This window comes from Microtus oregoni, unplaced genomic scaffold, assembly GCF_018167655.1.
Source record: "Microtus oregoni isolate MIOR12 unplaced genomic scaffold, Mior012 000022F_ref0000154, whole genome shotgun sequence".
In the NCBI taxonomy this organism is placed as follows: domain Eukaryota; kingdom Metazoa; phylum Chordata; class Mammalia; order Rodentia; family Cricetidae; genus Microtus; species Microtus oregoni.
In genome coordinates this window covers 31,713,958-32,002,315 of record NW_024543081.1, presented here as the reverse complement: position 1 = coordinate 32,002,315, position 288,358 = coordinate 31,713,958, and the positions used below count along the sequence as shown (strand labels likewise).

The window sequence follows — 288,358 nt, the reverse complement described above, 5'->3', positions numbered from 1 at the left end:
AGACCGCACGTGCAGTGGATGCCGGCAGACAGCCATTCTGAAATCCAGCCTGGTGCACGTCATCCCGTTCCATCTGCTCTAGGGACAACTGTGGTCGCTGAGGGTGCTTCTCTACCATTCCTGACCCTGGCTTCCATATTTGCCTTCTTTTATGATAGGAAAACAAACAGCTTATTTCTATAACTAAACAGATTTCCCATCCTGGTTCCTGTGCTTTGAGTCAGAGATCTCTTTAACTTTTCTAATTTTCCGAACAGGTCTTGCCGAACTTCCCTGCTGGCTTAATCCTCCTCTGTAACCCACGCAGACCTTGAACTTGTGATCGTCCTTCCTCAGCCTCTCAAGAAGCTAGCATTACAGGCTTGTACCAGCAGGCCTGGCCCCGTCTTTGCTAACGTGGTATTAGCTCAGCAAACACATGTGAGATTCTTAAGATGCTTGCCAGGCTTCATTCCATTAGAGAAGGCCATCAGGTTTCATTTGCAATTAAGTGTCTCCATAAGCGGGGCATCAGCACTGTGGGAAGTTGCCCTTACATTCTCAGAAGCACAGGTAGAGGCTCTACCGAGAGCCACTCTCAGTAGATCTCACAGCCATGACTGCAGAAGTGATCCCACTTTCCCCGTGCTTTGGATTTGAGCCCCCCTCCCCACCCTGAGCAAATCTGGGAACTCTGCAGACTGGAATGATAGGCAGATTTCTTTGCTAAATCCATAAGACCCAACTTGGAAAGCTCTTCTGCTCCGATGCTTTCATCTTCCATGCTTCTCTCTGGGCCTTATGTAGCTAAAAACAGGCAGCCAGCACTTGTAACATTCTGTCTGGAAACAGTTTCTCAGGCTAGTGAGTTCTTTGGACATCTTTTCTGTCTTCCACAGCCAACATATTGCCAAACTTCCAACCCCTACATACCACAGGCTGTCTCTCCTCCAGACTGTGATGCCACTTCCCTCACAACACTGTCAGCCTTCACTGGGGGTCCCCCTGAGGCTCCTCCAGTTCCATCCACTACCCAGTTCCAAAGCCAAGAGTACCAGCTTTATAGTTTTGTTATGGCAGTTGCCTACATCCAACTCCTGACTTCTGTTTTGGTTAGCAATTACCGTGTAACAAATTCAGCAGCTTAAGACGGCAAGTGTGTGTGTGTGTGTGTGTGTGTGTGTGTCACAATTTTGAAGTCTGGAGTGAGAGTCAATCGAGTTCTTTTCCTGGTCTTGCCCTGGTTCACCACAGAGTGAGGAGGGGAAGTGGGCTCAGACCGACAGAGTCAACAACTGTTGCAGAGCATGACCCATAAAGACATAAGCTCTAAGGCATCATTTCCTCTCAACCATTCGGAGCGATCTAGTTTTACGCAAGAAAGAGGATGTGTCTGGAGGGTTTCATGGATGAAGGTTCCTCTTCACCACTCTGGGTGTCTAGTGCTACTGTGAATTTAATATGGTTACCTCCAATGCTCTGCAATGTCTCACTGAAAAATAAATCCAAGGGACAATAACCATTTGCGAGGAAGAGACCTGGTCAGTCGTCCTCAATAGCTTAGACCATGAAACCCAATATGATCAAGTTCAACAGAACCGCCATATACAGGCTGCCCATGCATGCTTCAGCATTGCCAGGGGATAGATTTTGTTTCATTTCATAATCATTTGCAGTCTAAGGAAATGGCTCAACAAAACAGTCAGTCAACAGAAGACCATAAACTTGGTTCTAAATGTTATTCCAAAGACACTACAGTAGTTCCCAAGACAGCAAGAAATACTGAGGGGACCCAAATCATCACAGTTCAGCAGAAATAGGTAAGGGGTCACAATGCACACGTAACTTCAAAACTGTGTTTGAACTGGGCTCTTTTGGGTGGGGCTTAACTTTCACCAAAGATGAGCTGAGATTTCAATACTGGGAACAACTGAGTCGTACAGTAAGTATCTGAAGAGACAGAAAATGGAATGCTGTTACTTCTCATCATTCTTCAACTTAAAGCTATCCACCAGGCTCCACACCTTTTCAAATACTGTACTACCAAACTGGAAGGAGAAGGAGGGGTTTGTGGATGGACAGATTTCAGAGCGGTCACAGCAAGTGCCCAGCTCCTTCAGAAAGAATGAGCTATCCTGGGGCATCATCATAGATACCAAGGGAAAGGAAATGAATTATAATAGCACTTTGCACTCAGGAGCAAGGGGCTAAGGCCTGGCATGAACAACATAAGAGTCTATTCGTGCCCAGGGGGGACTTAGCACGCATTAAAATTGATGTCTTGCCCTTGAGAGCTGCCCCCTATATTTCACTTACACTTTTCCCAAATTGGAGTAAGTCAAGAGTTGTACTTAATAGCTGATTATGCATTAAGTCTTACTACAAAGTACAGATTAATGCAAATTGGATCAGAAGACTCCACTGCCCCGTACGTTAAATCACGTGAAAGGAAGGCAATCTGAGTAGGCTAACATCTCAACTACGGCACTGTGAGCTGTGTGAGGCCGAGGATGGAGTCAGGCTGTGCTCACAGGCTCCTGGGGACAGTTGTTGACCCTCCTCCCTCACAGCCCACTCCTGACTGGACACTGAACACGTATAGGTAAGGGTAGATGCAGAAATGATCAGTTGTGAGCGGCGCTGGGGATGCTGGCATTTTGCAGAGATGAAGAAAGGCTGGATCTCAGTTAAACTGCTCGTTAGCTTTTGAGTGGAAAGGCCAGTGCAGGCAGATGTCACCATGGAACGTGAATGCACCCAGCCCTGAGATGCAGCCTGTTGATAATACATGACAGCCCTCAGGTCACATGCGCAAGGTGGTCTGTTAATGATAGAAGAAAAAACCCGCTTAGACAGAAAGACTGAGCAATCCAGAAAGGCTCGCTGTCTTCTCAACACAGGCTTCTCAGAAAGGGAAATGAACCTGGGGAAAATGAGTTAAGAGGATTTTAACCTTGTGCATCGACTGCTCTCCTAAAGTGGTTCGTTTTCTACACGGAGAAATACAACTGATAAAAGCATGGTGCTGACCGCTAGAATATTCAACCGTGAATTGAAAGCCCCAGGTTACCCACCACTCTAGCACCCGAAAGTTTTGAAAGAGGAAAGAAGAGGAGGAGAGGAGGGGAGGGGAGAGGAGAGGAGGGGAGGGGAGGGGAGGGGAGGGGAGGGGAGGGGAGAGGAGAGGAGAGGAGAGGAGGGAGGGGAGGGGGAGGGGAGGGGAGGGGAGAGGAGGGGAGGGGAGAGGAGAGGAGAGGAGAGGAGGGAGGGGAGGGAGAGGGGAGGGGAGGGGAAGGGAGAGGAGAGGAGAGGAGAGGAGAGGAGAGGAGAGGAGAGGAGAGGAGAGGAGAGACAGAAAGACAGCAACAAGAGATTGACTTAGGTGTCTTTACAATGGCAAGAGATACAAGAGCCATGGCTTCTGAGGTTATATCGCTCTCAGGATGCAATTTACGACATTATCTAAATATCAAGCCAACTTCACAATGAAGTAAAACTTGACGAGCTGATTGGCTTGTTTCTCTAAAGAATCTCCTTTTGTAACTGAAGTGCTAATACAGCTGAACTCGAGCCGCAGATTCTCGGCCTCTCAGAAAGCACAGTCTGCTGATTTTAACATCCCCGTGGAGATGCTCTTAGAGTGGTTCTCACTCAACTTTCCTAATGCTGTGACCCTTTAATATGGTTCTTCATGTTGTGGTGATCCCCAATCATAAAATTATTTGCACTGTTATTTCACAACTGTAATTTTGCAACTGATATGAATCTTAAATGTAAGATTACATTTAAGAATCTTAAATCTTAAAAGTTTAAATATCTGATATGAAGGATAGCTGACAAGTGACCCCTATGAAAGAGTGGTTTAACCCCCAAAAGGGTCTTGGCCCACAGGTTGAGAACCACTACTTTAGACCTGGAGCAATTGTGTTGAAGTTTCTAGACTTCAGTGACCAGGTAAGCTGGTTGAGGAATTTCATTTCTCCTGCATGTTTAATTATGATTGACTTCGGAGCCTGCTTGGAGTGAACTGAAAATGGCAATTAGACTCATCGGAGGTAGAGGGAACAATTACAGGTGCCGAAGAGCTTTCAGGCCAGTGTGGTGATGAGAGCCTTCAGTCACAGCATTTACAAGATGGAGGCAGGAGGGTCAGGAATCCACAGCCAGCCTTAGTCGCAAAGGGAGTTCATTCAAGGCCAGCCTGGGATGCATGAAACTCTGTTTTAAAAGAACAAGAAGGAAAAAGAAACTATCTTAGCCCCTGCACAGCACTGGGGGATGGGGAGGCAGGAGGACCACAGCACATTCAAGGACAACAAAGAGGAACCCTGCCTGGGGGCGGGGGGAGCAGTTTGTGAAATCCAGCACACATTTATGATTAAAAAGCAAACCTTCTTTACAAAATAGAAAGGAATTTCTATTACTTTGATAAGAAATATCTATTTTTAAAAAACAAGCAAGCAAACAAACAAAACCAAAAACCTATTGCAATATGTTGCAGTGAAATATTGAAAATTTCCACTCTGAGATCCTCCTGCTCAAAAGCTGAATTTCACTGCCCACAGTGTGTTATGATCTCAGTCAAAATACTAAGCCAAGAAAAATGTTTCGGGATAGCAGAATCAACTTCTCACAACCAGGTCATGTGAGAAACAGAAAAGACCACACAGGCTATGTAAATAAGGAGCGTGAGCAAACCCATTGCATGCAAGGGTGATTAAAAAAACAACAACAATAGAAGCTATAAACAGAATAGAATAATGCTTTTTATATATTCCAAGAATAATACATACCCAGAATACCTGGTAGAAACAAATACCTAGAAGAAAACTAGGTCTCTAGTTTCACACACACACACACACACACACACACACACACACACACACCTATGGACTGCTATTGCAGACAGAGGATGAATTGTGCACATGGAGTAGAAGACTCAGTGCTGAGAAAGCATGTTGGGTGGTGGTAGCAGACGCCTTTCAAGTCCAGCACTTGGGAGGCAAAGGCAGGCGAATCTCTGAGTTCAAGACCAGCCTGGTCTATAGATCAAGTTCCAAGATAACCAAGGCTACACAAAGAAACCTTGTCTCAGAGAGAGAGAGAAGGGGGGGGGGGGGAAGGGAAGGGAAGGGAAGGGAAGGGAAGGGAAGGGAAGGGAAGGGAAGGGAAGGGAAGGAAAGGAAAGGAAAGGAAAGGAAAGGCATATATCTCCCTAAACGAAGTTGTGAAACAATCCAATTGATAAAAAGTACCAGTATGTTTTTGCTGGTTTCTTGGGTTTTACTCTTCAACTTGGGGAAGGCAGGTTGGTCTGCAAGTTGACTTTAAACTGTATGCAGAAACACCAGGGACCAACTGGGGCACAAGCAATGTCAAAGAGTTATTCGGCAAAATAAAGTTAAACTAACTAGGGGGAAGAAGAGAAAATCCAGGGGTTCAAATACGTATGTTCAAGATGTATCCGTTTTCTACGTCTCTCATAAGTATCACACATCACAAACGTATTAATTCATAGGTTGTAGATCAGAAGTCTTGTGGACCTGGCTAGTCCCACAAGGACTCCCAAGGACAAAACCAAGGTGGTAGGGGCTCTGTCACTTTCTGGAGTTTCCAGAATCTCCATTTCCTTGCTCTTGCAGGTAGCGGGGATACACGATGAAGTTCTGTTTTCTTGTTGACTCTCAGGCTCTGAAGGTGGCCCATATTCCTTGGACCATGGCCCCTTTCCTCTATCCTCAAGGTCAGTAACAGTGATGTGGTCTTCCGTGCTGAAGATCACTCTTTTTTCTACAGCTTCTCTTTCACTTCAACACTGGACAATCTATCATTAAGCCACGTTCCTAATTCCACAGGCAAAACCATGTTATATAACACATCCCCAAATTCCAGGGGTTAAAATGTAGAATCCTGAGCATGTGTGCAGAAAAGGGTGGGGCATACGCTTCCTTGCACCTTTGTTTTCCCCTCAACCAATTTCCGATCATCACCTTCAGAGCCCTCCTCCGAACAGCTCCGCCACCCTAATCTGTTACATGAAGCCTTCTGCTTTGTTTTCCTTTCCATCCTACATAACCCTCTTTTCCCAGGGTTCTCAAGGGCAAGCTACAGCTGGAGACCCCTTGGTGTCTCTGCCCAAAGCTCTCTTGGTTTCTGTTCTCTTGCAGCCAGTTTTTAAAACTCCAGAGCCCAAACTACCAAGCAGAACTGAGAGCCTCCAAGCTGAAGGCAACTGTAGAAGCCATCTCACCCTAGACACCCACTCATCTTTGAGTCTTCCCTGTGCCAGTTTCTTCAAGTAGATGAGCCCTAGCCTTTAGCCAGCTTTTGCTGGACGGTCACAGTGGATTTTTTTCTGGGTGATAACCATTGCTAGAACTAGTTACCACTGTATCCCCACCCCTTCTCTGCCTGCATGGAATCTGTTAGTGCACGCTGGGTGTTTTGGACCAGGTGTTTTTCATGTGTCGGTTATCTGATACTAAGGAGCCACACAGTACGGGATGATGCTGTTCCCGATAAACAAGGCCACTACTCAGAAACTTGAGCCTTGTCTCAGGTGAATGTCTTCACAGAAGGGACAGGGGAGACAGAATATGTGGTAGCCACAGAGGCGGATTTCAACAGACAGCTAACTGTCCAGACATTCACCTAGTGAGACAAAGAGGGAAACATACATAGGGCACCTCAAGATGAAATATTATTTCATGTGGCTGAGATGTAATACCAGTTTCCGGAAATGTAACACTTTTTTTTTTCTGCACAGACAGACATCTGTACTGGGCATGCTCACTTCCTCCAGTCGTCCCTGGAAACCCCATTTATGATCACTGGCATTTTCTGATCCCGTGCTTTTGTTTCATTTATCAACCAAAAGATAAAAAAAAAAAAAAACCAACCTAAGTGTGCCCTTATTTTTATGTTCTCTTCCCCACCTTTGCTCCCTGAAGATTAAGCTTCATGAAGTCAGAGACACCAAGCCCAATGAGGTGATACAGGCCTGTAATCCCAACACTCAAAAGCAGAGATGGGAGAGCTGCCCAAGTTTGATATCAGCAGTGTGAGACCTTGTGTGAAGAAAACAAAAGGAAAAAACAAAAACAAAACCATCCCCTAAACAAACAATAGTCATTGGTGCTTTGGGCAGTCCCTAGCCCACCGTATGTAACCAAACACACAGAATTTACCAAGTACACCTTGAGGTTTCAAATAAGAATTGCTGGGTTACATATGAGAAACGGATTTAAAAAAAAAAATCTTTGTTAAAAGTTAACTCATGGTTCAAGCATATGACGCCCCTATTGCATAGAACCTAAGAGCACTTGCTGTATACATGGACGTAACTAACTCAAGTCCACTGGCAAGTAGCGGTATGCCTTCACCACGCCTCTGTTTCCTCAGTTTAAAGCAGGGGGCTGCACCAACAGCGGTGTGTACTAACTGTGGTGGTGGTGTGAACACGGCAGTGTGAACACGGCAGCACACAGCAACAAGGCTGATAAAAAGGGGAGGGGACAGAGTTGTTACCATCATCGTTCTTATCATTTCCAAATAACACATGACAAGAATGAGAAGCCACTTTCTAAGTCCACTCGATCTTCCATTGTGCTTGTTAGCTGCTGGGAAAGGGACAGTTTCCTCTAGGAGTGACTACAGCCAGGCCCCGATAAGTCACCCACACTAAGTGGAGGCCACACAGCCAAGAATACTTGGCAGCTCCGCTTGGCCCTGGTGGGGCTGGGGCTCAAAGCTGGGTAGGAAAAGAGCCTAGAAAGAGTTTGCATGGAGACTGTGAAAATGGAAAAATGCACTGGATGAAATCTGCAAAGAACTAATAAATAAAATTTAAAACCTTTCTGCTGCTTTCACATTGTCCTGTCTGGAGAAAAGGCATAGTGTGACCTGAGCACAGCTGAGCCGTCTGCATGGCTCAGGCTGTAAGAACCTGGCCCTCTGATTTAGCAGCCACTCACGGCTGTTTTATGGGATCATTCCTCTCTCATACGCCACAGGATTCAATGTCAATGGGGACTTTAAGGGTGTGTGTGTTTGTGTATGCCCGCACATGTGTGTAGGTTGTGTAGGTGTGTATATGTGTGTGCATGTAGTGGGGTGTGTGTGTGTGTGTGTGTGTGTGTGTGTGTGTAAAACTGCTCCAAGTAGTGTCTTCATGTGTCGGTCACCTCATAACAAACCTGCATTTATTAATCCTGTTTCCTTCAGTGATAGAATAGCCAGGCCCTCTGAGATTGAGAAAACCAAATTTTAAAATCAAAACCACATTCCAAATGTCTTAAAAGATATTTTTGTTCAATTCTTTTGTAAAAACATTGGTCACTATTTAACATACAGAGGCAACAAAATGCACCCAGTTCACATGCATCGACAAGTAAGTTATAATACAGGAACAACACAGATTCTGAACCAGCAGTCCTACAGCTCACGAGACAGTCCGCCGGAGCTGCGGTGCTGACGGAGCAGCCGCTAGGAGACAGGGCGGTCCAGTTTCAGCTGATGCCGGTTGTCTGTGGTGAAAGCACTACGCAAGGCTCTCACGGAGTCACTGATTTAAAGGCAGCCATCTTCAGAAACCAAGCTGTGCAGAGGACCGTGTGAGGTCGGAGCGAGAGCTTGAGGAAACGACGCCTCTGGATTTTGTTTGTCTGCTTTTGAAAACTAAGTATTTTAATGATTCAACACATTTTACTGATTAAATATGATCCAAATTTTTTACTGAAAATCTGAGTGTCTTTCAATGTGAAAGTTACGTCTTTCATGCTTTGACAACTCAGATAACTGAAGATTTAACAAAACCAGCATAATTCTGTTCACAGAAATTCTGGTAGTAAGGGCTAGAATATTTTTAAGAGAATGAAAAAGGAAATCAACAATCAAATCCCTTTCTGAACTCCAAGAGAGGTTTCTGGAAATGGGATTTAATAAGAAGAAAAGTTAAGCACCACAATACAACACTAAAAAACAAAAACAGGAAAGCTACCAATACACAGAGGAGAGACACAAGCACTCAGTTCACACAGAAAATGAAATAAGCGTTATAATCCATTGACCTAGACTCCTCTTCCTGGTGCCGGTGTGTTATACGTGAAGAAGATACAAAAGGCAGACCTGTCTGAGATGGCAAGCCGTGTAATTCCAATCTGATCAAAGGAGAGTGGTACTTGGGTGTATGAGAATTTGATGGTTTTTATACTGTCTATTTGTCCTTGAAAGTCTATGATAAATGGACAGCACTAAATCATCCCAAAGTGTGGTAGAGACAATATGTTGTGACGTGTATGAGACAGTATTGACGTGTATGAGACAGTATTGACGTGTATGAGACAGTATTGACGTGTATGAGACAGTATGTGACATGTTTTCTTATGGAAAAAGTCTTTAAGAAGAGCTCACAGTAATTATGTGCAAACAAAACTCCAAAATAAAATTTAAAAGGCATAGTCATGCTGTTTGTCTTTTTCATCTAGTTAGCAAACGTGAATAACTTTAATTTCCCCAAAGAATAAATTCTAACTTCAGTTTCTCTCTTCTCTATGTTCAATTATTCTATCACATGTAACTTTTAGCATGTGTAGATCACATGGGAAAAAACCTCAGGGGTTCAAAAATTAAAACTTACGATTCCCACATGATTTAGGTCAGACATACAAGCACAGACTCAGCAGTTTTCACCAGCCATGTGCTATAATCACCACAGAAGAAAAATCTCCAAAACTGGGGGGAAAGGCTCTCGCCTCATGACATGATCGACTAGGCTATAGAGCAAAATATGAAACACATGTTATTTCTAAAAACTTCATCCAGAGGAAAAAAATCACAAAGCGAGATCTAATGAGATTAGGATTCTGAGCAAGGAATAATTAGACTCATTCCATTCTGATGAGATAATAACATTGTAGGAGGGAAATCCGTCCAAAGAAACAGAACTGGTCATGGACCTTCCAAACACCTGAACTCTGCCGCTTCCTCCATAACCCTCCTTAAAGTTTCCGTTTCCTAGTTCCCTTAAAAAGAAAGGGAAATTAGCAGAGTTCTCAAATGTCATCTTAAATTCTTCAGCTCACCCTAATTTCTTAATCCCTATTTTAAAGAGGGTAAACATTGAAGCACCGTCTTTCCCTCGCAACCCAAAACTCGCTGAGCGATTATTCAAGGCTGGGAAATCAAAGGTAAAAAGTCGACTAAAAATAAGAACACTTGTTAGCATGTATGGTGTGTGTAAAAGGAAGGCCAGAGAGTCAGTCTTTCCGATTGGCCTCTGGCCCTTAAGACAATGTGGTTCAAAATTAAAAAGAACCAGATATACTTAAAACACCTAAAGTCTGTATTCACTTTGAACAGATGCGAAAGCTTCAGAAATGAGTAAAAGTATATGATTGTTAACGTTTACTGTGAAACAGCACAGAAGTGATGCCTCCAGGCAGGGAGTCAAAATTTAACTGATGTTAAACATCTTACATAATTTGGAGAAACCCTAGCTTTGAATGATAATCACCAAGGAAAAAAAACATAAATAGGTATTTCCATGCATGTACATGTTACATAACAAATAAGCAAATCCCAAGTCAGTACAGTACAGTATCAATGACTAAAAGTTAAATAATATGTTGATACATGGAGAGAAGGAAAAGATAACATGTTGACTGCCATTGATGAAAAGCATCTCAACAATTTACATAAAATGATATACTAAATGGTTTTTAAAAAGATATCTTAAGAAGACCAAGCCACAATAAGTTAGTGTTTCCACAATACATGCTGAAGTACTTGATCCCGTATCTATGCACTGTCACTGTCCTCATCACTAAATGCCGTGACAGTATTTGTTAATGACTGAGGTACATTAGTTTACATCTTTTTATAGGGATTCTAAGATGATTAGTTTGTCGTTTCCAGTTTTTCATCTTCTTCGCCTCCTCCAAAGAAAAACAAAGGGAACATTCCTAGAATGCAGCCAATAGTCACCCCAACAGCCTTGCCCTAAGGAAACAGAAGAGAGTATTTCTTAAAGTTACGTGTCCACAAAAGAGGTCCCCTTGCATAAACACTGACGACAACAGTCAATTGCCACACACGGAAACTGCCACCACCACTGTATTCCTGTCGATTATAGAAACCTAAGTACTAAACTACCAAACTCTCAACATGCCATTTTAAAGTTCACAGGAATAAGGGAAAAACTTATCATGAACATGACATTAAAGAAATATCCAAGTAGAAAACATTATTTTAATAGTTTGTGTATTTTAATGCCAGAAGACCAGAACACAGGAGGGGGAACATACCGACTATTCCCAGTGTATTTGGATTTGATATCCTTGTATATAGTCCTTCAGTACTTAATCCCCTGAATGCTTAGCTATATGAAGATACAACCATTATAGAAACAATGTTGCACTCTGTCTCACTGGAAACCTACATTGTGAAAGTTTAAAATTCTCACTTCTATAAATGAGTCTAAACTTTGCATTTCTATGATGACTATAAAATTTAGATGCTTTAAAATTAAGTTTTCTTTTTAAATAAAAAAATCTGTTTATTTTCAAGACAGGGTTTCTCTGTGTAGCCCTAGCTGTAAGTTTTCTTTTAAAAAAAATTATTTGTGTGCATTATATTTCTTTAAGAAGACAATGGATACCCTGGAACTGGAGTTACAGGCAGCTGTGAGCCCGGAGCGCTTGGATCCTTAAGAGGAGTATGCACTCCTAACATCTGAGCCATCTCTCTGGCTCTTCAATTAAGTTTTCTTCTTTCATACGATCATTCATTGAGATTCTGTTGTGTACTAAACTCTCGGTGCTGGGTAATCCCGAGACAGGGACCAATCACACAGAGTTGGTCTCTCCTCCTGGAGCTCCACGTATGAAGACAGAGAGACAAAACAAGTCCCATCTGGCACTACAGAAGCTGTGCAAACTACATGATCTGCAGCAGGAAATGCAGAGGGAAATGTTCTGGATAGCGTCATGGGGTACTGGTAACAACTTTCACGGAAGACATCAATGTTCTGACAACAGCGTATACAACACCCTTTCAATCTGTTACTACGGCAGCTGGTTGTTTGCTGTAGTGGTGGTGGTACATCCATGTCTTATATTAATTGTTAAATCTGCCAATCTCATTATGTAACTATTTTAAAAGGTACTACAGTTTCAGAAATATAACAAGAAATTTGCTCTGTCCAGATACTAATAAAGTCAGTCCTCAATTCTTATTTTGATCTCATATTTTGATCATTTATATTTCAACAGAGACGATTCATTTTGGCTCCCGATTGCCCTAGGTTGTGACCTCTGCTAAGAGACCCCCAACTGCCCGCCAATTCTGTTAAAATGACTTTCACTATCACCCAGGGTGACCAAGGGTCCCCTCTTGCTCCCTTTAGAAATGCTGGAGCAGGGTGATGCTTGCCTCCATTAATATTTCAATCCACTGCTATTTGATCTTTCCTCCCTTACCGGGCCACAGAAAGGCTCAGGAATGAACACCAATGAACGACTTCAGTACAATGGGGATCAGCTCCATCATTGAATAATCAATGAAGAATAAAATCTTTGGGTGTTCAAGTCCTTAATTAATCAAGCCGGAATACATGAAAATAAAGGGATATCACACTATTTTTCTGAGAATGTCCCAGGCCTGGCTAACTTTTCTTAGCAACTCCATTCAAATCAGTTATAGTCTAGAACTGCCACGCTAACCACTGGATCCAGGCCCATGAGCCACATCACTTACCAGATGTGTGCTAACACGCGTCTGCCACATGTCAACTTGCTTTGGTGTGAGATCAGGAATTGATAGGCCTAACCTGGAAGCCAAGGCTTCAACATAACCTGCAAGGCTTCAAGAGAACAAAAGAATGAGGAAGTTTTAAGAGACATGCAAACATACAGTAAAAACCGATCTCTACAAAGAGAAGCGGGAGTTTCGCCCGTGCTTATCACTCCAGACAAAGCAGAAAAATTTTACAGCTTCTATTTTTATTCTATATAGATAACCCAGTTTTAAGATACTTTCAAATTCACATTTAATACACAGTGACTCAGAGCATTTATTCCCTATCATTATCTTTAAGAGGCCAATCAAAGGCATATAATTTTTTATAAATAATTAAAATTGCTGCACTTACTTCAAACTCTAAGCAAATTACTTGAACATATGATTTAATCTGGTAACTATGATCAGAAAGTAACAGTTTTTAAAATTCACCAGACTAATAATGCACTTAAGAATGACAGCCTAGAACTTTTAGCCTAATGGGGGAGTCTAAGTTACCACCACTGTTGGGTATAATTTTGTTCTAAGTACTGTCAGAAGAAAACAGCTTGCCAGTTACATACACTGACAACCAGAAGATACATTCCAGCTTCAGATATCAAGTGTTTTGAAAGTATGCATCAAAGAACACATAAAATGTGATATTCGTGAGAGACACTGAAAATAGAAGAGAGGAACCAGTTCTCAAACGGAAAAGCGCTTATAAAAATGTTCACACCCGACCAAAAGCTAAGTGGCTTTAAAATCTATTAGTTGGTTCTAATACAACAGAAAGCTATACAGAAGCGGCAATATTGTCAATATTAAGCTTGAAGTTTGAAAATGGAATATCAAGGACACTGCATCAAGATAAGATTTATGTCAAAAATTCTTAAAATATAAAATCCCAATCATGGCCCTAATGAAAAAAAAAAACTTAAAATTAGCTTTGGCCCCAAACTCAAGTATAGATGCCTAATATTGAGGGACAGATCACCTATAAAATTGCCACTGCCTACTGTGAGCCAAAATAGAATCCTACTAGATCCAAACTCAAATCTCAAAATATACCACGTGAGTAGCCAAGAAAGGAAAACAATGTCAACGACAGAGCAAGAGAGAGATGTTTGTGCTAATATTTAATGCCAACTTCTCAGCTTTCCCAAGCCCAGGAAGCAGCCCAGGCCATCTGCCACCTGGAAGAAAGTGAGAAATAGGGCTCTTCGGAGCAGCCATCCTCCACTGTGTTATCATTCCTGCCAGATGAAAGGGAAAAATGGCCAGGTAAACATAAGCTTTGGAGACTGAGGTATGGCTTGTTGGTAGGGCACATCCTTAGCATGAATAAAACCCTATGATCAACCCCTTAACATCAGTGGGAGAGAGGGAGGGAGGGAGAAGAAAGGGAGAGAGGGGAAGTGTTGACATTATTTCCTTTTTGGGTCAGTATCCTCTAATTTGTTTATCTTTGAGATTTTACAATTATAAGGAAGTGGGAGGATGAGAGGTTTACTTTTAATTCTCTGTTCCATCCTGCTTATATTTTTGACATGGTTCTATCCATTCTCAGAACCACTAATCCAGTTTGACTCATTGTCAACAACTATATTTGATCTCCACCACATATTTAGTATTGCTATTTTAGAAATATTAAACTTAAATGTTTAGTTTTAGAACCCAAAGGAAAATAATTATCCTTTTAAAGGGCTTATTAATTAGAGGAGAATAAAGACAAGAACAGGTAAGTACGTAGCAGCAGAAACAAATTATGAATGGACTTACCCAAGTCCAGCTAAATCTGAAACAAGATTTCCCAAAGCAGCAGCTGGAAATTTGAAAAAACACACAATGAATCGTCAAAACAAAGCCGGCAGAGGTCACAGTATTACATCACGTGAGAAACACTGAGCTCTGGCTGCCAGAGTCACCGTATTTCTCTGCTGTAACAACTCTGTTAGAAGCAGCTCAGGGATAGCTCTAGGTGCCAAGAAATTAAAAGAGAGCACGATCCTAAAATTAGAATATCCTACCTCCACTAATAGAGTGTCTGCGGAGTACAGGAGAAATCTTCTATTTTTACTATTTTTAAAATTTCATAGTTGTGTCTTTAGTGTGGTATTTGTTTCGGGCAATTTAGATATTGGAATCTCAGGAGCATAGCTGCATAAGCAACTCCAAATACAAGAAAGTAAAGGAAGGAAAACACTTCATGTTCAATGGTAAGATTGAATTCTGAGAAAAACTTGCCTTCACACAGACAATTCAGCGGAGCAGTGTTAGCCACTACCTAACACAAACTAGTTACAATTGCCAGGAGACACCTGCTATCTACAGAAAACTGGGACCAGAAGATTAGGATTAGAGATATCTAAACAAATCAACACCCCAAGGAGCAAACGCATTTCAAATGAATTGTCTTCTAAACCTAACTTACTGACGTTTCTAAACAACACGCAGACGACAGAATTTTAACATTTGTTATTATTATATACCTGCCATTGTTGAAATTCCCAAAATAATTCCAATAGACAATTCGATCTGGGTTCCCTGAAAAGTAATTGGAAAAGAAGTTAAAGCTGGCATGGCTATCAAAGAATATCAATGTGCTAATAAAAACAGACTATGTAGTAACATCCACATGTTGTTGTAACATAATTACACACAAAATATCCATAAATGTGCACAATATATGAAGTGATGGTAATTCATGAAGAAATAACCACTAACATTTCATCCAGTAAAACTGATCCTCCCTCAAAATGAATAGCAACACATGCAATAATCAATTCTTCACTAAGAATCTAATTTCTACATTCTTAATTCTACTTTACTATCACAGAGAAATATGCTTTAAGACTACTTAAACAAAAAGACTGACACATAGATGCTAAATTCTGAAATATATTGTGCTGTTATTTACTCTATCAAGATTTGAAAGACTGAATGATCTTTTAGGAAAACTGCCATTAGTAAGATTTTCCTCACAGCCTTTAGTTCCCTAACTATTGGGCAGTCCCACTAGGATTCCCGTGTTCAAGTTGAACAACACTTAGTCCGACACCTGCAGGAAGAATGAGGCCCACAGCATCCCACTGGATTGATTTATTACAGGGAGCCAAAGGGTCCCACATTTATCCTTCCCCTTGGGGAAAGAAAGGAGCTCACGTTTCCGGCCCACTCTACGGATGTGGAGCTGAGGTGTCAGGATGCAGGGACTCCCCTGGGCTGTCTGTCACACAGAGGAGGAGGCCCTAAGTCTACTTTGCTAATTCAGCTCCAATCCTTCACGAAGGTAAACTTAGTTTTCAAGAGCTCCCTAGAAGACTAGCATTGAAAATTAAAAAAAAAAAAAAAAAGAAATCCAACTCTTAACACTAAGGAAAACAAGAGTATCTAACGTGCTACATAAATGTCCCACTGCTCGGTCTGTAAGACACTTTCCTCAATTCTCCTGTCCCTCTGCCTTCAGCTCTGCCCCTTGAAGATGTAACTCTTGTTGAATATGACCAAGCAGCCTGATGCACCACTCTCTGAAGGAGCTAAAATAACAGATTTCTGAGGAAGACGAAAGGGACGTGAAAGGACAGCCCAAACAGGAGAAACTAACACAGATACAGATCTCTGTTATGTAAGTCCTTCTTACATAAATGCCAAGACGGCAGAGCACCCCACAGCAGTGCTGTGCACAGGCCACACAGTAAACAGTAATGTGACAGCAATGAATCATTGTCAATGACCCAAGAAGAACCTCTTTTAAAATATGCATCGGAAAAACTATTTGTGTGAGCTGAAGATGTAGCTCTCTGGATAGAGGGTATCCGCTAGCATGCGCAGGTTCTGAGCTGGAGCCCCATCACCGCCCACACAGAGAAGGAAGTATCTGTGGGCTTTATCACTTGGTAAAATTTGGGGTGCTTAAAGGTTCTTCTAAGAGCATACACTCAAAGACAATCCCACACTTCTTTACTTTCCTCTGTATTTAAAAAAATTGTTTTAATAGATGAGATGGGAATTACAAATAAATCTAACACTTTATTTATCACTTTAATTACACTTACGATTAATCTATTCTAAAACTTTCTATCTTAAGTGAATTGTAAAAAAAAAAGCAATTCCCCAAATGACTAAAATATAAATTATAAAAAGTAATTTAGTAATATAAAATTAAACTATATAACCTAAGGCTGAGTATTACTTGCCCTATTATAACTGATTATATAGAAACTTGTTCTCATGATCACCAAGTAGCAGCCAGGAGTGTACATCTAAAAGGAAGGGGGAAGTAAGTTTATAGCACAACAGGGCAGAAGACTCAACTTTGCCCTGTCTGAAAAGCTCACACCGGCTCCACAATGTGAAATGATCATCTGTGCTTTAAAACATGGAAAAGAGTGAAGACAAGCAGGAAAAAACACATTGCTAGGGCAGTCAAGACTACTTGTTCCCTTCTCAGAGATTCTGCCATTGTATTATTTATCTATTCTAATGTCTGGGGTCAAATAAAAATTGGAAAAGGTCATCTCTCTGAAATAGCCTTCAACTACAGGAACAGTCAGAACCATCACTCTTCATCTGGTGTTGAGGTCAGTGATTTAAAATATCTATTCTGTAAAAACTTTATCCAAGGGAGTGCATCCTGAAGATGGATTTCAGTGTACACAGGTTATTGATAATTTGGAGCTAAGATCTCAGGTCTGGAAGAACACTCTGAGTACTAAGGATGAGGCACAGGCCTGCAGGACACAACATGACAAAGCGGAGGTGTCTGGAGTCTCTGACGTGCTCTGCTGGGTTTGGTCCAGTCCCATCGATGCTCCGTCTGCACACAGACATCCACTCTGTGGCATTTTATAGCACGATCGGTCTCGGAAGCTATTAGCGTCCATACGCCTCCCTCTCTTGACTGTACCCAAAGTGAACCACTCCACAACTGCCAACAGCAAGGGCAGTTTTCAGCACCTGTGTCTTTAAGCTGTGTCTTATTAAGGAAGTTTGCTAAAATGGCGGCTCGAGCACTAAAAGGTTGAGCGAATTAATGGGAGCGTAAAATATTTAGCGCAGCAGTGCCTTCCATCAGACAGCCTGTGCAGGGCACACAGTCAACTAAGGTTTAGAAACAGCATAAAGGAGCTTTTATTACAAGTAGGTATGCTTTCATTAATAACAGTAATTTAGCCAACTCAGTGTTAGTTGAGTTTTAATTACTTAAATACTCTTCGGACTTTTTTTTATATACTCAGATCACTTTTATTCTTATATGTATACTAGGAAAGCATCATAATCCTAAAAAATTGATTATTCTAGAATTACATTTTAGGGACACTCACTTAATGTGCATCATCCTTGAGAAGTCTGGACTTGTCACAGCATGCGAACAAAAAAACCTACAGAGGTGCTTGTGACCCCAAGCTGTACACAGGCCAGAGTCACACTGCTGACAGTGGCCCCTGAACCCCTCTTAAATCAGGGAGCAGCTGGACCCTCTTCATCTGGATGTAAGGCTAGACAGGCCCTGCAGCAACCAAGCCAACTCAAATGAACTGACTTTAGAGACTCTAAAAAACACCTGCCGTCTATCAAATGACTATGTAAATTACTTTTTAAAATCTCTATTTTATACCTAAATCTACTTACATTCATTCATAGTACAGATAAATTCTAAAACCCCCAAAGTAAACGCTTCCATCTCCCCCCCTTCCCACCATCCCCTACCTCTCCCCCTCCACCTCTCTGAGTAGTTTCTTTAACAATAGTTAATAGAAAAATTTTAAAGTGAGGTAGATTCTAATTCAGAGAAGCATTTTCTCTTTCAAATGAATCTAAATATATATATATATATATATAAATAAATAAATATATACATATATACATACATACATACATACACCCTAACTGGTACCCAGAAAAAAATAAATAATTATACTTTTTCCTCTTTCAAGGATTTAGGTAACCTCAGTCTATTTACTGCTGATATCCAAGAAAGATGACTGCATAAAGCATTCTAAAGGCATGTTTAAAAGTTAGTAATTACCTTGACTGAACTATGAGAAAATCATTCTTTATATAAAACAGTAAATAAACTCTGGGAAAGTCTTAAAATAGTTGTGTTTTAATCACTAATTTGTTGGGGAAGGGTACCAAATATTGGTGTCCACTAAAAGAGATGTCATTAATATAAGAAAGGCAAACCAGGTATTCCTGAGATTGCAATGGTCACAGCATAGGCAAACTCTTTTATTTATTTATTTATTTTTATTTTTTTAATTTATTTATTTATTAAAGATTTCTGCCTCCTCCCCGCCACCACCTCCCATTTCCATCCCCCTCCCCCGATCAAGTACCCCTCCCTCATCAGCTCGAAAAGCAATCAGGGTTCCCTGACCTGTGGGAAGTCCAAGGACCACCCACCTCCATCCAGGCCTAGTAAGGTGAGCATCCAAACTGCCTAGGCTCCCCCAAAGCCAGTACGTGCAGTAGGATCAAAAACCCTTCAGAGGCAAACTCTTTAGAATACTACATAATACAGCAAAGGCAGAGGATGTTGTTAAATGAATCTTAAGTCATCGTTGGGTTAAATGTTGAGACCAAAGCCTTGTCTATGCCCCAAAACACCTACCAACATATTCTAGAATGAGAAAATTGAACAAGGAACTAATCAAAACTATATGTGATAACAAATACCAGTATAACTAAAGAAACCAGAGATTTTTACATACATTTGCTCCTTAATAAAAAATGTTAGAACAGAATTATATACAACATAAGTAATTGTCTACATGCTTTGCTAAAAGTTCTATGATTAATATATGATACTTTAAAAATTGAACTTGTTCACTGTTAATTAACTTAATTGGTATACACTGTTAATTAACTTAATTGGTATAATATATAAATTATTAGGAATATGTAAAACACACTAATTTCTTTATTAACTCAAAACAGAAGTGGTGAGAAGACTTACTGCAACAATCATAATTGCATTATCCAAAAAGCCAAACCCTATGAAAGGTATCGCATTGTGGAAGAATACTGAAAAACATCAAAACACAGAAAAATATATTTTAAAATTTTGATAACTTTTAGAATGACCAAAACAGGCTGTGTAATTAAAGCTTCTAGGCAGATTTAATAACAATCACAGATCCTGCTGCTGCTGTAACTTTACTTACAGAAGCTAAACTGGGAGACAAAACACAAACATGTAACACAGAAGAACAATTCAGGCCTTTATGTTTTCTTACCAGCAATGTATATACGTACAGTTCATGGGCAGAAAATTCTTAGCACATGATGGTCCCACTTAGCCTGACTCACATCAGCCTACTTCTATCTGTGTCTATCACAACAGTCCTAATCTCTGCATCTATAATAATTTTTAAAATGTCTATACTCAAATTCCAGGAAAGTTATTTGATTGCTTTTACTTCCTAGTCAACATGTTTGCTTGTTTGTTTGTTTGTTTTTCGAGACAGGGTTTCTCTGTGTAGCTTTGGAGTCTGTTCTGGAACTCGCTCTGTAAGTCAGGCTGGTCTCAAACTCACAGAGATCCGCCTGCCTCTGCCTCCCGAGTGCTGGGATTAAAGACGTGTGCCGCCACCACCCGGCTCCAAGTCAACGTTTTAAAGCAATTTTAGGAAATGGCGACTCCCTTCACCTGACACCTGTGGACAGGTAGTCCTTAGCATCTCGGAACCCACCAGGATTCCAGAAATCTGACCAAAGACACCTCTCACCTCATCTGGCACACAACCTGAAACCTGGGTTATTAAAAGTCAAAGCAGGAAAACTGTGGGTTTGCTTTTTATAATCTAGCTTCATTTTTCTAATTTGTATCCTCAGCATACTGTACAATGCTGAGTACAGAGCAGATGCTCAAAAGGAATTAAGTTGAGGATACTAACCTGGAAAAGAAGCTAATTCTATATTTAGACTAGCGGAGGCATACTGTGAAACAGATTAAGGCTGGGAACAGGAAAAAACTATTTTATTTGATCATTACAACTTCTAAGGCATAGCCAACATCAGCTCAACTGACAACTTCCTCAACAAACTGAGGAATCAAGGAAACTGAGAAAAAAAATGATTTTTATACTATATTTAAAAACAGTCCTCCCTTAAGACAGTTAGTTATATTTGTTAGTGACTTCAGATTCTTTTTCTTTTAATGTAATTAAATATACACTGTAACTGAAATATAATCCAGAAGTTATGAAAATATGATATTCTATGGTATGACTTCTGTACCATCAGGGAAAACTAGTAGGCAGTAATTCAAAAAAATTAACACTTCAATCCACAACTTCTATCAAAGAAATACCATCTTCAGCATAATAATAGGCACCATCGTGTGTAGATTATTACATATATTGATACTGTACACAGCATGCAACAGATATAACCAGTTATTTCAGGTCTCTGCCTGTTGCAGTAACAATGCTCACGACGAAGAGCGGAATATCCATTGTGATTGCTACTATGAAAATTATCAAGATGGTAAAAGCCAAACATCATACTCATGAGATGGGACTCAACTCCAGACAGACCTCAGCCTTCTTCCTCTGACTTTCCACCTATGTCCGTTAGGTGCCTACTGACATTCAACTTGTTACAGTAAGCAGCTTCCAAACCACACACACAACCCTGCCTTCCAGCTACAACATAAACTTAATGGGCAAAAAAGTACGCTGGAAATTTTGAAGTCACCCAAAGAAGCCCACACAGTGAAGGGAAACCTGTCTGGGTATTCCTAGACACAGCCTTCTCCGTGGTTTCTGAAACACATATATGGCAAACAACCAAGAAATCAGCTGAGATTACTTAGTATTTGAACAATATGATGACATCTCTAAAATTAGCCAGTTACAAATGCCTTAAAATAAGGTGCAAATGACATTAAGATTGCACTAAGAGCTTATCCTGGTAGAAACTGGTCAGTGAAGCTAAGGCATACTGCCATACTAATCAACTAATGAACTATGGAATAGGTCTTTATGTGTAATATATTAATCCATTTGCCATATAAATAAAAAACTACTTTTAATTTAAAGGAGGAAAATAAAATTTCCCAAAAAAAAATTATGCCCTGGGCACCCTGCTGGGAACTCGAGAGACAAAGCCATGAAACTTGGTTTCCACATCTCAGTGGCTTTAGACATAGAAACCTAACCACATACACAATTAATTTCAACATCACCTACAAAAATATGATAATAGTACTGTATGCAGTTACCAGTACCGGGTTAGGAATCTGGGCTGGGAGGGGGAAGGGAGATCTTAAAAAATTCTTAAATTGTTTTGGTGTTTGAGGAAAAGATACTAATTTCTAACATAAATTACATTCTACCGCCGGGCGGTGGTGGCGCACGCCTTTAATCCCAGCACTCGGGAGGCAGAGGCAGGCGGATCTCTGGGAGTTCGAGGCCAGCCTGGTCTACAAGAGCTAGTTCCAGGACAGGAACCAAAAGCTACGGAGAAACCCTGTCTCGAAAAATCAAAAAAAAAAAAATTACATTCTACCTATGAGAGAAAAAAAAAAGGAACGATCATTAGTTTTTTCCTAGTCATTTGAATTTGCCTTCCAGTGAAGAATGCTCTCCTACTAATTTGCTATTTCTTCAATTCCCTTTGGCACACACTATTCTATAGCTAAGCAGCTGCTAGCAAATCACATTTAATATTTAATTGCCTACTTAATTACCGCCTACTCAAATTCACCACCACACTTTAAATGATTCTTCCACTGTCTTCTAATAAGACCCTAAATTGTTTTACATCACTCCCATGTTAACCTGCAATACTCATTCTTACCATAACAGGAAAGAGAGATGGTAGAGCTCCACAGTGAGGTTTCTTCCTCCTCAAACGAACTCACTTTCTTACAGCTACAAACACTACCCAGAAACACTTTCTGCATAAGAGAACAGTTAGCCTGAATCTAAAATTAAGTTCTGTAGTTATCTAATTTAAATTTGGCCTAGGAAGTAAACATAATACACATTTTCCTGCAAATTAAGAAAAGTTCTAGCAAATTTCCTCTTATTACTAGATGACAAGAACATTTAAAAATATTAATTCTCCCATAATATTATGATATATCTTCAACCAGGTTTAGAAAGTACTCCTATATGAAAAAAAAAAAAAAACAGGACAATCCAATCTATCAGAGAGGTTTAATTTACTGACTTTGTGCCATTCTAAGAAACAGTTCCTTCAGGTTCAAAACAGAGATGCGTGTCAATTTAACAATTATAGAGCCATTACCATATCTCAGCTGTCCTGGAGTGGGTGGTTGAGCTTCCAATTTCTCTAAAGGAGAAGAAAAGGTATGGAGCAAGAGTTAGTTACTATTGTACAGCAACAGACTTACAAAAACCAAAGATATATTTGGGTTAGTAGATCAAAATATCCACTTTAAAGAATATTGGTTTGGAGTGAACTACAGGAGTAGGTGCTAAGCAGCTTCAGACACACACTGCGGGTCACACGCTGTGGGTCACGCGCAGGGGCCACATGCCATGGGTCACACACAGGGGCCACACAGTGTGAGTCACGCGCAGGGGCCACACGCAGGTGTCACACGCGGGGGGCTCTCTTTTATTTAGGTCATGGCATCACATGCAGGGAACCCGTTTGCATCATTACAATAGAATCACATTCCAGAAATAATACTTGTCTTTAAATGGAAACTCTGGATGACTTAAATATATACAAACCAATACTGACAGCAGAAAAAAAGACACTCTGATATATTTATATTAGTTGTTTATTTATTTAGAGACAGGCTCTTATTATACAATCCTAGTTGGCCTCTAATCCCCAGTCTTCCTGCCTCCATATTCCAAGTGCTGAAATACCAGCCCTGTGCTACCACGGCCACTTGGAAATTACATCTTAAAAATGCCATTACAACACTGGTTTTACTGGCTTGTACAATGTCCATTTAACAATACACTGAAATTTGAATTTTTTAAAGCTATACTACTAGAATAAGTAGTCTATACACTAAAACAACCAAAAAGGTATAGTTACTATTTAATATAACAAGTCATAATATATTATTTATAATGTATGGCAGGCACTTGATCTTTAGTCAAAAAGCCAAGAGGCAATATGTAATACATGAGAAAGTTTTTCCGAGTATTAACAAAAGTATCATGTCTCGTTACATTTAGAAGAATTTAGGTAAATCTAGGATAATAATTTAAATCAATTTAAAATTATTACAAAATGCAAATAAGCTGGTTCCTCAATCAGAACATCTCAGCATCTGTGAAAATAGGAAAGGTCAACACTTTGCCTTCTCTTTCCTCCCCCAGCCAAGTAGAATGAGTTGGTAGCACAGAGGAGAACCTTATAGGTTTGTTTCCCAGAGGGCTCCTAGGTTGAAAGCTTAGTTTGAGTGCAGCAAATTCAGAGGAGGGACTCTGGGAAGTGACTGGGTCACTGGGGCTCTGGCTTCATCAACAGATTCATCCTTTACAGAGTCGTGAAACTGCGGCATTGTTGGGAGGTGCTGGAAAGTAGGGCGTGGGTCCTAACCGGAAGATACACCTGGAAAGATGCACCTTTGTGCCCAGCACCTTCCGTAACAAGGACGGTAATCCTCCATCTGAGCCTGCACTGCTGTAGAAACCCTATAACCTAACCAGAGTAAAGCAAATATTTCCACTTTAGAGTTCACATTTGCTTCAATCCTAGGATACTCACACTACACACATACAAACACACACCATACCACACCACATAAACAGACATTCATGTACACACACATGCACATCCATACCACACACATACATATCCACATACACACACATACATATCCACACCACACAACATATACACACCATACGCACACCACAGATACAGACACATACACACATATATATGATGTGGGATTCCCCTCTGTATGCTGTGAATACCATTGGTTAATAAAGAATCTGTCTTGGGCCTGAGCAGAGCAGAATAGAGGTAGGTAGAGAACACTAAACTGAATACTGGAAGAAAGGAGGTGAAGTCAGAGACACCATGGAGCCCCGCTGGGAAGAGACATGCCAGAACCTTGCCAGTAAATCACAGCAACATATAATACACAGATTAATAGAAATAAGTTAAATTAAGATGTAAGAGCTAGCCAATAAGAAGCTAGAGCTAATGGACCAAGCAGTTATTTAATTAATACAGTTTCTGTGTGGTTATCTCGAGTCTGGGCAGCCATGAACAAGCAAGCGGTCTCGTACAACACACATGCACACATATACCACACACACCACACACATACAGGAGTCTGGGGTCAGACCGATCATACTATGCCAACATTAGTGTCTTGGACATGTGGTCACTCAACATATGTAGAATATTTTCCCTTATTGGTAAGGCAGTTTTCCTTGGCTTTATATAATGACACATGTTTTACAGAATTATACGTGTGACTTCTAGTATTTAAGATGACACTCATATTTCTAATATCACTTTTGCACTTGAAATCATTACTAATTGCTGAATCTATAAAGTGTCATGATCACCAAGAAAGGGGCTCGAGACCAACAAAAGAAGAGCGGTTGAGTAAAGCCCAGGTTACTCAATTATCTTTGCTGTGTCTTTTATGAGATCACATTTTTCCCTAGTGAAGAAAAATCAATTTTATTTATGAAACCATCAAGCCCTTCCCCTACTTGAAGAAACAATTTTCTGACAGGCAAATTCCCAAAACAATTTATTTCCATGGCAAAAGACTATATGCTCTACTACTGCTTTCAGAAACTAGTAAGTCATATGAATATGTATTCACAGCAAAGTTATTAGTAAAATAAACTACACAAAAGCAAACACAGTAAATATATAGTTATCCAGAGAAGAGAAAATAGCATTTGTTTATAGCTAATCTTCCTTTGTCAAAATGATTTTTACAACAAAATTCATTAATTTTTTTTTTTTTCGCTTTTTTGAGACAGGGTTTCACTGTGGTTTTGGAGCCTGTCCTGGAACTAGCTCTTGTAGACCATGCTGGTCTCGAACTCACAGAGATCCACCTGCCTCTGCCTCCCAAGTGCTGGGATTAAAGGCCTGCACCACCACCGCCAGGCAAAATTCATTAATTTTTTAATCTGGGATTTTCAGTCTGCTAACTTAGACAAATGTACAGCAGATCAATTCCTTATTGGATACTTTAACTAGTTATTGGTGTTTTTAACTTAGGATTTATACCTAAATCTTCAGCGTTCTTCAGAAAAGTCATTTTAAGTGATGCTTCCTTGTGGTGTTATTGAATCCAAAATAAAAGCAAGACATAAATTTAAAGACGGCTCTAAAGCTATAAAATGTCTCCAGGAAAAGTATGCCCGCTGAACCCCACCATGCTGCTTTCCCACCGTTTCTTGGGAAGGAGGTCTCACTTCCCTGACAAGGCTCACTGAAACCGGTGGTCCTCCAGCGTCAGACACTTAAGGGCCGCAGCTACAGGTGCACACTGAACCCAGTTTGCATTTTAGGTCAAACTTGATGAAAATTATTTTATTGTTTTGAGATTTAGATAAAATGTCAGTAAGAAAGAAATTTTAAAACGTTCAAGCTCCAGAGCTGGAGATATGGCTCAGCAGTTAAAAGCACTGGCTGCTCTTCCAGAGGACCTGAGCTCAATTCCCAGCACCCACATGGTGGCTCACAACCACCTGAAATGAGATCTGGTGCTTTCTTCTGGCTGTAGGCATACAAGCAAGCAGAACACTGTGTACATAATAAGTAAATAAATCTGTTTAAAAAAAATTTTTAAGCTCCATCTGTCAATTTCCTTTAAATGATAAGACTCTAGACAAGAATAACAATAAACCTGAATTTACTGTAAGATTTAACCTATATCTCTTCTTTATCATATTTTCCTTTAAGGATAATTTTATCAATATTAATAAAATTTTATGGAATTTTTAGAATAAGCTATACTTGTTGGTATATTTCTTTTCTAATTGTTCTGAAGACATATTTTCGAATCAAAAGACTGTAGTAAGAGAAATATGAGTGAGAAAGCTACAATTTCCATGTTTTAGTTTCCACCATTGAGTTATAAAATGTGTTTACAGCAAGTGGCTCTGGAAAGCAGAAATGTAGTACCACGGCATACAATAACCTTTAATATATTATTAAACAGAAACTATGATTTGTTTTTTTAATGCTGAACACTCAATAAATTAACCACACTTTATATCCTATAACTCTAAGCTTGAAACGACAGTTTGGAAACACCAAGTGTCTGAGTCCAACTCCATTTGCTATTGTGCTCACACCACAAGATAACTCTAAATATAGTGCTGTATTTCAGACTATTGCCGTAAGCATGGAAAAAAAATCAAGAAAAATATTTTTTACATCATTCTTAGTTAGTTTAAGTAGCAAAACAGCTTCCCTCTGCGAGGGCAGATAGCTTCTAGAGTCGGCGCCTGCCTTCTGAACGCTGGCCTCCTCCAGACCCAACCAGCATCTGCCCCAGGGAGGAGAGCGAGCAGCACAAATGAGTCCACTAAGGATCTCATGAGGGAGAACAAGTACAAAACTGGGGCTTTAAACAACACCCAGAGAGCTAAGATTCCAGGCATTATGAATATCTGTTTAGCTCTTAATGGGAACAAAAAATACGATGTGTATGATGAAATTCAACGTTGTATTAAAGAGTACAAAATTCAAACCATGCTGCAGGCAAAATAATTTAGCTAGTTTTATTAGACAGCAAAAAGCCATGCACCAAAAAGGAATTTATAACACTACATAAACGTGGCTAGGCAGCAGCAAGAAACAAAAAATGAACACTCTTTAGAAACAGCAAAGAACTCAATTGATTAGGAGAGTTTAGTTAATAGGGCCTTTTATATAAAGATTTCAAAATCATATTTTAAATACATGCCTTGGGTTAAACCCATGTGGTCCTGTAACTTTATTTAGCTATTAGAAGTGCTTATTGTGAGATCCACATTATATTAGCAGAACTATACACTCCCTAGATCTTCTGGAGGACCTGATGGGCAACGTAAGGCTGGACCGCACCCAGCTTACTAGTACCTAGGAGCTTCTGGGCCAGTGACAGACTGCACAGCTGAAACAGGCACACCCAGTGTGACAAGAAGGCTGCAGTGCTCAACTAGACACTAATTTACTGACCTATTAAACTCGGCCTTAAGTAATAATTACCACACTAAAGATACCATCATTTTATTTTCCTATCTTTCACTTCACAGTACCTGTCTTTTAAGAACCACACATACCACTGGTGTGCAGTTGCTTTTACATATGCAGCTGTGTATGTGCAACAATTACAAATGTCTTGACACAGGCTCCCCCGCTTTTATGCCTGTGAACAGCAGGAAACTATTAGTACATGCAATGCTTCTTTTTTACAGGTTAATTTGGTAAAGCAACAGTGTAACTCTAGGAAAAGTCAGATTCTGCTACTTTTACTTACTGTGGGTATTTAGCTTTCTCTTTTTAAAATAACCATTTAGCCATGTGTGCTTCAAAAGAAAAACTTAAACTGAGCTAGAAAAAAAAATCTACCTATCGTAGAATACCACAAATAGTACACCTGTCTGTGAGTATGGTTGTGTAACCCCAAAGACATTCATTTTAAAATAAAACTGCTTAACATTGAGGAAAGAACAGAGGTTTTTTTCAGTTGGTCGCCACCTTTTCCTCTTTCCACCATCCCTAAAATAAGAGTTCTCCCACAGAAAATGAGTGACGAGAGGAATCTTGGAACTGAAGTTCGTGGTTCTCAGTGGGATGCTGCCTCGCTCTAGAAACAAATTCAGGGCTGCTTAGAATATGACAAAAATGGGAAATGCTATTAGCAGCAGGGGTTCAAAACCGTTTAACAATACCATAAAGTCTGCCACAGCTAAGAACTATCAGGTCTAAAGGCAAGAAGCATGGCCACCAGGAAATGTGGTCTATATTCTCTCTTTGATGATATGAAGATGTAGCCACAGGGATGGTGAGTTGAACCAGTCAGAAAGCTGGTTCACAACCTAGATTCTAGATTTGAATTCCCTTTGATTTAATAAACCTCCAACAGAAAAATAAAGGGCAATTAAAAAAAAAATAACAGCATGTAAATACATAGCACTATCATGACATTGGCTATGCATCAGTATTTCAAACAGAAAGAAAGCTGCAATTAAATACCAGATCCTCTTCAAGTGGTTTTCCCTCTCTCCTAAGATAGAATTTCCCTCAGACATAATTTCAAATGCCTGTCATTTAAAAGAAAATAAGAAATCTGAAGTACCTCACCACCACTCACCATGAAAAAGAAAGTAAAAAATCCATACGGCTCATCCTGATCACCAGATAAAAAGCTACATGGATGGAGGTTGGGGATCACACATCAGATGTGTTTCAAAACTATGTGGCCTCCAGTATGGGGTCAATCTCCATCTCTAACCCTGAACAGATCCACTGTCCTGAAACTGCACTGAACTAAAACTCTGCAGGGCTGATGCAAACGCCTGATGTGACAACAAACAGATGCCAAGTCCTGAACACATTGTCATAGGTGCACAATCGAGAGTCTGAAGTCTCTGCATTCCCAAAGATTCAACAGTGCTCTCCAGGTGTCACACACCTTTCATCCCAGCAGAGACAGGTGGATCTCTGTGAGTGCCAGGCCAACCTGGTCTACAGAGTGAATTCCAGGACAGGCTCCAAAGCTACAAAGAAACCCTGTGGGGGGGGGGGGGGGGGGGGAAGAACTTTGAACCTTTCAATTGTGTTCTCCTTCTCTACTGCATACTGGTAGCTTTTGGAGGGAAACTACCTAAATGTCTGCAAAGAGACGGAATAACTAGGGGCATAACTAGAGACTGAGTTTCCAATGCTGAGCCCCACGTGTGCCCTCCTGTTAGTGCACTTCCCACTCGGCACCGCAGTAACTTCTGGGGATGAGCACCAACAGTCCGCTCTGGAACAGTCTTCCTTTAATGCCCACACGGGGAACAGCCTGCAGAATAACTCAAAACCAAAACTATTCTTCAAAAGATACCAGCATTAAATGTGCATGCTTGCCTGCTTACTTTCTTTTCACACTGCATTAGAATTAACAAAGCAGAACCGAGTAGAGGATTTTACAGGTAAGGAACTAGTGTGCCAATGTGAGTGCAAACGTACACACACAGGCTTGTACAAACGTGCACACACAGGCTTGTGCCTCTGTATTCCTCTGAAGTTCCGGCAACTCGATTTTTGTCCTTGATAAATACTTTCTGAGAAGTATTTAATCCTTAGCCTTACAAAATTTCTTTAACCCATAAAGCCATAAAAATCATTCAGATACTTTTCATCCACTGTACTGCATTGCTGGGCATGGCTAAATGTTAACTCGTTAATGTTGAATGTTAAATAGACTATGGATTGAAACTAGGATAGAGAATATCGATTTTAAACTATTTTTCCCTGTGTGAACTTCAAACATAAACACAAATTCACACAATTCCACCTCTACTATTATATGCAACTGTACAGATAGCAAATCAAAAACCAAGAACAAAACAGCCTTTCACTTCTGGCTTTACCATGAACTTAGAACTTACATAAACTTTTAGACTTTCAAGAGCACATGTCTATATATGGGGGAGGGGGGTGTGCATTGAGATAGGGTGTCGTTTCGTAGCCCAGGGTGGCTTTGAACTAGTAAAGCTCTTGTCTCAGCCTCCTTGTGGAGCATTAAGAAACGAGGCTCCCTGGCTGTTATTTTCTCAGCGTCACAAACTCAATCCCTTCTTTAGTTAAGTGTGCAGTTATTACCTAATCACATCCACAGACCAGGGTTAGATAATGCAAACAATCTCATGACAGTCTAAAATATTAATGCAAAAGGAAAGTTTTTAAGCATTCTATTTTGAACAAGCAAGAAGTCCTGTCAATTAGATGCTTAGCTATTTGCAATAAACATCGGCCAAACAACACTGTCAGATTGTACTGTACCAAAACTATCAGGGGTCTCTGCTGATGATACCTCCTTCGCATGCTTCACAATGACCATCTCGGGTTTGGGAAATCTGCATGCTAAAAATATTCTAAAATCAGAATGCAGTCAAGCAATGGAGTCATTACAATGTGTGCACAAATAAAATATGTTAAGAATTTTTAAGTGCTATATGCTAGTATACAGGCAGTATACTATGCACAGTACTGTATAACTGGATGCAGTATTAAATGCTGCTGTTATAGCCAATGGGGGCTAGGTCTAGCTCCTAGCGGGCAAGGCTCTGGTGTGTCTTAGATCCCCAACACTGAGTAACAATAATAACAACAACAATAATAATAATAGCCAGTAGCAAAAAATTAAAATTGTTCTGTGACCTTAAAGAATTACTTTCCAACCCCCATCACCCAGGAGTACATGTCTATAACCCCAGCACTAAGGCCAGCCTGGACCACAGAGTCAAGTCCCAGGGCAGCCTGAGCTTAGTGAAACCTTTCTTAAGACAGAAAAAGGAAAGGGTGAAGATGAGGCAGGTGCACCCGTGTGGAAGCCAGAGGACAGCTTCTGTCATGTGACACTATACCCAGGCATGATAACTTTATTAAACCTTTATCAAAATGCCATCATCCTGGTCTCAGGTCTCTGACTACGATAATACAAAGCAACCTAACAATCACACTGCATCCTCCTCCTCCCTGTCCTCCTCACTATAACAGTTGGCCTGGGATCAGAAGTGCGCGCTCACACTCAGTTCACACTTTTCATGTCCGTGATGCACCACTTTCATTTTCCCCATCAACTCCTGGCTCATTTGTCCATTCGTTTGATGGTTGTTTGTTGAGACAGGGTTGTAGTGCATTGCCCTGGGTGGCTTAAACCCCTGAGTTCAAAAAACCCTCTTGCCTCATTTTCCCAAGTAGTTACACCTACAGTTATGTGCAGCCATGCTTGATCTTCAATTCCCTATTGGTTATCCTCTCTGTGAAATGTTCCACGGGTTTATCACTAGGAGACCAGAAGAAACACACAGCATGCTCTTCTGTCTGACAGTGAAGAGCAGAATGGATACACAGTAACCAAGTATGAACACCTGTGATGAGATTGGTCACGATCACCACACACATCTGTGTTTATAGAGTGATTTGTGAATTGAGGCGCTCAACAAAATTTGTAGAAAAGTTTGCACTTTATACAATTACTCAAAGTTAAAAATTGCTGCCACGTTTTTGGAGATGACACTATTTAACTAAATCACCATCATTTAAATCCTGGGAACCATATAAAACAGAAACAGCCTAAGCAAATGAAAAATAGATTATTTAATAAATTATGCATAAACTCTACATATGCAAATTAAGAAATTATTTTCCTCAGAAGCTGAATGTTTTCTTTCTAAATTATTCAATTTTACTAGCATTCAACTATCAGCGTAGGCTTTTACTAATCTATGATGAAGCCAAGTTCATCTGTTAAACCTTGCATTTAAAAATAAGGGAATTTTACCACAAATCGGCTAGAAAGTTTTTCAATCTGCCTTTCCACTTATGACTGGAAAACAAAATAAAACCTTAATAGTTATCTTTTTTTAAAAAAAAAAAAACTCATAGAAAATTGTCCCTGGTATCCAAGAGTTACATACACAGAGCTGGCAGAGTGTAAAAACAGACACAGGTAAGTAGAGTGCTGGACCGCACGCACACTGTGACCTTCCTGCGGGAAGAACTGCACTCCTGACAGAGGACAGCCTTCCCGAAGAGCAAGGCTTTGGGCTTAGCCTTAAAACACTGCCCATTGTAAACAAGCGGGAGAGGAGAAATGGGGAGTGATCCCTTCCCATAGATGTAGCCCAACAGTCATGAGACGAGACTAAGTCCGGCAGGCATTTATGCAAAGGGTGAGGAAGGCAGAGTGACACACAACAGGTCTCACAGCTAAAGCTGGGTGTGGGAGCAGATGCATAGCAGGGCCAGAGGTCAGGCTGGAACAAGGTACTGAAATCCACTTTGGTTGAGGAGTGGTAGGGACATGCACTGGGTGTCAGTGCCCAAACAAAAGGGAAAGGACATCGGCACGAGAAGGCAACAGCAGTGCTGGTGACAACAGAATCAGTGACTAGAAAAGAGCTCTATTAACACTAATAGGAGTCACGGCTCCCGGTCCTTCTACCCACTCTTCTGCACTACTACTGACGGCTCAGTCACTCACTCCCAGCACCCTGAACAGTCACGGACATCTGCATGAACCACCACCTGACAGAGGAAGCAGCTTCTCTGACTAAGGCTGGGGGCAGCATATATACAGATAAATATTTAGAAAAAAGTTTGATAACATGACCACTTAGCAAAACAATATCAATAAGTTCTCCCCATGGGCCTATGGCTTCTCAAGACTTGGATTTTCAGTGTTTTCAGTGCCAGGCATGACTTCAATCCTGGGGAGCAGGCCTCAAATCCAATCAAGAGAGTGGTTGGTTACCCTATAAACTGTCTTGCCTTTATTGCAGCTGTAGGCACATCTTGACTGGCAGGTCAGTGTTGCAGCATGCAGTACTGGGTAAGACCACTGATGTCTCTCCTCCCTCCCATGCCCCAGCAGCCTACACAGCACCTTCTAGCACCAGGAAAGCTAGCCAGAGGGAGAGAGAATTCTCTGGTCAGCTCAAGGATTGATTTCACCAAGTCCTACAACCAATGTGGTATCTTCAGCAACAGAGTCTTACAACCTAGTCGTGATGGGTAACATAGCAGGAACAGTAGCAACAGCCGCTACTGTATGGATGACTCCGGGGCCTCCCTGGCCAGTAACTCATAGGGCAACGACCTGTACACAGCACTGAGATTTTCACTAATAAACTGTCTCCTGGGAGCAATACTGTTCATTCGTGGTACCCCTGTTCAAATGTCCTCCCCCCCCCTTTTAATTGTATTTTTAATTAGTTTACAAACTAGTAGGGTCTCTAAGATTTCTTCAAAAATCCTTAGTCTTGGTTAACCCTTCGCCAATACCTCTTCTCCTCTGGTGTTCTAGTTTATAGGAAATGCACACCAAAGTGCTCTGATCGCAGTGAACACTGGCTGTACAATACAAGCTTCAGCTGCCTGCAGGCCTAAGAGAGGGCTCTCAGCAGCCATGGTCTGGGGGAGCAGAGGAGGCTGCAGCTGGAGAATACTGATTTACCTAAGGCTCTAGACTCTGCCCAGAACCGTCTACTGTCAACAGCCCCGCTTCACAGAAGCGAGACTAAGAACTCCCCACCACCTCAGAACAATGAAGAAGGGTCACCCCAACTTCTAGAACTCTCCCCAGGGGCATCTGAGTCTTCTCTTCAGATTTTATTATACCAAAATTGTATTCCTTTCCCTGCTGAAGCTGGGCCTGGGTCTCCCTTTCTCTCCTACGGTAAGGACTGCAGCAACAGAACCCGATACACTTCTTGCCTGTTATTCTTTGTCGCACAGACTGCTTCCCAAGGTTCTGTAACCTATGACTGAGACAACAGCGCTCCATCCCAGGAATTCAATTCCTAATGATCCACGGAAGGGAAAAAAAATATTTATTGAACAATACTTAAAAGTCTGTAAATGTGAGCTTATACCAAAAAATTCTGAGTAATCAAAAATAAGTGCAGAAATCACAGGAGGAGAACAGCACTTTTAAAAGGCAGATGAAAATGCTCTGTGTCTGGAGATATTCCCTGACGAAATGCTTGACTGGGGAGTATGTTCTAGGCAACAACAGGAAATAAAATAAAATAAAAAAGTAATCCAGCCGTGCATCACTTAATAGGGGCACATCTGAGAAAAGTACTGTCAGGAAATTCCAGTCGTGCAAACGTCACCGAGTGTATTTAAACAATGATCCTGTCGCCAGGCAATTCCGAGTTTCTGGAGCACCATGGTATATGTGGTTCACCACGGCCACGGTTTGAGCATAGCCTGACTGATTTCCAAAGATGCGATGGGCCCTAGGGTAGTGCTGCTGAGGGTGACAGAATCTCTCTCTACAAGGCCTAGTAATTCCTTAGGTCCTTGGGGATAGGCCCTAGAAAGGGACTATGGGAACCTATGAGATCCAGGGTCAGTCTGTCTCTCATGCACATCCTTCCTCCCCTGCCCCTGACTTCGTGTATGGAGACTGTACCACTTACGCCTCTACCCATCTGCTAATGGCTTCCACAGGATTCCCACGCTGCTGTCTGCACCATGAAGGAATGCAATCACGAGGCATCTGCAGGGCTTGAACAGTTAGGCTTCTCAAGACTCTGCCTCCAAAACTCCAAGGTAAGTTCTATGTTGTAATAAAATCAGCTGTCTCAAGTATTCACTACAGCAGTACAAACCTGGCATTGGGCACAGCATCAGAATGTGGCCTCTGTTATACATTATTCATGCTTTGTAGCTACAAAACCATATTAACAGGTCATGTTTCCTTTGAAGGAAACCCCTTCAAAGCAGAAAAAAAAATTCTAGGATAATTTCTTTAACATATAAGACCATTTGCACATGCAAATCTAAAATTCTACCACTTTGTAAAATGTACCACATGTTACAGCATAGTGATGATACTTGTTTACACTGCTCAACTCAGATGCACCTACACTTACTATCTGTATGGCTTCAATTTCCTACTACCTTAAAAAACAAATGAACAAAAAAAAAAGTTCTAACCTTTGTTATTTAAAATACAGTCCCTGAACCTGTAAAACATGGAAATCCCTGGGAACTCCCGAGGAAGTGTAAAGCCTTTAAACCTACTGAGACAGACTCTTCATTTATATCCTATTTTCAGATAACATACATATAATAAACGCTGTGAAAGCCAGTCTCCTTTCCATGGAAATACCGAGAGCTACAAGAAACATTATCCATGTCTATAATGAAATAAGACTAAAGTCAGTTCACATTTAAATCTTATTTCAGACCCCTAAGAGAACGGCAGTCCAGGGCAAGCAACTGGAACCTTGTCAAGAGCCTACAAGGGCAGAGGAGACATTAGCAGTTGTTTGCCTGAGATGGATGAAACCATACACCATTAAAAGAGTCCAGCTAGAGCAGATGGAGAGCAGGCAAGGCAGCGTGAAGGCTGATGGGAGTGCAGAGATGCTAGGAGTCTGCCTGCATCTCCTTGAAGATTTCTACTCAAAATTATCCACAATGAACCAACCCAAAGTGTTCCTGACGATGGTTGCCCATAACATATAGTGTAACTCCACTACACCGTGCTTCTGACTGCCACTCAAGGCCAACAAATAAGGCTCAAATCCAGGACTACTAGTCCCATTTCCCCATCTTCCTGGGAACAGAGAGCTATGCGAATTCATGCCTTCCAACCAAAGGGCACCTGATGCCCCAGAAATTTACTTCTACAGCTTCTGAGTCTGAACTGCTCATAGCTGATAATTTATCTACATACAAACTAGACATTGCTCAGTTTTCCTGCATATGGTGCAAATGTAAACGCTGGCAAATCCCACTCTGCCTCTAAGCTTCTCACCAAGAACAGATCCACCTGCTGAACAGCCACACATTCTCTACAGAACGCTGCCAATGAGTGCGACTCGTTTACATGTGAAATTTAAGTTTTTTCATAATGGAAATTCTTAATTACTTTTCAGTTTTCCTCAAACAGAGTAGATTGCTGAGATTACAGCAATGGGAGATGACCCTCTAGAAGGCTGCCTACAAGGTCACTTCTATTGCTGGTTCTAGGAAAAATGTTAAAATGTCATCCTGCTAAGAAGCCATGTTTCGAAGGATAGCACAATTTGCAAATAAATTGAGGGTCGGAAAGGGGTGGAGACAGAGAAAGGCAAGATATCTGAATTTACACAGCTTGGAAATTACGTCTGTGATGAACTAGAATCCTACTCAGGAGCCACCTGTGGCAATGAGCCCCATGGGGTAAAATCTAGCCTCACAGCAACCTTCTGTACCCCAAGTTCCCTTTACAGAGTCAAACCCTTCCTTATCTGTGTTTCCTTTTTCGCCAACTAAATTTGGCCGCTCCCCGTGTGACCATCATAAACGACTTCTGAAACAGACACTGCTCCCTCTTGTTCTTAACGCCAAGGGACACCCCCACCCAGTGCTCCTCTCACCATCTGAACTGCCCGATCACCCACTCGTCTGAAATGCTCTCTTCCTTACTTAGCTTTCAAATCACATTACTGCTATTTTTCCATCTCCGTCTAGACATCCGTAGCCATCTACTTCTGGTTTTCCTTCCTCTCCCCATCCAGGAAGCACTGGTGCATCTCAGAACGACCTCCTAAGAGCTTCTCCTTTCACTCCACTCACTTTGAATGCTAGTGCCCACTGAATAGCTCTCCGTAATTATCTCACAGGCGCACAGTTTACAGAAGGCTGTGAATGAACTCAAACACTAGTGTCCAGACTTCTCCAAACTTCTACCCAATCTTATTAACTACGCTGCACACTGAGGTCCCTTACTGACAAAGTAATGATGCCTTGTGTGTGTGTATTGAATATGTATTTGTGCACAAATACAGAAAAGGGTTAAGTTATGGTACCAGCTGGGTATGGTAATGCAGGCCTACAATGCCAGCACTTAGGAGTTTGAGGCGACCCTACCTCCAAAACACAAGCAAACATACAAAAGAGATAACACTGGCAAGTATTGATTTTAGTTATTATTTTTGGATATTTGTATATTCATCCCAGTATAAATATTCAAAAAGGAAGAATAAGAATTGAAGTTTTAAACCCAGGCAAAGCAGGGTTATAACTCAAATAGGACATGCAGCTTGAAAGATCTTGGACAAAGTACCCTTAGCCTCTGTTTGTCGATCTAAAAACAAAAGAAAACATCCTCCAAGAATAGTAAACAGGGTAAGTACATGAAAATTCAGTTCAGTGTATCTAGCAGCTACCCAGTAACCTACACACAGCAGTAGTGAAGACATGCCTATAACAGCAATCCCTGTAACAATAATACACAACAAAAACCCAGAAGTTACCTGACAAAATTCCAGACTGACTTTTAAATTACAGATTTTTTTAACATGCTAAACAGTCTGTCCTCAAATTCAGAAGGAAAACAGGAAATCTGATCTAAGCCAAGAACATCATTCTAACTTAAATTTCTAGCAGCTTAAAGATTCATAAAAAGACAACTACTTTTTGAGTGTTTAGAACAATGATAATCCAGCCATATCCTAGATGTTATTAATAAAAACACTCCCAAGGAAATCTTCACTGAGAAAGCTGAGGCTGGATCTATAACCAGGTGATGGATGTCACTGGCTGCCTGGAAAGAGTATTGGTCCCTGAAGTATCAATCAGAATTAAACCTTCTGTTGGGGGGGGGGGGGGGGCATGGAGGGACACGGGTTTTATTTTACTAATAAAAGAAAAATAAATTATAAGCACTGTGGAATGGTAACAAATAACAGAATGGCACACAGTGGAAACACCAGAAGCACACCTCCTCACAGAGCAGGAAAGAGTCACCAGGAATGAATGAGAACAGAGCAGAATGTGTGAGTGCCCTGAGGGGTCGGGAGTGGAGGGGGGTAAAAAGCAGGCTAAGCCCAACATACTTCACTCTCACTACGACTGTCTAAAAACCTAAAACAGCTGTGTTACGCAGGCATTTGGTGTACAAATAGAAGTAGGCTCAGAGAAAGTCATCATACCAAACTGCAGTATGGAAGGCCTCTGGCATTTAGTGGAAGGTACGTTGTACACATTCTCACACTTTATCTCAGGCAGAGAAGGGAGTATGTTCAAATGTAGCACATCAAAAGTCAGAAGAATAAATGTTTCATAGTTTCCCTGCAAATTCTTTTTACAAGAACCTCACATTAATTGGACTGTTTGAGGTGATTTTTAACATGTAACTACTTGTTACATGATTATGTGCCTTAAAGAAGATATAAAGCAGTAAGCGAAAGACATGACTGAAATCCTATAACGCTACCTACTAATTAATTCAACTGACTAGAATAATATGTTAATAAAATCTGCACTCAGGGATTTGGTCTGTTTGTTCCAGTGATTTTATAAGCAGGCACGCCACAGGAAAGCAGACAAGAATGTGATTATGCAAACATCACTATTTTTAGAAAAACTAAATCTCAACTAAGAATGACTTAATATGAAGTCATACCCAACATTCAAGATCATGCAACTTCTTTCAGTTCCATGCGATCCTATTCATGATCCTATAAATCACTGGCTTTATAGTGTTCCAATTCTCCTACCCACATATTTGTTCATTAAAAACTTGCTTGCCATAACTGCTATAGAAGAAGAAGAGGAGAAGGAGGAGGAGGAGGAGAAAACACCAAATAGTAAATCAAAGAAGGGTGACACTTGATTTATTTGAAAGCCATACTTTCTAACTTGCTAATGTTTTGAATTTAGTTAAATGAAGAAACAACATAATCAAGGAAAGTAGTTATCAATAAAGTTCATTGATCAGACAGATGACAAGTTTACTAATTAGGTTAAGAATTATCCCCAGGACACAAATCGCTGTCAAACAAAACAGTGAAGTCGGGGCAGTGGCATGTGGCGAGTAGCAAACTTGAAGCTAATGAGAGGAGAGACAAGTCCCAACAGCTAAAGAAACCATTTCAACATTTCATATAAATGACGTCTCTCAGACAGATTTTGATAAGCCTCTTTCTGCAAGGCTCCACATTCCCTACCATCCAAGAAACATTTAGCTACACTTAGAGACATTTTTGGCCAACATAGCTAGGAGAGTGTGGAAGGAGGCCACCAGCAAATAAATGGTAGGCACAGAGAGGAGGGCTGTTTAATATCCTATGAGACAGCCCCCAAAGCAAAGAATTACCCAGCCCAAAATGCCAACACCTAGAAAGTGGTAAATCCTGATAGAAAGAGAGGAACACTGTGCATCTCAGCAGCTAAAAAGAATCACTGTAGCAGCACCTGGTATGGGAACCAATGTTCAAAAGGGTTATACCCTATAAAAAACTAACACAATGATCTGTAAAACCTTCAACAGGAAATTCATTTAATATACAGATACAAAGAAACTAAAATATTTGGCAGAATCACTCGCATAAAATACTAAGTTCTCTTTCCTTGAATGTGGAATGAACCCTAGAGATGTGCTTTCTTGATCAACAGCATGCAGCAAGGAGGGCAGTGAGGGCTTTCGAGACTAGATCATGACAAGTCTGGAGGAAGCTGGATCAGGGGCCTCAAAGATGTCCACAGACTTATCATCCAACCTTTGAGTATGCTACCTATATAGTAAAGGGACTTTACAAGTGTAATTTAAGATTTTAAGGGGAGATTATTCTGAATTATCTAGTTGAGTCCTAAATGTTGTCACAAGCTTTATAAAGGGGCATGTGCAATGAGGCCTGTCCAGGGCATAATAATTGCTAATTGAAAACTAAATGTAGTCACAAGAGTCCCTACAAAGGGAAGGCACAAAACACAACAACAAAAACAAAAACAAAACAAAAGTCACCTAAAGCAGAGATCAAGAGATGGGGCCAAGAGCCAAGGAATGCTAAAAGCTGGAAGAAAAAAGGAACAGATTCTCCCCGGAGACTCCAGAAGGACTGGACCTTGCTGACAAACACCCTTCAAGACTCACTTTGGATACTGAGTTGCCAAAACTCTAGAAGAGTAACAGTGTGTTGTTTTAAGCAGGAATGGGTGCTAACTTGGCACAGCAGCAATGAAAACTGACACAAAGTTTTACAGCTTCTCTTATCCATCTTGAACATTTCCTCTAGGAGCTCTAACCTGTTACCTAAATGCTGCCGCCATTCTGAATATACCACTCACGTGACTGAGGAAACCTGTCTCTGCCTGAGTCAGCAGTTCTAATTGGCCCAGCCCCCTGAGAGTAAACCCTTTTTGGACCCTCTGGTTAGCCACTTCTGCCCTCTTGCTGAGTCCAGTTGGGGCTATGCCTCCTGCATTTCTCCTTTATTATCTCAACTAAGACACTGAAAAGTCTTTATTCCTGTGTCTTAATTGGCATAGGAAGTGCTTTTTTTCTCTTAGAGCAAAAGCTGAGACCATTCTAATCTATCCCAGAGGCTAGGATGTTAGCATAACTGCTTCTTTCTCATATGATCCTGAAGAACAGACTCTGGAGAATAGGGAGAGAGTTTTTAAAGGGACAAGACCCCTAGGAGAACAATCTCCAAGACAAAACTTGATCGTGTATAAGGACGCTAGAATCCAGCCCAAGAGAAGCCAGAATTTTATTGTGTCAAAGGCCCTTTAGGTTACTTGCCAGCACTTCAAACAGAGGCTTGGCCTACCTTAAATAAACAATCACAAAAGGGGAGGAGTGAAGACATACAGTTTAGAATTATCTAAGTAACATGGAGTGGAGTACGTAAAAGTACGTAAAAGTACACAATTACTGTTTACACAAAGAAACAAAAATTGTAAGCTAATGTGTCTCCTGTTGTCAGAAAAACTGCACTATTCACCTTGAAATATTTTTTTTTCTTTTCAGAGTAAAACATAAACACAGTCCCTCCCTACCACAAAATATACAGTCAAGTTTGCCCCATTTGGGGAAACCGCAGGGGTCAGCACATCCTAGGAAAACCACCTACTTAATTATGGTATCCCCTCAGCCAGGTAAGTGTCAACTTGGTATATCTTATTTGCCATATAAAAAAAATATTTTTTAAAGTTTTGAATACATTTAACAATAATATTCCCTAAGAAGCTTTTTTCAAATCTCGTCTCTTATGGTATCTCTCCCAAAGCCAGCTCTTGTCTTACATAACTCTACAGTAACTGTTCGTTAAACCTCAGTAAGTATGGCAATCAGCCTCCAGCATGACCTCATTGGCTCCCAATCACTGATGTTATATTCACATCCTGTAGAGGACCCTCCTACAAGGTACCACAGTATACAAGAGCTGTTACTCCTAAGACTGCACTATAAAAGACTGGCTTCCAGACATCCTTCCTTCCCTGAGCACCCATCTTGACTCTTCTATCACCCACCTCTCCAGGAATTCTACCTTGAAAGCTACCTACCCTGTAGAAAGGTCCATGTAACAAAGAATCAACAATGCCAGCCAGTAGCCATGTGAGTCCTGCTGGGAGGGAATGCCCGAGCCAAGATCTCAAAAAGCCAAAAGCTTGATTTCCATATCATGAAACACTAAGAATAAGAAAAACCCAAGTCAGTGGCTCCAGGAATCCAGAACTGTGAAGGAAACTGTGAGAGGCTTGCTCTGTGTTTCTGCATAACTTGTTTTCCAGTATCAGGTAACAACTAATACAGTGACTGTTACCTTGGTTCAAAAGCAAAAAAAAAAAAAAAAAAAAAAAAAAAATGCAAACAGAAATGTTATAAACAAAAATGAGGAAGAAGAAAGACTGCTTCAAAAATCTTGGCTTAAAAAGCCGGGCGGTGGTGATGCACGCCTTTAATGCCAGCACTCGGGAGGCAGAGGCAGGTGAATCTCTGTGAGTTCGAGGCCAGCCTGGTCTACAAGAGCTAGTTCCAGGACAGGAACCAAAAAAGCTACAGAGAAACCCTGTCTCGAAAATAAAAAATAAAAAAAAAATCTTGGCTAAAGCTAAAAGGCAACTGTAACAACTTCGGCTTGTCATCAGTCCTACCAAAGAGCCATAGGCAGAATGCAGCCCCCTTCTGGGAGAGAGAGCCAGGTGTGGAGGTCAGAGTGCGACATAAACTTCTTCAAATTGGGAAAGAAATCAGCTTGTAATTTTAAAATCAATACAACCCAACTCACTTAAGCAACCCCGCAAAGTCAGCCTCACGGCTGTGAACTGATTCTGAAGAGCTGCTATCTTCTCACAAGTCCTACCACAAGCCTGCTGTGGCACATGAGAAAGATAAGGACCAAGTGCCAAATTTCAGCTGATCTCACGACCCATCTCAAAGAAAGATGATTTTTTTTTCTTTCTGTAATGTTTCATCAAAGTCAGAACACTTCCTTGGATTATCTAAGCACCTTCCCAAGGGCACACAGGCTTTCTATAGTAAGAAACAGCCCTTTCAAGTGACTGGATGTCATTAGAAAGGGCAGCTAGTACTCATATATTTAATACATTAGTACATTAGATAGCATTTTAAAACATCATGAAGACGGGTGAGAGGCGCTGCTGCCAGGCCAAAGGGCTGGGTGTGATCTCATTGGGAGGAAAGACGGGATGACTCCCACTACATTGTCCTCTGGCCTCCAAAAGCATAAAGAGGCACACTCACATACAAAAATAAGAGATTAAAATATAATTAAAAATTAAGAAGAAACACTGGGAAAGCAAAGAAAAACATGAGAGGTTTTCTTTTGGGGGGGGGAAGCTACATCGATTTCAGCAATAGCATACATGAGCTGCACGCATTCCCAATGCAGTAAGACCCTTAGTGATTGATCAAAAGTAACTTACTAAGTAAGTCCAGCTGTTCTCATAACTACATGTACTGGTGATGGAAACTGTAAGTGAGCACCGAGGGGGGGGGGGGCTAAAAATTAATGCAGCAGCACCTCTAAGTGTCACTTAACTCAAAAGGCAATGATTTAGTCAGGAGCATCCACAAAAACAGCTGGGCAAACGCCAAAGTCCTCTGGCCTATAAACAGGGAGCATTCACCCACCACATCCTTTCCTAGATATTCACCCTTTTCTGCTGAACAAACACATTTACATTACCAATGGCATCCTCAAATAACTTAGGTCATTAGACTTTATTGATGCTAATGACCTCCATGGACTTGAGTTTCTAGGTTCTTCCAAGGATATCTAAAACCATCTTAGATTTAAAGGTACTACCTTCGTTAGACAATGTGGCACTCCTACCTGATACGCTGCCAGCATGTGCAAAAATAGTAACGCATGAGATAAAACTGAGCAGGTTAGGTATTGTGGAATATGCTTTTCAATAACGGCTATAAAATTATAGTCGCAGGGTCCTGTCTTACAACATAACATGTTGACAATGTAGAATTTCCAAGATCTTGCTTTAGAAAAGGGAAACTGAATGTTGACATAGTCTTGCCTGAGTGACAAAATTTGACCTTCTAAGACATGACGATCTATATTGCTTTTCAAAGAACATATTTTAAGCCACACATAGCGAACACACATAGACTAAAAATGTGCTAGTATTCAGTATGACTTCCTGTAATACTGTGATTCACCAACTGAATTGATTGGGATGCTGCATTTTCCTGTAAAAAGCATTGTGGGTAAGCAATGCTTGAAATTATCCACTACTTTATATTAGTTCACAATCCCCTAAACTGAGAAAAAAAATTAAAGTAGTTAAAGGGTATAACTAATAAAAAAAGTTTCTTAAGTAATAAAGGTAAGGTATGTTAATATGAGGTAAAACTCACTTTCCTCTCAGGCACAGGCCAATGGACAAACTTTTAAGGGGCCTGAAAGACACATTCCAAATACATGCACTCCACACTTCAAAACGTATGGAATGCTTATACATTGTACAGTGCCAACTTCAACTATCTAAAAACTTTCCGACACATTCGAGCGTGATATAAAACAGTAGTGTGTTCTGTGTATACAACAGAATTTTATGTAGCAAAAATATATTTTAAGACTTAATCCATTTTTGTCTTTGCATTTTTTGAGTCTTTTTCTGAACTTTTGGCCTTTTCACCTACACTCAAATCTGACCTACCACATTCCGCTCTCGTCTTAAAAATATCCTATCTTAACGTGTCTGTTTAAAAATAGCTGTCCCTTCATCCTTTCCCAATTATTTTTAAGTAGACGCGTGCTCTTCATTGTCAAGCCACAGATTCCCTAACTTCAGCCACCCCAGAACTCCCTTATTCTTTCCAACTCGAAGGAAACAAAAACTGGAGTTCAATTCGAATCTCCAGGCTTCCAGGACACACATAGTGGCTGGCTCGATACATTCTTTCCATTCCGCGAAAAGATTTCCTTGGGCCGGTCCACAACCAGATGCAACAATGCACACCCTAGAGCATCCCTGACTCGGGAAGTTACACCCCTTTTGGGGGGGACATCCACGCACCTTCAAGAAAGTTTCTTCTTGCCTGCTCAGTTCGTAGCCCTTTCTTAGAGCAGGCAGGGCATGCCACCTGCATGGGTGCATGTTTCAGGAAGACACTAAAGGCTTAAGGAATGGAGGGCCGGAGAGAGGAGGCACACGGGACAAACCAAAACACAATCCCAAGAGTCAGCAGGCATTTCAGGCTGAAGCTCCCGAATTCCATGGCTAGGGAGGCCCCAGCCAGGCTTGGCCCCAGCTGCCTGGCACGACCCGTGAGTGTGCGTGTGCGTGTCCTACCTGCCTTAGGGACACTTAGGTGGTGGAAAGTTTCCCCTTTCGGTCGGTCCCAGGCGCGAGGCCAGCGGGTGGGGAGGCGACAGGGGTCCAAGAACGAGGTCTTCCCAGGCGGCCCCACCCGCTTACCTTGGGCGATGGCAATGGACTCGAAGCGGTGCAGCTCTTTGAGCAAGCAGCTCCTCTCGGTGGAGTGCAGACTGTAGATGAAATCGCGCGCGCCTTGCGCAGTGTTCAGGGCCTCCATGGGCTCCTTCTTGGGGTGGGTGCCCAGGAGCCGGGGACCGCCGGGGACCCCGAGCGCCAGCAGTCCCCGGCCGCAGCCGCACCAGGACGGCGGGCGGGGCGCGGCGGCAGGGCCCGGCCTCAGGCTGCGCACCGTCCGGCTCCCCAGCAGCGGCAGCAGCCGGGACATGGCGTTGGAGCGCGACCCCCGCGACAGTCCCCGGCTTCGGACGCAGCTGGACAGAGGCTCAGGAGCTGGGCTCAGCCCCGCCCCGCCCCGGCTCCTCCAGACGCACGGCCCGGGCACCGGGCACCATGCACTCGGCGGGCCCGCACGGCAACCGCCTCCCTTGCCGTGCCAGCCCCGCTTCCCGCAGGCCCTGAGCCCGGAAAAACTTTCTGTGCGGCAGCCGGGCCGGGAGCTCGGAGCGGGGAGGGCGGTGCGAGCGGGCGGGCGCCTCCCGGTTGAGGAGCGGCGGCGCGGGCGGGCGGGAGGGCTCAGCGAGCGTGTCTGATCTTCCAGAGGGATGAGTCACCGCGCGCCGCCCTCCTTCGGCGCCGCCCTCCGCCGCCGGCCGCTTTCCCACCCTCTGGCCTCTCGCTGTCCCCGCTCGGTAGGGCTGCGGCGCCCTCAAAGCAACCGCGCCGTCAATCAGACCGGAGCCGCAGCCGCCACCCCTAGCGGTGGAGCGCGGGATAGCAGGGCGGGGCGGCGGAGAGGAGGCGGGGCTTGGGCGGAGCCACGCAGGCGCAAAGTCTCCCTAGAGGAACCTTACCCTGGAGTCTCCGCCCACTCCCTTGCGTAGAGAGGGAAGACAGGGGCTCGTACCCGAATTGGTGGTGTCTGCTTTTGTTAAATGCACAGCAGGGAAGAGCAGAGTTTAGGACCCGCGGTCGGCGCGGTGCTACGGCTGCCGCGCGTCTCTCTGCAGCATCTCTCTAAATCCGGAGCTTGAATGACCCTGGTGGAGCAGCGGGGCGGCTAAGAGCCTCGTGGGGTCACCGCACCTGCCCAGGCCTGTGGGAAATGGAGCACAAAGAGCCGCGCCCTTTGCGGAGTGGGTGCCCACCGCAGCCAGACAGCTCGGCGCTGAAACGCCCGCTCTGGCCGCTCCCTGGGGAGAGCAGGGCCGGTTCTACCCGTCCCGAGAAGAAGCGGGCGGGTTTGAGACCGAGACTTCAAGGTTTAGGGAGGAAAACACCGTTCCCTGGCCTGATGACAGCTGCTTACTTGCAGATTGCTAATTCTGGAGCCAGAGACAAACATGTAGTAAAACCTTATTTGAGTGGTCTCTAGTGATTTACGTGTTTCTGTGTGCCACGCAGAAGAGAAAATTCCGTGGTCCCTCGTCTCCAGACCCTAGATATCTCCGAGGCCTGGGTCAGGTGTCACCTACTCCATGAAGCTTTCCCTTCTTCGTAAGGGGGAAGATGACAGCTTTATCTGAACCTATCTAAGGACACTTAGGCACCCTATCTTAGAAAATAAATCTGCTTAGACGATAAATCTACTCAAGTGTAATCAAGATCCAAATCCCCATCTTTATCGTAACCACGGCTGCTGCCAGCTCAGAACCTTGTGTCTCGTAAATATGCTATAAGCGGGTAAGACGGTACTGTCAGCCCTCTCTAACTATGGTTCTGAATCTGCAGATGAAATCAGTCTCAGATCCAAAGTACTTGGGGGGAAAATGTGCCCCTGCCTGGAGCACATGTCTTTTTTTTTCTCTTGTGATTATTCCCCTAATACATCAGAGCAATAACTATTTCATGTACTTAGACTTCCTTGGTTACTGCAAATAATTGAGAGGTGATCTAAAGTATGTCAGAGGACCCAATCAGTTAAATTTTCACAAACGCTTTAGTTAAAATTGATGTGTCCAAGCTGAGGGGGAAAGACCCTTGGCTAGATTGGGTAGCACCTTCTGCCAGGTGACCAGAGAGGAAGAGGACTCTGGGAAGTCAGTACCACTTGTTTGCCTGCCTTTGAATCTTTCTGGTGAACATGTCCATCTTTGTTACTGACGCTGCCTTCCCCTGACACCACCGTTCAGCTTCTTCAACCTTCCGATTTGGAATGCAGATCAGAAACCCTCCAGGAATCTCCCAGGTCCTCGGCACCAGGTTTGGACTGTGCTTCCTGTACTGTGTAGGAGTCCCTGCTAGCTCTACAGCCAGCAGAGAAACACACCACCAGAGGCAAGGAGGGAACTGGGTTCAGCATGACTTAGATAGTCTGGAGTCTGGCACCAGGCTAGTTTATTTTAGACATAGTTAAGTACAGAATAACTCTTGAAGAAAGTTTCCTGGTAACAACTGTCCCAATCCCATGTGCACAATAAAGGGTAAGATGTACCTCATCGAATGTCTTTGGCAGTGTACCATGTGACCTCTACCATGAAGCTGGGATGTGTAGTTTAAGGGCCTAGGATCTGGCCTCGTCTCTGACTGAGATAGCATAAAGGTAAGCATGGGTTCTACTGACTGAGAAACAAAGCTAAAGGTCTGGGGAGGAAGAGCCTGGGACAAGCATTCCGGGAGATATAGGTGAGGCCTGGCACTTATAGATAGCAAAGGTCACCAGGTCATTAACAACATCCACTGCCGAGCCAGGCCATGGTGGCGCATGCCCTTAATCCCAGCACTCGGGAGGCAGGCAGGTCTCTGAGAGTTCAAGGCCAGCCTGGTCTAAAAGAGCTAGTTCCAGAACAGGCTCCAAAGCTACAGAGAAACCCTATCCGAAAAACAAAAAAATCCACTGCCAGCCTTGTGGGAGGAAAATGTATCCATTTCCTCCATTGAGGAGACAACGCTGTGTGGTCAACATTCCTGGTTCTTCCAGTGCTGATCTGTGACCACTCATGTCCTCACAATACTGAGTGGCTTCTGTGTTCTCAGCCTCTCTAGCATGCAGATGGTCGCTGATGGACTGAAAGCGCATGCACACACACACACACACACACACACACTATAGATTATGTTTCTCTGCAGAACCCTGCCTGATGCACTAATCAGCCATTTCCTAAACATATTAATAGTACATGATTAATCAGGGAGTGGTGAGGCACACTTGTAATCTCAGCACTTAGAAGGCAGAGGCAGGAGGATCAAGGAGTTCTAGGCCAGCCTTAACTACATAGTAAATTCAAGTCCAGCCTAAACTACATAAAAGACCTTTTCTTTAAAATTTAAGTAGTATATTGTCAATAGTCATTCCCAACTGCTGCAGGATATTTGAACAAACAGTATGGGTCACTGTTTTACATTGCCTGCCTAGGGCACCTGATTGGTTTGATAAAGAGCTGAATAACCAATAGCTGGGCAAGAGAGGTTAGGTGGGACTTCCAGGGAAAGAGAGGAACTTGGGAAGAATCTAGGCTTACATGGAATATGCCAGCAAGACACAGGAAGAGAGTCGGACATACAGACAGAAAGGAAGAGAGGTAAAAAGTGTGGCACGTTAGTAGAAGGAGGTTAATTTAAGTTATGGAGCTAGTGGGACAAGCCTAAGTTAAAGGCCAAGCTTTCATAATTAATAATAAGTCTCTGTATTATTACTGGGGAGCTGGCAGTCCCAAAGAAAGTTCAACTACACTCAACAAATTAAATTTCTGTTGTCCACTGGCTTGGATAGTCCACCTGCCTACTAACTGTGGGCTTATCCTTGTGATTTATTTGCCTTAGATGATAAAAGAGATACTACAAACCTGACCTGATAAGTATTTGTTCATATGGGGACTTACTGGAATGCCTTTCATGTGTAAAATAGTAGGAAAAATAAAATGGAGACGCAAGACACTTATGAGACAGGCTGCACCTAGAAGAAATGCATAAGTGTTGAACTAGAGTATGTTGTTTGTTACCTTTAGAAGTGAAGACCTGGCTGGGATGAGCCCAGGCTAAATTCACCTCCTGGAGCTCCACCCCTTCTCTCCCTCTCCCACATTCTAACCCTGTTAACAGCGTCACCTCGCTGACAAGTCATATATACTCAGTGCCTTTCTTGCTACCCACCTGCAGGCCTGATTTATCCTGTGCTTCTCCACAGAATATACATGTACAAACCACAAAACCTCTTACTCCCTCTCTTCTCTCTTTGCTCAGCTCTGGGCTATTCAGGTTTTCAGAGAAAGGAAGTGGTTAGAAGGTCTGGCTTGTTCGCATCTATCAGCTGGCTAGGAAGTTCTCAAATTAGGGTCCAGTCAAATATAGGTTGGGGGGGGTATCTATGGGAGCCCGGTAATGGCGACTAGCGTTGCTGAACATTGACTATGTATCAGATGCTGTTCCAAACACTTCATATGTATCACCTCATTGGTTTTATCACAGCCCTATAATGTAGATGTCTGTATGCCCATTCAACAGATCAGCTAACTGAACACTATGTCTTCATCTCAGACAGACGAGCAATAGAAAAGCTGACGGTTATCATGGGGGCAATGCTGCCAATACACAGTAAAGACTCAAATCCAAGGACTGTGGCTCTAGCACATTCTTTCAGCTATTGTCATCTGAAGCCTGAACGGGCTGGATGGTCCAAGATGACCTCATGCATGTACCTAACAATGTACTCATGGCTGTAGGCTCAGGGCCTCTCCTCCAAGAGGTCGTTTCAAAGGATACTTCGGATTTCTTTGTTCAGCAACTAGATTTGAAAAATTCCAAAGTCATCCAGAGGATTATATAGCAGCCTCCAAATATGTCACCAAATTGAGTTGTTCCACAGGTCACAGATCACACAGCCAGACAGACCAAATCAAGGCCCTTGAGTCACATTGTCTATATAGAGTTTTAAGAGCATGCCTTGAAATTCTTTTGTTCCCATGTAGAAGTGGGGTCTGTAGACTGGCGATGCTTAATCTTGATTGTCAAGTGATTGGATTAATAGAGGCCTTGGGGATTAGCGAATCATACTTCTAGATGCTTATTAGGTGCTTATAATGGCATTTTCAGAGACGATTAAATCATGAGGGCTCTGACTTAATCAATAGAGTAATCACTTAATGGATTTGTAACGGGATAGCATTACTGGGAGGTAGTAAAAGACATCCCAGCACTTGAAGGCAGAGGCAGGCGGATCTCTGTGAGTTTGAGGCCAGCCTGGTCTACAAAAGCTAGTTCCAGGACAGGCTACAAAAGCCACAGAGAAACCCTGTCTCAAAAAAAACAAAAATCTAAGAAAGGGCTATGAACTAGATCCAAAACTGAAAGCTGCTTTGGTCAAGTTGCCCCATGAGGCTCATCTTTATTTACCCATAATCAGCAAGAATACAACTGCATCCATGTCCAACATAACAAGCACACATACATGTAAACACAGAAAGGGAGGCATACACATACCTATACCCATGCAAGCACACATGAACACACACACACCACCTCTCTTCAGGGAAATACTTTGTAACTTTTCCTGTTTCCAGCATGCCCTCTGTGTTGGAGTTTGGAGAAATATTTTAATCAAGGTAAAAATAGGAAGGCTTTGAAATGATTGACAAATGATTCTACCTTGGAGGCCAGCAGAAAGGTCAGCAGAAGGATTTCAATGTCCCTGTTCTTTTGGAAGAAAAATGAGGTATTGATTTAAGACTTTTCTGAACACCTTTTCAAAAAGACGTATCACCATCCTACGACACATCTGAGTTCCACTCAGTACACTCTGTACCAGTCACTCAGGAAGTTACCGGGAGTGGGGGGACCCTACAAACTCTATAAGGCCTCTTCTGACCTGATTTTATCAAAGCTACCTGTCATTGTTGTCCAACAGTCAGAAATGGCCACGTGACTTGCCTTGGACAATGAACAGAGATGTGACCTATTCCCTCTGTGTGTGTCTCTGTTCAACCATGAAGTTCACTCCTACCATGGAGAAATTCACATGTGCTGAAACTAAAGTTCCATGGATTCCAAATCACCAAGCTCCCGTAAGAATAATGGCTGTCTGGTAAGGTGGTTCAACACTAAGCAGATTTTCATGGTGGAGAAATATGCCTTCCTCTGCTGGGTTACTGCGATTGGGGTTGCTGGATATGTAGCTAAGCTCACATGTGGGCAGTAATTGATCCTTTGGGGCTCCAGATGTTAGTCTTGTGAAGTTGATGCTTTCTTTCACTCTTGCTATTTCCCAAATCTGCCTAAAGTAACTAATTTTGACTCCATAACGTGTTGTTTTCCCATCTGGGGCACAGGAAGAAAGACTCTCTTCTCTCTGGTTTCTAAGCTGTCTGTGAATTCGGAGCCACAGGTGTAGATTTTCGAATCAACAGTGATAAGGAAAGAGTTAAATCTATGAAATATGTGCAAATGAAAATAATCCACTAGCCACCTAGTCCTGCAGGCCTGTGATCCCAGATGCGCAGAGGATGAAGTAGAAGGGTTGCAAGTTCAAGGTCGGCCTGGGTAGCTTTATGAACCCCTGTCTCAAAATAAATAAATAAATAAAACACAAAAAGGGAGTAAGATAGAGGCATACTTTAGCGGTAGGATGTCTGCAAATACGGGGGCCCAGTATCAAAACAGGAAGAGGAGAAGGAGGAGAGAAAGAAAGGAAAAGGAGGGCTGAAGAAAGGTAAGGAGGGGGAAGGGAGGGAGGGAGGGAGGAAAGAAGAAACATAAGAGGAGATGGGTATCTGGGAGGAAATTAAGGGATAAACAACAGACGAAGACAGTCAAAGCAAAACTTGGAATATTACGTCAAGAGAGAAAAATTATGGCCATAGAAACCAAAGAGTGATAAGGTTCTCAGAGGCATAAACCTGGTTCAAATGCACCAACAAAGTGGAATGGTGGCTCAGCGGCTAAAAGCCTCGACTCCTGGAGGAGAAGCCTGGGGTTCAGTGCCCAGCTCCCAAATCAGGAGGCACACAACCCCCATAACTCCAGTTCTGGGGGATCCAGCACCCTCTTCTGCCCAATGTGGGAACTGCACTCAAATGTAAAAACCCCACTCCCAGCCTGCCCATACATAATTAAAAATAAATCTTCAAATGCTCATCAAAATCAAGTAAATTAGGAATGAAAATATGCTTATTTCATGATTTCTATGTGGCAAAAGACACTGAGATTAATATAAATGGGTTTAAAAGAAAGCAAAGACTCATAGTCAGTGGGAGAATAAATAGGAGCAACAAAATAAAAGATGCACAGTAATTAAAGCAGAGGGGAGGAGCCTGGCAAGCTACAGATGGGTGAAGAGCAAAGCTGAAATGGAGCAGAGTTGATCCAAACAAAGCCTCAAAGAATAAGATGGGGGGCACTTGTGAAAACAGAGGCATTGATATACTTGAGCTACAAATATTAAAAAAGAGAAATATAAACCCATGCAGCTGGGACTTTGCCTCTTCCTTATATGAGGAAAGATCTAGACGTTTCCTGACAGAGGGAGACCAGCAGGCAGAGGCTGCACACAATAAACAAAAGGGGAGAAACACACCTGGTTCTGACCTCTGGGCCTGCTGTCATCCCCTGCTCTGCTTCAAGAACACTGGTACCCACGCAGAAAAGGAATCTTTTCTGAGCATCCAACAAAAGAGTTGAGCCAGACTGGCCTACAACACGGCCCACGGTTTGACGAGTCCTGCCCCCACAGTGTGTTGATGTTCATTCTTGAATACAAACTGACCCAGGAGATGAAAGTCACTAGTTAATGGAAGCCAGAAAGACACATCCATAACAGCTACTACTCTTGTTGCTTTGGGGTAACTCTAAAAACACAGGAAACAAATCAAAACGTTTGAAAATGTGTAACATAAGCCAGGTAGGGTGGCACAGACTGGCACTACCAGCACTCAGAAGACAGAAGCAGTGATCCTGAGTTTGAAGCTAGTCTGGGCTACATGGTGGGGCCCTGCCTCAAAAAGTGTCATAACAAAAGTGGTAACACAAACATTCCTTGCAAAATCAGGAGAAATACGACATCTATAAAACTAGGAGTATACAAAAATGGGGACATTCAAAACACATAAGAAAATCTCTTAAAAATTAAAAACAAACCTCCTAGTAGGTTAGCCAATCCTAAGTGGCCATCCCTAAACACACATACGTATGAGCAACACTATATGGCCATCGGGTTCTATTTACATGTTCATGTGCGTATGTGTGTAACAACAATAATTAAAGAAGGGGTCATGAGGTTGAGAGGGAGGGAGGAATATGGGAGGAGTGGAGAGTGTGGGGTGGAAATAATGTAACTATTGTACTCATGCATGAAATTCTCAAAATAATAATGAAGCATAGGTCAAATTTAAAATATGCCAATCGATGCATTCTAAAAGATAATATTGCAGTAAAAAAAATTAAGTAGATGAAGTAATGTAGAGGGCAGGAGCACTCACAGATCAGCACTGGAAAAACCAGCAATGTTAATCATGCAGGGTTTTCTCCTCGCTGGAGGAAATGGATACCTTTTCCTCGTGTAAGGATGGGAGTTGGTATTGTTGATAACCTGGTGACCTTTGCTATCTAAAGAGCTGGGCCACGCTCACGTCCCCCAGGCTATTATGCTTATCCCAGAGGTCTCCTCCCTAGACCTTTGGCTTCCTCTCTAGGTCAATAGAGCCATTCTTAGAGGAGGTGCCACGCATACTTTACAGGACACTGGCCTCTTAGCTATCTTGGTCAGAGACCACACCAGTCCATCTCCACAGCCGAGGTCACATGAACTTTATAAGGGAGTCTTGGTGGACTCACACCTTAAGCTTTATCGTGCACATGGGATTGGGATAATTGTTACCAAGAAACTTTTTCCCAAAATTATACCATACTTAAACATGTCTAAAACAAGTTGACCTGGTGTTGGACTCTAGAGGTTGGAATGAGCACCAGGTAAGTTGTGCAATCTCCTTCTTGTCTCTGGCAGTTCATTTCCCTGCAGGCACGCCCACCACAATGCAAGAAATATAAACATATGACAAAATGAAAAAAAATCAACCTAAGAAGTCCAAGATAGTCAATAGAATTCAAAGTATAATTCCATGGCAAAGCGATTGCTTCTTCCATGAGGCCCTAGATATGATTTTTAAAAGGAATTTTGCTTATGTTAAGGAGAAAATGGTCAAAGAAACATACGTCAACAAAGTTCTCAAAGTTGTAGGTCACACATTTCTATACTGAGAGGGTCTACTGAGGTCTCAGAACAATTGTTGGGGAAAAAATGCTCTTTGATATATTTCATCATGACATTCCAATCATTATGGATAAAAAAAAAGAATCTTACTTAACTTTCTAGATGCAAAGTTCATGGTGATTGTTGGTAGGGGAAGTCCAAGTAGGAAGGATTTCATTTGAGGGTGGTGTCTGATGTCTGAACAGTGATCTCTGGAATCCAGAAGAGAATCAACCAAATAAATTATTTCCAACCTAGAAATCTATTTCCAGAAGTCTAGGGTGAGGGCAGATTATACAATTATTAAGTATTGAAGTCTAAAACTGTGTCTTGTGGTCACATCAGGTATGCTTTATCATATCAAAAAGGCAAGCCAAGAGGTTCAGGAAATGGGATCAAATGCAGGGCAGAGGCCCATTAATCAACAGAATTATGCCTCTAGACAGCTGGTCTACCTGGAAATGAAGCAATGAAAAGTTGTATGATGAAATCTCCATGAACACCCAAAAGGGTTTGGAGAGCTTCAGGATAGCTGGCCTCATAGAATCCAGGAGAGAAGCATGTCTGGAAAGAACAGGAAGCTCCCCTCCCCTCCCCTATGCTTCTTCCTGTACATCTCTTCATCTGGAGTCTCAGTACCATTCCTGAGGATAAGCTGATCCTAGGATGTGGGAACCCTGGTTTAGAACAGTGGGTCCTGAAAACAGTTTGGGGTTTGTGACTAGCACCTAACAGGGAATGGTAAGCTTGGGTGTCTGCTGCTTCAACATTACTTGCTTTCAGCTCCTCTCCCTGTTTTCGTAACCCGCTGAGGCCAACAAGTGCTGCCTGTGTTGGATGCCGACTGGCATGTTGGCTTGATCTTGTACAAGTCTTGTGTGGGTCACCGTAACTGAAGTGAGTTCAAGGATACAATGGCCATGCCATGAGCAGTTTCAAACACTCCTTCCCATAAAGCTTGACCTCTGGTACTTCCTCCTTTCCAGCCTGCCTGTCCTTGGTGGGGTTTGACCATCGGGATTTGCTGAGTGGTGTCACCTGTCTATACTTGGAAAACTACCCCTTTGCAAAAAAACTATCTTTGCAAAACATCCACATCTTAAAATGGATGCATGGATCTGACTGGATTCTGCTTGTCTAGCTGAATCTCTCATTACTTCCCTGTCCTCGGGCCAAACACCACTCCCTCAGAACTAGCCACTATCCCCATGCTCCTTACTCACAGTCCTGCCACCATTGCCTTCATATTCTCTACTTGTCCACTCTTTCCCTTTCTTCAAGGGGGAAGGTCTAATAGCTTCTTCATTCTCAGAGAATTCTTGGAGATGTTTTCCAGGAGTGATGAATTTTTCTAAGGAACCCCTCCACCCTCTCTGGTGTACTCTAGGACCCAGGAGCCTCCCTGAATGATCCCGCCTTCAAATTCATCGTTGTAGATAGCATTTCATCCTGTACATGGAATCCTCAACACGTTCATTGAATTTTTAAACTATGTGGTCAGTCAACCTTAGATTTTATGGCACGCTGTCATTTGAAAGGCAAAGGAGAGGGGTAAGCTTAGGGAACTGTCATAACAGGACCCATCGATGCTGCCCTGGCTTCTACCAGGATAGGGACATGATTATTAGATTGCTAAGGGAAATGTTTTAATTGCTAAAAGGAAAAGTAAGTAATATGAAGACGTTGAATGTCATGTCCACTGTATATATACATAATAGTTGAGAGCAAAGCTGTAAGAATCACAGAGAATCTAGACTAAGAGTTTGCCTTTACTTCTCAGAAGCTGCAATCTTTGGATCAATTTAACGTCTTGAGCCTCAATTCCATTCCTGGACAAATTCAGAGAATGATGGTAGCCCTGTTCTGAAGCTGTATGTCTGCATCAATAGCTCATGGAAAGAGTTTTGTGTAAACAGCTAGAACATACTATAAAATTGAGGCTCCGGTTCTGCTCTCAGGGTTGAGAACAGTCACTGGCTGTTAACAAGAACTCTGGCTCAGGAATCACAGGTGGTTCTTAAACAACAGTAATGTCTGCAGAGGAAAGAGCAGATCAAGACTAGTAAGATTCAGGGCTGTTGTAGGCTCCCAAATATAACACGGCTAAATGAGACTCTGTTTACTTCAGACTTAATCTTTCTAGACCCAGTAAGTGGCCCTGCTTCTGGAATCCACTGCCGTGAAAATCTGTTCCACGTTTACAAAGACCCCAAAGGTCGGCATGAACAAGGATGGTGTGCAGGAGATGAAGAGCTTGGCTTTTTCTCCATCACTTTCAGTTACTATAAAGAGTTGGAACTAAAGTTGATGAGCAGCTAACTATTACTTGGCCTTTAGTGCATGACTGTGTCCTTGGTACGTTGCGTATTTCACCGCAATCTTCTTTAAGGTTTGCAATGAAGCTTTTGCTATCTCTAGTTCATAGATGATGACTGTTCACTTTGGCAGACTTAGCATAATCAGTTACTGTACTAACCCCTTGATTGCTTTTTCTCATCTCCATTTATAACCTTACGAGGTAGGAGCAATTTTAATCTTCATTTTTTTAATGAGAAACTGGAAGTGCCAATAGGTTAAGTAAATTTCCAAGGTCACCAAGCTAATGTGTGATAAGGAGAATTTAAGCCTTTGGTTTCTAGAGTTCCAGAGTTCAAATGTTTTCCCCTGCAGAGTCTAGTCAAATTCAAGTACCAACATGCTGACCTTAAAACTGAGAGACACTGAGTTATTTCAGCCTTGTCCTTATGTGAGTTTCAAGGTCTCTTGAATTCAAAAGACTATTTTTCTTCCTGATAACTCCATGGGCAGCATCTCTCTGTAAATTATCTATTACCTGCCTCTAGCTTCATATGTAATGATTTATTAATCTCCCCTTATCATTATCCTTTTTAACCACCCCAAATAATTGCTTCAATTGATGAAACCCTTGAGATACTAGAAAATATATCTTTGAGGAAATGTTTCACTGTGATAACACTAAATACAAGATTCATTAGGAGTAACCAAACTGGCGTGTCCTAATCAGTCACCAAGCTGCTGTTAGTTCTCTGTTTTTCTTGGGCTTTCTCCTAGTATGTACTTAGGATCCTAGGTACGGACCAATTGTCCTATTGACCAAGAGCCAAAATAGCCAGTTAAACCCAGATCTTTCACTGTCTCCGGAAAAAAGCAACCGAAGCACAAAGGACTGATGCATTTCAGTCTTGTTCACTTGCCATGCCCACTGGCAATCTCTCCTCTGCCCGGCGTGGTACAGGCACCCTGCCCTCTGTTCTCCCGGCTGACCGAGCACTGGCCCTCACTGCAGCTCCCTGTGTTCACAGTCACAGATGGCAGGGCAACACAAACACTTTCTGCTGTAGCCCTCTGCTACTGTAGATCATTCATCCTCAGACCTCGTCACCTCAGACCTATCGATTCTACCCTATGCCCATTGTCCATGTTCTTCCTTCCCTTTGAACTCAGTTTGGAGACCAAGACCTTACAAGTTCCTTGTAAAGTAACTCGTCACTGTTGTCTTTGCTCTCCTCTGACTCCATCCCACCTGACTCCATCCCACAAGGGAACCGGCTGAACACAGATCTTACCAAACAGTACCATTCTTTTTTTTTTTAAGTTTTCCATATGTTTATTATTATTATTCCAAATGTTTATTATTATTATTACTATATTATTGTGGCAGTATTGGGAATTGAGCTGAGAATCTCTCACAAGCTGAACTACTCTGTAATCATGCTACTCCCCTAATTCTCCTTTTACTTTTTTTTTATTTTTTTTTATTTTTTATTTTTTTGTTTTACATTTTTTATTTTTTTGTCTTTTTTTTAAATTTATTTATTTATTAAAGATTTCTGTCTCTTCCCCGCCACCGCCTCCCAATTCCCTCCCCCTCCCCCAATTAAGTCCCCCCCCCAGCCCGAAAAGCAATCAGGGTTCCCTGTCCTGTGGAAAGTCCAAGGAACCCCCACCTCCATCCAGGTCTAGTAAGTTGAGCGTCCAAACTGCCTAGGCTCCCACAAAGTCAGTGCGTGCAGTAGGATCAAAAACCCATTGCCATTGTTCTTGAGTTCTCACAAACAGTACCATTCTTAAGACATCAAAACGTGGCCAGAAGAGTCTCTGTCTCTCTACCATAACTTTCTGTAGCTCTCGAGTCCTTCCCTTCCTTTAATACACAAATCTCTGAGTCTATTATCAGAGATTTGTTCTTTCAACCCTGTCTTCTCAACAGAACGACTCCCGGAAACTCTCTTGCTTCGTTAAGTCCCTGCACTGAGAACTTTCACGGACATAAAAGCATAGTTCGTTATCCCCAATCTTCAGAGCAGGACAAACCTCCAGATCCATAACAGAAAAGGTGATTTTTCTATTTTCTTTCAGGAAAGACTGTCTGGGTGGAAAGGTAGTGACCAGAATTTCCACTTCCTTGTAATGCATTTATTCCCACACTCACTCCCAACTACTCCACCAAGCTGTTTTTTATCAGAGGAATAGTGAGGTCTCCATGGTTGTGATGTTTAATTTTATCTATTAGCTTAACTGAAATGATACCACTGGCTTTTCTGCTTCCCCGGTTTTCAGACAGCATGTCCTTAGACTTCTTGGCCTCCACACTGTCATTACCAGTTCCCAGAATGCACAGCTTCTTAATATTTACAATGATTTTATTAGCAGTCCTGGGGTCTTGGTTTGAACTTAGCACCTCATCTATAATAGACAAGTACTCTACCACTGAGCTACAGCCCTGTCCCTTGTCCTTAAATATTTGCATTTGTCCCATTTTTCTGTCTCTCTGGAGATTCCTGATTAATAAATATAGTTGCCAAACACAGTGTTTACTTGTATTTTATGATTTTCCATCAACCTCAAGAATGTGAGACAATGAGCTGTTCCCTCATTCTTAAAATAAATAACTTTTTTCTTCTGTGAAGACACTCTATGGTGATATTTCATTTGCATTTTAATAAATAAAGCGCACCTGAAGATCAGAGAGTAAAACAGCCCCACTGACCAGCCTTACAGACCAGGCAGTGGTGACACACACCTTTAATCCCAGTAGGCACACTAGTTGCCATACACACCAGGCAATAGTGGTGCGCACCTTTAATCTCAGCACTAGAGAGAAATATAAAACAGAAGGAAACCACTCACAGTTAATCTCATTCTGAGGATTCCTGCAGGCAGGATCACCATTTCAGACTGAGGCAGAGGTAAGAGCCAAGTGGCTGGCTGTTTTGCTCTTCTGGCCCTCAGGTTGAACCCCAATATCTGTCTCTGGGTTTTTATTAATCGATCCACAACATTCTGCTGAGTTTCCTACCTTCTCATCAATCATTCCTTCTTCTACGTCTTCTATGAACATCCCTCCTCATCCCCCTGTGAGTACCCAGCATACTTCTCTTCCCCTCTCCTCTTCACCCCGAGTGACTTCTTAGTTGTAACTGGTCCTACATGCCAGTGATTCCCACATTCACTTCCAAATGACCCTGTCCAGATCTGTGTGTCTAGATGCTCACTTCACTTCTAGACTTGGATCTCCAGTAGGCATTTTCAATACAACATGGGCTAAAGATTCCATAGTCTACACTATTTACCCTCAATCTACTCTAAGTAGGCAACATATCTTAGGGTTTCTATTGCTATGATAAAGCGCCCTGACCAAGGCAACCTATAAAAGAAAGCATTTAGTTAGACTTTCACTTCTCAAGGGCTAGAGTCTGTGATGACCGCACAAAGGCAAGGAGACAAGAACAGCTGAGAGCTCACATTGAACTACAAGTTGGAAGCACAGAACACATTGAGAACAGAATGACTCTTGAAACCATAAAGCCTGTCTCACGTGATATACTTCTTCCAGAAAGGCCACACCTCCTAATCTTCCACCAACTAGGGATCAAGTGTTTAAATATCCAGGACTTATGGGGACATCTCATTCAAATCACCACACAGCTCTGGTATCTGTCCAAGTCCTTGAGTCACAATCCCATGTGTTAAGTGTCTAGAATAGGCAATTCTATGAAGTCTAAAAGTAAATTAGTAATCGCCAAGCTGTACTAGGCTGGATGGCGCCCTTTCATCACAAAAGATACAGCCATGTGGTGGTTTGAGTAGGTGTGGCCCCACAGCGAGTGTTGTAGGCTGAGGCTGCTCTTTCATTTCCTGATTGCTCAGACCCAAGAAATCACACAGAAACTATATTAATTGCAACACTGTTTGGCCTATTAGCCCGGGCTTTTTATTAGCTAACTCTTACATCTTAAATTGACCCATTTTTATTCATCTGTGTATTGCCGCGTGTCTGTGGCTTAGCCGGTAAGGTCCTGGCATATCCTTCTCCTGGGATTACCATGCCTAGCAAAATGATTATCTCAAAATATCCTGAGTTCTACAGGTGCTCATGACCGTTGATGACCTCTGCTGGTATTCCTGAGCAGCTGTGACTTCTCTGGGCAGGAAGTATTTCCACACCATTTCCATTTCTCCACAGCACACGTTCCTTTTTCTTGTCTCTTTCGCTTTCAGATCCTAGTCACAGGACAGTAAAGTTCGGCGCTCGCTGCTGGCAGCACAGGCAGGGCCTTTGAAGCTTGGAGGAAAGTCCCTTCTGTTTGGACCCAGTCCTTTGCACAAACCTGCACCAATAGGTGCTGTCTGTCAGGTCTCATTGCACAACGTCTGCATCTTTCCCCGAAGCGTTCATCTTGAAACCCCCACTCTCTACCACAGTGGAATTCAGACAGCTGAGCATTAAGCCAGAACATGAAACAAGAGAAACCCGAGATGTGGCATAAGAAACAAACAACGACGACAAAGGTTCAAATCCCAACTATGGAGTGTGATTTCAAGCAGGACCCTAGTTCCTGGGTTTCTCTTTGAAGTCTGCAAAGCAATATCTACCACAGTTTAGTGGTGTTAGCGAGGTGATCCTCTCTTAGGCTTAAGTATTTACAAGTGAAACTGACAAAGGCATATTAATAAGAGAAAAAGAAAAACCCCATAGCCTTTAGATATGCGATGCAGGTAGGGAGGGCACGGAAGGAGTGGCTCTCTCAGAACGAAACGGGGGTTCCCAGGATGAACAGACTAGGGCGAGGGAACTCAGCAAGTGAGCTCTAGATCAGAGGTTAGAAAAGGAAGTGGGTGCTTATGCTTAATTATGTGTGGGTAAGTAGTCCCCGTGGGTACGTGTGGTGTGTGTGGCGTGTGTGTGTGTGTGTGTGTGTGTGTGTGTGTGTGTGTGTGTGTTCGTGATTGTATAAATTCCCCAGAGAGAGGATTTACAGCAATCACACTCCCAGACTTTCTGCTTCTGGAGCGATAAGGGAAACTAAGGTTTCTGCTGCAGCTGACGGATTCTCAAACGTCCTGAGTTAAAATAATCTTCACAATCACTCTCAAGGTCGAACAGGTCCCCTTGCGTGCAGGCAAAAGGCACCCTCCTTGGGGCCTGGTCCTTTTTCACCCCCTCCTTCAGCCTTTTCTCTCACTGAACTTCAATCACTGTTCCCCAGGCTGCCTAAGCCAGGACTTGGAACTTGTCGCCTGAAACTGGAGAAACATGGGAAGGATCCTCCTTCCTCACAGCTAGACCCCCAGGCCAGCTGTGTCCACTTCACGGCCATTTCTCCAGAGCGAGGGGCTCTCCCACTGAGCTGCACCGGCACCTGGGTCTATTGTTTGCGGCTGCCACAGTTACCTGCAAAATGCACTCTGAAGAATGTCGCTCACTGGGAAATTGCATGGCACTCCTGAATGAAATTTTTATTTGAATATCACTTTGTACAATGAATATATGCTAATTCTTTTTGTAAAAAGAATGTCATTCACTGTCTTCAAACTCCTTGGTGACTTCCAATTGCTGTCTTGATAAGGCACGGCGTTGCCACACCCCCGCACAACCTTACATTTCAAGCTTCATACGTACCAGCTCTTGACACACTGGTAGGTAGTGCTTCCTGGAACCCTGTGCAAGCTTCCTCCTCCATCAGGCACTGTCTTGAAGCCTTTCTCCCCTCATCATTTCTGCTCCATCTACTGGGTTTGCTCCTACATGGTTTCAACTGAATAGTATTGCCTCTTTGAAAAATTTCCCTGGCATTTTCCTCCCTCAGGCAAGAGTAAAACTCCCATGAGGTCATACATGGAGAGAGAGATAGGGAAAGAGGCAGAGAGAAAGGAGAGAGGGGGGAAGGGAGAGAAGGGGAAGAGAGTCTTTGTTAATCTAGCTACAGCTATACCTATACTACATAAAGACTAAGCTTATTGGAAACCATAAAAACACTGTAAAAATGCAAATTTTACTTTTTCACTGCATTATTAGAACAATAGAACAGTGGCTACAGCTATGGCATTTTTGGCTTCTGGCTATTTAATGCTAATCCAAATTGGATGTGAAAACTCTATCTTGCTTTCTCCTACAGGTTTCTGATAAGCTCAATGGAAGTGAGCATCATGGGCACCTCTGCATATTCCGGGAGTAGACAATAGACACACTGTACTCTCTCTCTCTCTCTCTCTCTCTCACACACACACACACACACACACACACACACACCTCTGTCACTTCATCTTTATTTTCTCCATTGTGTTTGTCATGATCGAATGCCACCTTGTGCAATTATGTGATATCTTCTCATTCAACAGATTGGTACTAGAATACATGACTACCTGATAGTGAGAACTTCATCCCCAGTACCTAGCTAGACCCGGCAACAAAGTAGATTCTCAATAAATAAATAAATAAAAACTTCCGACAAGTTCAGATGTTGTCTCTGCATCTTCTCCCCCCCCCCCAAAAAAAAGAGTGTAGTTTACCAGATACAAAAACATTTTTGGAAAGATGAAAGAATACAAGAAGTCAATTTAGTTTCGCCCATCTGAGATAGGGTGGAACTCAGTGGTACAGGGCTTGCTTAGCACACACAAGGCTCTGGGTAGAACTGCCATCACTACAATAAAAGAAAAATAAAAACTGGAGTCTTTAGGGGGCTTGAGATATAACATAGTGGTGAGGGGCTTGCCTGGTATGCATGAGACCCTGGGTTCAATGCCAGGTACTGAAATGGATATATCAAAACAAAACTCTCTGAAATGAATAAACTGGGGCTTGCAATTACATCTCTTAAAAGAGATTCTATTCACCAGGTATTCAAATAACCAGTCTTTTCCAATCAGCAGGACAAATTCAGATGGATACACTATTGTATTTATTTCTATTCTAGTACATTTTACTGCTAACCAGTACATTCCGATACAACATCCACTGTACCTGGTTTCCTGGATAACTCTCGTATTTCATTGTATGGGTTTACACTTTTTTATCTCTTCAATTTACTAACTCCATAACCTAGAGAAAATTGTTTCCCCATCTGCAAAACGGGGCTTAAAAAAAAACAAAACAAAACAAAACATCACAGGAGTGTCCTGAGAATTCAGTGATGTCATTTGTCAGAGAAGACACAGAGCACCCTCTTCATAGCTGGCAGTCAGAAAACATTCTCTGCTGGCCTCTCCACACCCTGTGATTATGGGCTCCTTAACAAATGTCAACACAGTAACAAGTGCATGACACAACATTTTCCAGACATAAGAAGAGTTGCTGAATCTTAATTATAGCTACTTCCAAACATATCTAAGACCCCCTTGCCTATTCTGACTTTGACCTTGACATATTCCAGTACTTACTGTGTTTGGAAATTTCCTTGCATTCTTGACTAACATCCACTAAACAGCCTTGGCTAAGCAATTTATTGTTGCTACTTAAAACGTGGCTCCTCCACGGAACCACAATTCTTAGTTAAGGGAGCCACCCTAGGGTTGGCAAGAGACGTGAACCTAGAGTGGCTCCCAGGAGCCCAAGGCGAGGTCCCCAGTTAGTTCCTTGGGCAGCTGAGAATAGGGAACCTGAAATGACCCTATCCTAGAGCAATACTGACGAATATCTTGCATATCACCACAGAACCTTCATCTGGTGATGGATGGAGATAGAGACAGAGACCCACACTGGAGCACTGGGCTGAGCTCCCAAGGTCCCAAAGAGGAGCAGAAGGAGGGAGAACATGAGCAAAGAAGTCAGGACCACAAGGGGTGCACCCACCCACGGAGACAGTGGGGCTGATCTATTGGGAGCTCACCAAGGCCAGCTGGACTGTGACTGAAAAAGCATGGGATAAAACCGGACTCTCTGAACATGGCGAACAATGAGGGCTGATGAGACACCAGGGACAATGGCACAGAGTTTTGATCCTACTTCATGTTCTGGCTTTGTGGGAGTCTAGCCAATTTGGATGCTCACCTTCCTAGACATGGACGGAGGGGGGAGGACCTAGGACTTACCACAGGGCAGGGAACCCTGACTGCTCTTTGGACCGGAGAGGGAGGGGGAGAGGAGTGGGGAGAGGGGGACAAGGGTGGGAGGAGGGGGAGGGAAATGGGAGGCTGGGAGGAGGCAGAAACTTTTTTTTCCTTTTCTCAATAAAAAAAAAAAAACAAAAAACGTGGCTCCTCTCCCTGTGAGTAGCCTTCAGTGCATGTGTTCAAAGGCAATTTGTAATTGAGGCGATCAACATGAATAAAGACAGACCGTGGTATCTCATCAACAAGAAATCACGCAGAATAACTCTTAATGATTAATAAACCCAACGTATTTAATGTACAATATCCTGCCCGAATCTGAAGTGTTCCCTGGTTTAGCAGAAAAACCTTTGAAACCATTACCCTTGGGTATTTTTTTTTTTTTGATATCAGAAAGTGTGACATAATGAGGAACTGGCTGATCCAGGTTCCAAAGATCAGTGCACTAACAATCTGTAAGTCCTTAAAGTCCTCCATGACTACAAATTCCTTGAGGGCAAGAACTATGTGTTAATTCTGAGAGTCACAATTATCTGAACACGTTAAAGTTTTTATAATTTTTTAAATTATGTGAATATGTATGTGTGTGTCTGTCTGTGTTGGAATATGCAAGATGGGTGCAGTACCTGTAGAGGCCAGCAGGGGCCATCACCTCATATCCCTTGGCACAGCAGTTAACCTGGCATGGTTGCTAGAACGGAAATCAGTTCCTATACAACGGCAGTATTCTCTCTCTTAACCACTGAGCCATTTCTCCCACTCTATATCTGGGCATATTAATGACTGTCTTCAAGGATCTTATGTTAAACCGATTTTTGTTACTTTAACAAATGCATGAGGTAATCAATTTGTGACAAAAAGCTACAGTTTAAGAGGCTCTAGTCTATGATTGCTCACATTACTTTGAGCAACACAGCATATCACAGTAGGAGCGTGTGAGGGAGCAAAACTCATTTCACAGCCAAGAGCAAAAGAGACAAAGGGGGAGGGGTTGATGCCCCATAGTCCCCTTCAAAGGCACCTCCCAGTGACCTAAAGTCCTCCCAATGGGCCCTACCTCTTAAAGGCTCTTCCTCTGAGTAGAGCTCTGGGGATCATGCCTTTAGCACTTTAGATGTCTTTAGGGGACATCTAAGAACCAAACTAAAGGCAAGATTTAGGAAAGCCCAGAATCACAAACAAGCTTTTCTTTGTCAAAGATCTTCCATTTCTCAACATCAGTTTCTATACAAAACACGTTTGCACTTGTTTAAAGACAGACAACTCTGCAGGTGCTAGCTGAGCACCCCCCCCATTCTCCCCCCTCCCATTCCCCCCCCCCCCCCCCCCCCCCCCCCCCCCCCCGTCTCTTGAACTCATGGGGATCCTTCTGCCTCTGCCTCCCAAGTGCTGGGATTAAAGGTGCGTGTCACCACTGCCCAGGAATCTCTCTTTTATGCAGGCAGTTCAGTATCAGTTGTTCCTGGTCCCCAGTGATGTGAATGCTCAAATACAGGATTCATATTTCATAATTTCAGACCCAAGTTTGCTAAGACTAACAGACAAAACAGCAGGCTTGGGTTTGACCCTGTTGCCAGGGGCAGGGAACTTAGAAAGCATAAAGCCATAGGGCTGTAGCAGTTTGAGCTGGTGTGAGGACAAACCTAGAGCCAAGAAACAAGAGTTTCAGGTGAATTGTGGATTCAACATATCGTAGGTATGTGAAGGTGCAATGCCCAGCTCCCATGTGAGCTGAGGTTGAGAAAAGGAAAAGAAGCAGCCATTGATATCTGAGAGGAGGTAGAAGTTACATCTCTGTTGCTGTGATAAAATATCATGACCAGAGGAACTTGTGGAAGACAGTTTATTTTGGCTTAGGGCTCCAGAGGTACGAGTTCATCACTGTCCGGAGGCAAAGCAGCAAAAGGCAGGTACGGTGGAAGGAACAGGGTGCACTGAGCGCACATCTCCAGATGCTAGTCCCAAGGGGAAAGCGCATACTCAAGTGTTGGCAAGAGGGTTTCAGTCGCAAGGCCTGCCCCTAGCGACATCCTTTTCCAGGAAGACAGCGCCACCTAGGCATCTGTAAACAGCGCAGCAGATGGAGATGAAGTGTTCCAGTGCCCGACACCTTGGAGGACGTCTCTCTCAGTCAAGTTACCACAAAAAAGGTCGTGTGTAAGAGTCAGATTTAAAGCAGGGGTGGGGGTGGGGTGGGATATGGCTGCAACTGCTGCCTTACGGAGGAAGCAGCAGGTACATGATACGGAGGCAGGAGAACATGCCTTAATGCAGAAACCAATCACTTCCCTTGGGGCACTTGGGCGAGAGGGAAGAATAAGACCCAGACTTTAAACAACAACAACAAAAAAATCTACCCAACCTTTAACACAATGCTAAGAACTTTAGCTTTTCTGTAAATACTGGGACGGCCCAGGTAAAGCCTGTTGAAGCAGTGGCTGCAGCTTCATGTTAGACCGCTTACCCTGCCCACGTGGAGCTTACGGTCATTTGGTAACACAGTCGAGCTAGAGGCCCCGGGCTTGGGATCTCACCTGCTTATATACTTATATACTATTATTCTAAAGTGTCCGTCTTGTTCTCTGAAGCTGTCACATAAAAAAAATAAGGACTTTCTAGGTAGTTATGCAAATCAGTGTGAAGTTTCCTCAAAAAATTTTAAAAAGAACTTCCATATGATACAGCTATACCACTTCCGGGAACATTCTCAAGTCAAAGTCTGTTTTGTTTTTTTTTTGTTTTTGTTTTTGTTTTTCGAGACAGGGTTTCTCTGTAGCTTTGGTGCCTGTCCTGGAACTAGCTCTTGTAGACCAGGCTGGCCTCTGCCTCCCGAGTGCTGGGATTAAAGGCTTGTGCCACCACCGCCGGGCTCAAAGTCTGTTTATGTCATGATCTCTACACACCCACCATGACCGCTGCATTGACCACAACAACCAAATTGTGGCATCAGCCTAGAGCCTATCAGTGAATAGAGAGAGAACTAAAACAGGAGATACACACAGACCTTCACACACACACACACACACACACACACACACACACACACACCAAGCCAGGTTCAGAAGGACAAGTCCTGCATGTTCGCTCATACTTGTGGAATCTAGGACATCCGGAAAGGACATGAAAGCAAAGAAGAACTATTTGGGATGCAGAGAACGAAAGGTTGTAAGGGAGGGGAAATGAGAAGGTTTATTCAAGGCGTGAAGAATATCACGTGCCTTCCGTGTGTATAGGAATGCCACACAGAAATCCCTTAGTCTGTAGCATGAATACACACTAGTGAAAGAGGACCCCAATGTACATGACATATTTTAAGGTTATATGCACACGAGTTATTGTACTACTGTTTTTGCACATGATAAGCACACAGAAAAACACAACTTTAAAAAAAGTGACTTTACACATTTGTTAAAGATCTGTTTCTCGGCAGTTGCTTACATGGCCACAGCCATACAGCTTTGTAGATGCCTGCTTTTCTAATTCACTCTCTGAACACCCCTGTCAAGGAATCCTACCACATTACCTTAGTGGGTCCTCCTGTGTGCCCTCTTGATACCATCAGTAATGACATATTACCCCAGTGAGGATAAGACACATCATAACAACTAGTGGGGTTCAGTGCAAGATAAAAGTGGAGAGTTACTTATTCAAAAATTAGGAATTTTTTTTTCAAGACAGCAACAGCAGAGGGCCAAACACAGGATCACGTGCTTCTGAACTTTGAACCGTGCGCAACTGCAGAGGCCGCACAACCTTGAACCCAGTGCTAAAACCACTGAGGGCAGAAGTTGCACCAGTGACCCACGTGTTCCCTAGGTGCAGGTCGGTGTCCCTTTGCACCTGGAATACAAAAATGGTGGACGAGCGAATGTGTGAACAGATGAGTCGTGGAAAACGTTCCCCTAAGACTGGGCGTTATTCACTAAGACGGCAGCCACGATTTGGTACAAACTAAGAGCTTAACAGATGAGAGTCTAGGCCCTCATCGTCCTCCAGGCCTCAAGTCTAAAGTTGAGATGTTGGCGGGACCGTGCCCCCTCTGAGGGGTCAAGAGGAAACTTCTCCCTGATTTGTCCAGGTGGCTCTGTTGAGCCTTTGGCTTGTAGAACCATAACTCCTCTGTCTGATCTCAAAGTCACACTGCCTTCTTCACATGTCTTTGTGGTCCCCGGCTCTTCACGTAAGGCCACCAGCCACCAGATTTCATAGCCATCTTAATCCGGTATAACTCCGTCCTGACTACCTCTGCAATGACCATGCAAGGTCAGGTGAGCTCCCAGGCAAACACCAGGAGAGGAAACTGCTATTCCACCCACTCCATCTGTTTGCACGACATTCTTCAGAATGCCTCTGGAGTCATTTCTGCTCGTATATGCCTAACTATTCATATGAATTGTAATGTAATGTTATTGCCAACCAAACCTCAAAGGATATGCAAAACCATACGAATTGTAAAACGGCATGTATAATAAATGAGGTATAACCTGGGGAACCAAAAATTTGGGGATGTGGTTAAATAGCCAATATCAATCGTGGCATCTTAGGGATGTGGAGAGCAGCAACCACAAAAGATGAATGGGGACGTGGATGAAACTTAAAAGCTGATGTTTTCTGCCTGAGCTGGGTGAATGGCTGTGACCTGGCTGCTTGGATATTCCCACCAGAGCACCAGGAAGGGGGTGGTAGCGGCGGAGTCCAGGCGGTTAGTATTTGCATAAGATGTCTGTTAAGGGCCAGAACAGACTCACTTTGTATATGGTTAGAAGCTTGAGGGGGTGTGGGGAAGTAATTCAACAGCTTATCTGGCTCTATGCTGAATGTTCACTTATTCATTGGGCTGTTGGGGAAGCAGGGGGAGCTATAGTTTTGTTAAAATGGACCCTTGTAAGAAAGAAGAGCTTGGGCAATCGTAGATTTTCTTTAACTCTCATTTGATAGGGAAACAAGAGGCCTGCAAAGCTTTGCCACCCTGTAGCCGCCGGGTGGAGTCCCTTAGACACATCCTGCTACCTTTAACTAAGAAGCAGAGACATAAAGACTCCGTGTTAGGACTTGGGACTGACCAAATGGTCTTTCTGTGAGCAGCCACCCCATCTTGGGACAGTCTTCCACCTTGTTACCCCTCCTGCTGCTTCTCCTCAGGCTGCCCATGGAAATCGGTCCTTCAAAACACCTGGATGCACTCCCCCAGGTGCAAGTCAGGCACTGCTTCCCTCTACCTGCAGCAAAACAATTCGTAGTGGCATGGAGGCCCAAAAATGTGAGCCTATTGCCACCTTGTCTGCTAGTCAGAGAGTTTGGAGGTTGCTCACGATGGTTGAAAAGTGTATCTTCACGTCGGACTCAGGATGTGATTACCTGGTTCTTTTGACATTAAGATGGCTCATACAAGTAGATCCATTCCATCCTGATAGATAGTCAGGATATGGAAACATACTCCTGCTTCTTTTGTAATATGAGGTTACCTGGGAAGTGGCTGCCTTCAGGATAATTGGTCTAGGGAAGCTTCACTGCCTAAACAACAGAATGCCAATGACTTGATACCTCAAAGTGTTAAAGCAATCGACTGTCCTTTGTGTCATATTAATAAAGTCTTTTGTTGCCTTCTTCCCCTGTTTGTATTGGGAATAAAAGTATATGGAAAAATTCACTGGAATGCCCTCCTGGTATTGTTCTATGGTTTCTGTATTATTATTTTTCATACATCTTTGTATTCTTTACTAATATTTCTAAATCCCCACCACCTTACCCTGGTAAGAGGTGTTTTTGTCGAGGCTGGTCCCCGACATAGGGGAACCACACAGTCTCATTCTGCTCCCTCCGAGACCTGGTCCTCTGGAGGCTGTGAGGTGGAGCCACTCCGCTGCCTCCATCCTGGCCAGGCCCTTTGCGACCAACTCAGGTCCCTGTGCTTGCAGAGCGAGGATGCTTCTCACTAGGCCAACGCTCCGGCCCCACATGTCCATTCTTATCTAGCAGAGAGGAATCCTCTAATCACTAAGAAGGCCTACTCTTTTGGAGCCTGTCCTGGAACTAGCTCTTGTAGACTAGGCTGGCCTCAAACTCACAGAGACCCGAGAAGGCCCATTCTTCATCATTCAGCTAATTTTCTGCAGCTGCCTAACATGACCTAAGATTAGTCCATTTGGCACAACCACAGAGAAATAAATACCTGAGGCAGGCTACCTTTATAAGTGAAAGAGACTTACTCATGTTTGGGGAGCTTGGAAGTCTAAATGGCACCATCCTGTCTGTAATGAGCCCCCCCCCCCCGTTGTCCCACCTCACGGTGGGTGGAGACAGCAAAGATAAACAGAAACAAGAACCAAACTAGGCAGAAAGACAGAGGAAGGCAAAGGTCCCACAGTCCTTACCAAGCACATGACCAAGGGACACTTCCCACTGGGACCCATCCCTGAAAAGCCCCACCTCCACACTGAAGACCAAGTAAGTCTCCAGTGCGTGAAGCTCTTTAGGGACAGCCACAATGAAATCGTACCACCCTTTCTCTGTAGGCAAATTCACCAATCCATTCACTGACCCCAAACACCAATGCCTGACCTTAAATCTTTTTGTTTTAAACCAACTGTCATCTGACTTAGTAACTTTTCTATGACTCTGACAAAACACCATGACCAAGGCAACTTTTGAAAGTAAGTGTTTGATTGGGGGACTCACAGTTCCAGAGGGTTAGACTCCATGACCGTCATGTGGGGAGCAGGGCAGCAGGTGAACAGGAAAGCATGGCGCTGAAGCAGTAGCTGAGAGTTTATATGTGACCCACCAGTATGAAGCAGAGAGAGAGAGAGAGAGAGAGAGAGAGAGAGAGAGAGAGAGAGAGAAAGAGAGCAGCCTCTGGGGGGGGAGCGGAGGAGGGGTGTCCCTCAAAAAGACACCGAGGATGCGTGGGCGGTGCCTCGGTGTCTTTTTGAGGGGACATAAAGCATGGGCCATAATGATGTAGTGAATGACGTTGTCAGGACCCTGAGCAGGCCAGAGTACTGCCTGAGTACTGGCGAGGGCATGAGAGCAGGGAGGATGCATCCTGCCAGGTACCCACGGGACAGACCGGCATAACACCTGAAAGCTTAGGACTAGGAAGAATACTTGAAGCCATTTGGGTCTGCACTGCTGATTTTCTCATGCAAACCCTGGAACCTGAGATGCTAGCTCAACATTATCAATTTGCTGGTGCAGAAATCCATGCCCAGATAATTAAAAGACGTGCCCGGAGCTGCAAAGTTATTAACTGGCAGAACTGCCAGCCGCATCTTTCTCTGAGAGCAGACTTGCCTTAGATCCCATAATGGCAAGCCCTATCGCTGTGCCCGCCCACTGATGTAAGTACAACCCTGTGAGGATGGCCTTGTGCAAGCTACTAAGTCTCTCTAGGCCTTGGTCTCATCAATAGACCAAGAATAAAACTCAACTCAGGGCTGCCTTGCAAACCAAGTAACATAGCTCATAGCATTTCCAGAGGACCAGACCTGACACAATTCTCACATTGAATGTATGCTTTGGGCTATATTTCGAAATATTAATTCAAGTGTTTGTGTCTCTCCCATCTTTTCCTCTGTATTCAGTCATAATTACAATCTGCTCACTCTCCATCACTCTGGTGCAGGGCTGGGGGGAGGGGGGAAGTAACCCGCCCGATTTTCAAAGTGCTTTCCTGCAAAGCCTACCTAATCCTTGGAACCAGGGAAGAACCGAGGAACAAATAAAAAGTCATAACAAGAAGTCTGGGGACAAAATTAAGAAAGAAGGACTGCTGGCATTGGGGACAGAAGAAACAGACAGAAAGAAAATTAGGCCCCGAGTGATAAGAGAATCAGGGTGCATACCTCCTAGTCCTTGGAAAGATGGGATTACAATGCCTGGAGCCCCCAAGAGGCCAACCAGATCAGACAGTAGTAATCACTGTTCACCGGGTATACCCCGCCCCCAACACTTCAGTGTTGCGAGTCTCCTAAAATCACGCGAAAATCACAAGTATAGGACATGGGAGACAGTCTGCGAAGTCATGGCTCAGCCGTGAGCAGGGCGGGCCCCCAGAAAGGAAGTCAGTTTCCCATCAGCTAGGAGAAAGAGAACCTGAGGCTGGAATTACATCGACAAAAGTAAAGCAGCCAGTGCTCATTAGAACGCTGTGGCTGAGTGTTCGCGACCACTTACGGCCAAAAGGAAGGAGCTCTACAGATCATTGAAGACACTGCCGGTGAGAACCCCTGAGCCAGTAGAGAAGAGGGTAGTGTGAGCTCAGACCATCACCCAGCACCCTCAGGGCCCAGCACCCTCAGGGCCCAGCACCCTCAGGGCCCAGCATCCTCAGGACCCAGCACCCTCAGGGCCCAGCACCCTCAGGGCCCAGCACCCTCAGGGCCCAGCATCCTCAGGGCCCAGCACCCTCAGGACCCAGCACCCTCAGGGCCCAGCATCCTCAGGGCCCAGCATCCTCAGGACCCAGCATCTTCAGGGCCCAGTACCCTCAGGGCCCAGCACCCTCAGGGCCCAGCATCCTCAGGGCACACACGCCCAGCACAGCCAACAGCACCTTCAGGTTTTGCTTCAAAATCTACATGCTGGGAGCCTCAGTGGTTAAGAGCACATCCTGGTCTTGCAGAGGAACACACTTCAAATCCTAACCCCCATATCAAGCAGTTCCTAGCAGCCTGTGACTCTAAGTACAAAAGGTCTGACACCTTCTTTTGGCCTTCCTGGTCACCCACATGCATGTATGCGCGCGCGCGACACACGCACACACACAATTGGGAGGGTCCCTGCAGATGAACTCTAGGCTCTAAGAACAAGAAGAAACTCACTAGAAGATACAGCCCCAGAGATTTTTGTAAGGCAAACCCTTGCATCTATTTCATCCAGGGAAGACTGTTATAGTTCCTGAAAGCAAAATAACCCACTCTGAGAAGTCATTCATGGACAGACATGGATAGGGTGAGGAGCTCGGTACATGCCTTCCCCCTAGTGGAACTATTTGGTACTACAACTGTTCCATACGGGTTTGGCACTCACACAGAAATCTACGTACTTATTTTTATTAATGCATTCCGGGAAAGACTCACCTGGGTAGTCCGTGCCAGTAAATGGTGTTGAGTAAAGACCAGGGGGAAAGGCGTGATCCTTGAGGAACTTTAGACGTTCAAATTAGCCAAGACTTTAGTTCGAGTTTTGACTGCGTCTGTGCTGGCGATTGCTTCCCTCTAGCGGCAATATTTTGAAACTAAAACATTATGAAATAATTTTCTTTCCCGTCTTTCTTCTATCCATCCAGACATTCATCTGTTCACTTATGTGCCCTTTTTTATAAATACTTTATGACCAATTATGTTTGGCAGTGTTTGTGAAATAATAAAAAGATACAATAGTAAGAGAGAAAATCCAGTTCCACTCCCTAACTCTTGGAAACAAACCTCACCCTCTTCGGGGGAAAAATAGCCAGAATTAAATGAAAAGGCTTTGACTGTAAAATTCTACACAGTGATTTGGAGTATGGGTTTGTCTTACTGGAAAGGAAAGAAAGCAGCTCCGTGGAGACACCCACTGTCTCATGTCTGAGGGATCTAATGGAATAACGGGGTGGGGGTGGGGGGCAGACATGCAGTTTTCTGGGCAGTAAGGTAATCACAGAAGTGAGGTAGAGGGTGTGTGTGTATGTATGTGTGTGCGTGTGTGCGTGCGTGCACTGCAGATAAAGGCTAAAAGAAGGCCCCTTGCTTGGCTCGGTACTAGGTACCTAAGCATTTCTGAACAGAGACTGTGGTATGGGTAAAAGGACTATGGAATGTTTTTGTTTGGGGGTTTATGGGATAAAGTATCGCCAAGGATTGAGCCCCAAGTCTTATTCGTAGTATGCAAGCCCTCTACTACTGAGCTAATTTCCCACCCCAGATTTGTTCTGTGTAACTGAGAGCTGAAAAGATACCCTGCTAGCAATAGAACACTCCACACAGCAAGAACAGAACAGACACTCCTGTCAAGTGCACACAGAATGTCTCCAGAACAGACCATATTCTAAACTACAAGACAAGCCTCAATAAGTCTAAAAGGGCTTAAGTCATACAAAACGTGTTCTCTCATCATGGTAGAGTAAAAATCTGAAAATAGCATATGGAAATTAGGTAATGCAGTCTTAAATAACCGGTGAGCCACAGAAGAAAAAGATACAGACAGCCCGAGTCCCAGGCTTGAGTAGGGAAACACTGCTCCCGGTGAGAAGAGACCAAAATTCCAACTGAAGCGTCTGGACAAGACAAACATTACCCTTGATCAAGACGGTGGACTCAGAAGGGTGACCACAAAGGGACAATACTAATCCAGAAAGCCCACTAACACGTGGAAATTAAACAATGCTCTCCTGAATCATCAATGGGTCAAGGAAGAAATAAAGGGAGAAATTAAAGACTTCCTAAAATTCAATGAAAATGACCACACAACATACCCAGATTTATGGGACACAATGAAAGCAGTGTTAAGAGCTTCATAGCACTAAATGCCTATATAAAGAAGCTGGAAAAATCCCACACTAGTAAATTAACAGAACATTTGAAAACTTTAGAACAAAAAAAAAAGCAATCTCACCCAAGAGAACTGGACAGCAGGAAATAATCAAGTTGAGAGCTGAAATCAACAAAATATAAACAAAGAAAACAATACAAAGAATCAAAGAGTTGGTTCTTCGAGAAAATCAACAAAATAGACAAACCTTTATCCAAACTAACCAAAAGGCAGAGAGAGAATATCAAGACTAACAAAATCAGAAATGAAAAGAGGGACATAACAACAGACACAGAGGAAACCCAGAGAATCATCAGGTCATATTTTGAAAACCTGTTCTTCACAAAATTGGAAAACTTAAAGAAAATGGACAACTTTCTGGATAAATATCACTTACCAAAATTAAATCAAGACCAGATAAGTAAATTAAATAGACCTATAACTGCTGAAGAAATAGAAACAGTCATCAAAAGTCTTCCTACTAAGAAAAGCCCAGAATCAGATGGTTTCAGCTCAGTATTCTAAAAGATTTTCAAAGAAGAACTAATGCCAGTACTCCTCAAATTGTTCCACACAATAGAAACAGAAGGAATGTTGCCAAACTCTTTTTATGAGGCTACAATTACTCTGATATACAAACCACATAAAGACATTACTAAGAAAGAGAATTACAGAACAATCTCACTCATGAACACTGATGCAAAAATACTCAATAAAATACTGGCAAATTAAATACAAGAACACATCAGAACCGTCATCCACCATAATGGTTGGTTTCATTCCAGAGATGCAGGGATGGTTTAACATATGAAAATCATTCAATGTTATCCATCATATAAACAAACTGAAAAACAAAAACCACATGATCATCTCATTAGATGCCAAAAAAAGCTTCTGACAAAATACAACATCCCTTCATGATAAAGGTCTTGGAGAGAGCAGGAATACAAGGAACATACCTAAACATAATAAAGGCAATATACAGCAAGCCAACAGCCAACATCAAACTAAATGGAGAGAAACTCCCAGCGATCCCACTAAAATCAGGAACAAGACAAGGTTGTCCACTCTCTCCATATCTATTCAATATAGTTCTTGGGGTCCTAGCAAGAGCAATAGGACAACAAAAAGAGATCAAGGGAATACAAATCAGAAAAGAAGAAGTGAAACTCTCACTTTTGCTGATGATATGATAGTTTACATAAGCAACCCCAAACATTCTACCAAGGAACTTCTACAACTCATAAACACTTTCAGTAATGTATCAGGATACAAGATTAACTCAAAAAAAAAATCAGTAGCCCTCCTGTACACAGATGATAAATGGGCTAAGAAAGAAATCAGAGAAACATCACCCTTCACAATAGTCACAAATAGCATAAAATATCTCGGAGTAACTCTAACCAAACAAGTGGAAGACTTATATGACAAGAACTTTAAACCTTTGAAGAAAGAAATTGAAGAAGACGCCAGAAAGTATAAAGATCTCCTACCCTCTTAGGAAGGTAGAATTAACATAGTAATAATGACAATCTTACCAAAAGCAATCTACAGATTCAATGCAATGCCCAGCAAAATTCTCCTCAGACCTAGAAAGAATGGTGCTCAACTTCATATGGAAAAGCAAAAAATCCAGGATAGCCAAAACAATCCTGTACAATAAAATAATTTCTGGAGTCATCACAATCCCTGACTTCAAACTCTGCTAAAGAGCTACAGTACTGAAAACAGTCTGGTATTGGCATAAAAATAGACAGGAGGACCAATGGAACCAAATCAAAGACTCAGATATTAATCCACACTTTTGAAGACCTGATTTTTGACAAAGAAGCAAAAAAATATCAAATGGAAAAAAGAAAGCATAGTTAACAAATGGTGCTAGAATAACTGGATATCAACATGTAGAAGAATGAAAATAGACCCAGATCTATCACCATGCACAAAACTCAAATCCAAATGGATCAAAGACCTCAACATAAAGCCAGCCACATAGAAGAGAAAGTGGGAAGTACACTTGAACGCATTGGCACAGGGAACAAACCACTTCCTAAATATAACCCCTGCAGCACAGACATTGAGAGAAACAATTAATAAATGGGGCCTCCTGAAACTGAAAAGCTTCTGTAAAGCAAAAGACACAGTCAACAAGAAAAATGACAGCCTATAGAATGGGAAAAAAACTTCACCAACCCCACATCAGACAGATGTCTGATCTCCAAAATATGCAGCTAAATCAAGAAACTGGTCACCAAAAGAACACATAATCCAATTTAAAAAAAATGGAGGACAGACCTAAACAGAGAACTCTCAACAGAGGAATCTAAAATTGCTAAAAGACACTTAAGGAAATGTTCAACATCCTTAGTCATCAGAGAGATGCAAATCAAAACAACTCTGAGATTCCATCTTACACCTGTAAGAATGGCCAAGATCAAAAACACTGATGACAACTTATGCTGGAGAGGTTGTGGTGTAAAGGGAACACTCTTGCATTGCTGGTGGGAGTGCAAGCTAGTACAGCCCCTTTGGATGTCAGTGTGGCGATTTCTCACAAAATTAGGAAACAACCAAGACCCAGAAATACCACTTTTAGGTATATATCCAAAAGATGTTCAGCTATACCACTAGGACAAGTGCTCAACTATGTTCATAGTAGCATTGTTTGTCATATCCAGAACCTGGAAACAACCTAAATGCCCCTTGACTGAAGAATGGATAAGGAAAATGTGTACATTTACACAATGGAGTACTACACAGCAGAAAAAAATAACATCTTGAATTTTGCAGGCAAATGGATGGAGCTAGAAAACATTATTTTGAGTGAGGTAACCCAGACCCAGAAAGAGAATTATCACATGTACTCACTCATAGGTGGTTTTTAAACATAAAGCAGCTGGGCGATGGTGGTGCACACTTTTAATCCCAGCACTTGGGAGAAACCCTGTCTCGAAAATCCAAAAAAAAACAAAAAAAAAACAAAAAAAAAACCATAAAGCAAAGAAAGCCAGCCTACAAACCACAACCCCAGAGAATTTAGACAACAATGAGGACCCTAAGAGAGTCTTACATAGATCTAATCTACACAGGAAGTAGAAAGTATAAAAAGACAAGATCTCCTGAGTAAATTGGGAGCATGGGGACCTTGGGAGAGGGCTGAAGGGAAGGGGAGAGACAAGGAAGGGAGCAGAGGAAAATGTAGAGCTCAATAAAAATCAATAAAACAAACAAATAAAAGAGAATTTAACTGCTGCCTAAAAGTTATTCTTGAGGTAAAGGTTAGCCATGAAGAACATAAAAAAAGTAACAACCCACAAGTATGGGCTGGCGAGACAATTCCACACAAAGGCGAGACGATTCCACAAGTCAAGGAGCTTGCAACTGAGTCCGACAACTGGAGCTTCTTCCTCAATACCCACATGATGGAAACAGAGGAGAGACAGTCCCTGGAAGTTGTCCTCTGACCTCCGTACCTGCGCCACGGCATGAGTGCCCCTGTCACCCCTATTTATAAAAGAAAAAAAGAGATCCACACCTGCACAAGAAAAGAAAAGAGGTTCAACGATTAAGATCACTTCATGTTTCTCAGAAGACCTGGGTTTCGTTCCCTTCTTCCACTATGTGGGTTCTGGGAATCTCTAGTTGTCAGGCTTGGTTTGCCACGTTCACTTATCCTCCGAACCATCTCAATTCACAGTAGCAATTCTCTGAAGATGATTCGGGTAATCAGCATTTTTGTAAAATTAAAAAAAAAAAAGGAATAAGGAAGCTATAACACATTCCACCTTCAAGGATAAGGTGGCTGCTGGTGCTAACTTAGGAGCAACACTAAATTATTGGAAGCCTTTCTGTAAATCAACCTATCATTGCTAATTCACTTGTTTTTTTTATGAGCAGCACTGAAGAAAGTGTATAAACGTTCTGGAGGATATCGACTCATCTCATGACTTTTGGTCCATAGCGTTACTAACTTTCCTAAGTGGAAGCAAGTACAGGCTGATTATGACCATAACAAACATGGCGGCCGCGGCTTCATAAAGCAACCGAGATTCCATTCGCTGATTGCAGTAACACCTTTAGATCCGGCCCATTCGTTTGACATCACTCCCGGCGCTCCATGGAGGCAAGCGCATAGCTCTTCCTGTTTTAGCGGCGGACCTGCAGAGAGAAAACAGCCTTAGAGGTTCTCGCCGCCAGACACGGAAGGGATGCAACGCGAGCAGCATGGAGAGAGAAGGTGAGACGTCTGTAGTTGTCGCCGTTGTGACTGAGCCTCGGTTTACCCAGCGATACAGAGACTACCTCGAGAAGCAGAAACTCCTGGATAGACAGCACCGTGTGCAGAAGCTGCGGGATGGCATGGTGGCGCTCCCGGTGCTTGCGGAAACCCTCCCTGAGCGGCACCTGCAGGAGCTGAGGAATCGCGTGGCCCCGGGCAGCTCCTGCAGGCTGACGCAGCTCCTCGATCCTCTTCCTTCCAAAAAGGCCCGGGTTTGTTCTCCTGCGCAAAGACTGTGCCTTGAGGTGAGGCGCTGGGTAGAGGACCGCGGGGTGACGTGGTGCGCCGAGCTGGAGGCGGATTTGCCCCGGTCATGGCAACGGCATGGTGACCTAATGCTGCTTAGTGAAGACTGTTTCCAAGCCGAGCAATGGCAGAGTCTGGAACCAGAACTCTGGGAGACTGTCGCCTCGGCCCTCGGAGTTCAACGTTTGGTAAAACGAGGGCGGGTGTTGCCTGATGGTACTCGAACGCCGTCGGTGACTCTGCTGCTGGGTGACCATGGCTGGGTAGAGCATATGGACGATGGCATCCGGTATACGTTTGACGTGACCCAGTGCATGTTCTCTTTCGGGAACATCACTGAGAAACTTCGGGTGGCATCGCTGCCCTGTGCTGGAGAGGTCCTGGTGGATCTCTACGCGGGGATCGGGTATTTCACATTGCCCTTCCTAGTTCATGCCGGTGCTGCCTTCGTCCATGCCTGCGAATGGAATCCCCATGCCGCCGCTGCTCTCAGAAACAATTTGGAGATCAACGGCGTGGCAGACCGGTGCCAGATACACTTTGGAGACAACAGGAAGCTGCAGCTCTCCAACGCTGCAGATAGGGTGAACCTGGGGCTGATCCCCAGCTCTGAAGAAGGCTGGCCCGTTGCCTGCCAAGTGCTTCGGAAGGATGTCGGAGGTGTTCTGCATATCCACCAAAATGTGGAGTCTTTCTCAGGCAGGAAACCCCAGCCTCTTGGAAGCAGTGACACGGGAAAAGAGCATGGGCCTCATCCCCAGAAAATTATCACTGATAAACAGGGAAATGGAACTACTGGGAATGTCAGGGGGGACATACTGCCGTCAGCCAGCAAACCAGAGTGGCACAGCTGGGCAGAATCTACAGCCACTCAAATCGCCTCTCTTCTTCATCGGGTGCATGGGGGAGTGTGGAGGACACAAATCCTGCGTGTCCACCCAGTGAAATCTTATGCCCCCCATGTGGATCACATGGTCCTAGATCTGGAATGCCGCCCTGTCCTCTAGTTGCCTAGGAGAGGTAGACTGGGTGACACAATAGAGCCGAAGGAGTGGCCCTTGGTGCTTCAGCTAGGACCGAGTTCTCACCCTCTTGTTGTCCGGTGGTCATCTTTTTTTAATGATTTGTGGCCTGAAAATGAACTCTAGATCATCCCCAAAATTTTTATTTCCTGTTGATCACACTGGGAATGTTAAAGTGTCAGAGGAAATCAGGACAGCTCATTAAAAATAGGACTCATTTGTGCAGTCAGGAGCTCTGCATTTTTACCTTCGTTTTCAGTGGGCCTACGGTCTTAATATTCATTTGGTCTTGGATTTATTTGCACATAATTTTTTCCTTGAATTGGATCATGTGGCTTTTTTCTAGCAAGTCATATACAGACGTTATTAGAAGGAAACACTAATTCACTGTTGGTGCTATTCCCAGAGATCACTAGCTACGGCAGGAGAAATCTGCTGGAAAGCCAAGATCAAAATAGAGACCAGTGAGGAAGCGGTTCAGTTCTACAGAAGTTCTGTAGTTGTTCAGGCACTGAGTGTTAGTGGTTTGCACCAGGGTGGCAGCTGTTTGGATCTGAAAAATAAATAGAAATAGGTTTGAAAAATAAAATCAATGGGACCAAATAATGAACTCCAAATTGAAGCAGTAATACGATGGTACTTTGTTTTTGTGACTAAATTACAGAGGAGGGGGACAATGGAGATCACTCCAATCTAGCATTCCTTGGTGGGGTGACTGCTTGTCGGGGTGGGAGGGTCTTATATATTAAATCTTTTTATTTTATGTTAAGGAGGGTTAAGAATTACTTCTTTGTCCCAGAGTAGTAACCCATGTCTGTAAGATTGCAGTAAGATCAAGGATAACTCATGTCACACTCCATAGTGAGACAGACATTGTCTTAAAGCCAAGAGTCAGTTCTATGAATTTTAGGGAATCTAAAGTCTAGCCTTGGACTGTGTGATAGCTGCCAGTTGGTTAAAATCCCAAGATTTTAATAGACCTTAAACTTGGATTTATCTTCTTTCCCTTGAAAGAAGCTGTAGGAAGAACTGGAATAAAATTCAGTGTAGAGTATTTACTGGGTTCATCGCCATCTCCCCCCCCCCCACACACACACACAGGTCTAGAAGCAGCAGTAGCAGCTGTTACTATTATACTGTAGGCAGGAAACATTCTGCAGTTTCCAAACCATCTGCTTATAAAATTAGGTAGTTTCTGCTCTTCACTGTCATTTCCCACTGGGGGAGCTAATAGCTGAGGATCTTGCTGAGCTGTTGCAATGCACTTTGAAGCCCTGTAGGCCAGTTTGCTTGGTGAAGGAGGCAGGCAGCAGGGTGCCTACTTCCTTCCTTGTCTTTTTGTTTAACCCGAAGCTTACCTGCCTTGTGTGTGACTGCTACTCTTTCGCTTGTAGCAGTAGCAGTGAGGCCTGGGTTGGTGCCTTTCTCATTAAGCACAAATATTAAGTGCCTTCTGCATGTAAGAGCCACAGAGAATATAAAGATCCATTAGTTTAAAAAAAAAAAAAAAGCTTCTCACCAAGGAGCAAGGCCAATTTAGCAGCAGAATTTACACAGTCCTCGGTGGTGGGGTAGAGTCAGTGCCACAGGACAGATAACTTGCTGGAGGTGTGCAGAAGAGGGGAAGAAAAGTTCTGAGAAATAAATAGGAAGTCTGTGTAGAAGTGGTATTTGAATTGGCTCTTGAAAACTGGGTAAGTGGGCCGGGCGGTGGTGGCGCACGCCTTTAATCCCAGCACTCGGGAGGCAGAGGCAGGCGGATCTCTGTGAGTTCGAGACCAGCCTGGTATACAAGAGCTAGTTCCAGGACAGGCTCCAAAACCACAGAGAAACCCTGTCTCGAAAAACCAAAAAATAAAAATAAAAAAAGAAAACTGGGTAAGTGCCGGGCAATGGTGGCGCACACCTTTAATCCCAGCACTTGGGAGGCAGAGACAGGCGGATCTCTGTGAGTTCGAGACCAGCCTGGTCTACAGAGCTAGTTCCAGGACAGGCTCCAAAGCCATAGAGAAACCCTGTCTCGAAAAACCAAAAAAAGAAAAAAAAAAAAAGAAGAAGAAAAGAAAACTGGTGGATGGGGAGGAGGCAGAGCTAGGACCCGGAGTTTCAAAGCTTAAGAAATGAGCCGCTGCTGTTAGTTATATGGTGATTATATTATATTATATATCACATTATACGGTGATATAATATTGGAGATGAGGGCTCTTGGGCAGTGCCTTGTGCGCAGAGAGCTCCCAAGGAAATGTTAGCTTGCCTAGGACCCCACTGCCAAGGCCTCGTTAACATTCCTTTCTCAGAGTGGCTTTCTGGTGTTTACCTAGATTATATTTTCTCTTCACTTGCTCGGTTCCTTTTCACTGTCTGCCAGCAGCTTGCCGCATTGGAACCAAAATGCCAACGATGCCAACCTGGGACTTGAATGAGGAGGAGGGAGATAAGTCAGAGCAGCATTTGAGGACCAAGGAACTGACATTGGTCATAAGCTGTGAACAGGCAGTTGGTGTCAGGCATAGCTGATGGGATTCATTCTACAGGTTGTTCAGTCCCAGTTCCAGGCTGGCCTGGATTATGTAACAAGACGAGGGAGTAAGGGCAGCTGGCAAGGCAAAGCACGTGGATTCCCACAACTTCCCTTGCACCTCTAGTGGTCAGGGAAGCCACTGTTGGCACAGAGATGTAGCAGGGCTCCCAAGGAGGCTGCTGAGTTTGTACCCTGAAAACATAGCATCCTGGTATGCAAAGGTGGGATTACAGGACCTTCTGTTTATTATGGAAATCCTTGAGCAGCTACACCAGCCCTGCAAAGTCTTTCTAATTTCAACTTTGTCATTAAAAAAAAAAAAAAAATCTGCAAACCCTACTCCCCCACCCCCAAGCTACCCAGTTTGTTTATGGCAAAGTTAGGATTTTTTTTTTCTTTTTCTTTCTTTTTTTGGTTTTTTTTCCGAGACAGAGTCTCTCTGTAGCTTTGGAGCCTGTCCTGGAATTAGTTCTCATAGACCAGGCTGGTCTTGAACTCACAGAGATCTGCCTGCCGCTGCCTCCTACATGCTGGAATTAAAGACATGCGCCACCATCACCCAGCGGGATTTTTTTCTTATAGGCAAGAAATGTTTCTCGTATTCTGAATAATGGACTGAGTATCACTATGACGTGATTGATAATAATATATTAAAATATAGATAACAGAAAGTGGCAGCGTGGCAACAATAGCAGTAGATAATAAACCGACAAATAGCAGCGTGGCAATGCTCACACCTAACCTTGGGCTCTTGGAAATCACCCTTTTTTCCATTTGCTTTTCATGCTGCCACCTACTGGAGAAGTCAGGAATAAAAACTCCACCTTACACTGTGACTGGAAGGCCTTCCACAAACATCACTGAGACCTAGCAAGTACTGGACACTGGACTCAAACAGTGAACAAAAGCAGAACCAATCCTAGACCCCGTGAACTTCATACGCTAGCAAAGGGCCAAATAGTAACCAGATAGCCACACGACACCCACATGTAACCTTCCATAGAACTCTCGTTCTAGCAGATCCTGGGAGGAGAGGTTCTTGATTTAACCAGAGATTAAAGACACATGCCTTAAATGTCAGCGTTTAGGAGGTAGAAGCAGGTGGATCTCTGTGAGTTCGAGGCCAGTCTGGTCTACTTAGATCCGGGACAGCCAGGGCTATGTAGAGACACAAGTGCCTTGTGGAGGATTCTGAGGGACTACAAAGTTTGCGTGTCTGGAGGGCAGAGTAAGGAGTCATGACAGGATAATAATGGGCAGAGAGTGTGTAGGGCACACACCCACAATACCAGCCCTTAGAAAGCAGAGGCAGGAGAGCAGTTCTGTTCAAGGTAAGCCGTGATGTCACATCTGTGACCCCTGTGCTCCTGTGGTGCAATGGGAGGTGGAGATAGACCACAGGTGGGCTAGCCTGGCCTACTTGAGACACTGAGAACCATCTCATGTGAAGGTGACATCCTAACTTGTTCTCTGCCCCTCACACGTGCCTGCATTCACACAAACACACCACACACACAAATACACTACCCTCACCCCCATGGCCATGGTCCTTCCCATCTGGCCGTTTCCCACAGTTGGTAAGACGGTACTGTAAGGGAGCCAGCCTTTACTGCATATGATGGACTTCTGTGTTAATGTTAGGCAAGCAGTGCATTCTCCACACTCTAATAGTCTACCTGTGAACTACAGTTGCCTTGGCATCCCAGTCTTGTCAACCTGGATTCTCTAGCCCGGGGCCAGAACTGGACAGTTTCTCCAGGCAGTAGTGACCTGGAGTAGTTTTGACACATCTGGCTTGCTATCCACATCTCATGGATTACTGTCCTCACTGTCTATGACTAGTGCCTTAACCATTTGTGTCTAGTTTTTTTATAATACTATTTATAGCTTATAGTAACTTCTGTATATAAAGTTTCTAGCTTTAATAACTATGACAGGAAATTCTCTTCGATAATGCATATATATACTTTGGTTGAAACAAAAATCTGAACATGGAACATGTAAGAATCCCATGCTCTTTACCTTGATTCCTACCTTAAACCTCTCCAGCCCAGAGACATCCCTTCCCTTCCCCCAGTTTCTCTTTACTAGATAAACCAGCCATTTTTGGCCACATGCTCTCTTGGCTCACTTCTTGGCCTCTTGGTTCAAGGCTCCTCTCTTGGTCTGCTTACCAGTTCCTCCTCTTCCTCTCTTTCCCCCTTTCTCCTCATGGCCTTGTTTAGTCTGGACCCTTTCAGATGCCTCTGGCTGTTCTCTCATATCTACAACAAAACCCTCTCAACCATTAAAAAAAAAAGGCATTTAATTCCATGCTGTAATTATTGAGAATGCTTATAAAGTAAATAGTGCAATATTAACAATGTAATGGCATGTTTTTCCTGGTTAGATAAAACCTGCAGGTTTGCTTTATCATTGTTCACACAATTTCAGAGACAAAATAGATGTCCCTGGGTTTTTAAAGGTCAGGTTGCCTTCAAGACAGAGGCAAACAGATAACAGTGGATGAGTATGAGGCCAGCACTGAACTTGGCACTTCCACGCTCTAGCATTAGATAGAAAAATAGAAACAGATTGATAGAAGGTTGCCTTAATTTTTATCTTTTGGTGATTTTTAAGATCTGGGTTCACATAATTTAAAAACTGAAGTACAGATAACAAAGGCAATTAAGAAAAAGAAAAACCCCCAGTAACCTCATGCTATGATAAAACAGTTCTCTCAGCCTTACTGTGTACTGTTTCTAACAATTTCAGATGAACATGTATCCCAAAGGAGACTTTAAGACTATATATATGTACATCAGCAGAAGCTGTGAGGGCATGTGTAGAATTGAGTCCCGAGGCCACTGGACCACCAAGGTGATCTTCTGTGGGAGAGACATCCGTATATGTTATCTAGTTTTGTCATAGAATTATGTGAACTCCCCCACCCTATAACCAACAAAGTCTGAAGAGGTCTAGGTCATTTGTGTGTGCTATGGGATGATATTGTGCTGACTGGGTCAGATAACAGGAAGTGGCATGTTGCATGTCAGAGCAAAGGAGGTAACCCCCAATAGGACCAGCAGCCAGTTATTTCAGTCAGAGATTTCTTGGCTCCAGAAGTATCCCCTTCATCATAAAAAACCAACTACTGCACATTATCCAGTCATTTCACCAAAATTATTCCACCACCAAAGAAGTATCCCAAGCTCTGTGGGTCTCTGGTAAGATGTAACTTGGAAATCGTGGTTCTGGTCCATAGACTGGATGACAAGGAGACAGTTCTCAGTGGGATCCAGGGGATATGAAGGCTCGCTGGCTGCCCAGGCTGCAGTGTGATTTTAGCCCTGATGTCGGGGGCATTCAACCCAGGAGATTCTGTGGTAAAAAGTTTGTGATAAGAATCCATGGAAGTTCATGGCAAGTTCTAATAGGAGAATCATAAGTGGATCAGTGGTGTTCGTTCCTCCAGCAAGGCATCTCTGCAGAAGACAACCACACAAACAAGACAGACAGTGTTGTATGCATGATGGTGGGAACAGTGCATCCTGTGGGTTATTAGTGGCTGTATTGACAGCTTCTCATGATGCGTAGGGTTTTGTCAGACCCACCAAATAAATCCATCTCAGGATAGATGGTGGCCATGGCCAGAGGAAACAAGAGGCACAAGATGTTCAAACTCCTGTGTCCTATCTGTGAATCTCTCAATGTCCCTCCCTCAGTTTGCAGTTACAGCCATTTGGAGGGCTGTAGCCACTCTAAACAGCATTAAACGGTACTGTGTTCCATATAGATAGACTACTGTGCATTTGGGGATGGCAAGTAGATACAGAATTCCCACAATGATAGGTTGATTAATTACTCTGAATAAGTTTATATCTTAATATCTGGAACTTATGATAAAGTAATGTCAAAATTGGGAAATTATGCTGGATGGTCAGTACCCTTACGAAAGAGAAACAAAAGTAATTTGAGTGAGAATGGCTCCCATTGGTCATGTTTGATGGAACTGTTTGTGAAGGATTAGGAACTGTGGCCTTGATGAAGAAGGTGTGTACTGGAGGTGGGATTCTAAGTTTCAAAAATCCATGCGATTTCCACGTAGCTTCCTCTCCGCCTTGTACTGTGGATCAGATGTAAACTCTCAGCTGCTGCTCCAACACCATGACAACCACAGTGGGCCTGGACTCATTTTCTGGAACCGTGAGTCCCAATAAACATTTTCTTTTATAAGATGCCTTGGTCATGGTGTCTCTTTACAGCAATGGAAAAGTAATTAAGACACCCAGACTGCTGGAATAACATAGTAGCTCTAATGAGTATTGTCCCTAAAATTTATTTATGACATACCATTACCAAATACTTTACTATTTGCTTGTTTTATTTTCAATATTTTGTGATTGTGGTGGTGATCGTTCCCAGGGTCTGCGCATGCTAGGGACATATTCACACTCACACACACTCACACACTACACACACACTCACACACACTACACACATACTCATACACTACACACACACTCACACACACACACACTCACACACACTCTCACACACACACACTCACACACACTCACACACACACTCACACACACTACACACACACACACACACTCATACACTACACACACACTCACACACACACACACACACTCACACACACTCTCTCACACACACACACACACTCCCAAGCCTGTAAGTTATTTTAAGTTTTGTTTGTTCATGTAGGGTCTCATACGTAGCCCCAACTGTCCTCAAACTCACAGAGATCTGCTTGCCTCCTTGGTTCCGGGATTAAAGGTGTGAGCCACCACACTCAGCTTATTTTAAACTTTTGTAAAAATAAAACATAAAATTACTTGCAGGAGAACAATCTTATGCTCTGGAAAGAGAAAAATATAAGCTGCAAATTTGATTCTGTCACTATTGTTGCCTGGCTCTGTGTAACAAGTCAGCTAAGGATTGATCTAGATGATATGTGTAAGAATTTCATCTCTCGCATAAAAACAGAGAAGTCGACCAATGGAATCGAATAGAAGACCCTGACATTAACCCACAAACCTATGAACACCTGATCTTCGATAAAGGAGCTAAAAGTATACAATGGAAAAAAGAGAGCATCTTCAACAAATGGTGCTGGCAAAACTGGATGTCAATCTGTAGAAGAATGAAAATAGATCCATATCTATCACCATGCACAAAACTCAAATCCAAATGGATTAAAGACCTCAATATCAGTCCGAACACACTGAACCTGATAGAAGAGAAAGTGGGAAGTACTCTACAGCACATGGGCACAGGAGACCACTTCCTATGTATAACCCCAGCAGCACAGACACTAAGGGCATCATTGAATAAATGGGACTTCCTGAGGCTGAGAAGCTTCTGTAAAGCAAAGGACACTGTCACTAAGACAAAAAGACAACCCACTGACTGGGAGAAGATCTTCACCAACCCTGCAACTGACAAAGGTTTGATCTCCAAAATATATAAAGAACTCAAGAAACTAGACCGTAAAAGGCTAATCAACCCAATTATAAAATGGGGCATTGATCTGAACAGAGAATTCTCAACAGAAGAACTTCAAATGGCCAAAAGACACTTAAGGTCATGCTCAACTTCCTTAGCGATCAGGGAAATGCAAATCAAGACAACTTTAAGATACCACCTTACACCTGTCAGAATGGCTAAAATAAAAAACACCAATGATAGCCTTTGCTGGAGAGGTTGTGGAGAAAGGGGTACACTCACCCATTGCTGGTGGGAATGCAAACTTGTGCAACCACTCTGGAAAGCAGTGTTTCGGTTTCTCAGGAAATTCGGGATCAACCTACCCCTGGATCCAGCAATACCACTCTTGGGAATATACCCAAGAGAGGCCCTATCATACAACAAAAGTATATGCTCAACTATGTTCATGGCAGCATTGTTTGTAATAGCCAGAACCTGGAAACAACCTAGATGCCCTTCAACGGAAGAATGGATGAAGAAAGTATGGAATATATACATATTAGAGTATTACTCAGCAGTAAAAAACAAGGACTTCTTGAATTTTGCATACAAATGGATGGAAATAGAAAACACTATCCTGAGTGAGGTAAGCCAGACCCAAAAAGAGGAACATGGGATGTACTCACTCATATTTGGTTTCTAGCCATAAATAAAGGACATTGAGCCTATAATTCATGTTCCTAGAGAAGCTAAATAAGGTGAATCCAAAGACAAACACATAGGCATCCTCAGGAATATTAACCTTCATCAGGCGATGAAAGGAGACAGAGACAGAGACCCACACGGGAGCACCGGACAGAAATCTCAAGGTCCAAATCAGGAGCAGAAGGAGACGGAGCACGAGCAAGGAACTCAGGACCACGAGGGGTGCACCCACACACTAAGACAATGGGGATGTTCTATTGGGATTTCACCAAGGCCAGCTGGCCTAGGTCTGAAAAAGCAAGGGATAAATCCGGACTAGCTGAACATAGCGGACAATGAGGAATACTGAGAATTCAAGAACAATTGCAGTGGGTTTTTGATCCTACTGCACGTACTGGCTTTGTGGGAGCCTAGGCAGTTTGAATGCTCACCTTAGGAGACCTGGATAGAGGTGGGCAGTCCTTGGGCTTCCCACAGGTCAGGGAACCCTGATTGCTCTTCGAGCAGATGAGGGGGGGGGGGACTTGATCGGGGGAGGGGGAGGGAAATGGGAAGCGGTTGTGGGGACGAGGCAGAAATCCTTAATAAATAAATAAATTAAAAAAAAAAGAATTTCATCTCTCATCTCCATATTCTAGCTTTCTGATGATCATACTGAGAATTATAGAGGTAAAGAAGCAGGATGGCAAACCATGAAGCACACGTAACAGAGACTCAACATATAATCCAAACACCACTATAAACCCTGCTGTTTCCTTTGTTAATTAAAAAAAAAAAGTCTATTTGGCTTTACGAAACCAGAAAATGTGAATAGTTGCATTTTGATGGGCACATCTGAATTCTACTCTTAAAAAAAGAAAAAACCAAACACCAATTTAGGGTTTGTCTTCGTTAGGGTTTCTATTGCTGCAACAAAACACCACGACCCAAAAGCAAGTGGGGAGGAAAGGGTTTATTCAGCTTCCACGTCCACACTGCAGCTCACCAGTGAAGGAAGTCAGGACAGGAACTCAAACAGGGCAGGAGCCTGGAGTCAGGAGTTGATGCAGAGGCCATGGAGGGGGCTGCTTACTGGCTTGCTTCCCCTGGCTTTCTCAGTCCGCTTTCTCAAAGAAGCCAGGACCACCAGTCCAGGGATGGAACCACCCACCAAGGGCTGGGCCCTCCCACACTGATCAGTAATTGAGAAAATGCCTTACAGCTGAATCTTCTGGAGGCAGTTTCTCAACTGAGGCTCCTTCCTCTCTGATGACTCAAGCTTGTGTCAAGTTGACACACAGCACCAGTCAGTACAAGGTTAGAGACTTTTACTTTAAAGAATTTCTCAAGGACGTGAAGTTATAGTAGTTTACCTATCAATTCCCACCCCTTTTACTGGCATTAGCATCTTCCATTGAAAGGAAATACGTAATACCTTGTTGGAAGGGGTGTGGGTCAGGGGAAGGAAGCTCAAGTGTTTGTTTCTCATTGTTCCCTCCACCTAAGGAAGCCAGGGGACTCCAGTAAATTTCCTTTGGACACACAAAAATCTTTTCTTTCCTTGACAAGGCTCTACTGACGGCTATCCAGAGAAAAGTTAACATACGTTTTACACATCCTACTTTTAAAGTACCTTTAATTTTAGGACTTGGGAGGCAGACACAGGCAGATCTTTATACAGAAAGTGTGGGTCCAGCCTGGTCTACACAGCCAGTTCCAGACTAGCTCGAGCTACACAATGAGACTTTGACCAAAAGGAAAAAAAAGCAAGCTATTAAAAAGCATTTGAATCACTAATGACAGATAAAAAGGCTTCTGAATCATTAATGGCAGAGTGTTATCTTTGAACACAGGGATTCTATGTATATTGTTTGTGTCAGCGTGGACACAGGCATCACTGTTCTTAGCCAGCTAACTAGGTGTGTATTAGAGTTTGTACTTCAAGGTTATACTTTATTCTCTATTTTTATACGACCACAATAGAATTCTACCTTTCTCTCCTACCATATTTTTACTTTAGTGTTTCTGGACCCTTTTCTCCATAATAGCTTCACTCTTTTGACTTTAATTGCACTTAAAAGCAGACTGAGAGAGGGCGGAGCAGCTAATTTAACCCCTGAAGCTCCGTATGTAAGGTTGTGTCAATAGATGGGACCGGGGAGGGTGATAAAACGAAAACAAGAACACAAGGCTGCAATAAGGACACTGGCGCAGTCTTTCCACTCCAAATACATTCACCCAAAGGGGTTCTGTTAAAGTCTGATAATTTTACGTACAGATCTCCTCACTGAGCGGGGCGGGACAGGAGGGAGGGAGGGAGGTTCTACTTCTGGAGCCCAGCTGTAAACCAGAAGAACGCACTTTGCCACTTTGCGCTGGGAGCGGAAGCCAACCACGCCCCTTGTTTGCTATTTTACGTACCTTAAACAAAAACAGATAAGGCTACTGCTCAGTCTCTGACCTCACACTCTTCACTTGCTGGAGAAGGAACAGAGTGACGACAGCCAGGCCATACCAATTCCACTGATTAAACAAGAAAGTGCCAGAAAGAAAAAAAAAAATGATCTCATCAGAAGCGCTTACCCCAAGGACGAGGGTAAATCGAAGAACCTAGAGAGGCCGAGGCCCTTGCTCTTAAGTTTTAGGCTTCTAAGCCGCTAATAAAATGTGCTCACGACCGTCCTCAGTTCTGTCCACATGGACAGGAAGGGAGATGTGTAAACACAGGGGAGTGGTGTTTTTCTTGGCAGCGCCTACCACCCCAAGGGCCAGTGCCAAGTCTGGCTGGGATGGCCCCGAGCTCGCGCAGGTATTTCCCCTGCCATCCTCAGCCACGGGCCCCTGGCGGGGAGAGGCAGGTAGGCAGGGCGTCGTCGTGCGCCTTTTCATCTCCCAAGCCGTGGGAGGCGAGTTCCTGGGCTACTCCATAAACATCTAATAACTACCGGTCCTGCACAGGAGCCCTCGCTAGGTCCACGCCCACGCCGAGCGACAGCCCCGACAACGCAAGCGCCACCCGGCGGCCCGGTCCGCCGAAGCCGGCGGGCACCATGGCAACGCTCGAGGCTGGCCGCGCCGCGCCGTGCCGTGCCGTGCCGCGCGTGCTGACGCTGCGCGGCGCGCCCGATTGTGACGCAGCCGGGTTCCGTGTTCTCGAGTGGCCGCGGGCGCAGCCTCGGGGCCCTCGCAACGGCAGCAACGGCCGAGGCAGGCGGGGTCAAGATGGTGGCTCCGCTGGCGGGGGAGGCTCTGAAGGGAGGAGGAGCCAGACCCTAGCCGGCCGGAAACACCGACGCCCCGAGGCCTCCCGGGAGCCGCTGCTGCCGCCGCCCCCCCCCCTCCCCCGGCTCCATCGAGGGACGCGAGCGAGCGACCGAGCCGGCGGCGGGGCGGGCCGGGACCCAGGACAGGAGGCGGTCGGGGGCGGAGCCACTCTCTGCGCCCGCCCCGGCCGTGGCCCCCGGGCCTCCCCCGCGCCGCCCGGCCCGCCCAGCCCCGGTGTGGCAGCGGCTCATGGCGGCGGTGGGGCCCCCGCAGCAGCAGGTGCGGATGGCCCAGCAGCAGGTCTGGGCGGCGCTCGAAGTGGCGCTCCGGGTGCCCTGCCTCTACATCATCGACGCCATCTTCAACTCCTACTACGATTCCAGCCAAAGCCCGTTGTGCATCGTGCTCCAGATCTTTCTCCGGCTCCTCGGTAAGGACAGCGGGGATAGCCCGCGGGGCCAGGGCGTGCCCTGCCCGGGTCGGACGGGGGCGGTAGGGCACCTGGTGGTACGCGGCTCGGGGAACCACACGGTTCGATTGCTCAGAAGGGCCTCTTGGCGGGGTGCGGGGACCCAAGACGCTCGTGCCAGCGTTGACAGCGGAGTGGTTGTGGCGCGTCACTGTTCCATTGGCACTTGGAGGAGGTGAGGAGAAAGCAGGGCTGTGTGAGCATGCGGCTCTCTGCCTGCTGTTTCTCCTGGGGAATGACTGACGGCTGGCTTAGCGCGTCCTATGCGACAGCCCTGGAAAAACAACTGTCCCGGTCCCGGTCTCCCCGTGTGTGTCCTTGGATTTGAGCCAAAGCTTGAGCCCGCCTGCCCTTTTCGCGAGGTAGAGTCTGTTGTCACTTCAGTGTCCTGGAGTCCACAGGCTCGCGAAATGTTTGAGGTGAATGGACAGACAAGCCAGGAGACGGGGTTGAATGTCAGACCTTGAAACCATTTCCAAAAGTCACCGCGAGGAAGGTTATACTTATAGGGAGCCCTAAAATCTTTCTATGAGTAAATAATAAGGTGTTGAATGTGACTTTGACTTGCCCCCAGGGTGATGAGACATTTGCAAGAGACTTAGGAAAATCAGTCTTCATATGGCTTAAGTACTGGGAGCATTTTGTATTTCACTTTCTATTTCCACACTGCTTTACCAGAGTGAGAAACATTATGTATACAGGGATTTTTCTAATTACAGTTGCGACAGTTTGTTGGTGAGGTGACTGTTAAGGTGAGTTTCCCGTGGGTTCTTGCTTTTGAAGTGTTGGGGAGGGGGACTGGAGTGAGGTCCTCCCCAAGACTGTCTGGAGTATAAGCATCTGTTGGCTCTTCCCATAGAAAAGGGGTGGCAGAAAAGAGAGAATTTTGTTCTTAGTAACAGTATTTACGTTTGTCTGCCAGCTCACTTTTGTGGAGCATTTTCCCAGGCGTTACCTAATCTGTCAGTCACCCCTCAAAGATAGTGGTGTCCTCACTACAAGCGAAGAAATGAGGTTGGAGAAGTTAGGTGTTTGAGATTTGGTGCCCGCTGGTAAGCGCTTGCCAGAGCCTCAGAAAGTCCTCTGACATCGGGTGGCGCTCACTTTCTCCCTCGGTGTGTTGAAGTAGAGCAGAGAGCAGGTGCTGCCTGTGAGTCTTCATCTGATCATTGGAAAGGGAGAGATGGAGTGGTGTTGTGTGAGCACAGGACTGAGCAGTCTGCTTCCTCTGTGGAAGTTACTGGCACCATCCTCTGTGGTTTGTGAAATTAGTGCTGTTGGTGAGAGGAGTCTGCATATTCATTTCAGACAGGATAGCCGCCGCCTTGAAGGTCTTGGTGGAGTAATAACTGCAGGTTCTGAGAACTCTTTGGGGACCTGGTGATTTAGTGCAGTGCCCTGTTGAGTACCCAACACTAGGTAGGTCCAAGGAAAGGCGGCTTCCTTGGTGAAGTTGTGTATAGTGAGGACGTTGAGCAAGCAGCTGTTCCCCTTGCCCAATCTGCACACCTACTTTTTATCTTCACAGAAGCTTTGTATTTGGGGATTTAAATAAGAACTGCTGGTCATCCATGTAACTGCTCTGTGCTTTGGTCTCGTTACCGTCACCTTTGTAAAGATGGACAATGATGTCCTGTCAACACAGCACAGCTCTCACCTCAAATGGGATAGGAGATAGCTGATTCTGGAACCGGGAACACTGATTGAGGTTACCCCAAATTCCATGTTCCAGCGTGGTAACAGTTTGCTGAAGTTTTTATTAACAAAACAAAGTGTCATAAATCACTTAAAAAAATTAGTGGAAACAGTAAGTATTGGGCCAAGCAAAGCTGAGATGACTCTGTCTGCTATAGGCCCAGGATATGGTTGTAGCAAATGAAGGCTGTAAGTTGATATTCCAGACAGTTTTTATCTGTTAGTCACTGGTGCTAGCTAGGTCTCACTCTGACTTGGGCAAGGAGCGACTATAAGGGCTAAAGATAGCCTAAGATAAACTGTAATTAGGCTCTCGACCTGCAACATTCCAACTCTCCACAGTCAGTGGCGCTCCCATCACTCAGGCTTGCAGAAGGCTCGTTTTGAAGGTGCATCTTCTTTTTGGGAACTTCTGTTCACAGTAGCTTTATCAGGAGCTTAGGACAGTAAATGAGTTAGGATAATTAACCCTTTAAAACATCATTTGACTGTTCATGTGTTAGCTGTTTGTATGATAATTTCTCAAAAAATTAATGCTTCTATTAAGACTGTACTTTGTTACAGATACTTCATCCTTTTGAAATCACCAAATATTTATTTGAAAATTTTTATTCCAGAATATTGAGTCAGATTTTATGAGCAATTAAAAATTGACTTCAGAATTGGTCATCTAACTATTCCCTAAATTGTAGCTAATATTTTGTTTGTAAGAATAAAACATGTGCTGGGTGGTGATGGCACACATCTTTAATCCCAGCACTCAGGAGCAGAGGCAGAGGCAGAGGCAGGTGGATCTCTGTGAGTTCGAGGCCAGCTTGCTCAACAGAGTGAGTCTCAGGACAGCTAAGGCTACACAGAGAAACCCTGTCTCGAAAAACTAAAATAAATAAAATAGAAATGAAAAAGTGAGTTTTTGTGTTTGAAAATAAATGACCTTAAATAAAGTAGTGTTGTGTATTTGTGTGCAAGGTCCGAGTGGAGACGAGCAGCTCACTAGTGCCCAGCACAGCCTTTTCAAATGTTCCCGGCTGTGTGTGTCGGTGTCCGCACGGTCACACCCTCTGGCTCAGCAACTGCACTTGCACTTGATATCAAACCAATTTGAGATTTCAAAAGCTCAGAAAGCAAAACCTTTCATTTTAGAGATACAAAGAAAACCTTAACAATAAGTACAGTGTTTCTTAGGAAATATTAGAATGTTAAATGAAACTCATTCCACAGCAACATGATGCTGAATTAGCAAATTTCAATACACTAGAGAAGATGCAAGCATGGGAGCTTGTTTTAATGGTATTACTCATGTGGTGGTAACTCACTGAAGTGGCAAAGGATTTTCTAAACATAAAAGAAAAGTCAGAAATTACAAGGGACAATAAGTTTAAGTGTTTAAAAATGAAAAACTTTTGTATTGAAAATCTTTTAAAATGACAGAGGATATCATGTATGGTAAGGTTTTTGTTTTTTGTTTTTTTTTTTGTAAAAAAAATATGCTTCCATAGTAAAGTGGGAACTTTAAATAAATTTCAAGTGGCCAGTAATGAAATAGTTTCTAGAGGCTAGAGAGATGGCTCAGAGGTTAAGCACACTGGCTGCTCTTCCAGAGGTCCTGAGTTCAATTCCCACACCCACCTGGTGGCTCACAATCATCTATAAAAGGATCTGATGTCCTCTTCTGGCCTGCAGGTTTACATACAGAGCACTCATACATAAATTATAAATAGTTCCTAGCCTTACTTACAACAATATAAATACAGTTTATCTGTTAGATTGGTGAAGAATTCAAAGTATGATTTAAAAGTATTTGGCAGACATGTTTACCTGTTTGAAATGGGTAAATTGATATAATTTGATAAGCCTCTGTGTAAACCATTTGACTTTACCAGTTGATATTGACTGACTGAGGCAGGGTCTCCTGTAGCCTAGGCTGGCCGCAAAGTGAAGATGACCTTGAGCTTTTGGTTTTCTTGCCTCCACTGATGAGATCACAAGCATGCCCCACACCGTTGCTGGCTTTACAAGATGCCAGGCATTGAAGCCAGGCTGTCGAGCATGCAGGTAGCAGGTACTCTTGCCGCCCGAGCCATGTCTCTGTCCTTCGGGTGATAGTTACCTTTGGACTCAGAGCTCCGGTTCTCCAGACTTAGAGATCTGAGTTATATACACTATGAGCAAGGACATTCATTACAGCATTACTGGAAGAAACAAAACGGCAAACTTCAGACTTACTCTAAATGTGTATTAGAAAGCAAAATGAAGCAGAAGTGATTGTGACTGGCAGAAGACTAGACCGAGACATCTCAGCAGTAGCTCTGTTCACATTTGGACAGAATAAATATGGGGATGGCTCCTTATCCTCCACAGTGTACAATCTTAGCATTCTTTGTCTTCTACCTGACCTCGGTCATCACAGCCAAATCTATCCCTAGATTCTGCCAAATGTCCCCGAGGAGGGAGGAATCTAGTCCTGGTTGAGAAATGGACAAATAGACTAGGATATTGTACTTTGTTCAGAAACGGACACCAGTATAATAGAAACTTGATGGGGTTTGGAGGTAGAATTGAATTGAGGTTCATGGAAGTAACTATGAAGTATTTAGTGATGATTTACTTAATATGGAAAAATTACTGGTTCTTTTTCTCTTATCTGTATGAATAGTCAATTTGTAAAAACTAAAAGATTCTAAATTGAAATTTTAAAATTAAAAACCTTTTATAATAAAGCAGCATCTAAAATATAAAGGACTGGATGTAAACCTGAGCATTACTTATGACCAACAAATATATTTATGTTCAGAATATTTTTAATTGCACACAAATAAGAAAAGCTGCTGGCACCATATTGTGTTAGTCCTTTTGTTGTGACAAAGACTGAAGAAGGTGGACTCATAGGAGGAAAGAGCTATTTTGACTCCCAGGTTCAGAGGGTTCAGTTCCTGGATGCTTGAATTGACTTGGGGCCCACGGTGAAACAGAGCATATGAAGGCCAAGGCGGAGAGAGTTGCTTATCTGGTGGCAGACAGGAGGTACAGAGAGACAGGAAGGAGCCAAGACGAGTTATACTTTTAGAAGCATCCCTTTTAAGATCCCCTACTCCCACCCTGCCCCTGCAAGGGACCTGCTGCTTCCATAGGCCCCACCCACTCCCTTCAGCTATGAATTCATTCTTGGATTAGCCCATTGTTGGAATTAGAGTGATGCAGTCTCCACTCTCACCACCTGCCAGGGACTGTCTTCAGCCTAGCCCTTTGAGAGGACACTTGTCCATACTAATAAACGGACAAAGATAAAGTGGCAGTCACAAAAAAACCCCTGAATAGTCAACTAAAATGGAAGAATTAATCAGTAGTGAGAAACCAATTTAAGTATAAGTTATTATTTGAGGGGTTACTTACCCTGATTACAATGGGTTCATTGTTCATAGGAACCCTTATCATAAGTACTAATATGTGTCAATTAAAAATAATATGGGACCAGGTGGTGGTGGTGCACAGCTTTAATCCCAACACTTGGGAAGCAGAGGCAGGTAGATCTCTGTGTGTTTGAGGCCAGCCTGGTCTACAGAGTGAGTTCCAGAATAGCCAGGTATACACAGAGAAACCCTGTCTCAAAAAACAAAAAAAAAAGGGGGGGCGGGGAATTGCTGGACACCTACCTCATATTCGTGAAATCAGTTCTAAATAAACTAATGTTGAATGTAGAGGAAATATCCTCAGAAATATAAAATATTAGTAGGTTCAGTATTAAACATCTAACCCTCAAAAGGCACATGTCTGTATGAGCACATGTTTAGACTTGTCACGGTGTGTGAGAAACTAAACTTGTCCTGCCTCTGCGGTGCCAGTAAGACAGTGTGATGACAGGAACAAAAGGGCATTTTTCTTACTTTCCACATCTAGTCCAGAGTGCTTCCCCTCTGGTCAACAGAATGCATGTAGACTTTTCCCCCACCAACAGCCAGTTTTGTGGTGAATTCTTCATGAGTACCATAACTTGTCCTGCAATTTAGTTCAGTGCTGATAACTGATTTTCTAGGATGAAAGGTCCATCAGTCACACAAGTCTGCCCCTCACTTAGGTTATGTGGCCTGTGCTTCTAACATGTGCTATCTATCATCCAGAGTTTCCCTGGCCCACTCTTTATGTTCCCTTAATTGCTAGAATTAAGGCAGACAGAGTGTGAGAAATGCCTATATTTGTCATCTGTTACAAAGGACACAGATGGAAGAGGTAGATGTTTAGAGTACAGGAGGGGAGGAGGGGAGGAGAGGGGAGGGGAGGGGAGGGGAGGGAACTGTAGAGAGCCTGTGCTCCGACAGGTTTCCAGCCTCAGGAACTTCAAGTTGAGCTATCTGGAGCCCTCAGAATTCAGTTTTGCTGGGGTTTTTGTTACTTCATTGCGTAGGCATGTTGGTTAAACCATCAGCCTGTGACTTAGGTACTTAGCTCTGTCCCTCTGCAGCTTCAGAAGTAGGGTAGGTGTTGTAAGGAGGCCGCTTGTTAGCTCCCTGCTGCTCAGCCCTGAAATAATCACACAGAGTCTTGGCTGTCCTTGAACTCACAGAGATCTGCCTGCCTCTGCTTCCAGAGTGCTGGGACCAAAGGTGTGCTCCCCAATACTTCTGTAGAGAGACTCTGTCTCCCAAAACCAAAACCACCACCTATTTAGGTTTTGGCTTTTTAAAATTCATGTTCCATATGTTAATAAACTCATACATGTTAAAAATGTAATTTTATAAATAGAACAGTCTATGATACCATTCTTGTCTTACGTAAAACGAAAGTAAGTTTGATAGAATTTTTTTGTTTTAAGGTAGGGTCTCATGCAGCTCAGCATGGGCCTTCTGCCACAATTCCTCAGGGCTTGGATTAAAGTTAGGTGCCACAATGCCAAGTTTAGAAAAATGTTGTCTGTGGTATACTTTACTTGCCAAGTATGCTAATAGATAGACATCACACATGCTTTCTTCCTGGACTTGGTTATTGAGGACCCTGTTTGAAGCAGGGAGAAGTGCATTTGCTACTGCGCTGCCTTGCTGTATTCCACACCCTCTAGTCTGCTTTCAAGGCACCCAGGCATGGAGAGGGGTAGATACTAATTTATTTCTGGCTCAGTTGTAGCCAGGAGTTTGCAGAGCGGTTCGGAATGAATTCGCTGTGTAGGGTTCGTCCTTTGGCAAGGCACACCCTTAGTCTTAGCACTTTACTGGAGTGGGAGGGCACAAGTTGAAGGCGAGTTTGGACTACATACATAGCAAGTCCCTGTCTCAGAAACACACAAAGAGCCATGCTGTGCTGTGAAATGCATGCAGTTACCCCTCCTCTCCTGTTTTTATTTCTTGGTTTTGGAAATCTAATTGAAAAAGCCCTGAACTCTTTGGTGAATTCAGTTCAAATATTAATTCAAAGCACCTAATTGGATTTTTCTACCTTGAGAACTTTATAAACATTCTAATTACTAGAGTCTAGGACTAAAATTCCCAAGTTGTGATATAATCGATTCTCTTTCTGCATCTCCAGGTGGTGTTTTAAAAGAAAGTGGGTCCCTTATGGTCCCTAATGAAGGCTCCCCCTGGACTTCCTTAGCCATTTTAAATGAACCCTAAGAAGGGAGCTCATGTCTGAAACTGCAGTGTAAAGAAGCCTTAACTGTGCTCCCCAAAGATCACCAAGAGAAACATTTACTTTGGAGACTTAGTATTTGGGGAGTTGGTATTTTTTTTCTGTAAAGTGAGTGTCAGTTCTCCCCATATTAAAAAAAAAATCTGTCTGTAGACTTTGGGGAGGAATTATAACAAGTGTGTGCTACTTATGGAGTGCTTGTTAGTTACACACTGAAGACGTCATTTTCCTCAGGGAAGAGTAGTAGCAAGCCTAGGGATGGTGGCATGTGCCTCCAATCCCAGCATCTAGGAGGCTCACGCAGGTGCAGGTTTGAGGCCAGCCTTAGTATATAGTGGGGAAGGGAGGGATCAGATTACTTGTTAGGCCATATCCAGACTTGGAGGTCATAATGGCACTACAGTTCTTGTCCTCTTCTACCATTTCCCAGTTTATTAGACACATGTACCAATGGCACTTGCTTTGTACAGAAATCCCTAATAGCCAAGCCATTCCTCTATTTGTGTGTATAAATAAGATTCAGAGAAATTGTTGTTAGGTTTAAAAAAAAGGACTATAAAAGTTCAGCTAAGGTCATGAAGAGTTAGGGTGGGGGCTGATACACTACTATGAATAGCAAGTTGACACCAAGCATTTTAGAACCTGTTTTACTTTCTCTCTTTAAGTGGCATAAAATAGAACTTTGGTTATTTTGATTTTGACTCAATTTAGAGAATCAGTTAGGCTTGGGATTTTACATATAGACAAAGGCAGCAGATGGCCTCTTGCAGGCTGAAGTCATGTTGCTTCCGTTCTAGGGGAAAAGTTGCTGATGCTCCATACAGTCCCATCTCCTGGGGGAGCAGGCAGATCTTACTCAGGTTTACATATTTTCAGGTGTGTGAATGTGTGTGTGTGTGTGTGTGTGTGTGTTTTCTTTTCACAAAGGACCTGACATTTAGGCACAGGATAATCCCTTAAAGGAACTAACTATCACCACAGCCCTTTTTTATACTCATAGGCCGTGAAATGCAGCGTTCTTGATGGCGAACTGAGGGAAAGCTGCTGAGTGTTCATGGCTTCTTAGCTTTGTCTGTCCCCTTCCCTAGGTTTCAGTTTTCAGTCAGACTCTATTTTGTGATCATCTTTAAGAGCATAATGCCTATGGTACTGAACATTGCCCCAATAAAGCATTGTGGGCTCCAATAACTGTGTAATAGGGCGATACCTACATGGATAATTACAAATCTCAGTATCAGGTAGTAGATACACCAGGTATGTCAGAGGTTCTGTGGGTATGCTGAGTGAACAGTAACTGTCAGAAGATCTCTAGGGTAGGTAGGATTTGAAAAGTTAGGATGAAATGTAGATATATTCTAAACTACAGATGTAATCATGGCAGAGGAAGGAGCAGTTGGCACAGTAGTGTGTGTTGGGAAGCAAAGTTTGAGGGTATGGAGCCCAGAGCATCAATAGTACTGTTATTGAAATTAAGTTCTGGAAAAGCAGGTGAGGTTTGCAGTTAGAGTTTAGGAGAATTAAGCGAGCAGTTTTATTTCATTCCCGTACTTTAAACTAGTCCAGTAATGTAGCTACGGTGCTTCCACTTAAAACTTAATCTCCTTAGGCAGAGTACAGCAGTGGCACTTGATGAGGAACATCGACCATTTGTAGTAGTTACACATGGAATGATGGGAGTCATGTTTAGAGCTGGCTTTTAAAATGTGGTTTGATTTTTCTGAGTGTATTTTGCTATATGAAGTGATTCAGTAATTTGTAGGAAAGGGAACTTGGAAGAGCATTTCCAAAATGTGAAGAAAAGTCCTGGGGACCTAGTTTGGGCCCCTAGAGAATACGCATGTCTGAGAAGCAAGAGCCTTTTGAGTTCAGTTGGAAGGCGGGGGGGGGGAGGGGGGGACGACTGAGTAGAAGCAGAACACTTCACCTGATTGCCTGAAGAACACTTTAGGAAAGAATTCTGAAACCAAGTAGGAAAATTCTAGTCTAATTCTTAGTCGTCTTATTTTTGTGGTATTACATTAAACTTTTTAATAATTATGAAATTATATAGGCAGTATCATTTTGAGTTTTAGAACTTACCAAAAGGTGCATATCATTAAATATTTGTCTTGAAGATAATTTAGTAGTCTTGTACCTGGGTATATACCATGACAAACAGAATTAATTACTTTAGAAACCAGAAAATAAGGGCCAGGTTTTTTTAAATGATATGTTTAGTTGGTCTGGCCTTTAGAACTCTGAAGTTGTCTTTAACAACTATGAAAATACCATAATAAAGGAAGAAAGTTTAATTGCTAGTATGAAAACATGTTTAAAACGATTTCCTTTGAGTAATGTTCTCTTTTTGTCTTTAGGTATAATTGTGTCCAGCACTGTTCTGATCTTGTCACAGCGATCGCTCTTCAAGTTTTACATGTACAGCTCAGCCTTTCTCCTAGCTGCAACTTCAGTGTTAGTGAATTACTATGCTACTTTGCACATTGACTTCTATGGTGCCTACAGCACATCAGCTTTTGGCATCGAGCTGCTTCCCCGGAAAGGGCCGTCACTGTGGATGGCGCTCATCGTTCTGCAGCTGACCTTTGGAATTGGATATGTCACTCTACTCCAGATTCAGTCCATCTATTCACAGTTAATTATTTTGAATATCTTGGTTCCTATAATCGGCTTAATCACAGAGCTACCATTATACATCAGAGAGACTTTAATTTTCACCTCTTCTTTGATTCTCATAGTAAATACATTGCTTGTCTTGGCAGTGAAACTCAAGTGGTTTTATTATTCCACACGGTATGTTTACCTGTTAGTGAGGCATATGTACCGAATTTATGGATTACAGTTGTTGATGGAGGACACATGGAAGAGGATTCGTTTCCCAGATATACTCCGGGTCTTCTGGCTAACAAGAATTACAGCTCAGGCTACAGTATTAATGTATATTTTAAGGATGGCAAATGAAACTGAGTCCTTCTTTATTTCTTGGGATGATTTCTGGGACCTCATTTGCAATCTAATAATTAGTGGATGTGATTCTACACTAACTGTTCTAGGCATGAGTGCTGTAATTTCTTCAATAGCCCATTATTTGGGCCTTGGAATCTTGGCCTTTATTGGATCAACTGAAGAAGACGACAGGCGACTTGGCTTCGTAGCACCTGTTTTGTTTTTCATTTTGGCTCTTCAGACTGGTTTAAGTGGGCTGAGACCTGAAGAGAGACTTATTCGCTTAAGTAGAAACATGTGCCTTTTATTAACTGCAGTCCTGCATTTCATCCATGGAATGACAGACCCCGTATTAATGTCTCTTAGTGCCTCCCACGTATCATCATTCCATAGACACTTTCCTGTGCTGTTTGTCTCTGCTTGCCTGTTTATTCTTCCTGTTTTACTCAGTTATGTCCTCTGGCATCACTATGCACTAAACACATGGCTGTTTGCGGTCACAGCCTTCTGTGTGGAGCTCTGCTTGAAAGTGATAGTCTCTCTCACCGTTTATACGCTGTTCATGATTGATGGCTACTATAACGTCCTCTGGGAAAAGCTTGATGATTATGTCTACTTTGTTCGCTCGACAGGCAATATTATCGAATTTATATTTGGAGTGGTAATGTTTGGGAATGGGGCCTATACCATGATGTTTGAGTCAGGAAGTAAAATTCGGGCTTGTATGATGTGCCTACATGCATATTTTAACATCTACTTACAAGTAAAAAATGGTTGGAAGACATTCATGAATCGTAGAACTGCTGTTAAGAAAATCAATTCACTTCCTGAAATAAAAGGGAGCCACTTGCAAGAAATCGATGACGTATGTGCAATCTGCTATCATGAGTTTACAACATCCGCTCGCATCACACCATGTAATCATTACTTCCATGCACTGTGCCTTCGAAAATGGCTGTACATTCAAGATACTTGTCCAATGTGCCATCAAAAAGTGTACATCGAAGATGATATCAAGGACAATTCAAATATATCTAACAACAATGGATTTATTGCACCCAACGAAAATCAGAATCCAGAGGAAGCTTTAAGAGAAGATGCTGCTGGATCTGACCGGGAATTGAACGAGGATGACAGTACAGACTGTGACGATGATGTTCAAAGAGAAAGGAACGGAGGGACTCAGCGTACAGGCGCAGCAGCAGCAGCAGAATTTAATGATGACACTGATTAAAGTAGCATTTACTAATCATTGAGGTATTTGTTTAAAATTCAGTTCATCCAAAATGGAGTACTATGCTTCACGTCAGTGTGTAACCAAGCACAAAAACAGTATCGCTGTTGAAACTGTGAATGAATTTTCCGTTTACTGTGATGTGCTACTGTAAATATACCTCTTTAATTACTTCTGGTCTCTTTGGTGACCTATTTAAATTTGTGTACATTATTGTACATAGAATAAAATGTTTTCACGTTTCTATGACAAAATCTGAACAAATAACTTCTTAATAGAGATGATACAGTGCGTCAGCTGTGCCAAAGAGTCCTCCGTGAAGTTAGAACATATCTAATGCTAGACCCCAGGTTTTCTTTAAAATAAGGGGAAAATGAAAATGCAAAATAAAGGAACTTTAGTATAAAATTAAAGATGAGATAAAATAATTTGGATTAGAAAGGCTATTAATTTTTCTTTTTTAAATGAAGGAACAATAACCTACAAGAAGCAACTGAGAAACTTGAAATCTGAGCTGTAATAGAGCTGGGTTCAAAAGTCATGAGTCAGGGACTGAAAATTGAGAAATAGGCTTGTTATCAACTAAGCTTTGATATAAACCAGGATGTGCTGTGCAAGTTTTAGGTAAAAACATCACTGGCCTTTCAGACTTTTGGTGAAATTACACAATAAAAAGGTTACTGTGGTCAACCAGGACATCAACAGCCTAGCCAGTGCTGCTCTGACTCTGTGGGTCAGAGTGAGGGTATAACGTACAGTGTTACCGCTTTGGAGAGATCTCTTAATGACACTACAGTTTTACCATGAAATCCCACATCATAAAAAGAAAACACGTACAAATAAGCGTCAGGAAAAAAATACTTTAATGGTGTTGTTATATAGCGTGTTGGCTAATTCCAGTGGATCTTCCTCTCTTACTGCTGCCATTATCTCCAATATTTGGCTAAAACAAAACACAAAGAATCAACTTTCTAAGAACATATTGTTTTAAATTAAAGGTGATTATATATAATCACCTTTTCCTGTGTAAGAGAAGATCTTGTACCCTTCCTAAGGAAGTTTAAGAGTTATTAAAGTTGTCAGTAATAGCAGTAGGAAAACATTACCAGTTTCTGGCAATCAAAGTTCTGGAGCTAACATGCATATAAAGAAAACTAGAAAGCAGGGTCATGTAAGTGCAGCGCTAAGGCTCAGGGGGTGTGAGTCCTTTAGACTGTAGTGACAGCACATTTGTTACTGGATAATGAGCATCTTAAAAATGGAATGTGTGTTGCACATAATACAGGTTAAGTTCCTTTCTACTTTGGGTTTCATTTTATTTATAATATACATATATTATACATATATATGTATAATGATGGTGTTAGGAGAGCAGGGCCAAAAACTTGAAAGGCACTGCTTACTGAACTAGTCTTTAACAGACAGCAAGGGATGGTTGTGTGCACAGTAAACACATGATGGCAGGTACGGAAGGTGTGGCTGTGGGAGGGTTCTGGTCCTGTGCTCAGAGCAGAGAGAAGAGACTAGAGGCCTCTCTCTCTGTCTTTGCAGAAAATGATGATCAACAGTGGTGGTTTCCAAGCAATATTATCTGTAAGTAGTTTTTAAACATGGATTAAAAAGTTGTAGTCCAAATTAAACATTTAAATATTCCTTGTCATGAGCTTTTTGTTCCCTTTATGAGTACCCTAATTGGGCACCCAAAATAAATAGGATAGGGATTTAAGATTAGCTGGAATTTTAAAACCCGATCTCAGTATGACACAGAAGCCTTGCTTGACACAGACACCGACAAGGAACTCTGTGACACTGAAACAGTCAAAATGCAGTTTTCCGCAGTGAGCTTGAGGACGTTTATGTGCACAGACTACATTGGTAAGGGGTGCTGCTGCTGACGGAGAGGGCCCAGAGCACGGCTGCTCTGCTGAGACTGTGCAGCAGGGCCACCCTGCTTTTCAGACATGTGCTACAGTCGCCGTGCTTAGGAAAGCATTCTGTTTAGGAAGCCAGTCCTTGTATCCACTGTATTTCTCTGTAGCTTCAGAGGCATAAAGCTGCAGTTATTTTTTAAATATAGCTTTACTGTGAGATTTTAAATTATTTTTCAGTCCTAAGTGTGTGTGGCAGTGGTTGTGTGTGGGTGGGTGTACATACATGAGTGCACAGACCACAGGAATCAGATTTCCCTGGAGCTGGAGTTACAGGTGGTTGTGAGCTCCTAATATGTGGTGCTGGGAACATCTCAGTTCTCTCAAGTGCGCTTAATCTCTGAGCCACCTTTCCAGCCCCTACTGGGACATCCTTACGCGAGGCACAGGCATTGAAGTCTTGCAGTATCAACCCATCACCTTTCAGTATTCCCCACAATAACAACTCTTGAACTACAACAACACGCCCGGTGATTCAGGACTAACCCCAGTAGGGGGGAGACAAGTAGCGGGATTGAGGATTCAAGGTCACCCACTGCTGTGGAGCAACTTCTAAGCCGCCCTGAGACCCTGACTCAAGTAAAAATCACCATTCTCCTGTTTTAGTCTCTTTGGGTCATGATGAAATCTACACTGCTGCCAGACAAAAGCCCCAAGGATCTGGTCTCACTTTGCTGTCCCAGATTTCTCCTCTTCCACTCACCTCACCCTATTTTCTGCCACACTAAGTACATTGTCTCCCTGACACTGCCAGGCTCTTCTGCAGCCTGCCTTTGCTCAACATTTGTCTTTATCCGACCTGACTGCAGGCCTGCTCAATAAACAGCTAAGTTCCACATTAGTAAAGCATGCTCCTAGAACCTCTTAGGGCAGACATTGTGAGCTCCAGGGTCCTCTCCAGCAGCCTACTGTATCTGCTTGTTTGCTCCAGGGAGCAGAGGCCCCCTTTCCAAAACTGCTGCCACACTGACCCTACTCATTCAGGGTGTGTGTGATCCTAAGAACTGTTGGTTCTTCTAGGTAGCCTCAGTAACTTGCCCATTTCCTGACAGAGCAGGAGCACCAAAATATGTTTCAAGAAATTTATAGCCTAAAGGAAAGGAAGACCTGTATGTAAACAGTTAAATGGAAAACTCAGTGGAGTGGAAGTTAACAGATTCTAAGTAGCAGAGGCACAGCCATCTGAAATGTTGACATTTTCAGCTTGCAAATGCTGATTTCCCCGAGCTCTGCCACTTAGCTAACTGCAGGACAGGTTGATGCACTGCTTTCAGTTCTTAAGTCTGCATTAAAAACTCCGTGAAATTTGCCTTGCAAGTTTACAGCTACGGCCAACAGCTATGATTTTACAAGGCATTAAGTACAGAAAACATACATTGGCACTATATCCTCCAAGTAGTGTGTGTATTTGCCAAGTGGCCATAGTGAAATAACAGCTTCTTTATTGTCCTGCGATCTCTAGTGTCCCCTTAGATTGTCGAAGAATTTTGAGAAATAATGTCTTCTAAATGAATCTGCAAATTCCTCCATCACCTCCAGCCAAAAAACAAACAAAAATGCCTGAAAGTGGTATTTTACAAGCAGAGTACAAAGATCCCTCATGTGAGAGGTTTTAAGCATCAGTTCAAAACTCTGCCAAAACTAGTTGTGTTAAAGACAAAAGACCCATATGCAGTGTAGAAGGACACTTTAATTGGTTTTTCTGCCTGCTGAATTTTAGATCTGGCTTATACTGTATTATTACAAATTACTTATTTGTAATGTAATTAGGCATATTTTCAAGACATTACTGTCTACCAGAAACAATCTGATAACTAATCTTTATAAATGTTGGAGCTAAGCCTACAGTGGCAAACCACACTAGACCAATAAAGTCTAGGCTTAATCTGAATAGGTGTCTATAAAATAGTATTACCAACTTTTCCTGTTTGCCAGGAGATTCTTCACAGCTCTCTACACATATCCTGCTCTGGAATTCCGCCTTCTGTTTTTCAGGGAAGGTCGAGGAAAGGGCACCCTGTCATGTCATTCCATGTGAGGCCTTGAGAACTGGTACCTCCCCGGAGTTGTTGCTCTCGTCCATATTTAATATTTAGATAGCTGTTAACTAAAGGTCACCCAACAGGTGACAAACAGCAGCAGGGCAGGTACACTGGACTAACTCTATGACACACTTTCAGGTCTTTTCTCTTTTCCTACAAAGTAAGAAGTGACCAAAGCCACTGAGGCAGTAAACTCATTTGGATGGAAAAGATGTGAACCTAGGAGATGACACAGCAATGCAGGTGCACTATTTCCAAACCACCATTCAAATGGTCTTAGATGGCTTATCGCTAACCACAATGCACAACTCACTTGTTTGAACTAACCTGAACCTGACTGAAATTCACTATGTGACAGTCATTGGTCATCTCTGACATCTGTGAAGACCATTCAAGAAAACAACTTACATTATGTGGCAGGGCTCGTTTCTGTCTTTTAAACAGCACCCGCTTTCCCATTTCTTTTTGGTAGGAAATGAAGTTTTTATGTATTTTGATCCAGCATGTGTACTTTTAACTCCACACCAAGGCGCATCTGGAGTTGGGGGAAGGGGAAAGAAGGCATTAAGGGATTTACTTTTCTAAATCTTTTTCATGAACACTGGTATATAACCCAAAATTACAAGTCACTGTCTAACTTCCAAAATGGCAAAATTAATGCACCAGAAAACAGTTCCAAGAAAAGTGCAATATAAAGTTCTAAGCTGCACCTTGGAAAAAAGACTGATTTTTATTTTATTTCCTTACTAATGTGGCTAGTGTACGACATGCTTTGGGGAAAGAAAAAGAACAAGAACTATCACTGAAACGTGTCAGCATTGTAAGACTGCTCTGTGTTGCTTCTGCTGCATGTGGAAGCGTGGCTGTGAACCCTGCTTTTCCCCCAGGATCAGGAATAACACTCTGCCACTGAGCTAGTGCCCTGTTATTTCTTTTCAAATAGCTTGCATATCATACAGGCATTGTACTTCCAGTAAAACTGTTTTCATGACTGTCTAAAGAAATAAACTTATTTCCTACAGTGGCCCAGTCTATAGACTTTAATAAACCAGCAACCCCTGAGTTACAGGGTTAGGTCAGAGTCCAGCTTTTGAACTTGTTTTAAGAGATAACATCCAGTTTGTTTGAAAGGGCTATGGAAGTTAGCCACTATAAAAGAGGTAAGAATATCTCGAACCCTAATATAAACTGCTTTGAGGAGCCATTTCATAAATATTCATAAATATAGTTATCACAGATTCTGTCATCTTTTTTTAAGTTTTGAGGTTTAGCCAAATGGAAAATAAAAATCTATATAACTACTTTTCCATTAGTAATTACCTCCAAAATCCTAAAACCAACCAAACAACCATACATTGAGATTAAAACTAGAAGTCAAGTGTCCCCTACCTTTTGGGGGGAGGGGACATTAGGGTTTAATATAAAACTTGAATTTCTGGAAACATCAGCTTACCTGTTTCAATCATTAGTTTTTCACTAGGTATTGACTTCAGAACTTCCAAGTTAGCTTCCGTTTTCAGTGAGCTTGAAACAATATTTAAATATTAAATGATATTTAGTGAATAATTTTTTACTAAGATACTTTTAAGGGTTATAAAACCACAAAGAATTTTGTTGTCAGTATACTTTAGGAAGTATACATTCCTACCCTACACAGAGTCTGGATTATAGTCAACTTCAAATCTACCTGGACTTTGCCCCTTTTGTAACATTTAAACAGTATGATTTTTACTTGTATCTGTATACGTATGCATGCACGCTGTGTGAATGTCATGTGTATGGATAACTCCAGAGGCCAGCAGATTCCTTGCAAGTCACACAACATGGGTGCTAGAAACCAAACTCAGGTCCTTTGGAAAGCAGCAGGTGCGCTAACCACTGAGCCAGCTGTCCGGGCCCCCAGTTCCTTCAATGCAGGGTGTGATGCAGTACTGGAGCTAGAACGGGGCACAGTGAGTATTCCTGCCTCAGTACTCACATTAAACAAGTCACGTCGTTTCTCATACTTACAGTTGAATGTTTTTTTGGTTTTTATTTGGGGGTGGTTCTAGATAAAGTTTCTCTAGGTAACAGTGCTGGCTGTCCTGGAACTCAGAGATCCACCTACCTCTGCCCGCCATGTGCTGGGATTAAAGGCATGTGCCTTTAATCAACCAGACTCCAGTTGAACTTTTGATAAACTTTATATATTAGCCTAAGTAAAATTTAAATTAAAAAAGTATTTGTATAACTTAGAATAATCCTGAGGCTGTTACTTTTACCATTTAAACTTGTTTCAGCCACTGGAGCAGACTTCCTCCTTCCAAGTCCTCCCTGTCCTATTAGACTTACATATTTGCACCCTCATTGCGTGTGGCCAAACTCCAATCTTGAACTTGGCCTTGGCCTCAAGACTTGCTCTGGGATAATGCTAGCATGGCCATAGCAATGCACCTTCTGTGGTTAGAACAGGATGGTGCAGTGTCTCGGCAGCGTCGCTGATAGTGACCTTTTCAACCAGGTACCCAGAAAGAAAACCTGGCAGCCACACCCATCACCCGAGACCTGAGTGGAATGCAGATGCTTTAACTTGCCAGTGAGTCCGTACTCGCGTGTCTACAAGTCCTGTGCGCTTCGTGCTTTCATTCCTACTTGATCCTGGCAACCAGTGGTCGTTTTACTGTTCCTTGATAATCACCTCACCCAACAACACTTTTTGGTTAGACTAGTAGACACCTGTTACCCAACTCATTGTCATAAAGCAAAACACAAAAGGAGAAACAAAAACTTCTAAGTGACCTGAATGTTACAGACTAGAGAAAGAGACAGGCAAACAGATTCACCTGAGCAATGCCCCAGAACACGGTACCTAGAATGCTGAGCTAGGACAGGGAATGGGAACTGAAATGGTTTCAAGTCTGGGCAGAGAAATGATGAGGTACACGGATTACCTGTGATTCGGGGATGGGGGAAGAAAACACAAGTTAGAAGGGCTTGGGGACAGCCAGCAGGTACATGGGACTGAAGATGCAGATCGAACTGGGAGTCCCCTCTTTATCTCACTCTGCACCACAACATTGCTGTGTACATTTATAAATCCCTACCCTACTTTTCTACAAAGATCACAGGCCATCCTTCTAGAGAAAATCAACCCCAAAAAGGTCTCCACTAAAGGACACGTGGGAATCCACTCTGGGAAGTCCAGCTGTCACCTGAGCCTGTCGGTTGACTGTCTCACCTAGAGCTTCCAAAAAGTTGTGACAAGATTTCATGTAGCCCAGGCTGGCTTCAGGGGCAGGCATGTGCCACCATGCCTAGCATTTTTTTCTTCCCTAAATATCAAAGGACTGTCTGGCATTTGAAGAGAGTCCCTATCATAAAAGAGACCAACCACATTAGGGAAACAGGTCTAAGATAAAAGCATCAGAACAGTGAGAAAGCGACTCCCAGCTAGAATATCTTCAGACAGAAGGCACTCCGTCTGTCAAGACTGTGGTATATGAGGGAACTTTAGAGCTAGGACTGAAAGCTGAAATATAGTCCATTTTTAAAAGTTGAAAATAAAGCAAATTTTAGAAGGTGTTAAAATAGAAGTGGCAATTATAGAAAAGATAATACCAGTTCCCAATTCTGAAAAGTCCCCACAAAAAAGAAAGGATATTCCCTGAAGTGATTTAAAAAAAAAAAAAAAGAGGCTCCATCTGCAGGGGACCAGTGCGAGAGCAGCAGGGTGAGCGACAAAAACAACAAAGTCCCCAAATATCAACACACACACATGACACCCACTACTAACCGTACTCAAGGAAAGCAGAGGTCACGGAAAGGACTGGGGCACTGAGGAGCAGCCAGATGTCACAAGCCAGCACTGGAGCTACTTCTGGAGAGTCACAAGTAGGTCCCTGTTCTTTCATTACTGTCCAAGCACACTTTTAAGAATAAAACAAGTTCTCATGAAAATGTTCTCAGGAATCAAGGAATGTGTTCACCAAACCAAACAGATGACACCATGGTAGTTCACGTCTGTAATCTCGGGACTCCAAGGCGGAGGCAGGAGTGCTCAGGTCATCCTCAGCCACACAGTTCACATGAGAGATCATCTCAAAGCAAAGCAAAACCCACACCAGAATACATGAGATCCTGAGAAGTAAAAATATGGGTTCTATCACAGAAGAGACAGGAGTCCAAATAAATAGCCAGGCCTGGAACTAACAAACTATCTGAATAGGATCCCTCATGGAGAAAACCAAGTAAGACGTTTGTATGGAGCTATAGAAAGTGCCAGAAAGCCTCAACTCATCTTGTTCTGTGAAATAGTGACTCACTGTGTAGCCCTGGCCAGCCTCATGATCCTCCTGATTCAGCTTCCTGGGAATTAAGATTACAAGCCTGTGCCATTCATTATGCCTGGCTGGGCTCTTAAGTTTTGAAACCAAGGAAATAAAAATGTGAGGTCAGTTACTCCAAGAAAACACAAAGTGGCACATGAAAAGTGGGCATAGTCCACCACAGGGCAGCAGGGACTATACAAACAATGACATCACAGAAACCCAGAATCCTGAAACAACACTGGAAGGAAGATAAAGAACAACGGAAGTAGGGGTCAGAGCTGGTAACAGGTAATATTACATAGCTGTACAGTGGCAGACAGCTAAGTGCTTATAAACTGACTGGGGTGAAGACATGCTAGGGGAGGAAGCAACAGCTGTTTCTACGTCTTTTAGTATGCCTGACTTCTTAATCACCATGTTTGTTTGACTACCAATTTATAAATGTACCATTTCTTGGGAAAGAATAGCCCTGAGCTCTACAGGAATAAGCACTGCCATCATTCCGTTTCCCTAAGAATTTATACCTAATGTCACCAGTGAGCACTGTACAACCTGCCTGCCCTCTTTCGGGGTTGCCCTTACTCTATTCTGTAACTTCTCTTCACTGACTCCTAAGAAGACAACCCGTAGAAAACGCTGGCATAGCTGACAGGAAACAAGGCCAGGCCCTTGCTGTGCCGGCTGACTTGCGCGGCTGTTTGAAGTTTAGTATGGAGTTACAGAGGAAAGGTCACTGAGCCAGAGGCCAGGTTCTCACACTTGGGGTAATTTTACACCTGGTTCCTAACGCCTGTGGCTGCAGAAGTATACAGATGACTGTCATAAAATACTCTCCCCATGGCCAACATGTCAGCCTTACATAAAATGCTATGGACGTTTATCTGTGAAAGGCGTGGAAAAACCTGAGAACAGACTGGATTGCTAAAGAAAGTCAGCTGCTAACTTCAACACAATTGTTTGCAGTATCAGAATGCAGCCTAACAGCAGGTAATTGAGCACTGGCCTGTAATAACAATCTACTACTTAATTTCTTACATACGTGGTTAGTAAACTTCTTGGACAAGGATCAATGCAGAGCATACAAACTTTAATAATCTACTAATATAAAAGTCAGGGAAAACAAAACACAGCCCAAGAACGTACCAACCATTAAATCCTATGTAAAGGTCCAAGTCAATCAAAGCAGCCGCTGCTTCCTTCGTCCCGTCAAATGAATGCACCTAGGGACATATACGTACATAAGTATAGTAATCTGAAAATACACACTAGCATAGATGTACTTTCTAAACAAAACCAGAAATAACAGTAAGGGTTTGATTCCCAGGGCTTGTTAATGTGGTAGCACATGCAATCAATGTTTTTCTTTCAAACCAGACTTGATAATCACAACCTATCATCATTTCTGGTGACACAAAGCAAGGAGTTACCTGCCTAAGATTTCTCTGCAGCTGCCCGAGAGTGTCGCTACAATCACCCTCTCTACCCACTCTCTGCAAAGGGCACAGGAAAGGGAGCCACGTTCTTACACAGGAGGAGGAAGGGTCTGAAACGCTCATTTAAAATATAAAATACTGAAAATCTCATTGCATTTCTCTGCCAGAGGATACTTTTCTTTTAGAGGAGAATGATTAATCATTAGGAGGTAAGCTTTCAGAAGCTCTATAAAGTGGCAAGAATATTGCTTTTAAAATGTCACTTGTGGGCCTCAGCAGTTAGAGTGCTTGCTGCTTTTGCAGAGGATCTGGGTTCAATTCCCAGCACTCACACTGAGTAATTCCAGTTGCCCTCTTCTGGTCTCAGTGAGTACCTTTGTGTTTTGTTTGCGTGTGTGTGTGTGTGTGTGTGTGTGTGTGTGTGTGTACACGAAACACAAATAAATTAAAATAAAAATGAGAATTGTTACATTATCCACACCAGCCACACAGGCAATAAAGGCTGAGATCTTCTTTTTTTTCTTGCTTTAGGTGTCCATATCTAATAAAAAGCAACAACCAACAGTAACACTGCTTACAAATGAAGTCAGGTCACCACTGTCCAAGGAGAGCATGTTACACAGCTGCCTGTAAGATTTGATTTTCCCCTCAGCATTTCCAGTGAACTGAAAAAAAATCTTCCAGTAATATAAAGATAATTTAAAATGTGATTTCTTACAAGCCAGTTCAGAGCACTTGTTGTTAATGCTTTATTGGGCAATTTTTTTATTAAGTTCAGATATTTCAGTTGGCTCTGCTGTTCTTGGTATTAACTTGTTGAAGTCATAGACTCATCTGATTAAAGTTTTACTTAGAAATAAAGGAAATGAGTGAGGGGAAGTCTAGAAATGACAATAAATACCATCAGTAATGCCCAGGTCATTAATTAAAACCTTTCTCAATTCCTAAGTATAGCTCCTAGAGGGGAAATTACAGAGCACAGACTTAGTAAACTACAGAGGAGATGTGCGAAGTACCATCAACATGAGAGCAACATGCAAATGACGTACATCTCTCGCTAGTGGCATGAAACACCGAGCAGGGGAAAGCCTTGAAAAACAGGTCAGGGTCAGAGAGATGGCCCCTTGGGTGAAGGTGCTAACTGAGCAGAGTTCAGTTCCTGAGACACATGGTGGAAGGGGAGAACCAACTTCAGCAAGCTGTCCTCTGACCTACACACACAGCATGACACAGATACACATTCACACACACACTAACTGTAATAAAATTACAAGTGTGTTCCAAGCAAAGTCGCAAAAATGCTCAGGGTTAGGTCCTATCTCCTTGATCGGCACAATGGAACTGTGATTTAAATACCTAAGTAACAATCTTTACCCCAAGAGATGGTCATTGAATCTCCTGAAATTGCATTTGAAATTTTATGTATGTGAGCATTTTTTTTTTTTTTTTGAGACAAGGTTTCTCTGTGTAACAGTTCTAACTGTCCTGGAACTAGCTCTGTAGACCAGTCTGGCCTCAAACTCACAGAGATCCGCCTGCGTCTGCGTCCCAAGTGCTGGGATTAAAGGCGTGCGCCACCACCACCCAGTTTGTAATTTTTTTAAGGCAGATTATTTACTGAAGCCTATGATCCAAAAAGACTAGATCACTATCAGAGATGCAACAGCCAAGGGACAGTAGAGAATATTTATGGGAAATGTCTCAAGAGTAATGACTAAAATCTCCACGTGAGGAACATTTAAGAACAGAATATACATCATAGTGGACGAGCGCACATCAGAGTGAGAAGAATGGCTACCAGCTAGCAAATGAGGAAAGCAAACCTGAACGAAACGACGGGCTATTCTAAGCCGCTATAGGCAGTGGTTTGTGTCACATTTAAACAGAAGAGCACTACGGCATGGGTGGTGGGAAAGAGTGCACACTGAGAGCTGTGTTCATTCACGTTGTTTCCTGTGAGGAGAATTCGGCACTTGTTCTTGTACTTTGACAGAAGCATGACTAAGTGTTAACTGTTTATACACCATCTAGCCCGTAAACACAACAGTAAAACTTCATGTCTTTCAACGTAGCGACTCCATAACTTTACTTTTGATATCTGAGTGAGCCGAAGCCAACCACACTTAGCACAGCCATTGATACTTACCACGCCGCCCACACACCGGTCTCTATTTCTTCTCATTATGTCTGGGAATTAAAAAACAAATTTCAGCTACTTCAGCCCACCTACCACACAGTTCTTAAACTGTAATGATTTTTCACTTTTAACTCACCCAAAAAGTCGGCATGTGAGTTTCGACAATGAAGAAACATTGGTAACTGTGTCTGTTCTGACAGTTCAAATTGTTTTTTGAAATATCTACACAATGCATAAAAATTTCCACATTAAAAATTTTATTTTAGTGTGAGACATATATCAAATAAGTTTTAACTAAAGGAATTTTATTATTTAGAAACGGGAATATGGAAGTGAAAATAGTGATCCAGATATTAAAAACCATCAGGCGGGGGCTGGAGAGATGGCTCAGAGGTTAAGAGCACTGGCTGCTCTTCCAGAGGTCCTGAGTTCAATTTCCAGCAACCACATGGTGGCTCACAACCACCTGTACTGAGATCTGGCACCCTCCTCTGGTGTGTGGGCATACATCAAGGCAGAATGTTGTATACATAATAAATAAATAAATCTTAAAAAAAAAAACAACCCATCAGGCTCTTTCCTGTCACTTAGCTTCTGGAACGGGATGCTTCATTTACTAGGATTACAAATCCATTTCCACTATGTCCATTGGGTCTCCATTTAAATTGGTGACTTAGTCTTTATTAACTAATCCTGCTGGGCTAGAATAAGCAAAAGTGTCTTTGTTTCAGTTAAAGTGGGGACATTTTGCAGGCTAGGAAACATAAAAACCTGGAAGAAAAGATTAAGATTACTAGTAGTGGGCTGGGGACAGAGCCAGGAGTCCTTGTCTGGCATGCACAAAGCCTGGGTTCAATCCCCAGCACCACCTGAAAGCAAGCGCGGTGGATCAGGACTGCATTTTCAGCACTTGCGAGGTGGAGACATGATCAGAAGTTTAAGCTGATCTGCAACTACCTAATTAGTTCGAGGCCAATCTGGGCCACATGAAACCTGTTTCAAAAAACCCCAAGAATTACTACTACCCACATCTTCCACAGCCACTAAAGTAGCACATGTGCCGACATTCAGTGTGCGCTGTCACTGTGTAAATGTAGATGCAGTTATACACCATAGGCAACGATCTCCCCATGGTGCGCACCACACATAACCCCATGGCTCAGCCACACGACCAAGTCACTGTTTTATAGAACTAAACAGTTTATAAAGTAGCTTTCTGTCACAGACTAGACAAATGTATAATTTATTAATAATATTTATTTATAACAAAAGCCTATAATGTGCCCAGAGAATTTTAAATAATTCAAGAGGAAAAAAGATCCATGAGTTTAAGTCAAATAGGTACCATGAAGGGTATGTGATAGGTGTGTGGAGGGCTCTGGAGAAATGGCTTAGCGGGTTAAGAGCACTGGCTGCTTTTCCCAGGGCACAGGTTCACTTCCTCACAACCAAGTGTAACTGCAGTCCCAGGGGCTCTGATGCCCTCTTTTGGTCTTTGCTGGTACTGCATGCACATATGCAGGCAGAACACTCATATACACAAAAATAAATGTTTTAAATGTTTAAAAAGTCAAGTGCTGCCAGGCGGTGGTGGCGCACGCCTTTAATCCCAGCACTCGGGAGGCAGAGGCAGGCGGATCTCTGTGAGTTCGAGACCAGCCTGGTCTACAAGAGCTAGTTCCAGGACAGGCTCCAAAACCACAGAGAAACCCTGTCTCGAAAAACCAAAAAAAAAAAAAAAAAAAAAAAAAGTCAAGTGCTAGCAGGCAGTGGTGGCACACACCTTCAATCCCAACACTAGAGGGGCAGAGACAGGCATCTCTGTGAGCTCGTGGCCAGCCTGATTTACAGAACAAGTTCAAGGACAGGCTCCAAAGCTACAGTGAAACCGTCTCAAAAAAACAAAACAAAAAAAAAAGTGGGGGCTGGTGAGATGATTCAGCAGGTACAAGTATTTGCTGCGTGACGAGGATGAAAGCTGCGCCTGAGTTCCAGCCCCAGCACACACCGAAGTAGGACGCAGAGAACGAAGTCCACACCACAGTTGGCCTCTGGCCTCCGCTTGCATGACATGGCAGGCCTGCTCCCTCACAGAAATAAAATAAGAATCTTGAAAAGAAAATTTCCACATGGCTAAACAAAAAAACACACTACCAGTACACACTGAGGATAACAGGTATATAACATCAAATAATTGCCTTTTAACAAAACCAACCAGCTTCCTCTGTTTATCTGACTAATAACTCCTTCTGGCTCATAAACGACAATTATTCGTGGTTCGCAGCTGCCCATCCTGTCACAGCTCTGACCTACTCGGGTTGAGTACTACTTCAGATAGCTTGGGTCAGCGCTGAGGACAGAGCTTGCCAGGGGCAGCTGCGGAGCAGCAGCTGCTCCTGGTTAGGACTGGGTGGAAAAGCCCAGCGTGTGACACTGGCAGTAATCCTCTCCCAGCTGGCTGACAGCCTGGATGGGGCACCTGAGTGTCCTCATGGCAATATTTTCAAATCTTGTCTGATGCCTGCTTTAAAAAAAAAAAAAAGACCTACATAATATTAACACTGTAAAGCCCCAAGAAAAGTGTCCAGGGCAAGTGGAACAGGGTATCTAAGTTAGAAACACTGCTACGATTCAAAAGATAAACTTTCATAATCAAAGCAGGCCTTTTCCTTGTTCCCATTCCTTGCTTCACCTTCTTGTTCTCTAAAAGAGCGCTTCTCGGGGCTGGAGAGGTGGATGGTTCCCTGGTTAAGAGCACTGGCTGCTGTCACAGAGAGCCATGTTCCCAGCGCCCACAGAACGGCTGATTCACAGTGCCTGTACTGCAGGTACAGCGGACCTGACAGCCTCTCCTGACTTCCACGTGCATATACACGGACACAGTGATGCATTTTTTCTGACACTCTCTCCTGACTTCCACGTGCATATACACGGACACAGTGATGTATTTTTTCTGACACTCTCTCCTGACTTCCACGTGCATATACACGGACACAGTGATGTATTTTTTCTGACACTCTCTCCTGACTTCCACGTGCATATACACGGACACAGTGATGTATTTTTTCTGACACTCTCTCCTGACTTCCACGTGCATATACACGGACACAGTGATGTATTTTTTCTGACACTCTCTCCTGACTTCCACGTGCATATACACGGACACAGTGATGTATTTTTTCTGACAGCCTCTCCTGACTTCCACGTGCATATACACGGACACAGTGATGTATTTTTTCTGACACTCTCTCCTGACTTCCACGTGCATATACACGGACACAGTGATGTATTTTTTCTGACAGCCTCTCCTGACTTCCACATGCATATACACAGACACAGTGATGTATTTTTTCTGACAGCCTCTCCTGACTTCCACATGCATATACACAGACACAGTGATGTATTTTTTCTGACAGCCTCTTCCAACTTCCACGTACATATACATGGACATGGTGATGTGATATATTTCTTGAAAGCATTCCTCAAAAACCCTCAACGAAAGCCACAGCTGGCATTTTCCTTTAGAAGCCATAATTATTGAGTAGTCAATCTCAATCTGTCCAGGCATGCACTATGGACTTTACCCATCATATACTGAAAAAAGGGGGACAGAGGCATACAGACAACCAGGGAACAGCAAGACTGTGTCCCACCTCAGGCCAGCTCTCCGAAGATACATTACTTATATTTCTCACACGCAATAACTATTATGCTTTTATAAAAGGAAAAGTATTTTTTTATAAACCAACAAATCATTTACTAGATTAATATTTCACATGCTATAAAAAAGCCAGGTGTGGTGGTGCATGCCTTTAATCCTAGCATTCAAGAGGCAGAAGCAGGAGGATTTCGCTAAGTCTGCATAGTGAGTTCCAGGTCAACTAGGACTACAGGGAGACCCTGTCTCAAAAAAAAAATTAAAAACTAAAAAAAATAAATAAATAAAAAGAAGGAAGGAAGAAAAAAACAAAAGAAAGCATAGCTCAAGGGCCTGGGGAGGTGGCTTGGTAAATAAAGTGTTTGCCGGGCATTCATGTGATCCTGAATTTGATATCCATGTAAAAGAAGAATCCCAGGTCCCAGTTATGAACCCTGCCTCAAAACAGCTGGGCAACTCCTTACTGACATCTGACCTCCATATGCACACACATGCATGTGTATCTGTGCACATGTATGCATATACAAAGTCTAGGTCAAGATCTAAATTCTTCCAAAAACAATAAGTTCAACAGTAAAAATCAAATTACAGCCCTTTTATCCATACAGGAAACAGAGAGCACCACCTTCCTTAACTAGACACCAAGGGAACTACACGAGCAGACCTGCTGTATGCTTTCGACACACTGGAAGAACACCAGTCTGCTGTGTATTTTCAATATACTTAGGTAGGTATACTGAAATTGATGGACACAGGAGAGATTAGCCTATACGGGGACAGGGTGGGGGCAAGGTGGGATGGGGTGGGGGAGGTCCCTGGGTATCTGTCTTCTTGACAACAATCCAAATGAGATTATTACTTCTATAGACATTTTAGAATCTCAAGTTAAAAACTGCCTACAATCTTACCAATATCTTCGCTTTAGTTTGTTCTTAGCTTATCCTTTTTTAAGGAGATCAATATCATGCTGTCACCTTAGCAAGGACATTTCAGATTCCCCTGTTCATCCATCTCCTAGACATACCCTTTCTGCTTTTAGTGGTGGTGGTAGGAACTGAACACAAGTCCTCGAGCGTATGCACTTCCCTGACAGCACGCACTAGCCTACAACAATTATTTATAGACTCTCTTGTCTGTAAAAGCCGAAGAGCCAAGCTTTACTCTTAGCACACTGAAGAGACACTCAGCAATCATTTACAGAACAGACTGAGCTCCACTCTATTATAGACGCTCGGATGTGTGCTACAGCTTAATCATACCCTGCTACACATACTATGTTCTAACACTGATGATAGAAGCTATCTTCAGAGAAGTAAATAGAACCTGTGAACACTATCAATACTGGTCTGCAGTATTTAGGTGGCACTTGAGAATCACTTTAAACTCATTGTAGATAGAAGAAAGACCATACAGGCAAGGTATCCTGTGGGACTCTGCAGCAGAGCTTCTCATGATCCGGTCTCTGGTTCAGGAAGCTCATCCTGGCCCAGACAGACACTAGAGCAGAGGAATGGCCTGAGAAGCTTCTGTCCCAGTGTGAATCGGTGAACTTTTCGGGTTAGGTGAACTGATTACATGGTGTTCATAGACAAATCTCAAAGTGTCTCTAACACTCCTGGCAGTATAATGTGAAGTCTCTCAGGTCATCACATCAGGTGCCATAGATGCTCCCCCCCAATCAAATTACAAAATTTATTAAGAGGTAATTTGGTCCAGATTCTTCTTCATATCTAAGAAACTACAGTGGACAAACGGTAGATGGTTTGTGCATAAATATATCTCTTGCCACCACTACCAAAACATCTATGATACAGAACATATCCCTTTGTTCTATCATTCAGATCAGATCCAATGATTAATCAGCTGGGGATTATTAGTTTCATGCCAAGATGTGTGGTCTTTGTTTCACTTAACTCTTGATATATGCCAGGGGAAGCAACCACACCTTGATATCTAACACCACATGTGCCAAATAAAAATCATTCTTAGGAGCTTACAACCGTTTCTCAAATCAACAAATTTCCTTACTTGAGCTGAGTATCTTTGGGACAAAACTGCAGGCGGTCAAAATCTTCAAAAGAAAGAATAATCATTATTGAGGATTTGAACATAACAAGCAGTTATTTTCAAAAGAATGCTAAGTGTGGAGGTTTGCACTTACCGAGCCCACATTCCCCTATTGCTACAACTTTGTCCTTGTTGTTCCCTGCAAGGTCCAGCAATCCTGCCAAGTAACCATCAGGGCTAGTCTTTTCAAATTCATCACATCTTGTGGGATGACACCCAACTGTACTGAAAAACATGTCTAACAGAAAACCACATCTTAGGGTTATTTTCAGAATATTGTTCATATTATAGCTAACACATTAAAATGAGTGAAAAGGGCAATTTCAACTTATCTTTGACAGCTATAAACAATTCAAACTTCCAGAATTATGTACATTAAACAAGAATTTCTAAATATGTTAAAAAGTGAGATGTGCATATAAAAACTACCTTCATGTATTAATAAAATAGTCAATGAATTCTTTCCAAAGCTATATATATCAAGCACCTGAGAATGGAGAGTGGGATGATTTATTAAAATATCATCATCTAATCTTATCTTTTTTTATTTAAATATGTAGCGCTTCACAAATTCGCATGTCCTCTTGTACAGGAGCCATGCTGATCTTCACAAATTCGCATGTCCTCTTGTACAGGACCCATGCTGGTCTTCTTTGGTTCCAATTTCAGCAAATGTGCTGCATGTCCTGCCAAAGCGGCACCCAGGTTTGTCCTTTAGATTCACTATTTACATGCCATCACAATTCATGTATTTAATAAACAACCACCATGCGCCTCCCTTAGAAAGGTTAGCAGTAGAGACAGAGGTGTTTAAAAGTGCCTGCTGCTCTGGGAGAGGACTAGAGCTTGGTCCCTGTGCCAGGCAGCTCACAACTGCTGTCACTCCAGCTCCACGGGCACCTGCAGGACTGACTTAGAGAGTGGGAAAGGGGGATTTCTTTTACAATAAAAAATACAGCTCACTACCTGGAGGCCAAACCTTTAGTAGCTTCAATAGTAAGAAACACAAGCCAGAAGTCTGTGTATCAGGGCTGGGAGATTGGCTCAACGGCAGAGTGCTTGGCTATCACATGCACCATGCACAGTGCCCTGGGTTGGGCCTCTAAACCAAGAGACCCAGTTCTGTTTGTTTTAGGAATTTAACAGGAACTCGCAGCTGAACTCAAAGAAGGGTACAGAGCTTTCCTCAGGCTCTCCCACAGGTAATAGGACCAGCAGACGTCTCTTTAGTGGGAGGAAGGATAGTAATAAAGATGGGAGAAGAATTTCAAAACTAAACTGTTGAGAATGCAAAGCATGGAAGAAAATCTTCCCTCATACTTCAAAAAAATCCTCGGAAGATGATTGTTTTCATGTTTTTAAGATTGAGAGTCAATGCAGCCGAAAGAAAAGCATGCATTTTAAAGATTTCTATAAAAAACAGTTTTTGATAAGATTTCATGCATAAAAGAAACACAGCTGTACTGTAAAAAAAATTGTGTGGGATGCCTAATCTCTAGATTTCTAGCAAAGTATGCATATAAAACAGTTATATGAATGTCAAATAAGCTGCTAAGATTTGAAATAAGCATGGAATGTGTGAGCACCCAGAGAGCAGCGCATTTTCATTTTAGTAGTGTGTGTGCTGAGGAGTGCCCATGGAGACCAGAAGAGGATGCCTCATCCCCTGTGCTGCGTCTTGTGGGCAGCTGCCCCTTACTGGGAACTGAACTTGAATCCTCTGCAAGAGCAGCAAATGCTCTTAAACGCCAAGTCATCTCTCTAGCCCTAAGAGTAGTATATTATATTATTGCTTAAACCCCTGGGCCTTACACAGTCTGACTCACAAAATAAATGTTCAGTAACAATAATCCTCTACAATTTTAGTTAAAAGATTTTAAATAAAAATTCATATCAAACATTAAAATACGCACATAAAATTTTATATCAGAATTACTTGAAGGTAAATGATGTATGTGGATGACTTTACCCTTATTTACTAAAATCCTAATCTCTGTTAAGTACTACAAGGTTTTTCCAGACACTGATATACCACAGAGTACTCTAAACTCTGTCGTCATAGTCATGATCCACAGAAATCAGCTATTTTCCTGTCATTTCTATAGTCAGCATTCTCCGTATTTGTACCTTCAGCAGATCTCAGAAAGACTTCTTCACAATCAATTAATTCACATTTTGTTAGGTAAAAGTAAGAAGAGGGTACCATTTGTGTGTGCCAACTGCAGAGCATCTTTACTGTCTTGTAGACTTCCACCTGTGATCATAAACTGAAATGGCAAGAAGTAAAGAAGCTGACTTCTCCAGGGACATCAACAACTGTTCGCCAAACACCCCCCACCAGATCACTGAGGGCGCTTCACTTGCCCCTCCCCTTTACCCCTCCTCTTCCTTTACCATTCAGGGGGAAGATCATCTCGACACACAGTGCTACCTGACTCCTATCCACACACCCTCCCCTCCCCAGGATTCCTGTGTTAAACAGTAACGTGTATTCACATGCTTGTCTCTACTAGACCCCCAAATCTCCTGAGGACATGATTTATATGTTACAGAAGACAGAATAGCTAGAGACCTGCAAATTCAAAATTCTGTTCACTGAAATCAATGATCATGTAAATCAGTAACAGAACAGTGTTAGTTAATTTAACAAGTCTCCAGTGTGGGCTGGGAACTCCCAGGAGGTCAAAACTGCTTCTTTAAGAATATAATACGTCTCTCATCTTCTTCAGTCTCATTCCATCTCAAACGTACAGGAAGGTCAACCAGATGACACCTGACAGAGTATCACAGCCAACTGACCCCAAAAACTACATGTAAAGCAGCGGTCTTCTAACTTAGCCACAGAGACACAATGTAACACAATCCCCTGCTGCTAAGGTTTGTTTAGAAAATAGGTATTTGTTATTAAAATATACTGTATGTTATAGTTTATCATATTCTAAGATGAGTTGATATTTAAAATATTTTTGCTTTAATTCCTAAATATAACATATATAATACATAACAACCCACCTAAAAGCTCTTTAGAGGCTCCACCATAATACTAAAGAAAATAGAGGGGTTCTAAGACCAAAAACTGATACATTAATGCAGTGACAATTCTGTGTAAAACGAATTCATGGCTCTTGAGAAATCAGCATACTTCAGACAGCCATTACAGTCACTTGGTAGTTAGGCTGCCCATCTCTGCTAATCTGTCAGACAAAATTAAAGAACCCTGTGTCAAAGGTGGCTACCAAGGCAGTGCTGTTTAAGGTACAGTTTCCTAAAGTTTGAATTAATGACACTGATTACTTAGTTATTTAAAACATATTGCAAAGTCTCTCTAAGCTAAAGAATTCATTGTAGGTGCGCGTCAAAGAGAATGCACACAAAACAAAGGTGGAATTGCATATGAAAAATAGATGGTGTCATGCAGCAACTTAAACCTCCATTATGACCAGCCACTGAGCATCTATACAGGGGATATACAGTCCTAACTAAAATCTCAAATGCCCATAGAACATAGGATTTAAGAAATTTTTAAGATATCAGGAAAACTATTCTTCACTAAGCTTACCTAATTCTTTAAAACTAAACCAGATGCCTGCTGTGGGATAATGCTATTGTACACTGTAAAGATTTGTCATTTATATTTATTTATATTAATAAAACACTGATTGGCCAAGAATCCAGGCAGGAAGTATAAGCAGAGTGACCAGAGTAGGAGAATTCTGGGACCAGGAAAGGCAGAGAGGCAGTCACCAGCCAGAAGCCAAGGAAGCAAGATGAGAATGCTTTACTGAGAAAAGGTACCAGGCCACATGGCTAAACAGACAGAATTATAGGTGAATTTAAGTCTTAAGAGCTAATTAGTAATAAGTCTGAGCAATAGGCTAAACCGTTTATAATTAATATATGCCTCTGTGTGTTTATTTGGGACTGAATGGTTGTGGGACTGTAAAGAGAAAGTTCTGTCTACAACTGTCCACATACAAAACTGCAATTGTGTAGAATAGTTTCTAACCAAATTTACATACACTACATATACCTTCTCCAAATAGCCTACGAAAGGAAAGACAAGCCTAGGCCATGGTCTCCTCTCCTAGGGTACAATGCTCCTGATCTGGCAGTGGTGATGTCACCACACACATCATGATGACTTGTTCATACTCGGGATTTTCTTTAACCCACAGGACACTTATCTTGAATATTTTTAAAACATTCCTTTTTTATGGATGAGAAAACTGAAGACTAGACTAGTCCAAGTTTCAAAGCTAGGAAGGAAGAAGCTGGGACTGGAAGCCAAGTCTGTGATGCCAAAACCATGCCTCAATCACCACTACACAGCTGCTGGGAAGGAACTCAGTAAGTCCCAGTGAGTCTGCCTCTGCTCCTGTTTCCACCTACCATCTACACGTGTGTGCGTGTGTGTGTATGTGTGTGTGCTTGACTAGAAGTGAGTGCAGTGCTCCTGCTGACATGGGGACACTTCAGCATTTGCAGAAAAACACGGGACACAAATGATTTATCCCGAGAGAGTGAGCATATGATGGAGCGCTCACGTGCCTTCGGTCCTTTCTCGCTACTTCTGGATAATCGATATAATCTTGGGGTCGGAGACTGCAGAATTTATCTCGTCGTGTCAGGTTTTAGAACTGAGGGTGCTTAACTTAGAATAGTTACAAAGTAAACACACTATGCTATGGAATACGAGTCTGTTTCTTGTAGGTGTGGGCTAGTCTGGTGTTTGTACAACTAACTTAAAGAACTACTTGAAGAATTTGATTTAAGCTAGTTAATACTCACTTTCTTATTAGAGGAGGAATGGATGGGAAAGGGGAAGGTAGGAGGAGAGGAGGGAGGGACAACTTTGGTGGGGATATAAATAAATATATTAATGAATAATAACAATAACCTCTAAAAACTTCAGGAATTTTATGTTGTTAACATGAAAGCATGTATGGCAGTGCATGCATGTGTTTTGATGACTGCTTCTAACACATGCCAAGTTAGAGGACAGCATCTACTCAGAGTTGTCTTTGCATCCAGTACTTGTTTCAGGTTTATTTTTTCTATCATAGACACTGTCACATTCTGATCACAAACCTGAGGATTGTGCACTATAAACAGCTGTGAACAGAGTATTTCTATTTACCTGCTATTTTACACACAGAAATATTCACTAAGTGTGTGCTACTAGCTCTGTAGGGATAAGTCCCGCCCCTTAGGGGGTGTGTTCGCCTCGGGCTAATGTCTGCCTATAAATTTGGTGAGCAAGCTCCGAGCGCTTGCTTCTGCTTTCCTGGTCTCCGCGGGAACGGTGGTTCTGTAAGTCTATTTCTACATTAAAGCTATATATATATTTTTTTACACTCTGTCTGCATTCATTTACGCCGTTACATTTTGGCGCCCAACGTGGGGCATATGTAATAATAGGGGCGGCAGCGGAGCTGCGTCCCCAACACCCCGGCCGCCTGCCCAGCTAGCTTATGCCCCGAAATAATTACACGGACACTGTATTCCTCCAAACACTGCCTGGCCCTTCTCTTCTAGGCTAATTCTCACATATTAATTTAGCCCATTCTAATCATCTGTGTGTGGCACCCCAAGGTGCGCTTACCGGGAAGATTCTAGCCTATGTCCATCCTGGGTCGGAGCTTCATCCCGGGAGCGGGGCATGGCGTCTCTCTCAGGCGTCTGTTGCTGAGAGGAGAGCTTTCGAGTCTCTGAGCTCACTTCCTGTTCCTCCCAGCATTTTGTTCTGTTTACTCCTCCCACCTATCCTCTAACCAATAAAATGGGCCAGGGCAGTGCCTTTATTAGCCAATGACCTTCCTCCATCATTTCCCCTTTTTCGGTTTAAACAAAAAAAAAGCTTTAACTTTAACATAGCAAAATTACATATAACAAAACAGTTATCAAGTAAAAGTTACAATAATCTTTATCATAACTAAGGAAAACTATAACTATAACTAACTATTCTTAACTCCATCAAAGACTCCAGAAAGATATAATATTACCTAAGTAAACAAGAACTAAGAAACTTCAAACTCTAGAAATGACAAAGACATCTCGCTGCCTGGACAGTCACCCAAAGTTCTTTTGTACCGTTGGGGCATCCATCTTCAGCCTTCAGGCCCATGGTATCCAGCAGACATTTCCATAAAGCAGGAAAATTCAAAGTCAGTTCAGTCACTATCTGTTGTGTCCTGCAGAATGTCTCGCAGACTCTTTCAAAATGAATCAGGAACCCCGAAAGATCATCTCACCTTAGGCAAGTTCAGTAGTCCCCTCTCTGCGGGTTCTCTGTGTCCAGTTTATGCAATAGTCCAGGCAAGAGCAGTTTCTTGCCCAAATGGCTATCAAAGTCCATAAGGATCCTCTTCGATGCCCATCTTCCTCTTGAAGTAGATTGGTGCTGCCAGGAGCAGAGTGTCTCATTGTCATGAAAAGTCCTAAATTATTAAAACATTTAAAATGCCATATTCTATAATCTTTGAAAAATATGAAGAATGCCTATCTAAAATATATCTATGTACATCTAGAAAATCTTAACTAACATGACTACAAACTTGACTATTATGATTATCTATTAACAATCTATATTTCTAATTATACATTACATTTTTAAATGAACTACACAATCACAGTTCCTTAATCAAGATCAGAAACACATATACATATAACAAAATTGACCTTAAATCACTAAAAAAAATTCAAATCAATGTAAATTATTCATATCTCTATCATAGCTCTTTCTCTTTTACTTTGCAGCATTTTAACCAAAATTTATTTTAGAGACAAAGAAATTTAATAATAACCAAATTCAGATGTTACCTTTTTGACACCAATCTGGATAGCTCTCTGTATTACATCCTGTAAGTCATCTGTGTAAGAAAAATCACATATTAAGAACATCTAGAAATATATAGAGATATTATCTATAATTTTTTTCTCTCAAAGTAAAAATTTTAAAAAATCATGTACTAAAACACAGCCAAGTCAGTGCTATTTCACTATAATATAGTAAAACTCAAGTTGCAAAACCTTAAAAAAAGTATAAAACAAGAAATTGAATAATTAATAAGTTAATTATATTTTTACTTTTTGATCAAAAAGGAGATGATGGCAGAAGTCAGGAGGTCCAAATTAAAGATGAACTCAATGACTACAATCAATTTTTGTGCTGTGTATCTGAAATTTGCATTTCCGTGTATATGAGAGGGTGTGCACGTGGGTGTGCCCATGCATATACATACATGCAGTCTAGAGGACATCACTGTGTGTCTTCCTCTAGCATTGTCTAGCATATATTTTGAGACTCTTGTTGAACCTGCAGCTCACTGTTTCCGATGGACCACCTGGCCAGCAAGCCCCAGGATCCGCCTGTCTCCCTGCCACACCCCAGGCTTACAGATGCATTCTGCTGTTCTCAGCTTTAACATGGGTGCTGGGGTCTGGACTCAGGACTTCATGCTTTGCATTGCAAGCACTATATACACTGAGCCATCTCCCCAGCCAGTGTTACAGCCAGAAACAAATGGGCAGCAAATAAAATATAAAAACTCAGTTATTAATTTCATATTTCATCATCCGAGTAAATGTAAATAGGATTCAATTATTGTTACTTCTAAAGTAGCTATAAAATTTGAGACAAAGATCACCTTAGTTAATCTTACACTGAGTACAACAGCTAGGCTGGCTAGATTATAAACTGCACAACTGTAGTAGTGATAATTTATGTCAGAAACACATACACAAACACAAATGCAAGTATACATGCAAAAGCAAAGCATGAAATCTAAATGCTACATGGGCAAGGAAAGCAGAATGTAATTTACTCAGCAGTTAAGTTTATTATATAAATAACATATAAACATATCATCCAAATGTCCAAATGAAGTAGGAGACTTAAGTTTTGTGGTGAGACCTGAGAAAGCATTTTTGTTGTTGTTTCGAGTGACAGGGACATTGCCTGTATTTAGAAAAGCTACCCACCACCATCTAGAGAAGCGCAGCACGGTCAGTTTCTGACTTGGCTTACTGCTGGATGGAACTCTCTCATCCTCAACCACAAAACCAACATTTCTGTTCTCACATACATAGTGAGCACAGGCAGTGTGCACAGACACATCTGTTGTAGACACACTGCCTTTAAAATGTGTTGTCACCGCCACTTCCTGCTTGGTCACCTCACAGCCTCATCAGTGACCTTGCACGTGGGGGACGTCGCCTAATGATACAGAGCTTGTATTGGTCACTGGCTTGCAGTCTTAGGACTTGGGAGGAAAATGAGCTTACATGATAATACAAACCACTTGCTTCTGCTGCAGTCTACACTTAATCTTTAAGATATAACTCTATGGTCCCACCTATATACTAGGTCTTATAGTGGTATATTATTTGTGTTTAATAAATAAAGCTTGCCCAAAGATCAGAGTGCAAAGTTAGCCATACTAGTCAGCCATACCGGCCAGGCAGTGGTGGCACACACTTTTAATCCCAGCAGCCACACTAGTTAGCCATAGAGGCCGGGTGGTGGTGGTGCATGCCTTTAATCCCAGCACTAGAGAGGAGTATAAGACAGGAGGAGACAGGAGTTCAGGAGCTCAGTCTCAATCTGAGGTTCGATGGATCGCCCATTTGGACTGAGCATTGTAGAGGTGAGAACTCTCTAGTGGATTGGCTGCTTTGCTTTTCTGATCTTCAGCTTGAACCCCAATATCTGTCTCTAGGTTTTTATTAATTATGTTAAAAGGTCTCTAAGTAGAGACACAGACAGGAAGGGGAGAAGGAAAATAGGGGGAAAGACAGCAGTACACTTTTCTTCAATGACACTGCACTTTGTCCTTGGCTGAAAAATGCTTCTTCCTTTCTAAAAGACTTACTGTTTATTATGTGGGTGTGTCTGTAGGTGGGTATGTGCACACGAATGTGCATGCTGTCGGAAGCCAGAAGAGGGCTTCCGAGGTTTGAGAGCTGGGCTTATAAGCAGTTGTGAGCTGCCAGTGCCGGTGTGGGTGCTGGGAACTGGACTTGGGTCCTTCACAAGAGTAGTAAGTGCTCTCTTTTAACTACTGAGCCAACTATAGCCCCTGAAAATGTTTCTTAAGAACTTGATAAATAGGGCAGTACTGGTACATGTCTTTAATCCCAGCACTTGGGAGACAGAGCCAGGTGGATCTCTGTGAGTTCGAGGCCAGCCTAGTCTACAGATTGAGTTCCAGGACAGCCAAGACTGATTCACAGAGAAAAAGAACTTGATAAACTGATGCTGACAGGAAGTAATTGTTAGGTTGCATACCCTGCTGTTCAAAACAATGGCTTACCAACATGGCTTGTTTGATGTGGTTTATTGTTTTATCTGACATATAATGATGAGGGGTTTTGTTTTAAAACAAGTTCTTACTACACCGCCCGGGCTGGCCTCAAACTTGCTGTGTCCTCTTTCCTCTACCTTCTGAGTGCTGGACTTTTAGACTTTCATTCAGCTACATCAAGTTCTTTAATGTCTCAATTTTAAGAGTGGATTATGCTTTTCAAGATCTACCTTGAGGCAGAAAGTTTGTCTTCATAGAAGTTGCCTTATTAAAAGAAACATTTACCTTGATGCTTCTGCACCCCCCTATAAATTCCTCTGAACATAGGATCTGTCAGGTTGATACCAATATCTGTAGAAAGCAAAAGCAAAACATAATCATTTAAAAAATTACCTTGAAATATCTCTAAATAAGCTTGTCATTCACACCTTTGTTTATTCGAACAGTATCAGTGGGCCAGCCACTTGTCATCACTACTATGATAAATCTGTGGGATACAAGGATGACTAAGATTTGATTTCTGCTCTCTAAAGACTTATGGCAGAAGTGATCAAGGCAGACCTATTCACAGGAAATTATGGAGCATTCAAATGAACATTGAGAGGGATAGGAAAGTTCACTAGAAATAGAATCAAAATACAACATATACACATATGAAATTGTCAATAAAATTTTCAAAATATTAAAAACAAGCAATTAAAACAGTTCTTATGGGACACAGACAAGGAATTTCTATCAGAGTTTGGTGGCTGGTTCAGAAGAGGATCCCAGAAAGAAATAATCCTGAACTGAATGTTACAGGATGAGTTATGAGTTGGTGTGGTGATCTGAATGAGAATGGCCCCCTAGGCTCAGTGGGTAGAACTGTTTGGTAAGGACTAGAAGGTATGGTCTTGAAGGAGGAGGGTGTCATTAGGAGTGGGTGTTTGGGTTTCTAACATCCACGCCATTCCCAGTTAGCTCTCTCTCTCTCTCTGCTTCTTGCTTGTGGATCAAGATGTAAGCTCTCAGCTACTGATCCAGAGACATTCCTGACTGGCGGCTGCCATGCTCCCTGCCATGATGTTGTGGACTCACTCTCTGAAACTATGAGCCCCAGTAAACTTTTTCTTTTCTAAGTTGCCTTGGCCATGGTCCTTTTCACAGCAATAGAAAAGTAACTAGAAAAGTAACTGTTTCAGGGTATGAAACAGAACAATTCTTTAGAAAGCCAAAGGCTTTTCAGGTGCTAAAGAGAAGCACAGGAAAGGGTCTAGCCAGAAAGGCTAGGTCAATTATGGCACACACTTGTGTTTAAAAATACTGGATTCAACAGGATGCCTGATGATTTTTAATCAAAGGGGCAGGATTTGCACTGAAGACATTCATCCGGGCATTCTAGAAGCTGAGATCTGAAGGGAGCAACAGAAGTTAGGGTGTCTCATTTGGAAACTGGCAAAAGCTCATGTCCAGTGAAGACAGTCTGATACAGCAATGAAAATGAAGATGTAGAGAAGGAAATAAATTATTTCCTTTATTCACCAACTACACATGGAGTCTGACTTTTGTCAAATGCTGTATGAGGAGTTAGGAAATACACATAATTCTTGGTCCTTCCTTATGCTATGGGAATGTACGGTATTCATGAGAACTACAAATGTAGCGTATAACATAATAAGCTACACTATAAGCAATGGAAAGCCAAGAAATCCCATCTAATTCATTTATTGCATCACTTGGCCCTAGCATAAAGACTGGCCTGTGGGATGCACTTTGTCTGCACATTAACCTGTAGGGGACACAAAGGAGGGGCAATATGGTTACAGAGAGTACTGGAAAAAGCTCCACAGAGGATCTGGGTCTTGAAGACAGAGTTTAGGCCTAAAAGCTGAAGGCACAGGGCATTCTAAGCACAGGTGTGTGTGCACAGACATGCTGTACCTAAAACAATACAAGAGCTCCATGGTGCCTGCAGGGCAGAGAGTCTCCAGGAAGAAACACGCTGCAGTACCTCACTCCTCTCAGCCCTCCTCACACCTTCAACATTTGGCCATGTCTGTATACATTCCGGGTTGTCTCCGTGAGAGGAATGTTACTGGCATCTAGGGTTGAAGCTATGAATGCTGTCAAACATCCCATAACCGAGAATTATCCAATCCACCAAATCAATGTTGCTCTCAGTAAACCTCGTAGAGCATAAAAGGACAAGGGGAGCAAGATGAAAAGTTAGTCATAACCCTGCCCCAAACCTCCCTTATTTAAAATAAATACTCTCAGTTTCAGGAAAGAAAATAATAGCCTGACTTCCAGCAGTAGGGGCAGCTGCCTACCAGTAGATCTCCATCCACACTCCTGCCAAATGTCAGGTTCTTATTTCCCTGCCAGGGTTCTGCCAGGCTGCACCCCAGGATGTGCTGCTCCAACATTATGACAAACCTTGAGAGGGGAATAGGAGTTTGGAGAACCCAAGAAGTAACAAAGAGAGAAGTCTCGGCATTTGAACCAGCAAGAAAAAGACACAATATGGAATATTACAAATATGTGTGCATGTTAGCATACCAACAGAGATGGTGAGGTTATGAATTCCTCCTCCACTGGAGGGCTACTATGATACAAACACTATAATACAAATATGATACTATGATAGCAGTATCTCATAGGAGGGCTACTATGGTACAAAGACCATCTAACACACAAATCCGCACCACAAATACAATAGGTTTATGGAATGTCGGAGCTCACAAGAAATCACTTTTTAGTTTTCAAATACAGAAAGAAAATTAGCTAAAGGAGACAAGCTGAGAAAGAAGAAGCAGTGAAGAATCCTTTCTGTCTAAATAATCCTGCCGGGGTTTGGTCTTTAGTTACTAGTCACCATCCAACATCAACGACTACAAAAACAAAAATAGCCTTTATTGCTTTTAGCCTTTTCTAGCTCATTTCACTTTTTAATGTTTTAAAAATTAATTAAGATATATTCATTAAGGTATTTATTTGTGACACTCCTTAATGAAAGCAAGGGAGCCTTTACTGCAGAGGGATTATAGCAATGAGGGTTTTGCTTTGTTTAGATTTGTTTTTTTAAATTGGACTAACTACTAAGACCAGGATAGCCTAACACTTGTAAGGATCCTTCTGCCTGTGTGTCCCAAGGCTTGGCCAGAGACATGGCCACAACATTTGGCTGTGATGAGGGTTCTGCAGTAGAGCAGAGAGATCAGGCTCAAACCCCAAAATGAGGCTAAATGAAGATTAGAGTCAGGAGAAGGTAGGAATCAGTAGGTAAGCTTCTAAAGGCCCAGCAGGTATACCAAACCCAACTTGACACATCCTCACTGAGGGTGGATCCCAGTAGCAGGAGGACTGAGGGTAGGAGGTGAGGAACTGAAAGTGGTACACCAGGGTGAGGGTTTTCACTAACCAAGAGCTCAGTGTTGGGGCTGGGTCAAGAAGCCAATTCAAGGACAGTCAGACTCCATTTTCTCCAAGGAAGTCTTTGTCATCAACAAAGTGACCAGAACTTTCCTAAACATAATGGAACCCAAAGCAATTAAACACATAAATATCTAGCCCATGGTGGGTGGTGCCATCCTTTGGCTGGAAATCCTGGGTTCTATAAAAAAGCAGGCTGAGCAAGCCAGGGGAAGTAAGTCAGTAAGCAGCACCCCTCCATGGCTTCTGTATCAGCTCCTGCCTCCAGGTTCTTGCCCTGTTGAGTTCCTGTCCTGACTTCCTTCAGTGATGAACAGCAATGTGGAAATGTAAGCCAAATAAACCCTTTCCTCCCCAACAAGCACTTTTTGGTCATGTTTTGTCTCAGCAACAGAAACCCTAACTGAGACAAAGTGGTACCAGCGTAGTGTTGCTGTGACACACAAGGTTGTTGAGAAGGTTGGGAAAAGGCCTTGGAACTCTGAGCTACAAGAGTCGTTGAATATTTAGAGCTCTGTGGGATGTTTTGTGAGAGCTTGGAAGATAAGACTGTTGAGAGCAGTGCAGAGGGCGGAGGCCTGCCTTGTGAACTTTCAGAAGGAAGTTTAAAGACTTTATTGGGGCTATTCGTTATACTGAATTAAGATTCTGTGGCTCTGGTTAGCAGGGGCTGAAGAATCAGCTGTGGTTAACAAGACACCACAACTGCTGAACAAAACCTGTGCTCTGCTGGGATACTCCATGCTGCTCGGCTGGAGCTGAGAAATTAGCGGTGATGGAGAAGAGAGCAGCATCACTGAGGTGAAATCGTCTGGGAAGTGTTTCCTCCACAGAGAAGCTATGCTTTGTGCTGGCAGCCAGGCTTGGTAATGTGTAAGAGTCACCCAGGTGGTACTGGTTTTGAAGGCATGAAGGGGTCACGGAGCATAGCGGAGGCTTGGCACTGGGAGAGGCCAGAGATCACTGGTGAAGGTGGAGCCTGAGGCTGAGTGTCAGTTGAAGACCAAGGATTGAAGAGGTCATGCCAAGAAGTTGAGGCTTGGCATCATGAGGAGGCCTATGAGAGGCTATGGGTTAAAGTGCAGCCCAGTTGTAGCAGAGACCCCCCAGCACTTTGGAGATGCCAGTACCATGGATGACCACCAAGAACAGCAGCAGCAGGAGAGTGGAGCCCGCCAGAGCCTAGAAGACAAGCTATGGGTGCTGCAGAGGGTGGGGCTGGAGATCATGAGTGGATCCCAGACCTTGAAAGGCTGGAATTTGCATTTGCTTTGATTTGATTGTAACTATGCCCTGGTTCTTCCCTCTTTGAGTAAGAAAGTATTTTACTGGAGCCCATAGTTGAGAGACTTTGGATTTTAAGAGACTATTTTAAAGGGACTGAAATTTTAATGGGTTTGAATTTGTAAAGATCATGGGACTTTTAAAGTCATGTTCTAATTTTGAGATCTTGGGGATGAATAAGTAAGGAAAGGTTGCGGCTTAATCGTGATGTGTTTGTGTCAAGTTGACACAAGCTAGAGTCATCAGAGAGGAAACAGCTGAGCAAATGCCTCCATGAGATCCAGCCCCTGTGGGTGGTACCATCCCTAAGCTAATGGTTCTGGAAACTATAAAAAAAGCAGGCTGAGCAAGGCAGAGTGGGGAGCAAGCCAGTGAGCAGCACTCCTCCACAGCTTCTGCAGCAGCTCCTGCCTCCAGGATCCTGCTCTGTTTGAGTTCCTGTCCTTCAGTGATGGACAGCAATGTGGAAGTATAAGCCAAATAAACCCTTTCCTCTCCAACCTGCTGTTTTGTGCTTTGTTAAAGCAATAGAAACCCTAAGACACATCCCAACTCTAGTGCAAAAGGAACCAAAGATTAATTGGAGGCTCAGTTTAGGAAGCCATTTTCACCCTTGCCCCAATCCTAGGCAGAGCAGACCTCAGATATTCTGAGGCAGATGGCAGAAGGCTGATTCCGGGAGATTTGCTACCTCATAAGAGTTGTTCTCTAAACTCAGACTTCTGGTTCAGAGACATGGTGTATTTAAACCTGCTGGTTCAGTCCTGGCTCAGGTCTACCTACAGTGCTAGTGCTCAGCCTGCTTCTTCCTTTTCCTACAGGCGTCTTCGTGGCTCACAGTCCTTTTCTCCCTGTCAGTTATTAGAGCCACTAATTCCTTGATAGACCGAGGACAGCCCCTTCATGTCCTCACCAAGCTGAATGGCAGAGGACTTCTGTCCCTCCACTCTGAATCACACTGACTTCCTCTACGGCCTTCTCCAGGCTCCCACACAAAATGCTCTCAGACAGAAGACACTTGCTTGCTTACCCGCCCACCAGAAACTTCTGTGGAAAGTCTACAGTAATTTAGCCCTTCGATAAGAGGAACCAAAGAAAAGTTCAGACAAACTAATTAGAGTTCGATCCATGAACAAGATCCATGAAGCACAATAAAATGAAATGACTACAATTACAGTTATGGAAAGAGAGCTTGCAGTCAGAACTCTTGCCACTGCCAGTTACTAGCCGAATAATCTTGGTCCCGGCTGAGCCTCCATTATCTTCTTGGTGGATGAGCAGAATTATCCTCTGGCAACAGAATATGACTCAGATCCAAGAATAAAGATGACAGTATTTTGCACATTAAAAGCCCTATAATAGGTAATTATTATCATTACCAAGTATAGAACAAAAACTGGAACATGCCACCACCATATGGGATTTGAGCTATTTTGTTAGCTGTACTGTTCTAGCATCTTCAGTACTCAGTGCTCCAAATGCAAAAATTTGCTATCCAAAAGTCAACTAAGTCTATCTGTTTGACACCTCCTGTGTGTACATGTGTGCATGAGTGTGTATTAGTATTCACATGCATGTATGTAAATGGGTACATGTGTATGTAGCCCTGACATTGATGTTGAAAGTCTTTCTCCATTTACTTTTCATTTCATTCATTGAGGCAGGGTTTCTCAATTGAACCCAGAACTTGCCCCTACAGCTGGTATTGGGCTAGCCTGGAGATTCTCTGCCTCCCAAGGTCCAAAATTACAGACAGGCTGCCAAACCCACCTGGGTTTGTTTGGGGGATCTGAGTTCTGGTCCTTACCTTAACCATTGAACTATCTATTTTGTCTGTTTTGATGGGTCTTCAAAAACAAAATCAGCTAAAATTCTATTATTTTTCCTGTTCAGGATGTGCTGATCTATGATAAGGGAGAGTATCTTAACTTAAAAGCATTCTTATCAGAAGTATGCTTATTGGCAATTAACTCAAAAGTAAACAAATACTGCTGGGCAGTGGTGGTGCCTGACTTTAATCCCAGCACTTGGGAGGCAGAGGCAAGTGAATTTCTGCGTTCCAGGCCAGCCTGGACTACAGAGCTAGTTTCAGGATACGCAGAGTTAGAAACCCTGCCTTGAAAAACAACAACAACAAAAAATAGTATATAACTTCTAGCCAGTTTGGTCAAAGATGTGAATAGTTTGAAAAGTAGGAAACCAAGTGAGAAGGAATGGAAGACACGGTAACATGAGCAATCACTGCTTCCTTCTGACTGAAGGAGTCATACACTGGAATGCCCTGCTATATAGGACAGTGATGTCTCCATTTTGTTAGCTTTTAAAAATAGCTGTCTTAGAGAGAGTGAGTTCCAGGACACCCAGGGATACAAAGAAAAATCCTGTCTCGAAAAAGAAAAAAAAAGAAAAAGAAAGAAAGAAAAAAGGCTGTCTTCAATAAAAACTCCAAGTGGTGGTGAGTTTATTTTTCAGAGCAAAGTGGGATCGTGCTGGCACAGTTGGTCCTCAGAGAAAGCAGGATCTGCAAGCCAAAGCCTCATTGACTGGGTTTACTGAATCATGTCAGGGAATGTCGCCTAGATTTAGGGACACAGAGAGACAGCAAACAAGGGATTTAAAATGGTTTTGGATTTTGTTAGCCTTGAGGTATAATTAATTTCAAGATCAGGAACACCACTGTTTAGCAAACAGACAAATCCAAAAGGTGGGATACCCAGCCCAGATTCCTCAGCAAGTGAGTGACAAAAGATACATAAATGAACACAAGGATGCTAGAGCAGGGGATCCAAAACCCCTCTCTGCATCCTCTCCACGCAGGACCAGCTTCTGCTTCAATCCCAAAGTGTTGAAGTTAAAGGTGTGCATCACAATACCTGGCTTTAATACCAATGTTGTTTGTCCCTATACTAATAATGGTTGTACATTTAAATTGTTTTTAAAAATCAACAGACTATTTTGATACCTATGAAAATTATTTAAAAGAACAAGATTCAGGTGGTGGAAAGATGGCTCAGCAGTTAAGTTGCTGCTGCTCTGCCAGGAGGGTCCAAGTTGGGTTCCCAGTGCCCACATCAGATAGCTCACAACTGCCTGTGACCTTCAGGGGCAGGTCCCTTCTTTTGGCCCTCATAAGTATTTATACACATGTACCCACTCCTGCATGGATAAAATAAATCAATTAATTTAATTGATTTTAATTTGATAAAATTAATTTTAAGGTCAAGATTTAATGTCTATAAAATTTTATTGCAGCATGGACACACTGACTTGTTTATATACCAGGATTGCTTTCGGATAACAAGGTGTAAGATAAGAAAAACACGAACTGTTTTCTCTGATATACTCACAATCCACATTAAATATATTTTAAACATTATTATAAAAACATTGCAAGTAAAAAAAAACTTGAGGCACTTTTTAAAATCTGTATTATCATTTCACAAAACAAAGTTTCCTTGCTTCTTGTGTAAATCTGTGCGAGCCCTTCTTTTTAGTTCTTTCGATCAAGAACCTGGACACCCTCAGCCTAGACTCTAAACAACCAGTAGCAGGTATAGAGACGACAGAGGCAAGGAGTCCGAGGGGCTCTTGCGCCCTCTCCAGGACACACCACTTCCTAGCACCTCATGTCAAGCTCCGCTTCTGTCCTTTCATGGCCCTGATTCAAAATCTGAAATACTTCCCCGCCTCTCCTTCTCTGCCACTAAATTACGGACTGACTATCTGGGTAACCTCATCACTGCCTCTTCTCACCCTCAAGTAGCCGGAAATTCCACAAAGACAAGGCTCATGATGAAATGACCCACAACTGCATCCCAGAGGGCATGATTCTTTTCATATAACTGGCATTTATCTACAGAGTGACACTTAAGTAATCGAGGCTTTTGGGCTCCAAATTATCCTTCCAACCCTACCTTTTACAGTGTCCCCAAAGTTTTCCCAAGTGTCATTTTGAATCCCCGCCGCACTCTCCAGCTGTTGAATGGATCGTGGTACTTGCCACGTAACACAATTTGTTTCTTTTCCACCTGCCTGTGGACCCTGCCACGTTCCTAGGACCCAATGCCAAGTCTATCAGTCATCTGTGATATGAACAGATGCTGGGTGAACCGGTACCTTGAAGGCATTGTCCGGCAGGCCGTGAAGAGAAGCAAGAGAATATAGTGATAAACTCGGGGGCGGTGCTTTCTTTTTCTTTTGTGGGGATGGGGGACTCAGGGGCTAGCCCATGCTAGCAAGCAGCCTACCGCTGACAGACACTCCGACACTTACTGGTCTATTTTCAATTGAATAAAATACAAAAAAGGGGGGGCACAATCACAATTATACACAACTCGTGCGGTCTCACAAATGAACACACACACTCAGGAAACCATCCCTGATCAGAAACCGGATCACTGATTGCCGGCACGCGAGGCGTCCCGGAATCCTCTGCACCCTCGAAAGGCCACGCCGCGAAGAGGGGACCCGAGACCGCCAGCAAGGCCCAGAGCCAAGGAAAACCCGCCCTTACCCACGAACTTGAAGCGACTCATGACAGCGCGGCAGGCTCCTCCCCGGCAGAAGCGGAAGTGTCCCGGGAGCACGCTCAACCTTCCGGCTCCGGCTCCGCCTCGCGATCGCCCCCTTCCGGGTACCCGGCAGCCCCCGCGGCGGCCGCTGAAGGTGAGCCGGGCGCTATGGCGTTCTGCGCTGCTCCGGCCTACCTGACGCACCAGCAGAAGGTGCTGCGGCTCTACAAGCGCGCGCTGCGCCACCTCGAGTCGTGGTGTATCCACAGGTGGGAAGAGGGGACTCGGGGAGCGGAGGCTAAGAAGCCATGTGGGCCGGGGCTGCTCAAGGACTTGGGATCACAGTGACGGGAGTCCGCCCTTGAACCCGGATCCTGTTGCAGCCGTCTGCTTGTTTGATCTGGTGGAGACGATTGTGTGGGGGTGGGACCGGGGTCCAGCGCAGAAGGTTGCATGAAGAGAATAAGCACAAAATACCTCGGGCTGTCATTGTCAGGGGTCCAGCGCTAACCTTTTCGCGACTCAGTCGTTCCTAATAGCAACGTTAAAACGTACATGATGTTTAAGTTTGCAGAGTAACTCGGAAGTTGGCGATTATTTTAGCCTTGTTTTACAGATGAGCAGCCTCAGGAATTGACCTGCTCAGCACTATCCAGCTTCAACGTCAGCGTGGCCAAGTTAGGATTAAAATTTAGGTTTCTAACGCAAAAACATCATCAGTCTCGCTCCTGTCCATCATCTTTCCTCTGTTTAGCTTTATCTGATCGCTCCTTCTCATTACCGATGCGTGGTTTTCCCCTCCTACATAAATCTCATCAACCAACTGTGACTCTAAGAGCCTCATATGGTGGCATATTCTGGGGGAGACAGAGAAATCCTCGGTCGCACAATGAATTTGAGGGGCCAGCCTATGCTTTTTTTTTTTTTTTTTTTACAAATAAACAAACAACAATACAACGATACAGTATTAAGACAAGTAGAATTTCATGACCTAAAAGAAATGCAAGGTGGGTAACAGCCCAAGATCTGTAATGTTCGACCTCCACACTCTTATCAAGAAAATGCTGGAAAACTGAGCGGCCCTGGAAGGCCTGCGGAGGTTGTCTCTGAATCCTAGGATGCAAATCCGGGACTCGACCTCTTTGTTAAGCAGGCGCGTGCCCTGTGCACCGTTGTACAGTGGTTAGCTTCTTTCCTCAGATTTTCTTACTTGTTTGGCAGCATTTGCCAGCTTCTGTTCGGGAGGCCAAGTGAATGACAGTTATTCCTTTTTAAAGCTGCAGTTCCCGCATGGATTAGTGGGGAAAGTGGCAGGTAAATGCGTAGATGAGAGAATTGTCAGTCTTACAGAAGTTAAGCTTTCAAGAGTTCAGGTCGTGCTGTAGTGCACCTGGACATACTGGAGGTCATGACCGTGGAGGGAGTGCTCACACCAGTTACTATGTCAACGCTGGCCCAACGCATTTTAAATCTGACACCCTTTCTCAGTCCTCACCAAATCACTTCCTTTAAAAAACAAACCAACTGCAAATGTAGTGTCACCTGTGTGGACGTGGAGGACAACCTCCGTGTCAGTCCTCGCCCCTCCCCCTTGTTTGGGACAGGGTCTTTTTGTTGTTCAGCGCTGGGTATGCCAGGCTAGTTGGCCCATGACCTTCTAGAAGTCTCCTGTCATCTCCTCTCATCTCATGGGTGTAGCACGGTTAATAAAAACCCAGAGACAGAAATTGGGGTTCAGCCTGTAGGTCAGAAAAGCAAAATAGCCAGCCACTGGCTCTTACCTCTGCCTCAGTCTGGAATAGCAATCCTGCCTCCAGGAATCTCAGAATGAGACTGTGTGAGAGCTGTCTTCTCCCGTTCCTCTTTAGGCTGGGATTAAAGGCGTGCACCACTACTGCCCGGTTTCTACGGCAAACTAACATGGCTACTGGGATTAAAGGTGTGTGTCACCACTGCCTGGTCAGTAAGGCTGATAAGTTTTACTCTGATCTTCAAGCAAGTTTTATTTATTAAAATACATATAAAATATCACTACATGTGGGACTTTTTAAAAAAATATTTTTGTTTGTTTTTGAGACATGTTTTTCTGTGTAACAGCCCCAGCTGTTCTGGAACTAGCTCTGTAGACCAGGCTGTCCTCAAGCTCACAGAGATCCACCTGCCTCTGCCTCCCGAGAGCAGGGGTTAAAGGCTTATGTCACCCACCACCACCCAGCAGCTCATGGGATCTTTATGTCAGCCTTTAGATACATTAAGTAATTTCCCCGAGACTCTACAGCTAGTTAAGCAGTAGTCTAGAGAGGCTCGCGCTCTTAACTTGGTCAAGTAGATAGGCATTTGTTTTGTTTTCCTATGACTTGTCTGCTGTCAGCTCCCTGATTTAGGCCTGAACTGTTGTCAAAGGCTCCTGATGTCTGCTCACAGTTTCTTCAACACCAAACGGTTACTGACTTGAAGTTTGTGAGCAGGCGTGAAGATCAGCGTTCGAGCACCACCTACATGATTTGAGCAGAATTCTTTCCACTGAGTCATACCTCCCTTCTAGTCGTCTGTGCATCTCCAGGATTGGCACGGCATCTAGCACAAGAAGGGAGGACCTGTAGCAGTTGCCTCTGAATGCATATTGAGTGAATCTGCAAGAGCTGTTGCCTTTCCCTTTCATGGCAAAATCCTCATTCCTTGGAGGAGAGAGGAAGTGGCCAGCCAGGCTGTACTAATGCAGTGTTGCTGATGAGAGGGAAGTGGCCAGGCTGTACTAATACAGTGTCTGCTGTTGATGAACAGGAAGTGGTCAGGCTTTACGAATACTGTGTCTGTTGCTGATGAGAGGGAAGTGGCCAGGCTGTACTGATACTGAGTCTGTTGCTCTTTGAAGGGCTGCAGATAAAGTAGCCAGTGACTTGAGAGGTCGATGAGGTACTAAAAAGTTGCTCACCTGTGATGTGTTGGTAGGAATGCTGATCTGACCAATCAAGTAGATAACTGTTCTGATGTCCGGAATCATTTTGATTTAAGGGACAAATACCGGTACTTTGCTTGTTTGTTGAGAGCCCGGTTTGAAGAACATAGGAATGAGAAGGATATGATGAAGGCTACCCAGCTGCTGAGGGCAGCGGAAGAAGAATTCTGGCAGAACCAGCACCCTCAGCCGTACATCTTCCCTGAGTCTCCCGGGGGCACCTCCTACGAGAGATACGAATGCTACAAGGTGAGCGAGGCTACACGGCAACTGCTTCTCAAGGACGAGCTTTGTCCCCGCCCCAGACCTCAGCAGCGGCTACATCTTCCCTGGCAGCAGAACGTTTTCCTCTCGTCTTCTCATAAAGTCCGCTCTAAGGTTTTGCAGTGTACTTTTGGCAAAGCAGTGTTGAAGTGTTTGGTGTGCAGCTTATCTGGGGTCTTAGAGTTAGCCAGTTTGGGTTGGTGCTGAGCGTTGCTCAGGACACTCAGGTAATGTTTCTGTCATTCTTGGTGTTTAGGGAATACATCCAGAGAGTAGTGGTGCCAGCTTTCTCGGACTAACTGTAATGTTTGAGCCACAAGCCCCTTGACTGTGGGTATTCTCTCTTACCGCCCATGTCCGCTTGCCCACTGCTCGTCAGAGTCGGAAACAGTGATAGTAACAGTTTTACACGCGTGCACACACACATACACACACACACGTATAGGTATATGTGTGTGATACCTATGTGTTGGTGGGTGTACTTGTAGAGGCCAGAGCTAATTTGGGGCATCTTCCTCAGTTGCTCTTCCCTTTATTTTTTAGATGGTTCTCGCTGAACCTGGAGCCCATTGTTTTGGCTAGGCCGGGTGGCCAGTCAGCTCCAAGGACCCTTCTGTCTCCACTTGCCTGTCACCAGCATAACAGGTGCTCACCACCGTGCCTGCTCTTTCATGGGCACTGGGACTCTGAACTCAGGTTCTCAGGCGAGAGTGGAAGTACTGTATTTTACCAATTAAGCCTTCTGTCCAGCCCATACTTGGTCATAGAAGCCCCTTGAGTTTTGTCTTCTGTCTCCTGAGCAGGCCTTGTCCGTGGTGTTTGTAAAGGTAGCCTGTGGAATAACACATGATTTTCTCTCCTGGCAGGTTCCGGAATGGTGCTTAGATTACTGGCATCCCTCTGAGAAAGCCGAGTATCCTGATTACTTTTCTAAGAGAGAGCAGTGGAAGAAGCTGAGGATGGAAAGCTGGGATCGGGAGGTGTGTCTTTGACTGTGCTTCATGGCCTTTGGCTTGGTCACCCTGTGAAAAGAGTTTGCCTCTGTGGCTGAGGTCCACAGTTCAGCCTTGACAACTAGACTTTCAGTTTCTGTTTCACAGTGGCCGTCTTCCCAATAAGTTGTCTCTCTCTAGTATGTTTTGGGTGTCACTGTTCTCTATTTTTCTTTGCCCTTCTCCCACTTCTCCTATTTTTCCTGTTCTATCCAGTTGTTTTCCCTTCTCTATTCTAGAGCTGCAGGCATTTTTCATTCAATTTAAGATACTCAGAGTTAGATTTTAGCGGCTCTTGCCGTAGCATGAACGATATGTTGGAGGTGACATGAGGAAACAGGAGTCCAGTTTATGTTAGTATAGTAATTAAGTGGAGAGTTGTGTGGCCCACAGTAAAGCCGTACAGTATCTGTGCGGGAGGAAAGAGACATTCTGGATGTCCCCTGGAGGGGTGTTCATTGGTTGAGATAGGGAAGATGGGTAAGGTGGGGGGAAGCCTCCTGTGTCCAGGATAATCAGTTAGGAAGGCAGATGTTTGAGAATCTGGCAGATGTGAAATAGAGATTCAGGTTGGCATCTTTAGGTGTAGGAGTCTTGTCTATAAGTATTTGTGAGTCTTCAACTTGTATTTAACCATAAAGATGAACTGAGCAGTGGTCACACATGCCTTTAATCCCAGCACTCGGGAAGGCAGTGGTGGAACACGCTTTTAATCCCAGCACTCGGGTGGCAAAGGCGGGCGGAGTTCTCTGTGAGGTGAGTTTTATTTTAAAAGGAAAAACAGAGGCTGATGTAGAGAGCTCCGGATGGGGGAAGGTATGTGTAGATTAGTTTCTACAGAGTCTCAGTGGGCATTTACGAAGATAGCAGGCAGGCAGCAGTAGCTAGAGATGGCTATCTCAGTTTACCATTTTGGAAGTTGTACTGGCTCTAAGAGAGAAAGTTCAGGATGTTGGTATTAGAAGTCGTTGGCTACGGTGGAATAGAAAGGCCTCTGTGGCCAAGGGGCACCATGTTTTCTATAAAGTGCTGTAAAAAGGTTTAAAATATGTTTTCGTAGCTGGGCAGTGGTGGCACACTTCTCATGTGATTCACCTGAATTCTTGACCTGGCCATTCTCAGGACCTTCTTAATTTGCATCCCTAATACACTGAACTGGGGCTTCCTCACAGTGCTTTTGGAGCATTTAGCTAAGACGAAAATGCTTTCCTGGGACCAGTGGGAGACCATGACAAGAGGAATCAGGAAGATGGCTTTGCTTAAGAAGAGGGGTAGCCTGAGGAGTTAGAGGCCAGCCTGGGCTGCATAGCAAGTTCCAGGCTAGTAGACTCGGCCCCATAAAAAGACACTGACTTCAAAAAACAAAAGGACTCTTCCAAGAGAAGAGTTGTTGTGAGGAAGTTTATATGAAATTTGTCTTGATGCTGAGAGTCAGGGTGGGAGGAGACAGGTCACAGGAAAGCTGTCGTGAGCATGGCAGACTGGTCTTAGCATTAGATTCCTTTGGTAATTATTCCTTCCTTGTCCCCTTCTAGGTTAAGCAGCTGCAGGAGGAGACACCACCTGATGGTATTATAACTGAAGCTTTGCCTCCTGCAAGAAAGGAAGGTGACTTGCCCCCACTGTGGTGGCATATTGTGACCAGACCTCGAGATCGGCCTGTGTAGATACAGGACCTCACTGTTGATGCTTGCAAGTGGAGAAGCAAGAGAACATGTTCACACTTGCCCTAATAAAACCAACTAACCATGCTCGGCTATGACGGAGGTGTTCTTCCCAGGATTACTGTGGCACTGAGTATTCCTGGATTGTGGTTTGGTTTTTACTGTATATATCATGCTAAGAAAAACTCACGTAGAATCATATTGATAGCAGATGTGCTCAGTGAGGAAAAGGTTTAGAGAACAGATGCTAGATTGTTAGGCCCGGGCTGACAGCTTAGCTTTGTGTGCGTGCAGTGGGCACACACAAGCAGGGCAGAGAACTGAGGTGGTCCTCACCTTCCACCTGAGAGATGAGGTCTCTTAGGCACTGCTGTACGCAGCAGTTCTGGGAATCCAAACCTAGGTCCCTCTAAGTGCTTTATCCACTGAGCCATCTCTCTAGCCCAACTGAGTTGAGGCTTAAAGATGAAGCCTTAAGTAGTAAAGGGAAGGAGTAAACAGAAGAGAAATAGAGGACTAAAAGGAAAAGAGCCGGGTTTATGTGGGTTCTCGGTCAGCTTCATGTTTGCTAGGGTTCCAGGCACGCACTGCTACCCCTAGCTACTTCTAAAGATTTTATGAATGGGATTTTAGTCTTATGAAAACAGCAACTCTCCTGTGAGGAGCACACAGGAGGATGGAGTTCAGGGCTTTCTGGAGATGGAGTGCAGGTTTGATGGCCGGGTGAAGATCTAACGTGGGATGCAAGCATCCAGATGTCTCCTCTACTGAGCATGGATTGTTCACAGTAAAGGTAAGGATAGAGCAGGCCTTTTTTAGTATTTGTTTTTAAAAAGGTAAAGCAGAGAAGGCCAGCCAGCAGCCAAGCCTGTTTTTCCCCAGGACCCATGTATGTGAAGGGGAGAACAGTCCAGATTGCCCAGTAACCTCTATACACACACTGTGGATACTCAATGACCTCCATACACACACCGCGGACACTCAATGACCTCCATACACACACCGTGGACACTCAATGACCTCCATACACACACCGCGGACACTCAATGACCTCCATACACACACCGTGGACACTCAATGACCTCCATACACACACCGTGGACACTCAATGACCTCCATACACACACCGTGGACACTCAATGACCTCCATACACATGCTGTGGACACTCAAGCCAGCATTTTTCCTTGTTTTTGTTTCTCAAGGGTTTCTCTGTGTAGCTGGCCTGGAACTCCCTGCACACTAGGCTGGCTTTGAACTCAGAGATCTGCCTGCCTCTGCCTCCCGAGTGCTGGGATTAACAGTGTGCGCCACCACTGCCCATGATGCCAGCATTTTAAAGAAGTGCACACCTGTAATCTCAACACTCAGGATACAGAGGCAGGCAGATCTCCATGTTGAGTTCAAGACTACCCTGGTCTGCAGTTTCAGCTCAGCCAGGGCTGCATAGTTGAAACTCAGCCTTTAAAGAATAAGTGAGGCAGCCCGCCAGTACAAACTGCTTGCTTTTAGGTTTTAGTTTAACTCACTGGAACTTTTCAAATTATTAGTTTAGACAACCCTCACCGTTAAATCTCCCAACTGCCACAGAAATAACTTCAACGTTTCTAAGCTTAGTTTGAGACTAGGTCCATGTTCTGACATTTGGTAAGACCTCAATGTGAATAAGACTTAAGGACTTCTTTTCTTAGTGGTTCTTTATTTATAAGGTAGGCTGAAGCAGTTGTTACATTGTAGAAGGGAGACACTTTACACACTGTTATTATACAAGTTTAGAACAAAAACTGCACAGGGAGAGGTCAACTCTCAATACAAACTAGCAACTAAACCACAATAATTTACCTTTAGAAGGGCATTTCAGCTGTGACACTGCTTTTACAATATGCAAAAACACAAACAGAACTACCCAAGGTGTTTGTCACATTCTTTCTACATTGAATTTGGCAACAGTTTATATTAACTTTATTCAGATTATACTAACGTTTAAAAACTAAACAAGTGAAAAGCTGTACCAACGTACAGTTACATCCATTCCTTTCAAAGGTTTAAAATACCACTTGTATCTATTAGAATGACCTTGCTGTGATTTCTGCATCTGCAAAAACCATCTCAAGCATCATATGCACAATGCATCAGCTACTTTGAGTCATCAAGATTGGTGGGCTAAACCACAGGCACTACTGTTTGCTTATAGTGTGTAAAAGGAGCTTGTTTTTCAAAGAAAAGAGCTTAAGTCATTTCTAATAATCATGCCTTTGCTTTAAAGCCATAACATAAAATGTCCTTGGAGCAATCACAGCAGTGTTAAACGTTAATATGTAGAACAATGACTAGAGGAACAGTACTCGCACATCCAATGTGGTTATGTATTAAAGTATAAGCTTATGTCATCAGAGGTCGGAGCCAACAGAGATCTACAGAGCACATAGGACCCACCAAGCTTCTTGTCCTACAAAGTCAAATGTGGACTGTCAGCCACTGGACTCTGAGGGCCTGGCCTTTTAGACACGGCTGTCTTCAACATGATTCTTTGACATCTACAAATATCTCTGTTGACTTTAGGGATGGGCATTGTAACAAATTTAACTTCCACTTTAAAATAAAAGACCCATTTAAAAAGAAGAAAAAGCATTGCCTGACTAGAGATCAGACTCCCAATGACAGTAAATAAATCCTCTTCGCTCCGGTGTTTAGAAGCCAATCAACTGCCCTTATTTATGGAATGGAAGAAAAACAAGCCCCCTGATTGGTAAGCACATTGGCAAAATTGCTAGACTCCAAGCCGGTTACCCTTGATAAATCTGTTTGAGTTTTTTTTTTTTTTTTTTTTCAAAATATCTGGGCTTTTTAAGGTACCCAGCCTGCTGGGCACAGTTAAGTAAAAGGCATTTTCTATATCTAAGAATTCCCTGCTATCATTTTTAAGTGTTTTCACGTTTTCTGAATTGCCTTACCCCTTTGGATGTATTGGATTCAGTAGAAGTGAGTATAAGACGAGAAAGTAATAGGGGTCTATGTCTACCTGTGGCAGCAGCATGCGTGGGACTGGATGTGGGTGCTATGTGCGGTCAAGAGGAATGCTGGGAGAAAGGAAGTCCTTAAAAAACCCTACAGAAACAAACACTGCAATCTAGTATGGCTTATTCGGATGCGTTAACCATGAAGCTACTGGAAATTCAACCTACAAGGCTACTCTTAAATGTAACAGGATTGGCTAAATTGACAGTGTGCCCCTCCCACAGCCCTCCCCCCAATCCCAACACAGTCCACCATGTCCGGGTTTACTTCTCTGCATATTGCTCAATTGTTACTCCTGCCTTTCTCATCCAGAACACAGTATACGTGGATGAGGGCTTTACCCCTTATCCGTTGTGTTTGTCCATTAAAATAACTTGAATTTGCTTCTAAACTAGACAACTACAATGCATCTACAAAAGCTTGAGGGAAGAAAAAGAATAAGTATGTAATCCTTTTGTGAAATTACTCCGAGGTTCCCAGTCCCAACCCGCCCCCTCCCCTTTATGCATTTAAAATTTTACAAAGACTTGTAAAAAAGTTAAATGGAATTTGGCACCTTCAGAAAAATCAAAAGGGAAACTAAGATTAAAATATGCAGAAAGAAACTGTCAATATTTACAAATTAAAAGATCAAGATTATGTCAATTACATATGTTGCTTTTTAATTCTTATCTAAAGATGAATACTTTCAAAAGAGCAGAATTCCGAATTGCCTACAAAATCTTTTGCTTGATTATAGACTGGAATGGATCAGACAAATTAGGTTTTATTAATGAAAGAGTTCATTTCCCACTGGCAGCACTTCCTGGGAACTCTGAGAGCCTAAGAGAAACGAGGGGCTGAGCGATCGTTGGTGGTGGTCTTCTTCAGCTTCACACCCCTTCGGATGGCATTCAGCATGTCTTCTCCCTGAGGGCTTTCTCTTGGGTTCAGGTCTGCAGGGTCACTCTCTGGAATCGGGCCTGGGGAGACAGTGGCACTTGGGGGGTCCCTCTCCTGGTCTTCAGCCTCGCTCTCTGGAATCGCCTGTCTGTGCTCCTCAGGTATACAGGGCTTTGGGCCTGGAAGTGGAGGGTTGACAGAGGCTTTGCCACTCCACAAGGAAGAGGATATGTTGGCGACACCCTGGGGTCCCTCCCCCACAGAGGGAGACTCAGGACTATGCTCACCCCTCTCCTCTGGCCCATCTGGAGGGGATGGCAAAACCCCAGGGAGGTCTGGGACAGTTGGGGTCTTGACAGGGATCACTGGTGTCTTGATGGGGATGGGACCAGCTCCAATGGTCCCCCGACGGACAGAAGGCTTGGTGGAAGGGGTCCGTCGGATGGTCGCCACCCCCGGTGTGACCATAGAGGGTCCGAGGGTGGTGGGAAGGCCAGCAGTTGAGGCTGGACGCTTAGCCTGGAACATCCGCCTGTAAGACTGGCTGATGTCACTATTCCGTGGGATGGTCGAGGACTTGTCAAACTCCTGCTGATCCGCCTCCTGGTCGCCACTCACTGAGAAGTAGTCATAATCTGAAACTGAGGGGAGGATTGATTAGCCAGGTCTGGGTCCAGGGTGACCATTCTTTTCCCAGGCCATGGCAGGAGGACACGTGGCCTCCCCCTCCCCTGCCCAGATGCTGACATATTCTGCCTCAGTACCAATTCCCGACAGGAGCCCTTTGCTCTGCTCACTAATGTACCCTGGGTACTCACAGCAGAGAACTGTGAGACTGGGGAAGGCCCTAAGACTGCTGGGCAGTGACAAAGCTGCCACCAACCACTCTGAGAGGAATGCAGAGGGTGAAAGGAGATACACTGTCCCATCCTCTGGTCCAGAATCAGACACAGGAAAACAGACCGTCTCCCTGACAACTAACTGCTGGCAGTTAGGAAGGCTAGAGGATGGAGCAGCTCCTGAAAGCAAAGCACAAAGGTTCATGTCTTCACGCCTGCTTTAAAATGGCGCCAAGCATGTCTCAGGGCCGGGGGGGGGGGAGGTTTACAGTAAGCATTGCATGGTCAAGCTTCTGAACAACAAGTCAACTGAAATGTGGGGCTTGAGACTAGATAATTCTTTGTTGGGTGAGGTCTGGAGAGCTGCTGTTCTAGACGGGGTTAGCATAGCTCCCAGTCTCTACCTTCTCGATACCAGTAGCACCCCAACAGAGCACGAGAAAGATGTGCCTAGATTCTGCACAATGTCCGGGTAGGGGGCAACTTTCCTTGAGATTCACTGGCTCAGATCTTTGACTCATGGCTTGCAAGTTGCAAGTGGCTTTTGGCCAACCATCACAGTGATTCTAGCTGCCAGATGTCAGTTCTGCTTGCCTTGTGCATGTGGTGGGAAGAGGGAGAGAGGCAGGCAGACGGGGCTTTGACTGGGTAAGTTAAGAACTTAGGCGCTAGACTCCATCTCTTAGCTGGGAGTTGTGTGGATCTGGTCAAGTTACTGAGCTTCGGTGTCCACATTTGTAAAATGGGGAGAAAAATCTCTCCCCCGTGCATGACTGTGAAGATTATTCAAGGGAAAAAGTGGTGCTTCACACAGAGCAAAGCAAACACGAAGCTGTTCTTAACTGTAGGTGTCTCATTTCAAGTTGGGGAGCACTAATACACGGACAGTGAGAAACAAGCAAAATCGTTCCCATTCAGGTCATTTCTTACACAGCAGCTAGCTCCCTGTCAACTACAGATCACGCCCCAAAGCACCCTCAGATGACAGAGCAATTCCAAAGCCCACTGGTAGCCAGGAGTTAACGCTGTGTAGAACAGCCACCAGCTCGCTGCCTCCTCACCTGGAGCTGCCCGGAAAGCCGGACGGCAAGCTGGGCGCCTCGTACCTTGGGAGGGGATGGTGTCCTCGGAACAGCACGGGGTGGTGGTCTGAGTGCTGTAGCCGCTGGAGCACTGCAGCGAGTCTCGGCTGCTTCTCTGCGTGTCCAGCTGGAGGCCCCGTGACAGGGCAAGCGCCAGTTCCTCACAGGCCTCCATCTCCTCACCGGGCTGCAGGACAGAGGACGGAGACACACAAGCCACCAGGGACGTGAAAACTCAGAGACCAGAGCCACCGCATACACACTGCTGTAGGTGGGACCTTGGACGACTCCTCTGAGCACCAGCCAGTAGACTCAGGTGGCTACTTAGACCTGCACAGTTCTCATTCAGGAACAGGGAGTTCTACATGGCTTAGTCCCACATACGGGTGCACCCGGGGTCTTTTATACACTGTGAGGCAGAGGAAGAAGAACAGAGCCCCACTCCTCCAACTGATGGCTATCAGGTCCCCAAGGACTGGCCGTGGTCCCCATCTTGGCCCAACTATGTGAACCCAACCAGATACAGAGAACAGGTATATCACCCTGCTGGCAGCTGACACAGTCATGCTCCTCGGTCTCTGCACCTCTTCAGCAGCTGCAGGCGGCCCTCCTGTACTAGTGGGTCCGCCCCCATTGGCGTCTGGCTCCCGTTTCTCTTTGCGGCGCTGGAGGGTGTTCACCAGTGGCTGGTCGTAGGGTCCTGGCTTTGCCCAGTCCTGAGTAGAACAGTGTGGTCAAAAGCCATGGCTCCCAATGCAGACGGATGGTGGAAACCAGCCCCACACAAGGCAGTTCTAGCAGAGGCTAGCCCCTAGCTCTTCTGCCTGCCAACACTCAACTGAGAGTCTCTAGGTACCTCCCTTACCCTCATCCCTGCCCAAAGATTAAATACTCTCAACAACCCAGGCAGGCAGAGGCCACCTGACAGGTGGTTGTTAGATACAAAGTGTTAGCCAGGGGAGAGCTAGCCATCCCAAGGATCCAGGCTGCCCTTCTGTCTGGAGGAACCACTCTCCCAGAGACTGAACGACTTGGCTAAGTGGCCACCAGGGGGCACGAGAGCATGCTGCCAGCCACTCTACAGCGGTATCCCCCCACTCCTGGGACGCTGGCCTCTCTGACACAGGGCTCTAGGACCTGCTGCCGGTTTGAGATGAAGTCACAATCTACTCAAAATGCTGGCAGCCCAGGGACCGACCCTCCTGGAGCCTCAACTGCACTGTTGGGGATCACTTACAATTTTGGTTTTTACATTGAAGCAAACACGTTTCAATATAAAGCAATCAAAACTAAAGTCTTCATATACCACTAAGCTACAGCATATACAATGATCCAAAGCTGTGGTTCTGTTACGACAGCAGGATTGTCATTCGGGGGGACAAGGTGGGCATATGGCCAAGGAGAACCCATAGGCTCTGATGAAACACACTGTAGGTGGCCTGGGAGGAACTGAAACCAGCAGACCCCACCCTGATGCGGAGTCTGGCCTCCCTTCTGGCAGTGTCCTTGATCTCCAGGGCTGCTGGTCTCTAAAGGAAGACCAGCTTTCTGTTCCCTGAGGGAAGTACCTCCAGCTGGTTTTTGTTGCCCCACCCACCCCGGGGGCTTCCTGAGGAAGAAGGGTTGTGGGGAAGAAGGCAGAGTGTGAAAGAAAGGGGAGGGCAGGGGAGAGTCTAGGGGAGGATGTCAGCACAGAGCAATGAGGGGTAGGAGGGAGGGAAGAGGTGGAGAGGGAGAAGGGGGGCAGGGGGCGGGACAGGGAAGGGAAGGGAAGGGAGACACAAACCTTCCAGCTAGGGATCTGAGATGACGGGAACATGCCGGGCCCAATGGTGTAATAATGAGCGTAGTCAGGAAGGTGGACAGAGGTGACCCGAGGGAGCAGGCGGGAGGCAGGCAGGCAATGAGGGGAAGGGCCTGCACCCACGGGCCCTGCATGGGACTCACTTGATAAACTAAAGTGAGAAAACCCATTAGACAACTGGAAACAAACAAAAAAGGGAGGAGAAAAGGAAAAAATTAATATACAAAGATGAGCGTCGATACACAAGATGGTACTGACACTGGGGGCAGGGGAAACCTGAATATGTACAAATAAAACAACATGGAGGCTCTCCTGCCTGCGGATGACGTGTGACGCAGAGCGAGAGCCAGGATGCAGAGACCGCATTGATGTGGCACCCAGTAAGTACTGGTCGGGGGAATATCTGAGCTGGGTTTCAAGACGGTTTAGAAATTGATCATTATTGTTAATTTGCAATGTTCTTAGAGGTCTAATTTTTTGAGCTGGTGAAGCATAATTCCAGTGGGCCAGGGATTGGCTCGTTTCGTCTGCAAATGAATCTGATCATTCCAGGTTTCCCAGTCGTCACACGGCTCGGGAGCAGATTCACATGGAGGTGAGGAGGGGTCGGGGTGCAAACAAAAAGGCAGGAAAGCACATGACCTCCGACACAGGGGGACGGCACATCCAACAGTCTTGTGGGATGTTCAGGGAGGAAGAGGGGAGAACAGATGGACACAGACACCTGCTCCGGGAAGAAGTCTTCACATCTCCAAATTCCCCACCTCCCTTTCCTCTGCCTCACTAAACCCACTGCTGGGCAGCCAGGGATCCTCCACCTGCTCAGGTCCTATCCCACAGAGGGCCCAGCTCTTGAGTAGCTCCTGAATTTCCAGGTCCCTACAGCTGCATGTACAGTAAGCAGGGGGCAGATCAGGAAGAACAGCCCACCGTGGCTGCAGCCCTGGCCAGTCACCTTCTCTGTGGACACCCAGGCGCCCATGGTGGAGCCTGAGCTGACTGAGGTGGGGGAGCTGCACTCGCTCACTGACTGGCAGGTTTCCGATGCTTCCGAGGAGGCCGAGCTGGATGAGTTCTGCAGCAGGGGGGGGGAGCCACACGAGGGGACCAACAAATCAAACCACAAGCCACCAGAAATCATAATGAAAATAAAGGAAGGACAGGGTGGGAAGGGCATTACAGAGAGGGAGACAGACAGACAGACACACAGAAGAGGGAGGGACGAGAGAAGCAGAGGGTAAGTTAAGGCTTATTTTTCACCCACACAGGTTTTAAGAAAGCCCCTGGAAAGCAATGTGAGATCCAGTCAAGCTCTGGCCTGCTGACTGTGGGGCCTGCAGGCATCAACTGGTACCAGTGCTTGGTAGAGGAACTCTGGCTCAACACACTGAACCTGCCGGCAAGGCTGTGCTGTCGGGCATATGATAATATACCAGAAGCCTGGGTCTCCAAGGAGGACCTTGTAGGTGCACGAGTATCGCACCTTGCACAAAACTGTCCCTAGGCAGCTATGGCTGAATGATGACACAAACGGCTCTAATTCTGACAACACAGCGTCTGCTCCATAAGGTGGGACACACTGGAGGTGCCCTGACTGGGGAGAATTTGCGTGGAAGTCCTGTGATCGGTGTGTATTTCCAGTGGCCAGAACATTGCAGGCTGAAGCCTCTGGACAGGACCAGAGGATCAGGTGGGGGAAACATCCCAGTGCTGAGAGCACTAAGTCCACGTGCCTGCCGGTCTCCTGTCCCTAGCCTGGCTATCTGAAGCTCTGAAGCAGTAGAGATTCTACCTTTGTGGTCACTGATATGCCTTGTCTTTGTATCCTGGGGTGGAGGTTTGAGTGAGAATGGTCCCATGTTTGAATAGTTGATCAGTGTGGTGAAACTGTTTCGGAGGGATTAGAAGGTGTGGCCTTGCTAGAGGAGGTGTGTCACTGGGGACAGGCTTTGAAATTTCTAAAGCCCGCAATAGCTTTCCATCCTGCAAGGTCAAAGGATCAAATACATACTCGGTAACTTGGTGTCTGGTTTGCAACCCATGATCAGAAATGTAAAGGTTTGCATTAATGCTTCCTGTCTATCATTTCCCAGCTGTGAACCTGGAGGCTTCAAGTTCTGAGCCCCAGTGGTTTTTCACCTTGAGAAGGGGATCAACAGTACCTAACTACACCACAGAGAAGGGGGAACCCCCTGGCTGGTGTAATTCAGCAGGGGCCTTACTAGTTCCTCTTTACTGTAGATTACAAGCAGCTGTGTGAAAAAGAACAATTCTCCTTTGAGTTCTGCAATACCCTGTGGTTTAGTTTGAGCTCCCTAGGCTGGGGGTGTAAGACAATGGTCAATGCCAGGGTTTGCCTGGCATCTGAGAGAGCCTGGGCTCCACACCCAATATACAGAAAGCCTACCGTGTGTGTGTAAGTGTGTGTGTGTGTGTCCATCTGTCCGTCTGTTCATGTCCACATGGGTTCCACATCTAGCACCAACAAAAAATATGTGCCACTTCACCTGACTTTAAATGGGTGTCGAAGATCCAAATCTGAGACTGTGCTTGAGCAACAGGTTCTCTCGGCTGACTGAGCCAGCTCCCTAGCTCCAGATCCTCTACTCTTGGGTATGAGCCAGGCAGGTACAGGCCTTCATAGGTCAGAAACCCCCAATTTAATACCTTTTTCCTTCCCCCGTGTTACTGGGGCAGAAATCATGCTTGGGCCACCAACAGAAGTATGAAAAGGATAGAAGGCTTTGCTTTCTCAGGAAGGGTTATGGGGGTGCAACATATGTTAATTTCCAATCCGTTAGCCACAGACACAGCTCTACTGCACACTGAATGGCCTTTCAGGAGGCAAAGGTTCTGCCCTCCTCTGACCACATGCACTCATGGGAGCACGGCAGGCACACAGTTTAGTGAAGCACAGAGGAGGAACAGGCTGACACCCCGGCTAAGACACACACACTGAAAGTAAACGCAGCACTCGGCCCTGAACGTTCCTGTGGGAAGCTGAGTCTAAAGGGGAAGGAGAAGGGAAGACACCACTATGCCTCAGACGGCTCAGAAATGCTGAAGAGCTTCGAAGCAGGAGGCTCTGCACTTGATAGCTTTGGCTAAGCAACAAGGTTCTCTGGTCCAGCTCCTACCCCCCACACACACCAGCAGGTGGCGCTATGGGATCCAACAGGTGGTGGCACCAATCATGCCCTTCCCTTATTAATGAGTGTTGAGCCAGAGGTGACAGACCGGTCCTAAGAAACAGGAACCCTGAAGAACATATACACAAAACAACACACATGAGGGGCACCCAACGCCTGGTCCAGTTCCTGCATGCTGAGGCAGCAGGAACACTGGGCTGGGCGGGTACCATCCAAACTAAAACAGAGGTGGAGATCACCTATCCTTCCTTCTCCCTGGATCAAAGTGCAGAAAGAATTGTCCACGGGTGCTTGGGCCACCTTCTCAGTGGCAACACAACTGACAGTGGGGCACGTAACAGTGTAGGGAATAACTATTCAATGACAGGGTCTCTGCCATCAGGGAGGTGATATGAAGAGGGTGTCCCCATTGTGGGTCATGACACACCAGACTGGGCACTTACAGTAGGAGATGTAGGAGAGAGCCCAGTTCTTTGGGGCTATCTACTTACATGTGACAGCCTGCCAAACCAACATGGCATTTTAACGATTACTGGATGTGGAGATAGGCTTCCAGCCCAACTTAGAGCACCTCTCCCTTTGGGACATCATCTTTAAAGACAAGGATTTGGCTTCATCTCTCAACAGCGGCCAGGGTACCCTGTGCGCCTGTTGCTCATTGGGTCAAGGACATCCTTACCTGGTTGGCAGCTTCAGGTGGCATGGGGGACGGTGACTTGGACTGGAAGGCATCCTGGGATATGAATCCTGAGTCATGGGAGGACACGCTGGACAGCCTCACGGGTGCCTGCTGGGCCAGGTGGGAGCTGCGGTAGCGGTAATGCGAGCTGGGGGAGTGGGAATGGGAGCCGCTGGACCGGGAGTCACTGCTGTTGACACTGTTCAGACTGCTGTAAGGGCCAAGCAGAGGGGCAGGCATGGAGGAGGGGGGCAGGGTGAGGAAAGAGCACACACATGCAAAACAAAACAGTATTAGCCCCCTGCCCTGGAGAAGTAGTATAAACCCCAGAACATGTTGCCAACGACCAAATCAAGATGGTAAGTGAAAGGTTTTTTTAGGTAGACAATAAGGGAGCTGGGTCTCAGGTCTCCAAGGATAAAATGTGACAGGCTCAGAATACATGCCTGGGAAGTTTTTCTTTTAAAAAGCCAACAAGGCCCAACTCTATTACGCCACTTACCAACAAAGCTGCGGGACTAACACTTGTAATATAAAGAAAAAGTGGGGATGATCTCATCTGCCTGTGGTAACCATGACCCTGGAGCAGAACCCATTAAATCCACAGCATGTGACACGGTCTCACATCCTGGGACGACTATCTGGCCCCAGATGACCAGAGGCCACACGGCTAAACAGCACTGGCTGACACCCTAAGGTGAATTCCATCCACCCTGCCAAACACATCAGCAAATCAACTTGGTATGACTGAGTGCAAACATTTTATTTTATTTTATTACCAGAGCTGGTGAGCTGACTACCGCCAGACTCTTCTGCGGGTGTTTCTCTGTTGAACTGTCTGTCTAACGCCATAGGCAGCTTTCAGTGCTAAGCTGCTCGTGTTTAAGGTGAACCAGTAAGTCGGAAGTAGAACAATGGCTCCCACCCTTGAGGATCTCCGCCTGCACTTCGTTCCCTAGTAAGAGCATATATGCTCCTACGGAAACCAGAAAGAAGAGCAGAGTCCCTGTTGCAGGCAGGCAGAGCAAAAATGTCAAGGGCAATTATTACAGAAGCACCTGGGGTAAGAAGCAAGCCTCGAGGCTTGCAAACCGGGGTCTGTGGTTTCTAATCTAAAGATGATGCGTTAGGGGAACAATACTGTGTGGCTATCCTATGCTAGGATGACGTGCAGTGACTGGTCAGACACAGGGGAGCATGACTGATCCAGACAGCTCTTGTCAGTGCAACCGAGTAAGGCTACGAGGAGGAGACGGCAGGGTGTGGCTTGTTCTACCCTATGAGATGAACCTTACTGAGCCACTGAAAGAAAAAACTATTTTCCTGTCTCACAGAAATACAGAGCCTGTGAAAGGTGACCAGAAAAACCAGGCAACATCTTTGGGGAAGATGGCAGGACAAAGCCTCTTGACCAGACCTGCCTGCCCCCGCCCCACTCTCTCCAGGGAGAAATGAAACACAGCAGGGTGCTGAGCGGCATCTCCCACAGACTTGGGCAGATCCCCCGCTCCCTCTTTGGGCTACCTCACATCCATTTGGTTTTGCAAAGTCAAATGACTGGCAGCAAGTGCTCTACTGCACCAGCGCAGGAAGTGATGTCCAAAGACGCTCCCACCGTTCAAGAACAAAATAAACTTTGCCCCTCAGCAGGCCAAAAGCAGCTGCCTCATGGAACTAGGCAATGGTCCTACAGAACCCAGGTCTATTTCAAATGATTGCCCATTTCCACGAGTAACATTGTGACTTGGCATGAGGGGGGAAGAGGGGACACAAAAACTGGACGGACTTTAAAACTACAGTAATGTGGGTGAGACATGGCCAGAAGCCATTGTGGCTTCTGTTCCAGCTACTGTTGGGTCGACTTCCTCAAAACAGAAAGAAAAAGTCAGCCTTGGGCTCGCTGTGAGAATACCTGGGGGAGGAAAAACAGACTAAAACCTGAGAGCATTCTCCACTTGACTACACCCTGTTTCAAATTGATGCCTCCTGGGGAAAGGCCAGGCTCCTGGTCACATTGCAAAGATGTCTTGATAAGCATAGGAGGCCCGGGACTTCACTCACCTGCAGACACTTGACTTTCTGGACATGGTAGTGCTGGGTGACGAGGGTGGCGTCTGATAGGACCAGCTGTAATCAGAACCTTTCAAGTCCAAAATCACCTGAAGGGGCAGAGGAGAGGGGCTTCAGGCACACATCTCTACACACAGGATGAGAATGTGCCCCTCACAGGGGTCATGTTTTAACCCAAGAACCACACTACCTATCTTTCAAGGTCACAGTCCTTCTGAGACAAGCAAAAAACTATAGAGTTAACAAAGAGTTAGAAGGGGAAAATCCTGAAATATCAGGAGGAAAAGGTAATTGCAGCGATGGACTAACAACTCCTAAAAGATAGCATCTCCATCCTGCAGCTCCCTTGAGACAATAGTGGTTTAGGGGCCTGTGGACAGCACTTCAACCTCTTGACGCTCAGTAGTCACTTGCGCCCTGTTTGGCTAGGGCTAGAAACATGGAACCCTCACAGAATCAAGAGGAAGCCAATCCTATCCCAGCGACAAAGAGCCTGTTCATTTAAGAGGTACTCTGCTCATGTCTACTCACCGAGTCAATGCATACTCTAGTTAGTTTAATAGAAAAATTTCATAGACAGAAAATCAAAAAGCTTCCAAATTCGTCTTTCTGAGCTGACTGTCCAAGCAGACAGCTGCACACAGAGGGCTCAAACCAGCCTATGACTCATCCTCTGTCCCCCAGACATCTCTTCCGACTTGATAGCGTGCTAATGTCACACACATCAAAGGAATAAAGCATTTAAAATGTGTTATCTTTTCTGCAGCGGAGGGTCCCATGGCTGACTTGACTAGCCCCAGAGAGGATCGCAATGATACAGAATCACATGAGGTCAGGTTCCTAGGACAGCTCATGCCCGCAGGGTGGCTGAGCACAGCATCTGGTCATCACATATTAGAGCGGAGGCCCCGATTAGGTGCCTTCATCTCTCAGACTCTCAGCACCTTTCCCTACAAAATGGGTGTCAGAGTGACGGTGAGCTAAGGTGGCTCACACAAAGAATGTAAACCTAACATACAGAACCCGGACCAGAGCCCTGGATTCCATCCCTTGTTCCCGAGCGCTTGGCCCACAGTTCCTACCTGCTCACTTGAGGAGGGTAGTTTGTGAGGGTCCATGGTCAGGCTCTTCAGGTCTTCCGATATGGTCTGAAGGTGGGTAATTTCTCCTAACATGGAGATCTCTTCCTCCTGCAGGGAAGCGATTTGTGCACATCATCATGTGGTTTCCCTCATCATCTTATTCCAACCACTTTTGCTTGGGTCACGGCATGACCTTGTCAACCTTACAGGAAAGGCACCTGAGATAGGAATCTAAGCTGAAGGGGACGTGTGTATCTTCTTTTTGGAAAGAGAAAAGGAAAAGGCAGTGAGAGTGAGCTGTGTGCTGGGGACAATGGGGGGACAGGGAGCATCCTCACAGTGCCTCGGATGGCCTACCCATGTGTTTTCAGGGGATCCTTCCATGGGCGTAGGGAGCCCTCAATGGCTATCATGTCTTAGGGATATTTAGGCCCAGATCTTTATGACAGTACAAGTGTTCGGTAGTATTACTGTCCCTGTTTCTTGTCCACTGCCCCATCTGAACAACCAGCAAGTGGGAATGAAGCAAGGACTGCAAACCTTTCGGTCACCTTCCCGGGTGCCAGCAGGAACTGTGGGCCCAGGTCCACCTCAAATCTGAGCACGAGAGCCTTCAGCAGCCTCCAAGAATGACTACTGCAAACTCAGCTGTAGCTTGCACATGGTTTACATGACTTAAAGTGGGACGTCATTGGCGGTGGTGGCCCACACCTTTAAGGCCAGCACTCGGGAGGCAGAGCAGGTGGATCTCTGTGAGTTTGAGGCCAATCTGGCCTGCACAGCCAAGACTACACAGAGAAACCCTCTCTCAAAAATCCAGAAAGAAAAGCAAAGAAAAGGAGGGAGGAAGGAAGGGAAGGAGGGAGGGAGGGAGGGAGGGAGGGAGGGAGGGAGGGGAGTTGAGGTTGGGAAACTAATCCACTGAGGTGCTTCCTGGCACTTAGGACAGATGCAGGGGCCCCAGGCTCAGAGTTTTAGATACAGTGGGTCTAGAGTGGGCCACGGAATTTTCCTATCTAGTTGGCAGGTGCTTCTGCTGACTCTTTAAACAGGCTTTCTGTTTTGTGAGTTTTGTTTTGAGATGGGGGAGAAGTGGGAAGGATTGTTAAGACCAAGTCTCGCTCTAGCCGTAGGTAGCCTAGGACTTACTCTATAGCCCAGGCTTGTCTAAACTTCACAGCAATCCTCTTGTATCAGCCTCCAAAATGCTGGGATTACATGGTGATTGGGCCACCATGAACAGAAATGTGAGATCTCAACTCAGTTAAAAAACAAAACAAGAAGGATATGGTGTGAGAGGGAGGTCCTTCTGTCTATGTGTTGTTTCTATTGGTTAATGAATAAAGAAACTGCTTTGGGCCTATAGCAGAGCTATAGTATTGCAAATAATATGGTTTTCTGAGTGGTTATTTCATGCTGAACAGCTGGGACGAACAAGTGACCCTTCTCCCAACAAGGATATGTGTTGTTAAGAACTGTGATCCAGGAGAGGGTCACGTGGACATCAGCACCTTGATGATAATCTCTGCTGTGGGGACATGATTCCACCACTGTGATTCCCGACAGCGGTGGGTGGTCACTAACAGGCTGGCCGATGCACAAACCAAGAAGGACAGCCCCTCCCTCTGCACTGCACAGTTCAAGCCTTCTGGAGTTTCCGTCAACTTACAATCACGGGCCGCAGCATGGAGATGAAAGTGCAGAATCGGCCGCGTTCTTCGATCAGCGCTTTCCGCACAGCCTGCTTTTCCGTTTCTTCCAGCAGGAGATACTTATCGTTGACATCCTGGAGGGCGCTGTCCAACTGAGGCTGGATGTCACCTCTCCCTGGGAACAAAACAAAGCCACAAGGTCAGCCTGCCCAATGCCAGCTTCTGACATCCTTACTGAGGTGAAGGCAACCCTTTTCCAGGACTTAAAAACATGACTTATTTGTGGGTTCCCGTAAGACTGAAAATGGTTGCTTTTTTAGGAGTATCTATTTCCAGTTTCTAATGTCTGTAGGGCTGTTTGTCTGGCTTATCTGTGACGAGGGGCATCTCCTGGGATGACCTCCTGGCTTGCCTCCCTACCTTGTGCAACCCTGCAGAGCCCTGTGTCAGCCAGCACACCCTCAGGAAACACAGCAGGAGCATTCTTTTCTTCAGAGTATCTGGAAGAGGCTAGGGATGGGAGTTAGGTGAGCGGCTAGGGCTATTTCCAAAAACGGACACAAGCTGGCTTTGTCAAGCCCAACCCAATCAGAAAGCCTCTGTTTGGGCAGAAGTCTCAGTCCCTGAAGACAGTAGTGGGTTCTTCAGCTCTTGGCCCTGGGGTCTAGGAATCCTTGGCTGTTCATCTAACTCCCTAGTATAGAGCTCCAATGGCTTTCCGGTGGGAGGAGCCTAGTAGCCAAACTTCGATAGTTAGGTCTTTGCTGGTGACAAAATGAAGGGCAAAGCTATACAGAGAAGAGCCTGTATCATTTACCTGTCTGGCCACATCTCCAGCCCCTAGTTATCCAGACAGCATCTTACAGTTTCAGACAGAGTATGAATCAATTAAACAACTCAGAAACAGGAATAGCTGTCTGTGTAAATAAAGTTTTATTAGGACACTTATTTATATGCTGTCTGCAACTTCTCTAACTGCCTATGTGGCCCAGAGACCAAAAATAGTCGGCCTTTTACCGAAGCCATCTGCTGCACGAGGAGGTAAACGTGGGCAGACAGCACTAAGTCCAGAGGAACAACCAGTGTTGACGTGACCTGTTGATGGGGGACACACTGGGGTCACGCACAAGAAACCAGCTCTTAAGCTTCCATGCCTGACTTTCGGCAAACAGACTTTACCCACACCCAAGTCAGAGGAAGAATTTCTAAACTCCTTCAGGGCAAGGTTTTGGCCTTGTCCTGCTATCCCTCAGGATATCTACTTGTGTATACAGCAAGCGCTCCATAAGTGCTTGTTTCTTTTCGGGGTTATCCTAGCTGCTCGTGTTGAAGAGGAAGTCAAAGCTCAGAGGTCAAAGGATTCTCCTAGGCAGAGGTCAGAGACAGAGCGTACACAGCCTGACTTCCGGGGCACTCAGGCTAGCCTCTGTCCACTGTCTTGGGTTGAACAGCGAGTTCAACTGCCGCAGAGGAAACTGCTGGACCAGTTAACATACCAGCCCCTGACAAACAACACACAGAACAGTAAATGGACCATGTCATCTGATGTAAAGACAGACATGGTCAGGGAAGAATGTCTCGGCTGTAAAGATAAATTCTGTATTTTCTCCTACAAGCAGATGAGAATTGCCTAATTTGGACCAACAAGCTCAACAGAACTTAATAAAACTCTAGATGTAATAAACGTTCTAGAGAAGTCCTAAATTAATGTATAATGGGAAAAGCATATGCAATCAAAGCCCCAAATCCTTAAAAATGCCTTGGATGGGTTTAGTAAGCTCAGAATACACAATTTTGTACATAAACAATCCTCACTAGTTCAACAAAGTATGTAAAATAACATGTGTATAATACATAGTATCTAAGAACATACAAGGCTATTATCCAATGGTCACCGTATGCATGAAAACTGCTTTGTGGGAAATTTCCAACACTCTTGGGTGACCCACTCTTCTAGTCTTCCACTTAGTCACTACCTAGTCCTCCAGACAACCCTCCGCTGTGTCTTTAATTTCCTCGCCCAGCACAGCAGGGCACCAGCCGTCCGTAGGACCTGGCCACCTGTATTTAACTGGTTCCGAGTGCACTTAGCAGACAGAAAATAATGAAGCCATGCTCCCATCTGGGATGTTCCAGCTACAATCAACTCCGTCTCATAGACGTCTACCTGCCATGGCCTGCCTCAAGGGGAAGAGCTGACTCGTGCAAACAAATCCATGCGTGCTAAGTCTGTTCACCATACAAGTGACTGACAGCAAAGGTCTGGAGTGCGTGAACACCTGCTCTTTCTCGCTAGGCTGTGGGGCAACATGGCCCAGCCCAGGGCGGGTGGGGTCCTTCCTTAGTTGCTCAGTCTCTTCTATGCTATCTGAATAGCAAAACATCAGACCAGAAAGTTCTTAACGTGGTGGGGAAGTGGGGGTGGGGATTGGGAAGAGCTGGAGCATGCCGGGAGAGCGAGCAGATCTCTGTGTAATGATTTTATTTTTTTTTTTTTTAGACAAGGTTTCCCCGTGTAGTCTTGATTATCCTGGAACTTACTCTATAGACCAGGCTGGTCAAACTCACCAAGATCCACCTGCCCCTGCCTCTGCCTCCTGAGTGCTGAGATTAAAGGTGTGTGCCACCATGTACCTTTTGGTTGTTGTGATTTTTTGCTATGTGTGATTTTTGATCAAATATACTTTGATATATTTTGATTTCAGGAAAAATTCTTTTAATTTTTTTAATATTTATTTATTATGTATACAATATTCTGTCTGTGTGTGTGTGTGTGTCCACAGGCTAGAAGAGGGCACCAGACCTCATTACAGATGGTTATGAGCCACCATGTGGTTCCTGGGAATTGAACTCATGACCTTTGGAAGAGCAGGCAATGCTCTTAACCACTGAGCCATCTCTCCAGCCCCTACTTTTAATTTTTTAAAGATTTATTTTAATTTTATTTCTAAATTTTTTTTGGAGAGTTTCTCAGTGTAAAAGAGCTGGCTGTCCTGGAGGAACCCACTCTGTAGACGAGGCTGGCCTCGGACTCAGAGATCTGCCTGCCCCTGCCTCCTGAGGGCTGGGATAATTTATTTATTTTAATTGTATGTGTATGAGAATTTTGCCTACATGTATATGTGTGCAACATACACATGCAGTGCCCATTTTGGCCAGAAGGGGGCTCCAGAACCCCTGGAAGTGGAGTTACTGTTGGTGGGAGCTGCCTTGTGGGTACTGAGAACCAAGCCCAGGCCCTCTGCTGATTTATCTCTCCAGCTTCTGAAGAAGAAAAACTTTAAGATGATGGACTAGGGCTGGGGAGATGACTCAGTGATTAAAGTGCACGTCACACAGCAGGAAGATCAGAGTTCAAATTCCCGATAAGCTACTTCTATGCTGGGTAGACATAGCAGCCCACCTATAGTTCCAGTCTCAGAAGGCAGAGACAGGATCCTGAGCTAACTGTTTAGAGAAACTATTTAGACTAGCTCTAGGTCTGACTGAAGGGTCCGACTTCAAAAGAATACAGTGGATTTTGTGAAAATATACTTAAAAAAAAAAACAGTGGAAGAGCAATCAGAAAGCCTCCTGAAATCAACCTTTGGCCTCTACACACATGCACACATGTGTGCGCACACATACACATAGGCACATGAAAAGTATTCTATAATTCTAAAATAACACTGCATCTTTACTTCCTGTCACCGTTGTAATGCATTTATCCAGTTGTCGTTAGTAACAGCTCCAGGTGTGAAGGTAAGGACCTGTAATCTTAGCACTCAGACAGCTAAAGTGGGAGGATCAGCCTGGGCTATACACTGAGACCTTGTCTCAGAAGAAAATAATGAAAATAAAAAATAGGCCTTACCTAGGAGAGCAAAATGAGTGTATGATCGAATCTGGTAAATACTTTTCTAAATTACTCTACAATTACAGCAAAGTTATTTTAAATATGTATTATGTTATAATTAAAGGATTTTAAATTATAGCATTCTAAAATAAGTATAAGCTGTAAAGATTGCTCTAATTATGGTTATAGTGGGAACATTTCTATTTAGGATATATCAGACCAAAACACAATGGTTATTTCTTTAAAATCCTGATATACCACATTATTATATTTATTTTATATATACACAGTATATTAAACATTTATATATTATATTATAAGCACGCATATGTAATTGCTTAAGAAATTCTGTTGGATATACTGATTTTAAGCTGTCTGATTTTAGTTGTGCTGATTTTAGTACACCTGCCTCTTGGTCTCTCCAGGGCTGTAGCATCTTCCCTTATATGCCTAAGTCCTGAAGTCTATAATTTAAATGAGCCTCCCATACACTTTAAACCGTCTCTAGATTGCATACCATACCTGATTCAAAGTATATGTTGTATCAATCACTACTATATTAAGAAACAGTGATATGAGAAAGCCTGCAGGTGCTTGGCAGAGATGCGGATCTTAAGAGCATTCCACTGTGCGCTGGCCTCGGCTCTACAAGCTCAGGGCTGATCTGCAACGGCCCATCATTGCCCTGCAGGCGGCACGGTCAGAGTCCTCACTGCCACCTCAAACACAGGCATTGGGGGTCGGTTTCTCTTTTTAAGATTCATTTACTTTTATATGTATGAATGTTCTGTCCACATGCAGTGCCTGCAGAGGCCAGAGAGGACGTCGGAACTCCTGACACTGGAGTCAGTAAAGGCTGCGAGCTGCCATGTGGCTTGAGTCTGAGTCCTCTGGAAGAGCTGCCCAGTCATGTCTCCAGTCCTAAGGCTCTGAGCATGCTTCCTCCCACACAAACTCCATCCCCTTGTCTCACCTCTGCTCCCTCCACCCTGGCTTCTTAAGTGTCTCTTCAGCCTGCCCAGAAAAGTCTTAGTTGCTTTCCACTGGCAACAAATACACTCTTCTCAGCTGCGTCCACTGCTCTCAAAAGAGTCCAACATCACAAATCCAAGATCCTTAACAAAGCCTGCCTCCTGGAGAACTTGCGAGCATCAATCTCGAGTCCATTCACAAGCTAGGCCTTCTTTTGCTACTCTATCCTTTTCCCAAGGCTGGGCACTGTTCATCTCCATGTGTGAATTTCCTCTTCCCCGCCTGCTTGACAGCTCTTCATCCTGTGTCCCTAGTTAATTCTCCAGTCTTCAGGAAGCTCGGAATCCCGACCAGGATTCTCCTCCTTGACCCTCGGAAGTTCTTTACTCTGGTCCTCCACCATGGGGCTCTCCTTTGGATTCCCTGTGTTACTTCTCTTAACCTATTTATTAACTGAAGATCAGCAGTCTATGCTGCCGGTGGGAGGACCATACCGGGGTAAAACGCGTATCTTGTTCTTACTGTAGCTTCTCATACACTGAGAATATGCTTATTGGGGATAGTTGCCTGAAGTCAGTAGGTGCTCAGATCTCTCCAAAGGAACGAGACGCCAACAGCACGACCCTGAGTGTGTACTCAAGGAGCTCAACCATCATCTCCTAAATGACCTAAGAGCCAAACCTTCTAGGACCAAGAAGTAGCCAACGTAGAGAGCCCGGATGCCTTGGATGGCTTTCCAGACAAAATTCCTGAGCAAAGAAAAGCCATCTGGTCTTTTCTGTAAAATAAGTCATCTGTAGCCTCCAGACAACCCCAGCCCCCAACTCCTCTAGTGCCCAGGGCTTGATTCTACTCGTGCTGGGGAATCCTGAACACCAGTCAGGAGGCCCTTAGGAGTCCCCGTGGGAGAGGAGTCATGATTACTTTCTGCAGAAAATTCTCCCGGGCCACCACGTTACAATAATGGGTGGCATGCTGTGGGCCAAGGAAGGAAGGAAGGAGCTAGGCATCGGGAGTGGGATTTCCAGGAGAGTTTACAAAGCTTTCTGAAATGGAATCCCAGCAGCATTGCCAATTTACTCCCCTTCTTTACATAAACATTCAAGGCGGGAGTCAGTAGCTTTTCCATGGGGAAGCTGGAACAAAGCGGCTTGCACGGGACCACAATTCCCAGTGCTGAGTTACTAATGGGCACAGCTGGACTCTCACCTGGGGCCTTCTCTGTCAGGACCCCCCCCCCCCCCCCCCCCCCGCCTCCTAATCATAGCCCCTGGTGATGTCCAAAGCTCCACACCCTTCACCTAAGCAGCTGGACCAGAGCACCAGGTGGTTACCTGGGACTGCCCATCCCCCATGCTGCAGCCCACAAAATAAGGAGTTGCAAGGGACCTTGAAGAGTAACCCTGGGCCAAATCAGCTGCTGGATGCTAGCAAAATGGCCCAAGGCCTTTCTTCTTCCTGAGACAGACACTGAAGGAGCCTCCAGAACTCCACAAAATACCTTCCCCATCTGCCTGACACGTTATCGCTGAACTCCATCCTAATGCCTACTCTACCACGTTGCTACCCCTCACACACAGAATGCGGCTTACAACCAATAATGGCTAACAACGCTTCTTCTTCTCTCTCTTATTCAGTGGTCCAGAAAAGAACTGGTACCATTAACAACTGGTAGCCTCTTACAGCCCACGAACTACGGAATGTAAACACTGGCACATATGAGACACATAGGATAGGATGGAGGATACAAAGATTCAAAGTGACACTGGGAATTTACATTTCCAGGAAGAATCCCCTTTTCTCGAGAGACCTGCCCTTGCCGTCCCACACAAACCATCGTCTGTTCAGGTTTAACCAACAGAAGAAAACATGCCTGAAAATAAAAAGGAACGCTACAGAGAGCCCAGAGAGAGCCTGAACAGACTCTAATGGGGCCCCTGCCAGTCCACAGTCTTCTATGTAATAAAACATCAACAACAGTCAATCTCTCCTGTGTCCTCGTGCTTTTCACTCTAGAGGTTTCTGGGTCATCTAAGACCAATAGTTGCTTTTAGATTCTTAACCTGTATTTGTGTCATAGGGCACCAGCCAGCTACCTTAGTTCCTGATGCACCCACACCATCTCCCAAGTAATGGAATCACAAGGGTGTACCACCATGCTGCCTGTTAGGGCATGGCTAGGCATCAGCCATGGCGGCTGACACCTACCGGCCACCAGTCAGGTATAAACGAGTGTCAGCTTCCAGTCACAGATTCCCCGGTGCCCTCTCCACTACCTCGTCCTTCTGGAATGACTGCCCACCTTACTGCCCACCCACCCAGCCTTCCCCTTCACAGTTCCATCCTCCAGTGTTTTCTACGCACTGCCTCCTCCTGGAAGCCCAGACAATTCTTTCTCTGCACACACACAGAATGCTTCCTCCACAGCAAGCTGGACCACGGATATCACAGTTCATAAAATGTTACAATACTGTGGTTTCTTAGAAAATAAAACACACACTCAACTTGGTATTCAGCTTCGAAAACCTTTGGAGTTTCCTGAATGACTGGTGACGCAATGGGGTGTGGGAGACAGGGCCCACACAGCTCAGAGTGAGGGGCTGTTTGCCAGAAAAAACAGCCACTTCATTAGGTCGGAGTGCTCAGCTCCAACACCTGACCTCAGGAAAGGAGGGGCTAGAGAAAGACTTCAGCCAACAATGCTCAAGCTTTTCCTCAAACCTCCACAAAACCCTTGGGGGTCCTCTTAGCATGCGACTTTACTAATAAGCTGGGAAGAGAAGACACCAAAGCTTTGAGTCCACAGTTTCCAATCTTCCCATCCCAGTGTTAATCACATCACCAAGGCTATTCGTTTGTCTCTCGGTAGCAAACTGCCCAAAGTGTGCTTCTCTGTGGATAAAGAGCTTGCTCCGCCAGTCTGAGGACATGACAAGTCGGCCGCAGAGGCACACACCTGAAATCTCAGTGCTGGGGAGAGGAGGGGCAGAGACCAGTGGATCCCCCAGACTGGCTGGACAATCAATCCGGCTGAAACCAGTTCAGTAAGAGACTACCTCCAAAAATAAGGTGGAGCACAATAGAAAAAAAAAAAAAACAGCCTGGCATTGACCTGTGATAGATGCACACATGGGCACCACCACCACCCTCCCCTTAAAAGAAAATCCACACCGTGCATTCTCACTAATTAATTTTTAGAAAATAAAAACTAGGGCTGCAGATGGCTCAGCGGTTTCTTAACTCTTGCACTGGCTGGTCTTCCAGAGGTCCTGAGTTCAATTCCCAGCAATCACATGGTGGCTCACAACCATCTGTAATGAGATCTGGTGCCCTCTTCTGGCCTGCAGGCATACATGTAGGCAGAACACTGTATACATAATAAATAAATCTTTATTTAAAAAAAAAAAAAACAACTATTCTTGAGGTCCCCCAACCCAGGACACCCCTGTGACATGTCTACCCTGCACCTCTGACTCCCAAGCCCCTGACTACAAGGTCACAGCCTTGTCTCCATCTATTTGGTCCCCTATGCCTAAAGATGCCTCTCTTGCTCCCTTTCTCTTTGGCCCATTGTATCTCTTGCTGATGTTCATCACAGCACTGAGCACATCGCTCCAACGGGCTGGCTTGAGGGAGAGCTTGAGTTCCTTAAAGAAATAGTGTCCTTCCTCCCAGGACAAACTCATCTGTGATGAGTTATGAATCCCTTCCAATATGGAGGTTCCTAGAGCTGTCATTATGCAGGAACCTGGGATTCAAGACACACACACACACCAACTCCATATATGCATATAGAACATATGTACAGAAAACATATGTCCCTCTGTTGTGGTTTCTAGTTGTGTGTTTCTAGGTATTTTTACAGGTGTGTGAATATGTGTGTTTCTACATCTATGTGTGTCCTGTGCTTCTTTTTCAACTATTTTGTGTGTTTGTCCTAAGGTTTGTCTGTTTTTATTTTATTTTATTTTTAGGTGCCTGGTTGTTTTTTAATGAGAGAGAAAGAAAGAGATGCAGCCAGGCAGTGGTGGCACAAGCTCTTAATTCCAGGACTCAGAGGCAGACGCAGGTGGATCTCTGCAAATTCAAGGTCAGTCTGGTCTACAGAGTGAGTTCCAGGACAGCCAAAGCTGTTACTTGAGGGAAGTAGCAATTTTCAATCAAAAAGATTTTCCCCCTTTTTTCCTTCGTTTATGGAGTGTTGCAAAGGGGTTAAGGGAACACACCTAGCGCCTAGTGTACGCTAAGTAAATGCTCTACACTGAACAACACTGACAAACCCCAAGAATTATCACAAAACTGCTAAAAAGAAGATCCATACCTTCCAGCATGCCTTAAAACTCATTTGGTTTTTCCTTGCCTCTGCCCACAGACACTGTGACTGATCCACAGAGCTCCCTTTGCCCTATGGACTTGTGTGCATAACACAGGGAACCAGCAAGGGCTGTGGAGACATCCTGGAAGTGAGCAGAATCTTGTGTGTGGTTTCTTCACTCCAATCTTACCTCTTAGCAATTCGAAAAACACAATGCTGTTTACCCCACGGGCTGATTACACCCGCTGTAAAGGGTCTTAGAAAACTTGATAGTTCAGCGGGCACTGGTGGCACATGCCTTTAATCCCAGCACTCCCGAGGCAGAGGTAGGCAGATCTCTGTGAGTTCGAGGCCAGCCTGGTCCACAGAGAGAGTGCCAGGGCTACACAGAGAAATCCTGTCTCAAAACAAAAACAAAACCTGATAGTCACTGGAGGTGCATGCGTTATGATTCAGCTTATCTGAAATATCCAGAAGAAGTGAACAAAGACTGAAAGCAGGGGAGTGGGTGTTGGGAAAGCTGGGGAGAGGGTGGCAGGAGCGACAATGGAAAGGCATGAGGTGTCTGTGGGAACAATAAGACTGTCCTAAAACTAGATAGTGGGGGCTGGAGAGATGGCTCAGCGGTTAAGAGCACTGCCTGCTCTTCCAAGGGTCCTGAGTTCAATTCCCAGCAACCACATGGTGACTCACAACCATCTGTAATGAGGTCTGCTGCCCTCTTCTGGCCTGCAGGCATACACGCAGACAGAATATTGTATACATAGTAAATAAATAAATGTTTATAAAAAAAAAAACTAGATAGTGGGGTTGGCTGCACAACACTGTAAATATATACACGCCACTGAGAGATCTGTTTCTCATAGGGTTTCATAGTCCCAATACTGAGACCAGGAAGGGATTGCCCTTTCTAAACTGGGGAATGACTAGCCCAGTAGCACCACAAAATGACAGAGAGGCAAGACTCTGTCCCCACCAAGAGCAGCCATCCAAGCCCTGTCAAAGGAGACCCATGCAAATGGAGCTTGCAGGTGACAGGAGCCAATGCAAACACTTCTTGGGAGTTCAGAGAACAATGGGCCACTCAGGCACGAGAGCCACACGGACACTTTCCCAAGACGGGGTGTGAGCAGTGAGACTCCAGAGCCAATGGCAGTTTAGCATCATGATCACCAGAGTGAGGTTCACATCTGACCAAGAAAATCACTTTAATTTGAATTGAATCGAAATTTGAGTTGAATCGAAAGATATGAAGCCTTAGAAATGAAGAATTTCACAAACTGCCAAAGTAAAATCTATTTCTGCTCTTGTTGTTGGAAGATGATTGGTCCTGGGTAGACAATGGTAGATACTCTGCGGGCTTAAAAATAACGCATCTGACTCGAAAACTCTTTGGAGTTGGTATTTAGGGTCATAGTTGTTTGCATCTGGAATCAACAAATATATTCATAGCTACTTAGGTATGTATGCATGGACATAGAAATATATTGACTTCCTATGCAAGGGTGCATTTAAAGAACTTAGTAGATTCCTTCTTAGAACTTAGTAGAATCTAACACTGACTTATGAAGACACAATTCTTCATATGGTGCTGACAGCATCAACGGGCAAATGCCTAAGCAAGGAAATGATTAAAACATACATAGATTATTTCCTTAAATTTATAAGAAATTAAACAAGCACAAGTGATTATTCTGAGCCAGCAGGAAAACGTGGATAGCTAGCATAGGTCTGAACAACGCACAGCAAGGACCACACCGGAGCCAGCCACCAGAGATTTGGAGTGTAGACTTACCCTGAGTATCCACTGGCAGGGGCGCAAGGTGAGGAAGTGCAGGATACATATTTGACACGGAAAGGAAAACAATAACGTCAAACTGGTATCCGAGCAGCGCCTGCCTAACCTTCCCTTCGCGTCCAACAGCTGCTGGCTGGCGCACTTACACTCCAATGATCAGACCCACGGCCTCCAGAAACTACAAAGTCCAAGCTCCCCTCTCCTGCCTGGCCAATATCCTTCCTTCTCAGCCATTCCTACTCAAGTCCTCCTCACCTTGCTACTTGGTCATTTCTACAACAAGAGGATAAGGGTTTGCTAAAGACAGAGGGAAAGAATACATGCCAAGAAGAGGCCAGTGAGTTTAAGGAAAACCTTAACTTGGGAGAGAAAAAGAAAACTATAGTTCTAACATTACAGTGGGATAAAAATGAAAAATATTAAGGAATCTAAATTTTTAACACAATAGTAAACATTCTATTGGTGCAGAATTCTGTGGGCATCCCCTCCCCCCCGTATTCCCAGTATTTGACCTTAGATTTCTAGATACTTAGGGGTAGGGGGGAGAGAATCTGCCTACTTAGAGGGCTAACATCAGCCATGCAGTGGTGATAAACACCTTCAATACCAGCACTTGGGAGGCAGAGGCAGGCAGATCTCCGTGAGTTCAAGGAAGGCTAGCCTGGTCTACAGAGTGAGTTCCAGGACAGCCACGGATATACAGAGAGACCTGACTCAAAAAACAAACACCAACATTCCAACTTTCTTTCTCAAATCAAGACCCCGACAAAATGAACCATTAGTGGTTACAGGCGGGAACAGAAGACTCATTAACTCAATCTTTACTTTTACTGTTTTGCAGTGCTGAGGGCTGGAACACAGGGCCTTGTACATACAAGCCAACAATTCTCCTAACTGAGCCACATTCTCAAACCAATTTTTAAATTTAAATTAATAAACCATATACTGTGGATGTGGCTCAGCAGCAGAAAATCTGCCTGGGTGTGGGTTTGACTCACAAACGCCCCCCACTAGCACACACACACACACACAAGCAATGATAATAACATAAACGTTAGATCCTGAGAAGTAAGAACGCTGGTTGTGCACAGTAATGCGTGTCTCCTTCACGATTTACTAATGCTGGCTCTGCCCCTGACCCAGTGCCTCAGACCAGAAGTTCTCTGAGGGTCAAGTCACCTCTCTCTGGTCCCTTGCTCTTGGCTTTGTGAGCACCTGACAAGCCTGCCTTGGAGAATGAGGAAGCCTTGTACACTTATCCCAGGATGGAGCAGATCCCAAATCCCTTTAAAATGTCACCTAACAGAAGACATACCACTTAAGAGTGTTTGCGACAGAAATATTGAAACCCTGTTAGATTACTAATCACCAGGCTCTACAGTTAAAAGAGGGCTGAATAAACATGTCAACAATTACATTTGTGGGGTAAGAAGTAGGGGACACAAGTTGTTCATGAGCCACATCCTGTATTAGTGTCTACCACTGTCAAAGACAAGGCTAATGCCAGGCTGGTCTGCATGGATGCATTTGAAATCTCCGAATGGAACGTGAGAAGAATTACCATATCACAGATCAGTCTCTGAAAAGCACTCACTGGAAGGCTGCCTCATGAGAGCGCCAAAGACACCCTGGCTGCAGGAGTCAGGCTCAACTCCATCGGGACTCCAGCCCAGACCACTAACATTTCATGAGCAGAGTCCAGGTACCCAGCACTTGAAGGATGTATTATCTATCACCTGAAGGATGTAAGCAATCTCAACTCAACGGGTTTTCCATCAGAATGGGAAACTTCGGCTAACCAGAACCCCAAACTAGGCTCAGAATTCCTCCTACCCTTAAACAATGGCTTTTCCAGCCTATGTTCCACTCAGACACCTTCTGGGAGAGCACCCCCTCAAGATCCTGACAGAATCATGACCCTAGAGTCTTCTGGAAGGTTACCCACAATCATACAATTGTAAGTCTAAAAATAGACTTGGATATTTGGGCGGGGCAGGGATGATAAAGAAATCAAACTTGAAGTAACTAGGAAATCACCAAGCAGCGGGCCACTGATCCAGCACAGGATCTAGTGAGGAGACCTTGTTAGGACTTCAGAACCACCTGATCACAGCCTCCACTCTCTCAGCCTTAGGCCCAAAATGCCTCAAGACACTTCACAATTCAATGCCAATTATTCCCGAGTCCCAAGGCCAGGCGCATTTCTGCTTGGCACAGCCCAGCGTCCTGGGTCTTGAATCATCCTCTCTAGCCTGGATGCACAGCTCATTAGGGCCCAGACAGCCTGCACCAACACTGGGCAGGTCTGTTTGGCACAACTTCCTCTAATGGTCCACTGTGACCAAGCCATCGGGCTGCACCCAGAGGTCCAAATTCTGCTAATTGGAAAAGACCAGTGACTGGAAAACCCTCTCAGCTTCAGGTAGGGCTTAGATAAAACAGATTACCTCTGCATCCAGGAGCTTGAGGCCTCTGACAATAGAACCCTGAGAAGGCTGAGGGGAACAGCTACCTCTCCATTATCCTTTTCAACAGGCCCCCAAACCTTCTCTAAGTGTAAGCATCACCCCCGGACCACCTCATCAGGATCACTATCACTCCTATTTCACGGCTGCCAAGCTGCGAACCAGGCGGACAGTCTGCTCTTCTAGGGGCCTCAGACTGATGGACTACAGCGGCATCTTCCTGCACACCACTGCCCTGTAGACTCGCCAGAACAATACAGGCTGTAAATCCTCTGACTTGTCAAATGCCAGCTGCCAGGTGCCCTCATGAGAGAGAATAAGATACACAAACCCCGTAACTCACATCCCAGAGAAACTACAGCAGCCAAGAAGGACAGAAAATATGAGTGTCTCTAAAAACGCCACTGCACGCATCTTGAAACAGGCATAGGGTATCTGTCAGAACTGAAGGGGAAGGGCCCTGTGAAAAATGTGAGTTTTATGGAGCCAACCCTTCCTTCCAAGGTACCTCCCCCCCCCCACTTCACCTCTTGAAATGTGTTTTCATTCTGAACAATCACTGTTTGTCGAGAAAAGAGAAAATGGAGGGGTTGGGGTCTCTCCCTAAAAAGGTTGTTTTGAACAGCCTTTGGCACTACCTCCCATAAAGCAGCCTGCAGGAAGAACCCATCCTATCAGTGGAGATTCAACAACTTAAAAAAAAAAAGTAATAAGAATCGCTGCTTTCTCCTACTCAAGAGCAATTTTCAGGCTCCGGGAAATGTTACAAATCTTTGCAAAGTGGACACGGCCAGACCTTTTGTCTTTAAACCCCATCCGATCTGGAGAGGCGAGGACGGCTCCTGGATGTGACAGTTCATTGGTCTGTCACGAGGAACAGGGAACAGGGTGCAAAGAGACAGCTTACATCTGCCTGGCTTCCCTTGGTGGTGAATCCTAGGTCTCTGCCCTCAGAAACATATTTAAAAAATCCCCTAGACAACAAAGACTAAGTCTCTAGGCTCCCAGTGCAGCCACTGCGCATAAATTTGAAAGACTCAAATGAGGATTTCAGAGAATATGGGTCATGAAAGATGCAGGAGGAGGAGGACATCGTTTCCGTGATAATTACTATAGAACATTTGCATAAAGGCTCCTCTGCGTTATCCTAGGGCTTCCAAGGACTTTACCACAGAGCACAGCGGGCAAAGAGCTGCCCTATTGGAAGACAGAGGCAGGGGAATGATAAAGACTACCTGACAAGAGCTTCTCGCTCATCTATGCCCTGCACTTTAAGAACCTTTAAGCATGGACAGAAGAGTTGGCTCAGAGGTTAAAAGCACCGGCTGCTCTTCCAGAGGACCTGGGTTCAGTTCCCGGCACCCACCGGCAGCTCACAACTATCTGTAAGTCCAGTTCCAGGGGACCTGATGCTCTTCTGGTCTGCACGGGTGCTACTAGCACACGTGGTGCACAGATGTGCATGAGGGGAAAACACCAGCACTCATAAAATAAGAGAAAAAGAACTTGAAGCCAGGTGGGTGGGGCCCGCCCCGCCCCGACTAAGGAGGCCTATGAACTGCACAGCTTCTGGCCCACACGCAGCACACTTTCAGTTCCTCTCAGAGCCCTAGGACCGTTGCAGACTTTTCGGTTACCTTTCTTCGCCTTCTTCTGCAGTTTCAGCGTGTCAGAGGACTTCTTTTTTATCTCCTGGCGAGCTTTCTTATATTCTAAGAGAAAGCAGAACATTGACAGTGTTACCGCTCTGCTCAACCTCCCTCCCAGAAAGCATAATCTCAACACACAGCCAACAGCTATCTCCAAATACACAATGATAAAAATCACTGTGACATTTCACCACAAAGGCGTTGTTTACATGAAAAACAAACAGACACACGACAGTCTTTCCTTGCCCACACCAAGAGAAGATGTCACTGGGGACGGTATAATTAAAAAAAAAAAGTCACAATATGTCTATTAGAATTCAGGGAAGATCACCAGCATTACCTACTTTCCCAAGGCCCTTAGGATCCAAGATGCATTTGCTGAAGGCATAAACAAGCTAATGGGAAAAACAGGTTTTGTTTTGTTTAGTTTTGTTTTTTTGGTTTTTCGAGACAGGGTTTCTCTGTGGCTTTGGAGCCTGTCCTGGAACTAGCTCTGTAGACCAGGCTGGTCTCGAACTCACAGAGATCTGCCTGCCTCTGCCTCCCGAGTGCTGGGATTAAGAGAAACAGGCTTCTAAGAGGCTCAGGAAAATCACCCACAGATAAGCGTTACTCATCGGTCTTCGAATCTCTTTTATAGTTAGCTTTGCTGTGCATTTAATACACAAATCAAATTAAACTATCAATTCTTTCTCCATCTGAAAATAATATTCACGTATTTCTATTTTCTTTTTTACTTAATGAAACAAATGAACACATGAGAAGCTCAAGAGATGACAACCAGGACCTGATTACACACAGTGGGAAAATAAATCCTGTAAATTTGCCCACCTCCTTGATGGCACAGAAAAGCTGAAGATTTAAGTACTGTTTCATACACAGTTGCTAGACCTCAAGAGGAGAAACACCACTAAGTCGTGGCTCTTAAAGAAGAAAATTACTTTTAAAATAAGCATCAAGAAGAGACACAGATTCAAGGTGCCATTTTCCCTATTGAAGGTAAATTATAACGTTTTTTTTTTTTTTAAATGGGAATGAGGGCTGGAGATATGGTTCAGCAAATAAAAGTATTAGCTGCTTTTCCAAAGGACCCAGGTTGAATTCCCAGCACCTACATGGCGGCTCACAATTGTCTAGTTCCTCAGTGCACACAAGCCTTCATTATTTTACAACATTCTTTTATCAAAATATTTCATTGGATGTCACTCAAGTTTTTCAGTAACATGGCTCCTAGTTAAAGGAACATGACCACCAGAGCTGACCATCAACTTTAGAGGAACATGCACACACACACACACATACCCAAAAAACCAACTAAATAAATCTATGTATTTTGTGGCACCAATGAGTGCACAGACATGGAACTCAGGGAAACCAATCACTCTGGGTGCCTGAACACAGAGGATGGACGACTTGGATGGATGCGAAGTCCCCGGTGGTTACAGACAGCTTCCAGGCATGTGGAGTAATCTTCATTGTCCAGTCTACGCAAGCACAGTCAACCACTCTTAAGATCAGAAAGTGGCCCGTCTCAGGACCACCTGACACGGGGCATCCACACTCTCCAGTTGATCTAAAGAGCACTTTGATGTCAGTCACGGACGTGCAGAGTCTGGAGTTTGCCCAGCTGGTTTCCAGTCTTGTTTTGGCACAGCAAGTCCTCGCTATGCTCCCTTCCCTGTGTTTCAGAATGTGTCCTGTGCCCTCATATGCTTGAAGTATGTGGTCTGCTTTTTGATTCTGATTTTTACAGGTTTTACAGTTAAGAGATTGTATGACTCGCTGAAGAGACTTTGAACTTTGGACTTGAAAACATGGTTGAGACTGTGATAGACTATGGGGACTTCGGAAGTCGGACTAAATGCATTGTGCCCTATATTGTTACAAGCTTACGGGAGTGGAATGTGGGAGGCTGAATGTAATCAGGCCCATAACCTTATAGGGAGTGGCACTATTTGGAGGTGTGGCTTTGTTGGAGTGGGTATGGCCTTGTTGGAGGAAGTGTGTCACTGTGGGGGCGCGCTTTGAGGGTTCCTATGTTCAGGATACTTCTGAATATTTCAGTCGATTTCCTGTTGCCTGCAAGATGTAGCAGTCTCAGCTCCAGAGCCACATCTGCCTACACAGCGTCATGTTAATGTCATGACGATAACGAACTGAACCTCTGAACTATAAGCTGCCACTCCAATTAAATGTTTGCTTTCGAAGGGTTGCCATGGTCACGGTGCCTCTTCACAGCACTGATAACCCTGGCTAAGGCAACTACACTCATGTTAAATTCAGTGACCACAAAACCACAGAGCAGTAAGAGAGAGGATTGAGTGCCTAGCAATGTTCCATGCCAGGCAAACAACAGTCAGTCACAATGGTGACACTTTGGACCCCTCGTCCCCCAAAGCTGAATGAAATGCCTACAGGAGGAGGAGAGACGGAGAGGGTTCTGAGCCATTCTGGTAACAAAAGAAACCAAGTACAGCAGTGGCACCAGCCACAGCAGCACCACAGCTTCCATGCTCCAGGCCTCTGTACCTTTTGCATGGTCCTTGTCCAGCTGGTTGGCCACTTTCTTCCATTCTTCCATCTGTTCTTGAAGCGGGTTTATCAGGCAATCAATCAACGCACTTTTGTCAAAAAAATAAAGAAAAGGAGAGATTAAGTGATTAAGCGGGTATTTCCTGTTGTCGAGATGCCCACCAGGTGGTGGGTGTGGTAGGCTCGCCTGTCATCAATTCCAGCACTTCAGGAGACAGGAGGATCACCAGTTGGAGGCCAGGCTGGGCTAGCAGGATGCTCCAAAGGATTTGCATTTAGTGGTCAAACATACTTAAATCATTTCCTTGAAGCAAGTAAAAGGCAGAGTAGCGAACCACTATTGCCTCAATATTGTCCACCTTCAGAACAGCCATGGCCTTCAGGATACTTTTTATGACTACTAAGAAGTTTTGTAGAAATGTAAGATGGGGTGATGGCGCATGCCTCCGCACCATTAATCCCAACAACCAAGAAGCAGAGGCAGGTGGATCTCTGTGTGTTCAAGGCTAACCTGGTCCACTCAGCGAGTTCTAGGCCAGTCAGAGATATCTTGTGAGCCCTTGTCTCAAATAAATAAACAAACAAACAAATAAATAATAAAATTAAATATAAAAACAACTACGTAGAAAAGGCTCATGCCTAGCTGGAGAGACCTCTGCTCATACCCTCTGCGATCTTCCAGCCCACATTATAAGGCAGGTGGCAGAAACCTGAGGTCTCTCCTCTGGCCACACGGTGGAAGCCACCAAGAGGCAGAAACACCTGAGCTTAACTTCGTGTCTTCTAAAACTCAGAGAAAGGAAAAAGCAATTGTTTAAGACCCCAGGTGCTACAGGCACTCAGGACCTAAAATCCTAAAGATACAGTAACTGCACAAGGAGACAGACGGGAGCGACCCAGAACATTCTCAATTAGCAAGTGCCAGTTTCTAGTCAACGGCAGAGAAGTCTGGGTACTCATGCATCACCTCAAAAAAAGACAGGACAATGCTGGATTGTGCTGATCTGCTCGGGACACAAGGGCCATTTGTATTTGACAGTGACTCCAAATCCCTGAGCCAGCCATCGCCCTTTCACCCTACCCCTGGTGCCTAATAACTGGGGTACCACTCCCTCTTGGTGGCTCTACCACCAGCACACGGGCCTGGGGCACAGGGCAGGGCAGGCGTATGTCACTCCTTCCCGAGGCTCCTGTGGGGAGCAGTACACGTCATCTCCACAGCTAGGGGGCGATGAGGAGAGCTGTGGGAGGAAGGGCAGGGGGGCATGGGCTGGACTAAGAGTCCACCGCAAGCCCAGCATGGCCTTATCCCAGCACAGAGCAGAGTCCCAGCTCACTCAGTGACGGAGCAGCAGAACGGGGGTGTACGGCCTTAAACACTACCGGGAGAAGATGCCATGTCATTGCACCCCTCACCCTACCCGCTAGAATAGAGACGGATGCTCCTCACCTGGAGAACTGCCTCAGCTTGGCCTCGATGCTTCTGTGCCGCATGCACATCCTGGTGAGTGCCGAGCCAATCTCCCGGGTACCACCTGGAAAAGCAGAGGCAGCTCAGTTGAAGGACAGGGCAAGAGCAGGAATTCGATATTAAACATGAGTCAAGTCTCACCACACCGCCGTAGAACCTAGGCCACTACCTTCAGAACTTCTCTTTGTACACACACATGTGAATCTGTGTAATGCGGCTCGTTTGCATAGCACCAAGACTAAGGTTACTCTTACTGTACTGTTTTCTAGTCTTAAGTTTTCTTGTTCATTTTGTACTGTTGATCGTGAGTCAGAAATCAAACTTACAAAATCCTTACTGGGACCTGTAGTTTGGCAGGTACGTACGTCTCCAGGCTGAGACAGCAAGGGTTAAAGCCCTAGTGCCAAAGCCAGAGACCAGAATTCAACAGATGGTAGAGAAAGAACTCCTGGAGATCGCTGTCTGACACATGCTCACACAATAAAATATTATTTCTCTTGCCAGGCGGTGGTGTCGCACACCCTTAATCCCAGCACTTGGGAGGCAGAGGCAGGGGAATCTCTGTGAATTAGAAGACAGCCTGGTCTACAGAGTGAGTTTCAGGACAGCCACAACTACACAAAGAGAAGCTCTCTTTCAGAAAACAAAACAAAAAACAAAAAAATATTCCTATGAAAATATCTAATATCTAATATATATAAAATATATAATTCCTATGAAAATATCTAATATATATATATATACACACATACACACACACACACACACACACACACACGGAAAGATTTAAAGATTCCCCCACCCTGACCCTCTCTGCCCAAATAACCCTCAAGGTTGTTTTGGAATAATTAAGGGCCTCTGGCTCACTATTTCAGGATGCTTGCAATTCTACAATAAAGCTACAGCAAAGCGAAGTCATGGAATATTTTTTAATTGGACACTGGTGACCGAGATCTTGGAGTTCAGCAAATGTGGGAAGGAAGTTAAAGCATGGTTTGATTTTTTTCCAAGATTCTTCTTGTTCCTTCCCTTCAGCCACACCCTTTCTAATTATTAGTTTTGAAGTTCTTCTGTTCCTCCCCGTTTTGGGAAAAATTATTGAATCAGTATTTGCTGGGACGTGTGGAGAACAAATTGTCACTTCAGATCATAACTCCATAAGGACCCTGGAGGGCGCAGTCACAAACATTAGGAAAACACAAACATGTAACTTGTGAAACTGGGGGAAGTGTCAACTAAAGCAGTTTTCTAACCAACAAAACATTCAGACGAAAGCCACAGGAATTTATGGCGGGTTTAACTAAGTCACCAAGAAAAAAACAAACAAACAAATCCCTCTTATTAAAAGATATGGCATTATATGGGTTACATTTTGTTTCATCCTCTCCACAGAAATGCTTGTGTTTTGGTTCAGTTCCCCTCGTTTTCCATTTTATTCCACAAGCTAAGAGCTCTCTACAAGCAAATAACAACAGCAACAAAAAAAAAGTAGCTACCAATTAGCAAAGCTTCAGCTCCTGGGAACCAGGAGCAAGTGGTCTACCAGGAGTTCAAGGCCAGCTGGGGCTAATCCTTGTCTCAAAACTAAGTAAATAAACAAGTGAGTCCGGCTCCCTTGCAGAGGCCAGCAGATCCTTTAATCCACAGGCCAGCCTGGTCTACACAGCAAACTCTAGACCTGCCAGGGCTACACAGTGAGACCCTTTCTCATCCACAAAAACAATAATAATTCTGTACTTTATAGCACCCCAAAAAACTGCTTTCCCAGGGAGCTTGCCCAGTCCTCTCAGTTAGAACTTCTGACAATCTATACTAGACACTTGTCATGAGGCTGTCCTGTGTATTGTCAGTTAGCAACATCTTGGTCCGGTCTCACTCGGGGCCAACTGCAGGATCCCCTACTACATCCTCAGACTTGAGTATCTGAACATATCTCCAGCCAGTGACATGTTTTTCCCTGACGAATAAAACTCACACTTTACCGCTAAACAGTGCTGTAAAACCTTGAGCAAGAAGCAATTGGAATCCCAGGGCTGGTTTGGCATTTAAATGATGCCTCTGGGGGCTGGGGTTGGTAGGAAGAGTGCTTGCCTCGCACGTAGGGAAGCCTTTGGGCTCCATGAGGCTTCCATAGTGGCAGAGACCTGTAATCCTAGCACTCCAGAGATGGAGGCAGGAGGTTAAAAAATTCAAAGCCATTTTCAATGATACAGCAAATTTAAAGCCAGTGCAGGATATATGAGACGCTGTGTCCCGCCCCCCCCCCCGCCACATCCACCATGATCAATGACCACCCCAAAACCCCATTTCCAGCATGTGCATCTGAGAAAGTGTTTGTGCCTTTCCAGGGACCACCAGTAGAGGGCGCAATTCTCACACCCTCCATTTGTCTTCCCATTCCATCCTCTGCTGGAGGCTTTAGGATTTTTATTGCTCATGAACAAAGGTGAGGAATGAGAACACTTTATCCCCAGGAAAAGGTTTCTTCTTCCTGTGCCTTCATCTGATTAAAAGTTAATAACATGGCCACACAAGGATATTGGCCCACTTATTCATTGCTGCTAGGAAGGTAGACTAAGGCCTTCCTGGAGGAAAATCGGTAGCAGTGATCAAGAAAGAACCTAAAAATAACGCTCTTTGACCCAGCAACTCTAATCCTAAGAATTTAACCTGAGGGAATAATTAAGAAAAATGGCGAATCCTCACCTATGAGGACAATGATTAAAATGTTTACATCAAAAAATCCCCGTACAATGATCTAGTTAAATGAACCATAAGGCATAGACACCCAACTGAATAGGACACAGCTGTTTAGAAACAGAATCATGTATCACTCGGTGCTGCTTCGAATGTTTAGGTATTGGCTTAAGTACTTTTCGTATATTCAATCATTCATCCTCACAATATTCCGAGATGTACTGATAATGTCGCCATGCCCTTTCCACGGGCAGGAGAAAGAAGTACTGTAAGCGTCTGTCCAAGGTTACAGGACCAGTAAATGACACTCGACCAAGCTGAATCTTCTGGGTTTGTGCATTCAGACACACTCAACTACGTGACACTTTACATAGACAAAAAAGATAGGAAGGGGCAGAGTCCAGCGGAAGCCCAGCTTCCTCATTTACCCACTAGCAAGAGTGGAAAGGTTTTGTTCAGCCAGCTCTCAAAGTTTGCTTCTTGTGTCTAGAACTGTAATGGGTGCCTGAATGGCTAGAATCTGTCCTGACAAAGCCAGTGCAGACAGCCAGGAGTTGGGGGTCTACTCTGGACCCACACTTCCATCTCCTTGAGGTAGAATTAGAGGCTGAAAAACATCATGACCTAGTCCAGTCCTTCCACCCCATCCCGTTTTTTCTGTCCTATTATTTCAGTGCCTTCCCAATATTTTCCATATTTATTTCATCCCCAGGGCCTTCTGAGGGCAGCCGAGTTCTCGGCCGACTGCTACCAAGCAGTTTCTGAACATACTGCCTGTGCCCCACCCCTGTGTCCCTGCACAGGAAGCCCCGGAGAGGACAGGAAATGAAGGAACCTACTGAAGACTTCCTACTGGCAGTATCACTGTACCTGGCATGGGGGCAGGAGGCAGACGACACTCCCTGTGGACCCTGGGACCCAGGGCTGGAACTTGCTGGTCCCAGCATTATGGGTCACCCTAAAAATAGATCTATCTGTGGAAGAGCTTAGCAACAGCTGATGCTTTTCTGACCTCCGCTAGGACTTAAAAAAAAAAAAGAAAAGAAAACACTCAGCAGGTTTGAATTGGAGGAAACTGGCTGGGGCTACAAAGAAAGAGAGGACATCTGGAAGTGGTCCAATGTGACAATGGGAGTATTTATGGAACCACAAATGGCTGGTTTAGGCACCTGGCCTCCTGCAGGGTGGATGAGCGCTTCCTCCTCGAATGAGCGAGTATTTATCATTTGAAGGCTGGACCAACAATCTGTTTGTTTTTTCTTTATGTGTGTGAGGCTGACATCAAGAACCTTCCACAATTTGTTCTCTTCATTATTTTTTAAATTACTCTTTGAGGTACGGTCTCTTGCTGAAGTAGCTCACCAACTGGGTTAGGCTGGCTGGCCAGGGAGCCCCAGGGTTGTTCGCATCTTCTCAAGATGACAGGCATGTGCCACCATACCCAGCATTTTTACATGGGTTTGGGGGGCTGAACTCAGGTCCCAGCTTGCATGGCAAGCACTTCACTGACTTAATGAATACATTTTTACTACAAAACGTTGAAAATAAATGTAAGATAATCTTAGGAAAGGCCTAGACAGAGTCTGGAATCCATGTCAAAAGTGACACACACCTGTGACATTGGGGCTGGGAAGGCAGAGGGTTCTAGAACTGGGTGGCTAGCCAGTTGAGGCAACCAATGAACGCCCGGCTCAGTAAGAAACCCGATCTCTAATCAATCAATTAATTAATTAATAATGAGCAGAGAAGCGACTGAGAAAGAAACCCAACATTGATCTCCGGTCCCCACACAGTTTTACATGCTGTGCACCCATACACAGATGTATGCGTGTGCGCACACACGCACTCCGCTTCCCAGCAACCTAGGAGAAAGGCACCTTCCTCGCACCCCAGCAGGGCTTGCTAACAGGCCACACAGCAGCTAAGCAGAACAGGCAATACCTCAACCCTGCTTTGTCTGACTGCTCTCTGGAAGACTTCTTCCTGCTATGACAAGCTGCAGACGTCCCCAACTGAGGACAAAGAGGAGCATTTCACGCCACAAACAGAATACAAATTGTTTCACGACTGCTTCTCGGAGGGTGGGAAGGAAACTAAGAGGCAAAGGCCAGGGAGCCACTGTTCCTTCCTCCCAACAGTAGCCCGGGTGGACAAATCCTCCCACTGCCACTGGGAAGGCGGTGTCTATCAAGTGGCATTGTCACACCCCGCCAAGCTGCCTCATTTGCAGGCGCCTCCACCTCCCAGCACAGCAGGGGCTGCATGGGCAGGTGGCCTGGGCCTGCCGTGTGGGCAGGTGGCAGGCAAGGACTGAAAGCTGTTTTGTCAGGCTGGATTCTGCAGTAGGGCAGGAAAGAGCTGAAGAACAGATTCAAGGACTGCTCTGGCTGCAGCGCGAGGGTGGAGTGAGTTACTGAGTGTTTTGACTGGCCTGCCAAGGGCTCACGCTGGAAAGCTCACGGAGCCTGGGGTTACCGCTAGACAGTAGAATAGTCTCTGGAACCTCCTAGGAGCAGAGCACAGGACGAGACAGTTTCTTAGATGCTCTCCCATCCTTGCATAATCCTCGGGTGATCTATAGGGCCCATGGCCCCAGAACTTCCATACTCACAAAGCTCGAACCCCACTAATAGCCTGCCATCTCCTGAGCTAAGCTGGGGGATAAACCAGGAAAGAATGAGGAGCTCTGAAGTCAGTCAACAATACAGCTTCGGAGCAAGGGCTCCACCTCCCCCCCCCAATTAGGGGGGTCACATGGCATTGGTAAGGGTCTGACTAGTTTCAATGCAGATGCTGACATTGTATTTAAAAAACAAAAAGCAGTATATGGCCTACTACTGATTCAGTGTTATTTTGACTCTCTCACACCCTAACATGAGCTATCATTTCTAATTTATGTCTCTTATAAAGCATCCTGAGTAATCTAAATTTTTGTACTTTTTTGTTTCCCCTATGTGTGCGCGCATGCTTGCACAACTGAACCCAGGGTCCTGGTGCATGCTTTTCAAGCCCTCCGTCAGCGGGCCCCACCCCTAACCCTATCAACCCCTTTAACCACTGCCTCATCCATACTTTGGTGATGACTGTTTCTGAAAGGAACTTGCTTTAATCACATCTTTTTTAAACAGTCCACTCATTTTGTAGAAGAAACAAATCTTGATCTTTACGCCATAGTCCCAAGACTTATCTACCTCATATCTACAACAGCCGTTCAACAGGTCTGTACAGGTTTGGGAGTTTAGGACTCTTCGTTAAGCCTGAAACTCAGGTGGGACACACCAGCGAAGATCCCAACTCCAAGTGCACAGAAGGCAGCGATGGTATATTGTACAGGGAAAATAAGGCACAATGGCTACATCCAGGGGCCAGTTATGCAGAGCGCTGCTGAAACAATAACCACCAGGTCCTCCGAAGGAGGAAGACAGGACAATTCGTTTTGGTCAGGCTGCCGTGAAGCCATTATAAGGCACTAGCCGACCTGTAAGCAGCCTCTCTCCTCCTGCTTGTAATAGTATTCTTCTCTAGGGAGTTGGTAAACCCGGGCAAGGAAGGAAACCAACAGCACCAGGTTGGTTTCCATGAATGCCAGAAACATGCCTTCACGTTACCCACCTCCAATAGCACCTGCTGGGAACTGAGAAAGACGCCCTGTGCACCCAGTGACACCCAAGCACCCCGAGAGAGCCTGGCAGCACCCAAAGCAAGGGCAGCCGACTCCAGACCACCCTGAGCCTGCTGCCCCGCCCTCGAACCCCTGGACCTCTTTGGCTGTTCCTTTCTATTGCAGAGCTCCACACCATCACATCACCAGCTTCCGTGCAGACAGGAAGGGAAGGGAAAGCTCCTACTGAAATGAATGCTGGGGCTGCCGTGGGACACACAGGCCCTCCAGGCCCAATTCTGCAACGGCCTGGCAGGCTGTAATGTTTTGATCTCTTTCACACACAAGCGCCTATTCTCAGGGAGCACCGAAGACTCAAAATGTCAGGTGTCTTTTCACCTTGGCAGTGGTTGGAGGCTTGCCCAGTGCCGTACCGCAGAAGCTGCCTCAGTGTGCACCAGCTGCTGCTCTGGCTGGGCAGGCGAGCATGGCTGCATATACCATCTGCCACCGGAGGGGATGCCTGGAGGCCAGCCCTCGCCTTGGCTGAAGCAGGTGTGAGCACACACATGTGCGCTCTCACACGCATGTGTTCACAAACTCATGCAAAGAGTGAAGCATCCATCAGACTTGACCATGAAGCTGGGTGTAACTCTCCTCCTCCAGGTGCCCTCATCTCTTTCGGGTGTCTTTCACCAACGAGAGAAGGTTTCTGGTAGAGAGAGCCAATGGTACCACAGAACGGCATCCTGAGGGTGAGTCTGAATTCTAACAGCAGAAGAAGGCAGTTTCCGTTCCCATGCCTGCAAAGGTGTAATGGCGACACTCCAGCAAGCAAAGAGCATGCTTTGCTTACAGGCTGAGCACAAAGAACACAATCTAAAGGCAGTAGGAGAATAACTAGACACAGATCAAATAATGGCTCTCTAAGGGATACTTCAGTACTCCAGACAAAGAGCCCAGCCAGATTTCGGCTATGGTAGGCACACCTGCACCTCTGATGGCCTCCAAACCAGGCTAGATAACCCCTCTCCCAAACAGAAGTCAGTGTGACCATGAAACAGCATTCCTACACTCAGTCACTGTTTAGGAAATGTACCTGAGACCAGTTATGTGCTTTGATGTGAAACAGCCCCTACGCTAACAACAAAGACCCCACTCCTACAGATAGACGGATTTTCACAGTGATGGAGTTTCACAGTGACTTTGAAAGCGGGAGGTGCCACCTTACAGACAAGCAGCTGCTTGCCACCCCAGCATCACACTCCTGCCCGGGATTGCGGGGCAGCTGCTGGTGTCGGGAGGAGTCCTCCTTGCTGCAGTTTCTCCCACTCAGGAAAACTGCTGTGTGTTCTCCAGAGGCCCTTGCCTGGTTTCCTGTGATAGGACGAGTGTTTTCATCTAGGGTCAAGGTGTACACTCAGAGTAACAAGCCATGTTACTTCTGGATTCATCTGCACTTTGCTTTTTAGCCTGGGGATGACCAGGTGCAAAGCTGGGAGAAGATGGGTCCGCAGACATCCTTGACTCAAAAGAGTAGAAAGAGCGCCAGTTTCTAGTGGTCCAGATTATCATACAGACCCTATACCTTAGACTAGGCTGCCCTCAGGAGCAGCAGCCAGACAGGAGTCACTGCAGAGTACCCAGAGCCCGTGCCAGCCCTGACAACGGAGTAAAAACTGTCCAAGCTCTTCCCTATGCACTGCTATAGCCTAGGATGTTCCTGCAACAGACTCAAGGAAATGAGCACATAAGCCTCAAGAGTGTGTCTTTAACTTACAGAGGAAGGCTCCTTAGGTCAAAACTAAATCTTAAAACAGGTTTTCAAAAATAAACCGTACCAGCCCCTCACAAAGGAACCGCCACTTCCTGTTGACCACAATGGTGATTCTAGGGAGTAGCTTTAACTTCAAGGAAGAAAGACACATGTGGAATTTCCCTTTTTTTTATTTTAAAACTGTTATTCAGCAACTGTACATAGCTGGGTGCGGATGGGGAACCCAGCTGGTGTTTAGGGGACAGCTAATACTGTGCGTTCAGCAAATTCTAGGTGTTAGGTCGATGCAAATAATTCCAATCAGACCAAATTAGAGCACGTTTAATAAATGTAGCACTCCCGGGTGGTCAGGAGCATGGCGAGGGAGAGAGACCCTGGGGAGGGGTCAGCGCTTGGTGGGCTTTTCCAGAGGTGGAATCTGAGTCCAAACCAAGACAACTCCCAGAGGGAGGGGTCTTGAGATTGAGCTTTCTGCTCCACTGGCGCCCCAAGAATGAATGCCAGGGGCTGGGGTGACGTTTCCCATCACCAGGGAGGGTCAGTGTCCCCTTTCTTGACGACACCGTTGTGCCCCCACACAGGCTGGAAGACCATGCAAGTTGTTATCAGATGACGATTATTCAGCTGGTCCCCCCACTTCTCGGTGTCTCCCACTTCACAACTTTTCAGAAAACAAAACCACACAGTCCCACCGCCATCTGGTGCCTTCAGACCAATATGCACGAGATTTTGGCATACGTGGTACTGGCAGCCACAAAGACCAGTATTCCACTTTGTCGCTGTTCAAAGGCAAAGCGAGGATGGTATTACGGAAACATGAACCACGGACACATTCACAGTGTGGAAAACCAGTATAGGAGCAAGCATGGTCACATGGGTCTGCCTTCCCAGAGTATAGCCCCTCTGAGGATGTCACCCAGGAAGTACTGCAGGCTCCCTGACATTTGCAACCATGAACCCCCACTGCCGTGGCCAGCCTCTGCCATGTGGGAACAGAAAGAGGCTCCTTCTGGAGCCAGGCGAGGAAGACTGGAGGACACCAGCTCAGCCAGTGAAGCCGACGTGGCCTGATGCAGGAACCACATGTCATTTTCTTAGTTGCCAAACTGTAACTGTCGGGGAGGCTCACAGTAGCCAGCTCTGGGTTTACTTCCCAGGCAGCCTTCATGGCAAGTCAGATCAGATGAATCACTCACTGAGAAGGTAGCTGGAAGATGTGAGATCAAAATGGATGTGTGGATCAGTGAAGAGCTCACACATCCACATCCCACGACAACATGGGCCCCTTGAGCCCGCCAACATCAGATCCCATTCATGTGCTCCTAGCTAAAAGCAACTCTCCTCGCTTAAGGGGCCTCTGCACATCCATGAACCAGGCTGGGACTGTAAGCTTTTGTCACGCCTCTCCTAGTGCTTGCAATGTGACAAGTTCTGGCAAAAACACCTCAGCTACTATTCTAAAAAACAGCACTCTAGTAGATGGCTGGGTTGGTAGGAACACTTGTGTAAGCAAGAGGTCCCGAGTTCGACTCCCTGCTGCCCACATTTGAAAAAGCCAGGTATGGCTGTGTATGCCTACAAGTCTAGCACTGGAGGGCACACAGAGGGAGGTGCCAAGGGCTCGCTGGCTCACTTGTCAACATGGTGAGCTTCAGGCTCACTGAGAGACTTAGAGCATCTGATGCAGGCACCCAGTGCCCTCCTCAAGTACAACACAAGTACGCACAAACCTAAAGTAATATTAATACAAATAAAAACCCGACTGTACTCCTTGTGGCCACCACTGGCTGCAGCTGACATTGGCCTCACGTTGCCGAGGCTGACAATGGTGCGGAGAGGCTGAAGGAGAACTAACTCCAACTCTGGCTCATCAGAGGACCTGGCTGTCACCACTCAGCACAGCAAACACACGGGATGCACCGGCAGGAGAAAGTAGCACCGAGTGTCCCAACATCCCGCCTCCCCTCTCTCTCTCTTCCAATGCCAGGGCTGAAAACCAATTTCAGTTTCCAGTTCCCAAGATGAGTCCCGAGGTCAAGAGTTAATCCGAAAAGGAGCCTGGGGATTCCGAAAAGCCTCCCTGACTCATGCTAACTAATACATTCCATCTTTTGCTTTAGAACAGTATCAGACCTGGACACACATGCACACATGAAGAAAAACGATAAAAATGAAAATCCTTTAAAATGTTTTTGGTAAGAGCTTACAAAGTTTAAGGTGGGTCCACCGCAGAGGCTAGAAAAATTCAATCTTCAGTTCCTAAAATGTCTCTCACCCCACCTGGTTCCCACAACCATGGAGCACAGTTATGGGGGGGGGCACAGTCAGAGGCTGGTCCTTTTTTAATGACCCACATCCGCCCTTCCTCTTCTGCCTCTCCTTCCTCTTGCATTCTTCCCCTCACACCCACTCAGCAACCTGCTCTCCTAACAGGACACAAAGACAGCAACTAGCCGGAATGATCTGAAGCCATTCACTGCTCTGCCATCAATTACAGGACAGGAAGCTGCCAGAGGCAGGGAACTGAGGGGGATACAGGCTGGCCTGGTGTCCTGAGGGGAAGCACACCAACCATGCTAACACAAATGGCCTGCTGCTCTGTCAAGGTCATGGCCTGATCCCCAGGGACCAGTTGGGTTTGATTTACGGCCCCTGAGTGGTGTATGGAGTAGCTGCCAAGAGCTGAGCTGTCAGGGAGTCTGACTGCTTCCTGTCTCAACCCCCGGGGAAAGATTAGAACCTAGACCAAAAAAAAAAAAAAAAAAAAAAAAAAAACAGCTTATCTGGATTGACTGTTTAAGTTAAACCCAGACAAAAGTGGGGTTGACAAATGAGTTTTATGCCTTGGGTTAATTATCATCAGGTAGTAAGGTTGCATCTGGGCCCAGTCAAAAAGAGAAGTTTAGGTGGTTGGCAGGGCCAGCACAAATGCAGGAACAGTATAAGGCTGCGTCCCTGGGCTTTCAACTCTATCCCTAAAGTCACACAACAGTATTAAAGACTTCAATATGCAGAAAGATTGCCATTCCTCGGGGGCCCGCCTGGGGAGGGCATGAGGGTCAGCCTTTCTAACCAGCTCCCCCAAAGATGGCAACTTGTGCCAAGACCACACCCGCACTGTGACGGGAAGAGGGCAGAACAATTCATCCGTCAATGCGCCTTGCCCGTCCTGAGAACACCAATGACCCTCCAGGTGAACGCTGGTGGATGCGATGTCCCAGATATGTCGTAGAAACACAGCAAACGTGACTCATCACCAGGATGAGATCCATAAGACAACAGGTTGGCTGCTGGGGTGGGGCTCCTGCCTTAGCCCCGCTCCCCCACTTTAGGGTCCCCTTCCAAACAAGATTCTTCCTCTGAGCCGGTGTCCCCCTACCAATGGGTGAAATTACAATTGGTCTAGAGAAAACAAGTTTGAGGTACCAGATATGCCTGGTGGCAAAGCGGTCCAATGGAAGGCAGGCATTGAACAGGAAAGGTCTGTTGGCCTCCAGCCCCCCGCCCCCATTCTCATTTCAGTGGTCTTTAAAGTGATGACAAAGGGGCTTTCCTCTCCTGCCTAGCAGAGGATTAGGGTAGCCAGAAGGCCACCGGCACTTCCGCATCATGTGAAAGGATGGAGGGCGGGGGCACTGTAACTTTTCTTGTCGCTATAATCAACAAGCATCTCAGAGATGCAGCGTAAGAGAGGAAGGACTTGATTTGGTTCACGTCCGTCGAGGCAAGGAGACAGCTGCTCACGTGGAACAACAGAGGCAGAGGACGAATGCCAGTGTTCAGCTCACTCTTCTTTCCCTCTGACAGTTAGGGGGAATAATTCAGCTAGTCAAGAAAATCCTCACAGTCACACCCAGACACTCATCTCCCAGGTGATTCCAGGACCCATCAGCCTGACACTACTGTTATGAGAGGGAAGGATGGGTTCCCGAGACGAGGACGGTTGCTGCTGTGCCTCCTCCTTCTCAGGTTACCCTGGGCCCGTGCCCTCCGCCACACGGTGACCTCCTATGGAGAGCAACTACCTCCATGCCATCCTTGAATTCTGAGTGTCTGGGATGAAGGCTCAATAGGGTATATGCAGGAGTGTGAGGGGTGGGGAAATGAGCTCCATGGAAAACAGGTGTCCCCAACATTTTGGCAGCTCGAATACATGTGAGCTACTGGAGAGAGCAACAAATACAGGTTAGGCTCACCCAAGAGGTCCTTCTGTCTGCTTGTGGGCAGACCAGGGGAGAAAGGATTTCAAGACCCTCATGTTGCCAGCTCTGCCTCTGAGAGTCAAGGTCATGGAAAATGTGCGTCCCTAACAGCTAATCTAATTATAGACACTTGATACAGGCTATTCGGCCTGCCTTTCAAATAAAGTTAAGGATTTACACACCCACGAAGAGCAAAGTAATAACAAGATATGAATAACAGTTCTTCCTAAAAGAGCATGCATCTGAGAAAAATGGGGGCAGAGAATCCAGTCTTTTGAAGACATAAAGCTGACAGAGACTTCAAAGTGCCCCCCAAAGGATAGAACCAGGCCCATTAAAATGTTCCCGATAAGAAGAACTTATTTTTTGAGAAGATAATTACCAACAACCTCGGAAAGAAGTGTCAAGTCTCCTTCCATGCTATTAGAAAGGCTGCCCGGGAGCAGATCTGTTGCCATGACAACAACTGCTTGCCAGAGGATAAGGATGGACAAGGGACCTACCAAATGGTATTCTCAACAATAAGCCTGCCATTTCTCGCAGCCGCTCTGGAAAGAACCTTCAGCATCTAGAGCTGGAGTAGCCAACAGCTGGGTGAGGCTGCTATAGTATGACATCAGAATTTCTTCTTCATCATCCTTGGCTCAGATGAAACATCACCAGCTGCGGGCTTATTCCCAGGCATGGCGACTGAGGACAAAAGGGAGATGTCAAGAGATGGAAAGGTAGGTGGAGCTCCAGGGCTCACTAGCTAGCTAGACTAGCCCAGACTGTGAGCTCCAGATTCAGAGGGAGAACCTATCTTAGGGAAATAAGGTGGATAGCAATAGAGAAGGGCACTTGACACGAACTTCTGGCCTCCACATGCACAGGTAAGTGTACTTGTGCACATGTACACACGCACACAGTGGAAGGCCTAGTTTCCACAGCAACCCACTGGGTTCTAACTATCCATGCAGACTAAGGACTTCACCGCTGTCATGGCTACTCGGAAGAGAAACAGCCCCAAGTCACTTGCAGTGTTCTGTGAACCAAAAAGAAAGATAGATGGGCAAACAATGTGATTGTGTCCCTTTTATCTACATGTGACAGAGCACACACACACACACACACACACACACACACACACACAGAGCTCCAGAGACCCAGCAGCTCAGAGCCTATGGCATGACAATCACTTCTGCAGAGTCTCAGAGGTGGCATCTCTGATAACCATTCAGCCTTAATAAGGAGGTAGATAGAGGCTTCTGATGAAGCCTTAAAGATGAGGACATTCTCTGAGTGGAATAAGATGCTCACGAAGGGACAAATGCTATACTGTGTGTGTCCTGCGTATGTGAGCCATGCAGAATCATCAGATCCACAGAATCAGAAAGAAGAACAGTGGCTACCAGGGCCGGTGGGAGGGGGATGGGGCATACTGGGAGCAGAGTTTTGATTCTGCAAGAAGAAAAGTTCTGGAAGTGTGTGGCTCACCACCATGAATCCATCAAACACTTCTGACTGGATGGTGGGGATGGGCAGACGTGTAAATTTAACAGTATGTACAGCTGCAATTAAAAATTAAATGTTGAAACCTTAAATAATCCCAGTGATGTCAACATAGACTTGGTTTCTACTCTGGGGGCAGCTATGAAGAGAAGCTGAGTGGAGAACAAGAAGGGGCCTTCTCCCTCCCGGTCGGGTCAGCCCTGGAACCTAATATTCAGAGTTGTAGGAGATGATATGGGACTCCCCTCTGTATGCTATGAATATGTTTTATTACCACTGGTTAACAAAGAATCTGTTTTGGCCTATGGCAGGGCAGAATATAGCTAGGTGGGGAAACTAAACTGAATGCTGGGAGAAAGGTGGAGTTAGGCAGGCGCCATATAACCACCCAAGAAACAAGATGTGAGGTAATAAGCCAAGAGCATCGTGGCAGAATATAAAATAAAAGAAATGGGTTAATTTAAGATGTAAGAGTTAGCTAGGAATAAGCCTGAGCCATTGGCCAAACGCTGTAATTAATATAGTTGCAATTGATATAGTTTCTGTGTGATTATTCAAGTCTGGGTGGCCAGGACAAAGCTCAGTCTCCATTTACAGTAGGAGGATCTACTGACATAGGCCCTTCCAGTGTTTCAGATGCTTAGGCAGGCTGGTTACAGGGCCTCAACCCTGGGCCTTTTCATACTCCATGGACTCTTACTCTCCTCTGCCACCAACAGAAGTCATAGCACCAAGGTCTCCAGGGTCCAATGTCACACCTGCCCCCATCATGCAGCTCATCTGTCACTGGGAGATCCCTGTGACAGAGCCTGTGACGGTCTGCTGCTCTGCTGTGGATGCTGGAGGAGGGACACCGGCTCTGGTATCTGATCGCTGTGTTTCTTTTGTTGGTGGTGCTTCTGTGGCTGTTGTCAGTCTCTTGTTCAGGCAGTAAAAACGTCCCATTTGCTTCGCTTTTCACTGCCTAAGCCCAGCCCACCAATATGTTTCGATTCCTTCCGACATCCTGCCCTTAGCAGGATGATGTGACTAGATCTCCGCATGTCGGTGCCAGGCATGGAAGGGACAGGGGCAATGTGGCCACCACTGCCATTCGTCAGAAGTCCAGGTACAAAGGAGCATCCTATAATATCACGGACATTAAGATGGAAGGGGAACACAGGCACAGAGAGAGGAACAGGACAGTCTGAGTGCCCTGCCATCCTTCCACGATGTCCCTTCTGAGTCCGAAGGGATTTCTGCAGTTACAACTAACCACCAGCGATAGGATCAAGGCTAGAAGTAAGCCCTTCTCAATGCACTCCTTGAGCAAGGATACACTTAGCTGTTGAAAAGAAATCTTGATTGCTTTGTCACTTTGTGAGAACAGGGATCGGTTAGCAAACAATCAGATGAACCAGCAGAAATCTACGCCTAAGGACGCGCATTTCTGCTGACCTCTGTTCCAAAGCAAATCCTAACATTTCCCAATCAGGATTATGTAAGCACGCAGCTAAGCAACAGCTGGAAAGGCTGTCTGGTCCGAGTGTAGGCAGGATGGCTGCCTCTGCCCCGCAGGGCAAGTCAGGCTCCATGAGCACAGTGAAGCTCTTCCCACAGTCATTCCCAAAATACCAGGGACAGGAAAGTGATCTTCAGGCAGGCTGGTAGCCAGTAAAGGAAACCAGGAGCAGTTTCAAGGGGGGGGGTCTTGCTGCCTCTGCTCTTCCATCCCACAGATCAAGTACCCACCAAAGAGCCCCAAGGTCCCAGGGGTTCTGCGTTCAACCCCTTGGCAAGTCTATTAATAATCATTCACTAAATGCATTAACCTCAATTATCCCAGCCAGCCAATTACAAAAGAAATACAAAGCACAACTCTCCTCCTTCTTATGAAGACCTATGCTAGCTTGGAAAGTTCTGGAATAGTCATCTGGGTATTGCAGAAGGGATCTCATCTAAACCAGAAATCTTCAAGAGAGTAATGCTTTAAACAGGTGTTGATGTGAGGGGAAAGGAGAGGCTCCATACAGCCTGTGATCCCCCACCCCAAGGCCCTGGGGGCTACCCAAGATCCCTAGACAGACATACCCAGCAAAGTCTCTAAATACCTGAGCTGGCCAGAAGTTTATTTTATTTATTTTTTTTTTAATTTTTTATTTTTTGGTTTTTTCGAGACAGGGTTTCTCTGTGGCTTTGGAGCTTGTCCTGGAACTAGCTCTGTAGACCAGGCTGGTCTCGAACTCACAGAGATCCCGCCTGCCTCTGCCTCCCGAGTGCTGGGATTAAAGGTGTGCGCCACCATCGCCCGGCTGGCCAGAAGTTTAGAGACCTCAAAGGCCTGAGAAGCCATGTGGCAACTGGGGAATAAGAGACTAGGACTTAGAGCCCTGACAAGCAGACAGATCACATCAGGAAAGCTGTATAAAGAAAGCAGACATGTAAAGGAGATGGCAAACGTTAGTCGGCTTCACCCTCCTGACCTGAGAACAGTCCTTGCAGCTTTGAGAACAGTCCTTGCAGCTTTATCATTACATTATACTCATTTTCTCAGCGGCAAGCTACACCAAGCAATCTGGATACACTAGTTCGAGGATTATGACAAATCCTATGGGGGACGAACGTTCCCCTTTACAAGGAAGACAATCAGGTAGAGAGACAGTAGTGTGGTCCTTCCGGTGGTCCTGAATCGTTTCTCGGTCTGGTGTAAAGCATTCTGCCAAGATACCCCTTCTGTACAGACCAGACCTGAACTCTCCCTAAAGCAGAATTCTCAATAGTCTTAGCCACCCTCGTCATACAGTTATCCTGGCAAAGAGATGGGCTTTTCAATGGGAGCCTTTATTTCCAAAGCCAGGAGGTCAGACCTCCTGCTGGTTAACTTAAGTTGGAGCAGCTGCTGTTGGCCTCTATGGCAGCCACCACCCTCCATGTACCCACTGCGCATACAGCAAAGTGCTCCTAATGCATTCCCTTCTCACGTGACTTCTGGCATGCATTCCTGCCCTGCGTGAACACTGGCCACGTGGCTCAACACTATATCACACAACTGATTTCCACTGTCCACACTGTTTGCGTGATCGACCCCTGACCAGACTGCGGCTTGGGCAGGTGGCAGAGGAGGTGTGGGGAGTTGCTTGCGAGTCACACTTGCCTTTCCTGCACCATGGCTGAGCCATGATGATTAAAGAGGTCTAGGAATCCAAAGCTGTTTCTTTCCACCTAAAAAACGATGCCAAGTCTGGAGTTCTTCACGTGTGCCTCCCCCACGGGGGCCTGCGCTCTGTTAACAAAGCTGCCTGCTTGTACTCAGCGAGGCAAACACAAGAGGAGCCATTCCAGACATGAGACAAGAAAGGAGAAGACAAACAGTAAGATCATCCGCTAACGAGCTCACTGATGTATGGGTTCGGAGGAACAAAGGGAGCAGATGCCGCACCCGTCAGCCTTAATGACGTTCGCACACCCTCAGCGGCACTCTACAGTCACGGTATGTGGCAGTTTAGGGTACGACGGCTGCGGGATCTGAAGATGAAGGGCTTCGCTCCAAATGCGGGATCTGAAGATGAAGGGCTTCGCTCCAAATGATGTAGACAGATGTTTGCTAAGTTTGCTTTTCTCATTTTCTTTGTACGTGCTTAATGGGGGTAATATTAGTGCAGGGTAGGTTTCACCCCAATTTCATGGGGTAGGCATCTACTGAAGTTGACAGACAACAGGGCGGAGCTGCGAAATGCTCTTCGAAGCTGGCACCTGAGTCTTCGCAGGAAACAAAGTTATCATAAACTGTTAACGCGCCGCAACACCCTGCACGTCAGTTTCCTGGACGCTCTATCTCCCTTGTCCTCCTCTAGACGACTGGAATGCACGCCCCGCTGGAGAGGACGTTGTCTCTTTTGCTGGCTTGCAAAGGGCTTGTGGGGTGCCACCCAGACTGAACAGCACTCCTGAACTCTGCCTTAGAGGCCTTACTCCATCTGAGCCAGACCTCTGGGCTCCATGTCACCCAAGGGCTGCCTGCTGCCTCTATCTCTTTTCTCTGCTGCTAGGACCAAGCTTCAGGCAGGCGGGGCTCCCATTCTTTGTATAGTGCCTGGCACGGAACAGCGCTCAGAAAATATTTGCTGAGTGTTGGGAAAAAAAGAAGGAACAAATCACTAGGAAAGATGGGGGAGAGGAAGCCTGAGGCCAAGGGAATGCCACAGATTTACACAAAATAGAGTCATCCTGTCTTTTCAGACTTCTTTCTGCTGTTTAGTAGCTTTTGACATCCTTTGCTGACTGGCTGATAGTCACCGATTCTGACTTCCAGAACGGAGGGCCTCTAGCTCACGTGGCCTCACAACCACACCACGCTGGAAAGACATATCTGGTCCAGGATGAGTCATACACATGCTACCACTCTGTCTCCGGGGGTCGCTTCCCTTCGAAGGGCCATAAGCTTTGGGCTTGCTTTCCAGAAGGACAGCAGGACCCAGGTGACAGCAGCACCCTTCCCTCCGCTTGGCTGTGTCCCCCGTTCCTCGCCTCCAACAGATGCAAAGACACTTAGGGATGGGGATGTGGCCCCTACCAAGATGTCCCTGTTGTCTTTGACAAACGTTGCTCCCCTCTATAAAACCTGAGGTATTCGAAGAGGGCAGTAGAGTAACTGTAAATCCCAACGATGCTGAGTAAGGTCATGGTATGTAGGAGACGCACAGTAATTTGTACCCAGTCTCTGACCCACATAAACCCCACTAGGTTTTTGTGTTAGGTCTGCATACCTACTGGCCTCAATTCTGTCCTCCTGAAACACAGACCCAGTGGTTCTGAGAGGAGCGTGGGCCAGTCACCAAAAAAGCTAAGGGTCAGGATCTATGAGCTTCCTGGAGAAACTGAGCAAGAGTCCCCATCTGCATCTGAGGAAAGAGAAGAGTCGGTGAGGATGGCTATGCTGTCGACAGCACCATCCGACTAAAGAAGAAAGCAACCCAGCATTTCAAAAGACCTTTGGTTCTTCCTGTACGAAAAAATAAACTTAAAGTGGAATACATAAAGCCTTGAAGTTCAAACACAAATAAATAAAAGCAGAATCCCGAAATTCCATTGCTCCCGGAGCTCTGAAAGATCAAGGAATTCTAGCTAGAAAGGCCTTAACGCAGTGAGTGGTTCAAGGTACACGTCAACCAGACTCCAACCCTCCCTTCTGGGGAATGAAAACTCTGGAGGGTCCGCGGGTAGAAGGACAGCCTCTTATCACCTGGAACCCTCACCAGCCAGGCTTCTTCCACCAGCAAGTCCTTCCCACTCCCCACCCAAACCCACAAAGCAAGGGAAACAATAAAGCCACAGCCATCCACCCCTGGGACTCTGACCTTTAAATGTTTAACAGAGGACAGGCTTAAGTGCTGGATAAAAAAGTAGGTGATGAGTTTCTACGGGAGTTACAACAGCCCCTCAGTGAGCCAATTCAATTAACTACTGAAGGCCTTAGGTCCTGTTTGAGATGTCATGGAGACAAGCTGATGAGCCCCAGCCAAGCTCTCAAGTCAAGGCAAGAGAAGACTCCCACCTCTCAAAGGGGAAGAACAGCTTTGGGAGGACTGGACTTTAAAAGTCACCCAGCCTGATGGGGATGGCCGTGGCTCTCCAATCACCTGCAAGCTGAGGCCTTGAACTCATGGGACTATTCTGGTCACTTTCCCACAAAAAGTCCTGACTAGCCTTGGAGGGGTCAGAAAGAGTCTCAAGTACATTTGACCAGCGGGCTTCAGGGCTGGAATCGCCGTGTCCTCTTAGATAGCATGTCACTGGGTGCTGGCTCTCCTCTCTCAGCTAAGACAACCGTCCTCGACCAGTGATGAGGAAACGGTGGCATCTATGGAGGACACATGTAACTATGGGAGATGCTAGATAGGTCAGCTGGTATAGCTATAGTAATCATCTCATATCTAGGGAAGCTTTCTGCTGTGCACTTTAGGGGTGTGTGTGTGTTCATAATTATATTAGTTTTGCCAAGATAGTGTATCACACTGTAGCTAATGCTGGTCTTCAACTTGCGGCAACCTTCTTGACTCAACTGTCCCAGTGATAAGATTGTTAGGTATGGATTACCACGCCCAGATCACTTTAGTTTCCTTCCTTCCTTCCCTCCCTCCCTCCTTCCCTCTCTCCTTCCTTCCTTTCTTCACTCCCTCCCTCCCTCCTTCCTTCCCTCCCTCCTTCCCTCTCTCCTTCCTTCCTTCCCTCCCTCCCTCCTTCCCTCCTTCCTCTTTCAAAAGACAACACTTTTCAACTGAGCATAAACAGAGAGACAGAGAGATGGAGGGAGGGGGGGGAGGGAGGGAGGGAGGGAAGGAGGGAGGGAGGGAGGCCTATGGCAAGGTCAGAGGACTGAGAACCCTCCTCTACATAGGAGTAGGAATAATTTGACTTTCTTGGCCTTTATCAGTCCTTCCAGGAGGCTTAAATGAAGCATTCAAGTGAGAGCTAATTCCCAAAATTAGATTATTCAAAACCCTCTGAAGGACTGTGATAATAACAGAAGAATCCCCATACTTCTTAACGTGCCTGTTTCAAAATATGCTTACCCTGCTGCAAATGCTTAACTCTAACTTTATTTGTTGTCATGGGAACTCCCAAAAACGTTCATCTTCTTACAAAGACCCCATGCAAGGCAACAGCGTGTGTTCACATCCATGCACACGCATTAAACCTGCCCCACTTTCCCAGATGTTTCCCATTAACGTACTGATCAATCACCTTTGCAAGCAGCCGCACGGAAAGGCTGAAGGGACTGGAAAATGCCACATTTTAGTTTGGTACCCTGATCTTCCCCCAAAACCTCTCGATTGCATACTGGACATTTGCTGAATCCACAAATGGGACCAAATGATGACATTTAACGGACTCGACCAATCACATTTGGCTTAAAAACAAACAAAGCAAAATGAACAGCACCCTAAACACGTGGCCATCTTGCACTGTGGGCAAAAATGGAAAGGGTCACCTGTGGTCTGTGTAACCAAGGTGTCACTCATTGGTTCCCATGGGCACACTGGGATGAGCTGCTTATGCCAGCTGAAGACTAGAGTTTACCTGCAAGTGTATTTACTCATGCACACATTCAAGGAGGCCTGGCACTGTCACCATGCAGGACTTGCATTAGGCTAAAGAAAAAAGACAGCTCCTACTCTCAGTAACCGGAGCAGAGGGGGCGAGGTGGAGGCACACATACACTATTCGCCTTCTACTGGCAAAGGCTCTAAACCTAATACAACATAAGGAGAGCAGAAGAATGCCGTGCTTCTGAGCAGGGCACAGGCTTTCCGAAAGATTCTCAGACCCGACTGTAAAAGCAAAACTTGGGGAAGGCGTGGATTGGCTAAAAAAGAGAACAGGTGAGACTATAGGGGGTCTGGATCCAGGTAAAACGACAGAGCTAAGAAATGAAAGAGTTGGCTTAGGAGAGACCTTGGGAATAGTTAGTCATCTTAGTGTGGTAGCTGGGGCCTGACGGAACAGTGAGTAAGAGAGAGAGAGCTGTCATTTGGAGCCCACATAACTTCCACCGGGGAGTCCTGTTTTCCCCTTCCCCCAACAGAGGCAAAAATCTGGAGGAGGCAGTTTGGGTTGGCTGCATCTGAGGTGCCATGAGGACAGCCAAATAGGCCCCAAACTGTGCCAGTCACATGGACAGCACTGACATAAACGTCTGTTCGGATGAATGGAGAACAATCAGAAAGCAAATAGTAGAAGACTGGACGAGCTGAAGAGGGGGATCTGCGCAGAGCAGGGAGCAAGGGCAGCAATGAATCAGGTCTCTCTACAAAGCTGTCCCTCCGCATTCAATCGGCAGAAGCCTGGCAGGCACCTGAAAAATCTCCTGACACTCACTGTAGCTATCACACAGATAAACGCTCCACACCCCATGCCTGTATTTTCCCAGCGACAGACAATCTTTGGCAACTGTAGCAACAACATGTCCCTGCGTCTGTCAGAGCCTAGATGCCTGGATTTCTGATCTAAAAATGACAGTCACCCTTTTCAGGGAAACGGCTTTCTAGGCAGGGCACCACTGAGCTTCAGAACCTCAAAGGAGGGCGAGAGGAGACGGTGCAAAGAGCCCTCATCTGCGTCTACTGGCGTCGCTCTTGTACTGGATTCACTGCACGATCGCTGCACAGTGCTGGGCAGGAACAGCTCGGTGTGTGCCTCAGTGGGCTCGCCTGTAAAGGAATTCTCAACCTACTTTGTATACTACAAGGAAGGAGCGAGGAGCTCTGTCACAGGTGCTATGTCCCCAATGCAAAGCTGTCCATATCTTAAGTGCTGAAGGCGGAGAGCTGAACCCTTCTCACCCACGTTCTGAACGTACCCAAACGGCCCAGGCTTACTCTGGAAGGCAAAATTAGCCTGGACAAATGAGTGCACAGTTGAGAGCGTAAGGATTATAAAACTTTATACGGACCGGGGTTCTGAGGACTTGACTTCTGGTTCTCTGATGTGGGGTGGCTTTTTCTGGTAAAATCCAAATGGTGCATGCCATCACCTCGCATGGCAACCCTACCCACACCACCCGCCACCGGACAGTTCAGGCGCTGACAGAAATGGCCAGCAAAGACAGGCATGCACAAACTCGTAGCATTGAGGGCAGCCGTGAAAGAGCCCTGATGCTCCTCCAGTCCTGGGCACAGCTGCTGCTCCGTCTTCACACGCATCAAATTACCCTCATTTCCTTAGGAGCGACTCCCACCCAGGCCCAGTTGCAAAGCAGCAGAGATACACATCCGCCTTCAGAACTGCACCCTCACCCTCACATGGCCATGTCTCTGCCCAGAAAATCTAGACTTCAGAATTAGCATCCAGGTGACCTTGTCTCCTGTTGGGGGGGGGGGTCCTCTTCCTCTGGTGAGATGTCTACCACCTCCTTATAGAGCATCACCAACAAAACAAAATACAATCCCACTAAATTCCAAGGTCATTTACTGGGCTTACTCAAGAAGCACAGGTGAGAGGTGACTTACAGGGGTGTAGGTGAGCCCAACACTGCTCCTCTAGAGCTGCATAAAGTACCCCATTTCCATTAACCTTCCATATACTACAGACCCTCCATGGCCAGGTGTATTGACTGCAGATCCACACTCAGCGGTTTGGAGGCAGAGGAGAGAGATGCTGGAATTTCAGATGGGGAATCCAAGGAACACTCCCCAACTCCTCCTCCTACGAGGGAAAGTGAGCAGTCCTTAGGAAAATCCTGCAAGTCAACAGAACTGCTTTCATGGTGGCAGCTTCCTGTAACACCTCCTACCTCCCATCCTGATTGGCTCTAGGGCCAATTAAGTTCCAAAGCAGTCTATGGCTTCAGCTTAAACGTGCTGAGCATGTACGGTATGCAGGAGGAAACTGGAGTCTGTGGAAAGCAGCGAAGGTAAGGATGTGATTCAGAAAAGGAACGTGTCAGGGCCAGGCCACTTAACCAAAGCCCCATATTGAAAAGGGTGATAATAATAAAAATGAGGGGCTGGAGAGATGGCTCAGAGGTTAAGCACACTGGCTGCACTTCCAGAGGTCCTGAATTCAATTCCCAGTAACCACATGGTGGCTCATAACCATCTATAGTGAGATCGGATGCCCTCTTCTGGTGTGCAGGCATACATGCAGAAAGAGCACTTGTCTGTATAAAATAAAAAAATCTTTACAACTTGGGAGGCAGAGGCAGGCGGATCTCTGTGAGTTCGAGACCAGCCTGGTCTACAAGAGCTAGTTCCAGGACAGGTTCCAAAACCACAGAGAAACCCTGTCTCGAAAAACCAAAAAAAAAAAAAAAATCTTTACAAAATAATAATAATAAATGAAAGGTCAGGGCAAAAGAGAGACCACAGCAATACGGAGAGTTAGAGGTCAGGCCACAGCAATACGGAGAGTTGGGGGTCAGGTATGGGAGACTTTATTTTTACGGGGGGGGGGCACGGGGTGAGTGTGGAGATCAGAAAACTACAGGTTTTCTCCTTTCACACACAATGAGTTTCAAGATTCGAACCCAGGTCGTCAGGCTTGGCAGCAAGCGCCTTTAATTCCTAAACTATCTCACCAGCCCCTAGATATTGTGCTTATTCTAGATTAAAACTATTTCTCACTATACCAAACCATTCTAAGGGCTCATTAACTCTTTATGGGAAGTTCTACTGGCGTGCTATAGAGCATTGGTAAGATTCTGCCCAAATGGTGAGCTAAAGAAATGACCCCACAGTTGAAGTGGCCCCAGTCCAAAGCATCTTGTAAAACATGAAGTCTGGAAATGAACATTCTCAGGCGCCGAGCAGCAGGTGGAATCAGACCCTAGCAACACTCCACTAATGGGCAGTTCAGCAGGAGGCATTCACCTCGCCTATGGGAGGAGTCAGAGATCTCCTATCCAACGGAGAGAGGCCTGTGTAATCCCCTGCAGGGACTCCTTCCTGGATGGAGACTTCACCAGCTGGATGACACCCTAGCCTCTATGGCAGCAGACAGGAGGGCAAGACAGAAGGATCACGTCTCCATGGTGACAGTCCTAGGCCGAGGCATGCTGACCCAGCTCAAATCAAGGTCTCTCGAGGTGGCAGGGCACCGCGACTCCTGAGTCAGTGGTTTGGTCCTGGCCAGCACAGCCTGCCTGTGAGGAGGGTTAGAGATGTGGCCTGATAGTGCTTCATTTCGAGGTCCTTCACACGTGGCCATCTACCGAGAAGTGTGGCCCATGCCAACACTCATACATACAGACACCTCTCCAGGACCGGCAGAGGCTCCCAAGCCATCTTGTTCCTTCCAATGACACAGAACATGAGGCACTGACACGGGTATCTCCAGAGCCCAGCACTGCCTGGAGACCTAGAATCACAGCATGCTGTTTAAAATGGCTCAACTATACAGCACATACAGGGTGAGAGTTGGCTGAGAGACACTTGCTTTCCATGACAACTGGCTTAGGGAGGGCCGGTCATCAATGCACAGGTCACAGCAAGAGAATGTGTCGTGGTCAGGGCTCAAATCAAGACAGTCAGATTCCAACTCCTTAACACAGAACCACAGGCAAGGAGAAGGAAGTGACCCAGGGAAGCAGATGAGGCTACCAGGAAGTAGTCACTGAGTGTGGAGGGGGGGTGAGATCAGCAGCTCACTGGAGTTGGGGTTATCATATCCTTGGGTGAGGTGGCTCAAGAGCAGGAAGCGTACATGAGAGGTGAAAGGCCCTGGGTGCCAGTGTCTGAACTGCCACAGACCACTGGGAGCATAGCAAGGCCTCATTCCAGGGGGGAAAAAAAAGCTATTGCTCTTTCCTGGGAGACTGACTAAGAAGGAGCCATAGGGAGAGAGGGCTGTGTAGAACAGGTTACCGAAGGGTGCAGAAGCTGGCATCCAGTGGTGGGGTGGTACTTTCCAGCCATCCTGTGAGACTTGAGTTCCAGGCTATCTACCATCCCTGGACTTCTCTCTCCAGATCATTCCCCAGGAAACAGCACTAATTATCTCTTCCAATTAAGCCACCACCACAGGATGCTAAGTTTGATGGCATACAGCAGCAGCGGGAGGCTTCCTCGCCACAGTTGACATTTGCGGCCTTATTAGTAGAAAGGCTTGTCTCCCTCCCCACGGCTCACCTGTGGATGTGGGGCCCACAGGCCCCCTGCAGGTCCCTGAGATGGGTACTCTGGGAAAAGGCAGGAAGGTAAACTGTAGAGACCAAGGTGTGGTAAGCTCACCTTCAAGCCCTCTGTGCTGGATGCCAAAGTCAACAGGATCATGGCTGACAGCATTTACCTACTTACCAGCAGCACAGCCATTTTATCAGCTAAGTAACAGTGGCTGCTGACCACCACGGGCATGGGATGAGCCACGCCCTGCAAGAAGCACTATGTGAAATCTCACTCAATCTTCACAGCAAACCTAGGTGAGAGCTGATGCTACCCACTCCTTGTTTACAATACTGAGGAGGAGAGGCCATGCTGTAAACGCAAACGGCAGACCCCCTTGGTCCTGGCAACTCTCTTGCTATTCCACAACACACTCTGGACTTGACACACACTTTTCTTACGTAATCCTAAATTATCTACAATGGGCAGCATTTCCTCCCTTCCTTATGAGTGGTTTCAGTTATGGAGGCCAACGGTGGCCCCAAAGCATTGTTCTAGTACAGGAACAGAGGGAGGAAAAGAGGGAGGGAGAGAGTTGGAGGGAGAGAGAGAGGTGAAGGGAAAGACGGAGGGAGGGAGGAACAGTTCACAGAACTTTCATTACAGTGTACTGTGTGATAATTATTCTATTGTATTATTAGTCGCAGAACTCTTAACTATGCCTAATTTGCTAATTAAACTTTATCATAGGTGTGCATGTATAGGAAACAACACACAGTTTACTACGTTTCCATGGTTTCTATGGGTCTTGGAATGACTCGGCGTGAATAGGAAGAAGGGTCTTGTTTTATTCACCAAGAATAAAACCTGGTGAGGTTTTGACCAATGACAGACCAAAACTCTGATAATAGTCTCATAAATGTTATCACCCAGAGACCCTACAGGCATCGTAGTTTGTGTGGGTGTGCTCTAATGTTCACACAATGACACCCAGTAACAACACCTTCCTCGGCGTGTACACACCCATCGTGAAGCAAGGCATGCAATGAAGAACACTCAGAAGCCAGGCCCAGGCTGGAATACTGCATGCCTGGCCATTCGTTTTCATTCCTTTAACAACCATGTGGGGAGGTACTAGTGGGATGTCCATTATATACAAATGCAAACCTTGACTCATGATTCCTGTACTAAGGGTTCACAGCTATGAAATCAGAGCTCGATACTGACCTCTATGTATCCGAACACTAACAGTAGCTGAATTTAGTAGCTGCCTCCCGCCTCCACCAGAGCCAAGTCACCGATTGTGGAGGTAGGCAAGTGCCCCCAAGTAAGTGGCTTCAGGGCCTGTAGGAGGCTGACTGGGCAGGTATTCAAGGCATAGTAAGTGTGGCCCTATCTTTACCTGGTGTCCACAGCAAGGCTTCCCTTTGAACTCTGGAAGAGCAAGGGGTCTTTCCAAAGGAAATCACCTTAGTAATACTGATCATTTTGTTTGAGATCTTTTAAATGCACATTATGAAGTTCTAAACAGAGCCTATTGCCCAGGGGCTGCTGACTCAGCCTTCAGAGTAGGGAGTCAGTGAGGACAGATGTGGGAAGGCCCAGCTCTGTGCACCAGGCCCTGTTCAGTCAGTTCTGCCTGGGGCTCCCTTCAGGGCTTCATTTGTGTCCTAGAATAGGAACCCTCCTTTAAAATTGTTCCGAACTTCTCACGGGCATCAATAATTGTCCCAGAAATAATAACCAGGAGGAGTAAGTCACCTTGAACCTCCCCTGAGAGGCCACTGGTTCCAAAAGGGCTGTGGACCCTGCAGACTCCAATCTAATCCACCTAAGGCAATAGAGTTAAATGAGGGCCACTGTCCTCTTGATAAACCATCTGTCAGCAAAGTCATCAACAGATGACTTTGGGCCTGGGCCACCCCCTCAGGCTATTAACCACGTGGTGACAAAGTTGAGGTGGGGCTGGGAAAAAACTGAAATTCCCGAAGGAAGCGCAGAGAGAGAAGGGAAGGAAAGACCACTGGTGTTTTTGCTCTATTCCCATAACCTTCTCACAGCAACTCTAAGGAAGGAAAGGATGTGGTACTTGGTTTAGGAACCTGGAAAGAGAGAGCCAGAGGAAGAAAACCATCTACCAGAAGGAGGAAATACCTGCATGTCAGGGAAACCCAGCCTACAGCAAGGAGAGAAAGTGCCTCAGACCTATGCACTGGGGCCTGAGTTTTAACAAAAGCCAGGCTCTCACAGGTACCTGAGATGTGACTGCTGCAGAACCAAGAACACAGCCTTTGGAACACTGGGCCCAGACCTAGCAAGGACACAGTGTACCTGCGATGGATATGCCCCGGGTAGCCAGGGAACCCCTGACCTGTGTGGTCTTGTTTACAAGGTGTAGGACATAAAACAACACGTGCCCAGCGTGAAATCTGATAGGAAAGACTAGAGCAGGAGACCTGTATGTCAACACTCAAAGCCAGACTCAAATTGCCAATTTCCACCTCCCATTTCTTTCATAATCCTGGAAACCTTTGACCTCTGGTGTTCTAGAACTCGCTTGGTATGTTGAAATGCTCAGCTGCCCACCAACATGTCCCTAAACCAAGCAGAACCACTGAAGTAAACCTCCTAACCCATGCCTAGAGCCAAGAGCACTCTTGAGTAAGAGAAGAAAAATAATGACTCAGAGTACCGTGTAAATATTTCATCAGCAGATGCACCATGGTCTCGGCCCACACTCCACCCATGAACACTGCACTGAAGTCAAGGCAAGAAGAGAGTTGCCAGAGACACCAAGGAAGGGCTTCTGGACCTAGATTCCAGGCAGGTTTGGTGTCCCCAAGGACATCTAAGACCAAAGGTTACTCCCTTGACCAGACAGCCTCTCCAGTGACACGAAATGTCCTTTACTTCCAGAGTCAGCAAACAAGGCAAGCTGTTTTCACCACAGGGCTCTGCCAGACCTGAGGAGTGTGTACCTAGCTGGCCAGGCGTGCAGATCCCCGGTTCCCATGCACAGGCTGCATCAGGTCCTGCTGGTACAGCATTACCCTTCTACTGACCTTGCTGTCCCTCTAGGTTCCCAGACGTGGCTGACAGTCATACTGCACATCTGACCCCAAGTTGTGGTCAACTAGATCTACCCCGTACCACACCCCAAAGCTGAGTGTATCTATCAAGATGTCTTGACTTCTCTTTACTCCAATGTCACCATTCAATTCAGGCTCTTGTCATGACTCGGCCTCCTGGATCCCATCTGTCCACAACTGGAGCCATTTCCAGTATGTGCCCTTCGTTTGCCAACTTTCCCTAGGGACCCCATCTCATCATGACTTCAGGTGGCTCTCTACTGCTCACAGAACAATGGCCACAGCCCTCTTAAAAGTGAGGATGGCAAAGCTACGGCTCCCTCCATGGCCCAGCCAAGAGGTCAGAGCTCCAGCTGTAGCTTGGGATATCAGGGCTGAGTTCTGGAATGTGATGGTGGCTGTGGCTTCTGTTTTGCTTCTAATGAAAAACAAGCAGAGAAAAGGCAATGAGCGAATCTCCTAATGTCAGTTTTGCAAAGAGGGTCTGTTTACTATGTGTTTGTGTGTGCCTACGTGTATGTATGTGTACCGTACTATGTGCATGCCTGGTATCCTCAGAGGGCAGGGAGCACTGGACTGAAGCTACAGGTGCTGGCAACAGAACCAGGCTCTCTAAAAGGGCAACCTGTGCAATTACTGAGCTATCTCTCATGTATGTGTATGTGAGGGCCCTGAATCCCCTGGAACTGGAGTTACAGACAGTTGTGAGCTGCCACGTGGGTGCTGGAAACTGAACCTGAGTCCTCTGCAAGAGCAGCCCATGCTCTTAACCACTGAGCCATCTCTCCAGCCCATCTCTTCCTTTCCTCTTTCTTTCCTTTCTTTTCTTTCTTTCTTTCTTTCTTTCTTTATCAGTGTCTCCGTGTTCCTGTTGATGGTCAAACCATTTCAGAAACCTAGGTTCATCTCCCATTTACTCCAACACCAAGGATGGAAAATACAAGAGAATAAATAAACCTCTTATGTTGCTGAGCTGTTAGCTCCTACATCACTGTACAGACTGCTGGAGTGATACACCTTCCAGGGGACACGTCAACATTTGATCACATGCAGACTTTACAAACCTGGATTTCTCTGTCACCAAACTTGACTATAAACTGTATGTAAATGGGGGAGAGGGGGTTACAACGCTTAAGGCACCCCAACCACTTGCCTGAATGGTTCTGTTCCTCTGAGTCCCTACCCACTCACCTAGGGCACTGAAAGTCTGGAGCAGTCATCTACTCTAATTAGAGTGGCTATTTCCCTGTGTCACACCAAGTGGCTGGAGACTAAAGGAGGGTGGCTCGTGTCTCCTTGGAATAACTCTATGACACCTCTGCCAGAGAGGCCTCAGCTGTTACTGTCTCTGATGCAATGGATCTGCTTCTACACAAAAGAAGGAATCCCCTTCTTTTATGGTCCTGGCTTCTAATTTCACTAGGCTGCCACCTTGCTTTCTAGCCCAGCCTGCTGCTAGACAAAACAGCGAGAAAGGTTACCTTTCTCAGGGGTCTGGCCTGGGCCCAGAAATAAATACCAAGAGTTGGGATGGTCTCTAGCATTTACTAATGTTCCACGAGGAAGAGGCAAAAAGAAAGCTTACCACCCAACACGGGGGGCAGGGGGTGCATTTGTATGTGTGTACACGCACCTGAGTATGAGTGTGTATCAGTGTATATGCAGTCCCCAAGGAGGTCAGAAAAGGGTGTCCAGATTCCATGAAACTATAGTTACAGATGGTTATGAGTTGTCAATGGAGGTCCTGGGCAGTGAACCCAGGTCGTTTGGAAGCACAGCACGTGCTCTAAACAGCTGAGCAATCTTTCCTGCCCTCTTAGCTATGTCTTGTGAATCTATACAGTAGGATGCTATAGCAATGGCGATTCGTGGGGGGAGCTTACCTGCAAGAGTCTTCAAAGCACACAGAACATGACAGATCTTGCTGACAGCTAGAACAAACGAAGTTGTATTTGCCTGGAAGCCAGGCTTGTCCCCTAGCTGTGGTCACTGTGGCCTCATGATTCCACTGAGGAAATAGAACTGAACCAATCGACCAGTTGGAGCCTCAGCAGGGCTGACTTCAAAGTCACTCTGTGGAGGAGGATGGCCTTAAACTCCTGATTCTCTTGCCTCCACAGACACAGTCCTAAAGTTCCTTTACACACTTGAGATAACACCCAAGGAAGGGCCCACTGCCATTGGCTGAAGCAGGAGCTATTTTCCTCACCATAACCTTGCACAATGACCTTAAATCTCTGCAAAGGAACTGAAGGTCGGCACGTGCCATGGGCAGAATCCAATAGCAACTGACTCTGTGGATGAGCTTCTGTCATTTAGAATGCGATAAAGTGAACCGTTGAGCTAAGCGGGGACTTGCTCCGCATCCAAGGAAACAGGAGAGGAAGAACTAACTTCAGCCTTTGTTGTTTGCCTACACCTTCCACGCTCATGATTCACATCCCAACCACCCAGGGAGTCGGAGCATCAGGAAACTGGGCCCTGCCTAGGAAGGGGAAGGAAGCAGTGGGCTGGGGCCAGCTGGGTTTGGCTCTCTTCCAAAACAGAGGTCAGGCCAAGACAGTACCATCGTTCGGTTAACTTGTGTGTTGTGTAACTCTACTCTGTGAAAGGGAGAAGGGATGGTGCCTAGAAACTGAGATGGAATCAAGGGATGCTTCTTCGATGGGTGGCCATAAAGACCGTGCCCTCACCCCCCCATGGAGTGAGGAAGGAGTGAGGGGCTGACTAGGATGGGGGTGGGGATGAGCCCTGAGAAACCCTTCTCCAGCAGAGGAGGAAGGAAGCTTAGCACTGCGGACCCTGAGAGCAGCCGGTGGTGTGGGCCTTGGCATCTGTCATCAGAACAGAAATGCAGGAGGGTGGGGTTTGAAACACTTGTACAGTCTTGGCCTTTGGCCCAGCTGCCATGGAAAACAGGTGGCCAGTCCCCTCCCTTCACACCCTGAAAGGGATGAAATTTATGTCACACTGGTGTCTCAGGCAGGGCAGCATGCTTCTATGGGGTCTCTTAAGTACAAGGGAGTGGTCTGCTCCGCAGAGCTCGTCAGCTGCTTTGCAGAGGTCCATTTGGGATAGACACACATTTTTCCCAGTCTTCCATTCTGTGCAGTCTATAAGCCCAGACTGAACTTGGATCTAACCTGAAACCACACGTTCTCGTGGGTGTGTCCCCTACAGGTAAATGAAGGAGGTAGCTGTGGTGTGGCAGTTAGGGGAGAGAGACACAGTCCAGCTGGGATAGGGGACTTGGGGAGAACTCCACAAACTCCAGTGCACCATGCACTTCCCAGCTATTTTCAGACCAGAAGAGCATGACTTTGCTGACGATGTCCTGAAGGTGGAGAAAGGGGCATCAGGCGGCTGGGCTAATACATATGTTTGGGAGTCACTATCCCCTCACCTTGCCACAGAGAGTCGAGAACATCTCAAATTTCTTGATGGCAAAAGGTTTCAGGTTGTGACCCAAGGAGCCCTCTCTTCTATCAAGAAGATGCCACCATCACCCTACCTCTGAATTAATAATACTGAGTGGAGTTTCAAGGGAATCCCAAATCATCACAAAGTAAGCTTGAAATGAGAAAAGTCCTATTTGAAACAGAAAGAGGGTTCTGTTTCCCAATCTCCCGCCATAGAGCAGATCTATACACTTGGGTGCCCCAGCGTGTGTGTGTGGGGGGGAATAGAAGGGACTGGGATGGATGAACAGACACCTACTTCCCTCCCAGCTCTTGGCCCCTCTGTGCCCCAGAGCACCAAAAGAACAGGCAGGGGCCACAGAGCTCATTACCACCATCCAAGCGTGAAGTCAATGGATTCTTCCAAGTAGCCCAGTTAATAACCTGCTGGTCCTTTGAGGACCGCCCATCCCGGTCAATGGCCATGTCACGAGGGGGGGGGGCAGAACCCAGAGGCCACCAGGAATCACAGGCAGAGAGGGCAGGCAGCTTTTCCTTATCACTAGTCATTATCACCCCAACATTACAAAGTAAACAAATGGGAAATGTCAGTTTGGTGATGCACAGGATTCGGTCCCATCAGGTAAAGAAGTTTAATTAACCAGGAAAGCAAATCAGAATTGATCAAAAGGCCAAACTCAAGTATTTGCTATACTTTTTACTCTCACAATCACACACATGCACACATACATGCTCTTCTGTTTTTTAAATGCACAAATACCAAGAAGTTAGGTTTCATGAAGATGAAACAAAAGTGCATCAGCAGGCTCATGGGAAGTGCTCTAGGAACACATGCTGTCCAATGCTCTCCAGGATCAACTTTATTACATTCCTTTTTGCATACACTGTCCATCCACTTGGCTCTTGAAAGTCTAAACCCAATGTATTTGTGTGTGTACACATGTGTGCACACATTCAAATGCACTTGTACATGTGTGGAAGTCCGAAAACTCTTTGAGGTAGTGTGTTCTCTCCTACTGTGTGTGTGTGTCAGCAACTTAGCTTATCAGTCCTGATGGCAAGCACCTTTAATGCCTGAGCCATCCCACCGACCCGATTTGAGTGCTTGCTTATTTATATATTTGCTTGCTTCTGTACTTATTTTTGTTCCCAAAACAAAAACATGTCATAGTGTCTAAGGTAAGTAATGTAACAACAGGCCAATAACAAGTCAATGACAACAGGCTGGCCTTTACTGGGCACACAACTACATAAAAGGATGCTTCCTGGACTGGGGAGAACTCAAAGTGCTCACCACGCAAGCATGGGGACCCAAGTTTGATCCCCATGGCGACATTTTTTTTTAAAGGCACTTGCATTATCAGTGCTGGGGAAGCAGTGACAGAGGGATTCCTGGAGCTGCCTGGCCAACCAGCTTAGCTGAACTGCTGAACATGCTGTCTCCAAAAAGCCTGGTGGACAACTGCTGAGACAGAACGCCTGACACTGACCAGGCCTCCCCACCCACACAAACACCTGAATGTCTGCCCGCACACAGGTGCACCACTATACACGCAAATGTAATTTAAAAACTTTTGGGATCTTTATTTAATGTATATGGGTAGTTTTGCCTGCATGTATGTCTGTCTATGCACTGCCTGCAGAGGCTGCAGAAGCTGGAAAGGGTGTCGGGCCCCCCGAGACTGGAGTACAGTTAGCCACTATGTGAGTGCTGGAAATGGAGCAGGAGCAGCCCAGTGCTCTTAACAGCTGAACCACCTCTTCAGCCCAAATAATGGTTGTTTTGCTTTCTTTTTTTAAAAGTCCGTTTGTGTGCACACTGGTTTACTCGCTGGAGTCACGGCGCTGGGTGGAAGCAGCAGTTCCCCTGGGTCCCACAGCTGCGAGGGCATTCAAGTGCAGGCAGGACCCCAGCTTGATCCTCAGACTCATTCTCCAGTTACCCTACACCTACTTCCTGCTCAACAGCTGACTTGGGACTGGGTCCCAACTCTAGCTCAACAGAAAACGGACCAGCGATTGTACGATTATTTTAAACCCATATCTAGAACTCAAAGACGGTATCCGCACACCCTCAACAACTTACTTTACTTAAATCTTTACAATTTCCCTTAGCACAAACCCCCATTCCTCAGTCGTGGAAACTAGAAGGCAAGAACTTTCTCTTGAGTTTAGGTCTTCTTCCGGCTCAAGTTTTGTGATCTTTCTGGGCAAAACCACACCCAACAAGGCGAACTTCAAGTTCCTTCTGGGAGGGTTTTTCCAGGTGGTGACCCACCCTCCCCAGCTGTTTAGACCAAGCCACACCTAAAGCAACAGACTTTTTAGAACGGGTTGTTTTCAAGTCTCTACAAACCATGTGACTGAGCTTTCAGAAAACATCTCCACCTTCAATGTCTCTACCAGCTCATTCAATGGTTCATATAACACAATCACCCTGGGAAGCTCAGGCATTGAAACGAACGGAAAGACTACAGCTAGCCAGGAGGCTCCGGAATTTATCTGTGGGAGCAGAAACAGCAGGGAAAGGGACAGAGAATCACAGTCCCTTTAGTCTCCGTGAACCTCTTGGATAGAGGCAGTTAGTCAGTCAGTTGCTCTAGTAGAGGCAACTAAAAGCAATTCACCCTCCTGCGGCGCCACCAACACACACCTGCAGGCACTTTGGGGCAAACAGTAGGTTTGGTTTAACCACTGAGAGCAAAGCAGAGTTAAACAGGGCACAAGGGCTGAGATAAGACAAATATGACGAAAATCGCCAAAGCCCTCTCAAGTTTCAAGATGCCAATTCTTTTGCCCATTATATTAAGTTAAAATAGCCCAAGAATTAGATCACAATGTACAGACCCAGGACTTCCAACGTGGAGCCCATCCAGTGACTATGAAGTCTCAGCTGGAACCATAGCAACATGTAGAAGAAAGCTCAAGTGGGTATGTGTGTAGGTGGACGGAAGACTAATGATGCACCCGAGATGACTCCTTCAGTGGCCTCCAGAAATAGTGTCAAGTGTCTGTACCTTTAGTCAGTTTTCCTCCCCTGACGATGAATGAACTCTCCTTCTGCCAAGGAGCACAGAGAGACCGGAGTGAAGGAGACAAAATGGCAGAGCAAGCAGAAGGGACCTTAGCAAGCGTCAGCACTGAAGTGTGAGCAAGAAGTGGAGATGGGGACGGAGGAGGGGCACTACACAGATGCTCACAAGTCCATCTCCACGGAACCTACCAGGAAGCTTCCCCCTCCACCAGCAGACTCCGCCACACACACAAGAGGGACAGAATACAGTACCCTTAGGCCCACAGCTTAATGCCTTATATTAAGCCTGCAGCCATTTCCTTAAAACCTGGCCACCAGGGCACTGTTCATTTTCATGTCCCAACATTTGCATGAAAAAGGCCGCCCAAAGCTCAAACCACATTTAAATTCGTGAACAGCATGGGATCCTGTAGCATTTTCCGTTTCCCTGGCAACCTTATCGCTGCCTTCTTTCATCTCAGCCCCAGATGAAAGAGCCTAGGTGCTCCAAAGTCTAAAGAGGAGCAGTCCCGGGCAGAAAGCCTGCTTACTGAGAAATGAGTTCTAGCTCATTTGCTCACGCCAACTTGGTGCCACAGAAGCGTAGTGAGCAGCATCCCAACACGTTTGCCACGGAAGCTCTCAACTGTTAGGTTTTCATTTCCCAAACCTTAACTTTAGCATCATATAAACATAATCAATCTTTTTCATTACGGCAAAGGGAAATTACAATGCTACTTTGCTAACTAGCATCAGTGTCTAAAGATTCACCTGCTTTTTCAACCTCAGGTCCCTTGAACAGCAGATGGGGATAGGAGCATGTGGACCCTAATTGTAATGGGTGAACATCAAGCCACAAAATAACCTTTCAGGGCCAACACTTGATGCCTGAGAGCTATGGACTGAATGGAAACAAATCAATAGAAGGGACAGGCATAGGGGGCCTGCTATTCAGGTCTGGTGACCCAAGTTTGATCCCCAAAACTCACGGAAAGGTAGAAGCAGAAAACTAACTCTACAACGTTTTTGTCCACGGACCTACACACACACACACACACACACACACACACACACACACACACTGTAGCACATATGCCCATACACACACAATACATCTAAAAAGAAATAAACAGGTCGGGCATGGTGGCAGGCAGATCTATGTGACTCAGGCTAGCCTGGCAAAGCAGATTCTAGGCAGCCTGTGCTACATCATGAGCTCTATTGGAATCGGTAGGTAATTAGTATTCCATTTCCAAGAGGATGCAGAAATATGGGGCTTGTTTGACATGCCCCACATCTTGACATCATCGAACCATAAACATAATGGAGACTTACTATATGAAGTTGGCAGTGGTGGTCCTAAGAGCTCAAGGGGGAAATGAATGTTGGCCCAGGTTAATGGGCCCAAATCACGGGTTTCAGCGTCTAGACCAAAACAGGGAGTTCTGAGGTCAGTCTGGACTACAGAATGAGTTCCAGGGCTCTGTCTAGAGCTCTATGTAAAAATACAGAGAAAGACACACAGATACACAGACAAACATGCAAATAGATAGGCACCATTTGCTTAGCATGAACAAGGTCTTCAGTTTAACTACCAACACCATGGAGGGAGGGGTAGATGGAAGGAAGGGAGGGAGGGAGGGAGGGATGGATAGAGGGAGAGGCAAGGAAGGGGAGGGGGAGAAGGCAATTAAGGGTTTTGTTTTTTGTTTTGTTTAATTTTATCCTCTTCATGCCAAGAGGTCAACACCTACTACACCAGGCTTCAGGGGCTTTCTTTAAAAGACTCTGGGTACCTTTTGCCATCTCACTGTGAGTCAATTACCTATCTAAGAATATACTAGCCCTGCCACCTCACCTCCTCTCTGGTTCTCCCACCTACTCCTCCTTCCCTGACATTTGTAAACCAAAGTCAGGAGAAGCTTCCCCAGCCTTCACAGTACATTTTCAAGGCAACTGATCCTGAAAAGCAAATCTCGGGGCAGGCCGGACAGGGTTTGATGCCCTTTCCATGGTGGCTGAAACTGAGGCTCAGAAAGGCCAACACAGGCGTACCCATAGGTCCCTTCCTATGCCTAAGGGCCAGTGAGAACTCCATAGTTAATACAGGTACAAGTTAAAACTGCAGAAACCTGGGCTCAACTCCTCCACTTAGGGACTGCTGACCCAACAGGGATTCTCTTCCTGCCCAAATTCAACCACCAATGAAATGGAAACAACAGCGACCTCCCTGGCAGGAATGTCACGAAGGCTAAATGACAAAGCAGCTGTTCATCAAATGTTAGTTTCTGCTCTGTGTGGATCGCAGCTACCTGGCTTCCACACCCAGTCTTTGGACCATCTTTATCCTTCTCATCCACACAGTCAACTCACAAACACAGATGGCAGCAGTTTTTACAAATCCATGACCTAAGAAAAGCCATCTCCTGGGAAGCCAGTGTGGAGGCCTAGGCTAGGAACAAACAGCCTTTTTCTAAAGGACATCTGGCTTCGGCTGATAATATGCCAGAGGAAGCTGACAGCCGCCACATGTAGAAGTCTAAAAGGAAACCGTGAGCATGGCATGCCCACTCGGAGAGTGGCTCTTTCCCACTCAGAGACAGCGCCAGCCGGCTCTCCCTCCCTCCAGCCACCGAGTACAGTTCATGTGGCCACTTTTGGGCACAGACTTCTGAAACTGGGGATGTGTTATATTTAAACCTTATCCCTGGAGTCTTGTCATTTAAATAAAGACAGTAGACCGTTCCAGAACTCAGAGAGCCCTCCCCCAAACCACGGGCAAGGCAGATAAGGACTGTGGGAGAAAAGCAGTCATCTGGGCAGCATCAGTTCCCGTGGGTCACACAGGCCCAACTGACAATCAGCAGGAAACCCCGCCCCTTCCTCAGAAAGGATCCCTAAGACTGGAAAGGAGTGAGCCTAAGTGGGGGATCTAGTGGCTTACATTATACCAGAGCTGCCACCTGACCCCCATGAGAGACCTTCCATGCCTCTCCCAGAAACGGAGAAGACGATCAGCACCAGCCACCCAATGCTGTCCCTTCCTTTGTTGAATCCCCAGCTATAAACCCATGCCACAGGCCACCTCTCCCAAGGAGCCATTTTCTGCCTAGATTCACCTATTTCGAGCTCCCAGGGCTCCCTCCTCCTGGTAGCTCAGATCATTAACTCTTTTGTGAATGATGTGATGTGCCTTGCTCTGCGGCATCTGGAAAACTGCCCTTTAAATAAAATGAAATTACTTGCATTGCAACACACTTATTCGAGAAATCCTACCCAAAGTCACAAGGAGTCGCCTGGCTTTTTCTAAACTGATGAAGGGCTGAGAGCTACAATAGGGCTTATACTGGCAGTCAGCTCATCTACTTGGACTGCATCAGCTCCACGGCTTAAATTCCGCGGGAATTCTTGGGAGAGAAGAGTCTAAGTTAGATTGCTATACCATCCACTGCCTCACCTTCATCCTCATCTCTTTCCCTACCTGGGCTGTTCTATTCCAATCCAGGTAACATGAAGACTCTAATGAAAGAAATGCTATCACTATGACCGGCAACAAAGTCAACCTCGCAGTCAGCCAGGAGAGTTGCCCTGATCATAATAAAACAGAGGTCACCCAAATCAACTAGTCAGGAATAAAGATGCACAGACCCAACTGTAAGGAAAATCCCTTTTCCTGTCCCCTGCTTTAAAGCAGGCCCTGTGATTCACTTCCCAGGAATCCAAACAAGAGCCGGAGGGCTAGAGGTCTCTATCTGCACACACTCCAAAGCACCACCCCCAAATCATGGCAGCTGGAGGGGTATTCTAATTAGGTGGTTGCAAAGTCACACAACTGCCCCCAAAACATCTTCGGGCTCCAAGACAATACACATACACACAGAAGGCCGCCTGTGGCTCTGAGCTCAGCTGTGGGTGATGGGCATCCTGCAGCCTAGAGTTAGGTTTCTGAACTACACTGAGTGACTTGGCATCAGCTGGGCCACAGAAAGAGGAGCCCAGAAAAGGCAGCATTTTATCCCCAAAAAAAGTAAACAAGGAGAGAGCAGACAGGAAATCATTGACACATGGCATAATGTATATTTATTTGGGTATTGAGAAAGACATGTAGACACCACACCACACACACACACACACACACACACACACTCACCCTCGGGTGGGCCAGGTAAAAGCAAAACCAAAGCAATACATCAGCCAAGCCTCCCCCACAATAGCACAGATCACTCACCCACGGCTCCAAAGGGAAGCTGAAAAGGAAGTTGTTGGGTTGTAGCTAAAACTCTTCCTCCCACTTGCCTCCCATCCTGTGCTAAATTTGAGTCTCTAGCTTAGTGAAGGAATCAACGCAGCCACAACACGCCTATGAAGCATGTACAAAAAGCCTACGATATGGATGTTCTAAGATTCTGAGTGTGGGATGGCTCTGCACTCGCTCAGCAGAGAGCTCCCTTCCCACCCCTGCTTTCTGCTGGGTATCTCCTGTGGTGGGCTGGATCCTCTCTGCATTTAGGGGCTTCCTGGTGCTGTCTGCTCACTGAAGCAAGAGCACTGGGGAGGGGCACTGATTTCCTGAAGGAATGGAATAGCACACTCTCTCCTCCCTCCCTCCTCTCCCCACTCCCCCCATCCCAAACCCCGCATCTGGATCACTCTCAGACCTCTGGTCCTGAGGCTGTTTTCAATTCTCCAGAGACAAAGAGACTATCCAGTACACAGCACAGCCCATACCCAGCTGGCAGCAAGATGCCATGGGGCATCAGGAAGTGTCTGGCCCTGCTTCAGGAGTTTACCTCTCAGAACCTTTGTCCTTTAAGGTTCAGTACGGGAAACTTAGCAACATTTTAGGTCTCAAAGAAAAAAAAAATTAAAAGATCATCTTTTCCTAAAAAACAAGTGCCATTCAGAAAAGAAAGAAGCCTAGGAAACCAACAGCTATAAAAGCCCGCTTTCCAGAAACACCATCAAAAATGGCAGTTTATTTCCCGTAGGGATTTTTTTCTTCTTATAAACAGATGGCTTCTTGCAAACATTCCATGCCTGCTCGCCCCAGTAGTGCCAGCATCTGGACCAGTGGTTCTCGACCTTCGTAAAGCTGCAACACAGTTCCGCATGTTGTGGGAAATTATTTTTGTTGCTACTTTATCCCTGTAAATTTGCTACTGTTATGAATCATAAAGTAAACACCTGATTTGGAGATGGTCCTAGGCGACCCCTGAGAAAGGGGAGTCATGATCCACAGACGGAGAACCACTGCTCTGAACGAGAGGCATGCGCCATGATCCACGCTTCCCATCAAGGCACTGGCTCTTAGAAAGAGAAACTGCCACTGGCTTCGGCTAACTTGAACAAAAACCACAGCTGGGAAATGGATGGACCCGAGCGTCAGGGAACAGGGTCCTAGCAAAGCCAGGGCAAGCACTGCTAACAGGGAGGGGGTCAGGGCCCCCTCGGCCTCAGTGAGGGGCAGTTAGGCCATCTTGCTAGACCAAATGACCCCTACACACAGACCCTTTGGAAGGCCAGGCTAAGGAGAAACCCAGAAGTAGAGTGAGCCGTGCTGCCTGAAGGGATTCATCCCCCTACTCACCGAAACCCGCCCAAGCCTACTGGGCAGGGAGCCCTTCACAAGCTGCCTAACACACAGCCACATCCTAACCTGACAAGCTTTGCTTCACAGCTGCTGACCTCTGACTCCACTCAGACTTCCCGGATCTGTAACGGGAGGGAGGCCCTGTTCATTCAGCTTTATGCCTGCATTAGCATACAGTAGCCGCTCAATAAATGTTGGCCGAACGAATGGGCTAACCTTTGCATGACAAAGAAAAGACAACCTTCACTTTCTGCTGTTAAACTTGTTCTCCTGTTAAACAGGCAGAAAGGGAAGCTCCCTCCAGGGTCTGTCGACACTCTCCTCCTAAGTGGAAAAGCCTCAGACAGTGTATTAAAGCTGCTGTATATTTAAATATTGGGGGGGGGGCAGGGTATGGGATGCTTTTTATTCACGAGCATCGATGCTTCCTTCCCACCTCAGCTTTCCTGAGCTGAACAGTGCACTCCAGTGAAGAAAATGCAGGTCAAAGTCTCAGTCAATTCCTGCGGTCCAACTGACCGAGATGTGTAACCATGAGCCATTCCTTAGCATTTCATTCTAGAAGCCAAGAGCCAGCTGCTCTCCGCAGCTACACAATGACACGACCCTGCACATCAGAATCTGGATTCCTCCTCACTTCCACACCCCCTCAGCGATTCGCTGTCTGACACAAAACAGGCAGCCTGTGTTCCACCTGTATCTAAAGCCTGCACAGATGTCTCTTTAGAAGAGGGATCCACAGAGCGGCCAGGAAGCCTCTCCTTGAAGATTAGCATGGGATAAGTTTCTACTTGAGTGGCCTGCTAAGCCTCACTGACAAAGTCCACAGCCTCAAGCCCTGTGCTCCCTCAGAGGCCTTGACAAAAGCATACAAGTGAAGTAAAAGCCACTGCGGCTCCAGAGCTGAGGGAAATCCCAAGTCCCTGCGCTTGCTAAGTAAGCCCTTCCAGGTCTCTTCTCTCGGTGTTAAAAGTTTCTGAGAACCACACGGGGAACTCAGGGGGTGAGTTAGGAACCCCATGGCATCTGTACACCATCAGCGAGAATCAGCCACCTGCTTAAAAGGGGGTAACCCCATTTCTCCCCACACTGTCTGTTGTAGACTTGACTGGCCTGGTGTTCACTGTCGCCCTGGTAGGCCTTGGATGTCCCCCTGCCTCAGGCTTCTGACTTAATTACAGGTATGTGCCGTGCCACCACCCCACCCCCTGTACGTGTGGCTTCTCATCCTCCCCACCCAAAGGCTTTGGGGATATTTCTTTTGGGCACCTTGTCCCCTCGTCATTCCAGTGCACTCTTAGAAATGGGCAGGGACATGCAGGGCTCAACAGATGCTGAGATGGTAAGAGATTGTCCTGTTTCCCAAGAAGGACAAAGACACCCACAGAAAGTTAACTTGAAAAACACAGAGGCAGCCCTTCATATGAGCTGGGGTTCCAGACCTACTGTTTCCAAAGCTAAGGAAGAGTCAACGCTGCGTCTGTTGCTATGTATGCAGATGCCTTGGGTATCAGCTGAGAAGTGCGGCTAAGTAGGGCTCACAAGTAAACAAGAGCTGGTGTGACGGGAGAGAATCGCACACTTCAGTGCGATGAGCAGATGTGGGGCAGGTGGGGCCTCCAGTGAGGCAGGTGGGGGCCTCCAGCGAGGCCAGAGGAACTGGAAAGCAGAGAGGAGCACCTGTGGAGTCCCGGGTGGTGCCACCCACAGCCCTACTGGGCTTTTCCCAGGAATGGTTTCATGACTTAGAGCCACAAGGGCAGGCTCAACCTATCATCACCCAGCCACCAAGTCACTGGCCCTAATTACAGCTGCCTGAGACACAGGCGTGTCCACCTCCTTCCAGCAAGGCCTGCCTCTAGATAAAGGTTTCTCCACCACAAACACCAGGGGCTGGTCTCTCCAAGTAGCTCTCCGCTGGCCTTTAATTTGGTGGTACCCGGACAGTCTCATCTGAACCCAGCCATTTAAGATCACCAAACCACTCTCTAATCGTTGGGAATACACAGATCGGGACTGAGGAGCACACAGGATTAGAGGCTACACTCTACAAATGAGCCCTTCATTTCCCCTCAGGCCTATGACCACTGGGTTGTGCTCTGACTGGGAGCGTCCAAACTCACAAGCCCCGGGGCTCCAAGGAATTACAGACCACCGGGGGACCTCGGCTTGTTGAGAGACTACTCTCATCAGAAATCTGCAAAATCTGGACCGAGCACCCTTTCAACTTGAAAGCCACAAGTCACTGAGCTCTGAGGCCTGCTTCCTTCCCTAAGTAAACACACACACACACACACCCTCATGTGTCCCACACGCCTGGTGCCGCTCACCAGGAAGCAGTCATCCCCGAGAACCTACAAGCCCTTCACAAATCCTAGAAGTCCGGTCATCCCTTTTCTGTCGCATACACTATATATATCATAGCGACATCATAATTTACGTGACGGGATCTTCACTCTTCTCGGTGCCGCATAAAGATTTGAGGAAACTAGTATTTTGCCAGCCCCACCTCATACACAGGGACACTTATCTTTCATGCCAATGGTGACACCTGGCTCTTATGTGTCTTAATTGTGTCTAGGGAGCAGAGATGGCTTCCAACATCCTGAGCAAAAATCAGACCTGGAGTGTCTGAGACGTTTCTGCCTCTGGGATTATCCAAGGATTTCTCTGCAGTGGCTAATGTTAGCCCCGCTCCACCCCACTTCGATTTAATTAACCTTGCCTTCTCCCTCTTTTCATCTCTACAGACACTGGTGCACACACTTGTGTAGAGCTCCTTCACTCCAACACGCCTTGGCCTGTTATCTCCACTCCCATTTTCCACCCTCCTCCAGGAAGCCGCCTGTGTTTTCCCGCCAGCTGCTGCTCCTCCCGCTCGTCTCCCTCCAGCTCCCATAGGGCCTCAGCTTTGCCAGGCTGGTGTTCTGAAGTATGGCAGCGAAAATGCAGGCTGCGCAGAGCCACAGCAGAGGTGCAGTCTGCCCTACTCAACCACAAGTCAGTCTTGCGGACTGAAGGAGAGTCATTGCGCCTCCGTGGGCTTCCAGGATTTCACCTGTCAAACGTAAGGCCCTACTTCAGGAGCGTCTGTGAGACGTTGGAGATGACCCGCTTAACATGCTCATTAGCACCCAGCGCACGATCAATGTTCAATAAACATAAGCTACTAGTGCGTTCCCACAACATGGCAACAACCTGCTTGTATGTATTCATCCTCCGCTCTGCTGGGGCACTGGATCCCGTGCCCTGGGACATCATCGGAGCCAAGCACCACAGCCACCTCATCAGGACTCAAATAATAAGGATGGCGATGATGGTGATGATGCGGGGTGAGTAGATAAATGAATGTAGCCGTGTTCATCACACGGGGAACTGTGTGTCACACTCTGCGGCACCACGCAACTCCATTACTAACACTAAATAGACGTTCTCGTAATGTGCTGCACAAGCACAACCAGAGGAAAATGAATTCTGGCAGGAACGGGCACTTAAGGAAGCTACAAATGGAAGAAACAAAAGAACAAAGGCAAGAAATTGGAACAAACAAAACCAAGTGGGATTCAACGGCCATGCCGGGGTTGGTCCCCATAGGACAAGTGGTCTAACATGAAGAGGAATGGTCCAACATGGAAGAATAGTCTAGCGTGGGGATTGCAGCACGATTAATAAAAACCCAGGGACAGACATTGAGGATCAACCTGGAGGTCAGAAAAGCAAAGCAGCCAAGCCACTATAGAAGTCTTTAAGCAGACTAGGCAGCCTGAGCCTCTCTCTCCTCCCATTTTATATTCTCTCTAGTGCTGGGAATGAGGGCGTGACTCTCTGGTACTGGGATTAAAGGTGTGAGCCACCACCACCTGGATTTGTTTCAGCATTGACCTTGCGAAGCCCAGGGTGGCCATGAACTCACAGGTGTTCACCAGCCTGTATCTCCAAAATCCTGGAATTAAAGGTAAGTGCTGCCACTGCCTGACCTCTAGGGGCTTAGCTTTGCCCTTCTTTATTTATTAAAACATAAATAAAATATCACTATAGGGGATGGATGGTGTAGACTGGAAGGAACCATCTAGAATGGGAAGAATGGTTTAAGGCATTCTCTAGCTGGGAAGGAATGGTCACGCACAAGAAGAATAACCTAGCATGAGCAGAAATGGTCTGCCATGGAGGGGTGGTCTAGCATGTCTAAGTATTCTCTAGCGTGATTGTCAGGGAGAATTCTGAGACCCACAGACCCCTAGGAACCGAGTGGGAAACTGCGTAACCACACACCTTTCCCAGCGAAGAGACTGGAAGACATCTCTAGTCAGGTCCTTCAAGGGTTCTAAAACGTAAAGAGGTGAAGAGCCCCACCCAGAAGGCTGTCTGAAGGGGGTGAAGGAAGCGGGGGAGAAGGGCAAAGGCAGAGGCTAGTCAGTGCTGAGGCCCAGCCGGCAGAGCTGGAGAGGAAGCAAACAAGGTGACCAGATCTGAATTGCAGCAAAAAAATCCAGACCAGTTAGGAGCCACCATGGAGTCCAGAACTCAGATTTGTGCAGCGGAAGGGAACGTTCAAGGGAACTCAAGACAGAAGTCTAGTCTTGCTGCATCTAATAATGGGAAAGAACAAATTTTGGAAGCACAGTGGGATTCGGGAAGAAGGTAACTCCTGCACCCTCTCCTCTCCTGGAATTCGGCTTTAGGGTGCAGGTTGGGGTAAAGATGCAGCCTTCACACAGTTCTCCGGGACAGAGGCTTATGGAGGGATGAGGGCCAGAGATGTGAGTTGCTTCTGGGGTTCCCTGAGGACAATAGTTGAAGTCTCACATGTTTCTGTAAGAAGACCAATAAGGAGAACGAAAGGGAAAACCCAGTAAGAGACTAAGGCAGGGACAGAGACAGGACACAAATTAGGACCCTGAGAAGCTTGAAGCTAATTTGAATAAGAGACACTCAGGTGAGGTGACCAGTCAAAGGCTGCCACCCAACACAGGAAGAGGGGTAGCAACAAGAGGTGAGCAAACTCATAAGGGAGGATTCAGCTCACCTGTGCAACACACCTCTGAGTAACACACCTCCGAGTGCAAGCTTGATCTCGGTGAGAGCAGGGATGAGCCTTGGTTCATCTAGGAAATGCATTTTTGTAGACAGCAGCAGTTAACGCAATAGATTTGACAGGAGGTATCTAAGTATTTAGAGCAGCAGGTCCTTGAGATAAGATGAACACTGAACCAAAATCCAGGGTTTAAATATCAACTCTGTGTGGGCTGAAGACATGGAGAACTACTACTGTTCTTTGGCTGCAGAGTTTCACTCTGGGAGACGAAAAGGTTCTGGTGGGGATGGTTACGTAACAACAGGTATGCATTTGTGTGAGTATGCATGTGCCCACAGAGGGTAGGTGAGGGCACCAGATCCGCTGAGTTGGGTGTGAGGAGCCAAACTCAGGTCCTCTGGAAGGCCAGTAAGCCCCTCACCCACTGAGTCATCTCTCCATCCCCCTGAATGAATATAATGCCAGTCAGTCATCCCTCAGAAATTGTTCAAACAGTAAATTCCTTATAGTTTACTATAATAAAAAGGTGATATACAAATGAGGAGAAAAGCCGAGTGTCCATAATCAGCGAGACTGTCAGCTGCAAAGCACTAAGCGAGGATTCGCCTCCACCCCTAGCCTCTAAATCCAAGATGGAGGTGAGACTCTGCAGCGTCTGAGACACCTCAGGAAACTGGCCACACGCGTTCCCGCCGAACAGGAAGGCGGTGTTTTATTCCACTTTTGTTTTCTCACAGGCACAATAAACTCGACGTACTCCATCTTGTTGGACATGCTTCATAACAGCCCACAACCTACAAATGGCCTCCTGATCCAGGATGCTGCCCGAAGCAGGGGGTGTGGCCAGATCAGCTGGCTCCAGGAGACACAAAGCTGACGGTCAGCTGGAGGAACTGCCCCCTCACTGTCCCGCTGTCTCCGTTTTTAAATTGCCCTTTCTCTTTCATGCCCCATGATGGGTTTGCAGATGGGTTCTCACTCCTATGACCAGAGTCAACTAAAAACATACAAAGCGGCCATTTTGTTTCAAAACGGCAAACAGACCCATAAGGTTAACACCACACACATCCTGACGCTGTGTAATGGCATGCCAGGCTTGATGATGGGAGAATGGAAAAATCAATACCACTGGCCGTGACCAGAAAACAAATGAAAGAGTGTATGCAGACATGCTAAAAGGGAGGTCTCAGCGTGTCTGGCACTAGTCAAAGCAGACTGCAATTCCGAAATAACCTTCTCCTCCATTCTTAGCTATTTCTGCAGGGTCTCACCCAACACAAGCAAATCCCACAAAGCTTATCTCTCAAGGTTTGCGTCACTCCATTCCTGAGACGCGAAAGGGACCACGTTCTCGACACATGGCCCTTTCCCACATATGGACGTGCCTTCCATGGCGAATGAACACCGATGTCTGGATTTAGATAGATAATCTGATTGTGTCTGGCTTTGGAACCCTTGTTGCCAAGTGAGTTTCCCACCAGTGGATCTCCTTTTGTTCTGTCTGAAATGTTAGCTGGGGGGAGGGGGCCTCAGTAAACAGCAGCAGGAAAATGAAGACCTGCCGCCCCCACACCCCAAAAGTGCAGTCCTCTGCAGATGGCGACTGCGCCACACAATTAGAGGAGGTTTCATCCCCACTGCTTTGGGTTCTACTTTCTCTATAAATACATATTCATTTTCTAATTAAACAAACAATTAGTAGAAAGCACATTCTGAGAAACTGTGTAGGTGTCGTCCTTTTGCTAAGGAAGGCATTATGGGAAATGATGCCAAGCGAGGGGTGACTACGGGGTGCTGGGCAGCTTGTCTGCACAAACCGCGAGGTCCACACAGCCTAGCAGGCAGAAGACCACGGACTCCAAACCTGAAATGCATATTCTAAGAGCTGGCTCTGGAGCAAGTCGAGGTGGTTCTGCTTTGTTTTTCACTTACTTGCTCTTATGCAGACCCAAAAACAATGAGCTACTCGTTTTGGTTGGTTTCCAGTAAGGCTCCGCATCTTTGTCAACGGCAGAGTCAAAGACTCGTGGGACAAAGCAAGTAGTGACCTTCATAGATCACGCCTAAAATTTCCTGACTCCACGTGACTAAACAAAGTTAATGTTTACTCTTCGGTACTTAGAACCGGTAAAATGCTGCAACATGAGAGACTCCCTACACTTTACAAAGTCAGGTGGTAGCACCAATTGTAGAAGAACTCTACAGGCACAGATTATGTTTAAATTCACTAGTTACGATGACTTAAATGAGCTATGTCCTCCAAAGCCTCAGATATTCGAACACTTGGCCCCAACTGCTTGCGCTGTTTGGGTTGTTACGGAACTTTTAGGAGCTGACAACCTTGCTAGAGGAAGGACATCACTAGGGGGTGGGCTTTGAGAGTAAACAGCCCTGCCCCATTTCTAGGTGGCTCATTCAGCTTCCTGCTTCTGCTATTAGCCTACTTTTGCTGCCACGCCTCTCCGCAATGAGGTACTCTTCTCCCTGGGGAATCTTAAGTCAAAATAAAACCTTTTATCTATACGCTGCGTTCAGTCGTGGCACTTTATCACAGCAACAGAAATATAACTGATAAACTAACTTAAAACTTGCATTGATTCATTCATTCACTCAGTGATTATTTATTGAACATCAGTTATAACGGAGACAAATAATACAAAGTCTGGAGCTCCCAAGCCATGGTGAAAGAAAAATAACGTGCCACAAACAACAACAGAGAAAGAGAAGGGATCAGGGTGCCCTGGCTGGGACTGCTGGAGAAGGGTCCTCCATGCTGGAACTGGAAGCACCCAAAGGTCTGGAGAACAAGGCCTGCAGCAGAGGGAACAGCAGGCACATCCATTCTGGGATGGACAGGAACGAGGCAAACAGAGCAAAAGGCGGTGGGAGAGGAGAGGACCAGGAAACAGGCAGCCTCTGCAGCATGCAGACCACGGTCAGAGATTTCTAACTTTCTTCACCTAAGACAGATTTACAAGTCCACAAGTAGCTAGTAATTAAAATACAAACGAGTGGAGGAGCTCAGCAGGTCCATTCGCTTCGAAGAGATCTCTTGAGAGGCGGCTTCGTGATCAGCACCGTATGGGCAGCACCCAGAACTTACCAGAAACTCATTAAGTTCTTCTTAGGCGTTAACACAAGAGACAGTGAGTTACCAGGAACTCTCCCTGTGCCCTTCTTAGACATTAACACAAGAGACAGTGAAGTCTAAGGACAGGCTGTAAAAAGAACTCCTCAGTCCTAATTATTTAGCAATTCTTCTCATTTCTAAGGCTAAGGAGGAAAAAAGTTAGTCTAGAAGAAGCAACTCGGTGTTCTTCTCTCTAAAGACTCCAAAGTATCACTTTAAAATGGCTTAGGATCTGGATACATACATGCCCAAAGGCCTGGCCACACAAGAAAACCCAAAGGCACCTTATTAAAGCAAGAGACAGGAGCCTCCTTGAGTTTCCATTAGAATCTGCTCAAACGAAACATCCCATCAGCAGAGCGTGGCTCAGACCTGACCTACCTATCCTTAGGGGACTCTTGGCTCCGGCACTCTATCCCAGCTGCAGTAAGCGCACTGGGCATGGATGTCTCCTAGTCCACATTAGTGGATGAGAAGTTTTCAATTACTTCTCTCTATATAACATTTCTAAACTGGACGTTCTCTCCAGAACCAAGCGTTCATCTGATCTGACCATGGCTAACCCGACCATGGCCTATGTACCAAGTCCCCTTCTCTCTCCTCTCCCAGTTTCTGACCCACTGATCATCACTTAGCCAGCACCAAGCCTGCCACCCACCCACTCAACCTTAAAGATCTTTCCTTAGACTATCCAATTGCTTTCTAACCAAACTCACGTGATCCTCAGGCGCCAGCAAACGTCCTGTTTCTTCCTCAAAACCTCCGCTCTCCAGATACACACCCGCTTGTTACCTTCCCTTCTAAGGTCCACAGCCCTACAGCTGGGACGGACAGCTTTCCACGGAGGAAGGTCACTTTGCAGAAGAGGACAGAGAGAGGACAGTGTTCCGAGACCTGCTCACACTAACCAGGAGGCTCAGACTTTAGAGAAAGATTTGCTGCAATGCATCAGTTCGAGAAAGGCCCGGAGGAGCAGTCAAATCCCCTTACCGCTCCGTCGGATGTTCATTTCCCTCACAAAACAAACAAACCAACTCTGGGAGAAGAGGATGGAATCTTCAAAAGCTCAGAGGAAATCCTCAAAAACCTGTTGTGACCAGGATTGCTATGTAAGGCAATGGAAGGACAAAGAAGTTCAGGTTTTCCTGTGATGAACACAGAAACAGCCCAGCCAGTGTAACAACACACTAAGGACACGTTTCCAGGCACAGGAGCCGCACTCTATAGAAGGGGAGCAAGAAGCTACAATCTTTGGAGAATCTTCTGGAATACATACGCCATAGTTCCCGCCAAGGACAGCAATGAATGTGGGGTGACCCTTCTTGCAGCAAGTGTGACGTGAAATAGAAAGGCAGGCCCAGACTCTAAGGAACACAAAGGCAGTAAAACAACAATAGTGGACACTAACCCATCCTTTCTCTACCTGTAAATACAAAGCAGGAAGAGAAGCCCGATGAAAGGACTCTGTCTTCCATTTACTGCCAGGAAAAGAGACCAGGGCTGACTTCTGCTTAGAACCAAACTGGAGCGCTTGGCCCTGGGCCGAGCAAGCCAGGATCTCTCCAGGGTTACCTCGAGCTTGGAAAGGCAGTGTCTGTGAATTCTACCCTCGGTCTGGCCTCGGTGAGCTGAGCCTGTGTGTGACACTGAGAGGCATAAAGACAGTGTGGGAGAGACAGAGACCGGAAAACCACATGAAATGAAATGAGGAGACCACACGTGTATCCAAGAGTGACCCTTCTTGAAAGGAATCATTCTCAAGCAAAGCCCGGCACACGCGTGACCCAGATGTGGGCCCACCAAGGAAACCCAACGCCCAGGCCAGGATTCCGAAATCCTATGTGAAAGTCCCCGAGGGGACGAGAGAGCGAGGACTGCTCCAGTCCCTGTGCTATTTTAAGCACCATGACTTCATCCTGTTTGCTGAGGCAGACAGATGGGCCCCATCAATTCATGTCACTACAGGGGAGGGAGACACAGACTGGAAGCCACACAGTTGTCCTGCCTTGTTTGTGTTAGGGCATTCTGAAGCTGGGGCTCTGGCATTGGGGCAGGAAGCACTGTTTCTTTTATTTCTTGTCTTCCCCACACACCCTGCCCCCTAACCTAAGGATAGGTGACAAGTATCATAGTTCAGGGAAGCAGCCACCATACTGACCCGGACGATGACACCAGAAAGCCGGTGCTGAAGCTAGTAGCCTCTCTGCTGTGATCAGCACCACCCAGCCATGCTCTCTCTTCCCCTCCTAATGGAAACTCATCCTCAGCGAAGGGAGGAAGACAGAAGGCTAAGGATGTGAGCGGAGTGGGTAGATTGAGGTTCCTGTACCTCAGGTTATCAGGCAAGTCACTGTGGGCATGGGGGGGGGGGGGGGACGGGGGCACAGGTAGGTACAGGGCTTCCTCCTGCCATCCTTCCAAGAATTCGGAGACCTCAAGACCTCAAGAGTCCAAGTGACAGGTAAAGAATGGACTATGTATGTATGTATGTATGTATGTACTAAGCCTCTCCCAGGCACTTCCCAATCGTATGAAAAACTCCCAACCATCCTATGATGTAAGAGTTCTATTGTTTCTATTCCCCAGAGGAAGCAAGTCAGAGAGCTGGGACAACAGCCATGCTGAGAGACACCGCTGATAAGGCTCAAAGCAAGCTAGCCTTCCTCCATTACAGGGTGACAGAGTGAGAGCTGTGCCCTTCTCTGAAGGGAAGGTATGAGCTTATAGATTCCCCACCGCTCCACTTGACACACCATTAGCAAGCATCCTGAGGAAAGAATAAAGGAATCTGCAAAGACAGCCCAGGAACCAGGCCAGGACTGCGGCTCCGAACAGCTTCATCTGGGGCAAATTCCATCACTCTCAGCCTTGCTCCAGGCCCTGCTGTGTTCTACGGTGTTTGGCTGTCCCTCTGTTCTGGGGGTCAGAGACCAACTGTGTCAAGACTGACAAGTCCCGAAGTGTAGCAGGTGTACTGCAAGTACATAAAACAGTTTAATTACAGTGAAACGGATCTGACATCAAATCAACCCCTTTCAAGTGAACAGGTTCACTTAGGATACTTGTGACACAGTTCAAGGAACAACTCTACGTGACCCCAAAACATCCTCACTGACTCAAGTAAGCCCCAGTCATTTTTCAGTGAGGCTCCATTTTGCCCTCCTCCAGACCTCAACAACCACGAACGCTCCTAGCTCTTTGTGTACCTACTGGGACTATTTCATTAAAGGGAGCTGTATGATGAGAGTGTGCTGACTTTCAGGGGGGGGTTGACATTCACCTAAGTTGCAATGTGCACAGGCACCTCGTTCTTTATAAGCTTGGATAATAGTCTCTTATCCTGATATCACCATCAGCTCCTGAATTCAGCCAATGACAGCAGGCTGGCTGGCTTCCATCTTCTGGCTGTTATGCGCGGCACTGCTGGGAGCGCTCACGTAGCAGGCCGTAAATTCTAAAGCACTTTTGCATTTGATACTAACATGTATATAAACCCTGGTGCTAAGGATGGTATTTGGGGTTCCAATCCTTCCACCCTTTTTCTAAGAAAAAATGGCAGAGAATTTCCATGTCCGATTCAGACACAAAGGAATGAAAAGGTGACTGCCAATCACTTTTAAAATTTACTCATAACTGAGAATGCGCGGCAGGGCTTCTATGAAGCTGGATCTTATTCCAGATACGCATGGAACATGCAAAGAAGACATAAAAGGTTAAATTTTTAAAAAAAAAAAAAAAAAAGACACTGCAGGAATGCGGAGGTGGTGGGGAACGACACAGAGAGGTGGGACAAAGTGCTCGTCTCTGTCACTTCCCTTCACTAAGTCGGTGACCTCACAAGACCCTGGCTGCTCTTGCATCAAGGCCGACATTCCACCACCACCCAGAGATTATGCTTGGCTCAAAACCCCACATGCAGACACCCAGTAAGCCTCTGTTACAGTCCTAACCATCTGAGTAAAGATCTGAAGAACAGTACACTCAATATCAAACCCTTGTCCATTGAAAGGGCTGATATTATCATTAACATCATCCATGTTTGGCTTCCAAGACTGTTCTTCATCAAAACAAAGAGAATGAACCTATCCTCTGTACACGCAGTCTTGGTCATCATGAAAAATGTCCCAGCTCCCTCAGATCCCTTTCCCGTTTAAAGTCTGGGTTTCGGATTTGGTATAAGGCAAATTTAATCACAATGGGCATGTCCACTGGGGCAAAATGCAGCCTCACTCTGGGAAACAAGCCTTTGGGGTCTCAGCCCCTGGGCGCTGGCCAGCACAGTGCCAAATACACGCTGATTAAAGAACCAGGCCGCCACATGTCACTTCAAATACTCTTCACCGTGCACATAATAGAGTACGGCAGATGAACATTCCCATACTGTGCTCCCCACGGGGTGCAGAGGCAAAACTAGACTCTTGGAAACTGTAAAGATATGAGGGGTATGAAGAGAGTGCACCGTGGCTCTCAGGAACAACATGGAAGTCTTGTCCCTTAGAGTCACCGTGAACATCTGATGTCGATTTTGTTCTTTTGTTTTCTCCAATCAAGGCTCTCGATTTAGGAATAAACAAACCGGGAGGGGGCTACTTAAAAGACAAGATTCATTCCAGATTTATCGAACACAAGGAAAGAAATGACTTCTTTTCCAGCTCCACTTCCACCTCCACCCTTCCTCCCAAGGTACTGTGCTTTAAATGCAATCAGGAGAATTTTTCCAGAAAAGGTCATTCAGCCTCTGCCAGCACAACTCGGCTCTGTCAGGGTACAGTGGGGACCAACAGACAAGCCCTAGGCGAACCTGCCAGGTACATTCTCACAATGGGCACACATTTCAACTTAAATTCCGTGTCATTTTTGCCAGTCACAGAGTATCACTGTCTTCACTCCAACTATTTGGAGACCTTTCTCAACTTGTGGGCAGGTAGCTAGCTGGTTTTATGGGGTGTAGTCTTTGCTGCCCTGCTTTCAATGTTTTAGGACACGGTTTACTAGGGTTCCTCTTTTTTACGGGGGAAGGAAATTTAGAGGTTTGCATAAACCAAAAGAGAACCAGGTGAGTGCAAAACAACATCCTGCAGAGACCAAGAGCCCGCACTCGGTAGGACGAAGACCCCTTTAATCGTCTCTTCCCAGAGGACCACAAGTTTGAAGACAGGCTGGAGTGATGCTGAAGTTACCTGTGCAACTGGGTCAGTGGTTATCCTCTAGACACCTCGTGTGTTTAGTGCTGGTCATGTTGTCAAAATGTATCCTGTCCCACAAAGGTTTTGAGCCCTGAAGGCTTCCAAGAGCTCTAACAGCTGTGTACAGCTGTGTTGTGGCTGTGAGAGATTTGGATTACAATATCCCTCACACCAGGATCTTAACTGATCAATCTCTGATCCACATTGCGAGGGGGAAGGAGGGGTCTTGAGACTGAGTTGGTTTCTCTGTGTTGCTCTGGAGCCTGTCCTGAAACTCACTCTGTAGACCAGGCTGGCCTTGAACTCAGGTCTGCCTGTCTCTCTGCCTCCTGAGTGCTGGAATTAAAGGCACCGCCACCCACCTGCTCTGATCCACATTTTCATAACATGGACGTTTGCCTGTTCTCACAGGAGCGATTTCAGACTAGAAGACCAGCGCGGCTATTCGGTTCTAGAACCTAATCTCTCCTTTCAGCCTTCCTTCCTACAAAAACAGACCTGAAACACCTTTCCCAAACAACCCCAATACACTAATTTCCTTGTCAGCTCCTACACTACACCACCATGGCGCTCATGGGCTTTTTTACTCAAGTCACACATGCCTAGCGTAGTCCTTAGGCCATCAATAACCCCTGTATCCCCTGATTCTCTTTATTATTAAATCCACCTGTGTGAAAATCAGAGCCGGTGGCAGTCTCAGAACCTCACAAACCCACCTCAAGTCATGGGGAGCCAGACATGGAGTCCAACGAATGCCTCTGATCCCAGCAATTTGGAAGCAGAGGCAGGCAGATCTCTGACTGACTTGTTCATAGAAAATTCTACAGTCCGTGGCAAGTACCAACTCATGGTTCTGCCACTCCGAGGTCTGACTCGGGCGGTTGGTTTGTGAAAGCAGGTTCTTTAAGGAGAAATTCAGAAGTCGTGGCCTGATCTCAACTCAGGTTTGCTCCATTAGCGGCAGATATGACCGCCCTTACTGACATGTACAGAACCGTCCACGGGAATGACTTCTTGGCGTGTGAAAATTCACAAGGATCATGCATGACGGTCATGCTGAGGGTCTAAACTCCTCTCTAGACACACTAAGATTCGACTTAGGAGCTCCAGAAATAGCAAGTGCCTAACTCCAACTGGATGATCCAGACTGACTGCTGTTTGCAATAAGGCTGTGGCAAAACCTCCGTGCCCTGTGAGACTCCAACCTGACATCAGTCTGCTAATACCGGCCTTCTGTCATCCCTGCGGGCTCACCTTCCCATCTACCCTGAGTGAAGAGATAGCTTAGAGGGTGGCCCTGTGCGCTCTAAACCCCAGAGAGCTACTGGAGACAGTGGGGGTACAAGTCCAAGGAAGGTTGCTGAGGATGCTGAAGGGCACAGGTGCTGATAAACAGCCCCTGCCCTGCTTTATTCTGCTTAAGCCAACCACAGAAATCCTTTAGCTGAAGCCTAACTGTATAAAGTGAAAACACAGAAGACCCGAGACCCCAGTGAACACTTCGGCCCCGAGATATAAAACAGCTTCGGTTGGGCAGGCAGAGGTCCAGTCACTGGGTGGAACGCAAAAGCCAAGGCCAGCTTGGGACAGCTGGACTGACACAGCAGTTCCTATGTGGAACAAGGGGTATGGGAAATGACTTGGGGTGACATTCTCCTTAAAGCAGATTTATGATCATATGAACATGTGCATGTGTGAGCACACTTGCGTGCACACACACGCACACGCACGCACACGCGCACACACACACTCGCACACACACAAGGTACATATGCTAGGCACTGGAATCTGAATAGCATTTCAAGCCAAATCATCCCCGTCCTCACATTCCTAAAGAAAACAAACTGTAAAGGGGTGTAAACGGGGACAGCTTGTTTTGTTACTGGAACACTGATGCTGTCCTGAGGCTGCTCTCACTTCTCTAAAAAAGAGAGAGCACAGCGTGAGCGGTCTGGCTTCAACCCACTCCCACAGGATTAGAGTCCGGTGTCCAGCATTATGGCATTTTTCTTTTAAATGAAAAACAAAAGTTTCCTATACACAAATGCACTCCACTCACTGGGAACTTCCACAATTCTAAATAAATAAATAAATAAATAAATAAATAAATCTGTCAATAAAAAGCAAAGAGCGAAACTTAACTCCTCACTCAAGGAATTATACACAGAAACAAAGCCTTCCAACAGCCTGCGGCATGTTACAAACAGAGACAGCACTTGTAATAAGAAATCAAAACACAAAAGTGCTACATGTATGAAACCCTTCAATCTGTGACCTAAGTGAAAAAACCCCACCATAAACCTTCATTACATGAACACAATTATAGTCAACCTGTACACAGACACATACACACGCATGAGTCCTGTGCATCTGTACACACATCCACACACTTACGAGCCTTGGGCTCTAAACTCCATAGGGAGTTCTCAAGCGCTGGCTTCTGGCACCCTGGGAATATAACAAGGCACGTCCATCTGTAGCCTTCCAAATCCCTGCTATAGCCCACAGGCAGGACACCCCTAGGACAACATGGCCTTGCAGTATGAAAAGAACCACTATGCTGTATCTGAGTTGCCTTCTCTGTCAGCAAAGCCTGCAGGGTACAGGGGAATAGGGATACCAGACACCACCTTAAAGTCAGATGAGAGCTGAGTGGGCACAATCAGGGCCCAGATACCGGGTCAAAACCCCAAGGCTCTGGAACCGGTGTCTAGCACATCAGCCCCTGGTGGTAACAACATACTGTGCACACTGTGTGACCACACACAGGACTGCTCAACACATAGTGGTGACTGGCATTACTCCCAACCCCTCACCAACCACGAGTGAGCTCAAGGTCCTCTGGAAAGCCAGAAGGTGATCCAGGGCCTTGGGATTCTTAAATTCCGGTCATCTGAATAGTCGGACTTGTGCAGGGTACAGCCGGACACTGGTTTGTACCAGGAAACCACAAATGCACCTCATGAATGGAAACGGGGGGGGGGGGGAGGCAAAAAAAATCTTTTGTTATTTTTTTTTTCTTTCTCTACAGAAACCAACGGTAAACTATCTGCATTCTCTTTAGCATCGTATTTTTTTAGAATCTGATACCATGGCCACAAAAACTAATCTCTAAGCTGCCTTTGTCGAGCATCAGAATGAGACAGCTGGTTGCTGGCAGGAGGAAATGCTCAATCTTGTCACTTCCAAAAGTAATTCATATTCATCATTAATGATGCTTTTGTCCATGCCAGAAGGAAAACTTAAAGGCTCAACTATGCTTAAGTAAATTCTCCTCAAGCCAACTGCAATACAATTTTATAAATAATAGAGCAGGGAAAAAGAACAGCATCTTGTCAGCTGTGAACGAGACAAAGAGACAAAAAAATAGATGAACAAAGCAGCCATGTTTCAAGAACAAAACAAGGCTAGAAACATTAATTTCTGGAAAGATGTAACACTGAACTTTCATTCTTCCCATGAAATAAACATTAATAAAAAAAAAAAAGTCACCCTAAAGGGTATGTGTGACCACCATGGTAGTACCTCAAAGACTCGACTCTTCATGCTTAAGTGTGCCAGAGAGAAGCAGAGGACCCTAGTTCGATTCCCACCAGCCACACTTTGTCTCCCAATCATCTGTAACTCCCCTGTAACTCCACTTCCAGGGGATCCAACACTCTCTCTGACCCCCAAGGCACCAGGTAATGAATGTGGCAAACAGACACACATACAAGCAAAATATTGGTACGGATAAAATCAGTTTGTTTGTTTGTTGTTTGTTTGTTTGTTTAATTAAAAAGCAAAAATAGGGCTAAGAAGATGGTTCAGCAGTTAAGAGCACTGGACACGGGCTGCTCTTCCAGAGGACCCAGGTTTCATTTCCAGCATCTGCATGGCAGCTCAGGTACCAGTCACACATGTGGGGCACACACATACACACGAGAAAAACACCCATACACATAACAACAATAAGCTAGCCGTGGTATCAAATGCCTCTAATCCCAGCACTCAAGAGGCAGAGGCAGACAGATCTCTGAATTCAAGGCCAGTCTGGTCTACACAGTAAGTTCCAGGACTACACAGAAAAAAATCCTGTCTAGAAAACAACAATAAAAAGTCAAAAACCAAAACCAAAACCATCTCTTAAATAAACTCTATGAACAACCCCAGTACACAGCTTTCAAATGGGCATCAAGAATAAATGTAAAGGCAAAAACCCATTTCATTTGCTCAACGAAGTCTAAAATAAAAGTACAGATTCAAAACACCAAAATGAAACCTAGTATTCCATGTTCTGATTAAGAAATCAAGTTTCATTCAACAACTACGGTAAGAAGCGGGCAAGATGATAGCTAAAACACAAAACTGCTAGAAGCTAAGGAACTGGCTGGAAAAGAAACGGCTGCTTCGCAGTATGAGCTTTTGTTTGTGAGAAAATACGCCTAACAAATTGACCTTTCAACATTCTGAAGGTCTGCAGCACATTCAAGGTTGTATAAACACTGCTGCTGTCTACCCCCAGAGCCTTCTCTCTTCTTGGGTTCAGAGTTTTGTTTACAGTGGTGAAAAGTTTCATAACCAGAGGGCATGGTACTATGCCCCGAGTCATGGGTATTTGTTAAGTCCTACTGAGATCTTCACCTTAAAATGGTTAGTTTTACATTGTATTAATTCACCCTATTTAAAAAAAAAAAAGAAAAGACAAGAAAAAACAGTTGTGATGCTCTCTTTAATGGATGAGTTCTCGCCTTGAAGCAGCTCTCTGGTAAGGGACAGAACCAGTAATGTTAGGACCAATGACATGACAGGAAAGCCTAGCTGGTGGTGAAAGCGGGAGACTCCTAGACCCTTTAGCGGAAATGGCATCCCAGAGGAGAAAATGCCTGAGGAAAACCTGCAGGAGTCTGAGGACACAAGGGAGGAAAACTAGGTACATGCTGATGCACGGCAGGGGATGGGAACACCGTCAGTACTTGAGGGGAGACAGACACAAACCCCAAAATCACTCACATGGCCATGCGGTACCTAGATCTGGCCACGAGTACCATTAACTATATAGCTATCACACTTACAATATGTAAATATTTATTTCATATGTAAATATTTATTTAATATTTATTTATTTATGAGCACTATAGACTGTATATTACAAACTGGGATGATCATAAACATAACAGCACTCTAGCCCACAGAACTGAAGGGAATTTACCAATGTCCAGGTCAGTCAGGGCTTGGGGGCCTTAAAATAAGAGAAGAGCCAGGGCAAGCAGGACAGGATGGGATCAAACACACACAAACACACACACAGAGGCATCCTAAGAGACCTGAAGATGCCAGTGGTCTCACCGTGGGCAGTGATCCCAGAAATCATGTGAGAAGAGGCCAGAAGTCATGTGACAAGAGGGCACCAATCTCTAGTCAGAGCTGTTCAAGCCTGACCAGTTATAAAACCCTTTCACAGGCTTGACCTTATCTGAGCTCCATGGTCACCTTGACAAGCAGGCTTGGCCAACCTGACAGTCATCTCAAGGACAGTGAAGCTTAGGTGTGTGAGACCAAGACGGACTCTGTAACTCTGCAAGGAGAGGCCTGGAGCTGTCCCAGAGGCACCAAGTCCTCTGGCTTAGTAACTATCAATAGCTGTGACCAAGGCAATTAGAAAACAAAGTGCTAAGCGGGCTTGTGATTTCAAAGGCTTAGAGTTCCTGATGACAGAGCAAGGACCTGGTGGGGGTGGGACCCTGGCAGGAACAGCTGAGAGACCCCATCTTGATCCACAACCTTTTGAAGCCAGGAGAAGGCATACTGAGAAGCCTTTTGGAACCTCGAAGCCCACCCCCAGTGACACACCTCCAAGGCCACACCTCCTAATCCTTCCCAAACAGTTCCACCAACTAGGGCCCAAATATTCAAATGGGGACCATTCCCACTCAAACCACCAAGTACTCTCTTCAGACTCTGTCCTGTGCCAAGGCTTCATTTCCTTAACCCTTCATGTGCCAGAACAAGTGTTCATTTTTAGTAAGAGGTGGAGTTTTTTAATTGGTGTTTTACTTGCACGTGTGTCTGTAAGAGGGTGCTGGTTGAGGCCTCATGAGAATTTTCTCTTTACTAGCACATCTCTTGGTGTCGTTTCTTGTTCAGACTGCCAGGTTAGTGTGTAGCTTGACACTTCATTTCTTAAAAAAAAAAAAAAAAAAAAAAAAAACTTGGGGCAGGGGGTTGCCTGCATATACATAGAGGGTGAGGGATCCTGGAGTTATAGACAGTTGTGAGCTGTCACGTGGATGCTGGTAACTGGACCTGGTCCTCTGGAAGAGCAGTCAGTGCTGTTAACTGCTGAGCCATCTCTCCAGCCTCTCTGAAATGGAATTTTGACAGTAGTGGTATTTCTCAGATGAAATACTGCCTAGATGGTCAACTTTCTAAAATCCTAATTTAGATATGCACAACTAAAACCCCAGTTTAAAGGGCCAGTAGGATAACTCAGCAGGCAGACACCTCCTACCCGGTCAGCCAGTAAGAGGGCTCAGCAGGCAAAGACACCTCTCACCCAGCCAGCCAATCTGAGTTCGATCCCCAGGACCCACCTGATAGAAGGAGAGAGAGCCAACTCCCTTAAGTTGCCCTCTGACTCAAATGTGCCATCTCCCCCTCAAAAAAATTAAACGAATAAAATGTAAAGAAGAAAACCCCAAACAGGCCTAGCATTATGATCCAACCTACCTGCAAGTGCCCAGTAACAACCCTTAAAAGGTTTGCTTTTGTTTTCAACTACGGGCGTTTTTACTCTCGAGAAACACTTGACACCGGTAGAGACCTTTTCTTATTTATCAGCCTGAAGGAAGGAAGAATTAGAGCCATTGTGGAGCATCCAGTGAAGTACAGGGTGATCTCCCCTGAAGTCATCAGTGCTGAAGTCGAGAAGCCCCGGTCTAAACTCTACTTAAGTGGTGCTGTCTGACTCCTCCCACGGGTGGAAAGAACACAGGGCCATGACAGCCCACAGACCCAGACACTCCAAGCTGTGCAACTTCACATCTATGTGGCCATGTTGTTCTGGCCCCCACCAAGCCAGTTTCCCCATCTACAAACTGGGGCTCTTGTCGCCTGAGCTGGTTAAGAAACTTTCAGGCTCAAGACCCATGGTAAACACTGAAAGCCAAGGCTGGACCGGGACTCTTAGCACCTGTGACAGGCACAGGGTCCAGGCACCTGTTTCTAGAAGACGGCAACTCCCCAGCTTTGCTTTATAAAAACCCATCTGGAAAGACAAACAGCAGAGCAACAGGCATCAATCTAAACCAGGATACAAGCAACATCATTCTTCTTCAGTCATTAGCTGGAGGACATGCAAAGGTACCCGGAACTCGGGGTCACTGTCTTCTTCCATGCAGACAACGCCCCTCTTCCACTAAACACATCTGGATCCAGTGGAGGTCAGAGGTTGTGTTCACACAGCCCATCATTCCCCCCAGTTCCAGCACAAGGACAGCACGTTGCACTTGAGTTTAAATCATACCATCCAAATGAAGCGGCGCCCTCATAATTAGCATCGGCCTCTCCATGGCACAGATGGCGATCACGTGACGAAATCACAAACCAAGGGAGGGCTGAGACCCTGGTACTCAGATCCTGGTACAACAGCCTGAGCTTTTGATCTGGTTCTGAGCGGTTGGGGGGGGGGGGGGCAGGAAACCTGGGTTGCCCACATCTTTTGTCTGTCACCAAGCCCTTCTGGCACCGAGCGCGAGAACGGCAGACTCGAGCGTGCGAGCATGGCAGAACCAGCTGGAGTCGGCGGGTCAATGCAGGGTGTCTGTCCTCCTGTCTGTCAGAGAGCAGTCCAGGAAAAGGGATCATTATGGTCCCCTCCACAATTCTTTGTACTAGATCAGGTACCTCTGGGGAACTGTCCCACCCCACTTCAAAGGACAGCAATAACAGCGTGTGTGTTAAGGGTTTCTTCTAGCCTTAGTAGATTGGTGGGGGTTTGGATTGTTTTCCCGCCGACCTGCCGCCTTCCCCCTTCCCTTGTTTAAAAGGGAGGAAGAAGCACTATTGTACTGAACTGTGAAATATACTCCTATGCAGCTCTAATGGGAAGTACCATCCAGTAGCTGGATACTGGTTTCCATGGTAACCTAGGTCCCTAGGCTTTGACACACACAGCAGGAAATGCTGCAGATTTCTAGGACTGTGTCTTTTACTAGAATGAGGAGTTTCGGGTAAGTGTAAACATTTGGGACTCTCTCTCTCTCCCCATATCCCCCCTCCTTCCTTCCCCCTCCCCCTCTCTCCCTCCCTCTCTATTCATTCTACTAAGACAATGCAAACTTAAAAGCCAAGCTATTCTCACCGTTAGTAAGCTTATGTCAAATATAATAACCGAATAAAAAGATAAGCAAAAAATAGTCTTCCCCTCTCCAAAAAAGCTACAAGAAAATAAAGTTTCTGGAGAGAAAAAAAAAAAAGATTAGAATGGAAACAGAAAACTGCTCTGCAACCCCAGATGACCAAGAATTCCCTATAAACAACATGGGGGAGGCCCTGAGTGACAGCCGGTGGAAAACACAAGGCAGATCTCTGCCGCAGCCTTGTCACTTCCTCCTTGTACACCCTCGCCTGAACCCAACCAGGCTAACCAGACAACTACTTAGTGAGCCCAGCAGTGACAAGAAGCCCAGAGCAAGTGATGTCATTGCTAAGACTAGGTTTGCTCTATAAAAGCATGCACTGGATACTGCACAAGGTAGAGAGTTTGGAAGGAAGGGATGGGGATGTAGCTGCGCTGGTAGAGTGCTTGCTTACCACGCATAGAGCATGAGACACCAGTAATCCCAACAGAGGGTAGAAGGAGGATTAGGCATTCAAGGTCATCCTTGGCTGTGTGGAGAGACTGAGGACAGAGAGAGGAAGAGAGGGAAGAGAAGAGACAATAAAGCAAGGAAAGACGTGTGTGTGTGTGTGTGTGTGTGTGTGTGTGCTCGCGCGCGTGCGTGCACAAGTAACACTGTACCTTCTTCAAAATGGAAGACACAGGCTTTAAACAAGCAAACAAAAGCAACTAACTTGTACAGCTAAATTTCAAGCTACCAAAATTTAGTAGAATAAAATATCAAATTTCTACTAAAGAACAAACGAGTATTCTAAGGCCCTAGGTTCAGTTAAATTAAAAATCATGGGAGCTGGGAGCTAGGTCTCAGCACTTAAAACCACTTGTTGCTCTTGCAGAGGACTTGGTTTGACTCCCAGCACCCACTCAGGGGCTCCCAAGCCATTCTAACTCCTGTTCCAGGGGACCCAAGGAAGGCCCTCTTCTGCCCTCCACAGGCACTGGGCATGCATGTGGTGCACACACCTTTTTTAAGGAATATTTTTTTAAATGGTGGGCTGGTGAGATGGCTCAGGAGGTAAAGGAGCTTCTTGCCGAGCCTGACCACCTTCAGTTGTTCCCTGGGACCCATACAGTGTTAAGGAGAAAGCCAATGAATGAAACAAACTGTCCACTGAACTCGACTTGTGTACTGTGGCATGTTCCCTACCCCATAACACACACACAAAATGATAATAATAAATTTTAAGTTATCAAATTTCCTCAATACATATCTGAATTTACTCAGGTTCCTAGTCAGAGGAGCTTTGAATATTCATTATCTATTTCATGAATTAGTTCCCAATAACACTTTTCTCCTACAGTGAAAGAACAGGCAAGCATTAAGTGAAAAATGACATCATAAGTGGTTTTCATGTCTACACATTTCTTTGGGCTGGAACTTAGAGGGTAGGGCAAGAAGGGGTGTCTGTGCACCGTGAAGGCACATTCTCTTCAAGGTCACATTTATCTGAAATAAACACAGTAGGGCTTATCTCAGGGTAGACAGTCAAGCTCACGCCTCTTTGACAAATGACTTTTCCCAAGAGAACTGCCCCACAGAAAATGCCTAGCGTCATCTGTATAATTGACAGCGAGCACATTCCTCCAAGAGCGTTAACCAGTGTCTCACCAACAGTGGCTACAAAGGTTCAAACGAGTTAGTGAACTGGGTTGTCGAGAACCCAGCTGGTGGCAGCCAGGGCCGCTCAATCTGGAAGAGGTCACCAGTTGAGTAAACTATTTTGTTATGTAAACCGCCTAGCAGAGATAACCACGCTGCACAGACTGAATCAGTCACCCAGAAAGATACACAGCCTTTCCCTGTTCAGACCTTCCTCCGCCCTCCTACTACAGCTGGGACTAACACCCATAATTCACCAACCCCGACAACGACCAAAGTCAGAGTACAGCACACACCCTAACAGATGTCACCTGGATAAACACTATGAAGTCGGAAACAGCACTAAACTGAGGTCAAATGTTCGTCCTCGTTAGTGCTGATGCTGTCCTCGGCAGGACCAGAACACAAACTTGGCTGCCGTCCATCCTGTGGACCGAGAGGAAGATTGTAGGTGAGTTCGTTCCAGTATAACAAACCACTGCTCACTCGAGCATTACTTCAGGAAGACGCAGCTCAGAGCCAAACACCAACCAAGCAGAGACACCGGTTCACCACACTGAACACTGTGTCTCTGGCAACTGTGACTTCCCAACCAAGGATCAATAATAAAGGCCACGTGTGGAACAAGACCAGGTGTTGTGCTCAGAAACCCGTTTAGTATAGGGAAAAGATCAGATGGGAAGGAAAGAGAGAGAGCACCTGACTGCCAGAAGTCACTGCTTTCTAAAAGACACGCATTTGAATACTCAAATGAACACACAATCAGCCACCTCCGAACTCAACCACAAACAGCTGGACAAAAAAACTAAAATTCTGTGTGTTCATAGAAGAAGCATTAATACATAATTTTGATATCTCTAATCTTTGTGCATAGTGTGATCTATAAGAATTACAAAATTCACATGTCATCTCCTTTGTCCAGACTCAACACCAACTCTGATTCCACAGACCCTAAAAAGGACAGCTTTCCTGTCACAGGCCACGTTTTAAAACTTGTGGGTCTGAAGTCAAATGTGCAGGACTCAGTGTAGTGTGCTCATGAATCAAAGTGGCTCCAGAGATCATGGAATCATGGAGAAGCCCCAAAGCCATGGACTATGAAACAGAACACACCCATAGGGATGACACCGAGCCTGGTACCATGGCAGACTCCTGCAGTACCAGCTTGGGTGGAAAGACTCAGGAGCTGGGGAGTTTATCTTAAATCTGTGTTTACTTATTAATGGCCATAGGTTTTAGCTATTGCTATAAATAGTTACTACTTGTACAAGATTTTTATACAGCCTTTAAATAGAGACACTCTTTACTCACCCTTTACATGAAATTGAGACTCATATAAATATATGTGCATATGAGTACACACATATATGTGTTGGATGCACACATATAAAGTAAGGAAGGTGTTCATGAAGCCACTGTAACTCTTTCCCAAGTAGTGACAGCATCACGGCCCTCAGCAAAGCTGTCGCCACAGGAAAGACTGGCTGGGAATAAAAACTGGTCATCCTGGAAGCAATCTGGGTTCGGCATCTTAGACAAGACTCTAAAGTCCAAGATCAAAGCTTTGGTTTTTCCATCTAGCAAGCAACAACAAATCACATTAAAAGGATTATGGCTTATAAAGTCCAACCGACAAAGGGCTGTTTGTTTGGGACGGCCCGACGCTGAAGTCACTCACGTTCGTGTGACTTAGCAGTAGTTGTGAAAGGCCGATATGTATAGACGTGAAGGCGTGCCTGCCTCTCCTCCAGTTACCATGCAAAGGAGGCTGCAGGGCATTTCTACAGAGCTCAGTAATAGGGATGCACACTGCCAACTTCCTCACTCTAGATAAAACACCTCACGGAAAACGTTCTCCTCAGGGTCATGGATACTCTCTTCATGTACCTAGAAGGGATAAATCACAGCTGACCTGGCTCGGAAGCTGAGCCTGCCTCCCTTACGGCATCTGCAAGAAGTCTGGGACACGTCTTTCCCTAAACACTGCCCTTTCATGAAGGTTTAATTGTACAGATATGTATGTGTTTGTCAGCATCATATGCTTGCCCCCTGTTTACAATGACTGAATGCAATACTTGGGGCTAGAAGTGTTTGGGTTGCGGATTTCTCCCCCAGGCTTTTAGAATAACTGCATGTACAGAGTAAGGTAATGATAATGATGTGGGATTCCCCTCTGGACGCTATGAATATATTTATTACCATTGTTTAATAAAGAAGCTGTTTCGGCCTATAGCAGGGCAGAATATAGCCAGGCTGGAAGAGATATAAAGTAGGTGGAGTCAAAGAAACACCACTGAAGGAGAAAGACATGAGCCGCCGGCCAGAGAACCTTACCGGTAAACCAGAGCCTCATGGTAAAATATAAAATAGAAATAGGCTAATTTAAGTTGTAAGAGTTAGTTAATAAGAAGCCTGAGCTAACAAGCCAAACAGTGCTGTAATTAATATAGTTTCTGTGTTATTATTCAGATCTAGGCGGCCAGGAAAGGAATGAGCAGCCTCCGCCAACAAGGTATCTTAGAGATGGGACCCCAAGTCTAAACCCAAAATCCCTTTGTTTCACATACACCACATCCACATATGGGTCTATGTACATATACATGTGGGTCTGTGTGTGTGTGTGTGGTCTGAAGGTAACTGTATACCTCATTTTTAATAACCTTGAGCATGAAACCAGTTTTTGAGTGTGGAATCTGCCACCGTTGTATTCTATTTGCTCAAAAAGATTTTAGAACATTTTGGATTCCACATTCACAAAGCAGAGATGCTTGGCCTTTTACAAAGTAAAACCATATCCTTAAACACGCAAATGGACAGAAAATGGACAGACTTTAAAAAGAAGGGGGAAGCCAGGTGTGGTGGTGCATGCCAGCATTTAGGAAGCAGAGGCGGGAAAGTCAAAGCAAGCCTGGTCTCCATAGTTAGTTCCTGGCTTGGCTAGCTGGGGTTAGACTACATAGTAAGATCTTGTCTCATAAAGCCAGAGAGACAGAAAGAGAAACAAAAAGACAAAGAGGATGGGTACATTTTAGGAATCACTGTTTACAAGAACCTCTCCCTAGCTCCCCACTGCCCACACACTTGTCCAATCTATCAGGCACTAACTCACCCACTGCCTGAGAGACAAAGACTGTAACGGACCTTAGCATTCCAACAGCTCAGGCTGCAATAGTAAACTCCCAACAAACCTGATGAAAACAGCATCCATTAGACGGCTCGTGTCACAGACAGGTACTGTGAAAAGCAGGCAGGCCTCTCCTGTGGGCACAGCTGAACTGTCACAGCCTCCACAGCATTAGTTCATACGGCTTCCTAAGTTCACCAAATTTTTGTACATTTGTTTTTGTTTGTTTGTTTATTGGGGGTGCAGGCAGTGGGCACAACTGTGGAAGCCAGTGAACAACCTGAAATCATCCGTTCTCTCCTTCCACCCCATGAATTAGAGGAACTGAACTCAGAACGTCAGCCTTGGTAGTTAGTGCCGTTGCCCACCTTCATTGAAATTTTTTAAGCTACAACTTCAATTACTCAGCCAGACATGGTGACACGGGCCTTTAATCCCAGCTCTGGGGAAACTGGGGCAGGAAAATCATGAGGTTAAAGCCATTGGGGATTAGGAAACTCTCTCAAAGTCAAAAGCAAATACCAGGCATAGTGTTTTAATCCCAGCCAGAATTAAAAATCCTCAGGAGCCAGAGGTAGGCAGATCTCTGAGTTCGAGGCCAGCCTGGTCTACAGAGTGGGTTCCAAGACAGCCAAGGCTACAGAGTGAGACCCTGTCTCAAAGGGGGGAAGGGATAAAAAAAACAAACAAATTAGTTCTTCAGACACGCTGACTACATGCAGTCAGTGATACCATATTGAACAGTGTGTCTCACTCACACACACACACACTAATACACATCTGACTATGTCTACCATGAAAGAAATCATCCTGCCTAGCTAGGTCAGCTACTACGGTGACATAGGTCCATCAACCAAGTCCTAACATAGGGCACAGCAGTTTAAAGCAAAGTCAAACAACAAAGAGAACAAGAGAAAAATAACTGTTTTGACTTCGCCCAGCCCATTTCCTTTCTGACTACATACTGCATGAAAATTCTTGTTTTTTATAGCTTTGTTCTTCTACCTCACACCCACGTACGATACAGCAATGAAACGTTTCAAAGCAAAAGTGCCGGAGAGCAAGGCATGCGCAAGGCTTCCTGAGTGAGGTCAACTTTAAAATAGCAAAACTATACTCAACGGTGTTTTCCAAAACATCTTCAATCTAGTGTTCCTACACACACACCACATACACATAGCACATATACACACATACACACCCCACATACACACATATACCCACACACCGCCACATACACAAATACCACATGCATACACACCCCACATATACACATATACCCACAAACCGCCACATACACACATACCACATGCATACACCACACATACACACACCCCACATACATATACACATACCACACAGACACAGACACACACACCCTCCCCTCCCTCTCATCAGAGACTGCAGCAGCAAGCTGACCGCCCCTCTGTGAGCAAACTGAAGTGCATCATGTCATAAATGTTTCAGCAAATCAACAATCATTCCCTAGACGCCCGTGATGTCCCACATTCTAAGAAACTAGAGTCCAGAGCCCACAACAGACACATTAAAGACTGCAAGGGAAACAAACTGTTGTCCTTCCTCAGTTTCAGACGTGTTTCGCATTAAATGTCCCCTCTTGTACGTTCATGTCGTGTCTTAAGCCCTGGCTGACATATGACCATCAGGAAAATCAACATGGCAACCTCAAGTCTGCTGTCTTGCTAAGCTTGACTCCTCAAGAGAAATTACAATTGAACCCGTTCCTCAAATACTCATGGAAAACTGAAAATAACTAAGGTCACAGAAGTGGTCCCAAAAGAACAAGGCCAGCTCCCAACACTGGCCATAGGTGAACAGAAGGCCATTTTGAACTTTTTGTGTTTAATCTAATCACATTCCTTTAAGTTAATATTTTGTTTGTTCGTTTTGTAATTCAGCTCTGGGCCTGCAAGAAAAGACCTTTTTATTTTTTAATTAATTTTTTTTCAGTTTCAGGTTAAAGTGCTTTGTACGCAGCAGTCATACGGCCCTAATTACATAAAAGAAGGTTCTAGAGTCGAACACTCACGTCAATTCACAAGTTAAAGGCTACTGAAATCTCAATCTAACAGTCTAGTTAAAATAAAACTCCGGGGCAAATAAGAGCAGCCTAGCTGGAGCTTGGAAATTTCCTGGCACCATCTGCCAAGCAAGGGAGGACTCCCTCCCTCCCCACAGCCAGCCAAGTGCAGGTGGCCCATCTTCCCTGCACTGTGACCTCCTCATGGGGGCAGGGGACAGTGAAATATGAAGACACGTTGGAACCCTCCGAGAGGGGTCACTAAAATTCAAATTCTGAACTCTCCAGTGCACTCTGTCCAGATGTCCACCCCAGCAGGCTCCAGTGCCCGGAAGGATCCAGCCTGCTCATGAGGATCCACCAAGGCCCGTGGGTGGGCGGGCTGCCCGTGGGCGGGCGAGCTGCTCTGTACAGTCACTCATTTATCCGACAATGTCAGCAGCTCATAAGTGATCATTTGGGACTCTGGGTTCCCCCAAAAGCAGGACACGGGTCTCAAGCTGCAGCTTTTACAGTCTCTGGGGACAATGGTGACAGCCAGGCTCCAACAGCAACATGTGCCCTTGAGGACCTCAGTGTTCCTGTCTGAGAGATGAAGGACTTGTGGGCAGTGGGATTCGAATGACTCGTGGAAGACTAGCAGCCCCTCAGCACATACAGAGGCCCAGGGAAGCCTGGAGGAGTGCCCAGGCAGAGGGACCGAGGGCCATGATGGTCTCGGGAAAGGGAGCTGTTCTCTGTGGGTGGAGATGCCATGGGAGGGCTGTGGGCAGATGGTAAGAGGCCTCACGTGGGAGCATAAATGAACTTCACCAGGAAGCCAAGTCTCCTGGGTAGCAGATTCCAGAGTCCCATCTGATTGTCCTGCCACAGTCCCGAAGACTGCGCCTGAAGACTGCCCCATCTTCAGTGATGACAAAGCAAATCCGCAAGTCCGTAAAGTACAGAGGGTGGCATTTAACAAAAAACATCCTAAAATATGCATCATGCGCTGAAGTCACAGGACGCTTCTGAGAGGAGCAAGCCTGCGCGACCAAACCTAAGACACAAAGATTTTCCTCGCCCGCCTTGGTGGTCCAGGCTCACTCATGAAATTCCACACTTGGTCCCAGCCTTGCCTACCCAACCCTCACACAACACCAACTGCAAGAGGATTCCCACAACTCAAAACAGCCCAAAAACCCATCTCCGGCACCCACTCTTCTTGCCCTAGCCCTCCATTTTCTTCTTATTAATGTTGCTTCCTTTATTCCTTTCTCCCGAGTGAAAGCAGAAGTTACAAAGATAAATTAGAGAAGGAAATGTACACCATCCAACCTCATCCATATTTAACCAACTTAGCAAGACTTATGCAGTGTTCAAACTGAAAGAAGGCCCACTGGTCTTATCTCGGGGTGCCACACCCCCCAGTTCCTTTTACAGAGAGGAAATTAAAACTTAGGGTCACACAAAACAGTTGGAAATCCAACCCAGACATCCCAGCTCCCAACCAGGGTGCTACTTGCTTTCTTAGGGATTGGGTTTTAAATGCCTTTGGGATGAAGCCACTTTAAGGCCAAATATAAGCAACCACTAAGGCCAGAAGGTCCTTACATAAGGGCCCTAACTTACTGGGTCAGGTCCAGGCTCCAGGAGGTGCTCCAGTTCACTGGCCTTATGACCCGTGTCAGTGTCCGCACACTCCCTGTCTGCCTGCATCCTGTGAAATCCGCCTCACAGAGTGTTGTGAGAACAAACGGGGCCTCTTCACCAGCTTTACTTATTATCCAGTCTACCATGGCCCAAAAACATTAAACAGAAAATTCTAGAAATAAACAATTCCCAAGTTTTAAATAGTTTTTATTGGAGAATTGTTGTAACTGTTCTGATGATAATCTCACTGTGTCTGATTTACACAGTAAACCCCGTCACAGTTTTGTATGGATGTTTTTATGTATGTACGTACGTCTGTATGTATGTGAGAAAGCATATACTACAGGTATCCAATGTGGGTCTGAGAATGGATCCTCAACATCAACAGAGAGACCAACTCTGTGTGCAAACCACTCGTAACAGGCTCCAGCCCACGGGACATAGTCAAAACCTATTACAATCATGATTCCCAATATTAAAGCCATGCTCACTTTTAAACAGGATCTTGTCTACCTGGAACCCACTTTTTCCTATCGTGAACCTCAAACTCCTTCTAATGGACTTGGTATATCACCTTTGCACATCCCCCAAGATGGGTTTCAAAGATTTAAACGTAATTACAGAGGCAAACAAAACCACACCAAGCTGAATATCACACAGCACTGTGCTCTCCAAAGGCCCTGCTGACCTAGGCAAACATTGTCAGGGCCACAAAGGGCCAGTGTTGACTGAGAGGTTGCATACAGTAGGACCCGGGTCAGGTGAGCTTACAGGGGTAAAGATGCTCTCCCCAGCAATATTGTCCTCTGCTGCAGCATGCCTAGAAGCCTCTGTGTTCACTTCCTTTACTTTTCATCTCTTAGTTTTTAACTAACCGACCCAGATACATGCAGACCCTTCGACTCAAAGACTTCTCAACTCCAGGGGCAGCCACAAACTCTGAGGTGGTATGGATAGTTAATGCCTACAAACTAATTTTTCTATGGCCAGTAAATCCAGAGAGCATATGTTTTCATATTTAACACACATCATATGTTAATTCCAGAGTATAAACTAAACATACAGACTTCCGCCTTGTACTAAGAAACTCAAAATTCTATCATTTCATTATTAATCAGCATAGACAGGAAAATAGTCAGGTTATATGATTTTATTTAGAAAGATAAGATCAAAATAGCTCGGATTTCAATATTCTATAAAAAAATAAATGTACTACAAATAGGTTGATTTATTCTTAGAGTAACTAGTTTTTGTTCTAAATCAATTTTCTTAATAACTCTGGCCAAAGATTTTGTGAAAATGACAAATCTTTCCAAGCTGTTTCCTTCGTGGAGTAACACAAGAAAAGCCTAGTTAAAATTATCATGAAATTTTGGACACTGGCCCAACAGAAATGTGCTCCCATGGTGAACACCAAGGACAGGCTGGAAATGGCCACAGGTGTGTGAGAAGAGCAGGGACACTGCCTGGAAAAGCAAAGCTCAAGAAGACGGCGTGGCTCAGCTCAATGGAACGCCCACTACTGAAGAGACAAAGGGCAGGACAGGCAGTGGTGGTGCACCCCCTTTGGTCCCCACTCTCAGGAGGCAGAGGCAGGAGGATCTCTGAGTTTGAGGACAGCCTGGACTGCAAGAACTCCAGAACAGTCAGGGATACGAGGAGAAACCTTGTCTCAAAAAACAAAAAGGAAAGAAAGGAAAGAAGGAAGGACAAGTGCTGACAGAAATGTGGGGAAAGGAAACCCCTCCCTGTACAGTGTTGTAGAAACATAAATTAGTACAGTCTCTTGCAGGACCTTAGAGGTTCCCCAAAAATTAAAAATAGAGCTAGCATATGATCCAGCGAGGCAGCTTCTGAGTGATATTTCAAGGAAATGGCACGAGGAAACACACCCGCAGCTCTGTTTACAGCAGGACTGTTCTCCACAGCCGAGGAATGGAGACCACCAACAGAAGACTAAAGGAAATACAGTACAGATAATCAGTGGAACCCCTAGCGACTGTGAAAGAGGAAGCTCTGGTTCTGACCACAATAGGGATGGAACTGGAAATCACTATGTGAGTGAAATCAGTAGGAGCAGAAGTAGCCTGTGATCTTACTCCTGTGGAATCTAAAAAGTTGATCTTGGAGAAACTGAACATAATGTGGTGGTTACCAGAGGCTGGGGAAGGTAGCAAGGAGGGAAGATGGGCTGAGGGCACTAAGTGACAGTTACACAAGAACGAGAAGCTCTGATATGCACCTGCCTAGCATGGTGGCAGTAGACGGAACAGACTCTGTGCCTCAAAAAGCTAAAAAAGAGGAAAAGAGGGGACAAGGGGAAGACATAAGGAGGGGGAGGGAAGAGAAGAGGGTAGAGGAGGAGAGAAGAGGAGGGGCGGAGAAGGATAGAGGAAGGGTGGACAGAAAGGGAAACAGGAAGGGAGGGGAGCAGTAATAGTTCTCTTTTACTAACTAGAGAGATGTTAAAATACTACCTTTAAGGTTTCTAAGCAAAAGACAAAGGAGGAGACTCTTTCCACAGAGTAAACAGCACCGAACCACCCCACATGTAAACAATCTTCTACAGGGTCATCCCTCCCTTGGTGATGCAGATACCACTAAGAATAGGCCACTCCGCTGGAGAGAGGACCCAGTGTGTAGAGAGCAGCCTGAGTTTGGATCTCCAGCCACCACATAAAAACTGAGTGCTGCGGTGGGCACCTGGAACCCCAGAGCTGGAGCACACGTAGAGACAGACAGGCAGCTCCCTAAAGCCACGGGCCAAAACGCTGGGCTGAAATGATGAGATCCAGATTCAGTGAGAGATCCTTGAACCACAAGGTAGAGAGGGGTGGAGGAAGACACCCTGCATCAGCCTCTGACCGCCGTGTGCCTGTACACCCAAGGGTACACCAACACACATGAATATGTACATGCATCCTATGCACACACAAAAACAAGATGGAGAGTGACGGAGGAAGATTCCCAGCACCAACCACATACGTACACGTACATAAACACATACACTACACACAAACAATCATAGGACATTCATAGACGTACAAGCATTAACTGCAGAAAAGCCTAACATGGCAAATACCTGGGCGTGATACAATCCCATCAACAGAATAATAATTAGATCCTCGCTCTATCCTGGAACTGGAATTCCATTTGTCTAACAGGAAGAGCATGGCGGATCTACAGGTGCTGGCAAGGAAAGACAACGGGACTATAGTCTAAGCAAAAATATGGGATCAACGCTTCCCGGGAGCAGCCATCAGAACTACATACCGATCTGCAGCTAGCTTTCCTTCTCCCCGGAGAGGGCGGTGACAAAAATGTTTATAAAGGAGACTAAATCTAATCTCTACGAAGGGAGAGGCTAAATTTGGTTTTTAGACTTTTTTGGGGGGGGTGGGGGGAGTAAAGAGTATGTTCTATAACTTTTCCTTTTTATGACTAAAAATTAATTTGCTGACATTAGAGAAAAACTTCCAAGTTACTCTTTTCATCACCATGGAAACAGCTGTCAGCCATAAATTCTTTAAGGACACGGGTATCCACATCCAATGAAAGAAAGCACCCGTGCATTTGGACTCTACACAAACCTGCTGCCAAAACGACCTGAAACCAAACGGCAAAGATATGTCACACAGGGGTCTGTTCACTGTGACAAACAGGTCTGCAGCCACAGGAACAGCCCCCAAAGCCCGGCTCTACAAAGAGCTTCTTCCTGTGTTTTTTCTAACAAACAATTGCTGGTTATTTTCCCTCCTCTAGAAGCATGAGACTTCCCAGGCCCTCCAATTTCCTACCAGAAAGCACCCTGGGAGCAGTCTCTTCAAAAACTCAAGTTCTTACTGCAGGAAATCACAGACAATTGGGGTCACCTCTCCAGCTGCCCCTTTATGATCCATCCAGAAATTTAACAGTAACATCCAAAAACATCCTCTGAATCCTAGAGCCTCGGAAACGCACTCCCATGCTGGGCATGATGGCTCGCACCAGTAAGCCCAGCACTTGGGAGGTAGAAGCAGGAGGAGTTCAAGGTTATCCTCAGCTACATAACCTTGGCTACCTAAGACCATGTCTTAAAAAAAAAAAAAAAAAAAAAAAAAAGAGGGCTCAGCAGGTAACAACGCTTGCTGCCAAGACTGGAGCCCTGAAACCACATGCTAGAAACAGAGAACCAACTCCTGCCAGCTGTCTTCTGACCTGCACACATCCCATAGCGCATACCCAAAATAATGTACGTCTGAAGTACCCCAAAGACTGACAATTCCAGACACGACTGAGATGAGAAGGAAAAACACCTGAGAGGAATAGTCACGTTTTACAGTGCCAGACACTGGTTTGCACGTTAAGTTCTTTAGAGTAGCAGATTCCCAAGTTTCTACAAGAGGTAGATGTAAGTTAGGTCATAATTTTAAAGGGATTTAAAATCATTCAGGTTAAAAATCCCTCACCACACAGACAAACCAGATGCTGATGTCACTGCCACAGCTCTGTGGGAACTTTTTTTTTTTTTTTGCGATATTGTTGGCGTCTCAGAAAGGAGGAAAACAATACCTCCCCTGGGAAGACGTCCCTGACTCCCCAAGCTGGGCTAATTGCTCACTTTCCTATACTCCCCTGGCACTCTGTGCTTCAGCTACTGCTGTACCACACATATGACCCACACATTTCCGCACTGGCGTCTTTATTCACACATCTGTCTCCCTATTCAAACTGTGTGCTCGTTAGGGACAAGGGGGAACATACTGATCCGTGTAGTCTCCTGAGAGTCCTGCAATAAAAGGGTCTGCAGTTTCATTCTATTATTTAATTAAATGCCTATGGTCAATGGCTGTGGACCACTGGGGGTACTGGGAACAATTCCCCCCTCCCCCAGCGATGCCCTCAACACCCAAGGTTCCCGATGTCACAACGACAATGAGCAAGCAGGTGCATAGCTATGCACGCAACGAGGGAGCCCAGAACCGCCAGGCAAGGAAGAGGCAGAAGAGAGTGACTGCAAGGGAATGGAGGGGAGGCCCTTGCACAAAGGGAGGCCTAAGAGTATCCCCTTCCTCCTGGTGCCTCTCGCATGTTATGAACATCGCTGGTATTCTCTGCAACCATTCAATCTTTTCAAAAGATGTCACCTTTCAATCATTTAATCACTACTTCCGTAAATGTATTTTAAATATCAGCTAGGCTCTGGACACTGTCTCGTGGGATGCCATTAGGACTGTGTCAGTCTCTCATTCATGGGGTCTGCAGCCTAAACTAGAGACAGAGAGATGGATACAGCATAGGGGATGCTGTGCCTATTAGAAAAGGAGTCCTTATTCGTTGAGAACCCAAGACAGTAGTCATGCAGTCATCTCCAGGACTTCTCATTCCACAAGGGAACGAGAAGGATGGCAGGGTCACCTGTGCTGGAGAGGACACGACCAAGGGTGACTCACTCGAGCAACCACGCCCACAGCAGGCCACCTCCCGAGGGAACAGTGGCTCCTTTCCTTTCTCATCTAGTCTTTACTGTGCTGCACTATCTGGGGAACCAGTTACAACTTCTCCTGCGTGCAACCCCACAGCGTTAAAAATAGACGAAAACTGCGAGCCAGCCAAGCTCTGATAACTCAAGCCGTATCTTCTGGAGAAGCCACCCAGAGGGAGAGCCCACGTGCTGGATTCAGTTAGTGCTGGAAGGCAGCCTTCCATCTGCTCACCACGTGTGTTGGTGGCCATGTCAGCCACTTTCTGAAAGGCGTCCAAGAAGGCAGCTGCTGCTACTACTGTTGTCCTAAAATGCAAACAGATAACAAAAGCATGAGGAATGTCTCACACTGGCAAATTCATCACAGCTCTTGGGCTCAAACCTCTGCTACAGAGTGAACAGAACCTTCCAGAGAAAACAATCCAGCAGTAGATGGTGTTGTGTTGTTTTTCCCCCCTAGCCCTCAACCCTAGTAATGGCCTCGCTGTGTAAACTACCAAGAACATTTTTGCAAAGAAATAAAAGGGAGGTGTTTCTACTCCAGAGAAGAAGAAAGTATCCTTCAGAGTATAGACTGCACAGGTGACATCAGCTTTGGCACAGGAAAGTAATGTATGCACACACAAACTGGCAGGGAAGCAAATCTTGAAGAGCAGAAAAGTTCAACAACTCACTGCCGAAAAAGGGAAACTGAGAACACAAGTCAGGACATTTTAGAGATGACCAGTTCATAGCCGAGAGCCTGACGCCCAGCACTGACTCGACCACTGCAGCACAGGCTGCTAACAGGGTACAGCTTTTCTCCCTAAATCCCAACTATCAGGAGACTCGGATACTGTTCTCTGGTTCCATTCGTTTTCGTTTCGTTCAGCCTCAGGATGCTCTCTCAACTACATCTTTCCGAAGTCCTCAAAAACAACCATGGGAAGAATTAAGACTCTTTCATGTCCTAAGAATTTCTGAATGCTTACCCATTCCTTTAAGCGCTACCAGATGGCTGCACTGGGCAGCCTGCTGGTTCCTAGCACTCTGACCTACAACATCGTGAACTGAGGAATGACCAGTATCCCAGAATGCTCTGTGACAAACAACAAGCCCCACCCTCGTCATGCAAGGACTTAAAACTAACTCAAAGACTGACGGAGTCTTTTCAGTTTGTGTTTGTTACATGACTCTTCGTCTCCACTGAGCCTTCCTAAGAAGGCAAAGTCTCTAAAAGAATAAGGACTAGAAAATGAGTTCAGAGTGCAGAAAAGAAATTGTCTCTCTTCAATGTAGCAACAGTTTCTGAAAGGTTCTGGATACGGTCCCTAAGACCAGATTTCAAAATGGGGAGGCCTAATAGATCAAGAATCTATCTGCTCAAGCCAGATGGGAGGCAGAGGCCGGCAGACTTCTGAGTTCAAGGCAAGCCTGGTCTACAGTGAATTACAGGACAACCAGGGATACACAGAGAAACCCTGTCTCGAAAAACCAAAAAAGGACTGTATCTGCTCAATTCTAAAAAAAGCCATCCTCCCACAATACACACATACTACACCCACACACATACACACACGTGCACACACACTCCAAAGCATATTTTTAAAGTGTTGACACCAAATGCAAATACTGAAAAAGTTATCTTGATCAAACATTCTGAGACTTATAAATAGCTCATTCTGACTTACGATTACTATCTGACAAGCAAGCCTGATTTATTCTCCTTCAACTCAATGCCAGTCACCCACATCTTATGAGCCAGCTGCAGACAAGCCTTGTCCATTATAGTCACTGGAGTCCGCTGCAAATCAGGATGCCAGTCAATATTGAGGAATTAAGAGCTTTCTAATGACAGTCACACCGTGCTTCCTGACATCATCGCAGGACATTCCGGCCCTGTCTGTGTGCACAGAGCAAATACGAAACCAGCAAAGCTAAAGGAGAGATTGAGCTTACACACCCCAGGACAGAAGCGCAGCTCCTGCGGCCGTAACTGCAGCCTTTCTCCAAGACACAAAATTTACTCTCATGAAGGTGCTAGCTGTTTGATAAGCTGATAAAAAAAAAAATGTCCCTGACCTCAGAAGACCTAAAGAGGGGGTGCGGAAGGCAAGTGGAGAGAAGTCTTCACTGAGCTTTACTTTCTGTGATCAAGACAGGCAGTGAGCTCATACTTCAAGGTCCACCACCAAAGCCCATCTGACTGGCAGAGGGTGGACAAGAAAAACAAAGGGGAAATTTAAATTCTGTGGTTCAGGAGGAGACCCCCTCCCCCAAAGAGGGAGACTAACCTGTGGGAAATAAATAAAGCGGTGGATGGGATAGGGCCAGGAGGCCAGGGTAGCTCCATGAGAACAGGCTGGTGAGGACCTCAGATGAAGACCCAGACATGACCCAGCAAGCCAGAAAGCAGGGAGACAGTCAAGGGCCAGACAACCGAAGAAGGCACACACTTAAGAGTTCAGTGTTCACTTGGGGGTCACACACACGGCAGCAAAGATCACGACAACTGAAGCTGGAGGAAGCCCATGCACTCCTGCCCAGTTCTAGCCAGAGGGGAGTCATGTGCCTCTTAGTCCCATGGCAGCAGCTCTGAGCAGTAGCCTGTGGTATGCACTGGCAGAGACTCAGAAATGTCCCTCATCTGCCTATCACCCCTGTAGCTCTTTTTCCTAGAACATCCCTATCTATTGCTCTACCCTCTCTTCCATCCTCATCCATCTCAGACCAAACCAGTCAATCCCCGAACTTCACAAGTGAGGATTACCCAGTCGGTTTCAAGCATCCCATGCTCCTTGGAGTGCCCCAGTACTGCTGCACCTCTTCCCACACTGACTTCGAAGGGCGGAGCTGCAACAGGTGGGTGCTTTATCTATCACAGCAAATGAAAACAAACAGGCACACTAGGAAATGTGGGCTCTAGGTGAGACTCAGCAGCTGATAGTGTTCAAGATGCTTTTTGAGGCTTTGTTTTTTCAAGACCGGGTTTCTCTGTGTAGCCCCGGCTGACCTGGAACCCACTCTATAGCCCAGGCTAGCCTCAAACTCAAAGAGATCCTCCCGCCTCTGCTTCCCAAGTGCTGGGATCAAAAGGCATGTGCTGCTCCTGCCCAGCAAGGCACAACTTTCACCCTGTAAATGTCTTCTTCTCAAGGTCTAAGGCTGCTCTTCCTGGCCTTTAGTAAAAATGTAGAACTCTGCAGCGAGCCACACTCCAACTTCAAAACATCCCCGCAGCTCGTACGGATCCCTTCTCACCCATCTGTAGTCGGTCTCCTCTGAAACCCCTAGACCAGCCGACCACTGCTAAGGCTAATCTCTATAGATGGCCTGTCCTAGATAATATCACGTGACCGGACTGAGTACCAATCAACACTGAGACTTAAACTCTGCATCTGGAAGGAAAATACAGGTGGACGAGAAAGTACTTGGACTCTGGAGGCGGACAGCTCGTGTGTAACTCTCCATTCTGTCACTTACTGGTGGCATCTCTATGGACATACTCTTACCTGTGCCTCGACTTCACCCGTCAAACTTGGCTGAGAGCTGTACCTAGCCTTGTGGGGTTGAGACTTTTGACAAAGTCGCATATGCTTGGCACACAGTGGGCGCCACATAAAGAGTATCCACTATTACCCCATGTAATCAACTCTGAAAATTCCTGTGGCAGGAGGCAGAGCAGAAATGAGTCCCATTTCATACACGGGGCTGCAGGGGGCGGGGCGGAGGGTAATAAGAACTGATACTGTTCTGAGCAGAGCCCGTTCCATGCCTCTCTGCCTGTGACACTTCTCAATTTAACCAGACATGTGCTGACCCACCTTCCCCTGTCTTAAGGATGTCACCTTTTCCTGCATAATACACGTGTCTACTTACCGCAGCTGGGACTGCAGCTTTCCGGCTTTGTTTATGAAATCTTCCCAAACTGGATAGCTCCCCTACGACAGAACAAAGCCAGCAATCAGTCACAGTGTGAGGATCCAAACAAGCATTTCCAACCACGCAAGGAACAATCTGCAGATGTGACCCTCCTTTGAACAATACACGCGACACACACAGGCCATGGCTCAGGAGCCATTTCAGATGTACCCTATCCCGAAAATCTTATAAGTGACCACAGACACCAACAGGAACCAGGTTCGCTGACTCTGACGCCTACACCTTGGAGTCAATACATGTACATGGTAGGTCGAAATTCTAAAAATACAGAACATTCAAGGCTCTCTCCTGGGTCACCTGCGCATGCAACATGGCTCTGTCTATTCTCACCTTTGTCCCAGGAGCAGGGAGCTGGGTGACTGAAACCCCTCCCTAGGACAGGTGGCTATCGGGAAGTAGTATCAGCCTATCAGACTCCCAAGGCTGGAAAAGAACCTAAATATAGCTGATATTGAACTCCAACATCTATGTACACTATGGCAACAGGTGGCTCCCCGGCGAACCTCAGCCAGCAGAGGACGCCTCCCGTTCCTGGGCTACCTAGGGCAAGCCGTCTGTCCTACATGTTCACACGGCCCTTAGAATCAACACTAATCATCTTTCCTCTTTATTGAGCTCTGAAGTCCAATCCCACTTCTCTAAGGGACCCCTCAGCACATCCCCGCCATGTCCGGAAGTCAGCACGGGAGGTCTTCCACTCCTGAGGACAGGACTGAGACACAAAGGCAAATGAGCAGGTGCAGTTGCAGCCAGGGCAAACAGGAGTGCAGCCTGCCACCTCCCCTCCCATACACAGGACATATATATATCGAGATGAAGCAGCCGTCCACCAAGAGGGTGATTTGCCTTTGCCCCAATTAAACCCAGTAAAGGAAGAACCATGGGTGGGTGTACTGCATATAACAGAATCATTCACCCCAGGGTCACAGGCACAGAACAGAATACAAATGTTGGGCATCTTGACAAGGTAAAAATACTATTATGCCACCTCTTGGTTCTGTTGCTAAGAGGAGAAAGGAATAACTAAGATTAATTTTTTATTCATTTTTATTATTTATTTATTTATGAGACAGGGTTTCTCTGTGTAACAGCTCTAACTGTCCTGCAACTCACTCTTGTAGACCAGGCTGGCTTTGAACTCACAGAGATCCGCCTGCCTCTGCCTCCCAAGTGCTGGGATTAAAGGTGTGCCACCATTGCCTGGCTTAGAACAGTGTTGTTAAGAAACCACTGGAAACCCTTTCTTCTGGTCAAGAGCTATCAGAAAGAAGTCCAGCCGGTTGCTCGAGTTACTTCTTCAGTCACTTCCTTTCATTTTGAAACCTATATGCATGAGAATTAGCACTTTGCTAAAAAATTACCCTTTTATATATTCCTCTAGCCATCAATTCTATATGAAAATGTGCACACGGGTTACATGGAAAGCTGTTTTATGATTAAAATGGGCTACTTCTGAGAGCTAAGATTTGGACCAATACATTGCTTTCTTCTTTGTACTCTCCTCCAGGCACGCTGTTTTGTTTTGTTTTTATAAGGGTCATGTATCATTTTAATGAAAACAATAAAGTCATTACATTAAAAAAAATTTAAGACCAAATTAGAGGTTCTGGCAACAATTACACCATGAATTTCCTACCAGGCCAAGTCCTGCAGTCTGTTTTGCATATGCTGCCAGCTCACCCCCAGCTGCTCTGCAACGGTGCATCTGGGTCCTGCTTGGTCTCATCGCAGCCATTTGCTCACATGGACCCTAAGTTGCACCAGGGCTCTTGGTAGAGGCCCTTCGGCGGCTACATCTGAGTCGGGCCAACCAAAGTCTAGACATGGTTTCTTGACACAAGGTCCTTATCCTGGGGACGTCTTCAACTCAACAACAGAACTGAAATATTAACAAGTGAGCTTGTCATGCTAGTGTACATTTATAATCCTAGCACTTGGGAGTTAAAGGCCAGCCCTGGTTTGCTTAGTTACCAAGTTCAAGGCTAGCCTGCACTATAAAAGATGATGTGAGGAAAATAAAAAAAAATAAGGGCCAAGGGGACTGGAAAGACAGCAAGCAAACATGAGGGCCTGAGCTAGGTCCCCGGAACTCACATAAAAATTCAGAGTACAGTGGCGTATGCTTGGAATATCAGCACTGAAGAGGCAGAAACAGGCTGGCAAGCCCTGGGGCCAGCCAGTCTGGCGTAATGGGTGAGTGCCCAGCCAATGAGACACCTGGTCTCCAACAAGGCAGAGAGCATTCCCGAGGATGGTAACTTAGGACAGTTCTCAACCTGTGGGTTTCCATCCCTTTGGGGTGGAACAACCCTTTCCTAGGGGTTGCAAATCAGATGCTTGCATTACTATTCGTAACAGTAGCAAAACTGCAACTATGAAGTAGCAACAAAATGAGTTTATGGTTTTGGGGGGTCACCACAAACTGAGGGGGCATAGCCTCAGGAAAGTTGAGACCCGCTGCCTAAGGATGTCCTCTGGCCCCCCTATACGCGCGCGCACACACACACACACACACACGCACACGCACACGCACACGCACACCAGCCAGGAAGCCAGCAAGAGAGGGAAGAAAGGAGAGAGAAGGAGAGAGGAAGGGTGGGAGGGAGAGAAGGAAGGGAGACTGACCGAGACCAATCTACCTTGAGGGTACTCAGACCAGCACTGCGATCCCATCGAGACACTACTAAGATCTATTTTGACTCCTCTTTGTTCACTATGTCTCTATCAGATCTATATAGAAATTACTCTTTTCAGAAACTAATGAGTCCAGGGTAACTCAGAACCCTCTGGCTGGCCTCTAGAGACCAGTCCAGACATTTAGAAAAGTACCAGCCTGCTTCTAGCTGGAGGTGCCTCTGTCATCTACAAAATGGAACACAATGTGAAAACAGCCCTTCTCCACCAAAGATTTATCATGTTGAATCAGGTGCAGTTTTATGCCTATAACCCCAGCACTTGGAAAACAGTCAAGGAGTACTGGGAATTTAAAGCCAGCTTCAGTCACACTGTGACTCCGAGGTCACCATGAATGCTAGCTACAAAAAAAAAAAGAAAAGAAAAGAAAAGAAAAAGAAAAAAGAAAAAAAAAATCTGAAGCCGACTAAGTGACTACACGCTGGGTTAGCCAGAGGCTAATCACCTAAGCTCCCTATGCAGCCAGGCCTGGCCAGGCCCACAATTTACTAGGGGAAATTGCTGGACCCTTTAGGGCCCATTTCCCTATAATGACAATAATTAAAACAATTCAGTCACATCACTGCCTTTTGGCTAAGATCAGGAATAGGACAATTCCCCCACCCTCAGGGGCAGCACCACCCATTAACACTGAAAGACTACAGGAGAAGAAAAGGGAAGAGAAACCTGGGAACCGCCTATGTTGAGCTGACTAGTTCTCCCATTTGCTGGTGACATCAGTCAGTCACAGGACCTCTGCATGGAGACACCATTAACTAACTCACAGGGTTGGTTTGGGGAATAGATGAGACAAGGACACACCCACACTCATGGGTTTCTGCAGCACTACGCACAATGGCTAACAAAAAGCATCAACCCATGTGTCCATTGGCTGACGGTGGGCAACAGACCACGTCTATCTGCACCTTGGAATATGGCTCATCCTGGCACTGCTGAAGCTAAGAGTGTAATACTAATCAAACAGCTGACACAGAAAGACAAACCCCACTTGCTCTTACCACTAGGGAACCTAGAACACCTGATCCAGAGGTGGGAGGAACAAGGGTGCGAGTGGGGTTGGTCAAGGACATTTAATTATAATTAAATGGAGGGAAAAGAGCTAAAAGGCAGTTCAGGAATTGCTGGAGGTGCGGGGAGTGGATGCACTGGGGGAGAAACTGGAAATGGCAGCTAACAGGAAGTTTCTCTCGTGAGTGAAAAAAGCCCTCAAAAATATCACGGTAAGGTTGTGTGACTCAGAACATACTACAAACGGGCACATTGTATGATACATGCATGATATCTCAGAAAATCTGTACAAATGAATAAATCAGGCCAAGCCTCAAGGGGATCAATGCAGTGACTGACAGAAAGGCCATGTTTGAAGCGGTGGATCTTGACATTTGCAGGTTCTGAGAGATCCCCCACCCCTCAGGATGCTCACTGGGAGCCATGCTGCAAACAGGCTGTGCTGGCTGGGATCCCTCATCCCTGGTCCCAGGTGCAGAATCAGCCAAGGTGGGAGGCAAGAGGTGACTCAAGAGACCTTACTTGAGAAGAATAGATTGAAGCAACCAGGCCTACAGAGTCAGCAGACTGTCTGCAGATCCTAAACAATGAGGTACTTAACCCCAAACCAGAGCAGCGTGCCTGAGAACCACAATAGCTCAAACCTGGTGTGTGTGTGTGCGGGGAGGGGGATAGCCCAGTGGGGTACAGAGTACACCTAGTGTGTGTGAGGCCCTAGGTTCAATTCCCGGGGCTGCCAGGGGAAAAAAAAAAAAAAAAACTTTTTATCTGCCCCTACCTGGAGCCTCACTTCAATGGTTTTTAAATTAGAAGAAAGAAAGAAAGAAAGAAAGAAAAGAAAGAAAGAAAAAGGAGGGTCCCCTTTCTTGTCAAGGGATACAGCACACAGTTTCCCACCCACGAACGCCCACCCAGCCATAAGAAGGCTGCCAAAAGCAGCACTCTCCTGTCTCCTAACTGAATGCTATTTGAGGATCTATCAGTGTCAAACCCACCTGTTTTAGGGAGTCTGCTATTTAATGGAGGAAGGAGGGAGGAGGGAGGAGGGAGGGAAGAGGGAAGAAGGAAGAAGAAAGAAAAACTTCTAAGAACAGAAAACAAAAGCCTGATTGTTGAAAAATGAAAAAATAAGATGTAAATGTTATTAAAACTTGAAAACAAGGTGACGCCACTTGTATGTACCAGGGGTTTTGTTTGTTTGTTTGTTTGTTTGTTTGTTTTTAATGTTTCTGTCATGGTAAAGTTTCTACCCAGTGGAAAGGAATCTTACTACAAAAAGCCAAAGGCTTGGTGGGTGTGGGCAGGACTGTGGAAAGACTGAAGGGCAATTTTTAAAAGTTCCAGGGGTGTTAACTACTGAAGACTTGATAAAGGTGGTACTCAGGTTTCAGAAGACCCTGGATGCAATCAGAACCCTTGGGAGAGCAAAACCAACCTAGGCCTGCATTTCCAAGTCTCCACCAGGAAGTGGGAGAAGGTGATTCTGGGGTGTGTGTGTGTGTGTGTGTGTGCGTGTGTGTGTGGGTGTGTGTGTGTTCTCTGCTGGTGTCCTGGGTGCAGTGGAAAACTCTGAAGGACACACCCCACCCACACACTACGGGGCTGTGGGGAGGACACACACCCACCCACACACTATGGGCTGTGGAGAGGACACACACCCACCCACACGCTATGGGGCTGTGGGGAGGACACACGCCTACCCACACACTATGGGGTCATCAGACAACACCTGTAGGTTCCAGAACTTTACAGACACACCACAATCAAAGAAAGCAAGACTCCCAGCACGGAGTCTGTTTCATCCAGAGTCACAGGCAAAACCAGACCCTCTTCCCCAGGAGCCATCTGAGGCCTTGTGGAAGTGGAAGGGAGGTCTTAAAAGCCTTGAACACTGAACTCAGATGACACCAGAGCTGAGAAAGAGAAAAGCACCCTGCTTATCAAAAAGAAGAAAAGCCTGGTTTTCATCAAAGTACACCAGACAGAAGAGAGGGTCTTTCCTGATCACATGACTTCATGCAGCCACCTAGTCAGGTTCCCATCATGCTCCAAACACCACCCAATGACTGTCTTCTCTTCAAAACTCAAGGTGGAAGGTGGGGCTCAATAATTCCGCAAGCTTCATTCGCTGCCCAACATAAACGTTGCTTCTTCCAGAACATTCCATGACATATATCCTCCTCACCTACCCTCCCGGATTAGCTGCGCCCATTCCCTCGACTTTGTACATTACATGATTCATGTATGAGCTGCGAGCCAGGGTCTCTTCCTTCGAAACCATGAGACAAGGTCAGAAGATAGGCTCGTGGAAGGAAATGTCACATTAGATAGAGGTTTCGCTGGTACAATGACAAGGAAGTGGAAGAAGGACTAGCAGGGGACAAAGCACCCAGGGGACACTGAGGTGGCACAATTTTGCTGAATAGGAGCAAAACTGGGCAGGGTGGACATGGCAACCGAGTCCAGCCTTCAAGGGCAAAGTCCAGAGCTGAACCACAAACAAAACAGCAGAGGGAGCCAGGGTGGCCTTCATTCTAAGGACAGGTGACATCAATTCCAAGCTGGCCAGGTGATATGCAAACCTGGCTTGTGGATCGCATACCTGGCAGCAGCCTGGTCCCTTAGGAAGAGAAAAGATGAATAGTTCTTTTCTTTCTCTTGTAGGGACAGGACTTCCTAAATCTCCTTCCCCTTCAAGAATTTGGTGGCCCCTAGCCAGTCTGTAAACCACCTTCTTCATATCCACCCTTATGGCGGAGTCCCCCTTCCTTCCCCTCCCCAGCCTCCACTTGTCCCAAGCCAGGAGTCAAGCATTCACCCGATGCAAGAGCAGGATAAAGATGGCAGCCAACAGACACTCAGGTTTGGGGTGGCCTTGCTTGATTTTGTTCTATATTAGACAAATGATGGCATCCCACACTCAGTGTGGGACAAACTGTGGAACTCCTCAGCATGGCTGGTTACTCGTGCACCATAAATAATGTACCAACTGCTTCTCCCACACCGGCCCCTCCGTGACAGCCGAGGTCAAGGGACAGCTGAAGGAATTTGATAGCATTCCTTCATCACCACTCAAGGGACCCAGAAGGGCAGGGACCTTGGCTAGAAAACCCACAACATTGGAGGAACCAGGAGAACTAGGGAGGGTTGAACCTGGAAGAAAATAGGGGATTAGCAGGGACAGGCTAGAGGGAACTGGGTTCCGCTCAAAGACCTCGGTCAGGCCCAGAAGGGGTCAGACAGAGGCTGGCTGAGAAACCAGCACAGCTCAGACATACAAGGCAGGTAGGACCAGACTGGCCCTGTATCCCTTTGGAGGAGATCACTGGAGACAGTCGCTTCCAACATCAGCACTTTCTAAACAGTTGCTAGGCACCAGGCTCTATCTGTATCTGCACTTCTCAAGTATTAACTGGTGGACCTGACCCCAGAGATTTGGCAAAAATGCAGACTTTGCTTTCCTTGCTCTGGCAGTGGGGTGGGGGGTGGGAGGCGCCTGGGCAGTGGCATGGATAACCTGAGCTCAGCACTGCGGACTGCCATGGAACACTTCCTGAGGAGTCCAGCCTATAGCACATTCACACGACATGTCGCAACAAAGCCTGTGACACTATGACTTTGTATAGGAGGAAACAGGCCCGGAATCCCAGAGAAAGGTAAGAACTACCTGACGTCAGATCTTTCTGAATACCGAAGTGACCCTGATTCTGGGGAGTCAAATCAGCCTGAGGGACAGACGCAGTCTCAGGATCCAGTCCAGTGTGACAAAGTGACTCAGCCAGCCATTAGGTCCTGCTTTAGATGTGTGTCCTGCAGGAGCCAAGGCAGAACTGAGGCAATGCTCCACAAACACAGTGACACCTCAGAGAACCGTGCAGTCACTCTGAAGGTGGTCAGGTCGGCCATGGGGGAATAAAGCAGGCACGACACAAAGAAAATCCCTTGTATAGCCCGAATCACACCGGAGCACGCAGTGGCTGTCACTTGTATGAATGGGAGTGAGCTCTTTCTCGTCTTCAGGTTTTCTGTGGCACTGGGAAGCATCACTGTACTGCCTCCTGGTCGGCCCTCGCTCACAGCATCAGGCTCCCTTCCTAAGTGCTCAGCCTCCAGGGAGATAAAAAGCAAAGAAGCATGGAGAGGCCCTTCTGACCCAAGCCGAGCATCTCTGGATTCAGGAATGCATTCAGCTTCCAGAAGTGGGCGTGCATAATTAGGGTCAGGGCCCAGGAATGCCTTCCAGAGCTCTGTCCCCCAAACTAAACTTCCCCACCCTGGTCTACATGCAAGATACAGGTCTCCTAAGAGCCTCAGATGAAAGGCACTGGGTGAACCCATCCATCATAAATACCAGTCCCGGGCTTTTATTTTCTGATTGGGACTTGCTTAATCCACTAATTATCCCTGTCCATCAGGTGGATGACAGTCTGGGGATAATCAATGGTTGTTGCTTCCTTGCCCGCCCACCCTCACACACTTGCCCAAGTACACCAGCAATAAAGACGCCCGGGAAAAGGAAGGCATACCCACAAAAGGTGGTCCCCATCCAGCTGCCCCCTCGCAGAAAGGCTGCTCCATCTCAAGCTCTTCTACTCTCATTAAAGCAAGGGCACTGAGCTTCCCTTTTACCCAAATTGCCAGGGCGGATGCTCAGGATGTGTTTGGAGCATACGGCTACATCTCCACTTAATTAAAAAAAAAAAAAAACTAAACAAATACATCAATTATATCTTCAAACTTGCTTGGGTTTTTTTAGGTCCTTTACCAGAAAACAAGCAAGTAAGCCATCTGTCTTTAGGTCTGTCTGTCTGTCCATCCAATGAGCTATCCAACAGGGCTGCCACTAGGGACTGCGCGTTATTTAAATTTAAATGACAAGGAAATAAAAGGTAGAGTGTCTACAGAGTAGACAGATCTAGAACTGCTTTCACTGCGGAAACGTACGTTGGGCAGCCTTGGCCAGACCAGGGCATCTGAGCTGTGTGTGCTTTACCTCTGCCAACAGCGTCCCCACAGTGTCCGGGACCTCACTGTTTGTCTGTTTTCTTGTGGAGACAAGGTGTCACTGTGTAGCCCAAGCTGGCCTGGGACTTGTTTGCAAGACTAGGCTGGCAAACCTGTGAGGCTCCTTGACCTCCTGAGAGATAGGGATCACAATGGCCTGCACTGTGGGTCTTTTCTTTTCCATTTTGTAGCGCATGCATTTCCACACTCCAGATTTCTCTGCAAACAAAACTCCTCTTCCACTCCTTTCCCGTTCTCCAAATTCACCTGTCTGTACACACACACACACACACACACACACACACACACAGCCCTAGATTTTCACTGCTCTGCTATTTTTTCAATGACTATTTAAGACACTACCTCCCACCAGAGGACAGGTAAGTGGCTGCCTGTGCACCTTTCACTGCCTGAGAAAGTTTTCAAAGGGGTCCCCACCTAGGACTCCAAAGGGACCACGAGCAACATTAGAACAACCCGGTATGTGTGGACAGTACTAAGCAGAGCACAAAGGACTTCACAGCTACCTTACAGAGGTCTGTGTGAGTACTCAACGTGTTCTTTCCACGAGAAACAAGACACAGAAAGAGCAAATGACTTGAGCAAAGCCAGAGGGGCTGCCCTCACTCCCACTTTATGATACGAATTGCTGCTTAATGTGCCCAGTTCCTCCACAGTGAAACTGGTCCATCATTTCACCTGGCTGATTCTCCAATTCAGGAAACACGAGAACTCATTATTTAAGCACCTAACACAGGGCTCCAATGTTCTTACCTAGGAAATGTTTGTGTTCTGTTAAGCCTTCCTGGGCTAATGCCTGCCTCATGGAACCTTCCCTGTGCAGAGTCCAGAGCTGTTTGCTCCATTCATTTGTTCCTGTCTTTGTTAATAGCCATGAGATGACAAGCAAAACACACAACTCTTGTACCCCACAAGGTTCAAAGTCTTTCTAAGTTCACGACTTCACATCCGTCCGTGCATGCTCTTCCCTGCATGCACCTACCAACTCCAAAATGACTTTGACCTTTGAGATCCTGTTCCTCTCGCTAGCTAGCATTTATGTTCACCCAACCCTCCCAGAGGCAGACACGGGTTCATGAACCTGCCCCAGGGCCTAGCCATGGCCAAACTGTGTATTGAATCAGCTTCCACTTTGGACAGACAGCATCTCATCCATCACCCCATTTCCATCACCCCAACCTTCCAGGAAAGATGCCCTGATGGACCACAAAAGGTGCTATAATTCTCTTTACAATGCTTGTGCGTGTGTGGGTGCGTGTGTTTCCACTGGCAATCAACCACGCAGGGGCAGAGGGCCTTGACGGACAAACACACTCAGGAGTCAGAGCATGACTAGAGTCAGCTGGCCCAGCTTCGGATCTGTTCAGAGTGACCTGAGAGGCCAAGTGACTTCATCACCTGGTGCCACTGCGTCTCCTCCATCTGTAAAAGATGCTAATGGCTAGTCCCTGCCCCAGAGGATGATTGCAAAGGTACATGAAACAGGGAGTGCTTGAGGGGGTGAGTAGCACAAGAGCTCGCTCTGCTTTAGTGAGTCAGCATACAAAGGCACCCTTCCTGGACAGGACACTAAAGTGTCTGCCGTGCACAGGCACTTCGTGAACGCACAGCCTTGAAGAGAAGCGCTCAATATGCTACAAAGCTCAGTCTCGGAAGAAGGCTGAAGCTGAAACCACTGCCCCAAAGCCTCAGAGGGCAGCGTTCTCCAACTTGGAAAAACTGAAAGGCGGCTGGTGGGAGTACCCCAAATGGGGTAATGCCTCATCTGGCTCTCAAAGAGGAAACAGAATTTTGTTTTTCCCAGTAAGAAGGAAGAGAAAGCAGTAAGACGAGAAGCATTTCCCCAAAGTCATGGCTAGCATGACTCAATACGTCCACCTGGAATATATTCCAGATATATCCATGGTGGGATGAAACAAACACATACATAAAAAAGGGGGGAGCCTCTTGTTTCATGAACTACAGAGGAAGCCTCTGGCAGCTCATGGTGGCCTGAGCACATACCCACACACACACTGACCCCTACTGTAATCCCGGCAGTAGAGAGAACAGGCAAGGGTTTGCTGAGAGGGCAAATTCCTGAGCCCCACCCCAGATCAACAAAGAATTTAAGGGTGAGCCTAGGAATCTGCATGAGAAGACACTCTTGCTTTCTCAAAACCACGCAGACAGCAAGACTGGAGGACCACAGGAAGAGATAAGACGGCAAAGTCCTCCCGCTAAGCCCTTGGAAACTGGGAACTCAGCAACCTCTCGGCACGAATGTCCACATCCAACATCTTTCGAAATGATCCAGAAGATGAGCGCTCACACACAGGAATGTAAGCAGAGACGTGCTCTGCGAGACACTCAGGTTCCAGAAGCTTTGAGAAGTGCATTCCTTTAGGCCACAGATAAATCCTTCGAGGATAAAGCTGCAAGGCTAAGGCTGTACTAACTGCCTTGTTGCTTCAGCTAGTGTGAAACTGGCCTAGCCCAAACACAGGTAGGAGGCTAGCTGCCCACCTGAGGGTCTCTGCACAATCTGAGCCATTCTTCCGCAGATCATCGCTATTACTCAATTTCCCCTTCCATGAGACTCTCCCTCACCACCCTTGAAGACATACTATTCTGACTGTGCCATTGCATGGATTCCTTTTCGCACATAGGAGAATTGAGGCTAGAGAGGTGGTCCAATGGCTAAAAGCACTATCGCTGCCCTTACAGAAGATCAATTTTCAATTTCCAGCACCTGCGCAGGGGCTCATAACTGTCTATAGCCCCCCATATGGGATCCAATGTCTTCTTCTGGCCTCCCAGGACACCAGGCATGCAAAACACCCATATACATAAAATAAATAACAATAAAAAATAAAAAGGTTTTGTTTTAAGAATTGATCGACACCACTTATCTGTCCCTTATCTGTCATCATTCCCTAAGGTTCCAAAGGCAGAAATCTGTGCCCATTTTGTTTACTACTCTATAGCCCCCGCACTTCAGACTGGACCTGGAACACAGTAGGTCCTCAAACACATGTCCCCAGTGGAATTTACTATAGACATACAAAACAGAGTCACATGGCCGTCACGGAAACTGGCATAGCTTATATAACTTCACGCACAGGGAAGGGAAGACTGGATGAAAAGGAAATTTCACAGTCCTTTAATTGTCTAGGCTTTTGTGAGCCTGAGTATGTAACCCACTTTGTAATTGGTGTTTATGGGTGACTTCACTTAATTGAAGTTTCTAGGTTTTCTTCCACTAATTTTATATAACTTATATAATCTTTCAGAAGTAATCCCTCATGAAATGTTCTCAAAACATTTCCCTTTTTTTTTTTAAGGAAAAAAAAAACCTGCCTCCTCTGACTTAATTAGGGTATCCCTAATTAGGGCCAGCACAACATCAAACGGCTAAATTCCCTAGGAACCAGGTTCCATGGGACCGTAGGTCTCTTTCTGGTTGCAGAATGACCTCCGTCCTTCCCAGCAATGGCTCGGGCTCAGGGCTACTCCCAGCTAGGCTCCTCACTACCTACTTCCTATCGGGGTGTCTGCTGCAATTATTCAGGCCCCATATCACATCCTGCTGTGGCATTGGCTTTGAAGGTTCAGTAAACAGTCACTTCAAAACAAAGGAGGACCATTAAACCCAACTCAAAGACTTCCTTAATGGCACATGCTCAGCTGCAAGGAGCCTGGCTTCAAAATGCAATCGTGGTCTCCCTGGAAACTAATCCGCCACATTGCCAGCCCCTAACAGCAAGGATCTCCCCACTCCTGGCAGCCACTCAAGTCTTCTGGAGCAGGTTCAAGCAGAGATGTGTCCTGAGGTGGCCATCACTCTCCACCTACATCTCTCTAGTGAGAAGGTAGAGGCACCAACAGATGAGTCAACTTCAAAAGCTTCAGGCCAATACTGGGTGGGTCCTGTCTCTCCCTTGAGACCCCCTCGAAGTTTCTAGCGTGTGTAGGCTGATAAGCATGTATGCATGTGTGCACTCAGGCTCATGAACACAAACAGGCCAGAGATGGATGCTGAATGTCCAGGCTCTTTCTGCCTCCAATAGTTCTGGGGTTATAGGAGTGCACAGACACGCCCAGTGTCGTATGTAAAGTGTTAGGATTTGAACTCTGGTCCTCATGTTTGCACAGCCAGCACTCAGACCTGATGAGCCATCTCCTCACCGCACCACCCGACCCCATAAAGACTCTTGAAGCTGCCCAGGGGTAAATCTAGATTCTGTGTGTGATATTCAGACTCCTGATGGCACAGTTGAAACTATCAAAGGGATGGATGAAATGCATCCACCACCGAATATGGACGGAAAATTCTGAAATGTCACACTGTGAGGGTCAACCTAGAGTGACATGCAGAGCACAGTCCTGGAGCTGATGTCACACGGCCTGGGCCTAACTTTGGGCTCCACTTCTCGCCTGCTACACAGATGGCTAAGCCTCTGAGCGCCTCTGCTCCCCCATCTATAAAACGGGAATGACAGCAGTGTCTACCCAACTGGGTTATTGGGAGATTAAGTCAGTTTTCAAGTGTCAAACACTTACTGCACAAGTAAAGAGAAACTCAGTTGTCAGTTGGGTGTCACCCAGACCAAAGGCATTCTGGGAATGCCTTCCCACCCCAAGTGGAAATCAGAGGAACTCCTCAACATCCCCCACCAACTCTTGGGTTGACTTCTTGTGTGACTACAGTGAAGACTGATGTCTTACCTGCACCTATTGTAAAAAACTCCCAGACCAGGGCAGCCACACGTCCATCTCTCCCAGCCAGCCATGCCCAGCATGCCCCACGCACCTCATCAGATTGCAGGAGACAAGACACATGCTGCTCTTGAAAGTTACTTGTAGGTGGAAAGTGGACAAGCAAACATGACATGCAGAGTCAAAAACAAGAGTGATCTTTTACTTTTCCCAAACACGAGTGCTACTACTAACAGCAAGGAATGCGTGTGTGCGTGTGCACGTGTGCGCACATACATACACGAACATACACATGCTTGATTCCAAATATCAGAGTTTTAATTTAAATTTGCGTAGACTTGCCGGGTGGTGGTGGCGCACGCCTTTAATCCCAGCACTCAGGAGGCAGAGGCAGGCGGATCTCTGTGAGTTCGAGACCAGCCTGGTCTACAAGAGCTAGTTCCAGGACAGGCTCCAAAACCACAGAGAAACCCTGTCTCGAAAAACAAAAAAAACAAAAAAAAAAAAAAACAACCTTAATTTTAAAAAAAGGCCCAGGAAAAGTAAAATAATTTGCCCAGAATAATGAGGCCAAGAAATGGCAGAACCTGGCTTTAAAGTTCAAAGATTTTGATGATATAAATTTTAACTATTTGGTAGACTATAAAGGATGTCCTCATAGAACCCCTCTTAGGAGGAGTGGCTTGAGAAGAGGACCCTTCCCTGTGGTACCTGAAAGTGTGAGAATGATTTCAACAGGCAGAGATGGGGCAGGAAAGTGAGGAGCCATAGTGTGAGGCGCCCAGGACACACAAGGGCCAATCAGCTGGAGCCAAGAGAGTGAGCCTAGACCTCAGGCCAGAGGGCAGCTTTGGGAAGACAGGCAGGGAGAAGCCCAATAGGACCAGGTCTTGGGAGGGAGCGGAAGCTCCATGTGTACTCAATACTGGACATAGGCAGAGCCAGAGGCCATGAGAGACAGGTGGTGTTCACTCAGAAAACTGAGGGGACCACAAAAGATAGCCCAGCAAGCCGGGCAATGGTGGCGCACGCCTTTAATCCCAGCACTCAGAAGGCAGAGGCAGGCAGATCTCTGTGAGTTCGAGACCAGCCTGGTCTACAAGAGCTAGTTCCAGGACAGGCTCCAAAGCCACAGGGAAACCCTGTCTCAAAAAACCAAAAAAAAAAGATAGCCCAGCAACACAGGTTCCCCCTCCCCTTCCCTTCTCCTCTCCCCTCCCCAGTATCTCTGAAAGACTTCTCTCCTCCCATCCCACCCTCCTCTTAGGAACAGTTGGTATGGTGTGCATGTGGAAAAACAACACAAACAGGGCTAGAATGAACTCAGGGCTACTTCACTTGGCAAGAAAGAAAACCCAAACACCCCGACCTTCTTCACTTCCAGGAGCTCCATCACAGGCTCTACCATAGCTCCTGAAAGGGTGAGACAGGGTTTGTCTGAAGCAGCAGATATCTTAACTCCCTTCCCAATCTACAGGACATAATAATGCCTACCACCTGGGCCCAGTGCACCAGGCAAGAGGGGAGCCTTCCACAGGAAAACACCTCATTTTAGAATCTGCATGCGGAACCTCCAAAGCAGGCATCTTACCATATCCACTTTACAGAAAAGAAAACCGAGACTCCTAGAGACAGGGAAACTTGGAGGCAGGGTTTCCTTCAGCTCCCCATGTGCCCCATCCGCAGAATGTCATCTACAAGGGTCCTATCCTGACCAGCAACGGGTAGAAGGCAGGCAGGAAGCCCTGCTGTATGTAAGGCAAGCCACTCACCAGGCACCCACCGCCATTTGAATAACTAAAAAGAATACATTTGTTACTGTTACTTTTAGGTGTGGGGGTTTGTTTTTGTTTTGTGAGACTGAGTCCGGTACCACCCAAGACAGACCACAAAGTAGTCGAGACCCATCCTGAACTTCTGGTCCTCCTCCTCCATTTCCCCAATTCCAGGATTACAGTACTGGACCACCCCGCTTGGCTAAAGTACACAAAATTAAAAACTCAGTTCCTTGGCCACATTAACAACGTGTGTCCGGTAGCTATTGTATAATAATTTTCATACTGCAGCAGAGCATATTAGATAAGCATATTACAGATCAGTAAAAGTCTGCCAAGAATTCGAGATATACTCTTGTTGACTTTTATTGGAATTATTCAGCATTTTGCTGTAGTTTTAATTTTTTTGTTTTTGTTTTTCAAGACAGGGTTTATTTGTACAACAGCCCTAGCTGTCCTAGAACAAGCTCTGTAGACCAGGCTGTCCTCAAATTCACACAGATCTGCCTGCCTCCTGATTGCTGGGATTAAAGGCAGACACCACCACTGCCCAGCTCCATTTTGACTATCTTGAGAACTAAATTAGGTGATATCAAGATTATTCACATCCTAGTGCAAGCATCTAAATGGGCTCCTCTTACAAGAATGCACTGTGAGGGGGAAGCCCAACAGCTCAGTGATGCTCAAACCCGGTTACCTGGTGCCTCCAACATCCTAACAGCTAAGTTGCTGCCCCATGTCCTGACTCAGAGACTCAGGGAGCAGTGCTGGGGCACTGAGTCTCCCAGGGCACTCAGGGGGCCTTTACTGTAACCATGCCCATCACCCAAAGGGCACACACGCCCAGACCTCCTACTCTGGTCAGACCCACTCTCGGGCCCCTGCAGAGCCCTGTCATGTGGCAGGTTGGCAGGGTGAGAGTCACAGACAGTATCTGCTCCAGGAGCTCTTAGCACTGAGCAGTCAGTGTTTCCACTCCTGGCTGTTCTTTGAGGCAAAGAAATCAAATAAAAAGACACACAGTTCAAAAGGTACTGGACTGGTTTTGTTTTTTTTTTTTTTTCCCACTTAAACAAGACAGGAAAAGAAAAGCCTCTTAAGGACTCTGACCAAGGCCACGTATGCCAAGAATTAGAGCAGGAAGGTGGTTTTCTGGGGACCCCCATCTAAACATGTTTCCAAGGGCTCTCTACCAACATAACCCAAACTGGAGGGCTACCGGGACGTAATTAAACACAGAAAGCTCTTTTACAGGCGTGTTCCAGGGTTGGACACAAAATGAGTTTGAAGTAAGGAGTTCGCTCCGAGGAGTCATATGAACTTTGGGTGAACCTGACTAATCCATATGATTATAAGAGTGTAGTCCAGCCTCAGACACCTTGACTCCAGACCCAAGCCAGTGCGGAGATCCCAGGAGCTCTGAGAGTGCACAAGGACAAGTGCCCAGGGAAGAGGCACCCAAGAGTCTGCCGCCCCCCACCCCAGGGCTTCACCATTCTGCATGGGCCACAGGAACGGGACCTAGCAACGTCTATCGGCATGACTAATGAGTAAGAAGAAAGAGGTCAGCCACTATCTCCTCATGATCCATAAACTAAACCCCAGAGGTAACAGCGGCGTGAGAGACACCCACCCCACAGCCTCCTGGTTCCAGTCCACTCCTCCAGTTCAGAGAAGGTCCTAGTTCTGTCTATGATCCTCCTGTGGGTTAGGGCAAATGAAGCGCTACCTTCTAGATATATCCATACCCCTCCCCATACCTTAAGTTCTTAAAGAGCTCCACTCCGGGCCCAAGAGGACAAGATCTGAATACCAATTCCATCTCACCGTGGGCTCCCCGAGCCCCGGTTTCCTCATCTGCAGAGTGTGTGCAGCGAGTGTGAGGATGAACGTAAACTCATGCATACCTGGCGCCTCGTACACGTCTGGCACATAGACGTCCTTCTCCAAGTCCCTTCCTGCCCACTATGCACCATATGCAATGAATAATGAGTACCTACTATGTGTCAGGTGGCATGGCACAGCATCGCACGCAATCAAAAACCTCCTAAGTGCACAACGGGGAAACACAGCCTTGTCTAATCACACTGGGCTGAGGGGAAGAACGAGTCACCCCAAGGCCTTCCAAGCGGGCTGAGAGGTGGGAGACACAGCTTCAGGGTAGATTCTGTACTAGGGCTGGCTGGGGGCCGTGGGGCTTGTTTTGCTCTTGAGACAGACACTCTGATGAAAGCTGCAGCCTGCATCTAATTTAAGGGAGAGCCTCAGCAATCGAATACAATCGGCTTCCTGGACGCTCCGCCAATTAATTTACCGTTTGTCTCTCCATCTACTATTTAATAAGGCCATATCGGCCATACAATCTGCAAATCTGAATTAAACTGCTGAAGACAACAGCCAGTTCCAGTTAAGAGCCCCAAATATGTCCTCCTGGTGTTCTGAATGGCTAAATCCAAAATCTGTCCTTTGGCTTCCGTTCGGTCTGACGAAAGGAGTTTCTTTATTTTCGCCGAGGTGTGTGGGTTTGGTGGGAAAGCGTCCTGAAGGCGATTTCAAAAAGTAATGGGGAACTCAAAATGATCTCATTTTTCCATTTCCCAGTGGGAACCTCGAAATGGCCTCATCACAGAAGGAACCCTGCCAGCTCTCACCCATCCTTGCGAAGATGCAAACAGCTTAGATACAGACGATAAAGCATCTAATGGATCGATAGTTTCAACCTCTTCACCCTCCGAGCATTTTAGAAACCTCAAGTGAGCTGGCCAAACTGATGGGTATTATTTTTTTCCCCTTTTCCTTTATTTCTTTACCCCCCAAGATAAGATAGAAGAGGTCAAAGGACAAGCAGGCAGGCAGGCCTGGGAAGACAGGGCCCGAGGAAGGCAGGCCATTCTTATACTGAGTGTTCACTGTTTACGAGGGATGCAGATGGAGCTAGAGAGGCTGACATGGTATGGCTGACACCGTAGCAGAGTTTGGTGGTCCAATTCGGCTGATGATAAAACACCGCAGAAAAGAACACACGACTCTGGACGGGTGATTGCTGAACTAGAGCAGAGCTCAATTCAGCCTTCCTCCCATGTGAGCTGAGCTGGAAACAGCCTCCTCTACTGGGGCCTTTATGAATTATAGAATTCCAAGCAGAGAGGTTTCAGGAAATCAAGCAACAAGTTCTAAACAATTTTATCTAATAGAATATGTAAGGTAATATAAGGTAAGCCCCAAAATAACATATTTCCAAAATACGTCAAGAAGAGATTCACATCCCCAAACCCCTAAAGGGCTGCTCCCATAGAAGAGACGGAAGGAGGCACCCTCCCTAGACAGCAGCTCCTTCTGCCAATTTTATGACATCTTTACCTTCTTCTCCCACAGGCCCAAAATGAGGAAGCTGTAAAAACCCTAGCCAAACACCACCATTTGCCAAGAGAAAGCCAACCTGGGGCCCATCTGTCCTTCCCAGGGCTCTGCTCATCTTGCCTTTGTGTGGTTGTCTACCCAGAGTGTCCCACTGACCAAACTGCAACCCATCCTTCGTCATCACAGCCATATTGTTATCAGCACAAGGAGCAAGGGCAGGGCCTAGCAAAAGCCCTCTACACAGGAGGCCTCAACCAGGACCTAAGAAGCAATCCCTCTTGCTACAGGAATCCACAACAGCTAAAAGGGCAGCCCTGAAGTCACCACACAGCAGTAGACCCCATTGTCACCTCATGGTAAGTGAGGGGAAATAGTCCCCACGTGCCTCTGAACCACAGAAGATTCCCATGGAATTCAAGATGTCCCTTGAGCATCTCTAATCTTAGACAGAGCCTCAGACAGGGGATCCTGGTGGCAGGCAGAGGTGGGGGCAGCCGGGAGAAACTGAACAAGGCCCCTATTCTGCTCGGCACAGGTGCCGGTAACAGGACACCCGGGCCTAAAGCAACACATGGAAGGGCGCATCCAGGTGCAGTTGGGTATTTTTCAGCCTAGCCATATTATATAAACCTGAACCCAGGGCAAAGTTCTCCCCGCAACAGGGCCAACTAGGCTACTAGCATCCTGGTGCTTGAGCAGCAAGGACAAGGAAATATTTGATTCTAGCATCCAACTTAAAAAAAAAAGTTAATTATTAAAAGAAGACCACTATTTATTCCCAGAAGGTCAGATACTCTCAAATTTGGCTTGCAAAGTTTCTGGAACTTAGCAACTACCGGAACATGATTAATGATTCAAAACAAACAACACTAATCTGTTTACCTAACCAAGGGCCAATTCTGCGCAGAACTTGCGTAGAAAAAAAAAAAAAATATATATATATATATATATATATATATATATATAGTCTAGGACCTTCTTGGCAGTCAGCAGTCACCTCCAGACCACTGTCCCATAGATAAACCAACCACAGCCCCTCCAAGAAGCAACACAAAAAAACTGAGTTCCCTTTCCTTTCCGGGCTAACTCCCACCAGGCAGCTCCAAGGGTGATTTACATGGATCCCAGGGAAGACGGCCCATAAGTGATTTCACACACCGCCATTCATTAGTGACCACCGCCATGGCAGGGAGGAAGGAAGGGGAAAAAACAGAGGTTTCCTCTCATCAAGGAATCAATAAGTTTTTGAGCAGCTGCTGCCTGCTTTCTTGGAGCTCAATCCCAGTGGAAGCAAAGTGAGGATTTCTTCTCCCCCCACCCCTGAAAAGGATAAACACCCAGCCCCGACAGCCCAGGACTCAGCCCAATGGAGACTCCGCAGAAAGCAAAGAATTGGCCCAAGCTTTCCCGTGTCTTGAGGGTCTTTACTTTTAGACGGGTGGCACCAGGCCAGTGGAATAAGAAATTATTCCACTTTCCGTTATCTTTTTATTTTCTCCCAAAGGAAATTGACGCCCTTCCTGTGTTGCTGTACAATTATGAAGTCTCAAATGTTAAAAAAAAAAAAAAAAAAAACACGGTCTTAGCCTTTTGCTCACCCCAGTTCAATATTACTTAAAAAAAAAAAAAAAACTAAAAATGGTTCCAAGATGACAATCCAACTGTCTTCTCCCTCAAAGCAAACAAACAGGGAAAAATATAATAAACTGGTCATAAGTTCAAAGACAATAAGGACAAGGTCATCAGAATGACAGCTGGCATTAAAAGCTGACTTTCTTGCTGATGCCACATGCCCACATATCATACGCCGCTTAGCCAATAGAGTCCAGTTTCATCTTGTTACTCTTGAAGTGTCATTGCTGACCAACCCATAAAGACGTCCTCTAAAGAAAACTCAATGAAAATATATAGCCGTTCCCTTACGCATAAACAATCTTAGGAAGAAATTAGACAACCTGCGTTGATTACTGACCCCCCTCTACTTCCCCAAAGTCTACAATTGTTCAGGATCCAAAGCACAATGTAATCTTCCACTGTACCTTGAGATGAAAATATTGTGTGTGGGGGGGGGGGAATGTTTACCCACGGGATAGTGAGCAAACCTATCAAAGACAGAGAGAAAGGAACTAGAGTCAACACCAAGGAAGCAGTACATAAGAGGTTTTCCAACAACTGGTCTTGGGGAAGCCACCTTAAGCACCTACAAATGTCTAGGCAGAGCCCACACCAGGCAGCCAGATGGCAGGTGGAAGGTGCAGAGTCATTGGAGCAGGAAGGGCTTGAGGTTCAAACCACCTCCTGAAAAGAACTGAACCTTGGCTCTGGATTTTAAAAAACAAACAAACAAAAACAAAGCGAAAACTCCAGGTGTGATTACTCAGGGCCTGAAGTCAGTAATCAGTTTAGATCCCTGAATTCCTTGTTTCTATTCAGGGACTGGAAACATTATCTCCTCCAACAAAACACAGGCTGATTTACCAACCCATCTCAAAAACCTCTTCTGCACACCACAACATACAGTGTGTGCCTCAAACCGAATCTTGTTTGGACTGTATTAAGGTGGGTGAAATTTAAGTTAACAATAAATACCAGAGTTCAAGGAGTGGACATCAACCTTTGTTCTAAAGAACACTTGGATAATTCAATGTGGATCGAGGGCAAAGGAATGAAAGGGCTGTCTTTGAAGAGACTAATCCATCTAATTCCAAGCGACTGGATTAGAGGCATTCCTAAACGAGCAGGCTCTGGCTCCAGATTAGGCTACACGGATTTCTGACAAAAGGCACGAGCTTGGTAGGATTGCAAACCAGACTCTGAGCAGGACGAGGCACCTTGGCAAAGTTCACCCTGGGCGAGGTGGCAGTTGGTTCTAAAAGGAGGAGGCAGGCATGACAGCTGAGCATTCCTCCCCAAAGTCCATGTTGGAGGCCCAAGGGCTCTCCGAACCTTACAGTTCATCAGACAAAAGCTTGCCCAGGCGCCAGGCAGCGGCTGAAGAGGGGCTGTCCACACCCACTCGCCAACACAGCTTTCCAAACCTGCCCACTCTTTTGGAAGCCGAGCTTTTAATTAAACACCACCTCCCCGGATCTGTTGAGGCAGACTGGGCCTGGCCTCGAGCCAAAGAGAAGCTCCCTAAATACACTTGGGAAAAAAAAAAATCCCCCCTGTCGCCCCCAATTCCCACCTCCAGCCAGCTCCTTAAGCAGGTTCTATTTTATTAGTGTGAGTAACAGAAGTCCTGGTGTATGTAGCTCGGTGCACCAGAAAACCCACATTCGAGGATCAGGTTATCTCCAGTCCCACCCTTTGCAGGAAAAAGCCAGGGTGTTGTTCCCCGCCCCCAACACACACGCACGCACACACACGCACACACAATTCTTCCGAGAGAAGAGTGGGGTATGGGTGTGTGTTTGAGGGAGCTGGGGTATAGTTGTTTGGGAAACCTCAACCTTGTCTTCCCTCTGTGAGCCTCTCAGTTTAGAGGTCCGTCAAAAGACTACCCTTGGAACTTCAAGCACCGTGGCCCGGGGGAGGGTGCGGGGAAGGCACGGCACACCCTCAGCAGCTCTAGAACAGACTAATTAATAACTAATTTGCTCAGATTCCCCTACTTCAGGTAGACCTAAAAGCCAAGCCTGTAACAAGCCTGCCACCCAATCTTCCAGGCCGGGAGAGTCCTTCCCGCAGCCAAGCAGAGCCCCCACTCCCGATCTACCACCGCGCCAAGCACCCCACCCCGAACCCAAGGAGTCAGGTGTCCGCCCGGGCGTCCAGCTTACACGGGTCGCAGACACTCAGTCCAGGGACAGACAATGGAAAACTTAGAACTAGGGCCCTAAGCCCCCAAAGAAACAAGATGGTGTCGCCCCCTGGGATAAGGAACGCAGAGGTTGGCAAGGGGCATCAGACTCTCCCCCCACACACAAACACACAACCCCGGGAAGTCGCCTGCCCGGTGACCCAGCACAGCCGGAGCAGCGCGGCGGGTGAGCAGGTGACACCCGGGCCGCCGGAGCTCCCGCAGGTGGCCAACAGCCACGGTGCAGGCGAGGGCCCGGCGGGCCGAGGTGGAGGGGAAGCCCCGCAGGGAGGTCAGAGCAGCCGCGCCCCCGGCGTCCTACCTTCATATCGCTGATGATGGTCTGGAAGAGGCCTCCAAGCGCGCTGCATTCCTTCTCGATCACAGCCTCCATTTTCCCGGCGCGGCGGGGACAGGACCAGCTCTCGGGGCCGCTGCACTGCGCACGGGGCCGGGCTCGCTCAGCCCGGGAGCGGTTTCACCCTGGGAGCGACTCGCCTCCGGCTCGCCGCCGGTTTTGCAGAGAGCACGCGGTGCTCGCGATCCACTGCGCTCTGCCCCCCAAGTCACAATCCGAAACGCCCAGCCGCTTTGGAGGGCGAGTCGCTTACGTGCAGCGCTCGGTTCCTGGCCTCAAAAATGCCCGGAGAGGACTGACAATCAAGCCACCACGGGTGCCCACGACGGAAACGGCAAAGCCCATCTTGGTGCAAAGAAATCCGCCCGCTGACCCGGGGCCAGCGCCATTTAAAAAAAGAAAGAAAGGTTGTTGGGTGGTTTTTAGGGTTTTTTTTCCCAAATGTAATTTTTCTCTGAAATTCAAAAATAGAGAACGAAATGGGTCAGCGGCAGACGAGGTCAGCTCGCGGCGCCCGGATCTGTTGCTCGCAGACGCGGCCGCCGCCTCCTTTTCACTCGTGCGCGCCCAACCCCGCGCTCGCTCTGGCGAAGCTCCCGGGGACGTTCGTGAGGCGCACGCGCGCTCGCGGCCGTGCGTCTAGCGCGGGAGCGCGGGGGAGGCGCGCGCTCGCGGCCTGTGCGTGCGCCGCCCGAGGGCGGGGCTGGGAGCGTGCGCCGGCGGGGAGCGGTGTGGGGCGCCTGCTGCTGGGAGGAGCTGGTGGGAGAGTAGGCGAGCCCGGTGTGCGTACCCCGGACGCTCCGAGCGCCTCGCGTTGGGGGTCTCAGCGTCGGCAAGGCTACTCTGCGCCCAGCCGCCCACAATGGCCGCTAGCGTGCGGTGAAGCTGGCCCCGCCCCTCGGAGGACCTGCAAGGTCGGCACAAGTCTAGAGCCCCGCACCTGGTGAGCGCCCGGCGGGGCGGGAAATCTGCTGCTGCTGTTGCTGCTGCAGCCTGAGGAGGAGAGGCCTCTTCGGTGATGTCAGGACTGCAACGCCGAGTCACGATTGCAGAGAGCCAGCAACGAGATTAAGGAGGGTTCGGGGAGAGTATCCTGCAGTGGGATGCTGAGTTCGATAAAGTTGCAGGAATGCTGGATTGATCTGCTGTGGCGGAGTAAATGCAAAGTGCATCAGGGGGTTCCTATCGCCTCCTCATCTGTCTGTAGAGATCACTGGCTGCGTGTGACTTGAATGTTGATGGTTTTCAAGCCAATGTTGCCATAACTGCAGAAAGCACCTTGAGAGGTTTAACACATGGCACCAAAGACTGAGGTGGACTTGGGGCCTGGCGATTGTGTCCCTAGGTCCACTTCAGGGGCGCACATTCTGCCGTCTCCGGTGTCTGATATAGGGGATCAACTTGTAAGCTAACTTAAAGCACCTACCTGAACTTTGACCCTTAAGCGTTTGGAGAACAGGAGTAAATGGAGCCCGTGTTGAGCTTGACCGAAAGAATCTTGAGTCAAATGCTGCGGTTCCATCGACTCGGTTTAGCACTCTATCTCAACCAAAAAACACTCATGTTCTCGTTTTCCGCCAGGTCACTTTGCTCAACTCAGGTGCCCTACCCAATCTCCCTGATTCAGAAGGAGAGGCCTAACCTGTAAAGTCACCGGAGTGTTAGGCAACCTTGCCGCGCCCCCCCCCCAGGACATTCAGTTGCAAATGTCTCATCCTCACCGGTATTAGTGATGTTAATGTTACCGGTATTATAATGAGCCAGAGGACTGGAATGCCCAACTACCTGGGTCCCTTGGCCTTGAAAATGTTACCTAAGCCCACGGGGCCTCAGTTTGAAGTGACTGGACGGACACTTACCTGATTAGCTGTTCTCAGCACTGTAGGGGCTAATAAATGAAAACACTTAGAGTAGTAGCTGAAATATGGGAAGTGAACACTCAGGAAATCCTCAATAAAAGTAGAAACCCGGCCAAGGCTCACATATAATCTGTTTCGAGAGCACCTACTGCAAGCCTGCAGTGTTGGCACAGTGTCCCAGTGACTGCAGAGGGCCTGCCTTGTGCATTCTGCGTTCTAGGCAGTGCGTCTCACTCAAGGTCCTTATTTCACTGATGGAAGAAGTCTGACCTGGTTTTCTGCTGAAACCCTGTCTTAACCCAAACAATATCCCTCAACTGCCTCCCACCCACCTTGGTCCAACCTTAGCAGTGTGTGTGTGTGTGTGTGTGTGTGTGTGTGTGTGTGTCTGTGAACGGGTGCGTGTACAAGCGAATTTGGAGAATGGGAAGGGCATGGTCAGCAGAGGGCCAACCTCAGGTATTCTTCAGGCTATATACTTTTCTTGAGACATGTTGTCTCATAGGCCTCAAATTCTCCAAGTAAGCGAGGCTGGCCAGGCCAGTGAGCCCCAGAGATCTGCCTGTCTCTCCCTCCTCCGTGCTGAAATTCCAAAGACATCAAATAACACTTCGCACTTTTCCTGTGTGTTCTTGGGATCTAACTCCAGTCCCCTGGCCTACAGGGGAAGCACCTTCCTGACAGCTGTCTCCCAGACACAACTCTGTTATCTTTCTCTCACTTTTTTTTTTCCAGTGCTAGGAATTGAACCCAGGTCGTTGTAGGATGTAACAGTTTGTAACGACCTGTAAGAGAAGGAATAATCTGAGGAATTTCAACCCCTCTGGTCAAGAGTAAACAGGCTCAGAATGTGCACTCTCTGTTCTAACTCTTGACCTCTGGCCGATAGGCTATTTGATCTGTGGAGTCAGCCTGTTTCCTCAGAGTTCTCCAATCACTGGCTATTCCAAGGACAGGCATGAGCATTTATATCTAATATTTAATACTGCTACACGTGAGAGTTTGCATCCCAGCCTTGACCCTCAGAACTGGCCCTCTAGGAGGGTCTGTCCAGCTGGTCCTCAAACTGTACTGTATACTCAAAGCTACTGAGGGAATTTTAAGCCGCCAGAGACAGAACTCTGATTTAATTGGTCTGAGCTATGATCTGACCCTTAGGACTTTTCAAAACCCCCAGGGTTATTCTTCCCCTGCCACAACCACCCTCCCACCACCCACTCCACCCCCACCCTGAGATAGGGTTTCCCTGTGCAGCTGGGCAGCTTTGGCTATCCTGGGTCTCATGCTACAGACCAGGCTGTCCTTGAACTCCAGAGTGTTGAGATTAAAGGCCTGTGCCAACATTGCCTAGCCCGGGGTATTTTAATAGGTGGTAAAGTTAAGAAACCTTATCTGGGGCCAGGAGAGGGGGGACGACTTTAAAAGGAGGTACAGATACCCATGACTTCTTAGGAATTCAGGAACTAGGCTCTGATTTTTTTTTTTTATTTAGTTTTTCGAGACAGGGTTTCTCTGTGGTTTTGGAGCCTGTCCTGGAACTAGCTCTTGTAGACCAGGCTGGCCTTGAACTCAGAGATCTGCCTGCTTCTGCCTCCCTAGTGCTGGGATTAAAAGCATGTGCCACCACCGCCCTGCGGATTTTTTTTTTAAACTCACCATGAACATTTCATTCTGTCCTCCTTATAATATACAAGAGGGGGTTGGATTTTGTCATTGTTTATTTCTCAAAAATAGGATAGCATTAAACACATTTTTTTCTGAATCTTGCTACTAACGTTCAATTTCTGCAGAAATCCTTCTAGGTCAACCCTTCGCTGTGAAGGGTTTTTGTTTGAGAGGCAGGTGTGCAAGCTGGTTAAGAAAGTAGCAGAAAGTGACACAGTCGGGTTAGATTTTGACCCTGTCACCTCACAGCTCACTCCCTTGTGCTGGTTCTTGCACTAGCCAGCCGCCACCCCCTCACGTGTGTG

At 45.6% G+C, this 288,358-nt stretch overlaps 6 protein-coding genes and 1 pseudogene across 27 annotated transcripts; 3 read left to right on the top strand and 4 right to left on the bottom strand.

Annotated features, from left to right (window-relative positions):
• Positions 1–10,366: 10,366 nt before the first annotated feature.
• Tmem65 (transmembrane protein 65) lies at positions 10,367–45,807 on the bottom strand. 2 transcript variants are annotated; one of them, XM_041672332.1, is made up of 8 exons: positions 45,124–45,807; positions 30,715–30,795; positions 23,014–23,058; positions 19,715–19,782; positions 15,246–15,300; positions 14,536–14,578; positions 12,733–12,838; positions 10,367–10,977 (listed from the first exon to the last, which is right to left on the bottom strand). In XM_041672332.1, exons 1-8 carry the CDS (start codon positions 45,407–45,409, stop codon positions 10,876–10,878), a joined length of 786 nt encoding a protein of 261 aa, XP_041528266.1. In that variant the 5' UTR covers positions 45,410–45,807; the 3' UTR covers positions 10,367–10,875. The 2 variants fall into 2 exon arrangements, with proteins under 2 accessions (XP_041528266.1, XP_041528267.1); XM_041672333.1 differs by lacking the exon at positions 30,715–30,795.
• Positions 41,189–41,327, bottom strand: LOC121461566 (annotated as a pseudogene).
• A 33,484-nt stretch (positions 45,808–79,291) lies between the features above and the next one.
• On the top strand, positions 79,292–81,996 carry Trmt12 (tRNA methyltransferase 12 homolog). Its single transcript, XM_041671819.1, has one exon. It carries the CDS (start codon positions 79,406–79,408, stop codon positions 80,711–80,713), a length of 1,308 nt encoding a protein of 435 aa, XP_041527753.1. The 5' UTR covers positions 79,292–79,405; the 3' UTR covers positions 80,714–81,996.
• A 10,514-nt stretch (positions 81,997–92,510) lies between these two features.
• Positions 92,511–104,762, top strand: Rnf139 (ring finger protein 139). Its single transcript, XM_041671818.1, has 2 exons — positions 92,511–93,060; positions 102,768–104,762. Exons 1-2 carry the CDS (start codon positions 92,880–92,882, stop codon positions 104,588–104,590), a joined length of 2,004 nt encoding a protein of 667 aa, XP_041527752.1. The 5' UTR covers positions 92,511–92,879; the 3' UTR covers positions 104,591–104,762.
• Positions 104,763–105,436: 674 nt separating this feature from the next.
• On the bottom strand, positions 105,437–140,755 carry Tatdn1 (TatD DNase domain containing 1). 2 transcript variants are annotated; one of them, XM_041671821.1, is made up of 12 exons: positions 140,673–140,755; positions 131,750–131,815; positions 128,982–129,031; positions 124,366–124,429; positions 122,257–122,400; positions 122,124–122,166; positions 116,574–116,659; positions 116,447–116,487; positions 114,011–114,087; positions 110,014–110,084; positions 108,969–109,095; positions 105,437–105,533 (listed from the first exon to the last, which is right to left on the bottom strand). In XM_041671821.1, the coding sequence occupies exons 1-12, from the start codon at positions 140,692–140,694 to the stop codon at positions 105,437–105,439; spliced, it is 888 nt and encodes a 295-aa protein (XP_041527755.1). In that variant the 5' UTR covers positions 140,695–140,755. The 2 variants fall into 2 exon arrangements, with proteins under 2 accessions (XP_041527755.1, XP_041527754.1); XM_041671820.1 differs by lacking the exons at positions 128,982–129,031; positions 131,750–131,815; positions 140,673–140,755 and having other exon boundaries at positions 124,290–124,416.
• Positions 140,756–140,777: 22 nt separating this feature from the next.
• Positions 140,778–146,636, top strand: Ndufb9 (NADH:ubiquinone oxidoreductase subunit B9). Its single transcript, XM_041671822.1, has 4 exons — positions 140,778–140,939; positions 143,686–143,878; positions 144,760–144,873; positions 146,421–146,636. Exons 1-4 carry the CDS (start codon positions 140,839–140,841, stop codon positions 146,550–146,552), a joined length of 540 nt encoding a protein of 179 aa, XP_041527756.1. The 5' UTR covers positions 140,778–140,838; the 3' UTR covers positions 146,553–146,636.
• Positions 146,637–148,234: 1,598 nt separating this feature from the next.
• Positions 148,235–285,459, bottom strand: Mtss1 (MTSS I-BAR domain containing 1). Of its 20 annotated transcripts, XM_041671805.1 has the most exons (18): positions 284,494–285,456; positions 261,747–261,808; positions 258,121–258,194; positions 181,821–181,905; positions 180,368–180,459; positions 177,827–177,901; positions 173,722–173,733; positions 163,225–163,314; positions 162,822–162,979; positions 161,153–161,260; positions 160,062–160,159; positions 158,001–158,211; positions 155,128–155,247; positions 154,155–154,349; positions 152,911–153,084; positions 152,348–152,555; positions 150,735–151,088; positions 148,235–150,626 (listed from the first exon to the last, which is right to left on the bottom strand). In XM_041671805.1, the coding sequence occupies exons 1-18, from the start codon at positions 284,563–284,565 to the stop codon at positions 150,388–150,390; spliced, it is 2,427 nt and encodes an 808-aa protein (XP_041527739.1). In that variant the 5' UTR covers positions 284,566–285,456; the 3' UTR covers positions 148,235–150,387. The 20 variants fall into 20 exon arrangements, with proteins under 20 accessions (XP_041527739.1, XP_041527732.1, XP_041527731.1 ...); XM_041671798.1 differs by having other exon boundaries at positions 148,235–151,088; positions 158,001–158,208; positions 284,494–285,459; XM_041671797.1 differs by having other exon boundaries at positions 148,235–151,088; positions 284,494–285,458.
• Between the last annotated feature and the right edge of the window lie 2,899 nt (positions 285,460–288,358).

Bases quoted from the DNA above. Each gene is read 5' to 3' on its own strand.
- Mtss1 (XM_041671797.1), bottom strand. From the start codon at position 284,565: ATGGAGGCTGTGATCGAGAAGGAATGCAGCGCGCTTGGAGGCCTCTTC. The intron at 154,350-155,127 runs GTGACTGGCCAG...GTTTGTTTCCAG, and splicing joins CCTGGGTGTCCACAGAGAAG to TTGTCTAATGGGTTTTCTCA. The intron at 152,556-152,910 runs GTGATATACCTG...TCTGTCCTGCAG, and splicing joins CTGTGTCAGCTGCCAGCAGG to CCCGGTGAGGAGATGGAGGC.
- Rnf139 (XM_041671818.1), top strand. From the start codon at position 92,880: ATGGCGGCGGTGGGGCCCCCGCAGCAGCAGGTGCGGATGGCCCAGCAG. The intron at 93,061-102,767 runs GTAAGGACAGCG...TTTTGTCTTTAG, and splicing joins GATCTTTCTCCGGCTCCTCG to GTATAATTGTGTCCAGCACT.
- Trmt12 (XM_041671819.1), top strand. From the start codon at position 79,406: ATGGAGAGAGAAGGTGAGACGTCTGTAGTTGTCGCCGTTGTGACTGAG.
- Tatdn1 (XM_041671821.1), bottom strand. From the start codon at position 140,694: ATGAGTCGCTTCAAGTTCGTGG. The intron at 131,816-140,672 runs GTAAGGGCGGGT...TGCTTTCTACAG, and splicing joins GAGTCGCTTCAAGTTCGTGG to ATATTGGTATCAACCTGACA. The intron at 116,660-122,123 runs GTAAGGAAATTT...TGCATTGTGTAG, and splicing joins CCCAAAGATACTCAGCTCAA to ATATTTCAAAAAACAATTTG.
- Ndufb9 (XM_041671822.1), top strand. From the start codon at position 140,839: ATGGCGTTCTGCGCTGCTCCGGCCTACCTGACGCACCAGCAGAAGGTG. The intron at 140,940-143,685 runs GTGGGAAGAGGG...TTTTGATTTAAG, and splicing joins GAGTCGTGGTGTATCCACAG to GGACAAATACCGGTACTTTG. The intron at 143,879-144,759 runs GTGAGCGAGGCT...CTCTCCTGGCAG, and splicing joins AGAGATACGAATGCTACAAG to GTTCCGGAATGGTGCTTAGA.
- Tmem65 (XM_041672332.1), bottom strand. From the start codon at position 45,409: ATGTCCCGGCTGCTGCCGCTGCTGGGGAGCCGGACGGTGCGCAGCCTG. The intron at 30,796-45,123 runs GTAAGCGGGTGG...GAATATTTTTAG, and splicing joins GTCCATTGCCATCGCCCAAG to CATGCAGATTTCCCAAACCC. The intron at 23,059-30,714 runs GTACAGTACAAT...CTTCTCCTTTAG, and splicing joins AGAGACCCCTGATAGTTTTG to AGAAATTGGAAGCTCAACCA.